The sequence below is a fragment of the Oryzias latipes genome, chromosome 2 (assembly GCF_002234675.1).
Source record: "Oryzias latipes chromosome 2, ASM223467v1".
NCBI lineage: Eukaryota > Metazoa > Chordata > Actinopteri > Beloniformes > Adrianichthyidae > Oryzias > Oryzias latipes.
In genome coordinates, this window is record NC_019860.2 from 18,484,782 (window position 1) to 18,726,487 (window position 241,706).

Here is a 241,706-nt window from a genome sequence, read left to right on the forward strand (position 1 = left end):
AGCAGTTACTTTCTGTAAGGGCTGCACGATAGAAAAACCTGCGATATGCGATATTAGTGATCAATATTGCAATGACGACATAACTTGGGATAAATGAACAAATAGCAAAAACAACAAAACATTTCCATTTCACTGCAAAAGTTTGATTTAAATAAGAGTCAAAATACCTTAAATTGTTCTCCAAATGTCCTTTGTCTGAATAGGAGGGCGACATTTAACATAAAAGGAGTCCATCCGATTGGTCAACAACATCAAGGGCTCCATCTGATTCCTTAAATGCATAAACGGATTTATTCAATTCATCAAATAGTTCAAGTTGCCATGGAGATTGTTTTAGCACATATAAGGTTTACCATTTATTGCGATTTTCTCAGACTTTTGCGATATGGATATTGCACAGCTTGAAATCGCAATAACGATAAATTTGCGATTAATTGTGCAGGCCTACTTTCTGTCCATTGTCGTGTTTACATTTACTCTTGCAACTCTTTATGTTTTGAACGTTTGTCTTCATTTTGGGGTCCATGGTAGAGACCAGCTTTAGTCCTGCGACTGGGACATGAAGACGCTTTATGGCACAACTATTGACGATGGTAGTATAGAAAAGTTTCACTAGACTCCAGTTGATGTCAGCTGCTTGTACTTGGTCGTTCTGGTTAATTTCCTCTTCTTGATGGCTGTAGCGGTGCATCCTGATGTCCTGAGTGCTGGTTCCTCAACAGGGAGCTCCTTTCTGTGCATTTAGGTACCAAAGAGCAAGATTTGGCCCATGGGTTTCTCCAGGGTAATCGTCTTAGCAGGTTTTCTTGAAATCTTGCTCTGGCAGGATCCATCATCAGTAAAGTTCTTTCAGACAGTAGTAAATCTGTCTGTAGTAATGTTGCCTGTCGGTTTCAGGTGACATGTCCAATTTTCCCTGCAGAGCTGCTTTTAGGCTTTCGTGTCTGTTTATTAACTTCTGGATAGATCTCTTGTGACTTTTCTTCGAGTAGCGGCACCAGTCTACAGCTCCACCCAACCTTTGGCCACCTTCAAGTTTTTGAGATACTCTTAAAACCGAATAAGTCGTCGTCATGGCTTTAAAGCAGCGTCACAGGATAAGGTTCATTGTGTTTTTTTATTGTTGGATCTGCCTTCTTTATCTGAAGATGTGAACTCGGCGGCCTGCTTCTGCAGGCGTTTCCTAAAGCTCCCCCTCACAGATTTGTGTTTGTGTCCCTCGATGTACTCTGTCGAAGAGTCTGCCTAAAACTGGGTCATTGGGAGGAAAGTAATGATGTGCTCATGCATCTGTCACTGGGTATTAGTCTCATTACTGTTATTAAGCAGGCTGAATGCCTGAGGACAATTCTTCGTCACTCTGATGTTTGTGAATAGATTCATTGGTGACTTCTTTGTTTATTTTGTTGCTAATGAAACCAATTAATCTGCTCAATTTTTTCTCCCTTAAAGCAGATCCAGAAATAATTACATTGGACCTTGTTTCACAAACTCATTGCTTCATGAAATTTAAACATGGTTAACAGGAGGCCCAGGGGGACGTCAGAGTGAAGGGCTAAGCCAGGAACCCGTAAAAAACAAACTTTCACCTTTACTGCGTGAATAGAAAAAACAAACAATCGATGTCCAAGACAACTGGCGACCGTCAACGTCACCACAGCCACTCAAGATTCTGTCACTTTGTCTGTTGTGAACCACTTTTGACATCACTTACTGACCATTGAAGCTCAGACTGGATTCAACAGTTTATTGCAGCCCACGGACCAGTTTCATGCCAGACAATACTTTCATGGACCGGTCTGTACAAGGCCAGTTTTTTTTCTCTTTTTATTTTCCAGTTTTCTTAGCGTTCAAGGGTAAAATATCTGAAAAAATGAATTGCATATAAAAAAAAGAAAGAAGAAATGTTAAAAAGTAAAATGAGAAATCAGCAAAAATCCTATATTTCTTTGAATAACATAGAATGCTGTTTATCATATTTATAAGAAAATGCCTTCAGTCTTTGTACCTGAACTATCAAGTTTACTGAGAATTCTTTTGTTTGCCAGAGTTTCCTGGCCTCCCACCAAAAAGTTGGAATTAAAAAAAACTCTAATATTTATTTTCTAATAGTCCTGAACCTCCAGACCACATCTGACATGATAAAGTTAACCTCTCTGCCTAAAACCTGAAAACTTAAACCATTTCCCCCAGAACTGATAACAAAAAGATCTTTCCTCTGCTCTTTGTTCTCAGGTTGAAGGAATGTTCCATCGTGAGTAGAGTGTTTCATTTCTGAATATCCTCCTTCAGGCTCAGATGCTGTTCAGTTGTGCTTCTGTTTCACCCAGATAGTCAAAGAATCTCAGACCTCCCTTATCGATGTCCTCTTTCCATTAAAACATGTCAGGTTGAGTTAGTGCTGTTTCTGACAATCCCAGATGCTCCAGATCAACTGTGTTCTTCCCTGGTCACTGGAAGTCCATCCATCCCTCAGTGTGATGGTTATTGTATTAACTGAAGCCGTTGACCTGAGGAGATTAGATTGATCAAAATAATAATAAAAACAATTTGTTGGGGTTTCTCTGCTGATGTTTCAGCCTAGTTTGAACCCAAAATGAACTACTGTTACTCATCTAAAGTTTGATCAAAGTTTTTAAACTTCTGTGGGGAAGCTCTGTTTAGAAAAGCTGATTATGTAGCGTAGAGATGTTTGATAGAGGAGTCCTTAAGGTGTTCACATAAAGGGATTTCCAAACATTTTGATCTTATTTTTGGTATTTAATTGTAAATTAACCCAAAATAAAAAATACATTTAAAATTGAATTATCCTTTATAGTGCAAATACCCCTATGAGCTGTTACTCTAAACCTATTTTTTTTAAATAAGAAGTATAAAGTATTTTTTTCATTATCTTTTAAATGACACTAGTTAAAATTATTTTTTCGTAAAAAAGTCCAGTAGTTAATAGTTATATTTTTGCTAAAATAATAGTGACAAAAAGCTAAATTTTTATTTGTTATGGTGATAAAAGATGAACAGGGACCCTGGCTAATGTTTCCCAAAGCTAAAATCCAAAAGAACTGATCCATTTGAAATAATAAATGGTTTGATGGGGAAACAAAATATTCCGATAAGTTGGATTTAGTCAAAGACTTAAAAAATGTTGAAAAAGTAACAAGAAATGTTGTATTAATCTGACAAAACACTTTTGAGTACAATAGCCCTTTTACTGAATGTGTTCAACCAATATAAAGTCTGTCCAGCCGTTAAACTGCTTTCACCAATAGCAGGGTATTTTTAGAACATAACTCCTGCATTAAACAAAAGGAAAAACAGTTCTTCAATATACACACAGTCCAATGAAAATGGTGTTTTTAACATGTTCTTCTGGTATTTTTATGTAGATGGAGGACGTATATAAAGACAATTAAGCTAAAATTTGCATTTCTGAGTATTTCTGTATTCAAGTTGTTGAGAATCAGGAGCAGGTGAAAAAAAAACATCCTTTTCTGTGAAGTAGAAATCACTCTTGGCAGGCCACAAGCTTCCTGCATCCGCTTGTAGACAACTAGATCCATGTAAGGCTTGTATTTGTCTCATCTGACCTGACATCTAAGTCAAAACCTTAGAGATGGATATCTCCAATGATGCTCAGCAAGTTTGTAGGTTGGAGTTGTGAGGTGCTGTAAGTAATATGAAATTGTTCAAACTTTTTATTGTATCCTTAGATAGCTTAAACTCCGATCTAATGAAAAAGAGGTCAAAAGCACGAGCGTTTCTAAAACTAGTCTAGGAAACCCATCCTCATCTGGCAGTTTCCTTCTTCAACAAAAAGTCTTCACAGGAGGACTTGACCAAAACATTATTTATTTATATAAGCAATACACCACACACTAGAAAAAAGATGCCTGTTTTCACTCCAGATCCTGTTTCCACAAATATTTTCCCTCAGAGGACTCATCCAAGATCAGGGTGGATGTGTGTAATTTGTACAAGCACGTCTTCCAGAGATGGTGTTGATAAGCAAAACAAAAACGACAGTTTAAAAAAAAAACACTGCATGGCCAGTATTTTGTTTTTGTCTACCCAAACTTGTGTGTGTGTGTGTGTGTGTGTGGAGGGGGTGTCTAGGTCCTCGAAGGAGCCTCCTGAGAGGCTTCATTAGGCTCAGTTGTGCTGATCTTGGATTAGCACTCTGATTCCAAAGAGGCTTTAGAAATCCACATCCCAGTCAGTTGAAACTCCAAGGGTTTTCATCCAGATGTAGAAAATAGTGTTTTTTGGTTTTATTGAAGTATCTCATTACACTGAGACACTTATAAAGTGTAGTAGAAATATCAGAGGTGAGGAAAAGTTACCGCGGTGTGGGCCAAGCCCTGGTCAAGTCAGTCAGTTCTAGACGCATAGATAGAAATTGGTTTTGTTCGATATGATAATTTGTAAACGAATCGGTGAAAACCTGCAGAGGTTTTCTGACAAACCTTGTTTTTTTTTTTGCAAAGCTGTTATTTGCAACTACGAAACTGATGAAGGCCTAAAGAAACTTTAATTTGGGCAGCTTGACCTGACTGAATTCCAACCAGAAGGACTGTGGCCTTGCTACTGGCCGAAAAAAATACATTCCATCCCTTTATGAAAATAGAAACAATAATTAGATACAGCTCACATAGAAGTTGTCGTCCTAAAAATCTCCAGTGACCCTGTTGGAAAGCCAAGCTACTTTGAAAATGCCGAACATCTGTGAACCAGAATGTTCCATGTAGTGTTGGTTGCACCCCCCCTCATAAATGTTGCATGGTGGTTGGATCCCATCAAAACTCTGCGTCATCTATTTTTCAACACTGCTCTTTGCTCTGCCTTCACAAATGTATATTTGTGTGTGGATGTCCTCTCCGAATGTGTGGTCATGTGAAATACTAATAAAAAAAGTACACCTTCTTTTAGAGCTAAGGTTTAAAACCACCTTTAAGCACTCAGAGAATTTGGTTCTGCCGGTCTATCGTGTCAACAGGATGGGCAAAATGGCCTCTTGTCAATTTAACTGCAAACATTTGACCGTCTCATTACTTATGCATCAAACCCCTTTTCAAATTGTAGAAGTAGTGTGTGGAAAAACTAAGTGCACCCCAGGATAGTGTGATAAAAATATCTAAAAAAGCTGGACAGGTTTGTTGGTCGGATCAAGCCCTGAACTTGTATTCAGACTACCGTCTACTGGACATTTTTTGATTCAGTCCAAAACGTGTAAACAAAACCACGTGACTAAAGATCTCTTCAGTCATTGGCCAGGAATCACAAGGGTGAGGCAAAGCAACGAGAAAATGAATGGAAGTCGTACGCTTTGCAATCCTTGTCGGGAGAAACTTAATATTTGCCGACCAATTTTGAGTGTAAGGTGCAACAGTTATTTCCTGTTACTATGGGGCAAAGGAGACATGATGTAAGGCCGTTATTGAGGAGGCAAAGGCTAAGAAGTTGCGCTGATAAGTGTTTATGACGTATAGGTTGTCGGGAAAATGGTGAGAAGCAACTTTTGTCACGTTAAAAGTCGAGAAGCAATGAGACAGTGAGTTGTTGTGCCTTATTGTTGCTCCGCTACTGTGTTTGCATCACGTAAAGCCTGGCTACGGTGGCCATTGTGGTTCAGTTGTTATACTCCGAGGACAGTTAGTATTCACCTAAAGAATCTCAGAACAAACCGAAGCATCTGTCTGATTGGACACAAACCGAGACCACCTCAAAAGATGGGTCCAAGAGCAGTTCCTGGTCCCGGAACTGGATCCGCTTGGGTGTATTCAGGCTCAAAATTAGTTCCGGATGAGTACACTGACGTTTAAGGAATTTTTATGTCAATCTGTCAATCAAATTGAACTTTGCTACAAAGTAGGGCTCTATTAAACAATCTGAACGCTCTGTTCTGTGCTAGTAAATAATAAAAACAAAGTTTTAATGGTGCATTAACCTGCTGGAACAGATTCGTTTGTCTAAAAAAAATGCAACGTAAAATGTTTGGTTGCAGTTTTTTCCACACACTACCTTTTATTTAGGTTTAGATATTATTAAAGGTAAGATTTGGGACTTAATTTTTGTTGCTACGGATACTTGAAAGTGAAATAACGGCAAGATCTGCGTCATGTGCTGGAAGTATCGAAACATTTTTGAATGAAAGCTGTATGAGGAGGTTAAAGGAAAAATACAATTTATGACCAATCGTTGAAATGCACAAAAATCAGTGTTTCTTTTTCTGAGGGTGACACAGTCAAATGAAATGTAAAACAAGAGTTTAATGTTGTGAAAAGTAAAAAAAACAGGCAAACTAAGGGAGTACATCTGGTTTCACTCATCATTTATACATTTTAATGTCAAGTTAACCATTTAAAAAATAATTCTGGGTAAAATAATCACAGCAAAGTCATAAACAGTATGTGGACATTTGCATGGCATTTAATGTTTCCTGTTTTTCCTTCAGACCTAATTTACTGTAAAAAACCTGACTTGTTTTAATAAGCTTAGCTTTTTGCTGGAAGTTTTAATAATAATGTTTGTTGAAATGTTGGCCTTCATCTGGTTGGTTTTCATTTTAGGGTTGATTAAGACTGTTGTGTCTCACTGACTGGCTTTTGTGAATTGCTAGTGTTTTCTATTGTACTGTGAAGGGATGGCACCGGCATCATTTGATATTTTTCATTTTTAAGATCCTATAGGTTGAATATCTGCTTTATTTTGTGGAGCTTTTGCCATAGGAGACCAGTACAATTGATCTGATGACCTGTTCAGGTCATCAAACATATCTAGCAAAGGTTGGTAAATTTGGTTTTTATGTTCAAAAATTGGCTGAACTAGTTTCCAGTAAATTACAGGTGATGTTTTCAGATCCGTTCAAGAGAATTAAATGATCAAACTGATCAAACTAAACAAACTTTCAGGCTTCAGTGGTCACGCCCAATCCTCAGTCTTTTCATAATTTCTTGGGGACTAAAGGAATGTGATTTTCTTACTAGTGTGTTTCATTTCTCTTTGAACAACACTGTTAATGAATATAATGATCTTTTGTTTAGTTGAGTTGCAGCGTTCCTGCAACGGTCATGGAGCTTTAGGTCAGAAGCAGCTGCATTCTGTCTTTGTAGATTTAGAGAAAGTATATAACAGGAGGAGCTGTGAATTGGATGACAAAATCTGGAGTGACAGAAAAGAATTTACATTTGTTTTTCTTTTTGTACAAGCAACATATCAGATAAAAAAAAAAAAAAAAACAGGCCGCAGAAAACCGCTAAAGATGTAAAAATTGTGTAGTCTCTGGCTATATTTCATTTGATTTTTGTCTTGTGTAAGTAGTTTTCTGATTACGTTTTTATACTCTTTTCTTCATCTTTCCAATCAAGCAAGCAGGCTTATTTTCTCGACGGAAACCTTATTTTCCAAACCCAAACGGCTCTTCATGAATGCAGAAACGCATATTAAAATTAATTACAAGAGGAGAGAAAATGAAGTGTGGGTTGAGATGAAAAAAGTCTCTGGAAATCATTTAGGGTTGTGTCAAACTTTTTTAATTTAAGTTTGGCTAATCTACAGATGATTTCTTAAAGTTTAAAATCTGTATAAAAAGGATAAAATCTCATTAAACTAAATATTTATATTTGTTTCCAAGGAGAAACCAGCACTACCCTACGGTCTAATCTGCTCTTGTCTTTAATCATGTACTGAAACATACATACCAGAACTGGGGGAGGAGATTAGCATCTTTACTGTTGGACTTGGTGGCTTCATGCAGTTGTGATTCAGTTGTTGTGTTGTTTTCTAAACACCCGAACCCTCTTGCTGTTTTGTGAAAACTTGAGTCGTCTGGTCAAAAAACATCATGGAGGAAAAGCTGACTGACTCAATAAACAAGTTTATACCAGACTACCACTGGCTCTGACTCTAACCCATAATAAACAACTAACAACCAATGCCTGTGCGACTGGAAAGCACAACTAATTCTCAGCAGAATAACAAGAAAACATTACTAGCTTGTAAAGAAATACAAATAAAAGGGAACAACTAAAACTAATGTGCTACAAAATGTAGAGTTTAGAACGTCCCCAGTTTAAACTGTGATCCGGGCTAGTTTAGTCACGGAGTGATCAGCTCAACATGCGGCTTGCGATGGATGAGGTAATAAAGATATAATGGAGGGAACTCTGACGCTGCTTCTGTTGGTGCTGCACCCTTTCTAAAGAAGGCACTATGGGTGCTTTGCTGTCTCAATGGCCAAAGGTTCAGCTTGGCAACCCCGGCTCCCCCCCCTGAACTTCTCTGAAGTCGCAGTGTCCGAGATTCAAGGGGGGGGCGACTCGTCATCCCACTGCCGAGCGATTCAGACGCCGTAAAGTGCAACTCAAAAGTGTTGTGGTCTCATCACTCCACCAGTGGGGTTTTCTCAAAAGTCCCACAGATCCGATTGGTTTTCCTCCACTACGCTTCGTGTCCACCTCAAAATCACCAGCCGCAGTGCAAAATGGCAAGAGCTGTTTCCACGGATCACATGACAGCCCCAACAGACTAGAGGTAGAGGTAGCTGACCCAGTAGACGATATTAAAGAGCAGGAAGGACGTGGGAAAGAAAACCCGGGAGTAAGAATCCAGCTCGCTGATGTTGACGTGGATTCGTCCTCGTCTCCAGCCGCCTTCTTTACACTCCTCATAACAGCAGAAGAAGCTCTTGCAGTCTTTCCCGTCCAAGCACTCGTACAGGCAGCTGTCGTCATAGTCGTGCCAGAACAGGGAGTTGCCCATGGGTATCATGGGTCGGGGAGTGCGGCTTGTGTGGAACGATGAGTAGGCCTGCAAGGCAAAGAGGAATGTTTTAGGTGAACCCAACAACGACTCGCATACAAGTTTTACATTATTATATTAAATTGAACCTAGCAGGTCTTTAAAACAAGATCTCTACTTTAAGAGGAGCTGTTCTCACACTGCACGCCTTCAAAAAGGCTGGTCTTTGCTAAGACATAACTTTAAAAACTCAACTAACGAATACAGTTATACCATCAATTATTGTTGAATTGAAAATTTTATTATGGATTTCGTATCACCCGCCTACCCCATGTGGGCACTGGGGCCAGTACTTTAACTTGACTAACAACTGTGTGACAGAAAAGCACTGTACGACAACATCCCCTGTACAACATAGGTGAGTGCAACCAGGGCTGGGCGATATAGAATTTTGTAATATCACGATTTAGTTTTTTTCCATATCGGGCGACAGCGATATTATCCAAATAACTATATTTGTCAAATTTCAACACTGTTGCTCATAAGATAAATGTGTAATCATCTGCAGGTTGTTGAGATTTTAATATTTATTTCCTATCATACTTTCAACATAACAGATGCACTAAAGGACCATGATGCAACAGTTTTTTTCGGATAATCAACAAAACTAAACGTAAAAATGTGGGCTAAACCTTTGAAGTTACAAAAAGAGAACATTAATAAAACAGAGTCCATTTAAAAAGAAAATATTATATCTACAAATAAATTCTATTTTAAAATTTTTGAGAAGAAACACAAAACTGACAAAAATTTTTGTCAACATCCTGTGAATATGCTAGGAATTCTCAGAATTTTTTTCTTGTAGTTTAGACCGGTTAACTGCGACTCCTGGTGCTTCATCACCGCGGTGATCAAAAATCCCACACCGTCACAGCTCTAGCCTAGAGGAGAATCACAGTTGCGGTAGGACATTTTTATTCAACCTTAAAGATTCATAGTTCCTTCTAGAACATATTGTAAACACTTTCCCATGTTTTTGCTCATCATGATGGCTAAACTTTCCTTAGAAATGGAGAGATTTCTTATGTCCATTGGTTCAGTAACCTAAGCTGAAAAATAAAGGAGAATCTGCCGGAAAATAATAACTTGGAAACAATGACCGTAAAGCTGCAGTGGTTTCAATGTTTAGAACAGAAAAAGGAAATCCGGAGAAATTTCATGAAGTGACTCACTCCCTGATGTTCATAAAATCATGCGGGACAACCTAATTGGATTTCATTTTTAACTAAATTTCTAGTCCCTCTTCTTCTTCCATTAAAGAAAGAGTGGTAGGCAAGAGAGAATCGGTGGAGTGGGCGGCATAAAAGAGCCACATGGAAGTCTTTGGGGAGGGGGTGCACAGTGAAACATGGAGGAGGTACAGTATGTAACGCAGCTTAATTGTCCACCCAGAGACAAAGCCCCTTAGCCTTGAGACACATTCAGCAGAACTCCAGTACTTTGGGAGGATGCGATGCATAGTGAGGGGAGATGGAGCGAGGAAGGTGGAGGCAGCGGCGGCTGACTCAGTTCCAACAGACGTCTGCCGCCGCTAAAGCTCGCTGCAGGTGCAGGCTGGAGAACGCCCACACAACATCAGGCTTTCTCACCATGATGAGGGAAAATCAGCACAGATGTGCTCATGGAGATGAGCCAGCATGGACAACAGTCAAAGTATTTCCAGTTTTCTGGATTTGTTTTTTGGTTGTGCTTTGCGTTTAGATTTATACAAAATGCATACATCGAGTTCAGAGTTAAGGTTTACTTCAAATTTAACAGAGCGCACCTTAAAGTTTGTCTGTTTAGTGTTGTGGATGTAAAAGTTTGTCAGAAGTACACGACCACAACGAAACCATTTTTTAAAAAGGTATTATTATTATTATTATGGACAGACATGCAGACTTGTGCGCTCTTGGGCACAGACATGTAACTTTGCTCCTACACAAATTCAAGGCCGCCTTGAATCGAGATCGTCTGGCGTCTCTTTACAGTCTGAACTGCTGCCTGTTTTATATCTTGATATTTGCCTGGAGTTTTTCTCTGTACTCTGGTCCAACAAAAAATTCAAATGATACGCCTTTAAGGTCGAGTCTAAACAGCATAAAGAGGTGTTTTTAATAAAAAAAAAATCAAATGCAAATGCAAGGGTGCACATTTGCTGCAGGCCTACCATTCTCTGCATCCTGGGAGGGGGTCTGCGTATAATGTAGGAATAGTAGTTGAGCATGGCGTACTCGATCATGGCGGCAAAGACGAACAGGAAGCAGACGGTGACGAACAGGTCCATGGCGGTCACGTAGGACACCCTGGGGAGGGAGTTTCTGGCCACGGTACTCAGGGTGGTCATGGTCAGCACTGTGGTGATACCTGGAAAGGTAGACGCTGTCAGAGAGGCAGTGTACAGATAGAAACCCTCTTGGATGTCGCCGATAGTGGAAGGTGTGGGCAGATGTTTATGAATCACAATGTGACTCCATAAACAAACCCGAGCATCAGTTCAGAATGTGCGGCACCATCAAATCATCTCAAACGGTACAAACTGTTGCAGGGTGAGGGAAAGAAATAAAAAATATGCAGCATCATCCAAACTCTCACAGAACAAAACGCTGCCAAGGTCAAGATTGTAATTCCATGAACTATCAGGCTGGACGGAAAAGTACTAAACACTAAACCTTTAAGTACGACTTTGATGCTGACGAACGTGGAGGTCTAACCGCTACAGGTGAAGGAATCTGGAGGTTAAACACAAGAAATGATGTGGCTGTAATGAGAATCCAGATACTGCTGATTTCTTGAAAATTTGAGTATAAATATTTGCGGAATCCAAGATCGCTGATGCATGATTTTGATAAATCTGGTAAAACATATTTTTTAAAATCTTCAGACAACGTAATCATCGCTCTAGAATGCAGAATAATAGTAAATAAAACTTTAAAAGAAGAGAAAAGAAAAGTGTTGGTGAAGCTTCTCAATTTTAAAGTAAAAGCTAACGAGTGTTTTTCCCAAGAGATGTAAATTTAAAAACAAACAAACAAGCAAACTTAAAATTCAGTTGACCAAAACAAGTTCTGGGGAAATAAAAAAAGAAAAAAATAATCCATCAGAATTTCTGAATCGTTGATCTTGATTCGTGAATCGATGGTAACAAACTTCAGCCCTAAGACAGAAATAGTAACCAAGGAGACTAATCACGAAAAAATCTTGGGGAACTTGACCCAAAGTGCTTCATCTGTGGTTTTACTTGACATTTATTTACAAAGTCTGAATGTAAACAAAATTAAGTTAACTGGGTTTTTTCTTTTCTAATTAAAGATTGAATAATTAAAAAACAACAACAGTGTGACCTTAACCGTTACCAAGCAACAAATTATGTTTGGGGCCAAACACTAACTTAACTCTTTAAGGTCTAACTAGTTCATAGAAGAATGTGAATGTTTAGAATTTCAGTTTGGGTTTTTTTTAAATTATAGCTTTCATAAATCCTTTTGATGTATTTGTATAGATTTATATAATATGTTACTTTAAAAACTTCCTGGGAAATGTAGTTAGATGGGTTTCCTTACTTAGCAGATGGCATTGTGGGTAACAAGATCATGGGCTGTTTTGGGAATGTGGTTCAAAAATGTGTCCAGACAGAGATGATTAAATTATACATAATATTAACTGACTTAATTAGACATAAATTATTCTTAATCAGCCGTTTAGTCCTCACATGAGTGCAGTAACTGCTATGGAGATGTTTGCTTGCCGCCTCAGAGGTGGAGATAGTAACAGGGGTGGTGCACTCGGTGTCCGACCCTTCTCACCGCACAGCTGGGGTGTAGTTATGAGCTGCTAGGAGGCGGAGCTTCTGAAAACTTTACATTATTTACATTGAGGCTGTTGCTGCGTGCGGGTGGAAACACATTTTTATCTAGCAGTGGCTCTTTCAATCAGGCTTTTTGTGTGTTAACATGCAAACAACACACTGTTTGAACCACCAGAACTTTGAGCATTTACACAATTAAAGGGCCTATATCATGCTTATAGCCTTTCAGGGTAAACTATATCCATATACATTTCTTTATACAATTATTTAATGAAATGTGAATTATTTTTGCATAGGTCTGCAAAATAAATCACAAATTTATCATTATCGCGATATCAAGCTATCGCAAAAGATGGCGAAAAACCCGATTAATGGTTAACTTAAATGTGCTGGATCAAAATATTTTTGTGGTTGTTGTTTTTTGGTAAGATTTTACATAATACACTTAAAACTCAAAGAGTTCATTTTGCATTCTATAGGCCCTTTAATGTATTTCCAATGGATACAAACTACGGTCGTCAGAAGAATGTGAACGATAAATGCTTAAAAATGGATTTAAAATGTGTCCAAATGTCTCAAACTGTTACGTTTGCTCCTGATGAGTCCCAAAGTTGTTACAGAAATTAAATTGAGACAGATTGGATAAACTTGTGAGGTTTTTACTGTTTCCATTAACAAGAGTACGTTTATCTTTCTTGTGTTGTTCATCACAGAATCCTAATACTAAGTAACTGGATCATACAAAATCACATTTTACTGATAAGTTTGGGAGAAAAAAAGTCAGCTAAGGAAATAAAAATCTAAAAATGAGTTATGTATTTAAAGTGATGTTAGGAGTTTGACTGTCTATGATGGCTTTTAGTACTTTTTCCTGTCTGCTTCCTCCATTATCAGCTATTTCAGCATTTTCAGTAACCGCACAGATTTGAAACCCGCTCCAGCTTTCTTTCCTGACCTTTTCATTTCTTACTGCGTTGGAGCTTTTGCGGCGTTGCAGCTGGGCTCTGAAAGTGGTGCCGGTTGCTCCCCTGTGTGAATTGACAGTTGGGTAATCTCTGGTGTGTGTGTGTGTGGGGGGGGGGGGTTGCTCTGCTTTTGGACGTGTGGACTTTCTTGGATTCTTCCTACAGTTGTCTGTGTTCCACCAATCATCAAATTATCATCATCCTGCCATCAAACTGAACGTGGGTTTCTTTTCAAAAAGTACAAGGGATTCTTCCACCATAGTGTTTTTTTACTTTAACAATGAAGAACAATGATTACATTATTTTTGGGATTTATTAATATTAAGAAAAGTTGCTTTCCTTAAAAGAAATAAACCAATTAAATGTGGAATACAAACATATCGTTTCTATTTAGCATCCAAACCCAACGAAAACGTGAGCGTTCTATTCAATCAGACTCACCAGATTTGACAGAAAAATCGTTAAGTGGAAACATAGACTTCACTTGTCAAAGCTCATTATTCAGAGTTTCTGATCTTCCTGTGGTGATCCCCCCCCCGCTGAGATTTGAAAGGGCAGCAACAGGTGACCTCCGACCAGAGCCCAGACGGCAGTCCGCCTCCCGAGAGTCAAAGCTCTTCTTGGTCCACTTTTCCTCAAATGACAGAGAGGAAGGATGGAGACGAGAGAAAGGAGTCTGCAGTCATCCCACCTCCAGACACGTTTATGCCTTTGTCTAAAAACGTAGCTGCATTGAATGTTTTTGTTTTTTCAAGAAGTGTTTAGAAATATTTGTAGCATTTCAGTAAAGGTTCTTGTGCTTTGACAAGTTTTTGAAGACTAAAAAGGCTCCAAGAGTTAAAGATTAAGATGTGAAGCAAATATAGAAAATACTTAAAATCCAATTACATAAATTGATGAACTCGTACTAATCAATAAGAAGCTAAAGTAAAACCAGCGTTTGTTATTAATGTTTAAATTCGTGCTTTTAAATCTGATTCTGACAGCAACAATTGTGACTAAGGTTTTACTTTTAACTGTACGTTCACTCGTTTGCTGGAAACTGGGATTCCATGTTGTTCTTGACACAAATTAATTTTATCGTTGATGCTCCTTCGTCTTCCATTCATGTACTTGAGGTACCAGTCTGTGTGCATGTGTGAGACCTGGACTGAACGTTTATAAAGCATAGATTGTTCTTCGTTGGCTGAAACTGTAGCACAAAAACTGTGGCCAGAGCTCTATGGGCTTTCATGGCCTCACTACTCCATTACTACTAAAAAACAGATAGTGTGGGAGTATCCAGTACATACGATTTTTAACAGCAACCATGCTTACAAGTTCTTTTTTTTTTGCAGAGACTTCTGGGAAATTTCTAGGGCACCAAATTTTGGAATTGTAGATTCGAACACAAACCCTCATGTCTTTAAACTTAAGAGAGTAAAAGCACTAGAGGAGCAGACAAATGGTTTCAGAAAAGCTTTTATTTTGACACCAACAGGTTTCCTATTAAACTCTTCAGTAAATTACAGCATGTTTCCCATATCAGGTTCTTACACGTTTGGATGAGTTGGTTGTGAAAGGACTCCAGTCTCATAATTGCTTAACAGGAAGAGAAAATTAAAAAATACTGCAGGCATTCAGTAAAATGTGGGTTATTACAGAAGCCCAGGAGGGACAAAGGAGCAGAGAGTCTTACAGTTAGTGCTGCTGCCAAACACAGCGACATCAAGTGTTGACGGCTCCATTTAGACTAATAGTTTCCTCTAGTTTCAGTGTCAGAGCTGCAAACAAGCATTTAAAACCAAAGATGCTTTTTAATTGCGGCCATTGTTGTGGAAAAGACACCCGGAGGTTTTTTCAGAGCTCGGTTCGTTCGCTCGCTGATGTCAAATCAATCCGTTCAGAGGGAAGCGAGCGCGCTGACAGTAACGTGGCGATATTTACAGCTGTGACACGCGTCACTTTGCTAAGCTCACCGCGTTTCCCTCCTCTCCCTCCATCCTTTTCTCTCTCTCTGTCTCTTTCATCCTCATCCCTACATAGCTGCGTGTGCCTCTGTGTTCGCCCCGGTGGTTTCCATAGAGACGAGTTGCTCCCTTCTATTTTGAGCCGCCTCTCAACGCTTCGTCTAGACTTTCTCCTTTTACCCCCTCATTAGATTTAAGCTGCCGAGCAGGTAAATGAACAACTCTGTTAGTTAAGAGAGTCTTTCTATAAGCTCACAAAAGACGAGCAGGAAATCCCTACCAGCTGTAGCTCACATTTCTTTGTTTAAAACCTCGGCCCCTTTCTTATTTCGGTTCTTTAGAATAAGCAAATCACTGCACCCTCCCCACCTCCCCTCCCCTCCAAGTTTCTTTGCTTGGTATAATTCATTCAGAGGAAATTGTCACTACATGATGCCATAGCAACTGGGTGATCTGAGCGGTCTCACACATCTCTACAAGAAAAAAACCAAACAAACACAAAACCTCATCCAGAGGTGAGAAAAGCGTCTGTGCATCTGCCCGCACGGGGAAAAACCTCAGATGGAAAGCAAACTTAACCTCAGAGCTGCCGTCCAAACAACTTCAGCGTATGAAAATTTCAAAACACAATGTCCTTTCATCCCGCGGGGTTGCTGGTTCAGTCTCCACAAATGTCCTGGAACAAGAATCACACTGGCAGCGGTTTCCTCACAGCAGCCCGTTTCCACGCCTTAAGGCAAAGAAAAGTGTACAGAAAGTACCGAAGCTTTGGGAAAGGGAATAAACATCACTCCCCCTGACCTTTGCTTTGTTTCTGTGCACAGGTGGAGGGACGGGCCACAGCTGATCTTCACCAGGAGTCCACAAATAGGACCCAAAAGCACCAGCAGGTGAGTCATTGCAACACCAGACACATTCCTTTTTTTCAGCTTTAACGGTTAAAAAAAAAGAAAAAAAAAGGTCAGAATATCTGTGGAACCAGACCTGAAGAACACAGTGTATTCCTGAAAAAATGATAAGAACACAGAGTTAAATAAAGGGAATATTCCCGATTTGTTTGGACAATGGTACTTTATGCAGTGGAGGTCCAGTCATCTTCTTAGGAAAATGTATGGATCCAGTTTCCTGCGTTTGGATTAAAGACTGGATCTTTATTTGCGTTCACCATTTCGTCAGGGGATCTGAATCTGCAATTCCAAAATCCATTGCTCTGGAAATTTCCCAGAAGTCTCAGCGGAACACCAGTGTGCGTCAACGCTCACTACATTGGTGAGCATAGACCAACATGCATTGCTTTGAACAGTTTGTCACCAAATAAAACTGTATGTAAATGCCCCCCCCCCCCCCCCCCCCCCAAAAGACATCCAAGTTTTTATTATCAGAACACAGTAGATTCATTAAGAAAGAAAGAAAAAACACAAATCTAATTTATGTATTGTTATTATAATTATAAATTTAAAAGAACTGTTGGATTCCCCCCCCAAAAATAAAACAATCTAAATATGAAATGGTTTATAACATTTGTCTTTTCTTTCAAAATAAGACACTTTGTGTCACAATAGGACACTGCAGTAAAAGTAGTCTGATGTCAGCAGTGATCACAAAAAAAAGTTTCTTTTACCATTTGCAGTAGGGGTCACTATTTCAGTGTATTGTTTTTAACTATATGACACACTTAAATCCCTACATCATCCACCTTAAAAGGAGCATGAATTGTGGTTGAAGCCATAACCTTAACTTTGGTTGATGATGACATCAGACAGAGAGGATCATTGGTTCTTCCAGTTAAAACGATTTCAGGGTTGGATCTTGGAGACCTTTCTGTGTTCATGCTGCAGTGGAAAAGCTCCACTCCTATTTAGGAGATAGAAAAATGACAGCTGGAGTTTTTGCACAAGTTTATAAATCAAAAAGCTTTGATTTCCTAACATTGATTCTTTTGTAATATCCATGATTTGAATTGAGTGTAAGTCAGAATTCTCTCACTTCTACTCAACTCCTAAAAGGGACAAAGAAATTAATCATATTTGGACACACAATCAATATTTAGTGCCAAATATGCCGTCACCCATCTCCAGAAGGGAAAACCTAATTAATATGAACATTTTATAATTGCAATTTATGAATCCACTGTATCTTTGATCATTTATAAGAAAGAAATACACCTTTTAAGTGACAAATTGTGTAACTGCAATGCACTGTGGTCTATATTCACTCATCTATTAAGTAGGGCTGATAGATATGAAAAACTGTACTGTGATATAAAAAAATCCATCTATCTATCTATCTAGTAATGTGGGTTGATTACTTTAAGTAGATGCTTGTAATTGTCATTTTTGACTGTTCATTGTTAGCATTGTAGAAAATTGCATTAGTGTAACGCTGTAGACTGTTGCTGCTGTGCAGGTCTAACCCTAGTTGTTTTTCTGGAGATGCTCTAGGGACGGCATCTGCAGTTTTAGAAGGAACGCTGTTTTTAGTTGGATTTTAAATAACTAAAACACCTGAACACGGTGGAACTTTTCAATATAATCGCCACTTGACCCTTTATCACTTTCTTCTGCTTTTAAACTGACTAACCTTGATTGATTGATTTCAAGTGTTCATGTTAGACAATACAATAAAAATCAAAATACACAGATTTATCAAACTCAGAAATGATGAAATGCATCGATAAAAAAACAAAAAAACACTTCAGTCACATTTGATTCAGCAAATATAGTGATCATTAACTAAAGTCATGCTGAGCTTGATTTATTGCCTGAAAAGGAGTGGGAAGAAGCGAGATTATATGATCCCACCCCTACTGATAATTCATTTTATAGTTTGACATAGTTTTTGTAATCTGGTTCTGACTCTTTTCAAGATATAGAATCCAGTGCCTAGAAATGATTGATTATCTTCAGAAAACATTAATTCATGATTTCAGTAACGTGTAACAGATATGTAGTATGTTGGTATGTTACCATGTCAAAGTGACACTCCACGGTCCCAGGGGTGTTTTTCTGTTTAGTCATTGATTCATTTACTTTTGTTGTAGTTGTTGTTTTTCAATTTTAAATTGTTTTTTGTTCCTGAACAGTTGTTTGTTTTTGTTCTTGATGTGAACTTCATTAGTTATTTCTGTATTTTGAAAAAATTTGTAATGTTTTTTTTACAGTTTACATGTTTTGCAGACCGCATGTTTTTTACACTTTTGAAGCTGTATTTATTTATTTCTTTATTTAATAAGAATCTCATTTTTGATAATAATTTTTCATAATAATTTTAGTAATATTTTTAATTATCTAATATAAATGTAATTTGTGATGTCCTTTATTGATGTTATATTATATAGATTATTTCTGAATGTCGTGTTGCTGCCACAGATAAATGAAATTTCCCCATTGTGGGATTAATAAAGTCATCTATCTATCTATCTATCTAGTACTCATTGATTAATAATCAGAATAGAATCTCAAGTTACACTATCCAGTGCTTATTGATTATCCTCAGAAAGAATTCTGCTATCTTTTCAGTAAACCTTAATGACTCACTTTAGTTATACCATGGTCCGGGTGAATACTGATTGGCTGCTGGGTGTGCATTAAAACCTGATAACCGCACAATGAAAAAAGAAGATCCGGTCACCTAGCTTAAATGTTTTGTATCACTGCGCCAGCTTCTTTAAAACAACCTTTTGCTTTTGCTTTCATCTGGACAAAAACAAGCGGTAAGAGGTGAACTTTCTCTCTGAACTGATGCTTTATTCAAGTCATCGGGACGATCAGCATATATATATCGCCGAATCTTGACTGCAGCGGTGGTGTGGCACGACGCAGACTATATGTTACTATATGTTTCATATAGTCCGCTTTTTGTTAGAGAAGCGATCCAAATCGAAAAAAAACAAGAATTAAGGACTAAAAACTGGTTAATATGTATTGCTTTTGTAACCGACCATGGTATAAGCGGGTTAATGGCCTTCGAAGTGTGCGGTTATTACTTTTTAAATGCATGACTTCACAGAAGCAACCGTCCTCCGCTTATGATAATCATTGATTATCATATGAAACCAGTAATTATTGCGTATTGTGTATGATTGGAAGTGTCAAATTTTTTTTTGTAAGTTGATGAAAATTCCAGCAGCATTTGTGATTCCATAGCATCAATAATAGATAGCCATTGAGGTTGATCTGTTTTCTCTAAAACCATATTTTATCAATGAATTTAACTGATCATTGAATATTTTTTTCTAAAATCTTTGAGAATTGTGGAAGGAGAAAAACAGGTCTATAGTTTGTAAAAAGGGGGTATTCTCTGCTCTTATAGATAGAAATCACTATTACTGTTTTCATTTGGTGTGTGATGATGTGTTACATATATGTATGTTGGGAGGTGGTTTCCTCAGTGATTGGTCCCGCCCCGTAAAAATTCTGATTAGACAAGAGGGAGGGTCTATCACGATGGACTCGTTCTATCGCGCTATATATCATTTCCAGTGATTTTGGAATTGTAGATTTAGATAAGTAGATGGCTAAACATGAACACAACGGAAGTCTACGAAGGGATAATTCTGTATGGAGTTAATGTTTCATGTACAAATAATCCCTTTTTATTTATCAGTTGTGTTTTTTAGCGTGAACCATCCTGAAATGTTATACGGTCCTTTATTCTGATAATGAGACTTCAGATAAAACTAAAAGTTGTCGTCAAAACAAGTTCATTTCAAAAGGCCAGAGTTGATGGATTTTCCATCTTTTTCCCCAAGCAGACCTGTGAAAACTTCCCTAAAAGCTATAGTAATCGGAACTTGTCATAGTTCATCAATGATGCTGCCGTCTTTAAAAGACTATCCCAACATGAAGTGTAGCAGTAGAAGTTAAAAGGAAGGCGCCTCATAGCATGCGTGGAATGAGTCAGACGGTCTGCACGGGAGTCCCCTCTGCTCTTTCATTTGTGTATCCAGTCATGCATTATCCAACGGTCGGTCAGTCACTGTGCTTTGTTGACTTTTTCCCTTTGATCAGGGAAGATTCCGGTGATTTACCGCACAGTGAACGCTTCCATGAAGTCCCTGCAGCAAACGTCTCTTCAGACCTCAGCCCTAAGGACTGATGCCTGTGAAGCTCCTATCTTTAACTTTAACTTGCTGCTACATCTCCCACAAGGAGCGCTGTCAGCTCTCATGCGGCAGCACACGGATCATCCGTGACAGGCGTTTACAGGAAAACACTACCGTTTGAAAGGCCTTTTTCCCAAAGTCACCACTTGTCATAACATAGGAGTGGTTTGGAATTTTTTTATACATAAAAACCAAAGTATGCCTGAAGGATATTTCTTTGATGAAAGTTATTGGTCTGTGAAGAAAAAGACTTGAATCAGCTGCTTTAGTAAAATTCTCACTGTGGTGACAGAGTCTCTACCAGGTCTGAGTAATGGCTCTCTTCCAACAGGAGCACATGGCGTGATGGTGACAAAGAGGCACGAAGCCCACAGAGGGAAGAGACGGTAATGAATGAGTCCTCCTCTAAAACCGCCGCGTTTGATGGCGCTCTCCGGGGAGCGGCCTGCATGGATTTCTTTCAGCGCTTTTTAATGAGCTCTGACTTCAATCTAAAGATAAGTTTCGACTTTCATGGATCGCAAAATCAAAGAAACTAGAGGATTCAAATGATGGAATATGGAAGTAAAACTGTCTGATTGAATGTTTGCAGATCCTGAGAGACGTGGATCCTATTGTGATCAACTAAGGTGAGTGGTTCTCTACACACTAGCAGGGATCTCCAAGCTGAGGACCGGCGTCCGGGAAAGGTAACTCAGACCTCTGGGTTTATATTCCTGCAGGTTTCATTCATTCAGTAGTGGTACAACTTGGAGATCAGACCTGAGACCAAAAAAAAACTAGTTGGAAACCATGTAGTACACCTATTGAAGAGGACACAATGAAAATAACAGAAACGGCAAATACAGTCCTCTGCACACTTTATTTAATACATTTATGTTGCATAGCAGTTCCAATGGACAACATGTTCTTTTGCAGGTATATCTTCCCCCATGACATAAAGTGTTGTTCACCAGAGTAGTACAGTGACACCCCCCCTCTAATGACCATTCTCTACTATTCTATCAATTTTACTTATTCCAACATGGTTTATGATTTGTATTTCTGTGTTCCCTCTGTGACTGCTAATAAAAACTGGTCTCACCGTGTTTTTTCTTTCTCCAATGGCAAACCGTCTCACACCTCGCTGCCACAACTGATTTGATTGCAGCTTCCTACCTAGAGCTGTTCTCGCTGGTGTGGCGTCGCTCTTGATCCAGAAGGACACCCAGGACAGAACCACAGTCAGAATGCAGGGAATGTAGGTCTGGATGGTGAAGTAACCCATCCTCCTGCTCAGGTCAAAGTAAACCGTCAGCAGTACGTAGTCACCTGTGACAACGATAGGAGTTCAACAGGTTTTCTGTTAGACGTCTAATTACAGCTGAAGGGACCACCATGATGATAAACGGGCCTTTAACTCTGAAGGTCTCCAAACACTTTCAACTATTACAAGCATTATTATTTGGATGTTTTTAAGATGCTAATACATTTATTATGTTTAGTCGGTTTTAATGTTATAATATAAAGTTCTTTTTACAAGCTTTATGCTTTGTTTGTGGTAAAAGCATTCCACACTTTCAGGCATTACGCTTGTGTAAGATGCTTACTAGCATCTTACACATTAATAAAGCCTATTAATTTGTTAGTTAATAACACTTATTAAGCTTATTGACATCTATAATGCCAATAAATGTATCATTAGCATCCTAATAATGTTTGTAAATGTGTTAACTAAGTAATTTTATAAACCTTATGAGACTTATTGTACTAATAAATGTCTTACTAACACCCTAAAAATTCTATTATGCTTGTTAAGGAATCTTAATATAAAGTGTTAGCCAAGTATTTATTCAGATTAGAACGTCAAAATTCCCACCCTAACTGGATTTTAAAAGCAGTTCAGACACCATGATCTTTTTAAACAGTGGATATGACATCATCGATTTCACAAAGTCAAAATCTAATTGATCTGAGCGCTTTGCAACAATTATTTATGTCTTCTGAAGATCTAAACGTAGATTAACGAAAATTGTTCCGACGCAATGCATTGTGGTCTTTATTTACCGATCTAGTCCACTGCTGTTTCGCAGAGACTTCTGGGAAATTTTTCAGACAGAACTACAAAATGACGAACGCACTTTTATATGGTGGGAATTTGGAAATTGTCACAGAACATGAAATGTTGGCCAATATTAGGCTTACATTTCAAAGATCTGAAACAACAATTCCATTCTTGTTTCCTCTGGAGGAAACTATGCGTGATCAGCACAAAGTGGTGGAAATTCAATGATGTGCAATCAATGAGAAACCTCAAAAGTAAATGTTTTTACTGTAATGGAGTCAGATTCTAAAATATGCTAAACATCCATATACAAAAAGATTGAACATTTTTGTTTGATAATTGTTTATTTAAAGCTTTACAACATCTGTTTCTTTCTCACACTTTAACTCAAAATTAAAGAGAAATTGGGTTAAAACACTAATGTTCTAAATCCTGTTCAAGAAATATCCATTTGTTTGACCTTCAAAGACAACACGTCCAAACCACAAAGAAGCAGTAAATGAGGTGCCGTGACTTTAGGAGCCCTGTGCCATGACGTGTTTATTGAACGTGGCACAGCCCCTCGCTAGAAAATGGGAAACAGCGGACATAAATGACTCCTCCTAAACAAAGAAAAGGACTGAAAGTGAAACCAGCTGCTGCTTCCCACTTGATTGCTTTTGTCCACCAGTAAACAAAAGTCAACAAGCTCATTCTTTTGCTCAGAGACTAATCCATGTGAAGGAATGGTTAGCTTGGCTATGATGACAAAAACACAAATATACTAAGGAAACTGGGAAATTCCATCATCTAACTGAACACCAGACAAAAAAAAATCTCAATACAAACGGTTAAAGTAACTTCTCCCATTTAAATGACGAAATCCTTAAATCCCAACAAGAGTCTAACTAACGGGGAGAAACAGATACTGTGAAGTTGCAAATCACATGTTTAGATAATCCGATCTGACCCTTCTTTCTGTTTTGTTTTTTACTAAACACCATCTCTAATCACGTCCAGAAAATGCTATGTTTTTATTTATATTTTTTTAAATAAAGCTGTTTGTGATCTGGTTTAGGTCTTCCACTAACAGCTTATTAGAACCAGTGTTTCATTCTGCATGTTTAACCTGAGAACTTCAGAGCTTCACACCCCCACTCATTTGGTAAACACATGAATGGAGGCAGCAGAGCATCTATCACTATGGAGGCTTCTTTGTCTGTTTGCGTTTTGTGAGGACAGCTGTTGACAGAAGCTCTTCCCACTCTATGGTTTCCCTCCACTAACAAGCTCAATAAAAGGAGATTGAAAGTTTGCTGGTTTTCATAGGAGCTGCTGAATTTCTGTGGGAATAAATATTATATACAGAGTTAAAGGATTTTATGGCTTTTGCACTTGAAAAACAAAAACAAAAGGTCACAGATACATATATAAATACATGTATATATCTATACATTAATGTATGTATACACACACACGCATGCATACAGACACACGCCAACACGCATGCATACAGACACGCCAACACGCATATATACACACACACACACGCCAACACACATGCATACAGACATGCTAACACGCATTCATACACACACACGCCAACACGCATTCATACACAAATGCTAGCCTGCATTTATTTATACAGACACGCCAACACGCATGCATACAGACACGCCAACACGCATTCATACACAAATGCTAGCACGCATTTATACAGACACGCCAACACGCATGCATACACACACACACACGCCCACACGCATGCATACAGACACGCCAACACGCATGCATACAGACACGCCAACACGCATGCATACAGACACGCCAACACGCATATATACACACACACACACACGCATTCATACACAAATGCTAGTACGCATTTATACAGACATTCCAACACGCATGCATACACACACACACGCCAACATGCATGCATGTTTGCTTTAAATTGGATGATCGTTGAGACGTTTTCAAGCTGTGATTTTAGGGGACTTACAGTTCTTCCACAGGAAAAAAAATCCTTTTTCAAATCAAACTTTAGGGAGGTGAAATGTACTTTTCAGGGCTTTTGAGGGGATTTGCAGTGGGGTGGGGGTCCGAAAGAACAAAGCTCTGAAGTGTTTGGGTGGACGCTCCTGAATTAATGATGACGATGGGTTTCTGACCGCGGGTCGTCGTGGAGCCGGGTCCACTCAATCCTCATCAAAACCCCATGTGAGGCAAAATACAAGTAGAGCGAGAAGACGAGCAGAAAGCAGCACTTTCAGGGTTTGTTGTGATGTTTATTAATGATGGTTATCTTTAGCCGAGGGGGGGTCTAATCGCCGTGTGCGTGGAAACGGAGACGAGAAGAAGCTAATAAATGAGGAGATGGCCAATTTTCTTGAACAGCATGAGGTAGATGTGTAGGTTTGCCGTCGCGTTTGAGCATCATAGCAGAGAATTAGTTTGGTTGTTTTGACAGTGCAGCTGGAGTCCAAACCATCAACGCGCCTCCGCAGAATTCTACTGAACATTTTACTGAAATTCTCCCACAAAAAAAAGAAATTTCTTTGGCAGCAGAAACCGTCGAATTATTCTCAAGATGTAAAAAAAAAAAAAAAAGCTGATAAGAACGCTTCACAACAAAGAGACTCTTGAACTCTACTATCCCTCTGGTTCCTGCATATTCATGCATGTGTGAGGAAACTGAAGCCGGTCACATTATGCAGATTCAAGCAAAGACACAAGCTGGACGTGGACTCAGACCAAGGTCGACCCTCGCCACCTTCTAAACAGCTTTCATGAAGGTGTCAAAAGGCGCCGCGACCAACAGCCACGCCGGAAGGACTGGAAAGGAGAAGGCGTGAATAATTAAACTTCCTTTTTAATCTTTAAACCTGTGATTAATGGCATTGCAAAAACCTATTTGCACTTCCCCCAGGAGGGGAATACTTATGAGCTTTGAGGTTGTAGTGATATGATTACATTTATGGGAACAGCACTAATGTTAACCTGAGCAACTCGAGGAAACATGAAGGCCTTCAAGTGTGTGTACAACCTACCAGGGAGCTCAAGAGCTTTGAAATGTCAAAGTACAGCATCTGCTGTGTTTTAGAAAATCAAACACTACGAAATCCAACCAACAAATGGAAAAGCTAGAGACTGTAGCTCTCAAGCTACCCAAAACTACAACAAAAGTGACCGTAAAGCAAACACCATATAGATAAACGACACGGACAAGGCACGTTTTGTCACCACCAAATGTCAAAATCTCACTGAACACATGTTTTCTTGTTTTCTCCCTTTTCTCCCTTTGATCCTTTTTTCTTTCTTTCAGCTATTTTACATTTGTTTACTTTATATTTCAATTTAATTTAGTGACTCCATTACAATAAATGCATTGGTTTAAGAGATGCAGACATGTCTTAAGGCTATCGATTCCTAATTCTAGTATGATTGTTAGTTTTAAAGAGTAATTTTCATGCTTTTTGAAGACTCAAAACACTCAGAAGTTTGGGCACCTCAGTTTAAACGTTATATTTTCGTGCATAATGAAGCCAAGAAAAGATTGTAAAATCTTCAAAAGGCATCAGATCACAGATGTAAAAAAAAAAATTAGGCTTCATTTCCATCATTTACCCTAAAACAAAATAATGGCGTGTGCTGAAGTTTGGGCCACCTGGTGATTGATTGAAGCGGAGACCTGACAGTGTCATGGATTGTCCCCAAAACCAGCTGAATGTCAAAAATGTTCAATTCTCTGAGTCATCAACAATCATGGCTTCTTCCAAGCAGTAGTCTAGAACACTGAAACTGATCATAGCAGGACAAGGCTATAAGAAGATAGCAAAACATTTTCAGATGCTTATATCCTCTGTTCGGAATGTAATTTGGAAACGGCGTCAAACAGGAACAGTGGAATTTAAAACAAAGAGATCAGCTGACAGGATTGTGAGGAAAGCAAGTCCAAACCCTCCAGAAAGACCCGGCAGACTACGGAGGTGTGGTCCAAATGTGGTCTTCAGGGCAGAGTGATCAGAAGAAAACTTCTTCTAGGTCCTCCTCACTAGAGAATTCCACTTTTGAAGTCCGCAAATGAACATATTAACAAGCCCGATGCATTTTGGGAAGAAGTTCTGTGGAGCTTAACCCTTGTGCTATCTTAGATGACCCCCCCCTTACATTGACGTGTTCTCCCTACCATGACAAAGGTGGACAAAGGTGGAAAGATTTCATGTAATCCATGGAGACCAGTGAAGATCACAAATCATTGAAGAAAAAAGGGTCTAGATGACCCAACTCCCAATGTTAAAGTGCCTAGGATAGCACAAGGGAACTTTTTTGGGCGGAATGAGCAAAGCTACATCTGGAAAAGGAAGGACTAAGAGTTAAATGAAAAGAGAACCCCAATCATGCTTTGGGATTGTCTTGCAGCACAGGAAGCATTAAAGTTGAAGAGAGGATGGATTCTCCAAATGGATAATGATGCTAAAATCCATGCTGGCACACATTTAGAGGCAGAAACTGAAGGTTTTGCCACAGCCTCCTCAATCACCTGACCTCAACATCGTTGATAATCTCCGGAGAGACCTGAGAAAAGTAAAAGAACTGAAGACTTTGGTAAAGAAGATGATGAAGATACATCTAACAAGATGTGAGAGACTCTTGGCTACAAAAAGCGTTTCCAGGCTGGGATACTTGCCAAAGGGTACCAACTCTGCAGGGGGCCAAACCTTCCACACACTATTATTTTATTGTCTTATTTTGAAAGGGGAAATGATGGAAATAAAGCCTCTTTTTTGGACGTATCACTCGTCTGTAATCTGATCCCTTTTGAAGATTTCTCCATCTTTCCTTGGCTCCAACAATAGAACGCTTTACTCTGGTGTCCAAACGTTGACGTGGATTCAAAGAAAGCCCTTATCCGAGGTGGAACCATTTCCCATCATCCTTTGCTTCCTGCTCCTTCCCTTACCGGCTGTGGTTGTCAGCACGTCGGTTGTGTTTCTCAGCCCCATGAAGTCAAACTGATAAAGTCTCCAGTATTTCTGGTCCGACGTTTCCACAGAGTTCCGCTTCCACTTGTAGATGATCTCATCTCGCGGGTAGCCGTCTACAAGACACAAGGAAACTTGCTTCAAGACTCTGGCGTACTAAAATTATGCAGAGCTTTCACATGGAAAGGGACGTTTTGGCAAATTCATGTAGTTCTGTTATTTCCTGCAAAAGGAAACACATCGAGGTTTGACTCTCTTAGAAAGCACAAAGACATCTGTCTGTCACGCTGTCAAAACCAGCTCATTTTCTCTCAGTAGAATGGGAATCAGCTGACATATAAAGGGTTGTGCCTCCTAATGATGGAAACAATCTCATTTTGAAGATAACCATCAATAACTATAAAGAAAATCAAATAATGATTTTTTTTAAAGGACTAACAGGTTAGCTAATATCATTCCTGTCATCTATTCTGTTTTCTCATTTATATTCAGTCGTTGGTGAAAAGAGCTTGAAAAAAACCTCAGAATATTGGAACGTTGTGTTGCACTTACAATTTGTCAGTAATGTCAAGAATAAATGACAGAAACTAATGGAGAGCAGTGAGCGTCTGCGTCATGCTGATGAGAATGAACATTTTAGATGTTGGGCTGTACTCAGTGGAGATAAGTCAGGGCTAACAGTGGCTCGGTGATCAGCTGTCATGGCCGAACACTCCACTGACTCTTCGTCTCTCTCCTCCTCCACAGCAGATCCTGAGCTCACAAACCATCTGCTGTGGAATATGCCACTCGCAGGCAAAGTTTGGTTAGGACTGGTGGAAAAAAAAGCTTCATCTGTTCCTCCAAATGGATGAAACCAAGAGTTGAGTCAAATGAGCAGACGTGTGAAAATCTACTTTTTCCAACTTAAAAAAAAAACAAAACAAAAAAACCCTGACATGATGCTTACTTGTGGCCGTACTGGATAGTGTTTTTCAGAAAAAAGTAAAAGTTTAATATTTAAAACCCTGGCTGCTCATTTATTGACATAACAGATTTAATTTCATCTACTGGGAAAGCTCCTTTCAGTGAAAGCAGAAGCCTAATGGCAGCCTGTTTACGGTCGATGGCTCTCTGCGCTAACGACGGCCGTTACAAACAAACAAACGCATGTCTGATCATCATGAATGGACGGGCTTTTGTAATCAGCAATGACAAACAGACTCCTGTGCGTGAAGCAGGTTAGGAGATTTTCCTTAAACCAGAAGAAAGAATTAAAAAGGAGGGTCGTTTACTTCAATGGGACTCCATGCTTCTAAAGGCTGGGGATTGAGCAGCCACTATTCCCTGTAAATATTGTTGTGCGTCTTGGACAAAAAGGACTGAAATGAAGGCTCCTGGGCTTCATAGACCATCACCAACAGTTTTCTCCTCAGGAGAAGAGGAACGATGCATCCACTGCTGTCAAAATGAGAAATGACGTCCCTCACAGACACTCTTGATCATCTCCATCCATCCAAAAGTCGGGTTTACATTTGCTCTGACGTCTGCTTCCTGATTTCACAATTTCTACACATCTTTGGGGGGGGGGGGGAATGATTGAGACTTTCGTTTTTAAGCTTGTTCTTTCTTCTGTTGCTTCTTTTCTTGGAGCCAGTACTGTTGAAATGTTCCCGTTTCATTATATAAATGTAACAACCAGATACGCCTGAATTTAGAGATAAAAAACCTCAATAAATCAAAGCACCAGACAAAAACTTTCTTCTGTTAAAGCCTATTTCGTAGAAACTTTTCCACTAGAGTACAGTTTTCACAGAAAGCAGGAGATATTTTGAAGGGATTCAAGTTTTAAATGAAAATTTTTTGCATGATAGAAAGTCTGCCATCTATCACGTATTCAGCTGATTTTAGAAACTAGTATCTAGTTTGGAGAAATCTTTCATGCTGGGGATATTTCGTTTTTTTTTTTTTTAGAGTTGCTTTTGTATTTTATTATTGATCTTATTTTGAAGTTCCTATTCAGTTGAGCCACATGTACTTTTTAGTAAGTATATTATTAAAAAAGCTGCACACTAACCTATCAGTCATTTTCTGTGAAATTTAAGAAAAGTTTATAACAAATATTTCATGTTGGACCTTTTCTGGAAGTTTTGGAATTTTTTTAGAGTCAGGTTTGTATTTTTCCACTCTTATTTTGAAGCTTCTGTTCATTTGAGGTACATATACTTTGTTGAATGTATTAAAAAAGCAGCGCACCAACCCCGATCAGTCATTTCCTCCAATTAAATTTAGGAAAAATGTTCATGCTCAAACAAAAATTCTGGACCTGGTTTTTTGTGTGTTTTTCTTAGAGTCGAGTTTGTATTTATTAATATACTTCTTTTAAAATTCCTTTTCGGTTGAAGCACATGTGTTTTGAAAAGCTGCACACTAACTCTGATCCTTTCTGAAATGTAAAAAAACTTTCTATTTTGAAAAAAATCTTAATGCTGGAAGATGAATTCACTTATTCTGATCCTATTTGGTATTTTTAGTTAAATTTTTATTTTATTTCCGCTCTTATTTTGAAATCCATACTTCGTTTATGGATTTTTGTAAATCTGTACCCTAATCAGTCATTTGAGAAAACGGTTTGTTATCGTTTGGAGAAATCTTTCATGCTGGAACATAAATGTTATTTTTTCCAGAAGATTTTTCTTTTATTTTTCTCGGCATGTTTGTATTTTTCATCTCTTTTCAGACGTTTATTTTCAGTTGAGGTGCTTTGAAAAGCGGCTCACTGAGCCTTTTTAGTTATTTCCCCCATCAAGTTTAAAAATCTTTCATGCTGGAGCATAAGTGTCATTTTCGTTTTTTTGATTTTCCAGAGTTAAGTTTGTCCTTTTGCCTCTTATTTTGCGATCCCCGTTGGTTTGGTGCGTGTTTGCATTTGGCATGCGGGCACAGCCAATACTCACAGCTGGAGAAGACCAGAGGACAGGAGTGTTCGTCCATGGGGAAATTATGGAGCTGCAGCTGGCACTCGGCGTTGATGGTCATCCTGCACGGCGAACAGAGACAGACTCAGACAAAGACATTCCCACCTCTGAAATTGCTTTGGATCGTCCCGTTTCCTGGACCGTAAAGCGTCCAGACAGGACTCGTCAGCCGGTTGCGGGTTCGGTGCCTTTTTGCTGTATGAAGCGGCGGCCTTACAGAAGCAGATGGCGTGGGATCAGACTCGATTGCACGGTTGATGTGCGAAATCGCTCCAAATGACAGAACTGCTTCATCATTGTTAGACGAGTCTTTTCATCCAGGTGAGAGCCCAGAGGCTCATCCGCCTCGGAATCCCGGGAAATTTTCCTTTGGTCACTGAACAAGTCAGTTCAGCAGATGTTTCTTTTTTTCGTTTTCGCCAACCGTAAATCTAGGTTTGGCTCTCCGTTTAAGAGGCTTAAAAATGGACGTAAATCCTGCACGCTTCAAAATAATGTGCAGTAAAAACTTCACTCATCGGGAAACACGGAGGATCCGAAAGTAAAAGCAGCAGGAAACATGGAGGATGTGAGAGGCTTAATATGCTTTTAATGAAACAATTTAAAGTTTCATCAGTGGAATTTCAATCGTCTGGAGCAGTTTTGATCGTCTGTTTTTAGTTTTGGAGTTAAATCCGTTTTTTTTTCAGATGCAGGTCTACTTGATGACCCAGTTCTTCAAACGGATGTCTGACAGACACAGAGTTCACTTCCTCTGAATGACTGTTGAGACGTTCTGCTCATTCGGGATTCATTCGATTCGCTGAGCATGCTGGGACCATAAACCTTCTAGTGTGAAGAATCTTAGACTTTTCTTTGTATAGAAGTTAGATGGTGCACAGTGTGTGTCATTCACCTCTTGAACTGCAAACAGAAGATGTCATAAATAGGTTATAGTTTAGTATAGGTTGGGCAGCGTTGTTAGTTTTTCACAGATGTTTCTGAAACATCTAATGATAATGGTGATCAGCTACAGATCCAACTGATTCTGAAAAGGTTAACGAGGTTCCAACAATAATTGACGTAATAATTCTATCATTATGAATGAAGATAAACCGAAGCTTCAAAGCCGTTTCCTGAGCAGCAGGTTAGTGTTGATCCACCAGAGCTTTGAGATCACCTGGAAAGCTCATGGGTATAATAGGAGTTATGGGTTCAACTCTAGACCACTCTTCCTCAATAACCTTTTGATTTTTCTTTTCCAATTGTTCCCACTGGTCTTTAAATTATGATGAAGCTGTTGTCAGCCAAAATCAACCAACCTGTGTCGTTTCCTAGGACAGTTTCTACAGATTGATTAGAAATATGCTTCCAAGTCGTGGGTGGAACCATTGGCATGGGGTACCCTCACCCTCCTCATCTCCCATAGCTGAGAGCTCTCCGTTTACTCGCTCTCCTGCTAGTTTACAGCTCCTCACACCCCAAATCTAACATTACCGGTGCAACAAAAATGACTCAAAGGTCAGACGAGATAAAAAACAAAGACATACGTGGATCCAGTCGTCTACAAGCGGAGGCATCGGAATGGAGTGGAGCGGAGCAGGGAGCTTACGGCCCATCCAGCGTATTTTCTACGTCACAAACACGATCTTTTTCAAACTGCATTTTTGAGTCACAACTGCCTGACTAAAGAAATACTCAGAAATGCAACTGTAAGCTGAATTTCCATCATCAGAAAAATGCAACAAGAACATGTGAAAACCACAACTTTCATCAAATGGGTCTTTAAATCCAAAAATGAAGCTTAGAGTGAAGCTTTCACTAAAGGTGAAGAGAAAAGGATGGCTTTTAGAGAGGTTTCTACTCCTTTTGAATATTCAAAACTGAAAGCTGCTGTGTTTATTTATATGTTTTAATTTTTTTTACAAGTTTGCTTAAAATTAATGCTCAAAAATGAAAAGAACAAAATCTTTCTTTGTGTTAAACTTTTATAAGTAAAAGCTCAAGGTTTGGTTTTTAAACAACAGAAACTTTGACTTTTTCCCCCAATTCCAATCCATCAAACATCAGATGTTCCCTATCCACCCCTGTTCAAACTAAGCCATTAAACCTGTGTTGCATTTATTGTTGTACATGATGCACTGAAATGAGCTGCGTGCTCATGTCAGACTTGTCACGCCGCGTTCACATCCCTCCCTGCAGTGAACGGAGGCGCATCTAACTTAGAGGAAAGTGGATCTTGTTCCGTCTCTGAGGAATATCGGCAGAGTGGAGCTGCTTTAGGCAATCATCTATTTTTCAGGGTTTATATTCTTTCTGCTGTTACGTTTGGAGGCTTTTCTATACCTTGTTGATGTCATTCTGCGACGCCTCAACACGGGGAGACCAAGCAAGAATATTCATGGCAGGACGGACTGTCCTCACGTCCTTTACGTGCAGCAGGCCTTGATCTTTTTTTTTCCAAGTTCAGGACGCAAACATGCAAGTCTATAGAAACTCCCATAACAGTTTGTTGTAGACTGGCTAACCAGAAATGGGGAAAAAAATAGTTTATTTAGTGGTTCTCACCTCTAGGCAATAACTGTCAGATGTATCGAGGTCTTTTCCTGGTTTATCATTGAGTTACATTTACAGTAGAGTAAAAGGAGGAAAGGAACATGAATCATTCCCAACTGGTTTTTCTAAAGACTAAATTAAACCATATCTTAAAAAAAAAAATCTGACCTACATTTGTCATTAAAGTTCTGATATAGTTTTTTACTAAATCTTTGCCAAACGTTTCTAATTAATGCTATGAATGAACATCAGAAGGTTAAAATGAAATAGTCAAATAAGCTCTCTGAATGATCAAGACCGGAGAGATAGAGATAGAGATAGAGAGAGAGAGAGAAAGAGAAAGAGAAAGAGAGAGAGAGAAAGAAAGAGAAAGAAAAAGAGAGAGAGAGATAGAGATAGAGATAGAGATAGAGATAGAGATAGAGATAGAGATAGAGATAGAGATAGAGATAGAGATAGAGATAGATAGATAGATAGATAGATAGATAGATAGATAGATAGAAAGATGGGAGGGATTGATTTTTTTTGTTACGGTAAGAACTACGCTGAGAAGTCTTTTTGTTTTTAAATATATTTTTGTATATTACGAGTTATATTTGTAATCCCAGCACAGTTAAGTGGGTCAGAGGTCAAAGTTTAGGTTTCCTGCTGTATAACTAAAAAACTAAGTGATTTGTTCTTCATAGTTCAAAAACAAAACCCAATCATTGTATTTAAAAGTAAAGTCCCTGTACACGGTCATCTATTCATATTATATTTTACATTTAATCTTATCCTCTATGGTCAACTAGGTATTGGCATTATTGAGATGGTTTTTTTGGTCTATACTGATGGGATTTAATGATTTAGGAAAAACAGAAACAAGAAAGACTACATCCCATAAGGCATTTGGCATTTGGCACTTCCAAACCAGCAGTTTATGCTACGTTCACACCGAGTGAAAGCTTTCAATAAAAAGTCTATGTAGAAACACGTATATGCGATTAAAACTCTCACATTACACGATTTTTTTAAAGTCACTTTTTGAGCTCCACGTGCACAACGTGAGCACGTCAAAAGTTAAACTAATCAGGTTCGGTAGTGTCCTTGACAAAACCAGATTGATCAGGAAAGGGAGATGAATGATTGTTGTTTGTGCCTGGAAGGAATTCTACGACACCAAGTCTTTCATTTATCAGAATGGACGTGTAATGGAGCAGGATTGACCAGATTTGCACCGCTGCCACACCAAGCCTCTTCCAACTGTGAGTCATCAGTCTATTGTGAACACCGTATGCTAAGAGCGCATTCAAGAACCCACGTTCATTTATGTGTCAGAGGTTCTCTAAAAAAACTATTTTTGCTCATTTTCTTTGTTAACCTTAGTTTTAAAACAACTAAACTTCCTGTTCCTACTTTCCTTTGGAGGGAAACTGTTCCTTTGGCAGAACATCCGCCCACAAAGAAACTGCATGATGGTGCTTTCCCCAGCAGTCAGGAATGACTAATGAACCCCGCAGAACTAATTTCTCCAGGGAGGAATAACATTATCAAATTGTTGTTTTGTCTTGTAATAAGATGAATCATTTTCTCTGTTTTAATTTCATGTTATTATGAAAAACATATTCTTTTCACTAAGGTATTATAATGGTTATACATTTTTACAGAGGAACTCTGAGACTACTGAAGGCAAAAAGTACAAAAGTTCTGAAGTCCTTCTAATGTTCTATCAGTTTAAAGAACTGTGCCAATGAGTTGAGCTTTAGTCACATGCACCAATATCGGGGGGTGGGGGCTTTGACCCATACAGGTGCTGCAGGTTTTTGGGTGGAGGGTCATATCTTAGGGGTAGTGCAGGTGTGTCCTTGACACTTGTACAGCTACCTCATGGGATGTCGTTGAAATAAAGGACGTTAGATTGTTGAGTGTATCATTATATACTAAGGCCAATATTTATGCATAAGGCATAAGGCTAATACTTATGACGTATGCTATCGTTTCCTGACATCGTGCTACACTTTAGTTATTAGTAAGCTGCAAGTGCAGGACCCTTACCGACTGCATGTGAATGTCACAGATAAGTCCACACACCTATCACGCACCTATCACATGAACAGGAATTCATCTGTCCCTTGCACATTGCGCGGGGAATTGGGAAAAAATGACAAATATTGTACGAAACACCTGCTTCAATCTTGCGTGTTATATAAGTGTTCGCTACGCCCCGTCGCTTGCAGCATGCCCATTGAAAAAAATGGGCCCATAAGGGCAGTTGTGACTAAAGCTTTAAAGACGAGGAGAAGGAGGGAGGAAGGATTTGGGGTCTCTTGACACACCTGTATCTCATTTTGTGTTGACTAACTTTCACTAGATTGCAACCTTTGAGTGATGAAGGGTCTAAATAACTTAGTACTGACAGTTTTTTAGATCTGCTTTTGGAAGGCTCTTACCTCAGCGTGTAAAGTATTTTTCCATTGTTCCAGATACGAAGCAGCTGATTGGGTGTCGTTATCCAGTGAGAATCGGCATTCTTGGAATTCCTAAATATCGTGTCTGGCAGCCAGATCAAGCCGACCATATTGCTGTTTGGACAACAAGGGGAAAGAAACATTCACTGACGTCGTCTCTGTGAAACGCACGAGGCAGCCTGCCTCCCTAGTAACAAGGTAATAAAATAACACAATATTGAGGGGAAAAAATTAAGCACATCAATCAATTTGTTCTGCTAATTACAGCCCTCCTCAGAGGGGTAACATGGTTCTCAGAAGACTCATTCACACTGATTGAAGCTATTTTAGTGAAGTCTTGGTACCTGTTGAGGGTTAGAATCCGCATGCTGCTGCTGTTGTACCGCAGACGAGTGTCCACCCAGGTCTGTGCAAAGATGATATCGATCTGGTATTCCTGGAATGAGGCAAACAGAGTCGGAAAAATGATCAGACGTGCCTTCCAGGAGGAAGAGACAGGAAAAGAAAGAGATGTTTGTGCAGAAAGTCTGGAGCACTCGCGTCCCTCTGAAGAAGTCATTGATGTGCTCGTTGGATCACAAATGTGTCCACATCAAAGAAGAAAATGTGCACAAATAGCCCATATGTTCTAAGAACTCTGAAAGGAAATGTTTTTACTGGTAAATAGGGTTTCTCATCCTGTGGTGAGTATAATCCTTTTATAATGGGCATTTAAACAGCCTTGTTTTATTCTATAGAGCCCAATGAGTGAGAACACAGTCTACAAAAAGCATTCCAAAGGTTTCTCATCCATTGAACCGTACAGCCCCTTGTTATCTGTGCAGTAATAATAGATGGCATATGTCAATTTTCTCTAATAAATCAATGATGCTTTCTTCCAAAGTTCAGATGATGTACTTCTTTTTCCAGCTCAAAAATCCACCTATATGCAACACTTGGTTCCTCCAAGCAGCATACACCAATAACACCAGCAACAAGTGGGCAGGAACATCTTAGGAATGGAACATAGGCCTTCTTTTGGGATTTATCTGGAAGAATAAAGTCCATAAGAACCATTAAAATAGTTGCTAAGATCCCAGACGTTAGGTGGACTGGTTTTTAAGATTTAATTGGATGGCCAATGTTCTAGTCATTCTGTTAGTTATCTCTTCTTGTGCAACCTGGTGTCACTCCCAGCTTTAGCTCACAGCCCAATCATCTCCTCATCCTGGTAATAACAAGATACATATTTATAAACAATTTGATTTAGGCACTTTGGTGCTTTCCAAACATTTTATTCATGATTTAACTACAAATCATATTTTACAACCATTTTTTTGGTAGTTGGGCTACAGACCATCTGGTATTTACCATTTCAGTATCAAATTGTTAAAGATCTGCATATTGACAAAACTTTTGCATTTTTGAAACAGTAATCCGAAATGTTCGGTCTACCGAAACATCTCTTCGAGTTTATTTTATTTTTATTTTTTTACAGATGTTGAGTTTTCTCAATAATACATTCCCTCAATTCCCCAGTGCTCTTATGAAGTCTCCATTCTACATTCTTTAGGCCTGCACCAGTTCTGAGGGGAATAACGACACATCCCTATTCGCATATTCAGTCCTTTTGTCTTGCTTTTTTAAACTCCATCAAAGAGGTTGGAGAAATGGGGAGATGAAATCCCTGGGGAGGGTGAGGAGGTGGCCCTCAGTAGAATTCACAAGTCTTTCAAACCTGCAAAACCTGGTTACACCCATGGGTGAAATGATCCACCGTGGTCATCCTACTAAAGTTAGAATAGTGAAAATATATAAAGATGTGGATCTGACCTTGGATGGGTAGTCAGGCGCTGGGGAATCATGTTCATGTGTTGCTTTTTTTTTTGAAGAGACATTTTTAAATATTTATTTCAGGTTACAAATGAAACAATAAAGCTTAACCTAATAACAGCCTTTTATTGAGGCTAATTTAACAGTATTTGTTAAGTTGTCAACAAGGACTTAAATTTACTTATGATAAGTTTATACCAGGCACCTGACGCACGCTCAAGAACACAATGAACGTGGCTTCCTGAGTGCTTTAATGCTTTTTGACCTCTGCAACTACACTTCCAACGGCGTAAATGGCTTCCTCGCCAGAAATCCACTCCTGTGGGTCAAGAATCTTCTTTTCAATGTCCTTCTTACATAATGTTGACTAATTGAAATACCTCTCATTAGTAAACCCAATGCTGAATGAAGCACAATGCTTCGTCTCTCACGCTGAAATACATTTGTTCATTTTTGTTGTTTATATTTTCATGGTAAACTGACTAATGCGTCATAAAAGGATTTAATCTCGTAAAATCTCAATTTTTATAATGGTAAAAAAACTACTTTTACTCATCATTCTACAAATTCATTCTTAAACATTGTGAAATTTTTCTCATGATTTCACAAACTTCTTGTAATTTTTTTCTCCTATGGTGACTCTAAAACTCTGTGGTAGTATGACGGACTGACTTGGTGTCATAATTCTGTCTGGGCACAAACTGCAATTATTAAGATCGATTTTTCAATGGTTGACACTTCCGTGAATTTGACCACCACCAAATTGGTCAAAGTTGAACTGGTTTAACTTTCAACATGCGTTCAATGGCCGCATGTTTTGTACATAGAGCCTGACAATGGACATAAAAGTTGCATAGTGGTGCGTAAATGTGACAGTTGAACGCAGAAGCTCGAAACGCACATTTACGTGTGTTTACATAGACCTTTTATTGGAAGTGGGTGCTAGAATGCAGGTTGCAGAGGCCGGTGTGAACGTAGCAGCAGTTGAAAATCTTCGTAACCGTTGTGGATAAAATAAATCCTTAACCCAGTTAAACTGGAAAAGATCAGATGTGTTTTTAGGAGACAGCTTAGACATTAAACTTAATGTTTCATTGATATAGCTTTAAAAAAAAACTTGATCTTACAGATACAACTGTGTGCTTTACCATTGCATTAGGGATTTCAAAATGTTTGTCCTATTTAATCTCATTTAGGTTACATATATGTGGGGGAAAAATCGCAGCTTTTGTCCTTATGTCTTTATTATGGGGTTTATTTCTTCATTCTTAACCTGAAAATGCTAAAAAAAAACAAACAACAACACAGATATGGGAAACATAAAACAACTACATATGAATTCAAGTTCCAGCGTTATGAAGCTGAGGAAGGTCAGGGCAGCGTAAGGTTACTGGCTCTAGATAGCACATGAACGGGCAGCACCCATCAGCAGCAAGGTCGAACCTCAAGAGCTGAACAATCGCTTCTGAGAGATGAAACAGTCATTTCAGCTCTGTAATGTGACTTTAATAGGAGTTACTCTGTGTGGCGGTGGTCTAATATAAAGTTTCAGATGGAACTAAAGGAGGACATTTCTAATCTGAGTACTTCCAAGTTTGACCAAAGTTCAGGGAATTCGATAAAAGAGCATTTTTGCAATGATTTTTACTGAAATCTATCTTTCTACTTTGTGGCATCTCCTGACTTTTGTGACCTTTTCTTTAAACGTGGCCTGCCCTTACTAGTAAAGCAGTTTTAAGAGCTCTTATTGTTGTTGAGGTTTGGTTTGACATTTGGATGAAAAGGAAGCTCAACACTAATGATGGGGATGTGACAGCGAGTTTATACCTCTGGAAAATCCAAACGCCAAAAATCCAATAGAGTTTCTTACTTTAATCAGCACTTTAAAAAAAAATTCTATACTGACTTGAAAACTTTAGATCAAGTGTTAAAAGTATATATAACTTACAAACAAATGAATAAATCAAAGAATAGAATTTTACAGGCCAACACTTGTAGTCAAAACTCAGTCTTTCATCAACAGGAATGTCTTTAGCCCTTTGGAGACATGAACCTCACAGATCAACATCTTTGGTTTCTTCAGGAATTTCCATTACGATCTGATAACGTGAAATCCATTATTAAAGCCAAAGAACGTCGACGACAAAAGCACGTCTGACTGAAATTAATTATCTCGACTTTTACGGCATAGGAACAAATGGCTTCCTCCTTATCCCGGGCCTCATCGTCTCTGTATGGCGGCGGCTCGCTCTGCACTATTTACCGCCGTCTTTCATCAACATCCTCCACAGTCGCATGGTTCTGCAGATCCACTATCTCTTAGTGTCTGTCACAGCTCCAACCAGACATGTTTGGTCTAAAGGTTTCAGACTGCAGACAGTCAATAACGGGCTCTCTAATTGGATTCTGGTCGATAACTTCAAGGAGATAACTAGTAATTCTTACCATGGGTACCACTTGTTTTGGTCATTTGTTACCAGATTATCTGACTTTGTGACGAGATAGGAAATTAAAATACAAAGACAGGAAGATAAAACTGACACTAAATTGTCTTTATGATCCATTCAACCCATCCATTCAATCCAACAAAGGTCAGATGATTTGAGGGTTTTTTGCATGTCAATCACCTCATAAAAAAAGGATTCCAAATTGGTTTAGAAGAAGACTTTTGTGCGCTTGGCAATTTCTCCCCAAAAGCATCCAAGATCTCCTCTATACTTACACAAAAAAAACAGGGATTCTGTGCTCTTACAAGGACAGCCCGTAACAAACTTATGGCCAAATTAACCATAATAATCAAGATTTGATTTACTAAGGAGATAGCAACTATTCAATCTCTTCTCTTTATCTGTTTGTTTCACCGTAAATCCTTTTTTTTCCCCAAGTGCCAGTTCATTTAAGGGAATGTCTTGACACAATATAGCAAAGAAAAACATCAAATTAAAAAATGTAATTATGTCTCCATAGAGTACTTACATTCCAGCATTAGCAAATCTAATAAAACAATTGATCAAAACAAAGATTGAGCATTTGCCCAGCTGAGAACGTTAATAGAAATAATTTTCCAGCAGAACCATACATGTATGAATGATGAAATGAATAAACTATGCACAACCACTATTTCCAAGAAAGTTCAGCTTCACTTATAACAGCTAAACTTTCTAGAAATGTCGAATGAGAAATTAACATTATGCGGCCAGCAGCACTTTATAAAAACCGTGTGTATAAGTTCTTGAATGGGGTTGGCCAAATAATGGTTTAAACTTGTGGCAACACTGTAGTAGGACCATTCTGTGACCCTTTCTAGCCCATTTTGCTAAAATGTCAGCTGTAAATAAAAAAGGAAAGTTGACAGCAAAGGGCCACCGCTTCCAGGTGGAAATCAGTATATTTTTTCAGTGAAATATGAAACAAACGTATCTGCCAACTATGCCAAGAGACTGTGGCTGTTTTCATGGAGTTCAATACAAAGAGGGACCTCAAGATGAGACATGCTTTCTACAACAAGCTAATTAGGAATAAAACGATGTGAAAAATTGACAAGGATTTTGAAAAATAAGTATTTAGATGAATGTGTTCACTTTAGTTACTTTTGTGTAACAAGAGTTGTTTATCTTGTTGGTTGAATTTTAACAAATATGCAAATTAGTAAGAGTGCAAACACTTTCACTGTCATACAGATCGATTTCAATTGACTCACTCCTGTAAGGTTGGTCTAAGGACGGCTGACACTCATGGCCGACATTCCAAGTTTGGCATTTCATTTGGACAAAAGTTAGAAGAGCCAAACTGTGATCCATGATCTGACAGAATTCAGTGGTTATGCCTCGCGGGGTCGAGATGTCTCTGTGTGAGAAGCTCAACTTATCCAGAAAAGTAGTCCAATAAGTGGTACAAATCTATATTCTGCATCTGCAACTAAATTAATCAACTTTTCTACAGTGTTTGCCTTGATTTCTACTTTGGATATTTCAAATACAGTACAGTCAGCACCAACTTTGCCTTCTTTTGCGTTTGCTTCAATATACAAAGACAGATATGCTTATGGACGATGTCAATAGGGGCTTTTTTCCGCTATGTGACGTTACTTAAAGCACTAGTAATAAAGTTGCATATAAAATGCCCCACATCATATTTATTATGCTGTAAGTCCAAACAGGTTTATCCTCCAGTTCTTTCTGGATCCTGTTAAAAATCCTCTTGTTCTGCTGCTTCATCAGCTTAATCCTAGAGCACTATTCCATTTCAGAATTTCTATCCAACAGTTCTCAAATTTAGCATGCAGAGCCCACATGATTATAAAAGTGTGGGGTAGCAAAGAAAAACGAAGCACAAGCAACCTAGACTGTGTAGTAATTAAAGGATTCTGGCCACTAGGGCTGCACGATGTGGAAAGAACTCGCAATAAGTGATATTAGTGATCAATATTGCGATGGCTGATATAACTTGCGATACATGAACAAATAGCAAAATAACCTAAAACATTTCCATTTCACTGCAACAGTTGAATTTAGATAAGAGTTAACCCTCGTCTACATAGGAGGCAAACATTTAAAATAAAAGAGCTCCATCTGATTGGTCAACAACTTGAGGGCGTAGATCTATGCGGTCCAATACATAAAATTATGTAATTTGATTCTTAAATACTTTAAGGTGCCATTAGCATGTTGTAGCACATTTAAGGTAATCATTTATTGCAATTTTCGCCGTCTTTTGTGATATGCTTGATTTCGTGATAATGATAAATTTGCGATTTATTGTGCAGGCCTACCGGCCACTATTAGAAACCAGCGTCTAAACTAAAGAGCACCGGTAAGACTCTGGGTTTATTGGAGACCAGCCACTATTGGAGGATATAGAGATAAAAACATGCATACATGCATGTAGATCAATCAGTGTCTAACAATACACACAAGACAAGTTGATTAAAATAAAAAAGACATAAATGCTGAAGGTTGTTTCTTTGGTTTTACAATAAGATGGAAATATAAAATACACCTACAGTGATACAGAATTGCTGTTTGCCTTGTTATGGCTGTGTGTTACTGTTTTCTGCAAGCACAAACATGTGGAACTGGGCATAAAAATGTCTTATATAAATACATTTTTGAATCTGTTCACAGCAGGTACTTAACAGATGTACTAGGGACAAAACTAGGGACACATAAAGGCAGAATTGAAGGTAGCAGTGTTGAAAGTAGCAGAGGAGCAGCAGACCACACCTTCATCTGATGAAACTGGGTCTGAGCCAATAAAAAAGACTCCAGAAACCTCTACAGCAGGGGTCTCAAACAAACGGCCCGCCAAGATGATATTTTGGGGCCCCCGCGTTATTATTAAAGTTTAATGTTAATGCGTCCCGTCAGTTTGTATGAATGACACTTTTTCAGTGTTGTGTGCCGAGCTGACAAAGCAACCAATCACAGTGAGGTATATGACTCTTGGGGGCGTGACAATGACCGGGCTTGAAAGCAGAGAAACATTTAAGGCAGGAAACCTGACAGCCCCCTCCCTGGACCACATTAAGGAGTTCCTTACTTTCCTTTTTAGAATGTATTTATTCGCTCGTAATTTTCTAAATACATGCACTGAGTGCTGAACTTTTCTCTGGGTCGCACAGACCCGGGGGAGGGTTGATGCTATTATTACTGTTAGGCACGTGGCGGCGTATCAACCCCGACCAAACGGTTCTAATGCACGGTTGTGTTAGGGCAGCACACCGCTCCCGCGGGAGATGGGCCAGCTGAGGAGAATAAATGTCCCACACCTACATGAATGACAGCTAACGGGGCTCTAACATTAAATATGTGCGAGCAACAACAAGATTTAGTCTTAGACACACTAAAAATATGTGTTGAGATGAACCAGCACCTCACCTGGATCGTTGGGGAGACCAGGCGGGGGCGGGGGGGGGGGGGGGGGTGAGATGAAGGCGAAGCTGCAGCGAGACTGAAGGATAACAGGAAGTTGGCGTTGTCCTTAACATTCAATTCAGTTTTAATATGCCTCTCCCCCTTAGTATAATCTGTGTTATAATATCTTTTATATTTATTTTAATGTTTTGTAATGTATGTAGCCTTTTTTAATCAATCGGTATTTTTAATTATTTTAATTAATCACTCAACTACAAAAACCGTCAGGACACATTTCCCATAATGCATTGTTTTGTAGTGTTGGGCGGCTTGCAGTCAGTGCAGTACTAAATTTCCAGCTGCGTTCGCGTAGGTTGGCGCCTTGCTCCCGCCCCTTTCTCGTGATATTTTTGTGATGATTGACAGGTGATGTTGGAGCAAAATCATACGTCACTCACCAGGTGATCTGCGCAGCGTTGCGTCCACCTGCATGACCCCAAACATGCTTATTGTGCATCTTGGCTGCACTTATTTGGTGTCGCCAACATAAATTTCCATCTGTTTTTGAGTCTTTCTTTGATCTCAGCTATCTGTAACGATTGTTCTGATCTCCAATGAATAGCATCCGTTCTTTTATTAACCACAGTTTGAATTCAACTATGAAAATAAAGGAGTGGCTGACTGGCTGCTCTACAATAACTTGTGACCAGGGTTTAAATGTGCAAAAAGTCATAAGAAAGAAAATCCCAAAATAATAACTGAATTTTGTTTCTCCTTTAATGATTTGTGTTTTAAAAAGTAAACTTAAAAAAAAAAAACATTCAACACAGACTGAAAAATCGGAGCACATTCTCACTGACTTCTCCACCTTAAATATCAATAAGTCCAAGTACAGTCCAGATTTATTGACAATCATCTTCAATCACACTGAGGGTCTCAGTACCGGAGGAAGTGCTGCCAAGTGTCCATCAGTAAGAAGTAGACAAGAGAAGCCGTGTTCAGAAGAACCACTGAAGGAAGTTACAGAACTGTAAAATTTAAGTCTTCTTTTAGGTTTAATACTTATATTTCAACAGTAACTGAACTGTGTTAAGAATACAGAAATGTCTTATTAATTTATTTACTTATTGATTTTTTATTTACCTATTTTATTGTATTTGAATGAGAGTTTTATAAGTACATTTTGTACAGAAAACAGTTACTAATAGAGTATAGTTAATAGTATAGTACATGTTCCATACAAATTTACTGGCTCTCAAACACTCACAAGTTGCGTGTGTGTGTGCCTCAGCTAGACCCTGCCTTCAGTGGCCCCCAGGTAAATTGAGTTTGAGACCCCTGCTCTACAGCATCTTCAATGAGATACAGCAGGAGAGCATCACAGCAACAACTCCTTGCAAGCACATAACCCAAGGGGCAAACTCTAAAACGGAGATCTGTGAGGCACCTATTGAAAGCAAGAACAATCCTTTACAAACCAAGCTCCATTTCCCACACTGACCACAACAACAGCTAAGTTCCTCTGTGCTCCCTGCACAAGTGTGGAGGTGAAAGGCTTTTTAGAACAGCATCAATATTGTTGAAGAGCGCAGGAGTCGACTAACAGCTCAACTTGCAGAAATGCTTAGTCAAAAAAATAAAATCTCCACATCTTTCTCAAATAGCAGAAAGTGGAGTTTGAGGAATAAGAAAGGCAGTTATTCTATTTGTTTTCTGCTGGTTAGTTATGCCTTTTCCCCCTGAGCTGTTCATTCCATAAGCTGGAAATGACAACCTTGAATTTAGTTAACCTTTTTTTTTTTACGTGGAATTTATTTTAAGTCCCACTCGGATCATCTTTTGATCTATTGTACAAGTGTTCTCAGTGGTCTTTTCATCATAATTATGTTGTATTTAGCCAAAATAAAAAAAAAAACACTTGCAGCATTTTCTTGGACGTAGTTTCTGCAGAGCAGCAGTAGTTCATTAGAAATTTGCCTCGGTGTTTTGAACTCCCGGGACTGTTGGCGACGAGTAAGCCCCCCCCCTCGCTTCCCAACATCCCTCTGTTTACACACTCTACCGCTAGCTTACAGTCCTTCACATTTAAACCCAACACTAGTGGTGCAACAAAACAATATTGGCGCCATCTAGCTGTACAGTTTAGAGCGAGATGTCACCTACGACAAGGAAACAAAGATGTAAATGGAGTCGAGCAGGGAGCTAGTGGCCCTCCGATTGTAGATTTTATGCAACAACTACAAGCTTTATCCAACAGTATTTTTTTGTCTGCTCCTGATTCACAACAATTTAAATAAAATATTCAGAAACATAGTTTTAGTCTTAATTTTGCTACAAGAACATGTTCAAAACACCTGAAACACCATTTTCATTGGAGTGGATCTTTAGGTTTTTTTTTTTTCTCATACTGCTATTGGCCATTACAATTTGTCATAGCAATACTACCTCATTAAGCCTCTATCCTATTACACACTCGACAATAGGTCAAAGTATGTAGAATTTATGCTGATATAATACTAGCTTGATAATAATATTGAACGTTGCAGTATCAGTACCATATTGGGATTAAATAAAAATGTTTAGAGGCATCCCTACATTGATTCCAGCTCCCCACTGCGCTCAACTATAATTTGTTACATAACAAAATACCACATGGGCAAAGCTGTACTGATTTTACACATTTACCATCCACATGGTAAGAAAAAGAGCGTGTGCCTGGTTGCTAAAAAGTTTGGGAGTTAGCATGGTCACAGGAACGTTTGTTTCAGTCTGTTTTGTCGTCGCCACACAAGGTTGGTAGTTACAGATATAGTGAATACGCTAACGATGCTCACATTTAGCCTATTGCAAACAAGTTCTAGAATTACTGTAAATGCAATTAATAAGGTTCGATTGACTCAATCTATTGACTCTTCTGTCTCGTTTTATGCAGCTTATAGTTCAGTGCTCCTTATGCATAATTTCAAAAACAGACCATTCATTGACGGTGGGGGCCTTATCGTCCAGTGCGCTTTATAGTGGGGGAAATATGGTAAAATGATCAGCTAGAGGACCACAAGTCATGAATGTTTGCTGGTAAATAAAAAACGACAGTATTTTACATGCATTTTTTTCCAGAGTAAACTAAAAAGAAGTTATCTTAAATAAACCAATTAGGCTGTTCAAGACCCCCTATTCAACTTTGGTCAAAAATCTCTCCTTTTTCTCACAGCTGAAGCTCTACAAGCTTCAGAATGCTGGATTTGCACTTTAAAACAGGGAACACCAGAACATATCTCTGACTAATGTATTTCTTCAGGCAAAGCCAATGCTGCAGAGATGATATAAATATTTATAACTCCCGAATCCTGGGAAATTAGTCCCTGGTCTACATTTTGCATCCTACTTAGAGAAAAGAAAAGATGATAACCATCAAGGGTTGATTTCCTAGAGTCACATGTCCACTTCTGGGCTGGCTGTTATGACACTTCATCAAAACATTATATTTGAGTAATTAATTTTCTCTCTGAGAGTCTGATCCAATCACTTCGCATAAACGTAGCAACCAGAAAGCATTTGCTTCTGGCCTTAGAGCTGTACAGAAATTCTTCTCCGGTGTGATGGGCACAAATGTATGGTAAACACCGTCATTCAACCGCTGCTTAAGGCTGATAATGAACTTCTGTCACACTTGTAACAAACAAAAGTGCTCGGCACCCGCGGATATGACTGGCATTTTGAAGACCAAGTTGCATGCGTGCATGCGCCAAGCTAATTTCATGAACATGCTTTGTTTTGTTCTTGGGAATCAGACGGGAAGACCTTTGAAGGAAACAAAAGAGTCATTTGCATTCCTGGCTGTTTACTCCATGTCTGTTTGTGGGGATAGGAATGAAAAATGATTCAGACGGCTGGCTGTGCTTTGCTGAACATGGAGCCTAAAGTCCAGGCATCACCCACCTTTCTTTGGCTGACGCAAATGACTTGCTTGTGTCCAGCTTAGTTACAGTACTGGCATAAGGGCAGTAGAACATCTCCAAGCAAAAACCTGGCCTTCTGTCCACATGTTGACTGTGTGTCCATTTACTCTGAAAGTTGTTTATTTTTAAATCCTTAATTCCCGTTCACATCAATGGGACCAAACAGAGGTTTTAGATAAAGATATGCGGTAACCAGATGCAAATACTTCCTGCTCATCACCCAAATCAGGTGTATTTAGTCAATAAGAACCTAAAATTTCTTGAAGGTTGTTTTTATTTAAATGTAGAGCCAGGTTTTTATATTTTTGCTTTTAATAAAAGTTGTTTTTTGGAGAAAACCTGAGATTTCTAGTGCTAACTGCTAACTAATTTGTTTACTGTAATGTCTTCAACCTCTAGATTAACATTAACAATATTCTAAACTTAAGTGGACAAAAATAAATTTTAACATAGTAAATAATATGAAATGTCTTGTGCATACCAAAATGTGCAAGTTTTTTAAATCTTAAATTAAGGCTTAGATCGTTTACTAAGCTGATTTTTATGAAAAAAGTATCCAAATAAAACTATTCTAAAACAGTACTTCAGTCCTTAATCTGTTCACGTATGTTTAAAAAAAAAAAAGGTGATCTTTTCGGTGGACTCCATAACAAAACAGCCTAATTAACGGATTTATGCCCATCAGAGTCTGCTTCAAATGCAAAATATCTGTATATATTGATTCTGAGAGGCAAACGAGAGGAGAAACAGGAGGGGAAAAAAGGGAATCTAATTAGAGAGGAAACATTGAGAGCTAATAAAATCAAATAAGATACAGGAAAAAGTAATGAGGGGCATTGAAGTGGAGTGAAAGAGACTGAGGAGGAAACAAGGAGGAAGGAGAAACTACAAATAGATGATTAACTGATCGTGTGGAAAAGCATGTCTATCGCAGCCTCAGATGTTTCATTTTTAGGTAGAACTTAGCTCACATGTTTGAACCGTAAGATGCAAAAGAGACGGCAGTTGTTAGGGTTTGTGCTTCGTGTGCATTTAGCAGCGGCAGCAGACTGGAGATGTGATCTGCATATTACCAAGGCCAGTGTAAAATTAGAATAATACTTTGTCCTTCTTCCAGTCGGAAACTATCTGCTAGTTTTAATTGCTGTACAGTGGAAACATGACACTGTGACCAAAAGACGACCACTTCTGCCAACATTTAAAGTTGCATAACCAACATTTCCTTTGGTTGTTTATACCCCTTCATGGTGTGTGTTGCTGCTTTGCAAACGTTCCATTAACTCTCCACTGAATTTAGCATCATCTTGAATGGGTAAAATAACTAAGAAATCATTTTCTATATACTGGTAATTGTGATTAAATTCATGAATTAAGTGGTTTGATTGAAAAAAAGTCTAAACGGTGCAGCTAAAAGTCTGTAGTTTAGGTTTTTAGTTCAGTTATTTAATTAATCAGATCCAACAGTTTGTACTCTACAATTGAGATGTTTTTATTTTGATAGTTTAATCTGAAAGTTTGGGCGCATGTGTCCGGGTGTCAGGGGTTTCACTTCTTGTTATGCCTCCTTTAACAAGAAAATACACACACAAAAAAATTGCTTTAGACGAACAAGCAGCAAAAGGAATATCAGAGAATGTTTCAAATTTACTTTAGAATTATTTTCCAAAACGGATAATAGAAAGTAAAGACAAACTCACTAAAGGATTTCACCCCAGTTTGATTATTTTATGTTTGTACAGCTTTAATTTTATCCAATATTAAGGTGAAGCAGAAATATGTGCTCTTTTGATGGTTGCAACATTGATTTAAGAAAAAGAAAAAAAATTCTCTTATATTTGTTTAAAAAGTCTTTGCTGTCTAAATAACTCAAATAATTAATTTAACACATTTTAAACCGTTTTCTATTGACATCATTTTTATGCTTTTCTACAGTTTAATATGTCAGAAATTTGCGTTAAAACTCCTTGAATGTTTTATAAAGTTCTGGCCCCGACTGTGAATTCAAACTATGACAAAGATTTCTGGCAGTGTGAAAATACTAAAGAATAGAAAATAACATAATTGGACTGAGTCACTCAATTCTAAAGGTTACAAAGACAATGAGACGTAATTGTGGGGAAAAAATGTTCAAATAAATTGAAAGGATTTTTAGTTTTGAGGCCTTTCGTCCAATTTAGAAAAATCATGTCAAGCCTGCTTAATGCCATTAAATGTCTCCACCTTGAATTATAAACACGCTCTGCTGTCTTGGGCCCAATGGCGAAGACTGGTGACCTTCTGCGGTGCAATCAGATGACCTTTTCTAGTGAATTTCCCGCTTCCATCTCCCACGTCCAGAATGAGTCAGAATCAAGTGAAGCATGGAAAAGCCAAAAGAAAAAACTTTAAACGAGACAAGATTTTACCGTCACATACTGTGACTGCATGGGTTTGACATCTGGGAAAACACTTCTGTTGTTTTGGACGTTGCTGTCTTCTCAGCAGGATTATTTGGGGTTTAACACAAACACTTCATTAACGGGTTTAATTAAAACTTGTCAAAACTAAGAAGAAAAAACTTTCAGATACTGGATTCTGTTTCTTATCTTTATAAAAGTCTTTTCATAAATAAAATCAAAGAAATGAGCAACTCCCAAGAGTTCCTATGTTTAATCGTTTTAAAGCCCCTTAGGGTGTAAAATGTCAAAGAAATCCTCTTTTCTCCCCTCTGGTAACGAGTTGATTTTTTCCTCACTGCTATTGAAATAGATAAAATAGACAGCTGGATATAATTGTTAGATTGGCAGCTTGTGTTGAGAAATTGGATCATATCAGATGCTCTTTCAAGTCTCACATTCTACCTTGAAGCATTTGTAAAGTTTGACCTGACTTCTGCCACGTTCAGCGTCCTCAGACTTGCACCGCCCACCCGCTCAGTTGGGTCTTGACCTCCTAATCAATCAGAAGGACTCCCACAGCCGCCACACCTGCTCTCTGAAGCACAGAGAGTTCTAAAAACCCAGCTGAAAGATTGTTGACATGAGAACTGGATAAGAGACAAATGAATAAGATCCAGATGGACCTATTTGGCTAAAACAGACATTTGTTTATGATTTATTTTTACAATATGGCGCCAAGAACTGCATCCCAGAGAGACATAGCCCTTATGACTTTGTCACAATTGCCTCATGGCTAGATACAGGCTGTAATATTTGGGCAAACAGAGGTGGACCACACAAAAAAACAAGTTTGTAGACTGCTCTTTGAGCCAGAAGAGCAAAGATGTTCGTGCACATTATTTTCTATAAGCATGTTAAAACGGCAGGTCTAGGGAACACCTATACAACACACAAGGGTAAGTAAGGGTGATAGTAGGTGAGTTATACAAGATTTACATTTTTCTCAAACCCAACTGCACAAGTTTAAGGGCTATTTTTCACCTGTGACTACGAATTTACTAATATAGTAGTAATATATTAGTGTGGCATTAGGGCTCCCCCTACAACAGCATCACTTGTACATTAAAAGTCTGTGCAACTTACATTAACCTTATGCTACATTCACACAGACTGTGGCAACTCGCGTTCAAGCGGCTACTTCCAATATGAGGTCTATGTAAATGCACGTGAACCCACATTTTGGGCTTTTGTGTTCAGGGTCCCCACATTCACGTGTGGCTATGCGGGCTTTGTAAGTCTGTTCTCGGACTCTACGTACAAACCAGGGTTTCGCTAAACGCACAGGGAAAGTTCAACCAAGTGAACTTTAGACTGCTTGACCGTCAAATAGTGGAACTTTGACCAATCGCGCACTCTGATCTGGTAGCGACGTATGGACGGTGTCCTTTTCAAAACCTGGAAGTGACAACCGTTGTAAACATTATCATGGAGGAATAAATAACTGCCAGTTGCGCACCACCAGAATTGCATTATAATTTCATTCATCGCCATGGAGTTGTAAAAAAAAAAAAAAAAAAAAGGAAAGCCTGAAGCAACATTCGTGAGGTTTGCACCACTTCAACATTTTTGCAACCAAGCCCCTTCCAAATGTAGTTGGCGGACATGTGCTAGTAACAAGACGCCACTACCTGCCACTCCGTGCTTGTACGGTGTAAATGGGTGTTCATGAAAACCGTGTATAGCACGTTCTTGAACACACAACATATGCCTGGTTTGAATGTAGCATCACAAATACTTCATGATACGCTTGTCACACCCAATGGTAGGTCACATTTTTTAACTGCAAGACACACCTGTACTCCCCTTAAGAAGCAGCCGCTCCTCTCTACGACTCTCTACAGACCTGGACAACCCAAAAACCAGTATAGTGAATGCGACTATAGCTGCAGTCAGAAACATCAAAACCTCCTAAGTGTCTGAAAAGTTGGTACTTAATAAACTTTGCAACCTTTAGATTCCTGCACGCCGTTCATCTATCCTTCCATGCTCTTTTTAAAAGAACAGTATAAACAATTAAAAATAGAAACATCCTCATTTGACGATAGTATTTAGAAAATCTAAAATATCTTGATAAAAGTCATTTGCCACTAAAATGATGCATTTTTCTCCACATCTAATAGTATATACAGAGTGTGCACCTAATGCGCTAACAAAGAGAGCGTTTCCTGTACATTTCCTCTCTTTCAGACTTTTGACAAATGAAATCCAGGAAAATGACAACAACAGCGTAGAGGAATAGATTTGATTGTAATGCTGTGAAGGAACCCATCGCAGATGTGAAGAAACCATCAAGAGTAAGGAGAAAAAAAGAGGGATGGAGTGCCATAGGAAATGAAACACAATGTTCCTTTTTAGCACTAAGAGACTCCTCTGAAGAGGACTGAGGCCTTTGATGTATGCCCCCCCATCACGTGTGCGTGTTAATCATAGACAGATGGATGGCTGCGTTTGACTGTGTGGAGGAGCATCTGTGAGTGTGTGTCGCTGCCACATAAATAGCCTCTTTCGTGTTTTTTGGAGGGTCAGAAAGTCCTTTGGTTTCCATGGACTCAATAATTCAGTGAGTTCCACCAGGCGGCTGTTGAATACACTCTTTCTACCACTTTTTTTTAAGGTTTAAGTGCAAACACAGGTTTGTTGGAAAACCAAAGTTGCAGAGCAAGAACCCACTGCGGTCGGATTCGTCGTCTTTCTGTCCCTTCCATTCATTCATCTATATTTCAAAAAGAATAGTCAGGGCTTTCATTGTGTTTATCACTGAACACATAGACAGACAGTTCACCATTTTCTGATGAGGATCACAGGATTTGAACGCCACCGACAAAACACAGCCTCACCTCCCAAAAATGTGGAATTGCAATAACTTGCAGTGTCATAAACCCATTTTTCATCCAGAAGGAAACTGAAGAAACAGATTTATCATTTTTATGAAAAATATATACAAATTTCTAAAAAACAATGAGGAATATAACCAAGAAAAGGACTAAAAAAGCCAATCGTAATGTAATTAGGCAATACGTGGAATAATGAGACTCACCCTGAGAGCCCTGTTAAGATACATAACCAAAACTAAGCTTGTTAGTTCATCTGAAAATAAAAAGAAGGGTGTAAGAAAGCCCCTAGATCTCAGTCTCACTACCATTAAGATTTTTAATCTACTTAAGCCATTCCATCTACTCAGGCTTTCACATCTCATAAGCACCAGACTCCATTCAACAGGTGGAGGTTAAGGGAAGAAGAAAATCCCATTTTTTAAATAAACTAAACTTTTGCCTCAAGTTAAATCAAATTTACATGTTTTAATGGTTTTGCCTTGGTGTTTTACCTTAACCCAATGGTCTCCAACCTGTTTTGGGCGTTTAATACTTTTTAGCTCCCGGTTTCTTCTCAATTAAAATGCTACAACGAGAAATTTAGTTTAAAAAAATAAAAAATAAAAAATGAAACCCTGTATAGGTCAAACTGGGGGTCTGGAAGAAATATCAAGATCGTACACTGCTCGGTGAGCCGTAGAGTAAAGATGTTGATGCACCTAATTTTGTCCTTTGGGGCATGGAGAGGTCGTAGAAAACACAGGTTGGGCACAGAGAGCTGATAGTCCTGTCCAAGTGATAGGTGTGGGCATCTTGCGCTCAGCCTTACTGTTAGACATTAGGAACTTAATCAGTCTGTAGCAGCGGCTGGATATCTCAGTTGGCTGGGTGTAGGGCTGTCATACAGGACAGGGTTTGCTTCCCAGGGCGTACAATGAGCCAGAATCCAGTGTGGGTATTTAGGCAAAACCTTCACGCTACTACACATCAGGGTCTCCCTATGCCTTAAAAATACAGGGTTGGGTCGGGAAGGGCATCCGGCGTAGTCTGTCTGCCAAACCACCTGTGCGTATCAGTGAATGCTGATTTGCTGTGGCGACACCTTACGGGATAAGCCGAAAGGTCGGACTGTGGCTTGCTACTGACACGTGCATATTTATGTGCGGTCAGTACTTCGCTCACTACTCAATTGAAGGCTTACACCGTGCCAAAGGTCCCGCCCACAACTCAAAGGTGAAATTCTAATGGACTACTACCGCTCTGCAGAAACTGCAGAAAACCAGACAGGTTTTTTTATTGACTAAAAACGGCATAATTATAACTAAAAGACCACTGGGAAGTGGGAATGCTTTGAAAATAGATCAAAAGATGATCAGAGTGGGACTTTAACAAGCAGCCCTTCCAAAGACCTTACCCAGAAAAATATATATTTGCTTTAGTCCAAAAAATACTAAAACTAGAACAGTTTAGGCATTTCACTGAAATTGTCTTAGCATTTAAATATCTACCTCCTCCATCTTACAAACAATTTTTTTCAGTTAATTTAATGGTTCAGATGTCAGCTTTTATGTCTAATCACCCAAATAAAAAAATATATGGTTCGCAGTACAGGGAGAGAAAAAAATGTCGAAGCAACCACTTATCGTCCACTCCCAGACTTGATTGTTTGCAGAGATATGTAAACAAAGTGAAAAAGCCTCGTGATTCAACAGAGCACAATCGTAGAAATTAAAAACCTGGCTGCGCCGCATTGCTGTGACCGGCTTTCGGTTATGGGTCAGTAACAACATCTTGGATGTGCTGGTGCTGACTAATAGATGTGGAATCTCTGCGCCAAGATGAGTGAGAGGATTGATGGCATGCCAGTGGGAATAATAATCTGTCTTCTCCGTCTAAGTCATTGTCTCTCTTTGTCTCTTTTCTTTTAATCAGGGAATGATAAATGCGTTTGTCACGGATAATGTCAAGGACTCAAATGTTGGCTAATTTGACTTCCTTGTCGTTGCCGAGGGCGACCTTGATCTCAGACCTGGATGAGGGAGGATTTGTGAAAACCAAAAAGAAAATTAGTTCTTTTGAAGCTTTCACTTGTCTGACATGAACAACATAGTAGTAGCGGGACCTCAATCAAAAATTGGGAAAAGGTGCAGAAAGAAGTCTGTATTTCTTTGGTTTTATCAGCCAAAACACTGAAGTATGAAGATAAGATGCTCCTGGCTTTACAAATGCATTCCTACAATCCAAACACACACACCTTGCTTTGATATATTGCATCTGTCAAACGAAGCCATTTCCCTCCTTCTAGGTATGACAGCTCTTCAGAGATTATTCATGTAAACAGATTTATCAGGACTAATGTAGACGACTGTCTGTTGAGCATGCATCAATGGCTTTCTTCACATCAGGTACAAATTTGAACTGAGAGGGGAAAGGTGGTCATAAGGTCCTATGTCAGAAAAACCTCTCGCACCGTAAATCTCTGATTTTAGACAAGTGTGATGTAAAATGGAAGATTGAACTTTGTCTTTTACATATCATTATTCTCTTTTGCAAATAAATGTTAAACAGCAAAATAACTTTTCCTTTTTTTCTCTGAAACAGTAGACGAATAACTAAACTTCTTTCCACAAATATTTATTTCAAATTCGAAATCTAAACCTTGAAGGAGTACAAAGTTTGGTTATTTGTGCAGTTTTTGCTGATTGGGCCAATTTAAACACTGCGGGGTTCAAATATTCAGTAAAATGTCACAGAATATCAAATGGTTTTTTTTAATTACATAAAAAGAACCTCACTGGCTTCAGAAGGAACAAAAACAAGTATTATAAATCAACGGGAATTATAGTAATTTTTTTGAATTTTGAATCTAATTTCTAAATTACTCAAATAAAAATACCTCAATAGAGACTGTCAGACAAAGTGAGGTATGCTGAAAGGTCCCAAAAAGGCACAAACATGCTGCTATACCAACAATTGGAAAACAAGAATAAGAAAACGAAAGCAAGATTATTCATTTACAGATGGAGAATGGTAAATGACATATACTTACATAGCATATTCTACCTTCTTCAAAGGCCCAAAGCGCCTTACAGTTACAGTCCCATTTACCCATTTACACACTGATGTCGGACTGCTGAACACTGGCGCCAACCTTCCACCAGAGCCAAGGTGGGGTTCAGTGTCTTCAACACTTCGACACATGGGCGGGCAAGGCGGGAATCGAGCCCGCAGAGGTCGACCGCCGCACCACCGCCCTCAAATGAAAACGTGGAACATTGTGGAACCAAAGCAGGAGTAATTGACAGACAAAAATGACTGAGGATTAGGGCTGCACGATATGAGGAAAACTCGGGATATGCAATATTGGTAATTAATATTGCGATAACAATATAAATTGCGGTATATAAACAAATAGCAAAAAAACCAAAAACATAATTTCCATTTCACTGCAACAGTGTAAAAATTATACTCCAAATGACCCTTGTCGACGTAGGACGCAAACATCAAAGATAAAAGGGCTCCATCTGATTGATCAACAATGTAAACGGGTCCTGATTGGTTAAATGCTTAAAGGGATTTTTTCATTTGTTCAATATTTCAAGCTGCCATGAAATTGTTTTAGCACATTTAAGGTAACCATTTATTGCGATTTTTGCCTTCTTTTGCGGTATGCATATTGCACAGCTTGATTTCACGCTAACGATAAATTTGCGGTATATTGTGCAGGCCTACTGAGGATATAACAACATCTCATCCAGGAGGATGAGGAAGCAGAGCCACATGAGAATTGAAAGCCTCACTTGATGAAGTAAAGGTCAGACTGTTTTTACTCAACTATTTTAAATTCTGACTTGATTAACAAGACGATTTCAAGTTTCAAACTAAAGTTACCTAGATACTCGTCTCACATTTGACAAAAACATCTAGATAGTTGAAAATAATTGGATAAAGAAATCCCATCGATGTTAGGAAAAAAAGATTAACATTTTGAAAGCCTTCTTAAAAAGAAAAAGAAGAGCATTACAACAGTCACCTGGAAGACTTGCCATAAATAATAAAATAGATGAATAACCACAACCAGACAATGATCCAAAGGTGGTACATACTTGAAACCCCTTCAATTCGACTGAATAAACATTTATGCAAGAAAAAAGCTACAAAAAGTTTTCAACAGTCACAGTTTGTTGTAAACACGGCTGTTGTCACGAGAAGACATATAGTTATTTATATTTAGAGGAGACATTAGTTAAGACCTTTGTTTTTTCCCTCAGTTAATACAATTCTTAAACAATATTAATAATTTGGGGTATCTTTGAAATAAATAAATAAATAAACTCCAGTAAATGCCCCCCTTATTGAAAGTATCCCCGAGTGGTAAAAGACAGTAGTTAAAGCAGTTTCACACAAGTTCATTTAAGTCAAATATTTCTAACTGGAACGCTATGAGGAATGTTATTCTATTCGTCCTTTGTAGAACTTCAAGTATAATTTAGTTGCGTAGATACGTTTCTATTTACAAATGCATATTTTAGATTTTTTTTTTTTAGGGTGTATTCAGACTGGAAAAAATCTTTGTTCCAGATTGAGTCCCGAACTTTGTGTTTGGTCTGTATTCAGACTGGCATCCAGCAGACCATTCCGTTATGGACCAAAACTTGTAAACATAACCATGTGACTAAGGGTCTCTAAAGTCATTGGCCAGGACCTACAAGGGCGGGTCATAACAACAAGTGAAAGACAGACGTGCTGCACTTTACAATCCTTAAGTTAACTTATTAAAACTTTATAGTTCGGTTACCAGTTCTGAACGTCGGGAGCAACACTTGTTACTTTGGTACGATGGAGGCATGCTGCAAGGTGGTTACTGGCAAGGTGTTGGCTTTAACTTAGAGGATGCAAGGAACTGCAGTGATGAGGGTATGAAGGTAGGCGGATAAGTGTTTATGACATAGATTGTCGGGAAAACAGTGAAAAGCAATGTAGATCATGTTAAGCATTGTTTTAATGAGCCTCCACTCATCGACCACATCTCAATGAGTTACGGTGTGTTTTTAAGAGAACTCTGTTAAGGAAACCACAAGGTGGCTTTTAGGATGACGTCACAGCAGCGCATGCGGCACATGCCACGTAAAGAGACACAGGAAAGCATGTAACAAGTGTTTTAAGCTGTGTTAAAATAAACGTTCCCACAAATAAACAGTTGGATCCTTATTTCTGTTTGACAACCGTTGCTTTACATTTGTCTGCGTCTCATCTGTACATTCCTACTCTGTTTGGTTCAGTTGTTCCGCTATGAGGACGGATGGCATTAAGACTGAGGAATCTCAGAGCAAACCAAAGCTCAGTCCAATTGGAAACAAACCAAGATCACCTCGAACGATGGGTCAGAGAGCGGTTCCTGGTTCCCCACCAGGGTCCGCTTGTGATTATTCAGAGTGAAAATTTGTTCCGGATTATCGAGGGAAAGGAACTCTGGTTCACTTTGAGCGAACCAAATGTGTCCAGTCTGAATACACCCTTAGTCATCAGAGCAAAGACTGGAAGGCTTTAAAAGCAGAGGAGCTTGTCCCCCAAACAGTCACTTATGTTAGATGTTCAGGATGAAAGATTGCTTCGAGTTTTGTAAACCAATGCTGCCAAAGGCCAGCTTTTCCTATGGGGTGCTCAATTCGTTCCTTGACTGTCTCTTTTCATTACTTCTTTTTGCCCCATTTCATTCATTGGGTGCAAAATAAAACTTTGGGAAAACACTTCTCTTGCCAAACTAATATCACAATTTATGGGCTGAAAAATAGCTATATGCAGAGTGACGAATATTTAGCATCATCAAATGGTTAAAGCCAGAGATAATAACCAAAAAGCTGATGATGAAATGCTTTGTGTCTGGTTAAGGAGAGCTTCTGTAAAGGCCATCCTGACTTATGTGTCTCCCATGAAAAGGTAAAACCCTCCTTGGTACCGGTATTCATTAACGGCAAAAGGCCTTCTACTGCATTTGCTGCAGCGCATCCTCATACCTAGTGAATAAAGAGCCTAGAAAAACATGACAGGTCTGCACAAGAAAAAGCAGAAACTCTATAAAAGGCATAAAACCAAATCTTAGGAGTCTGTCATTTGTTGCTATAAAAAGCCTAAAACTGCTTTTTTAGATCATAAATTGTGTGTGGAGTACTTGTGTTTCTCTTACAACAGAATATCTGTCAGGCTGTCTCAACACTCTTAATATACAAGTCCTCTTTTATGCTGTAAGTGCACTCTAGTTTGTAACAAACACATGATAGTTTTTCAGATAAAATACTAAAGATTTTAACTTTTGACTAAAGATCTCCACATATGAGAGTCACCATCAGATTGTCAGTCAACCTCTCAGACGTTAATCTATTCAGAGTGAAGGGATTTTTGTGCAATTTTGCCCGTCTCCATGAAGAGCTAGTCGAGATGTTTTTGTTTCCATTGAAAAGCTGAGATGTGACCCAAATGTCATGCAGCCGTTATAATAGAAGCTCTCCACTTCCTGCCAGAGACAAAAAAAAAAAGAAAGGAAAAGCAAATCGCCTGCTCCGGCACTTAAATCTGATGCGAGTGGGCAAAAGCACTTCCTCTTCTGCTCAAGAGCAGCTGCAGCAGTGCAGGTCTTACCAGCCATGCAATTTTTCCATCAGGGTTTTTTTGTCACTTTAGCTGTAAGCTGTCATTGTATGGTTCCTTAATTTTATTGTCCTCTAAGGCCAACTTTCACGGCTTCTGAGGGGAAAAGATGACCTAATTTGCAGGTTTTATCAAAATAATCTATGTAAACGTGTGCATTATTTTAAGTTTTGTGATGAAGTCGAATTTTTGTGATATAAAATTTTGTAGTTTATCCAGTTACTGCAATTCACACCATTGTTTCATTTAATTAATTACCAAACAATTGTTTATTTACTCTAAGAAAATGCCTTTAAACCTGTGCATTTTTCTGTAATGCAGGTCGTAAAGGTTATGCCTGCAGAGACTACATCTTCTGACGTATTTGTCTCTTTAACACCAGAGATGTCTCCAGAGACAAGTACATAGCACACATTAACGTACCGTAGCTCTTCAACCGTTTCACCGATGTGAACAGAATCCGGATGTTTTCCTTAACAAAACTTCAGCGTATGCATTTTTTCCTGTCTGCAGCCCGGTACCAAATGGCTCTCGGATCGCGGACCGGTACTGGTTCACGGCCCGAGGGTTGTGGTACCTTGATCTAATGGTAACAGGCAGCACATCGAAAAAACGACAAGTTAAAACGTCAAAAAGTGACGTTTTAACCACGAAACCACTAATAATGCTAACTATGCTAACTAGTTACCACGAAATACATGACGAGTTTGGAGTGAGAATGTGTTGGTTGCACGACAACAAGAGCAGCACCATTTAAAATAGAGACATCCATTGTATTCGTTTTGCATCCGGGTCCCCATGACCCAGCGTCTGGGTCCCAATCCGGTCCGCTAGTTAGTGACCCCTGGTTTAGGCGATCAACGTGAATCAGCTGATTCTGACATGGAGAAAAGCGGCTTTTCATATCAACTTTGCAGCAATAAGCAACCCCTTTGTGCATAAAGATGCAAAGTGCTTTTTCTGGCTTTTGAATCTGCTGGAATTACGTTAATTGTGTAAATAATTGAAGAGTTACAGTATTTTTAACAGCCCTAAAACACTTATTGTGCTAGTGCTGCTTCTCCACAATGCCGTCAATAACCTGTATCTGACGGCACCATTTTTATTGGTTAATCATCCACCAATAAAAGAAAGAATGGAGAACCTGGCTAATTAAATTTGAATAATCATCATTTTAGAGTATTTTTTTATTGCTTGCATTTTGTAAAAGTAGTTAATGGAAAAATAGATGCTGGTTTTCATAATATAATATCATTTCTATAAACTTTGTTTGGAAATACACAAAGATTATCCACATTACCTTTTTTTTTTTTTTGGACGGTTTTTACCAATTAAAGCCACTTATTTTTGCTTTTACCTGATACTCAGTGCTCGAACGGTTGTAATGATTTTCTACCCAATCCGGCTTTTCCCACAGATGCCACCCACTCGCTTCCTCGAGCACAGAAAAGAACATAATGTTGATGTCAAAGTGCATCCGTCTTAGTCATTTAATTCACCAGCTGCTGTCAGACCCTCCCAGCACCAGCCTTTATGTCTGAGCACTTTAAAGCTGCTGGTGTTGTTAAAACACAGCCATTAATCGTCAAAAGTTCTAAATTATTACTCTTATCGTTCGGGGATGCATTTGAATTAAAATGAAAATGTATGAGTGTTGTTCAAGGGCAAACCTTCAGGAGTTTGCTCCTTAAAATTGTTGAAAGTCTTCAGAGATTGAAGCTGGAGTTATCAGGATCCATCATAACTATATGTCACAACTGTGATTTGACCTGGTTTTGTCATGTGGAAGTCACACCCACAGAAGCTGGGAGAACACAGAAAATTGATATTTTGCGATGAACTGGAGAAAGAGCCTCCAGTGAACTGTGATACAATAATAAAGCTGAATGTTCTCTTTGATTTACATTGCTATATTTCAGCGGAGGACAGATATTATAATAGCAGGATGCAGACATATATACAATGGTTTCTGCTATGGACTGATTTTGGTCCAGTCAGCCGTGGGGCCAGACTTGAATTCACGTTCCACTAACCAACATCCGTCGTCCCTGACAGAGAAGAGCCAATCAGCGCCTCCTCGAGAAACGATCCTAGTGATGATGCACCGGGATCATACAGGAACTACATTTGGACTCATGCAAGGCCAACCAAGAAAAAATGGACAAAAAAATAAAACATATTTATTTAGATGCAAATCTAAAACTTTTCAAACTTCAATCTACATATTTTTTCACTTTTAAGATATACCAAAGTTTATAGCAGGCCAACGACAGCAACCTGGGACTGAAAAACCTTCATATTCAAAGAAAATATTGTGACTACAGACAATTCATTAAAATTGTGTTTTACAAACTTAATTAAGATTAAACAACATTTAAAACTCCAAAGTTTAAGAAAAAACAAGAATTAAAATACATTTAGTTGTTACATTTGGTTTAAGACTTCCAAAGAGAGTGTGAAAGTAACATAAAAGATATTGTCTACATTACTCAAGAATTAGTGGAAAATGTCAGTTCGGAGGATCTTCCAGTATAAAATCTGTTTATGGTCAAAATAATCTGGCTAGCAACAGATTCAGAGTACTACATAAGACCAATTTTGTTGGACTTGTGGGTTTTACTTCTTTTTTGGGATTGTTTGTGAAAATTGTCGCACTACTAGGGACAATGATTTGATTCATATCACATAATTTAAACTATCTGAATCCCCGACTTAAAATCAATCCAGGACATCTTTAGCCAAACATTCAGCCAGTGTGACTCAGAGATTAAAGTACCAGGATACTGAACAGTGCAGGTGATGTTTCCCAGATTCCTTGAAGCTCTTCCAAAATAAGTGTATATTTACTGTGTGTACAAACAAACAAAGTAAACAAGAACTAATGGCAAACCCATTTACATTTAAGTTTCATAAAGTTGTTGATTTTTCACATAAAAATTAGGGATGTCCCGTTCCAATCACGTGATCGGAAATCGGGCCCGATCACATGGTTGGTGACAATCAATATTGGATGTCATCTCCCGATCAGTATCGGAAATTTGAATTATTACGATTAAAATTAGCACTTCCTATTTCAAGCTTACCAGATAAATGCGCCACTAGATGTTTGTTTGTCATGAACGGATCACGACATTTTACTGCCATAAAGCGCAGCAGGAGACTTGACCTGTTGCCGAATTCAGTCAATCTAGCTCACTCAAGCTAGCAAGACGATTATGTGTCTCCCGTGGAAACACGAGTCGGATGTCCGGGACAAATAACTGCTAGAAATTTTTTTAACTGACAACTATCTCCATTGGCTTGTCTTAATGCAAACAACTTCCAAGAAATACGACAGAAGAAGGATCGGGTTTTTGTTTCTTATAAATGCTAACCTCTACGTGCTACCTACAGTGACGATGCACAGCAGCTGCTAACTGTGCCGAGTACTAGCTCTGTGATTTGACCCCTTAAGACCCAGATTCTTCTTTGATTTGTCTTCCATTTCTCTGACAGAGCCCCTGTTAAGTAAATTAACTACAGTTGTAAAAAAAACCCTGTTTGTTTTGTTTTATTTTCTGTCTTTTTAATCTATGTATTTCATAATTTCTGTAATGAGTTTGATAAATATGTGTAAATTGTTTATTGCTTTGACTATGATGCTTGAAATAAATCAATAAATCAAATCAGATCAAATATGATGTCTTCAGAGGTAAAAAAAAAAAAAATGACTCCCACAATCTTAAAGAAAATATATAAATACTGGTAAATGAAAAATAAATAAATGGTTCTAATGATTTCAGCTAGTCATGAATACTCAGTAGCAAATTTTACACCAAAACTAAGTGGTATTTTTTTATCTTTGATCAATTTGAATTATGCTTCATTAGTGAAAAATGGAGGTTTAAAAACCCCTACCTTCCTGCATTAAAATGAAACATTTTCAGTCTGTTGCCTCCTGTGGTAAATTTTTACCCTCCAACTGCCATACAGGAATTTAGCTTCCATTTCTATTGTTGCCTCAACAAAATAACCCAAATATGATGCAGTTTGACAGCCATCAAATAGAGTTCCACTGCAACAAAAGGTTTTGAAAGTGCTATTGTCTAAAAGCTGGCATTTCTCTGCATCCTTTCTCAGCATGGTGCGCAGTTTGTCAATACAGAAGAGCGTAAAGAAAACTAGAGTGGAGCACAGAAGAGGGGGGAAAAGCAGCTGAAAGCAAAGAGAAAACTGGTTCTTCCACCGTCGCTTTAGCGCTTAAATGATTCATGGGTCAGAAAAGCCGTCAAGTAAAGGGAACAAAATGGGTAAAAGGAAAACAGACTCCTAGCTTCATCTAAAAAAATGAACATTGTGTCATCAAAGTCTTCAGCTGTTCTAGAATAAAACTCTGGAATAATAAGCAGGTTGTTTTTCATGGTCCGTCTCTTATTGGAATAATATAAATATAAAATCTAATATAAATATATAAGGTATGGATGCAAACTAATGGAGAATCTGAAACGGAGAGTTCATTCAGATGTCATTCTCCTAACAAATAAAACAGCCGTCAGCATAGCTGCCCAAACAGGAAGTCAATTCAAAACCATCACAAGATAGAATTACTCAAAATGAAACAGTATAAACCTACGTACACACTGGGCATGTGACAAGCGTTCAAGAATGTGCTAACGCGTGTCCTTATAGCCCAAGGTGTTCACACTTGACAAGCAGGGAGGGGCTTCTTCTTGTTCTACTGTTTACTAGTGCATGTCCACCACCTACAGCTGAAAGAGGCTTGGTGTGAAATATCGAAGCGATGCAAATCTCGTGAAGGAGATTTGGAGGAGGCTAGCTACTATCATCCCTCTGACTCCAGCATTTGCAAATAGGAAAATATGGACCCAGGTAGCGCTGCACAATGAGGAAAACTCGTGATATTAGAGATTAATATTGCAATAACGATATAATTTGCGGTATTTAAACAAATAGCAAAATAACCAAATACATCATTCCTATTTCATTGCAACAGTTTAAAAGTTATACTGCAAATGACCCTCGTCGACATAGGTGACAAAAATCTAACATAATAGGCCTCCATCTGATTGGTCAACAACGTGACCAATCCATCCGATTGGTCAAATCCATAAAGGGATTTATTTAATTCGTTAAATGCCTCAAGCTGGCATAAGATTGTTTTAACACATTTAAGGTTTACGATTTATTGCGATTTTTTCCGTCTTTTGCGATATGGATATTGCAGAGCTGGATATTGCGATAGCGATACATTTGCGGTATGTTGTGCAGGCCAAGACCCAGCCAATCAGAGGTGAGCTCACAATCTTTTCCATCTCTGACTGGTTTTGACAACAATATGTGCTTAATGTGCATCAGTTCTTGAACTACTAGGATGCTTTTGGAGTCACTGAGATGTTTTATAAATGGATGGTAACCTGAGATTTTTGTTGAAATTTGATCTAATGCGACCAAATTAGTTGCACTATAGAGCTGTGCGTACAGATGTGTCCTCCGGCAGCTTCTTGATATGCATGATAAGTCTGTTAAGTTTGCTTCTCTGCTGTAAGAAATGTAAAAAAAAAATTGCTTTTCATCTTTGTTGATTTTAAAGGAATAAAACGCTGGTCGGCGAGTTCTGTGTTTACCGAAGGGACTGCAAGACTCTGGCCATGTCCTCAAAAAACATCAAGGTAATGAACTGCTGGTCTAAACTCAATTAACCTTGGGAGCAATCCTAAATACCCTTCTGTGGAATGACAGCATGGTAAGAACCTGAATAATTAATGGGGACAACTTTGTCAAGTCGAATCCCTTTGAACCAAAGTGTACTTTTATTTCAGCCGTCACAGATTTATTCTTTTATGACCAAAAAGACTTGCTGAGTAAATCTTTGGATCTAGTCTTTGACAGGATGTATAGTTATTTATAGAATGTATTTTTAAAAGTGCATATCTAATCTGAAATAATACCGGTGTGACTCTGTGCTGACAGAAAAGAAGAGGGGGAGGGGAGAGACACACAACATACAATTGCTTTGATATCTTGAAATTTCTAATGTTGCCAAGCAACAGCTGCTACCCAACATCTGGTATTAAGGTGCAAAATCCTTCCTATGATCAGATCACGTTCATCTAATGGTTCTGAAGCAAACCATTGGGTTGTGTGAAATTCTCTCCACAAAGAAATGTCTTATTTGATGGCTCTGACAGTTAGCACAAAGATGCCAAAGACAGAACCCGTCCATCCATTAAGCCGTTTCGTTCAAGGCCAAAATGGTCCACTAACTCGACTAAGAGGTGGTCACGTTTTGCTCGAGCTTTCACTCCCAAAAATAAAAGCAAAGATTTTCAAGATAAAAGCAAATAAAAAGAGGAAGACAATGAGTCCTTCCTTCGGTTTGTTGGCAGAGAGTTTGGCTTAATCCCAGCTGGCCCACAAAAAAAAGCACCTACACCTGTCTTTCTTGCCTTTGGCAGCCAACAAAAACAGCTGTGGAAGCCCAGGTGACCTCCAAATGCAGCGTGACAAATGAAGGCTCTCAGTTTGGATGATGTTAGATAATGGACAAATAAACATGTTAGGGTGGAGGAAAGAGGGGAATAATACTCCGACTCACCATATCGATGGACGACACGGGCCCGATGCTGTTGACATAAATGCCCACATTGATGACGGTCGGTTTTTCTATGAACAGAAGGAGAGATGAGCAGATGATTTAGCGGTTTGTCAGAAGATTCATCCTGCTGCCCATCCAAACCCCAAAAAAAGATCAAAGAAATAATCGAGTTAAAAACCTGGCTTATCATTATTCATAGTGTCACTTTGGCAAAATAAAATGGATTTATTTCCGTTTTGGTTCACGGCAGAGCCATCAATCCACCGGTAGAAGACGGATTTGCACTTGTGAAATTTAGAAAAAGCTTCTCAAGGCTTCCTGGAGAACTTCCCGAGCCACCATGGCAGGTAATAGCATTTCCAGGCAGGATATAGCCTCAGCAGAATGAGCTTGGAAACAGCATTTAACCCAGTTTGAGGAAAGAGGATCTTAAGAAATGTGAAAGAACAGCACAACATCAGCAGCAGCGGTTAAATGTCCATAATGTCTTTGATCGGATCAAAGATCGGATTCGAATTGAACTTTGGACATTGGCCCGGAAAAACTTCTGCCAATTATAACAAACGTTTACATACGCCACACTTCTGGTCGGAAAAAATCATTTGGACATCGGAAACAGACGCAGAAGAAGAAATAGCGAGTTCTGTTGTAAACAAACAGAGCTGCAGCATAGAGCGAGATGATCTTCTAAACGTGCTTTTATTGTTATGATTATTATCTGAAGTTATACCATGGTCCGGTTGAATACTCGATTCTGATTGGCTGCTGGGTATGCATTAAAACCTGATAACCGCACGGTGAAAAAAGAACTTCGGTCAGCTAGCTTAAATGTTTTGTATCACTGCGCGACGCGGACTATATGTTACGTGATGCGGCGCATCGCGTGAGAAAAGCGATCCAAATCGGAAAAAAAAAACAAGAGTTAAGGACTAAAACCTGGTTAATATGTATTACTTTTGTAAGTGACCATGGTATGAGGGGGTTAATGGCCTTCGAAGTCGGCCTGAACCGTCGCATCGGACGGTTCCGTTAAAAAGTAATAACCACACACTTCGTCGGCCATTAACCCTTACAAAAAATCCTACGTCGGCTTTTTGAAAATGAAATTTTTTGTTTAGCAAATTTTGTGTCAAAGGCATGTACAATGAGAATGGACACTTTGTATTCTGTTACTCTGATTAGGGGGGTTATTGGATTTGTGTGATGGGCATGTTTCTTTGTGTATTATGTATTTGGTCTTTCAGTGTCATATAAGCCCGTGTGGGCTGGACACATTAGTGCATGACACTTAAATAAAATCAATCAATCAATCAAGTGCCTGTTGGCTCATAATTTTTTAAGTCAGTGCGGCCAGTGCTTCACTCACAACATTTAGCTTAGGATGAACTTAAAATCCATGCTGGCAATGCAGCGATGTGCATCTTTGCTGCACGTAAATATGTGGGAATAACATCAGCCTTTATTTTGTCTGGACACGATTGGAAACCAAAATTCACATTTACACGGTTTCTCAGGACTGTGAGGGGCGGCATTTCCGCATTCAAAAGCCACCTCCGCCAGCTCACACACCTTCCCAAAGCCGGCCCTCTGCTTGGAGATACGGTTCTCCAGAGTCCAGCAGCTCGCTCCCGCAGAGCGGCCGGACAGACTGTGGTCTGGAGTGCATACTGTAACAAAACATCCTTCCCTTGCCAGCAAACACGAAGCTGCGAGTCAAGTTTACCCGCTTAGAGCATCCGACCAATCCCGATCGCGCTCTTAAGCCTTCTCGGAAACGCATGACCTAAACCAGCGCAGTAGTGACCCACAATCGGAATGAACTGTTTTCGTGCACCACGATAAACGGATCAACAATCTGCATAACCCACCTATCTCGATCGGAAGGTAATTTTGATCCAAATGACTCTGATTGAGGCAGAGTGTTCCGAACCATGTGTTTACATTACGCATTTGTATTCTGATCAGGCGTTTATTCTGATTGTCCATGAACCCCAGCTAATGACTGCTTTAGAGAGAGGCCCTGTGGAGCACCTTACAAATACCAAATAGTAGTTCAACTGACTTGTGACATACTTTGTTTCATGTTTTACAGACATTTTTTGTGGATATTTCTTATAACACAAAGTCATAAATATTTTTACATTTAATATGATTTTTTCCCAAATTTCTCAGGTGACTCAGGGGGCTCCACTGCAACTACACTTACAGATTTTTTTTTCCATCACTCTTCGAGCCCACACCATGAATCACCCTTCTGCTGGTCACCAGTGACTTTCCCACTTCATTCAATGGAAGTTTGTCCTTATTGTTTTAACTCGTTTTACAAACGGATATCGATGCCAAGGGAGAAGCTTAAAAAAAAAAGAAAAAAAGTTTGACTCTAGCTTAATTTCTGTACCTCAATCCAATCATCTTTTTCATCATTAAAATAGAGTACCTAGTGGTCTTTTAAATACCATTATCAAAAAATGACAATCGGATAACCTGTGTAGAGTAAAATTGCTTTTTTTTAAATTGCCTCAGAGTTGTGGGTGGGAACAACCCCCCCCCCCCCCCCTCTTCCCCTTTCTGTTGCTGTCCCACTAGCTTACAGCCCCTCACAACCTAACGACGATTTTAGTTGCAACGAGTGCAACTAAAATGGTGAGCAATATTAAAGCCATCCATCTTTACAGTTTGAGCCAGACATATGCTTGGATGAGGAAAACTGGGACGTACATCTATCTAGTAGTCTTTAAGTGGATGCATGAGTATGGAGCAGAGCAAGGAGCTTGTAGCCTGCCCACCATATTTTTTGTATGAAGCCAATACAATCTTTTTTCAACTTTTTCTGTCTGCTCTGATTCACAACAATTTAATCAAGAAATACTCAGAAATGCAATTTTGGCTTAATTTTCTTTATGTCCTCCATCAGATGGAAAAAAACCCAAAAACAACATTTTAATCATTAAATTCATCTAAAGAGGCTGAAAATAACAGAGTTATATTAAGATGAGCATCTCGGCATTTCTAAGAGTCTTTAAATAGACCCCAGTGTCAACATCAAAGTAACAAATGAGATTACAGCAAGGGAAAAAAAAGGAATTTTTGATAGATTTTGAATGAAGGCAGACTTGATCTGAAACATTTAGGGTTTCCCAGCAACTACACTTTTTAATTAAAGTGTATTTACATGTAGACATGTTGATTTTGCCTAATCCCCCCTCTGGCGCCCTGTGCAATTTCTGTGCTTCATAAGTGGCAAAGAATTTGGTAAAAACTGTTGGACATGTGAGAACCTCTTGGCCAATTTGGACAACTAGCATTTAGGAAGTGGTAGAATTAAAGTGTTTCCTTAAAAAACCTTGTAGTCAAAGGAAAGGGGGAAGAAAATGTGTGTAGTAAAATGATGGAAAGTACAGTTCGTGTGATGTAAAAGTACTCAACACAAAAACACAACTGAATATAATTCAAGTAGCTATTTGTCATAGTACGTAGTGCGTGACCTGACAAGGGTAAAAAAAATTACTAATTCGTTTCGACAAAATAATTGGGACTTTAACACACCCTGTACTTTCAACCAGAAATGAACTTTAAGGCCTTCAGGTATACATTTACTGTAAATAAGATAAGTGGTTTAAATAAAAATGAGGGGAAAGAGGAATACGGCTACCAGCACCGTAAAAAACAATGATCATATTATTTTAACAGGCCGCACATTCATATTGCGCTCCAATAATACGACATTATCTGACATACAATATAAAATTAATTAAAATGCAACATTGTGCATTTAAATCCACTGTAATGGTTCTTTAAATGAAGAGGCCAATTGATAAACTCTGTATTTTGGTTCTTTATTGCACTTTTTAGGCTGTTACCTTAAGAAAAAATATTATTATTAGTTATTATTATTAGTATTTCCAGCTTATTTTATTTTAGTGTTGCAAAGGACGTTAAATTCATATATTGTGTTTTAAATTGTTCTACAAAAAAATAAATAAAGGTTTTCATGTATAAAGAGGAGTAGTATCAAAAAAGTCTTAAGGATACCCATCCCTAGTAGTAACGTTCGAATTTCAAAACATATTCCCATAACTCTGCAAAAAAGGGCTAAATGAAGGGGTGGGGAGGAGCCGGAAGGGTAGGAAAGCAATTCGGATACGGCCCATGTTTGTTTTGTTGTCTATGTAAATAACCCAAAGTTTAGGTACACTTGAACCTACAAATAGACCCAATAAAACCCAATTATTAAATCAAATAAAACCTCTGAAAATGATTATCTTTAATGCTTGCATTTAAAAATTAATGAACCTACAAAATAATATGAGGACAGGGCCTTTTTCTAGAGTATCAATAAAATTAATGGTTGGCGAAATAGCTCTTGAACTAGCATTCATAGGCTGTGAAGAGATTCATCTCCTTCAATTGTCATGTATTGATATACAAATCCATGCTTCTCATTCTTAAAAATGTTCCATTTTATTTGAAGAAGATGTGCAAGAAAATAAAGCGATCACTTGGTCGTGTAACGTGTCTACTACACACAAAAGAACGAATCTTTAAAAAAGGAATGACTTTTTTTCCAGGGTCCGTCTCATCAAGATAATTGCCTTTACTATCAATAATGGTTTTCAGACAAAATACGCATACCTTACAAATGTTTAATCTTTTTTCTCCTTTTTGAGAGCTTCCAACCGCAGTAAATACATGTCGTAATTTATATAATGTAAATGTACTTTGAGCTGTTCTGATCCAAACACATATCACAGGGTCAAGTGTGAAACCTCTCACGAGGCAAAGCAAAGGATGGTTTGTGTCAACCCAAATGTATATGAAAGAAAAATCTATATTTATATATTTATTCATCCCGTTGATTAAACTTTACTCTTATAGGCCTCCATCTACCGCAGGGGTGGGCAATTCCAGGCCTCGAGGGCCGGTGTGTCTGCATGATTTCCAGATACTCTTGCCCTACTCATGGCTGATTACCTGGTTCAGGTGTGTCCAGCCAATCAGAACATGCCAGAGCAGGGTATGCTGGAAAACATGCAGGACTGCGGCCCTCAGTGCCCACCTCTGATCTACCGGAAATTGCAACTGCCTAATTAGAAGCCTAGACAATTTGAATAACTTTGATCTACATGAATATTCAAAAAGACCTTTAAGACCTTGACTCAAATAATTTATTCAGGAAAGTTTTTGGCGCTTGAAACAGATTTCAAATAATTAGAAGAAGTCTGTGAGGAAAGGACAATTTTCTGCTGAACTATAGTGCATTTGCAATTATGTTTAGATGTCGCTTCTCTGTGCCTGCTTTATGGTTCTGCTGTGAACCATCAGCTCTGGGAGTGAGAATTCTGCTGGTTTTGACATTTAGAAAGGGTAAAGTTGAAGTGAGGGGGCAGAAACCCCCCCCCATTTCTCTTTAATGCTAGATTGAAAAGTTTCATTTTTGACAAAGCTTATAATTAAGATTTGTTTCAGCCATACCTTTTTGTTTTGAGATGAACCAGATGTTTTTACGCCATCCTCACGTCTGCCATTTCCTATCAAGAAATGTACATCATTGCTCATCTATTTTTTCTGTAATTTTAATAACAGATGCTCCAGTGTTTGTCCTTCTCTTTTCTGTTCTCTCTGACCCTAACCGGTCATAGCAGATAGCCTCCCTTTTCATCTGTTCCATCCATTTAGCAAAAGTTTTCCACCAAACACCATCCCTATATAACCTGCTTATCACTTTAACAGCATTTCATTAAAATTAAGTACTGATAAATTAGCCTTATTGGAATGATTTGGATTGTATTTATTTTGCCTGATTTCCTGAATTTCTGTTGTTGTGAATTACCTGAACCAATCTTCCATCACTCTGTAGTAGGAACGGTATACACAAAATGTTATATTTGGTTTAGCTGGAGCTGCTGTAGCATTAGGGCCACACGATATGAGGAGAACAACGTGTGAAGTTAATGATCAATATTGCGATGACGATAAGACATGCAATACATGAACAAATAGCAAAACAACTAATATATCATTTGACTGCAACAGTTATATGAAATAAAAGTCAACATAACTTGCACGGAATTAAATAATCCAATGTTTTATACTTCCCCTATAACATAGCGCTTTGAGATTTTATCTCAAATGTAAAGCGCATTCTAAATAAAATGCATTATTATTATTATGTTCATTTAAAACACTGAAAATTCAGGAAAATTACAACTTTGTCGTCATGTTCAACTCCAGCCCTTCTTGTTCCCCCTAAATGAGACTTTTTGCCCTCTTGTTTTTATGAGAGTTTTCTGTGTTCCACCTGCTGTGACTCCCTTTTGATTACTTTTTTCCTTTTTGTTGTGTTCCACATTGACAAAATGATCAATGACTCATGTGTTTTTCCTTCCAGTGCTTTCTACACTTTTTCCCCCCTTTCTTTTTCTACACACTTTTTCCACCTGCTGTTTGCTTAGGATTCAGCCAGACAGATTGTGGATGGTATTTCCAACATGATGATAAATAGAGTTTTAAAACAAACCTCTTCACTGTCTCTACAGCTGAGAATGTTCCTAGTTAAACAAGTGTGGCGCCACATTGGAGGAAAATACACAAAGATGTTGCATTCGGTCAAATACATGTTAAATCGGATCCCATTAGCAGAAGATGTACTTTCAATTTGGAGAAAATTATTCCATCATTGTGAGACAGACCTGCACTAGAACAGAAAATGTTTCAGCTTACACAGCCACCTTAATTAATTACAGACTTAATGAGAGCGCTAAGTGACCCAAATCAAACTCATGATGTCAGATGCTAAGTGGACACAGATGTACCTGGTTTGCCTACCTGTAATGCATAACTCTTGTAGTACAAGTGCAGATTGTGTTTTAAGGTTGATATTTCATATCAATGACACTGAAGTACTATCTTTACTATTAGATACATAATTTGAGTTAATAAATCATGGAAAGCGAATCATCCACGATACCTGGACAATCCTCATAAGAGAGAAATGAAAGAGAAAGAGATGTGTAAACTCTGATGACTCAAAAAAAAGGAGATTTAAGGAATCATTTTAAAATTTAAAGGGAAATGAATCTGTTTTATAACAGTTTTAATATTAAAAAAAGATATAATCACTGGAGGGCTGGACGTTGAGAATCGAAGACGGGTGGATTTATGGTTTTTGAAATGTTAACTCTATAGGCAAAAGAGTTGGGGACATGAATTTTATTAAACTGAGTTAGAACTTCTCTTTAATAAAGACATGACTTGTTAGGCATAATTGTTTTAATGGGTTCTTGACAGACTTCAAATTTATATAATAGCTAAAATTCTAGACTTGGATTCCAAAGATTAAGGCTTTAAACTTGCATCAGACCTGACAGACTCCAGCCAATTTGGATGGTTTTCCAACTAAAGACATAAAATATGAGTTGTTAGTAGTAACTATAGACTTTCTGAGATTACATATTTAACTTAAGGTCTTACTCAGACCTACACTTCAGCGTTTGGATTTCAAAACAACTTTAATGTCCTCGATTATTATTTTGACTCTTGAAAAGATTTGTTTAATAGATTCCTGTTCCTCACTTCAAACATGAATTGGATTGTCACTATTGACTCAATGTGTTGTCAATTTACTTTAGACCTAAATTTGCAGCTATAGATTTGCTCCAGATTAATGGAGAGTGTGGAAAAGAAGTTAAGAATTGAGTGCAGGCAGGTTGGAATGGGTGGGGGAAAGTGTTGGGTGTCGTGTGATAGAAGAGTTTCAACTCTAAAGAAAGCAAAGGAGTAGAAAACTGTGATGAGAGCAGCCATGTTGTTCGGCTTAGAGACAGTGGCACTGAGGAGAAGACTAGAAGCAGCGGTAGCAGGGATGAAGATGCTGAGGTTCTCTTTGGGACTGACCAGGATGGAATCGGAGGGAGTCGAGGTTTTGGTGATTAAGTCAGAGAGGCCAGAGTGAGATGGTTTGGACATATCCAGACGAAAGACAGTGAATATATTGGTAGAAGGATGCTGCCAGGCAAGAGGGCTAGAGGACCAAAGAGGAGGTTTATGGATACAGTGAAGGAAGACATAAAGGTAGCTGGTGTTATAGGAGAGGATGCAGAAGACAGGGTTAGACGGGAAGCTGATTCACCGTGGACCCGTGAAGGGAAAAGCCAAAAGGAAAAGAAGAAGACCCAACTTTTCATCTTGCTTACAAATGTATTAATCCTCCACAAAAAGAGCAGTTTCTTCACATGACTAAAACTGGTATCAAGAGCTGGGTTACAATAACCTTGTTGGTGTTGATTTTCTTGACTTTAGAGCAGCATTTGATTTTAGAAACCTCATATCTTTGAGGCAGCTCTCTGGGCTTACTGCTCAAATCAGTTTACACAAATGCTCAGATATAGTACGGGACTACCTAGAGCCCTGGATTTAACGTAGTTTATTTGTCAAAGTAAAAGCCAAATAAATATTACAATTTTATAAAGACTATTTATGAATCCACTGTGCTCTGATGATGAAAACTTGGATAATTTCCAAAAGATTAATTTACAGACATTTTTTTTCGAGGACAAATCATTCAAACGCAATGCATTGTGGTTTATATTCACCAGTCTATCCTTTATGCACACTAGTTTTTTGTAGAACCTTCTCTGATGTTTCCACAGCACTGGATTTTAGCATCGTAGATTCAGAGACCCTGACAAAATAGCAAACTCCCTATATAGTGCACTATTTGAAAAGTAGTGGGTGAAATTCTGACCCAACCAAAAATCAACATGTTGCTCTATTTCCCAGAAGGCAAATCTTTTTTTTCTTTTTCTGAAGAGGTTCCAAGTTTGCCTTTTTGAGCCAGACTTTGTAAAATATGACACCTTTTTGGAAAGTACAAAAAAAAAAAAAAACCTTCTCCATCTGATCATAATGAAGTTTGACTGCAGAGAGATTACTGCAGTTAAGAAAGTAGACACTAAATGTTTGCCATGGAATAGATTTTGGCACCACTTATGCTGAGCAGTGTCAGCAAGTGCATTTAGATGATATATGGTGATACTTGTCTAAGTGTACACTTAATGTCATCACGTTGAATGAAGTAGTTTTGATGGGGAGAGCTCCGATCATCACATCTTGGCAGTGTTAGAACATCTATACAGTTGGAGGTCAAAAGCAACCAACTTGAGGCGCATCCATATGGATTCATGTGTGCACTTATGGTTCTGCTGCATTGGGACTACAACAGTTTCAGTGGGTGAAAGCTTGAGGGGGAGGTGTTGGTTCGATTCCAGAGCAATGTTCTGCTCCACTAACTGAACGAGACTCAAAGTAGCTGTGCTTTTGAAATGAGGGTTTTCTGGAAGTGTGCTGCTCTTTTCCACACCTAAACCTTAGCTTGGTTGGTTTACCTTAAAGAAAATACTTTAAAATGCCAATTAAAGTCTTACCTTAAAACAATTAAAAACGTAGCGAGGATTCATATGTACATGAAAAATGTATAAAATGCTCCGGGGGGGGGCGGCGCTTTCTGGCTCCTCTCTCTCTGTGTGGGGGGGGTGGTGCTGGGCCTGGGGTGTCGGCGCCTCCGGGGGTGGGGCCCCTGGGCTGGGTGGGCCTGGCCCCCTTGCTGGGGGAGGGGCGGGGGACAGCTGTTTGACCACCGGGGGACAGTTTATCAGCTGTCCCCAACTTACCCCCTTCCTCGTATAACTTCATAATAGGGTGAGGGGGTGGGGGGCTTAGCCTGCGATGAGCCTTGGGGGGGGGTTTACTAGGCAGTGGCCCCCCTCCTATGGTTGCCGTATGGAGTGGGCCCCCCCTCTTTCGGTTTTATTTGCACCTTAGACATGTAGGGCCCTTGGTAGGGGGGGTGCTTGGACATCACTGCCAGCAAGCAGCGGATGTCCTCCTAGCACCCTACCCGCCAATTTTAACCGCACCTTGGCCATTTAGGGCCCCTTGGTGGGGAGGGTGAGGGGACGTCACTGTGAGTAATCAGGAGATGTCCCCTTAGTGCCCTACCCGCCAATTTTAACTGCACCCCCCTTAGTACACACACCCCTCCCCCCTCAATATATACATCCCAACATAAACACATGCACACACACACCATCTCAAACACACATACACGCACACACAATTTGCAAGGAAGGTGGGACCTGGGTCCGTCTGTCCCCTGCCTCTTCCCTGGTGGGGGGTGCGGGCCCCCCTTTGCAACGGCGGCCGTGTCCCCGGGGTGCCGGCTTCCTGGGCCCGGCGGTGCTCTCTCCGCGCGGTGGGGGAGTTCACATTACATCTGAGCCGGGGGTGTCTGGTCCCTGGGGGGTGGGTTCTGGTCCTTGCTCCTGAGTGCTGGGCCCCGCCAAATTTCCAACTGTGGCCGAGCCTGGTCGGGCCATATTTATAACACCCCTTGTGGGCCCTCTTTTTTTTTCCCCGGGGTTCCCCCCTCCTGGGCGGGGGCGGCGGGCCCCCTGCCTCGCTCCTCCCTGGACCAACCGTGGGCCGGGCGGATGGTTGCCTGGAGTGCGGAGCGGGTCTCCCTTGGGGGGTCCTGGCTCGTACCTGGGGTTGGGGCGGGGGGATGCCCGGAACTCCTGGGTGGTGGTGGGGTGCTCGTTTGGGGCTGTGGGCGTCCTTCTCCGGTGGGGCTCTGCGTTGGGTTCTCCCGGCGCGGCGGGGGGGCTGCTCTCCTGGTTGGGCTGGGGCGGCGCTCTCTTTCCCTCCGTGCTTCCCTGGCCTCTGGCTCTGGGGGCCTTGCGGCGGCCCTGCTGGCCCTGGCCTGGGTGGCGGGCTTGGTCGCCCGGGCGGCGGTTGTTCCCTGCCGGTTCCCGTGTGGCGTTGGGGGGATTCCGGCTGCCGCTGCTGCTGCGGTGGGGGTCTTGGGGTGGGGATGGCTGGGCACTCTCCCTCCTTCTTTTCACGTTCCACCATCCATTTTAGAAGAACATAAAACCTCACCTGAGCACTGGTGTTAGCTCACCTTTGCACTAATAGCTTGCATGACTGAATGACTGAAATATTTCACACTAGTTGGTTTAAAGGCATAAGTATGCGTGTGAACACTATCTGTTTTGTGTACATGTCGACAGGTGGACATTTTTGCAGCTAGCAGGTGTGTTTATAACATTTGAGTGTGTGTGTGGACAGGCCCCGCCCTTTTTGTACTGCATTTGAACCTTACCATAATGATTAACAACCAGTAAACTTGTTGCTGTATGCTGCTTCATGGTCTTATCCCCCTTCCCCTCCTATTATCACCCCCTACCCCCCCCTCTCTCTAGCGTCCCTCTCTCTTCTTCCCCTCTTTCCTTTACCGTCCGGTCCAACACCAAAGATTTTCAGACATGATTGAAATTAATAAAGTTTGGCCTCAATTACAAAAGGGGTTTATTCAGACAAACCTTTGGTTTGTCAGAAGATTAATAACCCCTCTTGTTAAAGTAAAATATGTCCAACACAAGAGGCCCTCAGCTCTCGTCTGTCTGCCCAGCTGTTGGACAGGACAAGTTAAAAAAAAAAAAAAAAAAAAAAAAAAAAATGTATAAAATGATCTGGTCTCTTAATGCTGTAAAAAACACACGAGGCAAACTACTTAGGTGTCGGCAAAATCCTGAGATTCATTCAATTCTGAAAGTGGTAAAAAAAAAAAAAAATTTATAATAGAGCTGGGCGATCTCGCAAAAAAAAAAACCAAAACTGATTTTTTATACCAAATTTGATTTTCGATTTTAATCGATTGTTTTCTACCTGCTTTGACAAAAATAACAAATTATGGAATGTATTTAACAAAAACTATTTTATTTTAACACCGCCTTTACAAAATGTCTCAAAAAATGTTTGTAGATCAATGCAGCAGATTTTATAGGAGCTACCGCTAGCTTGAGCTCTCATAAAGAGAAATACTAGAACGCACTCGGCAGAGCATTTCTGGTAGCAACAGCCTTGAAATGGATTTTGCTGCATATGGTTTGATGCTACAAGTTTGACGTCGCAACTCCAGACACCAAAATCTCATTTTTGACTCAGCCAAGTTGGCTGGTAGATAAAAAAAATAAATAAATAAAATTACCAGTACCAAATTATTCTACAAAATATCTAATTTTGTAAATTATTTTACAAAGAAAAACTATGCATGTTATTTAAAAAAAATGATATTACATTAGATGCAAACAGAATTTACAACAGCATGAAAACATTATATAAAAATTATTTTTCCTCTGAGGAACTCCTGTTTTGATTTCTAATCAATCTTTGCTCTCTGCATTTGGCGTTTTCATGCCACCTATGAAATCTTTTATTTTCAATTGCCGTTTCTTGCTGAAAAACGCCCCCACGAGAAGAGGGGTTTCAGTCAGTCACCTGTAGTCTGAAGCAACTGTAGAGTCGAATTCAAACCTGCTGAGAAAACAAGGACAGGTTTACTAAAGCGGAGCAGATGGACAGAAAAAGCACTATTTTCCCCCCAAATTCTGCCTCTAGTTAATTCATGTTTACATGAAAACAGTCTAAAACCATGGACACTAAAGATGCAGCGCTCTCCCGAGGGGGAGCTTTTTTCAGCTCAACGCTGGCTCTGTAATGTTATAAAGGCACTACTAATAAAGTTCCATACAAAATGCCTCTTATTATATTTTTAAAATACAGTTTTTATCAATGTCCTATGAATTAATCAACCTGAAAGTACATTTGGGTTGTCCAGTCGTCGATACGTTACCTTCCAGGTTATAACTAGTTATGAGCTTTCATTTGTTTTACTAATAGAAGGTTAAAAGAGTTTTAAAAACTACTCAAAACTGCAGTATCAAGACAAACTCCCTAAAATCCCTCTCCGATCATCTTTTGGTCTTTTAATTATGAGTATGCTGTTTTTAGCCAAAATCACTCGTTTTCTAGGTCACCGTTTCTGCAGAGCAGCAGTAGTTCATTAAAATTTGCCTCCGACTCGTAGGAGGGACTGTTGGCCCAGAGTAAGCCCACCCCTTCTTCCCATCATCATCTGTTAACACTCTCCCACACCAGCTTCCCAACCCCTCACAAAACCAAGATTGGAACAATACAGTTTTAAGTCAGATGCCAGTTCAGGCGGAGAAAATCTAGTAATTGATTGCACATGATGCACACGAAAGGGGCGGAGCCTGGGATTTTCTGGACTACCATAAACAGTACTACATAAACGGTCAAAGAGTTACAGTATGTCAAAGAGCTTGTGTTATTTGGGCGTCGCCAGCAACATGTCTGCTGATAAAGGGTTATGGGGCTGCTGTAACTTGGTGGCAAAATAAGGGTTTTTACCATTAAACTGAATAGAAGAAACTAAGATTTGTGTGTCTTTCATCAGTCTGAAAATAGTTTTTGCCCTGCAAAGCACTTTGTGTTTCCCACCACATGAAAAGTGCTCGTTTTAATTGAAAACATGAAGCACATGTTTCTTTTCCAAGGCTACTCATCCTGACTGCCCATTGGGCAATTGTGTGTAATCATTAATTTTAACAAAATGTAAAGCTTTTGAGAAATAAGGTCATTAAACAAGCCTTTCTTTTTTTACTCAATGAGGGGTGTGAAAACATTGACATTTTTATGGATCCCGTTTATTCCATTAAAGAATTTTAGGCCGTAGTCTTGTATTTTAATACCTATTATGTCTAGTTTCTGGTTCAGCTCACTGCTCTAGTTGCTACGCATCGTTAAAATGTTTGCACAGACCAGCAATTACAGCCAACTGATAAAAGTTGAATCCCTCCCCACCTTCTCCTTCTCACAGTTTCAGTACGATCAGGCCTTCTGGGAGGAAGGGAGCTGTTGGTTCCATTCCAATGCAATGTTCTGCTTCACTTAGCAGCCGCACTTTGAAATTATTCATTTTCTGGAAGCATCTGTTCCTGTTTTTGGTCATTAATTTTTTTTCTAAAATTGAACCCCCAGTAGCTTTGGTGAAAGACATGCAAATTTACTAGCAGATATTTAAACCTTGAAGTTTGACCTAAGGTTGATTTCATCCGTGCTCCCAAATGAATAAAAGACAGTTTCATGAACATTTAACTTTTTATGGAAAGATAGAATGACATGCTCCTTGTTTAAGAGTTATTGTCAGTGTAGACAGTTTTTTAAACAAAAGTTAGGCAATAATCTTTAGATATGTTTTTGTTTAATGTGATGCTTAAAGACCCACTCCAATGAAAACTGTACTGTTGATGTTTTGAACATGTTCTTGTAGCATTTCATTCTGATGCATCCACTTGTAGACCAATAGATCCATGTATGTCTTCATTACCCTTGTCCGAGCTGGAATCTGGATCAAAACTGTACGGGTGGATAGCGCCAACATTGCTCGCAAATTTTGTTGCACTGCTGATGTTAGCTTGGGGTCGTGAGGGTCTGTAAGCTAGCGGGAGACTGTGTCAACACAGGCATCATGGGAAATAAGCAGAGGGTTCCTTCTGGTCCCACCCACAACTTTGAGGCAAATTTCTAATAAACCACTGCCGCTCTGTGGAAATTGTCTTCGAAACAACACAGACTTTTACTTTTGCCCCCAAAACAACGCAATCATAAGTAAAAGATCCCTGGGAACACTTCTAAGTTGGATCAAAGTATGATCAGGTTGGATCTTTAAAGTGCTTCTGTAGTGCTGCTAATCTTTTAGAAAGAACACCTGCATAAAAATTACAAATAAAGGCAATAATAAGCAGACAGAAAGTAAATCAAAGCCTCGACTCCTGCTTGTACTCAGAAGACACAAATTACTTGTTTCTTAGAATTTTTTTTTTGTTTTTGCAACTTTTGCATCGGTAGTGCAAGTAGTGTAGTCTAGTCTAGGTAGTCTAGTCTTTTTGGCTGACACACATGTGTTTATTTTGTTGGTCTAAATCCCAATCAAAAGTTAATTTTCATGGCTGTTTGAGTTTTCGAGGCAACATGTTTCAGCAGTAAGTAAAAGCAGCCTAATTAACATAATAGTTTGCCACTTGCATCCCAATGAATCGAAGCGATTCACTTAGCTGTCTTGTTTGTTTTTTATTGTAAAACCTACTGGTTGAATTTTAATTGTATGCACAGCCTGTCTTTTGTGTTATGGCCTGTTCTCGGTTGGTTCATAGAGAAGTGAATCTACAATGACCGCATTTATGTAGACGTGCTACTGGATTTTAGGTCTCAGAAATGGGTCTGTTGGGTTGGAGATTTGAGCCTCTAACCTGATATGATGCCCCAACTGGGATTTAGCTTCTCTCCCATATTCAGGCTCATGAATAATTCTCTATTTTTTGGGGGATAATTTAGTCACTCAACAATGCACAATATATATTTTTTATGGACTGCGTGAAAATTGAATGCCTGCTTTCAAACCTTGAGGGTATCCTAAAAATCCAGAGGAAATGCACTGGAAAACAGAAACATATTGCCTCTGTTTTAGGCAGAAATGGACAGAGACTCGCTTGTGGTTGAAACAAAAGGACAATCTGGAGGAGATTTTGTACAAAAAGACTATCTGGCTCCTTTATTTTTGTTTGTTCAAATAATCCATGGCAGATTGATGTGCAAAGCTCCATCTCAAATCGGGCTTTCCTAATTACTGTTGTCTGAGAACTTGCTTTGCTGGTTGCATCTATCCAAGAGGAAAAAAAAAAAAAAAAGAATGCAAGGAAGTCCAGTTTTGTAAATCAACTCATCTTTTCTCTTAACGCTAATATTCCACTCTTTATGGAGAAGCCCTGAACCAGAGGGACCATATGATTTCTCCTTCATCCTCCGCTTGTTGCTCATCTTCATCCTCTGTGTTCTCTCTCAGAAAAGCATGACAGCTCCCATCTGTATTATCGAATTACCCCGTGGGGCTCGATTAAGAAAAAAAAAGGGGCTTTTATGCCTGCTTGGCCTGGCTGGCATAACGAATGCATTACGCATTGTCAGCCCCTGAAAACACTTGTGTGTACATTCATATGCACTTTTCCCAGCTGACCGTTCAACTCCCATATGTTCACTTTCCAAGGACTTCTGTGCTGGGAATATGAAGGGCTCAGTGGGCTGTCAGATCAACCTCAGATTAGAAGTCTCTTTTTTCAGTCTCTTTAAAAGCGAATGTGCCGGAAAATGATTCATTCCACTCTGTTAACCAAAGACACACAGCACCGTCTTGTTTTTAGCAGGAAAAATTATCATAAAATATTATTTATACTCAGAACCATTACTGTGCCAATGGGAGAGAATGTGCGAGTATGGCTGGGCCCTCTAGTGGTTCGACTCATGTTCGCAAAAAGAAACAATTGAGAAAATCATGCCGTTTCTTTTCCAAAAGAGGAATCCCAACTATCAAACACGTAGTTAACAGACAAAAAGATAAGGGTCCTTTTACATTTCTAGTAAAACCCCACTATTCAATGTTCTTAGTGTTTAAAGCTAAAGCTGAAAATGAATGAGGCATTACTAAAGTAGTAAAACTAAAAGTGGCTATCAATAAATTGGTGTCTATTATCAAAGAAAATTAAATAAAGTAACCATTTACTATTGGGTGAATAAACTGAATAACTATGAACGTATTGAGGAAATATTATCGGTTCTAAGAAAAGTAAAATTTTAAATTTTATGGCAACAACCCATTCAGACATGTATGAAGAGAGCTAAGAAAGGTAAAAAAATTGTTCATAGAATAAACACAGTAATGTAGTTGTGTCTAGTTTAAAACTTATGCCAGACATCTGCTGCTGTTTACCTAGAAAAATTGAGATTCACTAAGAAAAAGCAGCAGAAATAAGAGTTTCTGGTCCTCAAAATCTATTGGACTCTTAGCAGATGGTACTGATTGATAGTTTCTCCTGTCAAATATGCTGTTAGACATTTAAAAAAGGTCAGTCCTGGTTGTGTAGCTAAAACACAAACTTCCCTGTAGCCAAAGACAAGAATAAGTTTTTTCTTTTTTTGGATCCATCATTATTATGATAATTTTTACATGAAAACATCCCCTCTGCACTGGTGGATGACATTTATCATACAAAAAACATTTTAGCCATGCTCAGAGTGTTTCACTGATGCTCTGATTCTGGTCCTTCATCATTCACTGAATCATTTTTAAGGCCCCACTCCGATCATCTTCTGATCCACAAACACCTGTCACTTTTTAGTTTCTTTAAAGTTCATTAGAAATTCACCTCTGAGTCGTGGGCAGGACTGTTGGTGAGAAGCAACCCCCCTTCCAGTCACCCATAACTGAGAACTCTGCAAGTTCTTCCAGGACAACCCAGTCTCATCCTAAAATGTGTAGTAGCTACATTTGTCCACATGGAAATACGTGACAGGTTCACAAAAACGGCCCGTAACTTGTGAGACACTTACGTTTCATTTTCCTATTCATTTTCTATTAGCCTTCTCAGGATCACGTGACTTCTGAGGTTTTGCCTGCCGTGAAAAAAAACATGGCGGATGCTCGTTCATTTTTCGGTAGAAAATCCCACAAAACAGGATTTTTTAAGGACTAATCTTTATTCTGACAACATTTCTAGTGAGAAATATACCATTTACTTTCAGAAGGCTTTTATAAAAATGCAGTTTTTAGTTATCTTTTTTCGCTCTGTGAAAACGTTTTTTTAGGGGCTCTAAATTGTGAAAAACAAACGTTTACACCTACGTTAGTCCACAGGGCGAAACGTCTTTATTTTACAACAGTGGTCCCAAGCCACCGGGCCTCGGGACACTTGGCACCGGTACCGATCCATCCGCGGGACACTAGGCCCGGTTCCGATCCATCCGCGGGACACTTGGCACCGGGCCGCGGGACACTAGGCATCGGTACCGATCCATCCGCGGCACACTTGGCACTGAGCGGCGGGACACTTGGCACCGGTACCGCGGGACACTAGGCACCGATCCATCGGCGGGACACTTGGCACCGGGCCGCGGGACACTAGGCACCGGTACCGATCCATCCGCGGCACACTTGGCACCGGTACCGATCCATCCGCGGGACACTTGGCACCGGGCCGCGGGACACTTGGCACCGGTACCGATCCATCCGCGGGACACTTGGCACCGGGCCACGGGACACTTGGCACCGGTACCGATCCATCCGTGGGACACTTGGCACCGGGCCGCGGGACACTAGGCACCGGTACCGATCCATCCGCGGGACACTTGGCACCGGGCCGCGGGACACTAGGCATCGGTACCGATCCATCCGCGGCACACTTGGCACCGGGCCGCGGGACACTAGGCACCGGTACCGATCCATCCGCGGGACACTTGGCACCGGGCCGCGGGACACTAGGCACCGGTACCGATCCATCCGCGGGACACTTGGCACCGGGCCGCGGGACACCGGTATCGATCCATCCGCGGAACACTTGGCACCGGGCCACGGGACACTAGGCACCGGGCCGCGGGACACTTGGCACCGGTACCGATCCATCCGCGGGACACTTGGCACCGGGCCGCGGGACACTTGGCACCAGGCGATCCGCGGAAAATTTTTTGCACCGGGACGCACAGAAAGAAAAAATAATTTCCATTTTATTGTTTTATTTTTATTTTGAAATTTATTTTATTTTGAAAAGTGACCGGATAAAGTTGCACATGATTACACAGTGGATTTACGTTCATTATTATTATTACTTAAGAGAAAATACCCCCCCCGGTCCACGGTAAACGTGCCCCCCACCCCCACCGGTCTGCGGTAAACGTGTCTTGCGTTTTACCGGTCCGCGGTTGGGGACCACTGTTTTACAACACTTGCGCATTCTTTTCTCGTTCATTTCTGTGGGTCACGTGACTGACAGGTTTCCTAGCAGGAGCCAGGACCCAAAATATAGCGGACATCGCCTGGGTTTTTGATGTGAATTTATTATTATTGGCTTTATAAACACTTTGTTTTATATCACTCAACAAAATAGTATCAACGGAACATTTTTATGTTGCTATGGTGGTAGCTACGGACGCTACTGGCGAACCGGAAGGAAGCCACGGTTTTCTTTTTTTATTGAAAAAGACAATTGAGGTTAACGTTTGAGACAATTTACTGACTTTTGATTCGTTTTAATTGCTTTTACTGCGAGAAATGGACACTAAATTTATTAGTTTTATAGTAATGAGTTCTACTAAATGTTTTTATAGAAAATACCAAGACCAGTCAAAACCGGTGTCCTTTACACCGGCGTCCTAGCTACATTTTTTTTCTTCATACGATTTTTTCTTTGTCATATTTACAGATCCATCTCTAGGAAAAAGAAATTAAACTTTAGTGTAGCCACATGTCTTTTGAGTAATTTAAACAAAAAATATTTACACAAAGCAGGCTTGTTTCGTCAGTCCACGGGTTGGGCAACTAAATGGTGACACCCACTACCTATTTAAACCCCCTGGAGTTTTACATGCTTTGTGGATCGCGATGGAGCCGGTAGGGGACAAAGTCGATGACGCTTTATTTCTCGCAGACGCGCTTATAGAAGAATTCAAGGTGGGTTCGATTTCATTGAATTTTGTAAAAATGAAAAAAAAAAAACGTTTATTTATATAACCAGTGACATCGTGTATGTCTTTATAACTTTATTTTGTAGCGTAAACAGCCTGCAGCTGTACAACCGTCGGGAACAGGCCCAGTGACCTTTGTTAGGCACGAGGAGGACGAGTATGGAAATCCTTTGCCTAAACGTCGTAGAACAGGAGAGCGGCGGAAACCTGTTTCATCCAAAAGTGAGTAAACCTGGTCACATTGCTTGTTGCACTTTTAAAACAACAAAGGAAAGGGGATGGAATCAAGGGAAGTAGGAAGCTGCTGACAAGATGGCCACACAAGGTTTGGCATCAGGCACACACGTGGCTTTCGCGGTACAAGTCTAGATTTGTTTTTGTAATTTTGGCAGAACCAGAATAGAATTGGGGGGGGCTATTGATACCTCGATTTTTAAAAAGTACTCGGACACCATCCTTTTTGAAAAATTATATTTACATTAAATAAAAAAAACTCATTCAAACGCAATGCATTGTGGTCTAAACATGCCAATGTGGTGAGCATGGACGCACACTCGTTTTGGCAGACTTCCTAGGGGAGTTAAAGGGCACTGGCTTTTGGAATTTAGATTTGGAAAAAGTGGTTAGCTTATAGCACTTTAGGGTGAAAATGGTGAAACAATTTGGGCTACCATTCAGAGAACTAGACTAAGTGGCCCAACCCCCCTGGCGCTCCCGCTGCCCACAAGGCCAGTGACGGGGTGGGGGGACATCATCATCATCATCGTCATCATCATCGTCATCATCATCGTCATCGTCATCGTCATCAATAGCCAATCATGATAGAAGGGGATAAGGCTGTGTGAAACGCCTCCATTTACTCCCACTCTAATAACAAGACCCCACTAGTTCTAAATCCTTTTTAGTCGTACAATACAAATATGGAAAACCTACTTTCCACTGTCTTTGTAAAGGGTGAACTGGAATTTGGCGAGGGATTACTGGAATTTAGTGAAAGGCAAGTTCATTTCAGTGTCTTTTTATTTATTTTTTTATCATGGGGGTTTTCTGTATTATAAAACACATATAGATTGTTTTAGTCTCTATGATGCCTAACAGGCCAAGATGTTAGCAGGGTATTATCAAGGCTATCTATGCGTACACCATTCCAAGGACCACAATAATTACCTTTAATATGTTATTAAACTTGTCTCAATTAGGAAGTTCTGGATTTTGAGTAATGTGGCTAGAATTGAAAAACTGCTATAACTTTCTCCATAGTGCACTATCCAAAAATAAGCATTTGTTTCAGCTCTAGGATGCTAAGCAACCAGAACAGTGAAAGGCCTGTATGTCTGGCAGATAATTCTCTTTACTCGTGCTCTTATTTATTTCAGGAACTCCAACAATGGCTCAAAGTCCAACTGTAGACCAATTGTGCATGCCATCTACTAGTGGACAGCAGAGTGTGACAGAACCTTCTCACGATATAGGTAAGTTATTGATACAGTTGTCCTCAGAACTTTTTTTTTCTGAGAACAATTTAAAGTATATTAAAATGTAGTTGATCTACATAGTTTACCTCAATTTTTTTCTGTCTAAACAGTTGCTGCATGAATTCCCCTCAATCCATAACTGCTAAAAAACTATATAATGCAGGAATATCTAGTGGTTGGATGCTAAAATTCGGGCACCATGCTCACTACTTTTTTTTTTAAAGGCGAAGAAAGTCCTCAATTTCACAAAGTGAAAATCTAATTGATACAACCATTTTGCGACTGCCATTTATAAATCCATTGTGCTCTGAAGATGAAAACATTGTCACGTATTCATAGCCTTTTGGAGTTCTTAATCACGTGGAACACATTTTCAGAATCTACTTTTACATACTGTAACACCCCCCCTGTTTCTTCTTTTTCCTCAATAGGGTCCCTCATCAAAGAGGTTCAAGACCTTCTGGGCCCCGCTGAAGACCCAACTCCATCACACTGGACGGCTAGGAAAGCTTCGTCCTTGGAAAAGTGGACAGTGTTGAGACCTTTTATGGTCGATCAGATGTTGCAATCTGGGAAGCCAAAAGGGGGACAATGCCATCACTGTCGCTCTCAGGTTGCAGTAATAGTGTGTCACGACTGTTTGCCAAGACCACTTTATTGTGCGTCATGTGATTTGGCTGTACATGACAACAGAGTACTTCACAACCGATCAGCGACGGTGGAGGGATTTTATAGGCCACTCCCACCAACCACTTTCATCAAGGAAGAGGGAGGAAAACTTACTTTCCACGAAAGAGGTACTTTTTCTCATTAAAATCACATGGGCCTTTTAAATTTGTTAAATAAATCAAAACCACCCTCAATGCTTGTTTAAAAATCTTTTTAAAAAAAAAAAAAAAAAGATGCATTATTTTTTCCTTTGAGAAATAAAACACATTTGCAGATAATATTTTATGTTTTAACTAATATGAATTGTTTACTTTTACAAGCATGCCTTTTGCCTGTCGTCCTTCCCTGCTGTGACTGCTCTACTGGTCAAACAGAAGTTTCTGCAGGAAAACAAGTGATTCTGATTGGAATGAATGGTAATGTTCCTTTCTTCTTTTTTTCAAAATAATAGTCTTTCAAAGTTATACTGTAATAAAATGTGATTTATTTCTTTTAAAGGACGATACAACCTATCCCTGCCAAATGTTACCTGTTCCTGTGGAAAAACCTGGGATGTTGGCATTGGTGATTTGGTTGAAAGTGGATATTGGCCAGCCACAGTACATTTTGAGACTTTATATACAGTGGATTTGTTCACATCATATGAAGATCTTAAAATTACTGCACCAGGAATGTCAAGGCATGCTTTTGTCGGAATGCTTGAACAGCGCACTAAAGTCTTTGGTCGAGTAAGTTACATAATTGAGGCAACAACTGTGTTTTACATTGACTGTTGTATCTTTAACTTTTGTCTTTTTTTTGTTTTCTTTTCGTTTTGTTTTGAACCAGAGTGGAAAAATATGTGGCGACACCATGCAGAAATCTTTTCTGGAGTGGTCCTATGCCAAATTTGAAGTTGAGAGGCTGTCACTGGTGCATCACTTTAAGTGCCCAGCATGCACCCCCTCCATGTTGGCTGTTGCAGTGGATGGGAACCGCAAACTTTACCGCTTCAGAAGCCAACCAGGGTATGGGGTAAACATTTTCAATGTTATGTTGAATTTTCTATGGATGTAATTTTAACATGTTTTTTTTTTTTTTTCCATTAGACCTGATGGATTTTTTGACGGTGTTTTTTTGGCGAAAGATACAGAGGTGGCCTCTTTTGTGGACTATATCCATGGTGCAACACGACATGTAAGGTCGACTTTTTTAAAAGTGTATTAAGTTTCTCAAAATATTCCATGCATCTTAATATACAACAATCAAATTTGTATATCTTTTGGTCATCTGTAATAGAATCCTGGAAAGGGAAGATGTGGAGGAGGCGAGTGGTTAGCAGCACGAGAGTCCTCTCACAAATCTGCCAGCAAAGTGGATGAGGAAGGTGTTGAGGTTGCTGTGTGCCGTCATGGGGTCTTGTTGAAAGGACTCAATATGTTCCGTGGAGAAATTTTTGCATATCCTCTCTTTCTCCAAAAAGAACTTGCTGCTCAGAATGTAGGGTTTTTCTGCTCCGATGTGGTGTGCAAATATTGGCCATATCTGCAGAAGGTTGTGCGCCACTGTCCTGAACTACAGGGGTTGTTGACAATGCATCCTTTCCTCTCAATCATGCATGCTAAAGCACATTCCTGGATGTGTGAGGTAATGATTGCCAACCTCTTTTGCACTATCACTCCAGATATTAAACTCAATGCTAACGGAAACAAATCACATTTGTTGCAGTTGCAGTGGGGAGGTCGAAACCAAGAGGGAGCAGGAATAACAATGGGGGAGGAGGTTGAGCAAGTGAACAGCTTCCTGTCTCGGGCAGCCATATGTTCTAAATACATGTCCAAAGCTGGTAAGTATATTATAAAAATGTATTGTTTTTTGTTATGCTGGGCTAATATATGTTGTGCTTGAAGTACGCACAGATATCCTTACGATACAGGCTATTGGATGGAACAAGCGGAAGGTGGAAAAGCTTGACCAGATTCTAGCAAAAAGATACATCAAGGTAAAAACTAGACATCCATTTTCCATGACTCTTAGACTTCTTTCATTCAAACACTGTTCAACAATGTTGCAATATTTTTGACAGACCGCACAAAGGATTTCTGAAGCATTGGCAGATCTTGATCAACTAACTAAAGAGCTGTCGATACAAGAAGACACTGTCCAGCAATGGGTGTCTGATGTAAAAAATTGGGCTGCAGGTACTGTGAAGCTTATTGGGGGGAAAAAATTATAGACAGACAGACACACAAAAATTGTTCTTTTTTTTTTTAATTCCAATGACATTTATATTAGTAAACCTCCAAATGAATGCCTTTTTATAGAATTTTGGCCCAAGTCAAACTGTCAAAGCACCTTGTGTTCTTAAAATAATTTTAATTACTTCTACTTTTCTCCCCACAAGATTCAACTGGTCATAATGACCTTGAAAAAACCATTGAAGGACTGTATCTGAGCATCAAACAGAGGAAATATGAATTGTATCGCAAGGCTGGTGAGGGGAAAAAAATAAAAAGTTATTGAAAATGTCTGAAATACTCTTGTAAGATAAAGCTGGGTATGCATGAACTTTTTTTTTCCCTCTAGATGGCAACAAACGGCGTCATCTATTACGAAAGAAGATTGCTACAGAAAAGAGAGCCTTAGACGATGCCATCACAAAACGAAACACTGATTTGTCTGAAACAGAGAAATTACCTTCTTCTGATGTGCTTTTGGCTCATGAGAACTATTTCTGGCCTTGGGAATGTACGTTTTTTTTGTTTTGTTTTTTTTATTCAACAAAAAACTTTAATACCTAACTTTAGATGAATTTTAATGGGGATTTGAAATGACTGAAACTGTGCTGAATTTTAGGTCATGGTGACATGGTTAAGAAAAAGCAGCTTTTTAACAAGGTAATGCTGCTGACCAGGTTGAAAGAAGAGAAGGTCATTGTGGTTCGGGAAGTTAAGCAGCACTGGGAGTACCTAAGGAATGCGGTTGGGATGCTTGAAGAGCTTTCTTCTCAGATTTCTGAAGGGATCACTGAGCAAAGTTGGTAAAACATTCTTTTATAAATGAAAATATGGAAAGACACTTGATTTTAATTTGTCTTTTTGTCATCGTCAGGCAACACTGACGCCTTGACAGAGCAAGGACGAGAGGGGCTACTGTGTTTGCTGAAAAGAAGGTCGACAGAACTCCGTGCTCGACAGGATGCTGCACGCAAAATATACCAGAATGTTTTGGGATTGCAAGCATTGTGTTTAGATGACTCTTCCACAGATGAGGAAAACTTAGACAGTAGTTCCTCGGATGAAGATATTTGACACCGCCATGCCCACCCCACCCCCAAATGTCTCCAGAAGAACATAAGTAAACTGTGATAATTGACCAATAAATTCTCTTGAATGAAATTGGTGGATTTTTAATTTTGCACTACTCTTTTTACATTGCATAATTTAAAGGTATTATTAAACTAGTTCTGATATGGATATTATAGTATATGTATGTATATGTGTATACATATATGTAGGTATGTACAGTGAGGTCAATAAGTATTTGATCACCCTGTGATTTAGCAAGTTCTCCCCCTTAGGAAACATGGAGGGGTCTAAAATTTTTCCATTTCCACAGTGAGAGCCAGAATCTAAAGAAACATTCAGAAATCGCATACGATTTTTGTAAACAATTTATTTGTATATTACTGTTACAAATAAGTATTTGAGCACTTAATTATCAGAGATTTCTGACCAGCAAAGACTTGCAGTTCTGCTTTTAAATAGGGCAATTGCCAAGCAGCTTGGTGAGAAAAGGACAACTGTTGGAGCAATTGTCAGAAAATAGAAGAGGCTAATGATGACTGTCAATGTCCCTCGGACTGGGGCCCCTCGCAAGATCTCATCTCGTGGGGTATGGATGATGCGAAGGAAGGTGAAGAATCAGCCCAGGATTACACGGGAGGAGCTGGTCAATGACCTGAAGAGAGCTGGGACCACTGTTTCCAAGGCTATAAGTAATACATTGAAACGTCATGGTTTAAAATCATGTATCGCACGGAAGGTTCCCCTGCTGAAGGCAGCCCATGTCAACGCCCGTCTGAGGTCTGGCAATGACCATCTTGATGATCCAGACGAGTCATTGGAGAAAGTCTTGTGGTCTGAGACCAATATAGCACTTTTTGGTCTCAAATATATTCAGTGTGTTTGGAGGAGAAAGAAGAAGCATCATCCCAAGAACACCATACCTACAGTGAAGCACGGAGGTGGAAGCATCATGCTCTGAGGGTGTTTTTCTGCATAAGGGACAGGACGACTGCACTGTATTAAGGAGAGGATGAACAGGGCTCTGTGTTGTGAGATATTGGGCAAAAACCTCCTAACCTCTGTCAGAGCGTTGTAGATGGGTCGTGGCTGGGTCTTTCATCATGACAATGACCCGAAGCAAACAGCCAAGAAAACCAAGGAGTGGCTCCGTAAGAAGCATATCAAGGTAATGAAGTGGCCTAGCCAGTCTCCAGACCTAAATCCAATAGAGAATCTTTGGAGGGAGCTGAAACTCCGTGTTGCTCAGCGACAGCCCCGAACCCCGACAGATCTAAAGAAGATCTGTAGAGGAGTGGGCCAAAATCCCTAATGCAGTGTGTATTAACCTAGTGAAGAAATATATGAACCGTTTGACCTCTGTAATTGATTAACAACGGCTTCTGTACCAAATATCAAAGTTGTTTAACTCAAGTGATCAAAAACGTATTTGTCACAGACTTTTACAAAGAAATTGTACAACGTGATTTCTGAATGTTTCTTCAGATTCTGTCTCTCACTGTGGAAATGCACATATGATGAAAAATTTAGACACCTCCATGTTTTAAAATTGTGAGAACTTGCTGAATCACAGGGTGATCAAATACTTATTGACCTCACTGTATATAAGTATCAATGTTACTGTTTTTCTTGGAAAACAATGGATCACACATAGGATGTATGATCCATCCCCTTGGGTCCAACCTGAAGCTAAGTATCAGGAGCTGAACATACGTACATTATTTTTTGGGAGTAAATGGCAATATGCAATTTGAATTGATCTCAAGACCTCATCTCTCACATCCACATAAAATTTTGATCATACCGAAAACGTTTAACCCCTTAATATCCATTGATGCACATATGCATATCCATTCCAATATATTTAAATTTTTTCCGCAGGTGTAAATTAATGTAGATGTTAATAGGTAAACAATGTATGAAATTCATAAATTATATATTTTAATGTGACAGGCTCTGAAAGTTTTCAAAGCTAAAGTTTAATTCTATATCAAATGAAAGTATAAAAAGGGGCCTATGCTTTGTTCTTGTGCGCTTGCTTTGAAGAGGGGGAGGGGCGGCAATGACTGCGCGTGAGTAGTTAAAGGACTGGCTTGCCAAGAAGCTGATGCAAGACTACAAACGGTAAGAAATGAACATACATCGGGAAATCTAAACTATTTGAACTTTAAAATAAATACCAATAATCTATAATTTTTTCTGGTCATGCAAGCTTTACCTCTTAGCTAATATTTCAGCTAACCCACGCATGACACAAGTCAAGCAGAACTAACCCCCCCCCACGAACAATATTTTCAGTGACAGTTAACTTTAATGACGGTGTATTACTTTTGTAATTTAGAATTTTAGTTTATAAAATTAATACATCTCTAGACGGAGTCATACTGTTGAATGACATTAGCTAATCTGGCCCGGGTTCTGGCAGCACGCGGGTCGGTCGGTGCCAGCTAATGAAACTACCTCATATATCGATCGCAAGGGTGCTTCTTTGTTGGTCAGAACCTAAACAAAGACGTAGGCAGCAGGGTAAGACACGACAACTAGTTCTAACATAAAGAGAAGAATGTAATGAGAAATTGTTTTTCCGGTTTCGGAGTAGTAATGTTTTTGAAGTGCTGGTGGAACGGTTTGGCACCATTTTGGTAATATGTCATAACTGATAATTACTACAAACAAAGTAACTGCCCATTGATTGCTGATTGACAGTACTGCCACAACACAATATCTGGTTTCTGCTATATGTAAATGCTATGTACTTTTGGGATCTTTGTAGTACGTAGTTGTGAAAAATATAATTGTCAATAACCAATAACAACCTACCACAAACATGTGCTTGGTTGTTTAAATTTACAGCTAGTTGTGAATTTCAATGTGAACACTACAATTTATCTAAACACCTTCTCTTAAGTTTTACATTTTAAGTAAATCATTATATAGAACATCTTTCATTTTGACTAATTGTGGAACATACAAAATAAAGTCAATGTATATCTGAAGATAATTTCTATTTCTGTTTATTATTTACATATAGTAAAAGAGTGAAGCAATTGCAGTTTATTTTGACTTAAAAGACTTCATGTTAATTTTCCATTTAACAGGGGTACTAAATAAAGTTAAACTTGACCACATTTAACAATGACTTTATTTTTTCTATTGTCATATCAAATTTGATATGAAGAAGTGTATTCTACAATTCATGAATGAATATTTTGAATAAAATATGAAGTACTAAAGTTAAGACTAGGTCCTCTGTAGGTTTATGTTATTGAAAGCAAACACCCACGAAATTAATAGGTTACAAACAAACAATTAAATGGAATTTCTGCTGTGCCCCAATTTCAACACCTTAGATAGAAACAGCATGTCATTAAGTTTATTTGTTTATATGTTTTTTATGCTGGAAAATAATGCAAATCCAGTGGTTCGACTCCAGAACACAAATGTAAGTTTGTTTGACTAGTCGATCAAATGTATAGTATATACTATTGAACTTAAGTGGGTTTTTTAAATTCAATTTCAGTGTTAATTTTTTTCAAAACATATTTTCTATATATATTTTATATATATTCACAGGTCAAGATGCCACGAGGATCTACAACAAAACTTTGTGTCAGCTGCAAAGCTGTGATTGGTGTGGCAACTAAGACATGTAAAGTATGCCAAACAATCCAGCCAATGAGGCAAAGGCTTGCCAAAAAACTGGAGAAGTTTCAATCCAAAAAGGAGACTTGGTTGCAAAAACACAAGAAAAACAAAACCACCACACATGTTTTGGATGAGGCATCGGTTTTGGTACGTGTTTTATGTCTGCAATTGTATTTTATAATTTTAGTTATTACTGATGATGTAACAATTTTTTTAGGTGGAAAAGTTGAATACTTTGGGACAAAAAGCCGTTGTGTTTATTGCCAGACCTGGAAAGAAAACATCTACGTGGCATACACATGTCATTCACCCTAGGTGGCAATTAACCGATCAAGCTGGACAGTGTCTGGACCGCATGAAAGACCTATATGAGCTAATGATCAATGGTAAGTATTTCTGTCTGAAAATGTTTATAATTTCAGCCCAGTTTGTTCCTAGGATTAGTGCATTCAAATTTGTCATTATTTCTAGAGGTAGAAAAAATAATAACGTTTGACTAATCTAAAACACTTGGAGTATATAGTGATATATTTTTCACGGTTATTGTGCTGCTTTATTTGTCACTTTTGATTTGATTAACTTTAGTTTTTATAGTACCGGTATTATTTTATTCTGTAGAAGGAATTGTAGTACATTAAATCTATCCAATGTGTTGGAATAAATGTATATCTGATCTAAAAAAGTAAAACAAGTTGTAAAATTGTGATATGTTTAAATTTAGCAAATGTATTTCAAGACAAAAAAATTATATGCATAACAAGACAACTGCATTTAGATTATTTTATTTATTTTCCCCATTGAGGTTGGACGAGCCTTCAAATGCCCTCTGGTCCAGTCATCCAGCCTTCAACCTCACCAGCCATTCAACCTTCAACTGCACCATCCATCCAGCCTTCAGCCTCACCAGCCATTCAACCTTCAACTGCACCATCCATCCAGCCTTCAGCCTCACCAGCCATTCAACCTTCAACTGCACCATCCATCCAGCCTTCAGCCTCACCAGCCATTCAACCTTCAACTGCACCATCCATCCAGCCTTCAGCCTCACCAGCCATTCAACCTTCAACTGCACCATCCATCCAGCCTTCAGCCTCACCAGCCATTCGACCTTCAACTGCACCATCCATCCAGCCTTCAACCAGTATGCAGATTCATAACATTTTAATAATATGGTGACGTAGTCTTCTGAAATACATGTTAAAACCACAACATATTGTAAGATGTTGAAATGGTGTCAAAAGAGCATTCTTTTTGTTTATTTAAATCACACTGGAAAAACTGTGGGCTTAAATGTTTGCATAATATTAATTGAAATCAACAATATAATTTACAGAAAATGTTCTTTATTTCTAGCAGGTGTTCCAGCAAAGAAAAAGAAAAAAAGAGATAACAAGAAAGATTCACCTGGAGGTAAATGGGTTATCTTTTATTTGCTATCAACAGCTTCAGATACAAACATAGACAATGTTATTGTATCTTCTAAATGACATGCTTAATGACCTTAGTCAACTATTTAAAATTGAGGTTACCTTTATGTGGACTTAACAGAGTTATGTGTTCCTCACAAGGATACTTAAAATGCTAGCAGCAAAAAATTGACAAACAGTGATAACAAAAAGACTAGAAAAAGAAAATAAAAAGCTAATGTTCTATTAACAAAAAAGAAATTGCTGCAACATATCTAAAATTATATTTTATATATATACATAAAATATAATTTCAGTTATGTTGCTGCAATTTCTTTTTTGTTAATAGAACATTAGCTTTTTTATATATATGTGTGTGTATATATATATATATATATATATATAAAATATACTTTCAGTTATGTTGCAGCAGATTAATTTAACTTTTTGATAGTTTGACTGTCAAATCTATATTAATATCATATATTTAATTGACATTATTTTTACATGTAACTTGTTCATGAAAAAATAAATGTGACATTCATAATCTACTTTTGCGAAGAAGGTCATGTTATCATTAGGATTTGTTAGTATGTTGTGTGAAATGTTTGCAAAATCACTCAAAAAGTGATTTACAGGTTTTGACTTAATTTTCAGCAACAGTTATAAATGACCTAAGGAAAAACTGTTGTGATCTGGCCATTTCTTTGTTTTTTTTGAACATATACAAATACTGTGTAGTAGCTTATAACCACAACTAAATGGTGAAGCTGTGCATGCTATAAGTGCTTCTAATTAGTGATGGAGAAAACAAAGCTTCCCAAAGCTCTAAATTCAACTGTTTCAAAAAAAAGTTTAGTGTTTGAGAAGCATTTGTCTCAATGAAAATCAGCTGGCCAGACTTCATTACTGCTTCAAAATAAGAAGGCAATAAGAAGACAGTGAACTGAGATAGTAATTAGTTATTTGATGCTATACAGCTTTAAAAAAAAATTTTTTATAATTTAGTTGTCACAGACTATGTGTCCATGTATAAAATACATTACAGCATTTAGTGTTTGCTTTTGCAAAACCACAGACAACATGAAGTTTCATTTGGAAATTCATCATACAAATGTTTTCCCAAACATTTTCCTACTGTTTACTTTCTTTGAAACCTTTATATTGTGCTTTTTATATTTTCAGAGTGCAGCCATGGGGGAGAAGATCAGTTTTACCCAGTGAAGCAGGTCTTGAAGACAAAAAAGCAGAAGGTTATTTTTATTTCTTATCTGAAGTAGAAATGTGTACTTTTCATCTGCCTTTCATATGAATGTATGAAATACAATTTACGGCATCACAATTCTTAAGTGTAATAATATGATGGCCTATGTTTAAAAAATCATTTTTTAAATTTACTTTTATCAGGGGAAATTAATGGAGTTTGTTGAATGGGAGCCATGTTCCATGTGGTATGTATAATTTTTTTTTGTTTATTTATAGATTGTATAAGAGGAGGCTGTGCATGATGTGGAGCCAGTGTAGTTATTAGCCTTGTAGCAGTGCTCTGGACCACCTGAAAACATTCATGTGATTTCCTATTTAAACATGTAGCTATTAAGTTACAAATAATACAGCATGATAAAATTAATGCATGGGAAATCATATCCCTTTTAGATTTTGATACAGTTGGACTCAATTTGACAATAGTTCTTATATGATTAAAAGACAAACACTGAACCAGAGACATGAGACAAGACTCTACACCAGGGGTGTCAAACTCATTTTCACTGAGGGCCACATCAGCAAAGTGGTTGTCCTCAAAGGGCCAGATATAATTTATACATGTAAGTAAATGTAATAAAAAATAAATTTAGCTACTCCTTAATGTGGAATAACTTATTATGTATTTAGTATAACTTTTTAAAATGACAATTTCAGTTGCATAGAAAACATATGTTTGCTTGTTACTCCAGCATAAATCTTTTTAAATTTGATTCTATCAGGTTAGGTTATATGGAAAGTGTTTAAGTCCTAATATATAGCCCAATCTGATATTTCAAGTCAGATTCCCCCTAGATATGAATAAATACACACCAATTTTTTATTTTTTATTTAAGAAATTTAAAACTTTTATGCTTTTGGGGGCCACTTAAAATGACAAGGCAGGCCACATTTGGCCCGCGGGCCTGGAGTTTGTCACATTTGCTCTAGAGACTCTAGAGACAGGGTCCAGGGTTGACCCAAGGTTCCTGACTAAAGAGTTAATTAACAAATTAGGCAAGGATACTTAATTGTCGCAGGGACATATTTTCAGGGGAACAAACAAGGACATAAACAATATATAATATACATATGACCATACAAATGTGTCAGTCAAATTAGAAAATGATAAATGAATTTGCAGTAACATAACTGTGAGCATGGTAGCATAAAGTACAAACTGGAGTTCACTGGAGCTTGTTGTCTTTTATTGTAATGTTGTCATTAACTGTTTTTATGTATTCATTGATTTATGTATTTTTTGCAGTGGGAAAACATGGTCTCCACAGTGGGTGGAAAAAAGGAACACCAAAAAATAAACCCCAAAGGCACCTCTGTTGATCAGATTGACCTTTTAAATTATTATTGTTGTTTGTGTTACTGCTTTCTAATTGTTGTTAATAAAAATGTTCAAATGAAAGGGTTTGATCTACATTTTTTATTGCTCAACATGCTCACATGTATGATATACCATAGAGGTAGGACACATTTGTTGTGAAATTCTAAACAAAAGTTTACAATAAAAAACATACAAAAAATTTGTCATATAACCAGATATCAGGTTTTTGTGTTGGATTGTCACAGCTATGGCAATTGCAAATGATCATACCTCAAGTTATAATGATACATACTTAATAGTAAATCATTTTTGGTATTTAGTATAATGAAATAAGAGCAAAGATGTAATGCATGGAGCTGTATTGTGCAACCTAAATAGATGAATGTATATTTGAGGTAAAAAAAAAAAAAAAAAACACACTGTTCTTCCAGGTCGTCATTTGCCTTTTTAGCTTCCCCCATTTATTAATTATACAGACGTATATTCTTTACAATTTCAAAGACAGATAAAAGAAATAGCATTTATAAAAGAAAAACCTTGGAATCATAAACATAAACCAAGTGGTAAACGTAGATTGTCAGTTTATTTCAGTAAAGCAATTAAAACGAATCAAAAGTCAGTATGAATAATCAAAATAGCGTTTTCCCCCAAAACAAAAAGTTACTTCCGAACGCAAGACTTATGGGTAGTACCGTTTTAGTGGGTTGAGTTGAGTTTGTGAAATCTAATTGCATTCCTCTTGTGAAAAGCTGTTTTCGAGTAAAAGTAATAATAATTTGACACAATAATAACCGCAAATTAACCGTGGCTTCCTTCCGGTTCGCCGGTAGCGTCCGTAGCTACCACCATAGCAACATAAAAATGTTCCGTCGATACTATTTTGTTGAGTTATATGAAGGAATGTACGTAGAAAAAATATATAGGTATCAAATACAATTGGAAGCTACATAATGTTGAAAACAACTGTATGATTCTCGCTAGAAAATGCATCAAAACAAAGTGTTTATAAAGCCAATAATAATAAATTCACATCAAAAACCCAGGCGATGTCCTGGCTCCTGCTAGGAAACCTGTCAGTCACGTGACCCACAGAAATGAACGAGAAAAGAATGCGCAAGTGTTGTAAAACAGTGGTCCCCAACCGCGGACCGGTAAAACGCAAGACACGTTTACCGCAGACCGGTGGGGTGGGGGGCACGTTTACCGTGGACCGGGGGGGGGGGGGGGGGGGGTATTTTCTCTTAAGTAATAATAATAACAATAATAATAATGAACGTAAATCCACTGTGTAATCATGTGCAACTTTATCCGGTCACTTTTCAAAATAAAATAAATTTCAAAATAAAAATAAAACAATAAAATGGAAATTATTTTTTTTTCTGTGCGTCCCGGTGCAAAAATTTTCCGCGGACCGCCTGGTGCCAAGTGTCCCGCGGCCCGGTACCGGTCCACGGCCCGGTGCCTAGTGTCCCGCGGCCCGGTGCCAAGTGTCCCGCGGATGGATCGGTACCGGTGCTTAGTGTCCTGCGGCCCGGTGCCAAGTGTCCCGCGGATGGATCGGTACCGGTGCCAAGTGTCCCGCGGCCCGGTGCCAAGTGTCCCGTGGCCCGGTGCCAAGTGTCCCGCGGATGGATCGGTACCGGTGCCTAGTGTCCCGCGGCCCGGTGCCTAGTGTCCCGCGGATGGATCGGTACCGGTGCCAAGTGTCCCGCGGCCCGGTGCCAAGTGTCCCGCGGATGGATCGGTACCGGTGCTTAGTGTCCTGCGGCCCGGTGCCAAGTGTCCCGCGGATGGATCGGTACCGGTGCCAAGTGTCCCGCGGCCCGGTGCCAAGTGTCCCGTGGCCCGGTGCCAAGTGTCCCGCGGATGGATCGGTACCGGTGCCTAGTGTCCCGCGGCCCGGTGCCTAGTGTCCCGCGGATGGATCGGTACCGGTGCCAAGTGTCCCGCGGCCCGGTGCCAAGTGTCCCGTGGCCCGGTGCCAAGTGTCCCGCGGATGGATCGGTACCGGTGCCTAGTGTCCCGCGGCCCGGTGCCAAGTGTCCCGCGGATGGATCAGTACCGGTGCCTAGTGTCCCGTGGCCCGGTGCCAAGTGTCCCGCGGATGGATCGGTACCGGTGCCTAGTGTCCCGCAGCCGGGTGCCAAGTGTCCCGCGGCCCGGTGCCAAGTGTTCCGCGGATGGATCGGTACCGGTGCCAAGTGTCCCGAGGCCCGGTGCCAAGTGTCCCGAGGCCCGGTGGCTTGGGACCACTGTTGTAAAATAAAGACGTTTCGCCCTGTGGACTAACGTAGGTGTAAACGTTTGTTTTTCACAATTTAGAGCCCCTAAAAAAACGTTTTCACAGAGCGAAAAAAGATAACTAAAAACTGCATTTTTATAAAAGCCTTCTGAAAGTAAATGGTATATTTCTCACTAGAAATGTTGTCAGAATAAAGATTAGTCCTTAAAAAATCCTGTTTTGTGGGATTTTCTACCGAAAAATGAACGAGCATCCGCCATGTTTTTTTTCACGGCAGGCAAAACCTCAGAAGTCACGTGATCCTGAGAAGGCTAATAGAAAATGAATAGGAAAATGAAACGTAAGTGTCTCACAAGTTACGGGCCGTTTTTGTGAACCTGTCACGTATTTCCATGTGGACAAATGTAGCTACTACACATTTTAGGATGAGACTGGGTTGTCCAGGAATCTGCAAAGGAGACTAGTGTGGATCTAGTTTTCTACAAGTGGACGTATCAGAATGGAGCAGAGCAGGGAGCTTGTGTCCTGCCCATCGTATGTTCTAACACAATTTTCCTTGGAGTGGGTCTTTAGGCCATAAGTCCAGAGCTCAGATCAGGTTCAGAAAAGAGACATTTTAATGAAGACATTTAATTAAAAGGAGGGAAAAACTGATAGTTGCTTCATCTTTTCTTCATCAAGTGAACCAAAATCTTTATATAGAAATTAAAAATCTGGAACGTTTGTAGTTTGATTAAAAAATATGTATATTTTATTTACATATTAGATTATAAGACTTTTAGATTTGGGCAATAAAATTGTTGATGTTCAAAATAAAAACAATAAAACCCATAAATAGTTTATACTCCTAAAACAATATGAACCAGCCTAAAACCCCAACAAAATCCACTCAAACCTATTTTTTTGATTACATAACTATGTAGAATGTGTCTTTTTTTGTCTGCATCATAAGAGAAAATCACTGAAAACCCCTGCATGATTTATATTTGTACAGCTGTTATAGTGTCTCTACTTTATTATTACTTTCCACAACAGCTGGGCTGAATGCAGTAGAGCAGATCTGTTCTGTTCTATTTTAATTTGAATCTTAAGAATAATCCAGGAGATTGTACCACCCACTCAATAGTTTATGGTAAAAATCAGTCAATGCATCAGAGCTTAGCGGTTTGCTAACCTGGAGGTGTGTCCTCATAGATTTTTTCTTTTTAGAAGCTACAATTCTTGCTGCCTTTGCCCTAAGTTATAACTTTGATGACCGATGATTCATTAACCAGACTTTTGATTGGTTGAATGAGATGTCAATCTTGTCCATCTGATACTATCAGCCAATCAATGCAGTTTAAACCACCCTGTCTGCCCTCCTCTCACATCTACCTTTGAACGCAACCTATCAAATAAAACAGATACATAACACGATGTCAAATATTATATATAGGCTTGGCTCATTAACCAAGCAAAGCGCGATAAGACAAATATATATATATAACCTGGAATAAAACTAGAAATCAGTTTACAGTCTACACCAAACGAAGATAGCATCTTTGCTAATACTGACTAACGCCCACGTGGCACATGTGAATGCACCACCAAGAATAGCCAAGCTTTGGTTTATTATTACATTCCTAAAAGTGCATGTTCATTTACAAAGAGCTGGACCGCCCCAAAAAACATAAATAAGGGTTTTAGGAATGAAAAGACAATGTTCCCACTGGTGTGAATGCAGTCCAAGCATTACTAATGATTCTATGACAGCAGTTCACGGAGTTCAAGCCAAATTACAGATCATCATGAATGTTGTCTACAAACACTGTAATCCATCACTCTTTACTGTGGTGCACCAATACAGCCCATGTCATCCGCAGTAATCACACATCACGTCATGCATGAGCTCGCTGTTGCCTTGTTAGTGTGGGGAAGCCTCACAGGCCACGGTGAGTTTATGCGTTTGCACCGTGGAGCACTTATATCGGCAACCTGTGGGAGTTTACATGATTTTCCCCAAATGGAAAACTAAAAATATGCTCAGTATCATTTTTGTGTAAGAAATGTATCAATTGATGTCGTTAACAACGAGCAAAAATGATCCCAACAGTGACCTACGTCAGATCTTTATAGATCCCCTTAGATGGCATGTTCTAAAATAACTAATGTGCGTGTGCATGTTGTTCCATCAGAAGACCTGGGGAAACATGTTCTCAGTTGGCCAAATGTATGTCTTTTAAGATAGGAGTGAATAATCGGACAGAGAGACATTTCTCTCGATTTATGATCTGGTTTAGGTTTCGCAAAGAGGGCGTTCAAAAAAAATGTGATCATCTTTGAGCCCAGCTGGTGTCCTCAACAATAGTCACAAAGCGGCCTGTAGGAGGCTTACGTGGCTGAATTGTTAGTTTCCAGATTCCCTTAACCTTTGAGTGTTTGGAAGTTTGTCTTCATCCTCTGCAAAATTGAAACTTTGAGTGTACAACGCTTCTGAACAAATCCTCCAAGCCTGACGTAACGCCGCGTTCACACGTGTCAAATTCCCACCCGCTGCCTCTTTTTTGACGTACATCAAATTCGATGCCCAACGCTTGTCCAAAAATATGTTCGTAAACTAGATCATTCCGTTGCATCTGGGAGGAGCCACCGTCAAGTTTTTAGCCTCATTGCAACACAGAAGCATTGACTGTATAAGTAATCTTATGAAGAACGGAAGACGGGGACGACTGTAAGAGATCAAGTTCATTTATTTTGACGAGTAATCAAAAGCATCGGTAATCACGTCTGTCTGGCTTTTTTCCTTTGAGGTGATCGTGAACTTCTTACTGCAGGGGCTGCATTTGTATGACGGTGATTTTAGCTGTACTTCCAGATCTCTGTAACCACGTTTGATGACCTTTTGTCCCGCATTAGTCCAAGGAAAAAAAAACACAATAGTGATAATGCCTTGTTGCAAATAAGTATAAAGTTTAGGAGGAAAACTATCAGATTCCATGTATGTTCTGAACGGTACTTCTTCTGCATTGCTGTCAGTAGCAAATACTGATATTCACACCTACAGTGCCCTCTAGTGGTTGTTTGTCTGAACAACCACTAAAAGGCAACAGGTTGTTAGTGGGAAAATAATGATAAATATATGAACCTATTTATATTTGAGGAAAAAAAAGAAAAAAAACCAAGCCACTTCTGAGTACAAGTCACTCCCCCGGGCAAACTATAAAAAAAAAATTATTAAACAACACAATTTATATTCCAGGAATAAACCGTGATCTAGATTTTGTGTATGAACCATTAAAATGTGAAATACATTTTCCCTTAATCCACAGCAGTCAAAGACGGCATTATCTAAATTTTACAGTGTGAAGGATAAATACAAAATGAGAAATGTCACTACAACAGGTATTTTCTAAATGTAGTAATACATATTAACCCACTCTTTGTGCAACTTTGTTAGCAGCATCCTTGTAACATTAGACCGCTGATTACCAAGTATTGTGCCTTATTATTACGCTGTGTGCCTAGAATGGTTTCGGATCAACACCACAACCTCCCCCACTTCGGTGCTTTCACTTATCAGTTTATGGAAGCCAATTTCTTATTTTTCAGAAGTCATTTTGTGTAGAAGAGTTGATAACGGGGATGTATGTCAGCCCACCAGTGTCACCCTACTGGCAGTTATCATAACTAGGCCACATAGTCATTTTCTGGGGTCCCAGTTGTCCCTCTTGGCATTACAGTTTGACTGAAGTGTGTCAACATGAGTGCACGACTGGAAAAGGGTTCACCAACGCTGAGTGACGAAGCACCCACCTCTCTTGTGCATGTGCACATGCACTCACAAATACACTGTTCACGACCACCCATGTCAGCTATCCGGCAAAGAAAATAAAGAACTAACCATTAAACATTTCCTAAATCTGAATATCAAACTGGAACTTTTAACTCATTAGTTATTCATTTGCACAATAACAGGAAGTGACAACTTTTAATTGTCTGCGATTTAGTTTTTCTATAAGTGTTGCTAATTGAAGATTGTACATTTTGAAAGACCCACTCAGATAAAAATCATGTTTTTGGTGTTTTTTGAGTCAGGGCTGTCTTTGGCATTTGATGATGGACACATACAAAGACGATTAAGCTTAAAATCGCATGTCTGAGGATTTCTTTAGTCAAATCCCTATGAATCAGGAGCAGACTAAAAAATGCAGTTTGAAAAAAAAGAAAAAAAAAAGGGCACATTTGTGACGTACAAAATACTCCAGGCAGGCCATAAGCTCCAAGTTCTGCCCTACTCTACTCTGATGTATGTGTGTACTTGTAGACAACTTGATCCATGTTTGTCTTCATGTCCTTTATCTGAGCCGGCATCTGGGTTAAAACTGTACGACTGGATAGCTCCAACATTGCTCTGCATTTTCTAGTAATGTTAGGGGCGAGCTTACTCCGAAACCACCGTTCCGTGCACATTTCAGAGGCAAATTTCTAAAGAACTCCTGCCGCTCTGCAGTAAGTATGTCTAAGAAAACCTCACAGGTCTTTAGATTCTGGAATGAAAAAGAAAAGATAACTGGGAATCCCTAAAATGGATCAAAAGATGATTGGACTGGGACTTTAGGAGAATGTCTTGAATTCTCCAAATTTATTTAAAAGAAGTTTTAGAAAAATTTCAAAATGATCTTTTTCAATGAAAAAAAAAAGTGTGGGTTATTTGTTTGTGGGAGGGGCTAAATGGAACAAGGATTCCTCTCCAGACTGTGGGCCGGTTGGTTTAGTTTTGCTGGAGGAAAGAAAATAAATAAAAAGCCAGGAGTCTTTGAACATCTTCATAGGATCCTAATACTATTTGATGTATAACTTTTTAATTTTAAGTTATAAATAATTTCTTCTTCGTTCTTTACTTTTTCAAAAGCATTCACCATTTCTTCTGTTTTCCATGGAAACATAACGTTTAATCCACATTACTGCCTACTCCAAAGAAGAACCACATTGGTTTTATTTTCAACCCTTTCAAAAGAAGAAAACCCGACCAAGATGAATCCAACTGCAAAGTGACAGAAAAGTGGAGGCTGCCAAAAGAAGGTCCCTTCTAACGAGAATCCAGCTTTCAACAACAAATGTAACAGGCGCGCTTCGGCAAAGTTACTGAAAGATTCATAGGTTTAGATGTAGCGAGGGGGATTACACAATGCCACCTAATCTTTATTTATGTGACTGCAGCAGCTGCACTTGAGAAGAACCTACCCTCTGCTGTGCAGTACCCATCAGCCCACACGGCACACTGATACACACTGGGAAGACGACACTTTTCCTAGAGACAAAAATGGTGCCTTTCACCCAAAAAAAAACCCCAAGAGCAGTGCAGCATGAAGACGCTGGATGACAGAATCAAATGATTCTGGGGTAATGACTGCAGGAGCATTGCAGTCATTAAGAAAATGAACACATTTAAATGGAGGTGGCATTGCAGCGTAAAGGAAATCACAAAAATGTGTTAAACAGTCAAAGGAAACCTGTTGAAAAGTTACTAGATTTTGATTTTGGCTTTTCAAATGTTCACTGCTGTTACCAATAGTCTTGCTCAGACTGTCACCATGGAAACAGACAGTCACCACCTGCCCTGACATTAAAGTAGATAAAAAGAAAAAAGATCATTATTAAACACAACATTAAAGTAGAAGACCGCTTTTTACCAAATCACTTCTGAATTGGTCACTTGAAAAAGAAAAACGTCTAAAGTCTCAGACACAAATAACTTCTTCATGGTGCTAAAACTCAACCAACCAGACGATTTCTGCCTTGGAGAAATACATGAATAACTCAAAGAACATGCTGCCTGAGATGAACTGCGGCCATCTGGTTGTCCGAAGTAAGATGAAGTGAATGTTAAAAATCTATTCCAAATCCTATTTGACCCACATCTGTAGCATTTCAGAAGCTCATCGCTTGAAGGACGAGCAGCAGTCAGCCATCTGCACTGCTGGGAGGAATATAAGGTGCAACCACCCGACTACGACACCAAGAACAGCTTCATGTGCACCTAGTACAACCGAGACTCAATCACCTGAGAGTCGGGACTATTATCTGAACGTGTGCTTTTTTTCTTTTTAAAGACGCAGCTTTCCTCTTGCTTAATAAATGTGTGTAAAGATGCGCAAAGGCCACCTAAGAAATTATAAAAAAAATGTCAAACTTAAAAGTTATTGCATTGCTTAAAAAGAGGATGCGTTTTCAAAAAAAAAAAAACCTCATCTTGTAACATTTGAGAGAATTTCAGTCACTAAATGTGTTGGTACAAGAAAGTACAAGCTGTGTATACGATTTTGTGCTGTAAATTTAGTAAAGTCTGCCTGTCGAAATAATTTAGAACCACAAAAACCAAAAAAGGACATGGATGTCCTATACAAGAAATTTACACTTCTGCTTTCAAACACAAATCACCCAATGTGGATAGAAAGACTAGAGTCGTCCTATATTCCTTTGCGTATCTCATCAACTGTTAACACACAACTAGCGTAATTCCAGGAGATCCTGAAGCAGAGACAAGTAGCTTTGATTTTTAATCACTTTACAGTCATGAAGTGCTTACGCTATCAACCTAAATCAGCCGATTCTGACGCGGAGGAAAGCTGCTTCTGTCCGTCGATGTGCAACACTTTAAACCGGCACAAGGCCGGTCTGAGAGTTACAGAACTTATTTAAGTGTACATGTCTTGGATTATACAAGACATGTTTAATGAGACAACAGGAAGCTTGCAGAGTGAATGAATAAATCAAATGTAGAGAAGATGTTTCATCCGACCATTATAACTTTACTTTGTTTGGGGTCGGTGGAATAACTTATATTGATTTGGGACAGATGGAAAAAAAGAAATAAAAATTGATATTACAGTTTTATAGAAATTGATAGAGAAACTCAGATGTGTATGTGAACCCAAAATCTCTGCAGGAGTTTGTCCCAAATTTTTAGGATTTGCAGTAAAAAAAAAAAAAAAAAAATTAGGCTAAGTTGCCAATATAGTGAGTCAATTTTGGAAAAGCAGGTTTCCAAAATTCTCTTTAATTCTTCACGAGTCACAAACATTTTAAAGTCAATTTTTAAGAAAGTTTGACGGACAAATGTACTTTCATAATAGAATGTAAAAAGTTCTCCAGTTAAATTTCAATGAGATGAAAAGTTTCACTAAATCATAATGACAAAGTTTTTAAACCTTGAAATAAAAGTTGAATGAAACTTTACTTTATAAGAAAACTCTTCTTAAATGATTTTTTTTACTCTACAAGTTATCTCAAACAAAAAATAAATTTTGCTGTGGAAATCCATGCAAAATGAAAGAGATTGAGGAGTTTAAAAATGACTAAAGCATGTCGTGTGTCCAAAACCATGATATGATTTTATAAATGTATGAGGTTTGAACTAAATCTGGAAAATCTTAACATCAAAGCTCAGGGTTATGATCTGGTAATTATTGCTGTTTTTATGTACAGTCTAAAGACATTTTAAGCGAATATACGTTTGAGTCAGGGCTGACTTCATCAGAAAACCTGTTAATTAACTGTCCGAAAATGACAGTAGCAAAGCACGAGTCTCAGCTCTAATGTGGTTTAGAGTCATTATCTGTTAAAAGTCTCTTTCACTTTAATTGGCTGTAAGTGTCCGTGTGCCATAGTGCCACAGAAGTCACGTCAGTGATGGCGCTTGTTGCAATCAAGGTCCATTTTTGATCCAAATTTTTGTTACCGTCATCCAAGTCACATTTCCCAGGTGGTTTGACTCTATGTTTGACGTTTTGTTAGCTTTAAGGAAAGTGTTTTTTTGTAGCATGCTGTTTCAGGAAACACTTAAAAATAATAAAAAGTGAGAAATTTGTTTAGCCTTTTTTTTTTTAACACATATAAATGGTAGATTATAAAAAGGAGCAGGTTATTTGAAGTGTATTTTGGAGAAGAGCTTAGATACAGACGTGGTGTTGATAAAAGTGAAACATCTCATACTTTCCATTTCTGTTTGTATTGCGGTGAAGACTTTCCCAACACACAGCGTAGGCGTTTCTACAGAGCCATGTATTTGTGACTTGTGAATGTAGGTGTGTGGGGGAACGCTGAAGGACAAGCTGTACCACTACTAGAATGTTCACCCTCCTGAACTGATGTGATGGCTCTGGGAAGGAAATTCTCCTCCAGAAGTGTAATAAGACCTGAGCAGATCCTCATCTTTATGAATCGACACCAGGCAATATCTGCAAATAAAGGGTCTTGTTATGCACCGTAGTGTTGAGGGTGCTTTTATTAAATAACTTTCTGCTCCATTTCCGTTAAGCCTATCAAAGCATTCACATTGATGTTTCTTCAGTCTGGTACCACAATATTAGAGAGGCACAGAAGCTGGAAATATTTGGCGTTGGATAAATTACTTTTGATTTACATGAGATGTTAGTCTGAATAATTTTGATTTTTGGCAGAAAACTAAAGCATTGTGACTCTTTCTAGACATTTTTACCCAAACTAACTCAACCCAGAGTCTTCTGTCGCAGCTGGAGACACTGCAGATTTAATTAGACTTTGTGTCCATCAGGTAAACAATGAATTATGCATCACGGTGCTCTCCTGATGCAGTCACAAACAGTGGAAACTGTCTGATCCGGAACAAATCAACGTGGAGGAAAAGAACTTAGCCGTTTCCAGCATCCACCAGAGTTTACGTGTTATCCCCAATGTAGGTTTAACTATTTTCCCACTGCAAAATGTTACCTGAAATGTGAACTAAACAGCTGAGTAAAAACAGAAATTTCAATTAAGCTTTTTTAAACCGGTTCTTCAAGTCTAAACTCATCTCTAAAAGTTTTTAGAAAATCCAAACAAAGGAAATTTTTGTGTCTTCGTCTACATTTCTTGTGTATTCTATATACACTGACAGTCTAAATGTTGATGTCAAATCTACTACCCCACTCCAAACTAGGGATGGGTACCAAATTTCAGTGCTAAGGTGGAACCGCTACCAATGTATAAGGTACTAATGGAACAGTATAAAAACTAGGCCTGCACAATATACCGCAAATTTATCGTTATCGCAATATCAAGCTGTGCAATATGCATATCGCAAAAGACAGCAAATTTGCAATAAATGGTTACCTTAGATGTGGCCAAACAATCCTATAGCAACTTGAAGTGTTTAATGGATTGAAAGAATCCCTTTCTGCATTTGACCAATCAGATGGACCCCTTCACGTTAAATAATCGGATGGCGCCCTATTATGTTGTATGTTCGCCTCCTACGTCGACAAGGGTCATTTGTAGTATAATTTTTAAGCTGTTGTGATGGAATGGGAATAATATTTTTGGTTGTTTTGCTAATTGTTTATATACCGCAAATTATATCGTCATCGCAATATTAATCACTGATATCGCATATCGCGAGTTTTCTTCATATCGTGCAGCCCTAATAAAGACGCAGATTTCGGTGCCTTGTTATGGACGTGTCAATGACATGAATTCTATTCACATCTAGAGCACAATTCTGGCCAATTGTTTCATCTTTCCAGCAATTGTGGACGGGCTCATATAAGGCCATCAGAGCCAAAGCGAGGGATAGCTAAAGCTACGGACACATCGGGCACGTGACGCCCATTCAAGAACACGCTCAACACACATTCTTGAACATTTAGCCCAGGGTGTTCACGTTGGATGAGCAGGGAGGTTTTTTTTTTTTTTTTCCACCAGTTTAGTAATGCATGTCTGCCCCCTACAGTTAGTTTGAAATGTTGAAGTTTTTTTTTTTCTTTCACAGCTCCATATTATATAAAAGACTTGGTGTCATAATTCAAGCCGGAGAGAAACCATAATTTTTAATTTCTCCTCAACAATCAATTTTCAAACAGTTTCAAACAGTTCCACGAATTAAGTATGACACCATCCATATGTCACTACATAATCTGAGTCCTTGACTGGTCAAAGTTCAACCTGGTTTAACTTTCAATGTGCGATTTTAAAAAAATGTGCAGAGTTATGCGACAGTTTTGAACACGGAAGCCCAAAGCATGCAAATACACATGTTAACATTGACTGAATGTAGATTAAAATTGATGTGTACAATGCAATGGCAATGAGCGGCCAAACACATCTTGGACACATTCAAGCCGTTTCCTTCACCCTGTGATGCTGCTTCGTCACACTTTAATGTTTTTGGGTAACATTTTTTTTATTCTGTCTTTGTTTTAAGCAATACTAAATACTAAATACTAAAATTCTGGACAGGATTAATCTAAATAATAAATGTCCCTACTCACATTTTTTTTTAATCTTCATAACATACAACTAGGATGGTGGTGTCTTAAATCTATCGTTGGACTTGAGTGTCGGCCATCAGTCTGAATGAAAGCAACTTGGACCAGAGATGAAACGTTCTAAACAAGAGAATACTTTAAGTCCAGAGGCCATGACTCAACTTCAAAACTATCTGAAAGGCAGATATAAGCATGGCTAACATGTTATCCTTTGAAAAAGGTTTAGAATAAAAATGTATATATAGTTCCTACTTCCTTTGTTTAGTATGTCATTTCATACTGCATTTTCACATTGCAACCTTAAATAACCTATTTATATAACCTATTTATATAATTTAATTCATAAAAAAAGGTCTATATCAACGTGGATATAATTATATCAGGACGTAAAATTAAATATATTGGGCTATAAAAGTTTGGTCATATTGAGTATCAGTTGTAAGGGTGTTTTTTTTGTGTGACTCTTGTTCACATTTTAGAGAAATCACTCCCATATAGTAGATCTAGAACAACAAACGATAAACAAACTTCACATCCAGGTGCAGGTCATTCCTCCTTCCTTATTTCCCATCTCCAAAGTCCATCAACGGTTCATAAATTCTTGGCCGAACACCGTCATGTCGGCTGAGGTGAAGCGGACACGGGAGTCACAGATGGAAATCGATTTAATGGTTACAACTCACAAGGATGGGAAAAGTGTCAGCCATGATCCGCGCCCAGCTTGGTCGTATTACCCCCTAATACACTTCACTCTGGTATCAGCCCATCGCTTGAAAGCTCTACATGATTGCCTGGGCATTCCTTTGTGGGTTTCTCATTAACGCCCGCGCTGAAGGAATGAAAGGCAAGGGTTTACCAACCTCAACAATCTCTCTGCGGAGATGAATTAAAGCTAAATTCCTGGTCAAGGTCTACTGCTGGCCTCTCGCACTCTGTGATTATTGAAAAGCAACAGCAAAAAAGCCACATTCATTTGCAAATATATCTGCCACCATCCTTATGATCGCATGGCCAGCAGCTTTTTTTAAGCCTTAACATTCAAGAAGTTAGAAAGAAAGCAATTAATTTGCTAATTTATACAGTTAGGTGCTCCAGAATATAATGAGATCATCTTATCTGTAAGTACAACTAAGTACGATCACAATGACTGCCAAAAGACTGGAAGACGTCACCATAGCAACATAATATCCCTCTTGCAGTGTACCATGGTGCTGATGACAATGCATAACACGACATGGTTGTGATGATGGAATATATATCCAGAACTCAATTTGCAGCCAGGTCTGTAGAACCAAACACTGGCCAGTGATTGGCTGCAGAGGTCAGTGGCATTACAGACATGCACAGGGTGAAATTGACTGGCAAGTATGAGTCTATTGGTAAAAAAAAAGTAAATCAAAGGGGTTCATTGGCATAAAACAGACCTTTTTTTTAATCAGCTTTAATAACTTTTTTTTTAACCAAATCGGGGGGTGAGCTTTTCTTTTTACATTCTGAATACTGTGCCTAAGCTGCCTCATTTCTCTTTTGAAAAAGGTTCAGAAAAACTTAAAGTAATCTTTTCTCGGAATAGAAATAGAATTCTCACGTCCGTTTCAAATTGCCAAATCTTTCCTGGAATTACAAGCCAAAATATAAAAATCAAGTTGGTGTGTGGCTGCAACAATGTGTCTTCATAATTGATTTTGTTTGTCCATTTATTCTATTATTAGAATTATTATTATTAGAACTACACATGAAGATGCTGCATAAACAGATAGAAAACACAACCGTTGCATTTAGTTTTCCATTCTGGTGCATAAAATTGCTCAACCTTTTGATGACCAACTCAGTTCTCATTATAATACTGCCACCACATGTTGCATGGTAAACACTAGGCACAGTAGGGATAACCTTAAAGGTCTATATCCTTTAAGGTTAAGGTGCTTTTCTTGATCCTTTTAGAGTTAACTATATCCTTAGATTTGAAAATATTGTACCTTTGTCACAATAAAGACTAATTTTTAATGAAATATGAGTTATCTTTGCAGTTTATTTTACTACCCGGAAGTAAGATGACTCGATATCTGAGGCCTCGCCTTGTGGGTGCCCCTCATTTGATGACGTCAACCTAGATGCAGCCTCGGCAGCGTGTCTGTGTTCGCCCGTGAAAACAAACATCAGAACTTTTGCAAAGATGTTGTGCATATGAAAGGAAAGCGTTTTTGCCTAACAACGCTAGCTCTGCTGAGAAAGTGGGTGTGTCTGTTAGCCTGTGGGCGCGGCTGGCAGCACAGACTCTTCCTGGAAGGGGCTGTTCCTCACTTATCTACATAACAATGTGAAACCCAATCGTTTTGGTGGATTGGGAGGGCTGGTGCACAGAGAGCCAGTTTTTAGACGAATGCTTAGAAATGCATGAATGGTTCAAAATATTACTTTGGGGCTGTTTTTCGTAAGGAATTACCATTATAACATACTTAAAAGCTCAAAAATTTTAATTTGCATGATATAGACCCACTAAACCAACTACTATTCTAAAACACGGTAAACCTAGAGCAGTGTTTTTCAACCTTTTCTGAGCCACGGCACACTTTAACCTTAAAAAAAATCCCGCGGCACACCAGCATCAAAAAATTAAAAAAAAAGGATAAACTCATAGTCTGTATTGATCTACAGCCCCTCCACAATCTCACATGCATTTTTGAGATGATTGTTGCAGAAAAGGCTGGAAACTGCAGCTGTTTTTTTCTAAAAGATGCAATAAAAGATAAGTTAGAAGATTTAAAAACAGTTTGATGTGTGTTCGTTGGTTTCAAGACGTTTAACAACAGATCTCCGTATGCGCTGTCACTCTCACAACCCAATGCATCATGGGAGATGTAGTGCAAAAAACGGCCAGAGATCGCGTCTCTGAGCTTCATTGTTTTGTTCACTTGTTCCACGGTCTGATACCGGATTCTGTGGAAAGCTACACCGCTAAAGACGAGCTTTAGCTGGTATTTTTTTTTTAGAACTGAGCGACTTTACGAGCTAAACCGGGACAAGGAAGTGAAGATTTTAACCACTTCTGATTGGTCAGACTAATGACATGTGATTAAGCCTTCAAGAATGATTGGTGGAGACAGTTAAAGGGACGGGACGTTTCCAAAATACAGCCGAAGGTGCAGCTGAATCGCGGTACTGTATCGTCATTCTTATCAAAATGTCTTTAATAAAATAAAATAAACGCAAAGAAAAAGTATTTTATGATCTTTTATATTCCTAACTCCTCAGTGTTTTATCAGGGCCTGTTTGGATGAACAGAGAGCTGAAATCATGGAGATGGAAAATGTTTTTAGATCAGTTAATGAGGGCAATTTCCCACGGCACACTTGACCATCTCCCACGGCACACTAGTGTGCCGCGGCACACTGGTTGAAAAACACTGACCTAGAGTACAAGCATATGACTTCAGTTTCGATCTTCCATACCAAATTGAAACCTTTTTAATCTTCCTAGTAACATAATCAAAACACATTTGCAGTCCTAGATAGCCGTTTTTCACCCCTATTGTAGTCATTTTGTACATCTTAGTTGATTAATTTTCTTCATTCAGAAGAATTATTTGACTTTTTTCTACAAGCAAAGTGTTGCATTTTTGTTCTAATTTGATTTAGTTTCTTTATTAAGCATAATTTCACAACCAATGTTGTCTCAAGGCACTACACAAAAAGCAAGAAACATCCAACTTAGCTGGATTCATTATAAGAGTTTTTGATGTAATCCCAATGGAGGCTTTGCCAGAATCAAGTTCCATCTAGGTGGCAACAGTTTTAGACTAGCGGTAAAAAGAAAAAGAAAAAAAAGAAAAAGTAGAAAAACTTACTAAGTTATCTGAACACATGTTCTGCATAATTAATCTGTGTTTGCTTTGTTGTAAACCAGCTGCTGCATTCGATTACCCCTGAGGGTTCACATAAAGTGGATATGGATTTAGTACCAACTTCTTTCCCATCAGCAGTCGTGTGTTGTGACGAAGGCTGTAATACCGAAGTGTGCTTTTGCTGTCTCCACCATCTGCTGACATGATTAATTGCTGAATCTTCTTCCACTTTCGGCTTCTCCCATCAGGGGTCGCCACAGCGAACAAGTCGCATGGTAAATTTGGCAATGTTTTACGCCGGATGCCCTTCCTGACACAACCTTCTCTAACCGGGCTTGGAACCGGCAGAGGTAGAGAAGGGAACAGGGAGCAGCCTGGAGTCGAACCCGGGTTTCACGGACGGAAGGCGCCGCAAACCAGCACGAGCTAAACTGGCTCAGATTAATTGCTGAATAAGTTAAGGTATTTTAAGCGCTTAATAAATGAAACCACTCCAACACAAACAAACACGTTTGAAAAGAAATTAGCATCACACAGGTAAAAGGTTTCCCTTCGCCAGCTCCTCTGTGAGGAGACGAATTGGCCAAGATTCTAAACTCGCCATCTAATAAAATGTCTGGACTTGAAATGTGGAGGAGACTCATGAGACGATTGTCCTTTCACCTGGTGAGGCGTTACCGCTGTGCCAAATGTCAGCCCCGAGAAGATCAAGGAGAAAAAGGCCTACGAGGACATTGAAGCACCTCAAACATTTCTGAACCTAAGGAGCAACTCTTTAACTCTGGCGGAAAATGCCGTGATTATGCAATGTTATTCCATAATGTAGCCGGTAAATGCTATGAGCCATTGTTGTGCTTTTCTGACACAGCCGGGCGCCCCATAAAAGCCCATTTGCCCAAATGGCAATCATGTTTTCCCTTGTGCAAACAGAGAAAGAGGCAGGACACAGGACTTTATGGGTAATTACACCTGCTTTTACCTTTCAGAATTGTCTGTAAAGTCTCCAAACCATGCAATCACATGCACTTAACGAACAGTTCCACAGGGCTCCAGCACCACAAGAGGTAAAAGTTATCGTGTGGCGGTGTTTAAGGCTGCCCCAAATGGTGGTTCAAACTTAATCCCATTTAGATTTTTCATCCAAAGATCTGATCCATCTGGATTGTGGATTTATTCATATCCATTGAATGGCAAATGTCCTTAAAAATGTGAAAACCTCAAAAGTTTGATACTTCTAGAAATTTTAAAATGGTCACATTTATGGTCTGCATGTAAAAAAGCTCATGAATATAAGACTAAAGTAGGGCTGCACGATATGAGGAAATTCACGATTTGCTATATTAATAATCAACATAGCAATGACGATATAACTTGAAATACATGAATAAATAGCAAAAATATCATTTACATTTGAATGTTTGAGTTTAATTTGAATAAGACTCAACATAACTTAAATTACACTCCAAATGACCCTCGTCTATATAGGAGGCGAACATCTAACATAAAAGGCCTCCCTCCAATTGGTCAACAAAGTGAAGGCATCCATCTGATTGGTTAAATGCATAAATGGATTTATCTGATTCGTTATTTACTTCAAAGCGCCATAGATAGTTTTAGCACATTTAAGGTCACCATTTATTACAATTTTCGCTGTCTTTTGCGATATGCATATTGCATAGCTTGATATCGCGATAATGATAAATTTGCGATTTATTGTGCAGGCTAAAGACTAAATTAGTATCAAAAAGGATATTGGTAAAAAAATACTAAATTAAAATATATACACTGAATTTGTTCAACATATAGAAGCCAATAATTATTTCAACGCAAAAAAAAAAAAGTACTAAAATAGTCCGACAATGTCCATTACAGCACAAACAATCCAAAAATAAAAATGCTAAACAATGCTAGAGGCAAGCTAGCCACTAAATAAAGTTAAAAAAACAAAACTTACTTGAATAATGTAAAAAAAAAAGTCTAAGTAACCCTAAAGTACAAAAAAAATATTAATGATGTTAAAAAAAACTTTACAGACTTCAGACTGAACATGTCTTGGTTTTGTATGGGTATGTGTACATAGTATGTGTAATGTGTGAAGAGTAACAGTGAACCTTTGCCACAAATGTACCAGTAGTGGTGTCTACCTGGGTGCAGGTAATAGCTTAAAAGAGGATATTTTATTCAAAGAAGGCTTCAGGAGCATTTGTTCTCCCCATTAACCGCTGCTGTTTTTCCCATCATAACCTACTTTTGGGGTTTTGACTTAGTTGCACTCAAATATCCATTACCAAGTCAGGCAAAAGCTCAGCATCTACAGTTTGCTGGTGGAAGCCTGTGGTTAACCCTTGTTATTTTACCCATCAGATCTGGGCCAGGGTAAGTCGAGCCTCGATTTTCAAGCTCTTTCCTGTTGGGAGCAGCTCTGTCTTATTTAATTCTAATTATTACAGCTATTAGTTTGTCTTTAATCCCTCCCTTCTTTTTTTAGCTGATTTTGATCCAGCTGGGTTGTCACAATGATGAAAATGACACCCTATTAGAAACATATTAAACAAATTCATTAGCTTTATGTAATCCTTTGAAGGTAACACGGGTAATAGGGCTTTTCAATTGGAAAATTGGCAATCACCAAAGTGGACCACATAGAGTTTTTCCAGAATGAGCATGCATACTTTTATGTTACTAATGAGATTTAGGGAAATTTCAAGCTGTTCATTGAACTTTTCTGTTCTGCACACTGTTAATCATGATGCTAATGGAAAAACTGAAAACCCTCCAATGATGCCAAAGGCACTTGGGAAGGCAAATCACTTAAAGTAGAACGTGACTCCTCTCAGAAACTAATGTTTTTATGGATTCCAATGATTCCATTCTACAACTATAGTTTACCCGATTCAGGATTTAGAAAATCAAAAACGAAGTGTAAAGATAGATTCTTGCAAAGGCAATGGTTGTGACACCATGTCATATCATCTTAATTCTACATAAAGACATACCACTACTTTGATAATTGGGAAATTTTACATCTGGAGCAAAAAAAGCAACCATTTTTAATAGATTCATTTTTTGACTTATTGTGCCCAAAAATCAATATAAAAAGGTGTCTTTTAAACAAAATTTATATAAAGAGTTTACGCGCAAAACACCAAATAAATGAAGGTTGTTAATCTTCCTTTGCCTGTACAAGAAGGTATCTGAGTGCAAAGACAACCTCTGAACTTAAACCTCACCATTTCCAGTCCTGATTAGTCTGTTGATCCGGTTTTCACAACAGCTACCAGGCGTCAAGATCTGGACTGGATAGCCAGAGGGTAAAAAGCTGAAGAACAAAAGAAGGGTGGCCTTTAAATGTTTGAATTTCACTCCTTTTTTTGATTGGCGCTGATTTGGTTTCTGGTAGATTCCATAGTAAGTTTGTTTATTCTGATTTGGCGTTTTGTTTATGTTATAACAAACATCCAATCAGATAGAGGTTTCTGCTAATTTTCAATTCATTAACAGTCAAGTAAAATATTACCTACTGAGTTGAAGAAGTTTAGATGTCATAAAACTACATTTTAGATATATAAACAATTGCGTCTTTGCTGGGTACAAAACGTGTAAGCTTTTAGTTATTTTAACTGCAAGGGTGTGTTCAGACTAGAAAAGTTTGTTGGTCCAGACCAAGTCCACTTAATTTGGTACGGATCAAGTCCTGAACCTTGCGTCTGGGTCTGTATTCAGACTGCTGTCTACCGGACAGTTCTGATTTGATCCAAAGTTTGAATACAAAATCACGCGACTAAAGATCTCCTCCGTCATTGGCCAAGAATACGAGTTAATGGAAGCTCCACGCTTTGAAATCCTTGTCAGAATAAACGTTATATTTTGCTGACGAATTTTCAACGTCTGTGTCAACTTCAGGTACAACACTTTTGTCTTGCTACTTTAGTACGGTGCCGGCCGGCATGCTGCCACGAAGTTAGTGAGAAGGCGACAACTATGAAGGTTTATGACATATAGATTGTTGGGAAAACGGTGCAAGAAGTAATGTGTAGTACAGTAAAAGTTGTATTAAGAAGTCTGCATTTATTAGACCACACTTCATTGAGTTGCTGTGTCTCGTCGTTGCTCAGCTCTTCTGGTTACATCCCATAATGCCCAGCTCCGGTGGCCGTGTTGGTTTAGTTGTTCCACTCCGAGGACGGATTGTATTCAGACTGACGATTCTCAGAGCGAACCAAAGCTCGCTCAGACAGATTGGAAACTAACAGACTACCTGGAATGATGGGTCAGAGAGCGGTTCCTGGTCCCAGACCAGGATCGGCTTGGGTACATTCAGACTAAAACAAACCAATTCACTTTAAGCGAACCAAATGTGTCCAAGTCTGATTACACCCTAAAAGTTCAGTAGAAACAGTTTGAATGGATTTTTTTTTTAATAAGTAATTGACACGCTTTCAAAATCCTGCAAAACTTCCTAAAAAAAAAAAATCACTGATATTGCAACGTTTTAGTAAGACGTGCTCCTTGATCTTCATTTATTTCCCTTTACTTTTCCTCCTGAAGTGAACCAATGCTTTAGCACAGACGAGGACAGATTCACCGACTTCTAAAAAGGAGCTTGAAGAGTGGAAAAAGTACTAAAAATGGGTCAAGACTTCAGTAACACTTGGAGGAAGAAACGGAACGAATTCAAATGTAGACTTCGAAGCAACTAAATGTACTATTAATGCTGTGATTACATTTTTTCTAGATCCGTCCACTAATTATAGTTTGAAGGTAAATGTTAAAGTACACTAACATTGAGGTATTAATTAGATTGCAGACTGTGACTCCAAAATTAAACTATTCCCTACTAATTACAGTACTTGGTATTTAAGATACCTCTGGCAGCATCATTTACCGTAATTGCTGTAAATTTTCCTTTTTTTAAAAACACATATCTTTTATTTGACAATATTGATCACATTTTTTCAACAAAATGCTTCAAGTTTTGGATTATAAACTTGGTCATTCTTTTTCACTTGTGATTTGGACAACACTGATGCCAGGAGAAGTCATGTGTAATTTATCTTAGTTTAGCACTGATTAATCTTGGTTTTCAAGTCTTCATTTTAACGTCCAAACTCCTCTTAAGATTCAACTGACTTTGGTAATTACTTTGATTAAACCGAAAGAAAAGTTTTAAAATCATCCTTTGAAAACTGTCTAAAACGTAAGATGCTTGCAGGTATGAAGGATTTATTCTTAAGGCAAGTTTGTTAAAAATAATTTGAGGTATTTTGGGGCTGTACTTGATCTAAAAATAAAACTGGTGGCATTTGATTTAATTTTTCAGCCTTTCAGAATATGTTATGTGCAGTCACCATAGTAACGCAAGGGTGTAGCTAATTACCATTTAAAAAGTACAAGTTTCTGACAAAAAAAAAAAATAAATCACAGAAAATGAGGGATTGAAGTTAGTGGGCAGGATGAAAACTGGAAGGAAAGATTTCAGGCCATTTCCTTAAATCGTCAAAATCTCAGGCAAATAAGATGGATATGTTTCAAGAGCTGAAAAAATACAATGTAAAATAATCAAACTTTAGTTTTATGTAGGTCATTAACAAATTCTTGTGTATTGGACTAATCTGTGCAGACAAAGAAGGACAAAGGTCATGATGAAAAAGTGGACAAAATGAGCATATCAGGAGCTCGGTTGTCTGTTTTCAAGCCAAAAAATTTTAGTAGGCTGAACAACTCAGTGCTGGGATGGATCTGGAGCTTCTAAAGGTGAGAATACAAAAAGAGGAATCCAGAAAATGGCATAAAAAAAGGAAAAAATAAAGATCTCTACTTTTATGGATCGATTCAGATCGATTAATTGATTTTATCAACCAGCCGTATAATAAACTTTGACTTATCTGCCGTGTTGCTCTCTCTACAACGGCTAATTACTGCAGATAAGAGGAAAACATGAAGAACGCAGTTCACCACAAAAACTTCCCATCAACTCCTCTGACCAATCACCTGCCTCTTCACCTTTTAAGGCATTCTTGGTAGTGTAGTGACACCACATTATCTGACTGCACCTATAATTGTGTGCCTTTTAGTCCGAAACATGTAGTTTCAATAAAGACGAGATCAGTTTGTTGGTACGCACATTTATTCCTTGAGTATGTACATCCTTTCAAATGCTCCATTTTGCTCCACCTCCATCTAACCCTTTTCTCTTCACCTCCCTCATGTCCTCCTCAACTTTATCTATGAATCTCCTCTTTGGTCTTCCTCTAAGCCTCTTTGCTAGTAGCTCTAACATATTTATATGTATAACAGAGATGAACTTTCAAGGTTTTTATTACATTACAAGTATCTCTAAATCCAATATCTTAAGCTTTATAGCTTTCAAAGATTATATACAGAAAATTACATACATTTCACCCCTTTTTTTAAGCCCGTTGGGTCTCTTTCAGAACCAATTTTTGCTGTTGAGGAAGATCAAGTGTTCATCTCCTTAGGCCACACCCTCCCCATACTGACATGTCCCTAATAATAATATCCGGGGGCCAGAGTTGGTGACATCGAGGGGAACCTTAGGATGTTAGCTCAGAATAAGTCCAGGTTCCGTCGAGTCGTGATTCACGCAGGCGGTAATGATGCCCGACGGAGACAGTCAGAGGTGGTTAAGTTAAACGTAACTTCGGTGTGTAAACTGGCTAAGACGATGTCCGACACTGTAATTTTCTCTGGTCCCCTGCCGAACTTAGTCAGTGATGAAATGTACAGCCGCTTTTCATCATTTAACCGCTGGCTTTCTAGATGGTGCCCAGAAAACGGCGTTGTTTTTGTGGATAACTGGAGCGCGTTTTGGGGGAAGCCCGGTCTCATGCGGAGAGACGGCGTCCATCCCACCCGGGACGGTGCCGCTCTTCTTTCTAGAAACATTTCTGCTAGCCTTAGTCTGTTAACCTGACAATCCAGAGACGAGACCCGGGCGCAGAGCAGCAGTGTAAAACGCTCCTCTGAGCCTCCCTTAGGGTTAGTGCCGGTGCAAAACCCATGCAGGGAAAGTCAAGCAGGTCCGAGCTTTAGCTTATGTGCTGAAAGACAAATGAAAGGAGCGCGTCATAGAAACTTAAAAGTGACAGACAGCAGTTCTCACAAGCAGAATTATGTCATTAAATGCGGTTTATTAAACATTCGATCCATTTCCTCCAAGTCCCTCTTAGTCAACGAGTTAATTACTGATAACAATCTTAGTCTTTTAGCCTTAACAGAAACTTGGCTCCATCAGGATGACTATGTTAGATTGAATGAAGCAACCCCCCCCACTTATGCTAACTATCAGAAATCCAGGATTTCAGGGAAAGGAGGTGGTTTGGCAGTAATATCACAGTCTAGCTTACTTCTCAGCCCTAAAGTTAAAAATGCTTATAATTCATTTGAAAGCATCATATTGTCTTTAAGTCACCCAAACAGGAAAACTCGAAAACCTGTTTTACTCATAATTATTTATCGCCCCCCCGGCCCATATTTAGAATTTTTAACTGAGTTTTCCGACTTCCTATCGACTATTGTCTTAGATTCTGATCAAATTATAATATTAGGGGATTTTAATATTCATGTTGATGACCCCAGTGACTGCCTAGGAAAGGCTTTTGCAGCTTTATTAGATGATGTTGGTTTCACCCAAAGTGTGAATGAACCCACTCACTGTCATAAGCACACCCTGGACCTTGTTCTAACCCATGGGATAGAGATCAGCCAGCTGAGTGTCCTTCCTCTTAACCCCATCATTTCTGATCACTTTCTGATTACCTTCCAGTTTACACTGGAACATCCTTCTGTCCCAGTGAATAAGAAACAACTTAGAAGAACCTTAACTGACCGTTCTGTGTCTGAGTTTAAACACACAGTTCAGCCAGTACTTAGTGATATTCTGAGAAAATACTCTGAGACCAGCTCCCATAGTATCAGTCCTAGTATAAATGACCACTTTGTTAATGATGCCTTACAAGCCCTCAGGAGTACACTCGATGTTGTTGCCCCCTTGAAACCTAAGTTCGTCAGACAAAACCGAGTAGCACCGTGGTTTAACGCTGAAACTCGTTCTCTTAAACGAGAAACCCGTAAGTTGGAAAGAGAATGGCGCCGCTCCGGTTCAGAGCAGTCTCTGGATATCTGGAAACATAGCCTATTAAATTATAAAAAAGCTCTGCGTAGAGCTAGAAGCCAGTACTATTCAACCTTAATATCAGAGAATGGAAACAATCCAAGATTTCTTTTTAGCACTATAGCTAAATTAACTCGCAGTCAGAGCTCAGTAGAACCACATGTTCCTGTTTCTCTCAGCTCTGATGATTTTCTTACATTTTTCGATAGTAAAATCTCAAATATTAGACATAAGTTAAATCAAGTTATTCCTATTATCAGCCCAGAACAGGCTGAAGCGGTAGAAATGGAGGCATCCATAGAAACCTCTGTAACATTAGACTGCTTCACTGCTGTGGATCAAGCGGAAATAACATCAATTATTACGTCCTCCAAATCCTCAACGTGTCTGTTAGACCCAATTCCCACTAGACTTTTTAAAGAAACTTTTCCCCTAATTAATGATCCCATATTAACAATGATAAATGCCTCTCTGGAAACGGGTTACGTGCCACAGTCTTTTAAATATGCAGTTGTTAAACCTCTTCTGAAAAAGCCCAGTTTGGATCCTAGCATCTTGGCCAACTATAGACCGATATCAAACCTGCCCTTTATTTCTAAAATCCTAGAAAGAGTTGTAGTTAAGCAGCTTTACTGCCACCTACAGGACAACAGCCACTTTGAAGACTTTCAGTCGGGGTTTAGACCTCACCACAGTACGGAAACTGCACTAGTTAGAGTCTCTAATGACTTGTTATTGGCCTCAGAAAAGGGACTACTTTCTATTCTGGTCCTGTTGGACCTCAGTGCTGCCTTTGACACTATCGACCACGGTATTTTACTCCATAGATTAGAGCAGGACATAGGGATCAGAGGATCTGCTCTCCAGTGGTTTAAATCCTATCTGTCTGATAGGTATCAGTTCGTTAATGTAAATGGCCATTCCTCTCAGTGCACTCGAGTCAACTATGGAGTCCCACAGGGCTCAGTCTTGGGACCGATCCTGTTTATGCTTTATATGTTACCCCTAGGAAACATAATCAGGAAACACAGCATTAATTTTCATTGTTATGCCGACGATACGCAGTTGTATTTATCCATGAAGCCTGACCAGAATGACCAGATAGAGAAACTGAACGCCTGCATCAGTGACATCAAGACCTGGATGACAATTAATTACCTCCTCTTGAACCCAGAAAAAACTGAGGTCATTATACTTGGTCCTAAAAACCTCAGAGATGCTCTGACTATCTGCTCAGATAGTCTCCCTGGATGGCATAAGTATAGCCCCTAATTCCACAGTTAGAAACCTTGGGGTTTTACTTGACCAGGATTTATCATTTAAGGCTCACATATCTCAGGCATGTAGAACTGCCTTTTTTCACCTGCGAAATATTGCTAAGATCAGAAATATACTTTCTAAGAGTGATGCTGAAAAACTCATCCATGCATTTGTTACGTCGAGGCTGGATTACTGTAACTCCTTGTTAGCAGCGTGTCCTAAGAGTTCCTTAAGAAGTCTCCAGCTTGTTCAGAACGCAGCTGCTAGATTGTTAGCTGGAACCAGCAGAAGAGATCACATCACTCCTGTGTTAGTTTCGCTCCATTGGCTCCCAGTTGATTCTAGAATTAAGTTCAAGATCCTCCTGTTAACCTATAAGGCCTTACATGGAATGGCCCCGTCCTATATTAAGGACCTCATAGTCCCTTACCAACCAATCAGAACACTTCGCTCGCAAAATGCAGGACTGCTTGTGGTTCCTAGAATTAGTAAAAGTACGGTTGGAGGTAGAGCGTTTAGCCACCAAGCCCCTGTCTTATGGAATAAACTCCCAGCTCATGTAAGAGAGGCCGACTCAGTTTCTACATTCAAAGCTAGACTGAAAACATTCCTCTTTGGACAGGCTTATTGTCAGACTAGCTAGTATTCAGAGATTATTTAACTTAATGTTAGTTTGTTTAAATTAAACTTAATAATAACTATTTCTTTTAAAAGGCTGCTAGAAGTTGAAGCTGGGGTAACTATGGTGCACTGGGGTTCTGTCCTCTTTCCTTTTTTACTTCTACCCTTCCTCTCCTCTATTCTTGATCATAATTTATCATTTAGTTCTCCATGCCTCTGTTTGGTGCAGTGCGATTCATGTATTGTCCCTCTTTTCCTCTCCCCTCCTGGGGAGTGGGAGTGCTTCCAGACTCCAGTTGGCTCATCCGTGCTCCAGTTCCTGACCGTTTACCTCGCCTTTGCTCCTGCTCCTACACCTGGCTGTGGATCCTGCCTCTGGCTCATCTCTGGCTCGTCTCTGCTCTGTACCTGACCGAGTACCTCGTCTCTGCTCCTGCTCCTACACCTGGCTGTGGTTCCTGTCTCCGGCTCGACTCGCGCCTTTGACTGTCCCCACAACCACGGCTGGATGAAGCTCGTCTGCTGGACTTTTATATATGTAGTTGTAGATTTAGATAAGTTAATTCTTCTCTAAGATTTCTGGTAAATCGCCTGTCCGTCCTGGGGGAGGATCCCTCCTTCATGTGGGCACCCCTGAGGTTTCTTCGTTTTTTCCGGAATCCGGTTTTTTTGGGAGTTTTTCCTTACCGCGAAGGGGGGTCTAAGGGCAGGGATGCCAGTATAGCTTAGTCAGTTTGTTAGTTCATTTTAGTATTTTTCTATTGAACTCTTTGTATTCGTGATCCTTTTGATTTCATGTTTTACTTCGAAGCCCATCGAGACGACTGTTGTCGTGATTTTGGGCTATACAAATAAAATTGAATTGAATTGAATTGAATTAATAACCATCTGCATAACAAATATGCACACAGCAAATCTATGATAAAATGCTACACTAGCATTTAGAAACATGCTAATTAGTGCCACCTCCTTAGAATTTTTTATCAATGCTTCTGAACTCAGCAGTGATTTTTTTCTTTTTTGGTATTGTGCCTCCAAAGTCACCATAAAAAAACTAATTTAAAATGAATTGTTTTCTAGTTTATCAGGAGAACAGGATTAACTAAAAGTTTGATCGTGTTTGCCCAGACATCTGCAGCCGTGTTTGGCTCCTTAATAATTGAATTTGACGTCTAAACTGAGATGCCCATGTGCCATCAAGAAGTGGGTCATACTTGCGTCTCAAAAATGAGAGGGAGCAGGAGGAAGTTTAGGCGATGTGAGCTGGCATGGTGATGAAATATAGTGAGAAGGGGCTGAGGTGAATGAATGCGAATGAAACAGATGGAAATGAGGCACGCACACACACAAAAAAAGGAAACAGCTGCAGAGCAACAATGTGTGAGCAGCTTTATTTTCTATTTCTGACACACACCTGCCTTTCATCTGAATCCGTCTGAAGTCATTCTCTTTTTAGACACTCAAGTGATGCACATGTCCTGTGTGTTACCTCCCATCTCTACACACAGCCTATTCCCTCCACTATCAGGCTTCACAGTGAGTGCCAGACGTATTTGGGGAGTCAATAATGGCAGATGTGAATGCAGCTACCTGCTCAGCGACAGAAGATCAATAGTTTGATATCTACATAGTACTGCAGCCTTCAATATTAGTCTGCAGAAGGTGAAACAGGTACAAACTATGTCACACATTTTCATGCATAATGAACAAAAACCAGCCCACTTATTTGAATATTTGAAAGACAAAGAGGGACGAAAAGTTCAGGATGAATTTTTGATGGATTTCAGAAGATCGTTAAGTTGAATGTGATGCAGTTACTCTGAGCAGCAGAGAACTTCCACCAACCTTAAAGGTAATTTCCTACGTGGTGGTATTAGAGTTTAAAATATAAGGGTGTATTCAGACTGGACACATTTGGTTCGCTTAAAGTGAACTAGAGTTCCTTTCCCCCGATAATCCGGAAAAGATTTTTAGTCTAAGTAAAAACAATCAGCCGAGCTTCGGTTCGCTCAGAGACTCCTCAGTCTGAATACAATCCATCCTCAGAGCAGAACAACTGAACGTAAAAGGCCGACGTAAAATAGAGTAGGAATGAAGCACAGATGTAGTTATCAAACAGAAAAAATGATCCAACTCCTTAGTTGTTGGAACATTTATTTTACCACAGCTGAAAATGCTTCTTCCATGGTTTTTGGATCTCATTACTCTGCATGCGCTGCTTTGAGGTCATCCTAAAAGCTACCTTGTAGTTTCCTGAACAGAATTCTCTTAAAAACAGCACCATAACACCACAGCGATGAGACACAGCGACTCGTTGAGACGTGGTCGATGAACGCAGGCTTATAAAAACAAAGTTAAATGTGATATACATGGTTTTTCACTATTTTCCCCGACAACCTCCGTGTCATAAACACTTATCCGCCGACCTTCATACCCTCATCACTGCAGTTTCTAGCTTCCTCTGAGTTAAAGCACATATAGCACGTCTCCTCGACAGTAACCGTCTTGCAGCACGCCTCCATCGTACCACAGTAACAAGTAAAGTGTTGTTCCCGACGTTCAAAACTGGCTACCGAAATAGAAAGTTTTAATAGCACGTCCGTCTTTCCCTTGCTCTGATCCGCCCTCGTAGTTCCTGGCCAACGACTGACGGTCTTCAGTCAGAGGGTTTTGTTTACAAGCTGAATGGTCTGCTTGATGCCAGTCTGAATACAGACCAAACGCAAGGTTCGGAACTCGATCCGGAACAAATTAGGCGGACCCCAACCGGAGCGGAAGGGTTTTTCCAGGATTTTTCTGAACATTTTGCATTTGGGTGTTTTTAACAAGTTCCTATGAAATTTTTCTCATGCTGGAGGACAAATATATGAAGAAAGATTAAAATTGCGTTTGAGTATTTTTCAACAAATGCCGTTGGAAATAGCTTGTAGCTGGGTCGGAGGTGCTACAATCAGCGGGCCACAAGCTCCCTGCTCTGCTCCATCCGGATGCATTCACTTGCAGATAAATAAAGGGGGCAGGCTAACGCCATGCTAAAGGTCCTGCCCACAAATCAGAGGAGAATTTCTAATGAACTACTGAGCCCAGCAATAAAACCACAGCCCAGCAAGAGTTCAGCCATTTAGCAGTTCTGAGGTTCGTTTGATCGGTAAGGACCAGAGGCGTCTAATATGAACTCAGACCAGTTCCTTTTCCTCAAGCGCAACAGCCAAAATGCTGCGTTTCTTTCAGAAGAAGCAACACGGACACGGCTATCTACTGAACATTGAGATGCACTAAACTCTACTATGAATAGCTGCTTATGGTCAGGCATTAAAAAACAAGGACCAATCTGCTGACCAGATAAGCCTCATCTTGGTGGACATATGGGAGCAAAGTGGAGGATCAATTGGGTGTTAATTTCACATATTAAGACAATAAAAATCCCAAGAATATTTGAAGCTGCTTGCAAGTTTCTAGGACAGGTCACCATGTAACCAGCTCCAAATCAGACTCGTCCATATTTGCCCTTAAAGGCAAAAAACGAGGGACACAGATGACTGTAACAACCAAGAGGGCTCAACTAGATCTGGAAAAAACTCTGGTGTTTGGCATCAATGATATGTTTCATCCCTGAGCGGGAAAACAACATTTATCTACGTTGCTTTATTGCTTACAATAGGAGAACAATATCTTTCATCATAAATGATGCACTGTTGTTTTTCAGAGCCAAATTTCCATGTAATTGTGCTTATGAATTATTGATGTCAAGCTTATTCACAGGCTTCAACTGTTTTCTTTGTACTCATGGGGACTTAACTTCTGTTTGTTTTTAACTTCATCTCTGAACTCGTTAAAAGATCGGCTTATTTTCTTCAACCCATCTCTTTAGATCGCCCCGGCCTCAAACCTCCCAATGTCTTATGACGCCGCCTTCAGCCCGGGCCTGCTCTGACCTCCATTCCCTGGTAAATGCACACACATCCATGCGCGCCTCAATTGAGCGCACGAGAGGATCACACAGATCTCACAGTGATCACACTCCGACCCCAAGAGGAAAGCGACACAATAGGGACACAAAAGCATCTCATCTTTGTCTGAGGCGCCGCTTGTTATCGGTTAAGGTGAGGCTCGACACTTGTTCTGCTTGATGAAATGTGGGTCATTTTTTCCCCCCAGCAAGTGGACCAGTCATCCTCTCTGAAAGAAGATGAAGACCGGAGGAGAAAAGACAAAGTCACTGAGATGATGACTGAGCTACAGAGTGGAGGGTAGGATTAAAGTTTTACTTCCATGAAACTAAATCCTGAAGTATTATAAAAATAAAAATAAGAGACCCACTCTGATGAAAATGGGTTTTTAACATTTTCTAGTTGCATTTTTTCGCCCCTCATGATAGAGGACAATGCTGTTGGAAAAACATTGTATTTGTTACGTAGAAAACACGCGGAGCAGGCCACAAGCTCCCTGCTCAGCTCCATTCTGATGCATGCACCTATAGTCCCAGTGTTAAAGGGTCAACTTGTAATATAACAAGTCTGGGTGTCCCTGTGCCGGTCCCCAGCCCAGATAAAATACAAGGTTCAAAGGTTGCAGAATTAGGGTCGTCAAAAGGATGTCAATACCGGAGCTTGAAGCTCCAGTGTTAAAGGGTAAACGTGCAACATAACGCTGATATGATGAAAGAAATTTCTAACCACAAAGCTGCGATTATATTTGACACACAAACATAGAAGTACTGCGATCAGTAGACGACTCTGCACCATAACTGCCTCCAAAGGCTCTATTCAGGCCAAACTCAAGAGCTCTTATCGCAACCGGGCAGTTTTTGAAAAAATTTCCAGCGAAATGGCCGACGGTGGTGTTGAAACTTCCCAATGATGACTTTTTTCCCCTTTCCGACCGTGGTCAGAAGCGCGGGGGAGACCTTCTCCAGGGCCGAAGACGGATCCTCCTTCGGGGTTCACTTCCCCGTTCGGACCCTCAGATTCTCCAGAGCGGGTTAATAAAGAGTCAATAGCAGTTCTTCTGGGGTAGCCTTCTTTTATCATCGTTCTCCCTCCTCCAGAACACACAACATGAATGCGCGCCCCCAACACACTTCCTCTCCCCCTCTCACTCCCTCCTGCAGCCCCAGCACATACACATCCTCATTCCACAACAGTGGGTCCAGACCATCCTGGCTCCAATGTCATCTTAAAATGAGAAGATTGTAATTGTGCTGGCTCCTTTGTGAAAATAAATGTATTAATGCAAAAAGAGCTCCGCTGTTGACAACACTGTTGTTGAGATCCATTGTTAACGCTAGCTACTTTCGCAAACAACAAGTGACGTTCACCGTTGAGGACTCTTCTGCGCATGCGGGTCACTTCTGGGTCATTTCACGTTCACACAGGAGGTCACAAAAATTCACATTTAATTGGAAATGTGAACGGCCTTGCAAAAAAATTAAAATAAAATCCCATTTTTTCAAAAGATGGGAATTGAGCATTAAGCCCTGCAGTGTGAACGTAGCCTAAGAGGAACGACTCCAGCTGGGTGGAACTTTGGACGCACAGAGATCTATCCTCTGGATGTATAGCCTCCAACACCACCCACTTTTTATGCATGACGGAAAAAGAAGCATGACCAAAGACTGCTCCCTCTCGACTTAAAAACGTCCCAAAACAGCAACTGGGCAGGACAAAGTGAAGTTTAAAGCTCTGTTGGTTCCACCCACTGGTCAACCCATCTGACAATCAAATAAAAACCACTACCCAATCAAATTGTACCTTAAATAAGCAATAAACTAAAAAAAACAATTCTCATTTCTGCATCCTGCCTCCAGTGGTCTTTTGAGGAAGTAGTCCAATTCAAGAAACAGAAGGTGGTGGGTTTGTCAACACACAAGCTGTAGATATTTTCTTTGGAGTACAGATAGATCAATATCAAGTTTCCACCTGAAGAAATCCCTCAGGTGTCCTGTGTGAACCAAACACTTTCACTTTACAGCTCTCCACCGCCGCAGGGTTGGAGGGGTGACAGCAAAGACAAAAGCTGTTTTTGTTAGATCTTTTTAAAAGAAAAAGACATGATGCAAGATAGCCTTGACGAAAGCAAAGGATTTCAGAAGGTTGGGTTGATCTGAAAGCAACCATCGGCATCTGCATGGAGGAGCAGCAAGAGACAAGAAAATGGACTGAAACCCAAAGAGAGCACAGTTCGGACTTCTATTCAACAAGGTTTTCTTCCTCTATCTCCAAAATGAAGACACTGATCTCACTTTAAAAAAGAAGCTGTCACAGCATAGAGTAAGCCTCTGTGTTTTACAGACATTCAAAAGCATTAAACCACTGTTGTGCGATTCCAGTCACACTGGATACTGCAGCAGTGTGGAGGTTTCTTCCTCTAAACCGAGCCTTTCATGTCCCAGATCTGTCTCTGACTCAGCATCGTCTCAAACTTTTCTTCCCCCACACCCAAAACCTGAGCGCTTCCCGGGCCTGGCTTTATTCTGCCAATAGAAGGACGACACAGAACTCTGTTGACTGGATCTCAGCAACATTTACCCCCAGAATTATGAGGGCAAAACATCCAACTTCACTCTCTTTTCTTCAACAAAAAAACATTTTACAGACTTCAGTCGCTTCTTGTTGAACTGTCTTACTTTTAAATTTTAGGTTAAGGTTTTTACTCAACAAAACATACAGATTAAATTTAGAGGAATTTCTGACAAAAGAACAGTCATTCTTGGTTTTAAATGCTCACTATTTGGAAGAACTCTAGCTTAGCTGAAAGTACTGAACACAGTTTTTTGTCATTACCCAAATATTTTAAGGCATGTTAGTATTTAAACCTTTATTACTTTGTTAATTAAACAAAAGTAATATGGTTTAGAGTTACTAATAACATATTTGTCAAGTTAAACATTTGTTTTACCCCACTATGCACTGCAACAGCTTTACAAAGAATGTTGTTGTTTCTCTTTCGGCTTTTTCCCATCAGGGGTCGCCACAGCGAACAAGTCACATGGTAAACTTGGCAACGTTTTACGCCGGATGCCCTTCCTGACGCAACCTTCTCAAAGCAACCGGGCTTGGGACCGGCACAGAAGTAGAGAAGGGAACAGGGAGCAGCCCGGAGTCGAACCCTGGTTTCACGGACGGAAGGCGCCGCAAACCAGCACGAGCTAAACCGGCTCCCTACAGCTTTACAAAGAATAAAAATGATATTTACAGGGACATTTGGGTTCTTTTTTTTTAATTAAGAAAACCAACAATAGCTGAATCGATTAGCCTTTTCACGCCAAAAAATATCTTCATTTCTTCTTCATTCTTCTTCATATCTTCTCGTGAGAATTCATCATTTTATTAACGCAACGCCCACTAACCATATTTCGACACTGTACGGCGCACGGAAAACCTTTTTGTTTTCCAAAAGAAAACACGCAGGTATCTCTTATATATATACATTAACTCCAGTTTTGCTTCAAGATGTCAAAGTGATTTTCAGAGGTACATGGCGCCCTGTCAAAATGCTGAGTTGGGCGTTATTGTGAATACGATAATGTGGCTAACGTGTCGCACTGTGTTTTTTTATGTTACCAACAAGGTTGGGAGTAATCGCAGTCACAGCACCTTTTGTATTAAAGGTATCAGCCAGGTTTTTTTTATTAGTTGCTAACAAGGTTGGAAGATACAAGCAATGAACCGTATTGCTCGAGACGCTACGCTAGCCTTTTACCATATGAGTGACGCCACACTGGACAGGTGTTAATGTATTTGGACCAGATGAACGGCATTTCCAACTTCTCCATAAATAAAAACATCATTATATATAGGAAATGCAATGCATACCTGTTAAATGGTTGTGATTGTATTCAAATCTACACACAGACTAAGATTTAGACTAACTGTTAGACTCCTCAGTCCGTGTTTCACAATGGGTCAGTGGGTAACCGACATCACCGCAGTCCCCTGGTGCCAGTTATAAGTGGGCTGGTCCACGCCAGGGGTGACGCGGTCGGAGCGGACTTAGAACAGTGCAGCCGCGATTGAAGGCTGCGCTGGTCCAGAAAGAGGGTGCAGTGAGCACTACAGTCCATGGCCCCCACGCAGTGAGGCCCGGGTGGCGTTCGCAGAAAAACCCGCGGCCGCCAGGGATCGTCAGGCCAGAAGCGGTCGCGACGATCCGCTACGGGATCGCTAGCTGGAAGTCTTTGGCATCTTAGCTAGTTTCTTTTCCTCCGCTTAGTCATATGCTTCAATTTAGCTGGTCATCCTCAGAAAAAGATCAGTAGTCGTGCCAGAAAACGTGGAAATAGTGTAAAGTCTAATGCTACCATTGACCTTAAATAGACTACAGGATCAGCCTAAACATTCACTATCGAGAGGAAACTGTCACATCTTCCTGAAATGTTTTCCATAAGTGCTTCTTCTTTATGAGCAGACAGTAATAATTTACTTGTGGAAAGTCACATCCTTGTTTTTCCAGCTCTGTTCGTGTAATTGTGGTCGGCATCTCGAGCTATCCAATATGGCGTCCAACTTTGCGAACACAACAAGCTAGCATAGCGACTCTTGCCTATGCAACTCGTTGGTTCCATGCATTGTGAATAAACTGACGGGACTGAGCTTAGTTTGTTTTAGCATCATCAGTCCGTTTCTTTACGTGTTGCTAATAAGGTTACAGGTGTTGTGAATACACCGACACGGCTGACGCTTCCATCGTGGTTAACGTGTAGCGTGTCAGGTCACGGTATAAGTTCTAGTCTGACTGATGGGCAAATCTTTGACTTTCATCTCGCTTAGCGGGCCTTTGAATAAACATTTCAAAAATATACCATTCATTGACGGTGCGCCCTACAGTTCCGAAAATACATCGTGTATCACTTTTATCACTAAATCTAAAAAAAATTTATTAATACCAAATAAAGCTGCTAATATTGACTGAAAATAGCAACAAATCAGCTTAATTACCAAATTACTTTGGAGGGTCAACTATAAAAATGTCTTTATCTGTTTTTAAATTGAGATTTAAAAGTTTACCAAATGGGTTATATGTATTTATGTTTGGAAAAATGTTATAAAAGCTAAAATTATAAACACCGTAAATTCTTTTTTAACAAATTCTCGGCGATCAGTGCTCCAGAAGTAATGCACAAGCAGGAGAACCTCTTTCTTTACGCAAAACCTGTTTTAACAAATTCCATATTTTCTCAGCAAACTGCAAGAGTCAACAGAAGAGCCAACAAATGGATGAGACTGCTGATTTGAAGAAGCATAATGAGCATTGCCAGCACAGAAAGTGATTAAGAAAACAGAGTGCTGAGGGGGAAAGTCTGTTTCTTTCCAGAATAAGATCATGAAAATGCAGCCCTGCCCCACCCTGCAAAAACTGCCCTCATTCCTTCCCTAACACCCCCCAGAATGCTCGCTCAGCCCCTGGAGCTTGTGCAGACCACCGGCGACGACTCTCCAGCGTCAAAAAGCAGCTTTTTGATTAGAGGCCTCGCCGAAAGACAACTTTGTGCCTTCGGAGAAGCTCTGATCTCTGATTGCACGGCGAGTGACCCAGGAATGAAAGTGGGTGCAATCAAGGGAGGACTGAAACAGCACAAACACTATCAAAAATAAAAGACTAAAAAAATAACCAAGAAAGAGAAACGATGGGTTAAAATAGACCAGAAATTGCTTCTCCCTATCATTCGACCTTATATATCTTTTTAATACTTCACGCTTGTTGTCAAATCTATAGCTGGGTGGTGTCAAATTTCTCCCCCCATGTGGGACTAAAAAAAAACAATATTACCTTAATAATAAGCCTGGATTATGACAACAATAACAAGCAAACAAAAATCAGCCTTCACTTAGAGAACAGCTTTGATGATGAATTCAGCACCAAACCCCCCCCCCCCAGCAGCATTTATTTGTCCGGGGGGGGGGGTCTGGTCCCCTTACCTCCTATGTCTGGCCGCAGAGTCTTGTCGTACTCCCTCAGCAGGTTGTTGAGGATCAGAGTGGCGTCCTCCTGGTGCGACCTGGGGACCAGCATCTGACTGACGGTGGAGTCGTGGAGATCTTCATCATCGTCGCCATATTCCAATAAATCACAACTGAAATTAAAGGGTAAAATCCTTCAAAACTTTAACATTTTTTTTTGTTCAACATCACCTACTGTTTCAATTTACCTTCAAGAATATTAATAAAAATTGTTCATGGTTGTTGTTTTTTTCTTAAATAAACATCTTAATTTATCAAGACAAACTCACCGAGCACGGAGCGCGAGGAGCAGTGTGACCACTAGCTTGATTGTCATTTTACCGCGCGCGGACCACCTCAGCTCACAGGAAACTTCTGGACAGTGAGCCTGCGCGCGCGCCCTTGCCGCGTGCGAGCGCCGTTTACAGTAGAGCCATCAATCTGAACTTCCTCATCCGCCCACGCGCCTTCTCCCGCGCGTCATGTGCGACCCGCACAAACACGGAGCGGTCTGCCTGCTCCTCTCCTCTCCTCTCCTCTCCTCCCCCCCTCCCCCCCGCGCGCTCCACGCAGGAGGGCTTCCTCCGGGAGGCTCCCGACGATCAATCAGTGAGGAGTCCGGCGGAGGAGAACTTTGAGGGAGGGGGGGGGGGGGGGGTGGATCCAGCGGCGTCTCCCTCCGCCTCTTCTCTGTGGGCAATAGGGGTGGGTGGGGGGGCCTTGAGTAGGGGAGCACCCTCTCTGACTCACACCCGAAAAGTGCAATTAGCGGCGCAACTATTTACCTGGAATCCGCTGTTTGTGGCCAAAGCTTCCTCCCAAACTTTGATTCTCCGCTGTTTCAACCGTATGTCTCTGCGCATGGCTGCTGTTCAGCCCCGAAGTTCAGAATTTAGTTTGATTCGGTGGTTCAGACCTCACCTCACCGAGCGAGTTTAGGAGCTCTGCCGCCCCCTGGTGTCGGAGGAAGGGAACAACCATCTCATAGTACACCTGAAAGCAAATATTATTGATATTTTTTATTAAATACTCAGCCATTTATGTTACTTTCACCGTAAAATTAAAGCCTACTCTGGGACTTCATTTTATGTTTAATTTTGACTTGTTTTCATAAAATAATGCATAAAATCATGCATCCATGGCCCATCCGAATATTCTCTCTTTTACTTCATTTAATTTGATTTTACGTCTAACATACGTTATGTCGTAATAGTGTATATAGGTGTAGATTCTACTTGTTGTTAAATGTGATTACTTTTGCATTTTTGCACATTTTAAATACGCTTTTATTCTTTTTGCACATTGCCGTTGTTCTTCTTTTTTCTCTATTTTGCACTGAACTGCTGTAACAATTGAATTTCCCCAACATGGGATCAATAAAGAATATATTTTCTTATAATAAATAACTAAACTAAATTTAATATTCTGTACCAGCTTGAGTGTGAATTAAAATGAAAAAATAAATAAAATGCACTGTTTGTGCAACTTTTTAGTTTTATTATGCAGAATATTATAATGTTTTTGAACTTTTAAATTCCAGATACACATAAGGGGCAGAACTCATGAGGGGATTCTCCTCTTTTTCTGCTTACTTACATAGGAAGAATTATCTTTAAAATGTATTTTACTTTTATATGAAAAAAAAACAAGGCTCTGACTTGTGATAAATGTGAAATTCTAACTAAAAGCATGAAGGTTTAGCAGGTTCGTAACTACACTTCTGTTTATACGTCACAGATTGGTGCTGCAGAACTGATTATTTCTCCCACCTGGTTTTAATTGGACTCACCACAGCTGTTCCTGATGAAAGCGTTTGTGTTGCACTTCTGTTTTTATTCCAGTTTTCTCTATTGTTCCTATGCTTAATTGATCATTTCAACTTATTTTTAAATGTTCAGTTAAATAATGAAGGGGTTGGATTGAATATTGTTGTCGTGTATAGGCCTAAAAACAGAAAGAAATGAAATCTTTACAAAATTTTACGTGAGGAAATGACATCTCTGTGGAAAGTTAGGACCTCAGCCTCATTCCTGGGATGTACACTAATACATCTGTAATATAAATGAAAGGATGTATGGATGACTGATCTTCACTTACTGAGGTATTTTGGTAAAGACCAAATGTTTCCACAAGCAGAGGTTGGAATTTCATCCCCTCGTCTGGCACTTCCACACTTCCGTTTGCTTGGCTGTGGATATGATAAACTGCACATAATCAATCCTAAGGTCGGCGCTGATGCACGCTGGCCAGAGTCGGCGGCGAGAAAAACAAGTGTTTGTCATCAGGCCGCAGCAGCTTACACTGGAGGGGAAGCACTTTGCTGTGAGGGACCTCCTGACTGGGGAGGGAAGAGCAACTTAAGCAGAGCTAAATCCCTGTTCTAACAGATGTGTGGCAGATCAGGCCGTCACAGTGAAGGCTGAAGAAAGGCGGGCGGCTGCCTCTTCGTCAGAAACTGAAGCGGTCCTGCAGCTTCAGCGTTCTGGAGAGGCTCTGGGCTGCCAGGAAAACAGCTGCTGCTTCAGGTCTTCAGAGGAGGACAACACCTCCATTGTTGCACAATTTGGGATGTTCAGAGGTCTTAGAAAACAAATACAACCTGGAAATAGATTTATTATAAATTTAGGCAAAAGGACAAAATAAAGAAAACCCAAGATTTTATATTTTTCTTTAGCTTTAGATTTCTGTGCTGCTTATCCTTTTTAGGATTTTTTTTTTTTTAAATATTTGATTTGTATCATTTCACAATTATTGTTTCTTCTTATCGTTAGCTAAGTATTGGCCTACAGAGTTTCAAAATAAAAGGCTGTCATTCAACTCGAAACTTTTCAAAAGAAAATTATTCAGAAAAATCGTGCAACTTGAATAAAACCAGGGGGTATTCCAGAAAGCAGGTTATGCTAGCTCCCACGATAAGTTTGAGGCTAAGAAAGTTGATAACCTCAGCTTTCGGTTCCAGAAATGGAGGTATGTTTCAGGGTAGGTCATGTTACCATGGCAACTCATGCTCTGAACATAACCTGGTCCGGAGCAGGTTTAGTTGAAGGTTACTTTGTTTACAGAGAGGTGAAGCAGCATGGCGTGTCCATTTGAAGATGATTTAGTGGATGAAAAAGCTCAGATAATACTTTTTCCACCATGAGAGCGTGATAAGACCACATATGGATGTTGGAAAGATAAACTTTTTTACTTTGATGTAACGTAATTATTTGCTTCAGTTAAGATAAATCATTGTTTTTGTTAGAAATTTTTTTGTTGAAAATAACACGTAGTTTTCAGACAGTTATTTTCCTTTCGTTCAAATTAATTAAATTAAGTAGGTGTAACTTTGATGCTGCTGTTAGATCGGCACCGCAAGGGATTCTGGGATATCATTCCCTTTGCCTGTCTGGACGGATTTGGGTTTAAGTGTAGGTTTTTTACAAAATGTGTTTAGTTGTATAGCTGTTTTACTGTGTTTCACCGTGTTTGGCCGAGCTATTTTGTCCTACTATGCTTACGTCTCTGCACCATGAGTGAGAGTAAAGGATAGGATGATGAGTTTATATAGCACCCCTACCGCTTAGTACTGTTTTGACAGTGACGGAAAAATCTTCAGTGAGTTTTTGCACTCGGTGCATTTTTTTCCGTTCTTTTTATTGTTGTAAAAATGAGCATATCTGCCCGGCTCAAACTTAGACATATGAAAGTTCAAGAAATATAAGTAATTAAGATGGAAAAAAGATTAATGGAGTAATGTGTCATTTAGTTAGATAAATACGTAAATTTGAGCTGTATAAACAATTATTGCGTTTGAATAAATTTAACTAAATTATTTAAATTATTTTTCAGCCGTGTTACTTTTTTAATGGACTTATAATTTTTAACCGCCGTCATTAAAATTTCAGACTCCGTCTCACTTCCGTCTCAAGTGTCGCGCTTTCTTTTTTTTTCTCCACGCGTTTCCATGGTGACTCCAGAAATCGGCGATCTATTGAGATCTATTAATCTTTATGTACCGTGCGTTAACCCAGGTTTACGAAGTCGAGCGTAATTACACCAACTCATATCCGGTCTTTTGGAACCGACATACCCAGAGTAAGCAAGTTCAGGCGGATTTCAGCCAGAGTTCAGGCTCAAAGTCAGGCTAGTTTAAACATGCTTCCTGGAATACCCTCCAGAGCAAGAATAATAAAACAAACGTCGGTTGGAAACAAAATAATAGCAACCATAAAGAGGTTAAAAAATGTAAAACCGTTAAAAAATAAAAATCATATAGAAACGTTTTTAGTAAAATCTTGCAACTTAAAGGGAACCAGAAGAGGAATAATCAAGTAAATGTTGGTTAAAAGCAAATAATTTAAAAAAAGCAGCAAAAACAAAAATCTTAGACTTTTAACAAGAATTTTTTTGTCAAGTATTATCTTACAACTTAAAGAAAACCAGAGCAGGTATAAGAAAACAAATGTTTATTAAAATAATGAATAAATAATTTAAAAAGGTAACAAAAAATAAACTACAGTTAAAGCAAAAAAACCACATGGATCTCAAATTTTTCAAAATAAAATAATTTAGGAAAGTCATGTAACTCAAAGAAAACTACAGCAGCAATAATAAAACAAATGTTGGTTAATGAATAAATAAATGTAACAACAAATGTAAACAACAGTAAAAGCAAAAAACATAAAGAAAAATCTCTTGTAAATGATGTAATAACTTTTTTAATTGCACAAGATTTTATTTTACATTCTGGCATCCCCCCCCCCACAAAAACAAAAAAAACAAAAACAATTATCCAAGATGCCCGTCACATTTATAATTCCAGATGTAAAGAAATGAGCTCAGATGGGCTGAAGGAACAGATGCTCTGTAGCTGGAGGTTGCTGGTTTGCATCCAGCTCATTCTCTGATGTCATGCTCTATCAAGCAGCGCATCCACCTAAGGTGGCGAATATCAGCAACCTTTACGTTTTGATAATGGGGGAGCCTCGTAGTTAGTCAGCCATGTCAAAACACAGTGTTAATATCAAAATTTATATTCAAGAAAAAGATCAAAATAAAACATGTGGGTACTTATTTAAGGTCCGTGAAGCAAAGCTGAGACTGTAAATGTGATGTCATCTGCAGAGTTCGTCAGTATTGATGTTAAGTAGCTGAAGGAAAAGGGAAAGTGTGGTCAAGGAAAGGCTGTAGAATCGCTGTTCCTGCTGTTTTTCCTGAGGATTTCTCATCAAAACAACACGACGTGAGCATCAGCCGAACCGCAACATCAGGACCGCTTCCAGCTTCAGATATAAAAAAACAACACAAAAAAATGTATCGTAGATATGAACCAAGAACCAGAACGGAAACTTCTAGAGAAGGACAGAAAGACGGGAATATACTTCTATTAAGGTAAAAGACACCGTTACACTTTGGCATTTTCTTCTAAAGGCTCAGGAAAGAAATGATGAATAAATATTACTACATTTTTTTAAGGGGGATTCAAGAAAAATCAGCAAAAACTAAAAGGCTATTTACACAACTTCCTTTTTTTTAACATTTGGCTCAAATGCCAAAATATGTACAAAGTCGTTTAAAACAAGAGAAGGTCGCAAAAATATCAACAGATTTTAGAACTTTTCTCTTACAAACCATAGAGCAAGAAATGCACCAAAGTTTGGGGGGAACTGCTCATAAAAACTAAATCGCAAAAACCTTTCTTTTTATTCTATTTTCTTTTTTAACTTTAGCATTTAAGACTACAAGCTAGGAGGCTAACTAAGCTCTTGTTTAAAAAATAAAAATAAAAATCATGAAATAACATCAAATGTCATAAATTGCCATGAAGTTAACAGCAGCATATAAAGAAAATAAGACATTGGACGATTAAGGTCCCTTACTAGCAGTATTCCAGGTAAAATTGAACACAACTTGTGCCACTTTGTGGTGTTATCATCCAAGTAGCCAAATTAAACTCTTGCTGTTAAGGAAAAAAACAAAAGGTCATTTTCTACACTGCAGGCCATTTTCGCCCACTGGATGAAAAAGTAAAAAAGTAATCTGGTTGGTGTTGTTTCTTTATGTACCAAAGGTTCACATCTGGAATTCGAACAAAGTCGGTTTTCCTCTTTCTGGTGCCACATTTGTGAGATCCATGCATTTAGACATCAACTAGCAGGTTTGATTTGGTGTGAAGTACCTTCTAAGGGTTTGCCAAGTCTCTTCCAAGTTTGTGGTGCTTCGTTTCTAAAGAGCGGGTATTTGTCGTATGAGTGGCAGAGTCGATTATGTGGGATGTGTCAGTTAACATGCCGCCGAATACGCCTAAATAGCACACGTTCATCGACATGCCGTACCCTTTACACGATCAATGCGAATCAGCTCATTCTGAGGCGGAGGAAAGTTTCTGTGCACCAAAATGCAACACACTACCGACTTATTGTGGCATAACGGCACAAAGTCGCTTTCATTCGCTTCAGAATCCGCTGGAATTACGTTTATTGAACGGTTGTAGTCTGGAAAAAAATGTAAACGCTGGAGCTAAAGGTCTGGTGTTAACGGGTTAAAGATACAAGGAAGACAATGTTCTTTAAAATTGTAACTATGCAGGCGGACAAGCAGAGAGATTTTTTAAACTTTCCTCCCAAATGTAGCTCTCCAATCAGGGGAATCTTAATGGAAAGATCTGTACAAATGGGAAACTATGAGCAGGAAACTCTAATAAACGTAGCACTACAAACATGAATCTAAAGTAATAGATTCCTTACAAATGAAGCACTTTAAGAAAAATATAAAGTTCCATTCAAATGTAGCTCTACAAGCAGGGAAATCAGAACAGAACTACGTTCAGACTTCCTGTTTGCAGAAGGAACATGCATTTACTTGTTGAGTCGAGGAGTTAGTTAAGCTCCTCTTTTGACACTATTTAGGAACCAGATCGGTCCATCAAGGAACCAAAAGGTAAGTATTTCCTTCCTAACTCACTCCAGTGTTAAATGGCTGGTGGTGGTTGATGACATCCCATCATCTTAGATGGCAAATTTTGTAAATGTCAAAAGTATCCAAAACGATTCAAAGAGGACAGCATGTTCTGTCCAGGGGCCGACCTAAAGGGGGGCAAGGGAAGCAGCTGCCCCCTGTCAATATTAGTCAATATAAGTGTTCATTGCTGTCAAACATTAAGAAATCATTGATAATTTAAGCACTGCAAAAATAAATAAACCGATCATTATTTGTAATGGCTTCACTCTGCTGTTCTCGTCGATCATGTGGGGTGTTGTGCTGCTCATCACACAAATTAATGCTTTTTAAGGCCGTGTCATGCACCCATTGTATGAAATTTCGGTCTTTCGTGGTACGACTGTGATATAAGTAATTCTTAAGTGTTTCTTGAGTTGATCGTTCATCGATGTGCGCAGGTGTCCGTCAACGGTTTCAGCCGACGGGTCTTTACACGAAGCTGTTAAAAACTCTTTGTGGGTTGAGAATCACGCAGTCTATGTGGATTTTACATAGTTCATTTAGTTATTACCTACATTTTTATGCAATTACGCGTGATATTTGCGAGATGCTTATGCAAATATGGGGCTGTCCGCGACCGTTCCACATATGTCTAACGGCCTTTTGTATAATGTATAACTTTTATATCACATACCACGTTAAAATCACGTAATTACTTCATTTGGGTGTGTGTGTAGACAGGTCCCGCCCCCTTTTGGATTTATATTACTTATAAATCTGACTAATGTAATGATTGTAAACAACTTGTTGCCTTACGTTGCTTCACAGTTCCCCTCCCCCTCCTCTTTAATAACCCCCCCCGGTATCCCTCTCTCTTCTTGCCTTCTTTTCTTTTCCGTCCGGTCCAACAAAAGACTGTTACAGATATAAGTAAGATGAATAAAGTTTAGCCTAAATTACAGAAGGGGTTTATTTAAATATACACCTAGTGTGTCAACCTTTTCATAACCCCTATTGTAACAGTAAAGTATCTCAGACACAAAAGGCTTTCAGCTCTCATCTGTCTGCTCAGCTGTTGGACAGGACAAGTTAAAAGAAAAAAATTACGTAATTCAGTATTAGTAATGAATTGCGTATAAACAGCACAATCACGCACGCTTCATGCTCTACGTTGATTTACGTGTTACTTTGTGTGGTTTTTTGGTATTTCTTCCATGGTTTTATCGTGGTTCAATCGTGAGTCATCTGTGAACATTTCACGGAAAGACCTCCTATACTCACGAATGACCAATTTTCAATCGTATGCAGCGGTTGTGTGACATTGCCTTTGAAAGGAAAAATTACCCCAAAAATGTAAAATTATATGTTAATTTAATTTATGTTAAATCCTTTAACAGCAGAGCTTCCTTTCGACTACTGTAACTCACCAACCATTTATGCATAAAACCCAATTCCAGTGGATTCTGAGGAGGAGAAACAAAGCCTTGCGCTCACGTGCAACTTTTGTAGTAGTGCTTATGCATTTAAAGTAAATCATCTGATAACGTCGCGGAGAAAAGCGGCTTAAGCAACACTTTGATCATAAAGTGTTCCATATTGGTGCTAAGCCGATGTAAAAAGCTGCTTTTCTCTGCGTCTCTTTTGATTCCCGTTGATCATGTCGACGATCAAGGAGAGTCCGTTTTTCAGGTGTCGCTGGCGACATCTACTGTGTTCACCCAATAGGCCTGGTCAAGAAAATAAATATTTATCTCAAATTTATTTTCTTTTGTTCATAGTTTATTAAACTTTGAAATTTTTTATTTGAGCATTAGCCTTTTTTAGAATTAAAAAAAGAGTCAAACTTAGTAAAGACTTCGCAAACGTTGCACTAGATACAAATTATTTAAGCTACTTTCTCTTGATAAGAGTTTAAAGGGTTTGGTTTGGTCATTTCCCAAAATAGATGCCTAATGACTTCACTGAATAACTAACTTTGTGTCACTTGTTTTACAGAATGATTAACATGATTCTTTTTACTGTATCAACTCCAATCCCCTCTTTTACTTCTTTTTTTTGCTCATTCATGTTCAGTGAACTTTTTTGTTCGATAAGTTTCTTTGAAAATCTTCCACTGGAGAAGCCAGCCCTGCAGCAGAAGATAGTGAAGCATTAGGTAAAGCTGTACAAGAACCAACCAGTATGCGGGAAAAACTGGCTTTTTTTCTCTCTTCTAAAATAACACAAAAGTGAAGAATCAGTCCGTTTGCAGCATTTACCTCCACAGAGAGTGCTTTTTTGAATCCACTTTTCAATGCAAATGAAGCGCCTCTGTACTTCTTTAAGCAAAGACTGATCAATTACGGTCCGCATTCAAGACAAAGAGGAGTCCATGGTTTCCTGTAAAGGAGAACGTCATGCAAACTGCAGCAAGAAAGATGAGAAAGAAGCAAAGCGCCAACTCTTCGTTTAAAGAAGTCTTTGAAGCAGTTTTTTTCTAGGCCATGTAAAGTAGGAAACGGATTCAGTTGCAGCCTTGCATCCATTCAAAGTGCTGGAATTAAATAGCAGGGTGCAGTTTTTGTTCTTCAAGCGCAGATATTCTTCTTTTTTGTTTGTTTGTTTGTTTGTTTTCTGAGCCAGAGACCTTTTAACGCCATTCGTTAATAATCACCCTCGTACAAACTGTTTCAGAAAAAAATAAAGAAGTGATTATGTTGAAGTGACAACTCCCTTCACCACCGGTTCTCTGTTCAGGTACGTGGCCCAGTAGACGAGGTTGAAGGTACCGAAGAGGACGGGGAACACTATCCGTGACATCTTGTCGATCTTGCTGACGCTGTTGTAGGTCTTCTTGGGGTCCGCCGCTTTGCTCTCAGTGCCGCGCAGCTGCACCGACGTGGTGTTGGAGATGGTGGAGATGGCCACGTCCTTGGTGAGATTGGGGGTGTAGTTGACCCCTGCCGAGCAAACGTTGTTGGGTTTCTTTGACAGCACCATGGGGTCTCGTTTCTGCAGCAGAACAGATGACGACGAGAGCTCATGAACATTAAAAGATTAAAAAAGAGTGTTTTTTTCCAATTTTATCAATGAAATCCAACATAAACTTACATTACATTTATCAATATTTTTATTCACAACAGATTAGAAGAAGATAAATGTCCTGAACGTCTCTGTTTGTTGTGTTAACCTTGATTTGTGGTCAACCAAATATTGTATCCCGTGATTTAAAAGCCTTGGATTCTGGTAAGATTGTAAAAATATCCTTTTATTAACAACGTCTTCTGTTAAACTAAACAGCATAATAATCATAACTTCAATATTCATCTACAGCTGGGTAATTTTTCAGCCCAGATTTTTCTATTTGTGTCTTTAGCACCAACATGTGGACCCAAGAGGTGCTGAGTGCTGCCAGGACCAAGGAAATATTAACCAACACTACATGAAGCCTGAAACTCTGTTCACACCAGCCTCGAAAATGCACGTTCAAGAAGACACGATCGATGAAAAGTCTATGTATCTGTGCGTTTCGGGCTTCCATGTTCTAAACTCTCGCGTTCACTTGTGGCCACGCAAACTTCTACGACAGCTTTTGAGCTCTACGCACAAAACGCAACCCATTAAATGTGCGTTGGAAGTCAAACCAGGTTGAATTTTGACCAATCATTGACTCGGATGTGGTAGTGACGTATGAATGGGCTTCCTTTAAAAGGGAACAAGGGTTTGACAATAGATCATGGAGGAGAAATGACTAAATGCGGCTTGTTTCCTAGCCAGAATTACAGGGCACTAAGTCTTTCATGTATTCAAATAGAGCTGTGAAAGAAAAAGCCTGGAGCAAGCTTTGCACTGTAGGTGGCGGACCTCCGCTAATAGCAGGTAGCAACGGTCCAGTGTGAACACTGTAGGCGTGTTCAAGATTGCGTATTTAGAGGAATTTTTAATGAGTGTCACATACACCATGAATGTAGCTTCAGTCAGAAGCCCTTACTTAGATTTGAGCTGCCTGCAGGTGACCTTCTCAACGACTGCAGTGTGGCGTGAGGGCACAGTCAAACAGCATCACCCGTACATCCTTAATGCATGCAACTTCCATCATCCTCAAAAATACAATTACCACACGCATGCCAATCGTACGCTCCACTTTCTTGACGTCTCGTCAGGTGGCCACAGGAAACTCAAAAGGAACGACAAGACTCTACGACCCTCCACGGACCGAAACAACCCCGAACCTAAACCTGTGAACCTCCGTAAAGGTGCATGTGACTAAGGCTTACAAAAAGGCTTATCTTAAAGTTCTTTCGGAGAGGACTGTTATAACGGAAAAATCCGCTAAACCACTGACTATATCTGAGAACTGGACCAAATGTTTGTGACGTCACCCATGGAAAATGCTTTACATCTGGCTCTGACAAAATGAAGTATCAATCACCATTTATTCGTGATAGGGACGCTTCCATGTTTGAGCCAGACGACGTCAGCAAGCAATGATTGGTCGGAAATCAATCAAATGTTTTGAACCTTCGACGTATGGCCAGCAGAATAACTGGCACTAAAGAAATAACAACTTGAAAGAATGTTATAAGATTTGCAAGAGAATGTTTTAAAAAAGGTATCAAAGCAAGACTGGTTATTCTGATAAACAGAATGAAGTATTAGAAGTTTATTTCTCTATAGATGTCTATGGGATTTTGGTTTCTGGGAACCAATGGGTACTTCCTGGTCACTCAGTCCGGTTCTCAAATACGGTCGATCTAAACGCATTTTTCTAAATTTATTGAGAGATTTTTATTTTTGCTGTGTATACTATCAATTTTCAGTACTTAACATTAGCTGAGTCTGTAAATGCTATAAATAAATCACTTCAGGTTGACATTTCATACCTTAGGGTGCTGTGCCTCCATTGCTTTCTTGCCATCCCAGGCCCAGCTCCTCTTAGTGAAGTAGTTCACTGTGGCAAACTCAATGAGAGCAGAAAAGACAAAAGCGTAGCACACAGCAATGAACCAGTCCATGGCGGTGGCGTAGGCCACTTTGGGGAGAGAGTTCCTGGCACTGATGCTGAGGGTGGTCATGGTCAACACTGTGGTCACTCCTGAACACATAAACAACGACCATTACAAGTTAAAATGACGGCTTTTGCAGGATCACAAGTCAGCAAACTGCTTCGTAACCCTGACGCTCACAGTGCAACTGTTATCAATCTCAAACATTTGGGATTAAGCAGCTTTACTAACCAAAGACGGTCCGAGCAGGAACCGATTCCCTGTTAAGCCAAAATGACACCTGGGACAGGATAACCGTCATGAAGCATGGCATGTACGTCTGGATGACAAAATATCCAATCTTCCTTTTCAAGTAGAAGTGGGCCATCATCACTGTGTACTGTCCTAAAGGTAGAAAAAACAAAACAAAAACCTCAACAATGAACAATGATCAGAAACATCAACTTTGACTGGAACACTGGAAACCTTTTCCAACCAACTATTTAGTGGGAGATTCACTCATAAACCCTGTTTGATCCTGTTTCCGAGTCCCGTTGAGAAACACAGAAGGGATCAGTGTTGTGTCGAAGACTAGCAGCTGCAAAAAAGTCCAAAAGATGATCCCACCACGCGAGACATTGTAGCAGATCCAATTTGTTTTTGCTGAAAAGGGAACTTTTTTACGTTTAAACACTTCAGTTAAATCAAAATATTTTGCCCTTAAACCTCCTTAAACAGGCAAAATGTGTTTCCTTCTTTTAAGTGAGCAGATATTAACTTTTCCATTGATCATGTTAAGTAGGATCTGCAGAAATTAGATTTGGCTTTTAGACTTTGAGATTTGGCCAATAGACTCAAAACAAAATAATTGTAGTGAACTGAACTCGTAAAAAAAAAAAAAAAAAAATCACACAATCAATGTAATTAAACTGAAATGAACATGCACATTGAATTTGAATGGAAGCGAGCTTACAGGAATTTTATTGAATCCTTTACTTGTAAACAAGAATCCTGAGAAAATTGTTGAATTTTTGACATTTGGTTTCAACAATTTGTGCCTTTTAACTTTAACTTTAATTAGAATGACATAAAAAACTGGGCTTTCCTTTGCTATGGCCCGCAGCAGTCATGGACCATGTCTATTGTTTTCCCAACAATAGAAGAAAAAAAAATTAAAAGGTCCAAAAAGTCCTTAATATAAAGGAACATTGTGTAGTACAGACAAAAACACACAAAGAAACACCGAATGTGGCTCAAAGGAAAGAAAAAAGTGTGAAAAGACACCAACAGTGTGTAGCTCCAAGAAAAAACATACAGACACACTCAACGGGGCTGCAAAGTCTTCTATGTTGCATTTGTAATGTTTCTTTATCCATTTTCTTCTTTCACCCCTTCCACATGCTCAAAAACTCCCTACAATTTGCACAGACCTTGTCTGAGGTTGGATCTGGTTTTGAAAATGTCAGCATCAGATTATAATCCTCAAATGATCTTTAAATCTAACAGTTGTCAGCACCAGCCAGGGCATAAAACGTGGTCTACTAAGTTTTTTTTTTCTTCTTTCAACCCTTTTGCCTTTTTTGTTTTAATAACAACGGCAGCAGACTATAGAAGAGATTTAAGAATTAATTTACAGGATAAAGAGCACATAAAATCCTCAAATGTCAGTAGAAAAAAAGCTGAGATACATGTACTCCCTTTTAGGGAAACAATGCCGAAATCGTGCAGTAAATGTGCCGGCCTTAACACTAGAGATGGGAAATCCAGAAACGCATAAAGTGCAGGATACAGACAGGAAGAGAAGAGGACATAATGTTGAGTAAAAGTGCTAAAGATTGCATTTGAGGCTTTAAAAAAGTCATTTTACAAGCAGCGGTTGGTGATTGCAGGAGCTCCTGAACTATGAAAATCCTGTGCATCTCCTGCTCTCTCCCTATGTCACACACACACTAGGCCGCGCGCACACACACACACACACACACACACAGTAATACACTAGGCTTTCTCTGGGCAAAATCCGATTTTTGAACCTCCCTAATCCCTGGTTACAATCTGCATCCCGCCGCCATCAGTAAGAGACCGGGGGGGGGGCTTCCTGTCCAGGGATCCTCGCCGAAAGCACCGCCCAGTCCTTCCTACCGGGTGAAGCGCATACACGAAGGGAAACACACATGAAGCATGACGTCTCTGTGTTGACACGGCTCACAGAGGGAGGACACTCACTGCTGTTCGTCACTGGTGGGATGGAGGGGGGCTAGCCGGGGCATTCCCTCTTTCTTTCATCCTTCTTAGTTTAAATTTAAAAAACAAATCTGATTCCTGTTACGTATGGAATACCCGGCTGACATGGTGAAGGAAACGGAGAACTTTATGAAGGTGACAGCAGGTTGGAGGTGAGGGAGGTGGAGATCTTCGCAGAACATCAACAAATATTTGATACTTTCTGCTGCGATGCCACAGTCAGGACGCCCCCCAGCAATATCATGACTGCAAGGTGCTGGACTCACAACAACCCAATAGAATTCTTCTAGGTCTAGGTGACCTTTTTGGCGTGGATGTATGGATCCCTACAGAACCGGGAGCAAGGGAACGTGGTGGAACATGCTCCTTTGGAGGATCTTACTACTTTTGTTCCAAGGATTTGGGCTCCAGGGCGTTCAAGGGGAGCTTCCTTTCATGGCAGGGAACAACGCCGCAATGCTGGTCAACTGGTGAGTCAACCCCGACACCAAAGAGCTTCTTCCCTCTGAAAATGTACTCATTTAATCCGCAACTGATAAATATTTATCCCAGGGATCATGGTCTTTGAAACCCCCCAGGTCTGCACGGACTTTAGATGCAACTATCTCTGAAACAAGTCTTATCTTCTCTGAGTTGGGGAGTTATATCAGGACAGGTATCGCTATCCAATACAGATAAAGCTGTGTCCTCAGGTATTTAAAGACAAACTCTGACTTATCTCCCCTTTGGTAGCTGTAACAGAATGTGCTCTAGACCAAACGTGCTATTTAAAGACTTCCAGCGTGGCAGTTATTGGTTTTTCAATCTAAAACTTCAGATTTCTGAGATATCAGGAATCTGAAAGTAAGAAAAACTCTTGGGTTAGTTTGGATTGGGGCCACACAGTTAGAATCTCACTGTGAGGAGCACAATGACAAACACACCGACTATAAATTGATTGGTTTTTTAATCTTCAGGCGAAGAAATTATTCATTATTTTTACCCAGCTGGAACTGAAGGCAGTTTTCCTGTAAGGTCAACCTTATTTAATCAAAAAGAGACACAAAAATCCGTTTTCTTAGAGCCCATTTGACAACTACATGTTTACGAATCCATTCAACTTTCCATTTGTATAAATTATCCTTAATATTATAATAACTCAATATTTTCTTAGATTAATTATTTTTTTTTAGATTAATACGTTTTGATGAGCAGAAAAGAATTCTGCGAACATGTGAAACCACAAATAAACACTATTCAACAGTTGATGTTTATTGGAAAGACATCATTTGTTCCCATTTCGAGCTTAGACTAGAGCATAGTTTAGTGGGACAGGTTCACATTAGGGATGTAACAGTTCTCTGTTTAAAACCAGACTGTGTGTCCCACCTCTGAATAGTGAGGAAAGTGAATCGTTGCATCCCTAATAAACAAAATAAATAAAAATATAGCCATCAAGGGCAGGTCGTTGTTCATCTTTTACTTGCTTTTATGAAAGCTGACAAATTGCAAACTAAAATAAATATAGCATCTTGACATGGTTTGCTAAAAAAAAGAGGAAAGAAAAGAGCATAATAATAAATGGGAAAAAAACGTACACTCATATTAAGTATAAATTTAAGTAACTCTTTTAAAATATCTAATTATGGCTACAGCTTTTAGGAGAAACACCATATTTGGTCTATAAGAGTTCCTCTGCAAAGTGAATTAGCCTTCTGTGCCGAGTGTGACCCAAAGCTCCAACTCATCAGTAAAATCTACCCCTGATTTGGATGCTTTCCAGTGGAAGCTTTGGGCTGCATGAATGATGATCTACCGCCTTTAGTCCTACTAAGCATTTCATTGTCAGATAACATCAACGTTTTGTTGTCACGGCACCAGATGGCGGCTCGATTGGGACCATCAGAGTAAAGTCAAACCTGACGGTTGTTTCATGGTCGAAACACTCAGGACGGACGGAGTTGGTGGCATCACCAAACCGTTTAGGGCCAAGCGTCTGCCTTTTTTCTCAGACCCTCCATTGATATCAATCCCCAACTCATTGATTATATCCCATTTCAAACTGATGAACTCTAAGAAAAAAAAGAGGCTCGGCCAGAAAACCATTTCATGAAAAACAGACAGGAAATCCGGAGTTTTAATAACGCTTCCACTCAAAACTAGAGTGAAGTGTATTACAGTTCTGCTTTACATAAGAGTATTAAACAGATGCCTTTCAGCTCCCCACCCCCCCCATCCCCCCACATCCGGCTCTCCAATGCGCGCAAACAACAAAACCGGTTGAACTTTTCTGAGAACCAAACCCCATTTTTAGACCACTTCTTTGATGGTGAAGGTACACTGACACATACATGTCGGTATAAACCAGAATTCTAAAATATGTCTGATATTCCTGCCTTTTAGTTCAGTCCATTTTTTTTTAACCTTGTTCCATGTTTTTCTTCACACCGCTCTATGGAGAATTCACCAGTGCAGACACGCCCCCCCCCCCCCACTCACAGATTTACTCAGCAGCCGATTCTTCCCTGATCTGTGATGTCAGCTTCTTATGCAAAAGCCGATGGACGGTTGGTTGGTTGGTTGGGGAGGGGATTAACCCTGGCTCTCAGGTCTGTCCAGCTCTGTGTGTGTGTGTACGTCTGCTCATGGGCTCATGAAGGATAAGTGTTGTTTGACAGGGCTCTCTGGGCCTGTGGACAGCTGGTTGTGTGATGGATAGGCCACTCTTCGTCCACCAGCTTCCACTACTCTGACTTCCTGAAAATGTTTCCACAATTTGTGCTCTGCCCCATCGGTCCCTCTTTGGGTGTTTTACAGAGCTTCAACAGTCCCAGAAAAATACTGATTTTCTTTTTTTTGTCTTGTGCACACTAGATAAAACAAGTTCTGCAATTCAGTAAATTTGAGGGGGGAAAAAAAATCACCAGAAATTCATGCTAAATCCTATCATCTTTTGATTTATTTTGAAAGTGTTCCCAGTGGTCTTTTAATTATGATTATGCAATTTTTAGCCAAAATTAAAAATTCTGTCATTTTCTAGGACATAGTTTCTAGTAGATTACTAGAAATTTGTCTCTGGGTTGTGAGCGGGACCAACCAACCCCTCCCCCTTACCATTGTTTCCACACTCCCGCTAGCTTACAGCAGTGTTTTTCAACCTTTTTTGAGCCAAGGCACACTTTATCCTTGACAAAACTCCTGCGGCACACCAGCATCCACAAATTGAAAAAAGGAGAAACTCAGTCTGTATTGATCTACAGCCCGTCCACAATCTCACGTGCATTTTTGTGATGATTGTGGCAGAAAAAGCTGGAAGTTGCAGCTGTTTTTTCTAAAAGACGTAATTAAAAGTTAAAGTTAGTTTCTGTAATAATTTTCAACAACATTATTTGAAATTTTACCCTGGTAGTTGTTGTTCCCGTCAGTTTATCAACATGCAATTTTATGTAACCTCACAAAAAAACAAATCGATCTCAGAAAACAGAGCTAAAGCTAATCGCGGTATTCTTATCAAAATGTCTTTAATAGAATCAAATAAACACAAAGAAAAAAGTATTTCACGATCTTTCATATTCCTAACTACTTAGTGTTTTATTCTAAAGATGGTCAAAGTTTTTAGATCGGTGAAAAAGGGTAATTTCCCACGGCACACCTGACCATCTTCCACGGCACGTTGAAAAACACTGCCTTACAGCCCCTCACACCCCAGACTAATATTAGTGCAACAAAAATGGCGAGTAACATGTTGTACAATTTGGAGCCTGATGCCAGCTTGGACGAGGAAAACAGAGATGTTAATGGATCCAGTTGTCTCATCAAGCGTACTTTCTACGTCACAAATATGATTTTTGGTTAAACTGCTTTTTTTTCTCATCTGCTCCTGATTAGCAGATTTGAATAAAGAAATACTCAGAAATGAAAGCTTAATTTTCTTATTATTTGTCCTCCATCATCAGAAAAAGGTTACAAGAACATGTTAAAAAGGCCAGTTTCATCGCAGTGGTCTTTGCCAACCACCAGCATACCTCTGCTTGTGTGTATGTCCTCTGTGCCGGCGGTTTGCCCGATCAGGTGGTACTGGTTGAGCCTGGAGCCATCTTCAGCCACCACTACCGACTTGGCAGCATCTTGAGTCCAAGTGTAGACCACCTCCTCGACTGGATAGGCATCTGAGAAACAGGCAGTAGAGAAACATTGAGAAGGGACATTTCTAGGATTTTAGCAAACGTTTTTATCAGATCTTATAGTACAGATCCTTAAAGTTAGCTACTGCCTGCTAAGTTTAGCTGCAACGCCTTATTTTACTACTCAATTACCCCTCAACCTTATGTGCCTCCAGCGTTTGTGGGTGTGTAAGTGGATATCAGAGTGTATTTTTGTTACCAGCCTAATTCTGGATCAGAGGTGAGCTCCCCTGTCAGCAGAAACCAGATTAACCTAAATGTGTTGCATCACCTTCAGGATGAAAAAGGTGAGCAAACTCCAAGACGCTCCCACCATTTTATTTATTCATGCCGACTGCTGCCCCTACACGTATCGGTCATCTGCTCTCAAGCGAGCGTTAAAATATGTAGAGGGGTCACTGAGCCAACGAGGAGGTTTTATCAGAGTTTGCTGCTTCTACTATCAGTTGGTCAAGAGTTGATTTAAAAAAAAAAAAAAAACGTTAAAGTATTATGTATTTCACAATTAGTCTTTTTTCCTCTTGAAACCTGAAAGTTTGACTCCCTGGACAGAAACAAAACGTCATAAAAAAAGTGACTCCGACATTTAAAAGCACCATAAAAGATGTATTCCATGGAGTTGAAATCCTACGATTTACTTAAGCCGAGATTTACTTAAGACACAATTAAAAAAAACTAAAGAAAGGTTTTGGAACGCTAGCTTCTACCACGATTACAGTCGTCTCGACATCAAATTAACATTTCGGGGGGAAAAAACAACTTTTACACACTTTGAGTGACACAACAGTAATTCAAAGTTGAACACAACAATGTTTCCAATGGTGTCACTGTACAATGAAAGTGGGCGGGGCATATGTCAACAAAGGTGAAATTCCCTTTTGGTACATCGATGCAATAACCACAGAGAAGAAAAATATGGTTACCCCAAGACCCTGCACTAAAATGAGATTTTAATGCCCTTTTATTATGCTAAAACTGAAATGTCTAACTGTCATGCCAACGAGTGCGAATAATATCAAGGTCACCAGCAAATGACAGAAGCCCATCCAGGCTGCAGCACAGCTCCATAGTGCTGCTTGCAGCTACAATTTAATGATGTATGTTGACTTATGTTGAGGACAGAAATTTGATTATTTTATTTACAGTACAGGGATATTTGACAGCCATTTTCATCTACATACTCCAATAAGTCTGAAATAGAACATTTGGCAACAGGAATAGCCAACTGGAGAATCTTTTGTTCTTGTGCAACATGCTGGTAGATAGCAACTTAACCTGGGTGTTTCCATTCTGGGTGCTCACTTGGTAGCTCGTTGTTGCTGAACACTGTGTGCAGAGTTTAAATTTAGCCGCTGACAGGCCAAAGGCCAGAGTGGTAATAGGTGGGTAGATTGCAATAGGGGATTATTGGTGAATGTCATTATGCAGACAAAGAGCTGAAGACTTTGGAAGGCAAAACAAGTGCTTTTGCCAATTTCTCAACATTTAGCGACTAATGCCTTGCTGCTGTTGTCTCTTGTGTGAGGCGAAAGGGATTCAGATGAATGGAGTCCAGATATCGCCAAGCTGCAGCTGTTCTAATGGTACAAACAATCAAACCACGTCATAAAAGCCAAACCCAACTACTGTAGTCTAGTTATACTGCATATTAAAGTAATATAGTAACTAAAAACTTGCATATAGTGCCAACATTTCCATTTAAGTAAGTGCATTCATCACTTTGTCTGACAGACAAATAAACAGTTTCTGGGAGAAATGGATCGGCAATCACTTACAGCCATTAGCACAAAGGGTTGCTCATCAAAAAGTATAATTATGTTTTCGTAAAGCTATACTGAGCCCATTCTCCTAACAAGGCTCAGGGAGAAATATTGATTGAAGTGAAATTTATGGACTCGTTCTGCGGGCTTTTGGGTTGTCTGGGCCCCATTGAGGTTCATAGAGAGGAGCGCAGGTATGTCTAACAGTTCCCTTGAGGCTCTTGCGACCACCTCAAGGTAATGAAAATGGATCATACCATTGTTGTGCGTGTTGTAAGTGTATTGTGAACCATTAACAAGGATAACGTTCGTTGCTCTTATGAAGTGGGGATGATGCTGCCGTACCACACTCAGTTGTTACGCATGGAGTGCCTGTAGGACGCCGGTAGAATGCTGACACAAACTACAACCTTATTGTCTAATTTCCTCATTTCTAACAGCCAGGGTGTGCACAAAGAGCTATGGGCTCCTTGCACAATGTGGAAGGGAGTTAAAAAAATGTAAAAGTCATCTGAACGACCTGCATCTCACCTACTTCACCCTTACATACCCTTAAGGCCCGTACACACCGGGACGAATATTCGCCAGGCGTTATTCGCCAGCGTTTTTCGCCACGTTTATTGTGTTCACACCCAGGGGATTTTCGCTAACGATGAGCCGAGCGAACATGCAATTTCATTCCCTGACATTAGATGGCGCTTAATGTAAAACAGAAATACTCCTGTACACAAGGTGGCGCTGCGGACCTTTACGCTTCTTAAAGTCGCTTTTCACTCAGAAGAAGAGAGCAAGTATTTACGCGCTTGTCAGAATAATACAAAGAAAACATGAATATTTCAAGCATCAGTAGCTCCAACTGGTGCTTGGTTCGGGGATATTTTAGAATGTCCGTCATTATTTCTTCGCGGCAGCGTAGACGCTACTTGGCGTCTATCTTCTTCGCTGGTATATGTGCTCAGAAAGGCAGTTTTGTGTTTGAGCGCCCCCAAGTTGTGTTTTACTGTAACTTCAGAAGCTCCAGACACGTGTGCAAAAGCGCCATTCTCATTGGTCGTATAGTTTTTGACGCGGTGCATCAAACCAAAAAAAACGAACCCGAGGCGTTTTTTAAAAAGTGACACTTTGACGCGTGGCGTTTTTTTGCGTCGGTGTGCACACTCACATCGGTGCCCTTTGTTTAGTCACGAGGCGTTAAACGTCGGCGAATATCGCGGGCGAAATTCGTCCCGGTGTGTACGGGCCTTAACGTGTTGTGTAGGTGTTCGCTACAACCTGTCGCCCGCAGCATGTCGATGGAAAAAATGTGTGCAAAGGTTTTGGCTATAAGGACTCACTAAGTGGGTTCATGATTCTAAAATTTCAAAATATACTATTGGTGTGCCCCGTACAGGACTTTGCCTGCAGACAGCCTGTACCCTCCATTAGAGCAGTTGTGACCAAGGCATTTCAGAATTCCGTTGTCCTACACTGTTAAGCCTTGGGAAAATCCCAACTTTCTTCCAAAAAGAGGCTTTTGTTTGTTTGTAACGTCTAGCTTTTTTTAAAAATATTATTCTTATTAGCAACACATGCTAAACTCATTACGAGAACTTTTTGTCTCTTGTTGGTGTTAATGCATTTTGTATTGGTGGACATTATCCTTGTAATCATAAATTCCAGTGTTTTGTCTGTTCACCTTTTTGAACTAGATTCCAAAATGACTGAAAACTGTCACTTTAAAAACATAGCTTCAAAATCAAAATCAAATACATAATTTGATTTTTTTATGAAAACAACCTCTATCTAACGCTTCTCTTTAACTGCGCCTCTTGACCATGAAAAACAAAATCTTTATAGTGTGTCTCAAGAGACTGAAGAAGTTGACTAATAAAGAAATAGTTGGACTTTTTCCCTTTTTTTGTACGATGTTTTTGGAATGGATCACTGTGACCATCAGTCAGAAACTTATCTTCATTAGCAATCAGAACAATTGCCTTACCTGGATCAATACTATGCCATACTCATGAGATACATTAAAAGATCTTAAAAGTGTATTAAAAAAACAAACAAAAAAAACTCGTTGACAATGAATAAACTCTAAAAGCAATTATAACAGGTTTTCTCTGCCAAACATGTAGATGAGAAATAGTGTCAGATAATTACTTGACCTTTCAGTGCAGATCTGGGAAGGCTTGGAGTAGAGTAAGATCAGGGATTAGAGTCTCTTTGCCTCGGCTGACCTCAGAGCAGACCTCAGGGCTTTAATGATTAGTCCGCTTGTTTTTCACCAAGGTGGGCGATGGTAGACTGGATGGAAAAACTGTCTGATGTACAGAAACTTCTTTAAATCTCTTAAAAGCACTGTTTAGTAATGTCATTCATAAATTGTTCCTCTTGTAGATGTCTAACCCGCAGTGCTGATTAGGTTAGCCTTGACCATGGGAATGCCCGGCAGCTCTTGGCAGTGTAATTGGATTATAGTCGGATGTGTAATCTAGCCTAGTGAGCGTGGGCGGACCACATCTCTCTAAAACCTGGGGATAAGAGGGTCATCCTTTTAACCTGGTAGACTCCTTAAGTGTGAAGTTTGACCAGATTTCGTCTTCAAATGGCACCTTGATGTTTCTCTGCTGGTTTCATTTATTAGGAAGATGTCTGGTTCAGAGAGCATCAGGTATAAACTTGGCCATTGTTGGCCTGATGAGTCTTATGGAAGCTTGTAACTACTGTTCTAAAGTGACGCCGCCATTAGAAGGAAAGTTTAGTCATAGCTGGATGTAGCTTAGTTCTTGTTCTAATTTCAAATATTTCCTAATAGTCTTAAGCACATTGGCCAATTTAACCTTTAGTAATGCACCATAGGTCTTAGTTACAACCTCCGTTACAGGATGTCTGTGTGCGAAAAATGGGCAAACCGGTACAGGTGCATTCCTTTTTTTGACATAAAATTCCTTTTCTTTTTCTTGACATATCGCATCCAGTGTGTCAAGTTTCAGTGTTAAGTCAACGTACAGAGATGATCTGAAGTGCTGCATTTACCAATCAGGGACTCAGCTTTGGCCATATGACGTTTTCAGTCACTCGATCAGCGGGTCAAAAAAATTCCAATACGACTGCTCGATGTTAGGATTTTCATCCTGAACTTCCATCCATTTTCTTAACCTACTGGGGCCGCTGGGTTGCCGGAGACTGTCCCGGTTACTGCAGGCCGAAGGCGGGATACACCCTGGACAAGTCGCAAGCCTTTCATAGAGCCCATGGAGCTGGACCAGACCCTGGGCAGCAGTGCTCGCTAGCTCTCCAGACCCTGGGCGTGATTGCTTAAGCCCCACAGGCTTATGATGTTTATGTCATGAGACATTAATAAAACGATCCTCAAGTTTTATTTTTCCCCTCTCAGGTTAATGCAGGAAATAAATTCTTAAAACTGGGCCACATACAGACGGAAGTAACATTTAAAACTGCCGTCACTAAGGCGCAGCTCCTGCAGTAAATGGTGAAAATCACCGTGCTGCAAGCATCTCTGAAGGATCCGGTAAAGCCAGACACGGCGAGGTGCTTGCCGGCGCCTCTGTAGAGCTCTCCAAAGCATTTAAACCCAAGCTACTCATTCAACATCATCCATGTTTTCCATGATGTGGCAACGAATGAAGTCTTGAAAAACATTGGCGGTTGCTCCGGCGTGGAGGAGCAACCGCCAACGTAGCAAAAGAGAGGCGGTGGACGCCCATTTGACACGCATTTGACACGCAAATCCCGACCGGTGTGAATGCAGGATAAGGGGCAAGAAGGTGGCCAAGAGGACACATCAAGGTTGTACACCGCTCAATAAACCTGTAGAGTAAAACTGTTCATGCACAATTTTCTACGGGCATGCTGCAACTGACAAGTCGTAGAAAACACAACATGTAAGGGTAAGTGAGGGTGAAGTAGGCAGGTCGTACAGATTCTTCAATTTTTTTAACCCGCACACAAGGTGCAAATTAGTTCTGTTCAAGTGATGAGTGCTTCTTGTGTTTCAAATGATGATGAACTAGACAACCAGATCGTAGATTGTTTGGTAATCCTGTCCAATCCTGATTTTTGTTCCGATTTAAAATAATTTCTAATATTCTTAACCACTTTGGCTAATGTAACTTTTTTGCCAATTCAACAATTTAGTTCATTTTGAACTAAAATGGGTTATACACAAAGCATTAACCTCGTTCCAAAAACTCTTCCCGTCGATCCAAAGTTCCTGTTTTTGTCTCTTTTCCAGTGAAAGCAGGTGACTGTTTTAACCAGGTTCTGTCAAGGTTCTTGTTGGTAGAAGGAGCTCATTTCTCTGCACAGTTGCCCAATTGCTCACTACAGGGGAAGCGTCTCAAACATCCCCAGCTTGATCTGTTTGTCGAATTTAGATTGCAGAAAACTGGGCCAATCTTTAGAAAAAAACAAATTGTCCTAAATGTTTCAAATGATTATCTCCATGAATATTCAGCATGAAACTGTTCTACGTCTTAGAGAGTCACTTCATGATTTATTCAATATTTACATTACATGGGATGAAATAAAAACAACTAAGGAGGTTAATGGTTACTGTTTGCACAGCCCTGTTTTCAGGGGGAAAAACTACGACAGCCAAAAGTAAAAAGAAAAACTTGTGTTTTAAGCTAATGAGGCAGACTATTTCTACAGAAAACCTGGAACTTTTAGATAAAACAAAGAGCATTACATTTAAAAACTTACAGTAGTTTGGATTCTTTTTGATTAACTAATGGCTGTAGCAAAAGAATAGGAATGAGTAAAAACAGAGTTAATTTCTTCTGATCAAAAATCTAATCTACAATTTGTGCATTTACAATGAATGTATAAGAAAATTGAGCTTTTTTTAAAAATGTACATTAACTACTTAAAACCCTGCAAGATTGATATTAGCAAATACTCAGAACTTGCACAAGTTTACTTTCTTTTTATAAAGAAAAGACCCTAAAATCTTAAAACATTTACCTGTATTCTAGAAAAAAAACACATAAAAAGTAGTAACTAAACAGAAAATACATTTTTTGGGGCTGTTTACCTGTACAAATGGGGCTTTGGAAGTGCTGAATGTTGCGGACCTTGCCAAATTTTAGACAATTTCAAATAAACGTAATATTTAATTCCTGAAATTATAGTCTAAACCCGTCTGTGTGCTGCCCTCTAGAGTTCAAAACGTCGTCGTAAAGTTGAATTTCGTGATTGGTCAACTGGTGTAGGTCCCACGTCATTCCAGAAGTTTCACGTCAGGCTCTGCGGCTTCAGCATAAAAGCCCCGCCCATCTCTGAACGCTCCCGAGGGCGGCTAAACCGGCCCCTGGGCGGCTGACCGGCCGGCAGACAGACCGGCCGCATCGGGGCAGGGAGGCAGCCTGCTTGGGCCTCCTTTACCTTACGAGTTTTTCCCCTTATTTTCATCCAGACAATATGAAAAGATCCTCTAGTTACCTCAAACTAACCTCACTATCACTGTCAATCACAGATCAGGACCATGCCTCTCCTAACCCTCCCCCCCCTTATTGCATTTTTTAAATCTGGGCAGAGAATGGAGTCAGCCTCCATCTGTCCTGTTGTGTTACCCTTTAAGAATAGAAAATAACATTTGATGTAACCAATGGAAATCTCGTGCAAAACTATTTTTTTAGGTATCCATTCTGTTGCATCATTTAAAAACGTGTAGTTGGATGAAGGCAAAAACAGACGATTTTAAAATGTTATGTATAAATTGAAAACAAGATAACAAACTCACCTCTAGTCGCATCCTTACACACAGTTTATTGTTAATTTGAAGCAAAAATTATTCTGGACATTTTTACTTTAGTTATTTGAGTGCGAATTAAACACTAACTCATGATGGTGTCCATGATTTGTTTTTGCTGTACATTAAACTCTTGGGACAAAATGATCATTTTGATTTTAAAATCGTTTCCGACAGTTTTATTTTTTAACTTCACATTGACGAAACTTCACCACAGTTTTTCAAATGGAAATTAAAGTCATACATATCCATCTTTTCTTCTGACAATATATGAAATGGACTTTTCTCCCTGTAAAATAGCTTTTTGTTGATTAAATTGAGATGAAGTGTCTAACTTGCTGTATTAGGCGCCGTGATGCCCTTGTATAACGAGGTGTAGCCGGGATTAGAGGACATTGTAACAAGGATGTGGACGTTGACAGCGGGGATTTCACTCACAGCTGCCAAACTTGAGCGGACAGGCGTGAGCGTCCATGGGAAAGTCCTCCAGCTGCATGGGGCACTCGGCTGAGATGGTCAATCTGAGGAAAAATAAGACACAAAACACAAAAAAGTTGTGTTTAGATACATTGGTATTATGATCAGGAAATAGGGGTTCAAATTATGTTTTTTTTTGTGATAATACCACCATCTAGTGATCATTTTTTTTAACTTATTTTACAGAAACCAGGACTTTGATTATTTTTTTTAAAATAACTTTTTAAAGAAACTCTTCATTAATAATAAAGAACAAACAAGCAGTAGGGACCTGATTCTTTTAGTTGCTGCATTTATGCTCTAAAGGTGTCCTAAAAGATGTAAAAAAATAAACAAAACTAAACTAGTCATTTATCTAAGCCGTACAAACTTCATAATAAGGTCCTTTGTTTCCTCAAGCTTTCTGTCCTAGATTTAATCTAGTCCCTCTGGGTATTCCTGCTCTTTCCATGAGGATGAACACAGAGTTTTGGTGATGCGGCACAAATATCTGCTAAATGAAAGGTTTTGTTTCCTCCTTTGCTCATTAAAGCATGCCTCACTATTGGTTACAGAATTTATTTTTAATTAACCAGACTCAAACCCTGCTCCTAATTACCTGGTTGCCTGGGATGACACAAAATCCACTTGGGACTTGTTTTTATTAAGCTCCGACACATCCTGCGCGTGCAGCGTGCGTGCGTGCGCTGCGGCAGGTTTCGCTAATTAAATCAATAAGGTGAAAGAAGCATAACGAAGTGGGACAAGAAGCCATTTTCTGCTTCCAGCGCTACTTTCTGCTCCTGGTTGCTGCGCCATCCAAAGTGTGTTATCCTGCTGAAGGAGCTCAAGGTTTTTCAGTGAGAGGGGGAACAACTAAACGAGAACAAGGCTGTGGGCAAAAAAGACGTGTTCTAATTATTCATGTATCCTTGCCCTACTATCAAAAAAAATCTAAAGAGAGAAACAAAAAAACCTCAAACTGGGTGTCTAAGTCAAAACCAGAGCATCCTAGTGACACTTTGATCTACATTCAGAGACAGAATAATTGACTAGATTATCTGGCGCTCTGATTTGCAGAACGGAAACCACAAATTCCATCAGATCAGCTGACCTAACTGGGCAGAAAAGTGAAAAACCTAGGTAAAAAAACATAAATAAATTAAAACAGTAAAAGCTTGAGCCCTCACAGCTCATGACAATTATGGGAAACTTAGGATAGAAATTCCACGCCTACATTTGATTTGCTTTCACACTGCGCTTTAGAGAGTGGACCACCGCTGCGGTTACGTCAAACTAACTGAGTGAGCAAACAGCCCAGTGTTTAAGCTTCCTTAACAATGTTAGAAAGCCCTCTTTGCAGTTTTTATTTGAAAAGTGTCAGGAGTTCAAATCAAAGATGCAACTTGCAGACATTGTATGTTGTTGTAGGCAAAAAACCTACGTTTTTGTTTGGGGGGATATCTTTCAGAAACCCTTTTTTCCCCTTGAGCTTTTTGGAAAAAAAAATAAAAACAGTTATTTTCTTCAGAATTTGTGGGATCTGTTTTTTGGGAAGATGCATTCATTCAAAAACTACCATTGGTTTAATGAGGACAGCTGGTAAAACGCACTTTAAATGAATAACAAGGACAAAAAAAGTAAAGTTAAATGGTTAAGAATGATCCTTTATACAATATTTTTTTCTCATAAAGAAATTAAAAATGCCATTTGTACTGACTTGGAACTATTCTAAAACAATATAAACAGTCCTCTCTTCTCTATTATAGTTACTCTACTGATGTTTGTCGTAAAGGTTTTTTTTTTCTCAAGGACTTTTTGAAATATATATATTTGAAAGTATATAATTTAAAGAACTTGTTTATGATAAATGTTACTACTTTGTTTTTGTTGTTGTTTTAGCATTTCTGAGCTGAAAAACCTTCAGACACTTGTTTAAGTGTCAGGGTTAATCAGGAAGCTGCTTGAAGTCGTATTGTAAAGTCTCATTGGTGAGAGTCAGATTATAGATATACGGAGCTATCAGAGCAAAATAGTCTGCCAATAGCTGAAAACATTTACAAAAAAACAAAAAATTCACAGGAGAGATGACATAAACTCCACATTACATCCCACTTATGCATGCATGGAACCTGAGTTTAGATTGTTATCAAGGGTTTGTTTGATAATGAAATCAGTTTCTCAGCTGAAGTTGCTCTCAGATCTTTTGATTTTAAAGCGGGTTATTGCTTTAGGTTAGAGCATTAGTTAATGCATTAAGGATAATTTAGTTAGTGCATTAGTTAGTTAATGCATTATGGATAATTCAGTTAGTGCATTAGTTAGTGGTAACCCTTGTGCTATCCTAGGCACTTTAACATTGGGAGTTGGGTCATCTAGACCCACTAGACAGTGCGCTGAACCTTTTTTCTTCAATGATTTGTGATCTTCACTGGTGTCCATGGATTACATGAAACCTTTCCACCTTTATCCACCTTTGTCATGGTAGGGAGAACACGTCAATATAAGGGGGGGGTCAGCTCAGATAGCACAAGGGTTAAATGAAGTTAGGTGAGTGCATTAAGTTACATCTAGTTAGTACTGTCAGTAGGAATTGCATTTAGTAGAATTTAGATGAAGTATAATGTAGTTAGTCTTAGGTAACGTTTAGATAATCTATTAAGTAGGTTTCAGTTTGTACATTCAGTAAATAACATTTTGTTAGTGAATTAATTAAATACTTAATTACTTCGTTAGATAAAGTTGAATTACTTTCTTAAATAAAGCTTAGTGTATAAACACAATTTAGTGTTACAGTTTTTTTTTTTTTGATGAAGGTATCTCTGATTTGTGGACTGAATATAATGAGATTAATGCTGCTTAGTGGATTAGCAACAGTAGTTGGTCTTCACTACAAAATTACAGAAGTTATGGTACGGTCACATCTACAACTGCTACCATGTGATGGGGAGGAATTGGCAGAATTTTTTTAGATTAGCTGCTGCTGCCTGTTTCTTTTGGAAAATTGTTGGCGTGGTCATGAATGCAGACGGTGGGAGTCAGTAAGGCGAGGATGATGCCTTTACGAAATCGGGCGACGGTTGGGCGGCTACATGGTGGTGGCCGACTGGCACCAGCTCTGACTGGACGATGTGTTAATGCCTCTGGACGGTGGCCGTTCATATCAAGTGCCTTCTCAGAATCAACCGCAATTCATTCAGAGTTGCTGTGGTGCCATCAACGCCGTGATGATGGTGGTTTCGTACAGCATCAATGCCGTCTCCCCATTTGGACCCACGGTGGCCGGGATCAGCAGATAGTCGTTTCGGTCATCGACAGGCCCCCGGCTACAGCCGTTGGCGAGTGCCCGCACTGTACTGTACAATCTAACAATCGGATGGTGGCAGTGAGACAGCAGCACGATTTGATCAGACAATTTTGTGGACCTCCTATCAGTCGATTGTTGCGCTCCTGCCTGCCGCCGGACTGCCACTGCATGACTTACAAATGTGCCTGGGTGGTCACTGACCAATGTCAAAGAATCGTCCGGTCACCGTTTGATTTGAACTTTTTCTTAAAACCTCGGCGGTTGTAAAAATGTGACTGCAGCTTCTCGATTAAAAATACCACCGTAAAGCCATCTGCCGATTTTGCTGAAAAACTTTGTGATTGCTTCTAAGACTACTTATTTTTTCTAACAGTCACTCAAGTATCTAAATGTTTACTCATATGATTAACAATTCAGACAGATCTTTTCTTTTTTTATAATCAATTTTTACCTAATAGTTTGCTCTACAAAATGATTTGCAAGAGTGAACCATTTACAGTCCCCTGACAAATAGCACTAAAGACAGACATCGGTTTCCACTTTCACAGTAAAACACGTGAATTCCAGGTTAGTTTTGCCGAATGTACGGCACTTGGAGCTGCTGCATGGATAAAAGAAATAAAATAGCTTAGCACATAAAGCACATTAAGTACCATGACCCTGGGCAGTGTTCCTGGGCCTTTAGTGTGATCACATTAGAGCCAGAAACTGAAGCTTTCATGCAGTCGTTTAAAATCATCCGAGGATAAATCACCACCTTGTAAGTAATAATTCATACCTGACATTCACAGCTTTAATCACAACGCTGTTGTCACGATCCGCTCATTCCACATTTCATCCTTGAAAAACGTCAAAGACACTGAATGCATACAGCCCAAGAAAAAGTGTGATAACATCCAGTGTCAGTTGTTCACAGTGGATCTTTATAAGCACCCAGATGGCTAGTGTGTGTGTGTGCGAATGTGTGTCGACGTGTGTTGTCTGCAGTTATGAGCACTGCTGGTAATGATGCTGTAACAATGAGACGACTGGAAGCAGCGCCACTGCTGCGTCTCCTCTAAAACAGACTCCATTTTTAGACCACTGGAGCTCGAGCCGTCTCGCCTACTCTCTTTGTGTCCCACAAACACACAATCAGATTGGGAATTTTTGCATGCATGCAGGGAATTCTATACGGATCGCAGCTGTGCAATCCTTTAACTGTTAAACCTTGAGGTCAAAAGTCGGTGATTGGGGAGGAGAGCATGCCAACATCTGCAGTGTGGTGACAAAAAATATATTTAAGGGTCTCTTTTAAGACTTTAAGATAAACTCTTTGTGTCATTTTCCTTAAAAGAAATAACTTCTTATATGACCTATAAAACATCATGCATTCAAAACTCTGGGATCAGGACTTTATTTGTGGTCTACTTTTTGTCCTAGACAAATATCCACAACAAGATTGACTTGTCAACAGATGATCCCTCCTCTGAAGCTTTTTCCATGCTCTTCTAGAAAGAGTATCTCAGAAAAAAATCATCATCAAAAAACACTTAAACAAGTGTGCCTGTTTGACCACTGGGTGCCACTGTTCTCCCACAAATTGAATTACATTTTCAAGGTTCTGAATTCAAAGGTAGATTCCTTTGTGTTTGTATTTTGAACTTTTGTACCATTCTGCAGCCGGAAATACGTATAAACTAATCCAACTTTATAATTGACCACAGACGTTTCATCCAAGGCGTAGTAGAGCCATTACTTGGGTTTTATTATTTTTTTAATTGAGGCCTACCTCATGGTGTACAGCAGCGTACCATCATCCTTGAGCCTCAGCAGCTTATTGGGCGTGGTCATATTGTGAGCAATCGACTTCTTGCCGTTGAGGAAGAAGGTGTCGGGGGTCCAAATGTTGCTGGCCAGGAGGTTGTTCAATGGCAGCATCTCCATTGGCCCTTTGAAGCAAAGACGCTCGTCCTTCCAGCTCTGACGGAAGAACACATCAATGGTGTATTCCTGGAAATAAAAAAAAATTAAAAAAACGTTCAAAGCAGTTTTAAGATGGAAGAGCTACAGGATATTTGGACAGTTCAAATGCTTTTGACTAAATCTGATCTACTTCTTCCCAGCTTTCCATTTCATCCTCATTGTTTGGCTAAATCAGGTGGTTTCTGTTTTTTTGCTTTGTTTTTTGTTGTTGAGTTAACCGATTCAATTAATCACCTGAAAGTCGGGTAGAGATAATTGAAAGACAAACAGGGTAGTTGGGTCAAAACTGGGTAGCCTTAATGTGGAAAATTCTGGGTTAAGGTCGTTGACTTTATATGAGAACTGGACCGAGCGAGTGAGTGTGACAACACTTGCAGAAAACGGCTTATTTCCAGCTCCAACCGAATTACCGGTTGGTCAATTCAGCAGCCATGGATGCCGCCATGTTGGAACTAAAAATTGCCAAATAGCTGGGATTGGTCCAAGCTAGTCTGAGTTATCAACTTTCCATGGTAACCTACTCTCAATCAGGATTGCGCTTGTTGCACACCACAGTGACTTGAAAGCGGGCTCGGGAGAATCTGTCAATCAAATGTTTCTAATGTTGATCACGTTTCAAACGCAGTACCACATACTTTTATTGAGGCATAGGATTGGTTAATTTATAACCCAAAATAACAAAAACATATCATAAAAAATTTTTTTTGAAAAAACATGTTAACCAAAGCTAGCAGAGCAAGAATGGTTTTTCTGACAAATATAACAAGAGAGTACTAGCTATTTATAAGTCTATAGAAGTCTACAGGATTTCATCTGTTTGGGACCTGAGGGGGGAGGGGTCACTCACTCCAGTTCTCGTATATATATAGTTAGCGGTTGAGGTGCATGTATTGAACTTTTGTTAACCAAATAAACACTCTACACAGCATCTGGATGGAAGTAAAACAACTTTATCTTTGCAGAAGCCTTTAGGGGCTGAGGAAGTTTGATAACTTCTGTGGCAAAGTCCACCTCGGTTATGGACGAGCGAACTGAAGAGCACACTTAATGCATTTTCCAAAAGCAGTTCATCAGTGACGGCTTTATTAAAGAGGTGATTCATTTGGAACAAGTTGGAATGGGCAAGCCAGATCACATTAAATCTTAAAGGTTTTAACAGGAACCCATTAATTTTAGATCCTTTACATGGAGCCAAAGAAGGAGGAAGAAAGAGCCAATCTTCAAAGACGCAACTAGGACATGGGCGTGCTTCCATGGAGCAACAGGAACAGTGGCACTCAGCTCATGAAATGTAAATATGTGTTTGCATCTCAAACAGAAGCCAAACTAAGCTGGATGGACTTCCTGCTGATTTGTTAGCTGTCTGAGGCGGACTCACCATCTCGGTGTCGGACACGGGGCCGAAGCTGGTGACAAAAATGTTCGTCTTGATCTCGGTGACATTTTCTAAGTTGGAAAGAGACAAACAGCGTGAAATAACGTTTCAAAAAAGGCTCTAAACTGTTGAAAGAAAATGGCTCTAGATGTAAACAGCTAGCTTCTCAATGGTCATAGCACAGTAGTCCAAAATCTACAACTTTAGCTTGGAACCAGCTGTTTTAGGACTTATGAGGCTCAGATAGTCCTATGAATCCATCAATAGCGAAGATTTCTCATTTATAAAATGAACTGTTCAGATCTGTGGTTTCTCCCTAATTTCATCAAATGATGCATCGTCTTTTGAGACATTTCTACCATAGAAAATTGCTTCACGTACAGTGTCATCTCTCTGCCATGCCGGCTAGTGATGATTTCCTGCTCCAATTGGAGGCTTTAGTGACTATTAGAAAAGCTTTCAAAGACAACGAGTAGTTAACATTAGAAATGAGGGAATATGCAAATTTACAATAGGGATGGCACAATTCTCAGTTTTAAAGCGACCCGTACCATTGAACCAAATTGTAGGAAAAGTAATTGTTGCATCCTTACTGCTTAACTTGTGTTACAATGAAATAAGAATTTTTTTTGTTTTGTTTATGACATACACCAAGCCTCAGTATGAGTCAACTGAAAGGTTTTTCTCATTGTTACTTGCTTCTTGGCAAATAAAAAAAAATTTTCTGACTGTTTTAGTTTTTTGTTGCTGTTTGGTAATATTGTACACCAATCCTATCTTGAACCGAAACAAAACCGTGACCCAAAAATTGAGGTTTGAACCGAATCATGGGGAAAGTGAATCGTTGCACCCCCTTTTCACGTGTATCAATTTGTTCCCGGAAAGCTGTGATTGGTTGCTCTGATTCAGAGCAGCTCGGTGAATGCTGAATGAAGGCCTCCGTGTCTCTTCTGGGATGTATTTATAGGCCCTCTTGTCAAGGGTAGCAACCGTTACCAGGGTGTTTGTGCAGGCTTTCGATATGAAAAAGCCCTTGTTCCCGACTATTATGGGACAACTACCACATACACATGGTAACAAGGTGAGCACAGGGGGAGGCTGAGGTAGATGGTTTGTGGAGATTTAAAAGAAAGAAATGCAGGAGTCATGCTGTTTTGGAAGAAAAGAACTAATGTGTTTGAATAGAAATGTTGCCTTTCAAGGTTGTCTCCTGTTGCCAGGGTGAAGAGCTTGAATCAAAGCCTCAGAAACTGGTCACAGCATAGATGCCTTGGCTTTTTTTTTTTTGCTGTATAATGCTACGCTCACGCCAGGCATGTGACACACGTTCAAGAACGTGCTAAACGCGCATTCTTGAATATACTTTTAGCATTTGCATCAAACTGGACAAACAGGGAGCGGCTTCTTCAGGTTTTTCTTTTGCTTGTGTTTACTAGCGCATGTCCACCACCTACAGTCAGAAGACGCATAGTGCGAAATGTCAACGTGGTGCAAATCTCGTGAATCTTGCTCCAGGCTTTTTCTTTCACGACTCCATTCCGATATATGAAAGACTTGGAGTTATAGAATTCCGGGTAATTATTCATTTCTACTTCAGGATCAATTTTCAAACGGTGTGCACTTCCAAGAATTACAGGGGGCGCCATCCAAATGCACAACCAAATCCAAGTCCCTGATTGGTCAAAGTTTTGTGCATAAAGCCCAAAAAGGGTTACGTAAATGTGAGAGTTTTGAAAGCTCAAAAGACGTGCATACGTGCGTTTACATAGACTTTTCATTGGACGTGGTCTCCTGAAAGCTGGCGTGAATGCAGCACAACACAAGGAAGGTTGTGTTCTAGACCTTTGGGGCAAAAGGGCAAGAGCCTTCACTGCCCCAACTGTAGTCCAGGGGATCACTACCTAAATACTGTATCACGTGGATTTGGATTCACAACTTCACAGTTTATTTGGGTTCTATATTCATTTATTTTTTCCACTTGTCAGTTAAACCAATTTATTTATAATTTTGGAATTGCAAAAGCTGTTTTTTTTGCCTGAAAATAATGCCACTGTTGAAGAAAATTGATTACTAGATTCAATGAAATCATTGTGAAGTTGATTTGACATTGATTGTGTGTTTTTTTTTTTTAACCCCAATCCTAATCCGCGCTCTGCCCTTCAGATTAGAAGCAGTTTGCAGCAAACCTCCGAGCCCCGGCCGGAGCCTGTTGTCGTATCCGTCCAGGAGCCCGTCCAGAATGCGGGTGAAGACCGTACTGTTGTCGTTGGGTCCCGTCTCCTTCTCAGTCTCAGGGGAAGTCTGGCCAAGACTGGGAGGGGGGTGGAGGGGGGTGGGGGTGGAAGGACAGCATTCTGGCATTGGTTACACAGTCAAACCCGACACGTTTATTGTGATTAATTAGCACGCAGCATCAAGGACGGACTAGTGATTAATTATTGAGTATAAGCGCTGCTTACAACTAGCGGTGGAGATAATTACGCCTCAAACCTGTGATTCAAATGCAAACAAATGAGCTCTGCTGGGAAAGATGTCAGGGAGCGAAGCATTGTGCGCTGATAGCAAAAACAAAATGAATTACGCCCTTTGTTAGGGGAGTCCGTGCACCTAAAGTTACAAACGGGTTTTGACTGTGCAGGTGAAGGTGAAACACTTGAGTGGAATGCAACATCTTTAGCAGTGCAGTAGCACTGGGATGCTCAGATGTGCGATCAATCACCCGGAGAGCAGGGCTGGCAAACATCTGCAGTGAAAAGAAGCATGAAACTCCAGTAGTTGCCAAAGTGAAAAGGAGGTGGCCCAACTTCTAGGGGCAACACAGCAGATTGCAGCAATAAAGAGTGGCCTGAATTTTAGGGGTCTGTTGTCAATCCGAAAAAGCTTTGAGGATGGGTTTAGTTAGTTACGCATCTCTCTGTTTACCTGTTTTGGCATCCGTGCAGCAGTAGAAGAGAGAGGACGAGTCCTGCCATGGCTGGAAATCTGCTCACCTTGATTTCGACAGCTGTCACGGACAGGTAGAGATGAAAGAAAATGAGGAAAACTGTGGGAACTGCACGCAGGAGAACATCATCATTAAATCAAGCAGCAATCCTAATGAAGCTGCAACTATTACAGTGGAGGGGGGGGGGGGGGGGAGAAGGGAATTTGGATGGAAGGCGGTACACTGATTTCTGTAGCGTGATTTCCATTGTGTGGGACTACAGCACATATGGGCTTCTCTCCTCCATCATCACCTTTCCCCGATCTCTCCACCAGCAGCAGCAGGAGCCAGAAACTCAATCTTATCGAGAAATTAAACGGCACAGGAGAAAAGGAGACTACCTGAATGGAGATCCATCACTGCAACCTCAAACGGCGGCTCAAAAGATGGGGTCTCCGTCGTTGCAACCGGCAATCACCAAATCCCAGAGATTATCGCCTGTCTCCCCTCCTCCTCCTGCTCTTTACGAGCCCTTTCTTCCCTCCCTCCTTCTCTCAGTCTTTCTCTCCGCGTCTGTCAATCAGCGGCTCCCCATCAGGAGGTGTTGTAGCACTCCGTGCTCCTCCGCTCCTATAGGCTCCGTCGCTTCTTTTAGTGCCTGCGGCAGCCGCATCGCCTCCAGAGGAGCTGCGGCATCACACCAGCGGACCCCGCCGTTTCTCTCGTGCCCTTAGCCTCGGAGGAGACTGACTTTAACCCCCGCACGTTTGTTTTAAAGCCGGTGTCTTTGGCTGCGCCGCCCACCGACGGTGGGGCTGCCGCAGCCGTTAATGAGGCACTTGGAACAGGAGCTTCTGATTGGTGCGTTTTAAAAAAACAGAGAACGTTTGCATAAAATAGCGGGAATATTTCCCCCCCTAGCTGTGGCGGTGATTTAAAAACATTTTATGATTAAGTAATCTTAGAATAACTGAAAAAAAGAACACTATTTTCTCCTCTTGATGCAGTATATTGTTATTACAAGTGAGAGTACCCAAACTTTTGAAGATAAAACTACACAAATCAATAAAAGTAGCCATTAAGGTGGAGCTAAATTAAATCATGAAAAATAAAGGTCATTTGATAAAAGCAGAGGACACTTATTTCTGTAATTCTGCTTTAAGATTATTTTAAAACAATAACAACCCATTAGCATTTTCTCAATTGTCATCATCAAAACATGGATTATACCTTTAAAAAGTTTTTTAAACGTTTTTTATTAGATGTAATAAGCCCTGTGTTTTTTATTTCTTGATTCAAATCATTCTAAATCAGGAGCAGAAGAAAAAATGCAGTTGGGAAAAGCTTTTAGCAGTGACAGATGTGCTGCAGTGGGCAGGCCACAAGCTCCCTGCTCCGCTTCATTCTGATGCGTCCACTTGTAGACAAGTATATCCACGTACGGTCTTTGTTTTCCTCGTCCAAGCTGACATGTAGCTCAAATCTGTACAGCTGGATAGCCGTGATTTTGCTCGCCATTTTTGTTGAACCGTTTATGGTAGGTTGAGGTTGTGAGGGTCTGTAAGCTAGTGGGAGAGCATGTAGACAGATGGATTATGGGTAGTGGGGCTGGCTTACTCAGGGGCAAACTACTGTTGCTCTGCAGAAACTGTTTCTAGAAAATGACAGGTTTTCTGATGTTGGGTAAAAACAGCAGTGTTATCATTAAATAACCTCTGGAAATGCTTTGACAATACATTATTGCAGTGGGAGTTTAAAAGTATTTTTTGTGTTGGCTGTTTCTTAAAACGTATCTAGTGTTTTTTAAAGACAGCAAACAAACAAAAACTGGCATGGAATCACAACATCTTTGTTTTAAGTAGTTTTTTTGATTATTGTTGTGACTTACTTTTTTTGTGTGACATTTCTGATCTACCGCTGGAGTTACACAACTTTATTTTTGAGTTTTTACTCGTCATCGTATGTCAGAAATATAGATGTGTTCGTTACAGCTTTATACACACATTACTTATTCAAAGGATTTAAGACCTCTTGTACATTTTTGTAAAGATCTTGAAGTGGCCTTTTGCAGCAAACTAAAAAAAGGTTTCTGTCCAGTTTGGCATTTTTACTAAGAAACATCCCCACTGGATTTTAAATGACTGCCATGTTCAAAAACTTGTATCTAGCTTTTAATCTTTTAATTCGATTATATTTTTTAAACAGTGTTAATTGTGTTGTTTTGTTTTCAGGTTGGTAGTTATCCCACTTTTATTAAACTCGGTTCATAAATCTGAGACTTTGGAGCTTAGTGGCTTTCTAAATACTAACATAATCCACGAAACTTGCTGTCAAGAATACAGTTTATACCTAATTGTATTATTTTGTCTCCAAAAAGCTGTAAAGGGATTAGTCATTTACATTTATCACTATTGTCTCTTTCATAGCTATAACAAGTTGAGAAGAAATATTGTACATTTCTAAAAAGAAAAAAAAGAGAAAACTTTGTTGTTTCAGCTCTTGTCAGTATTTATGACCAAACAATAACAGTTTTTTTCTCCTCTAATACATGAAATCCTAATTTCAATTAGTCATTATCAGAGGTATAGCCAAATTTTGTTGCCAAGTATGCATTAGCGTTACTTTAAAATATTGTTACTTAATAAAATGCAATAACGAGTCATCAAAATAATTACAAATGTAGTGTTTAGTTTCACTTCTTGTAACTTGTTGAAAACACCTGCAAATGTGTGTATTTCTAAATTAAATTAATTTGTTTACAGTTTTCTAGATAAAACTATCCCTGACATGTAAAATAAATATAAAAATGTAATGAGATTAATGCTATTTAACGTGGTTGTCATTACAAAATTACTGAAGTTTACTATAAGAGTGCTTATTTTTTTATAATAGTTTTTCAAGTAAATCAAAGTTAGACATTATATATATATATTTTTTGATATTGTTGTTATTTAAGATCTGTTTCCTACCCCTCCCCCCTTTTTAAAAGTAAAAGTAACATTTAAAAAGAAAAGTCTGGTTGCCATTGTGTACTATAATAGCCTGTTTGGTTCTTGTACATATGTGTGTGGAAAACTAACACTCAAGGAGGTCAATTCATTTCCACTGCACAGTGTAAACCTGCATGGAATCCTAATCCCACATCCCACCCCCTCCCAGTGTTATGTTCTCATACAGAAACCCAGCACAGGGCTATGTTTGTTCCTTTCCCCCCACTGAAGAGCCCTCAGTGAGATGTATGCTCACAATATGGACGGATATTTAGATGTGATACCAGCGTCATCACTACACCCACCTGGCTCAAACTAATCATTAGCTTTTAATTGAATAACTGCTCTCATTAAACAGGATTATCATCCTGACGGTTGCCATAAGAGGGTAGCCGAGTTCCATGTATCCTCGACGCTAATTAGTGAGTGATGTTTAACCTCCAAAGGCTTTTCTTTCATCCGTGCGGAGACGTGCCTGATTTCAGCACCACGGCTGATGAGGACAGCTCCTAAGATAGAAGGAGACACAAAAAAAGCTCAAAAATAAGAAACTTTCATTAAATTTTCATAGTATAAACCACAATTGCTAGCTATTTTTAATCCCTCATGGTGAGCAGACAATTTTGGAAACAAAAGCTCTGCTTGGCTGAAGTCCATTTCTAATTAATGACGTCATTCATAACTATTTTTTTCCTTATTTTTTGGCAGGAACGCTGTTGATGGAAACAAGAAGATTTTCGCCATCTATGACACCAGGTAAGACCAGCCAGTGCGCCCCCCCCCCCTACACCGGGAACGCCGCGAGAATCAATCAATCACCCCCTCCCCCCCATTTTTTTTAACATGCCAGTCCATTGGTGGATTGTCGTCTCGTTTTGTTTGAGTCCCGCCATTTTCACTGGAAACACTCGGGAGAGGGGCTGCCGCTGAGGGTGTGAGGTGCACTGTAAAACATGTTTTGTGAAATTATTTTTTTAAACTGAGTTAGCAATATCAAAAATTAATTTTATTATTTTTATATTCCGAAACACAACGCACAACTTAGAAAAGTAATATTTAGATATTTTTTGAAAATAAATAATTTACTTTGAAAGTTAATAAGAAGTCAACCTTATTGTAGTAGATCTAATGACATTTTACGTAAATAGCGCTTTAAAACATGGGTATGTGCATATGTATATATATATATATATAAATATATATATATATATATATATATATATATATATATATATATATATATATATATATATATATATATATATATATATGGAAATATTTCCTAGGAATGTTTTATGTTATGAAGAGACAGAAACACATAGCTAAAAAGTAAAATAATAAGTTGCAAATAACGAATTGCCTGATACAAAACAAAGGAGCTAAATGCAAAAGATGATTTCAGAGATTAAGAATTTGACTCCCCCCTTAAAATCCGGCTGCTGTGTAAAACTTTGAGTGGTTGTGTTTGTTATTTAAAAAAAACTTTTTCTGTTTTAAATATTTGGTTTCAAGGGGTTCCAATTAATAAAAACAAAGAAATAATTTTCACATCATATGATTGGAGTATAAAGAGGTTTACTTTGAAGAATTCAATATAGTGAAAAACATCTTTCCTTTTTCTTACAATGTATCATAAAGCATGTTTAATTGCTTTCAAATTATAAAACAGTTATACAGTGATCCCTTGCTACAACGCGGTTTACTTGTCACGGTTTCTCTACTTCACGGATTTGCATCGTGCATTTTGTTCTGCAATCTGATTGGCTAAAAAGTCACTCCGCTTCTTCTCTATCTGTGCGTCAATAACGTTGCAGTTTAATATGTACACGTACGTAAAACAGATTGCCAAATTTAAATTACATCCGTGCAAATTCTCTAGCAATTTCGAGTTTCTCTAAAACCCATAGAAAAAGAGCGACAACAACTTCCTATCACTATGTTCTTCTCCCAAACAAACACAGCTGCACCGCGGGCTTCAAAAGAAGAAAACACTGCAGAGCGGAGTCAGAATGCAGCAGCTCAGTCTGAAGAAATACACCTGAGTCACTATTTGTCCGACTGTACTTTGTAGTTTTTTATAATCATTTTAAGTTTTCTCCCGTTTAATCCAATTACTCGGGTCGCGGTGGGCGGGGCTAATCTCCGCAATTTGAAGCCTTCTGTTCACATTGATGATTAAAATTATTATTTGACAGTACAGTACAGAAGTTATTTGTTGAAAAAAATGTTTCTAAAGTACTTTGATTTGTGAAACTAAATGATTGAGCCTATAAAATGGTCTGTTCCTTCTTTTCAATGTATAATAGAGAATTTAATTGTATAATAATTGTAAAAAAAAAAAAAAAAGGATTCTACTTCACGGATTTTGTCTATCACGGGTTCTTTTTGGAACGTAACCCCCGCGAAAAACAAGGGTTTACTGTATAATTCATGTTAAATGGTCTGTGACAAAAAACTACACATTAATGTGTGCTATAAAAATGGACAACTTTACCTTATTCAATAACTCAAAAGAATCTTAAGTCGCATTGTGATGTCACAAAACCATTTTAGAAGAAAGGGGTGGAGTCAGCTCCTTAACTCCGCCCTTTAGAAGCTTACTGTGTATGGCTAATTTGTTGATGTTAGAATAGCTTTATTTATCCAGAAGGTAAAGAAAAAAACAGGATCGTGTTGTGTTAAAGTCTTATTTCTACATACACTAAGAGTGTTCTCGATTGCGTTTTTAGCTTGTGTTGTTCCCACTGGACTGTCGCTACCTGATACTAGCGCATGCACTCACCATTGGAAGAGGCTTAGTGTCAAATGTAGGAGAAGTGCAAATATCGTGAATGTTGCTCCAGTTTTTTTTCTTTCACAGCTTTATTCTGATATAAGAAAGACTTTGGGTCAGATAATTTTGTCTGGGCAAAAACTACATTTATTCATTTGTCCTCCATGTTCCAATTTTCAAACGATTAGCCCCCTCCGTAAATGAAAAAGGAACGCCATTCATGCGTCACTACCAAATCCAAGTCCCTGGGTGGCCGAAATTTCAATTTAACTGTACAAACTTATATAGCCGGGAAGGCAAGAATTTTGAACGCGGAAACCCGAAACGTGCGTTTACATAGACCTTTTATTGGAAGTGGTCGCCTGAACTTGAGTCGCCAAGGGCAGTGTCAATGTAACTTCATGTTTAATGTTGCGCTGGTTAGTATAAACCTAGGTCTTGGTAGCACTACCTCTTGGGCCCCCATGGTGGTGCTGAAGACACAAGTAGAAAAATCTAGTCTGAAAAACTACCCGACTGAAAAAGAGATGAACAAAGATGAACGTCATATCATTCCGGTAGGACATAAACTGCAAATATTGATTTGTCCCTTATGATCAATTTTCAAACAGTTGGCATTTCTGTGCACTGAAAATGACAATATGCCACATACATCACTACCAAATTTGAGTCACTGATTGGTCAAAGTTCAACTGATTTAACTTTTATAGCCCTTTCAATGGCCACACGTAGCCGGAAAAAACTTGTGACTCGTGAATGCGAGAGTTTTGAATACGGAAGCCCAAGCACGCATTTACGTGTGTTAACATCGACTTTTCATTGGAAGTGGTCGCTTAAGTTGCCAAGCCTGGTGTGAAATTAGCAATAGATTAATGTGCCACATTAAACACCAATATAATCAGCCTTTTACTAAATGTGTACCCATTTAATGATGTGTCGTTTAAAACTATTGCAAATGTAGCATTTAATTCTCTTGAGTTTATTTGACAACAAAAAATAACATGTTTTACATATGCTGCTGGTGGCTTACAGTTTGTTTTTTACAGTGTATTAAGTGTTGGGCTTTGATTTAAACAAGCTGAGTGCCTTCACCGCCGCCGCCAGCAGCAGCAGCAGCAGCAGCAGCAGCAGCAGCAGCAGCAGCAGCAGCAGCAGCAGCAGCAGCAGCAGCAGCAGCAGCAGCAGCAGCAGCAGCAGCAGCAGCAGCAGCAGCAGCAGCAGCGTCCCTGAACGCATCCCTCCTCATCAATATGCGCTCGAGCTCCAGCATGTAGGAGCCTCTCTCTCAGTCAGACACGGTCTAAGACGGAGCGGAAGCAGCTCTCCAGCGCGCGGAGGCGATGTGAGCCTCACTCAGCCCGGTTCACATGCGACTCCAGCCGCGACTTTTCCCGCGCCTCAATCGACTTTCTCCCCCATTTCTTCCCTCCCCCTAGTTTTTTTTTTAAATGTATTTACGGGGAGGGGGGGTGGGGTGGTGTGATCAATGGATATACTCTGGATTTGGTAGACTGTTGATTGGAAGAAGGGGGAGGGGGGGAAGGCTCGTTCAGTTGCAGCGACTGTAAACACCGGGGGGGTTAAACCAACAATTAAAAGCCAATTAAGGAAGGGAAGGATGAATGCTCCGCACAGGGTTCGGCAAGTACGCGTCTTGTCGGCGCTGGTTATCGGTTCGATTGTGTGTTGCGCCAAAAGGTGAGTCTTTGTTTATTTATGTTATTTTTTAGAAATCTTTTTTTAATGAAGGGGGGTTGCCAAGGTTATTGCCCAGGCTGATCGGAACCCTCTCTCATGTCGGCTTTCGTTTGGTCGTTTCAGCGTCAACGAACCGGGCAACATGTCCATCGTGAAGCAGACGGTGGATAAACTACTGAAGGGGTACGACATCCGACTGAGACCGGACTTTGGAGGTACCAGCCATTCTCATCGGCATCTCCATCATCATCGGAGCTTTATTTTTGGCGCCATCCTCAGTGTTGTGGTCAGGTGCAGAGGAGCGGGGTCTGCATGCATAATCGAGCTGTTTAACCTCTTCCAGGCCCCCCTGTTGCAGTCGGCATGAGCATAGACGTGGCCAGCATAGACATGGTGTCAGAAGTCAACATGGTGAGTGGGTCTCCGTGCACACTGCATGCTCCTGACATCTACCACATAATGGTTGGAGACCCTGTCCGTCTTACAAAGGACAGGCTCCATACATGCAGAGGATGCAGAAATCTGCCCAATCCAACAGTTTTCTGCAGAGCTCTCCCGTGTTAACCTCTATCCTCAGAGACTCCTCGATGCAGACAGCTATCAGAGTGTTTTGATTGGATTTTTTTCTCCCTTTTAGCCCTTCAGGCTATTGTATCTTAAAATATTAGCTGACGATGACCCAAATTGCAGTGGGAAATTACTGGCCTTAGCCACTGGTTTCTCTATCCTTAAGAAGAGGTTCGTTTTTTTTTTTTTTTTTTAAATGTGACGCTTTAGGTACCAGTCACTGTTACCACATCAACACCTCACGCTCTTCACGGGCGACTGCCTGCACAGGTGCGGCCATGACGACTGTCATTAGAGGCGAAAGGCTGCTGAACCTGTCTGCTTTTTGTAGACAGCTGCACCGCTCCGATCTGTACTCTGAAGTCAGGAAACAAAGCTGAGTTTTCCTGATTTGTGTACAGTCTAAAAGAACTATATGCTTTTTCAGGTGGGAGGTGTGTTTGGATGTGTAGGCGGGTGGGGATCAATAGAATGACTCAATGATTACTTCACCAGGTTACTCCTGGCTTTGACAATTGATTTTCCAGGCTGTTCTGGGTCTCTGTGTACCTCTGATACCTAGAAGATCTTCACAGATAGGCCCGGGTCAGTTTGATTTATGCACTGTGATTTATTTTGGGTTTATAGAGGGGAAAGTACCCTGAACTAGTCTGCAGAATGGGTGGATTTTGCCAAATAGTGTCTATTTTGTTTTAAAAATTCAGTTTTCTTGTGGCTTCTAAGTTCCAGCGCTCTATTTTAGATTGCACCATGATTGTTTTGTCCATTGCTGCATTCGTGAAATACAAGTATGAAAAGAAGTACTAATAAAAGCTGAGGAAAAAGGACAATCTTTTGTTTTTCTTCGTAACAGAAGTCTGTAATTAGTCATATTTTCAAGTTGACAGCAGAGGCCTGAAAGGATTCCCGTCTACTATTCAGCTTTTCTTTCTTTTAGAAATGCTGCTGCACTTTCTCATTTTGCTCCAAAAACAAGATTTTTGAACTGGTTTGTACTCACAGATACTTTGCTCTTTTCCGTTAGCCGTTTCTATGGTCTGATTTCGCTAACGCTTTGTCATTTGAGAACATGTGTTCTTTAAAGTTTCACGACATAATGTGATCATATTTACGTAGTAAATTGAGTTGAACCCTTTAACATTGGAGGAGTCTCCGATGACAGTAAAATGTTACACGCTCTTTGAATTACCATAACTCTTTGACATTATGGAAACTAGGGTTGGGCGATGTCCCTTAAATTGGCCATTGACGATTTTTGCTGTCAACCATCGGGATGGACGATGATATCGTCATGTGTGGGGGGGTATTTTTAATATTTCGGTCTTATATAATTGCTATTCGTTGTTTTACTTTATTACTTTATTTATTTTATTTCCCAACTAATGACTCATCCGCGATTATCCAGTATAAACTGAGGGAAGTGACTTTAACAAAAAAAGTAACAAACAAACTAGAAAGGAAGTAGTCCGCTCCCGCACTTAACTAGTCAAGTGGACCGGTGGAGCGCGGACTTACAGCTCTGTGTTTGAGGGGAGGGGGGGGGGGTGCTTTGTTACATAAGCGGTATGTGGGAGATTTAGAACTGCGATCCGTTCCGCAGCTCTAGGGGAACGGGCTACCGAACTCAGAACCGGGTCTAAAAGTGTGTGTCTGAGCAGAGGATTGTGAGCACACACACAGGACTTTGGGGCGGTGTAAGCTTCGAAGCATAAACGTCGCTCAGTCCTTAGAAATCGTTCAAACAATCACGTGGATTTGTGTTTCGAGTCGTGTCCCGACTAAATAAAGGCTGATGTTATTCCCAGATGTTTACGTGCAGCCTAGATGCAGATTGCAGCACCACCCAAAGCTAATGTTGTTAGCCCGTGTTAGCATACTAATTTTGGCTTCTTTCCGGCTCCGTTTTTCAACAGAAAAAGCAATGACCGCACGGATTAAAAATAAAACGATGAGCGAACAGGCGTTTCATAATAATCATAACATTATTAAAAGCACGTTTAGAAGATCGTCTCGTATATTACCGAGCTGACATATCAATGTATAAAACCGCTCGGCAACATTGTTTTGTATTGAATTGTTACATTCAATAAAGTTTGAGAAAAAAATAACCGCTCGGCGGAACTGATATCCGCTTCCGGTTTTTCAAACCCTACTGTGCATGTGCGAATGATTTATTCCGACCGAAAGTGTGACCCATGTGAACGTTTGTTATATTCTGAAAACATTTTTCTGGAACCATGTACACGGCTGGATTCTAATCCGACCATTGATCCAGTCAAGATATTTTTCACATGTAACCACGTCTTATGGTGTGACTCGCAGCGTGGCGGGGGCGTGGCATCACGATGGTGTCTCTACATCGGGATGTCACTCACCCATCACGATGGACGATGGTATCGTCCATCGGCACAACCCTAATGGAAACGTTATGTAATCTAATGTAATCTAATGCGGCGAAAAGAAGTTTGCGCCAATATTTAAGCAGTTTTCGGAACACTGCTGTTGCAGTATAAAACGTTACTGCAAAGTAGGGCTGCACGATATGGAAAAAGCTCACGATATGCGATACTAGTGATCAATTTTGCGACGACGATATAACTTGCAATACATGAATGAATAGCAAAACAACCAAAAACATCATTTCCATTTCACTGCAACAGTTTAATTTAGATAAGACTTAACCTTCGTCTGCATAGGAGGCAAACATCTAACATAAAAGAGCTCCATCCGATTGTTCAACAACTTGAAGGTGTACATATATGTGGTCAAATGCATAAAGGCATGCAATAAGATTTGTTGAATACGTCAAGATTTAAGGTTACCACTTATTGCAATTTTCGCCGTCTTTTGCGATTTGTGTGTTGCACAGCTGGATATCACGATAGCGATAAATTTGCGATTTATTGTGCAGGAATATTGTAAAGTCTTGGGTATCAGCTGCTGTTTTGACATTCAGAATCCATTGGAATTACGTTAATTGCGCAAATTGTTGACGAGTTGTTTTAGTTCAGAGAATGAAGCTCACATTCTGGTGTTAAAGGGGTAACCATTTCTAATAAAAAGAAAATAACATCAGAACTAGTAAATGTTGGCATGCTTGTCAATGACATGATATTTTAGCTCCTGTGCTCCCAGCAACACCAACTGCAATGCAGGGTCAAAAAATGTCAGCCTCATCTGTAGTGTTTTTTTAGAACATCAAATCAAGCGTCAAAAACATATTCAGTTACAGTTAATCATAAAGTTACAAAAAAAAGTGAAAGTAAATTTGGTTTTATTACAGTTTATTTTGTGGCTTACAACAGTGTAAAAAGCTTTTCTGAGAACAAAATCACGAGTCATGAAAGTGTCTCCCATGTTACTTGCAGGGTTCCACAGAGAATGTTGTTGGGCCCCAACTTTCTTATACAAATTACATTCATAATGTTGGCATGTAAAACTAAGCTAAAATATGAAAATATGTGTTTGTTGCAAATAAGATGAACGTATGTAATTTTAAAAAGCATTTAGGTGAAAAGAGAGAAGTTCAAAGGAAACAAAGAAGGTAATAAGAAGATAATATGCTGCTTTGATCTTTCCTTTGAACAAGGTTCAATTATATAATTAAATACTGATATTAAATTAGTCATTGAGAACATATTTGAGAAAGTATTCAAGAGCAGGCTTTCATCTAAAATTTTACTAACTATTGGAAGTCATACATTTCTTTTTAACCACTCAACTGCACTTCGGGTACCATTCTATGGGTCGCCATTGTGACTCCTGCACTGCGATTTAGGATTTAGAATGCTTATTCCCAAATCAACCCGCTGCATTTATCTTAAATTATCTGCTCACAAAAAGCATTATAAAGTGCCCCTATGTGGTTGGAGTATCTTCCAGCACCCTGATGGCCCCAGACAATCTTTCATCTAAGGATTAATCAGGCTCGATGCTGCTCAGCTTCTAACAGAAGATGTGTGCTCAGGATGGCAGAATTGCAGGAAACAGAAATCCTGGCTAAAGACGTGAACATTTCTACACAAAGCAAAAACAGCAGAGGGTCCCACACATGCATTGGTATGTTGAGTTACTTAGGATTTAATTTGGTATTAAATTGCAATCAAAAAACATATATTTTTGCTTAATGGGCTTTTAAATTGATGAGTCTGAGGACTGGAACCACTTGGCAAACAGCAACAGAGGACTCTTTTTACAGATAATCTCAGCTGTATAAAACAAATAACAAAGAAACAACCTTTAGTTGTCCTGAAAAATGGCTTTGGCATTTTCATTTTTAGCTTAGGGCGAATAAAACTAAATAAAACAGAGCCTAATGATGTTAGAATTGCATAATGACAGCCTGAAAATTTGAGTACGGCTCAAAAGGTTGTTGCTTGTTGTTGCAGACAGTTTCATTGAGGCAAGATTTTAAAATGTTGGAATGGTAGTAACTCTATCTTTGCGTCCTTATAAAGTCTCTTTTTTCTATCTTGTTTTATTCTGAATGAATTCAAATGCTTTACATTGTTTTAAAAAGTAAACCAAAGATTAAATAAAGCTAAAATTAAACAGTTACATTTGTCACGTAGGTCTACTTTCCCTGTCTCAAGAAAGGTTTTAAGCAAAGATCCACACGTACTTCAGCAAGTTCTAAATGGTGATAATTGTAGGGCAATTTTACTTTTTTTTCTATTTCATCTGTTTTACTCCAGTTCAGCTGCTTTTAGACAATCACTCTGAATCAGTTATTTTTTTTATCAGTTATGTTTCTGCCATACACAAGACAAATTTGGGGCACAACTTGAAAGCAATGAGTGTTTATTAGTAGAATACAGACTGTGAGCTGCAAATGTATGCGAGCCACAATGTACTTTAACTTAGCTGTTATGCTTTATGGTTTTCAAGCTGAAAAATAACATCTAATTTTAAGTGTTTTTCTTTAAGATTTTCCTATATATACCACTTGTAAGTGATTTAGCATTAAAGCACCTGCAAAATAACTAAACGTAAATGTGACTTTAAATTTTACACAGTCCCATACCACAATAGAGAAATCTATTCAGTAAATGTTATCCCAAGAGGTCCCCAGCAACACCTAAACAACAGATGCTCTTTGATATACTATAATTATTTGACCATAAAAGAGAATCAGCTGATTCTGACACGGAGAAAAGTAGTTTCTCATATTGGCTTTGGATTGATGTGCCAAACACTAATCTAAACTGTTCCATAAGGGTGCAACGCTGCTTTCTCTGTTCCAAATCTGCTGGAATTACGCAAATTGTGTAAACGGTTGAAGAGTTTTGATACTGGAAAGAATGTCAGCACTGGAGGTAATGTTCCTGTTAACAATAAGGGTTAAAAGGAAACATGTAATGTCAGCATCTGGCTTCATTTAAAGAATTTAGATGCAATCTCAGGTATGGGAATGGGTTTGCATCAAAATGTTGTACAATTAAATAACCTGCACTACTATTTGGTGTATGGCAATGTAGGTTAATGCTAGCATACAGTGTGAAGGCAGGTATAGACTCTGTTATACCATCTATTTCTGGCAATGTAGCTCAAAATTAATATGCTATATCAGCTGTCAGATGTAAAAATACAATAACCTATACTGTCATCATGTGACTGGTTATGAAAGTAGTACTAGCATGCTATGCACATTTGTCTTGTTTAAGGACATTATTAGCTTGTAATGTTAGACGCAGATAAATCATCAATAATAATACATATTTTCTGGCAATGTAATGTAGTATGTTCTTTGCCATAACAGATCCAGCTAAAGAATCTGCAATGCCTTCCAGTGTTAGAAGGATGTAGCTAGCATTAGCATGCTATGTTAGCTATAACCAAAGCGTCAGTATCGATATGTGTCAGTGTAGGTACCATAACCATTCGACTAGCAACAACCTTTCGGGGTCCTTCGACTAGTGCTGACGTCACATTATGTGATTGGCTGTCCGTTGGTCCGATGACGTATCTGATAGTGATTGGTCTGGACAAGTTACGACACTACCATAGAAGAAGATATTATGCGGTCCGTTGTAAACAAAAAGAGCTCCGACATAGAGCGAGATTATCTTCTAAACGAGCTTTTATTATAGTTATGATTATTATTAAGTGCATTTGTATTTGAACGGACTGCGGCCCGAACCCTCCTCCACGCAGGCACCTTCCCTCCCTGCAAACATGAAGCCACAAGACTCCAGCTTCTCTGCTCAGAGACACGGTTCACTTGTGTGGAGCAGCAGGTTCATTCTAACAGCCACAGATCTTTTTACAAAAAAAGTGGGTTGTGGCAAAACACTACAAAGAATAATGTCAGACACAACTTATGAGGTAAAAGAACTTTTGGTTACAAAAGCAAACATGAAGTGAAAAAGTTAGAGCCCGAGCAGATCTCCACGCTACGTAGTTTGTCCGAGTGGGGTTACCGTGGTGTGACGTTATCCTCAGTCGAAAGGACCCCGAACGGTTATCGCAGACCAAATGGTTATGGTAGCTGATGCTTTGTCAGCTATCGCTAATGAATCCATCTCAACAATTAGTGTTGGGTATCGTTGGGTAGCCATCGCATGCTACATACACTTTAGCTGTCTACTCAGCCTAAAGGTTAGTCACAAAATAATGTTCGTTAAAGGAACTGAATAGTAAACTAAGAGCAAACAACATAAACATTGGTAAGCCTTGTTTGCTAACTGCTTGGTATGTCATTTGTGAAAACAGGTTATTTTGTACATTTACCAAATTCAAGCTCTAGTACTTTGTTCCCTCCTTCCTAAAAGGTTGTGGGTTATGTCTACCCGTATCAGCAAAATAAATCCGGAAGATGCTAACAACATAAGGAAAGTATGGAAGGCAGGAACCGATTTATTTAACCCATCTTCAATTCCGCTATGATCCATGGTCAGTTGCTTGACAGATAGCTGTTAAGGGGATCAAACCAGCCACTGTTCCCCCAGAGATCACATGAAGGCAGTTGATCAGCCAGAAAGTCTAAAAGGTTGAAGGAGGTGATCATTAATTAGGTGGATGCCACGATTTCAGAGAGGGATTGCACATGTGGAGCTGTGTTTCTGAGCCCCAAGAACTGTCACATTTCGTGGCCGTTCTCCAAGCACTGAAGCTGAAACCCGGCAGATCATGCTGTTTGTTGTTTTCTGTGTTTGACATTTTGTTGCTGAGATTCATCCAAAGCCGGGACTGTCTTTGGTTTTAGCATGAGAATGTTTACTGCGGAGAGAAACGGATAATGAGCTCTTTTTGTTGTGACCCTTGATTAACACTAAACTGCACAGCTTCAATAAACGCTGCTCTTTTCATTCTGCTTTTTGAGAATCGAGGGCTCCATTCCGCATTAATTTCAATAACATTTTAGCTGGTAAGTCCGCTTTTTCAATGAAGTTCCCGTAGGCATTAATAAAGAAAAAAAAAATTCTCAAAAGTTGAAAAGTTTTTGTCGGGACAAAGATTGCTTGCTTTGCTGAAATGAGTTTTTGATGCTAATGAGGATGTTCTACAAGGGGGACAGATGCACCAAAGAAGAAGAAAAACAGGCGAACAGGACAGATCTGTTCAACAAAAAGATGAAAAGTACCCAAGGTTTTGGCTGAGTCTGTTCCCTGCAGCTTGAGTGTGGGTGTGTTAGATCCAAAATCTTCTCACTGAGCCTCCTGAAGGACCCGAGAGAAAGAAAAAAAGTTCTAGGTTGCCTTTAAGTTTTGTGTCAGAGCAGTTGGAAGGAAGGAAGGCCGAGGAACTGCTGTATATTTTTATTCAAACTGTTGAGTGCACAGATAGAGACATTTGTAATTGTTGCAGAGATGACCCTCGACTTTAAACATACGGGAAAAGGACAATTGCATTTGTTTTACTGTTAAAAGTTTTAATGTTTTGTTCCACATTTTACTGTTTGCTATGGTGAGACACCCCCTCAAGTTTGAAAGTGTTAATTTGTTTTCTTTGCCAAGTGACTAGTGGTTATTTTGACTCCGCAAGAAATTTTCTTTGGTGCTAAAAATTTTCAAGGCATTCACATTTTATCAGAGGAACTTTAATTGATATGTTAGCTTTATTTTGACATCACTTTTTAAAAATATGCTCAGCACCAAGGCACTAGGCGGAATAGGTCAAAGGTCAAAGGAACAATCTCATCTATGAGATTCAAATGACAGCCGTGTCAAGGAAATCTGCAATGTTGATTGCTGACTTGGATACTCGCGAATAACAAACCTAAACATGCTAGGGTTGTGCCGATGGACGATATCATCGTCCATCGTGATGGGTGACTGACATCCCGATGGAGAGACCACCATCGTGATGCCACGCCCCCGCCACGTTGCGCGTCGACACCATAAGCCGCGGTTACATGTACAAAATATCTTGATGGGATCAATGGTCGGATTAGAATCCAACCGTGTACATGGGCCCAGAAAAATGTTTTTAGAATATAAAAACGTTCACTAAGGTCACACTTTCCGTCGGAATAAATCATTCGCACATGCGCAGTATTCGCACATGCGCAGTTTGAAAACCGGAAGGGGATACAACTTCCGCCGAGCGGCTTTTTTTCCAAACTTTATTGAATGTAACAATTCAATACAAAACGATAACAGCACCGAGCGGCTATATATATTGACATGTCAGCTCGGTAAAATACGAGATGATCTTCTAAACGTGCTTTTAATAATGTTACGGTTATTATGAAACACCTGTTCGCTCATCATTTGAATTTTAATCCGTGTGGTCAGTGCTTTTTCTGAACGGAGCCAGGATTAGCAGTATGCTAACACGGGCTAACAACATTAGCTTTGGGTGGCGCTGCACGTAAACGTGTAAGAATAACATCAGCCTTTATTTAGTCGGGACACGACTGGAAACACAAATCCACGTGATTGTTTGAATGTTTTCTAAGGACTGAGCGACATTTCTGCTTTGATGCTCAAACCGCTGTGTGTGCTGACGATCCGAGCTGTGCTCAGACACACGTTTAGACCCGGTTCTGAGTTCGGTAGCTAGTACCCCTAGAGCTGCGGGACGGATCGCAGTCTTAAATCTCCCACACATACCGCTCATGTACCCCCCCCCCCTTCCCATCAAACACAAAGCTTTAAGTCCGCGCTCCGCCGGTCCACTTCACTAATTAAGTGCGGGAGCGACTACACTTCTTTTCTATCTTGCTTGTTACTTTTTCTGTTAAAGTCACTTCCTTCAGTTTATACTGGATCATCGCGGATTAACCATTAGTTGGGAAATAAAATGAAAAAAGCAAAATAACGAATAGCAGTTATATAAGAACGAAAAATGTAAAAATACCCCCCCCCCCGACGATGTCATCGTCCATCCCGATGGTTGACAGCAAACATCGTCAACGGCCAAATTAGGGGACATCGCCCAACCCTAAAACATGCTAGTTATTTGCTTTTACTCTCACATGTTTACGCAATTAACGTGATTGCAGCGGATTCTGAAGCTAAGAAAAAAGGAGCTTTGTGCTGAAATGCAACGTTTTTTCCGTGGTAAAGTGTTTGCAAGTAACGTAAATTAACTGATTCTGACGCAGAGACAAGCTGCTTTGTGGCTCGTGTTGCATATTGTAGTAAATTCCATTGAGATTATTTGCGTAAACAGTCAAAGACATATCGTAGTTCCAAGACTGTGTGCTGTTTTGAGTTGCCAGGGCAAAAGGGGCATTCCAGTTGGTTGGTTGGTTTGCCCCCCTCATCCACCCATCTCAAAAATAAAATGTTATCTGACTATTGGTCTTAACCAGGATTTCACTATCCTGCCTCATACAGTTACAAATCTAAACTCTGATTTGGTTCAGCTAGTATGGGTTTGGGGACGTTTTATAGACGATCTTTTGATCGATTTTAAAATAATTTCCTGTGGCACTTTAATTATCATGATGCCGTTTTCAGCCAAAATCAAAAAATCTGTGTCACTTTCAAGGACATTCAAGAACAGTTTCTGCAGAGAGGCAGTAGATCATTACAATTTCACCTATGAGACAATTGGTGGGGAGTAAGCCGGCACTCATTACCCATCATCCCTTGGTTTACACTCTCTCCTGCTAGCTTACGGCCCCTCACAACCCCAAGCTAGCATGAGCTGTGCTGCTAAAATGGAGAGCAATATTGGAGCTATTCAGCCGTCCAGTTTTGAGTCAGACGAGGAAAACAAAGACGGTCATGGATCTATTTGTCTGCATTTGGATGCATCAGAATGAGATAGGAGCACGGAGCTTCGAATCGAGCACAATCTTCTTATCTGCTCACCACAATTTGAATGAAGGAATACTCAGAAATGCATTTTTAATCTTAATTTTTTTATATGTGATCTCTATATTGAAAAAAAGGTTCAAGAACATGTTCAAAACACCAAAAACACCATTTTCATTGAACGCGTTTTTAAAATATTTAAATGAGCTGCAGAGCAATCACAGAAAGAGAGAAAGGTCTTGCCTTTATTCCAAAAATTGAGAAGCTTGGAGCTCTGTTGAAAACTCAGCGATAATATCATAGATGCGGTATTGTGCATTTTACCAAAATAAGCCGATACTGAGAGCTGAGAGTCAGTTGGAAGACAGAACAAGTGTTTAATGACAGAAAGATTTGTTTCAGCTTAGTCATTTGCAGACAAGAATGAAGTTAAGTAAGCTGCACAGCATGCTGGACAACACTTCACCTCCACAGTCAGAGGATTTACCTCTAGCAATTTAAAACCATTGTTCTTTATAGTGACCTTTTATTCTTAACAACTTTCATGCAATTCCCAAGGAAAATTATTTAGAGAGAAAAACTAGTTATTTTTTCAAATGTTTTTGCTTTAGACGCATACTAGCTGCGATATCCCTCTGGTTTTAATTTTTAAAGCAAACAAAAGCCTATTTTTGCTTTAAAGAAAACAAAACATGACTATAAAGTTGTGCATCAGCCTGACAAACACATTGTGTCTTCTACTGCAACTATACTGTAACAAAGTGGTGAAAATTGGACAACCAACTGAACCAGTTTAACTCTTTTGTTTTCTAATCAAGTTTGCTCTGGATCCATGTCTTTATGGAATTACAGCAAATATTTGTAGAGCTTTGCCCAAAGATTTCCTGACTTACTTGAACAGTGTTATGCCCTTTTGTCTGTCTAGAGCAGGAGTGTCCAAACCTTTTGCAAAGAAGCTTAGATTCGGTGAGGTGAAAAATGTTTGAGAGCCAAGCATTTGGCCTGACATTCTTTGAACTATTTTATTATTATTAAATGCAATTGGACCTCTTTAATGCACATCTTATTGCCATGTCATACTTTTCATTTCTTCACGTCGAAAACAAATACATCTAAATAGGTTTTTACCAAAATTACTGTCAATTTATCAATTTTTCACATCGTTCATTCCCAGTTAGTTTGTCGTCTGTAAATCGTAATTTAGCCAATCTCAATCAAGAAATTTTACATGCAATTTTTACAAAATGCTAAGGATCTCATATTATTAACTTTGTTAAAGGAGCCTGCAGGTCGTTGGAAATTTGAATGCTGGCTGCTTTTTGCCCACAGGCCGGACTTTGGACATGCCTGGTCTAGAGGATCTGGTAGAACAGTACATAACAGTAGTCCTAACTTTAAATGGGGGCTCGTCCGGGATCTTTCTCCATATCCACGTTCCTGTTATTTTGTGCGTATTTGTTTGGGTTCTGTTTAATTTTGGATGTACTTAGAGACAAAGGTTTTGTTGGCATTTTTCTGTGTGTATGTGACCGTGGTGTTGGAGCTAAGTTACTTGCACAGTCAACACAGAATGACACACCAATATCCACAAAACAACACAGAGGTACCGCTCTGATACAGAAGTCGGCACACTAAACAATAAAAAGAAAAACAAGGCTAATGCGGCCACAGCCATAACAATAGGCTTCGAGCCTGCTTTTCTTGAAAGTGTAGAGTTAACTCATCTATCCAAGTTGGAGTGTAAGGCTGTCTCCACAAAGCTATCAAATCTGGCAGTTTTTACCCAGCACAAAGACAATAACACCATCTAGTCACACCTGAAACAAAAGCTAGAGGAGAGACGGAAGAGTTAAAGGATTTGTGCAATCGAAACAGGAGAAAAGCAGACAAGAAAAATCTGCATTTTTTTGTAGAACCCAGTTTAAATATGGTTCATCTAAGGGAGAAAAAAAACACCTGCTAAGACAGGTTGACTGTGCTTGTCTCTGCTGCTTTGGCGTCTTCATCGAGCAGCGGTTTCTGCACTGGCAGATGCTGGGAACATCTGAAAAAGGAAAACTAATCACCTGTGAGGTTTGTCTGCGATATGCCAGGGGCAGCACTTGACGAGAAACACACCAGGATGAGATCAGAGCGAGGGAATAAGAAATGTGCTTTAAAGCAAGTTCAGCGGTAATCACTTAAAAATGTACTAGTTTTGTTGCAAGAAAGTAGTTTTTTCAAAAATGGAATAATGCTTTTAATGTTTGGTTAATATGAAATAAATGGTGTTAGGCTGCATTTAGACAGGGACAAACACTGTTGTTAACCTAATTGGTTGGAAAGTAAGAGGTGTAGGTGTGCTTTTGGTGTTTCTCCTAACCTTTTTCTGCACTGACGTTGTGGCAAAACTGCAGCGATCTGAACAGGAATGGTCAGATTCTGCTCTGCGAATGTAGTCACAGTAACAGGCTGAACAAACCAGTCATCCATACACCCACGACTGCATGTGGGTGTTAAAAAAAAAAAGAAGAAGAAGAAGAAAGCTGTCATTATGGAGAGGTGAAAAGATCTGATCTCCAAATGTTCCTGTTGCCTGCTCTCGTTTTTAGGATTTTGCAGAAGAGCGTCTTTCGTTTATTTGATTCTGGATTTTCGAAAAAAATGTCCAACACCTGACATGAAGCTGACTATGCACATCCAAATCAGATGTTTGAATTCTGTCACACCCTAATTATTTTATGTAGGTCTTCCAGCTAAGCGGAGAAAGCATTGCTTTTCTCAGGGCTCACGGTGTAGCTTAATATATCCCATGTCTTTTATCCGGCATCCGGCTTCCTGCCTGATGGAACGTAATTGGCCTCGGGAGAGAGCATGCTGTGGGATGAGGTGATGATCAGTGAGATTTGGAGGGAGCCGTGAGGCAACTTCCTGGTTTGCCGAGCCAAAACGTTGCAAGGACGCACGTATGGAGGTGACGTCTTCGAACGCCGTTTGATCATTTTTAGGTTGATCTTCAGGTACAGTACCTGCTTTGATGGCAAGCACGTGACACTAAACTATGAGCTGAAGCCTCATTTGTTTTATTGCCACTCAACCAATCAAGACCCACTAAATTAGACTGTATACTTCACATAAGGTTTATAATGATGCTTATTGTAAAGGTCATTAGAAAACAGTCTCCTCTTACTGTAATGGATATGATGCTTTAAGCTGGGAGGAAAAAAAACCTGATAGAAATCAGAGGAACACTGCTGGTACCTTTTTACTGAGATGTAAAAAGTCCAGATGGCAGTTTTATTCCCCATTTAACATCAACTGTTAAAATATGGAGTCACCACATAATCCTTATTTTAAAGTGTGTATGGTTGAAAGATGAAGTACTCGTCTTTTAAGTCAAATGTTCTTGGTTAAAGTAGTGTTTTTCAACTTTTTTTGAGCCACGGCTCACTTTAACCTTGACAAAAAGCCCGCGGCACACCAGCATCCAGAAAAAAAACAAAAAACAAAAAGGAGAAACTCATAGTCTGTATTGATCTACAGCCCCTCCACAATCTCACGTGCATTTTTGTGATAATTCTGGCAGAAAAAGCTGGAAGTTGCAGCTGTTTTTTCTAAAAGACGTAATAAAAGTTAAGTTAGAAGAATTAAAAAACTGTTTGATGTGTGTTCGTTGTGGTTTCAAGATGTTTAACAAAGACGACTCATTGTGCGCCAAGACGCTGTCACTTTAACCCAATGCATCATGGGAGATGTAGTACAATCACCCGCCGAACGCAGATAGACTCGCTTCTCTAAACTTGTTTTGTTCACTTGTTCCACAGTCTGACACCGGATTCTGTGGAAAGCTACACCGCTAAAGACGAGCTTTAGCTGGTATTTTTGTTGGAACTGAGAGACTTTACGAGCAGAATCAGAACACGAAAGTGATGACATGTGATTAAGCCGCCAAAAATGATTGGTGGAGACAGTAAAAGGGGCGGGACTTTTCTGAAAACAGCTGACGCTACGGATAAATCGCGGTACTGTCATTCTTTTTAAAATGTCTTTAATAGAATCAAATAAACACAAAGAAAAAAGTATTTTATGAACTTTCATATTCCTAAATACTCTGTGTTTTATCAGGACCTGTTTGGATGAACACAGAGCTGATATCCTGGAGATGGAAAATGTTTTTAGATCAGTTAATGAGGGCAATTTCCCACGGCACACCTGACCATCTCCACACTGGTTGAAAAACACTGGGTTGAAGGATGTAGCCCCTTGTTCCCCTTGATGTGTGAAAAATACTGTTGGTCACTTGGAAAGTGCAATGTCAATGGGTCAATTTGGCTTGATGAGCAAAATGGCTTCAAGTGACCAAATAGTCAAACTAAATCTAAATACAAATGTAATCTCAGGAGGCTTTTTTTTTCTCTTTACATTAATTGCTTTTACGGCAACTGTTTAACCCTTACCCTATTCTTAGATGTTTCTTTTTTTTAATTTGCAGATATGCTTGGGGTTGTTTGTTTCCTGCTTTGTGAAGTTTCTGCCAAGATGGAGCTTTTGGACAGAAAGCTTCTCATTTAGTTTTGATAGACATGATTAACATTCCTCCACCACCATGCCTGACTGATGGTACTATTTAGCCAAGATTGTTTTTTTAATTTGCAAATGAAACAAATTTAAATGAAAGCTTCACGACAAATGTCAATTCGGTTCAATTAGGGAGGAACTCATCAAGGAAACTTTGGTAGTAGGTGCTAACAATCATGTGAGTTTGATGGTTGTAGATTCACAACAATAAATGTTTGTTGGCTTTCAAATAATAACTTTTTTGTGCCCGTTTTTAAAAATACAAATTTTTACAAAAAAAATTTTTTTCAGCAACTTGTCAAGAATGTAAAATTAAAGAAAACGTGTTGGTTAATCTACCATTTGGTTTTATTAATCTCAATTATTTTAGCTCCAGTTCATATCCAAACCACATTGGTTTCAAGGCTGTTTTTTTGAGATTTTTCAAAGTCTTCATGTAATTTTTTTTTAACCAAATGTGTTATTCAACAACAAAGGTGAATATTTTGAGATTCACAAGTATAAAGTAAATATTATCTGCATTTATCATTCACTGATTTTGATCACCACATTTGTCTTTTCTGGATTTATTGACAGCAAACCTAAAGGTGTTGCAAATGCTTCCTGAGAAGTTGGTATTACTTCTGTTTGCCAATAGATGCCCCTCATCTCTGTTTTTGCATTGTTATTCTGAAGCCTTAAAATGCTAATCTTTCTCAACAAAATTTGAAATAAAAATGTGAGTTTCACAAAACCCTATGTACTATTTTAGTCCATTGGAATTTCCAATCTTGCATTGAATCCCTCTTGGTGTTTCTGGGCTGCTGGAGCCAATCCTGGCTACTGTCAGGTGACCTGGTACACCCCTGGACAGGTTCCCAATTTGCTGCAGCTTACGTACTCGTTTATTTCATTCAGGAATCACCATCCTTTTTAAGGATGACGGCTATTTTATGGGGTCTGAGTAGTACAAAGGGATACACAGGACCTGTTTACCACATATTTCCCTAAAAACAAAATCACAGACTAGTATAGTAATGATAATAATAATTAGCAGTAGTTATTTTAACAGTATGAATTGGTTGCTCACATATCAATAGAAGAAAAACATGTATAAACACGAAACATTAATTTATCTATGTTTATCTGCTCAAGCATTGGGAAAGTCAGGAGGGACACTAGTTATAATGCTGGTACAAAAAAATCACTTCTTTATAACCCAAGGAAATCATAAATCTTGTTAAAACAGGTTTTTGAGTCTTTTGAATACTTAATTATTGAAAATTTTACATTTTGTGCAATATTTTCAGCCTTATACTGTGAGCTTTATCAATAGTCTGTGATTTGTCTGCCCATTGACTAGACGCCTCATCAAAAAAGTCTGCAATGCAATGAGATAATGCATCTTGGGAAAGAAAAATTGGAAAAGGAAGAGAATCAGAATTCAGAATTGTCAGAATTGACTACTTTACATTTGATCACTGTGTCCTCACAACATCCGCATTCTCCGTGACGAGGTCGAGAAAACCTTTTAATGGAAGCTCCTCCCACACGCGACGGGAGCTTCGGGTTAACACACTTTTGGACAAGCGTCAAGCAGCAACTTTGACGCATGGTAAGACAAAGACTGTGTACGCAAACCTGAAACGCAAACTGTGATTGTTGTGAACGGATCGGATCGGATTTAAATGATGGATTATGGGGTGCGCACGAGGAATGGGAACGGCGGGGGATCGGAATTTGCGGTACGTGTGTGTGCGGAACCGTGGCATAGTGATCCATAGTGATCAGTTGCACTCCTAGTTAGTTCCAAACATTAATGAAACTTTTACACATTATATTGAACTCCATTGTGATCGTTGGTATTTTGCAGGCGCTATAAATGGGCCTCCTGGGCAACCATGCGCCTGTGGGCACCAAGTTGGTGACCCCTTAATTAATTAACATAATTACAATTGTCATTTATTTTTAATGATGCTACACTAGTTTTTCTTTGTTTTTGTGCATGAATTTCTGTGGTGTTGAAAGTTTGCTAGCAGAAGCGCTAATGTGAGTTGCTCCAGTAAATACATTTAAAAATCTTTTTTTAGCTTATTTGTTCAAACTCATTGCTTCTTTTTTATTGTATAATGCGTTATCTCTCTAACTTCACATTTCCAGATTGATTGTTTTTTGCTTATTTGGCATTTTGTTCTGAAGCAAATTTGTAAATAAATTAGTCCCCTTTGTTCCAACCGCTCCATTAAAGCAAAAATAAAAAAGGATCAGGAAAATATATATATATTTTTCCAAGAAATACTGCAATAAATATTACAAGAAGAGCTTGATGGTAGCGGCACAGTGGGGGCTGCTCATATAAAGGAAGAATGTTTGTACATTATTTGTTTTCCATCCTTTTCTTATGTTCTTTTGCCTTTTTTGTAATGAGGCAATACATCATAAGAGATAAGAAGGTAAAGAAGTTATCCTATACACTGAAGGCTAACACTGTGATTTAAAGCAAACAAACTCAATTTATCGTTCTCACTTTTGACGCTGTTTTTTTTTTTTACAATAGAAGGAGGGGGCTCTCTCAGGGATATCCCCGCACTGCGGTGCTGTACCACCCCGGTGCTGTCCCACCCCGGGGCTGTCCCCAGGGAGTGCTCCCCGATCTCACCATGGCAGAACAAAACCACGGTTCATACAGAGGATAATCTATTTTCCTCCAATAAAAATAAGTTCATTTTCCTTTAGGAGAAGCTTTTGAAGAAGAAAAAAAAAATCTGGCCATTTTCTTGATGGTACAACACTGCCGCAGGGAGCAACTGTTACTGTAGCTGAAAGTCTATAGTTAGCTGGATTGTATAGGGAATGGAGGTTGTTGTCAATAATTCATATTGTGTAGCCCTGGTTCAGAACTTAATTCCCTCAAAGAAACCAGGATAGGTAACCTCATCTGAAATTCATGCTGATTGTCTCCCAGGCGGATGAGGATTCCTGGGCCGCGTGTTTACATGGGCTACACAGTGGATTTAAATCATTTATGTGATACAAGGCAGTCGCTGAGACTCCCACCTGCTGACTCTTCATCAGGAGATGGAAACTGCTGTGGTTCGGGGCGTCGAGCAGGGGTCAAACCGATTCAGCGTGAAAGACATCAGTCATTTGGAGGCAGTGATGAAGGGTACCGTTGGTAGCGGAGGAGAAGGGGGGCGAGACGTGGCTGAATCCCACGGAGAGTTTAACCTCCACCACATGCTGAGATCAATCCACAAAAGCTACATAAATGGAGGGAAGACTGATCACGTTTATTATTCGTTGTGCCACAAATTCCAAGGAAAATGACAAGGATTTATTCTGGTGTCACTTACAGGAACCCCAAGAAGAATTAACTCCTCCCTGTGAACGTTTTTCTATTAAAAGTCACTTTAAAATGGATGGCTGGCTGTGGAAGCATCCCCGAATACACACAATAGTCATTTATTTTTAGGTTTCTTAAAGCGTCTGCATGAAAAAAAACAAAGAAATATTTGAAAACAGTTTTTATGCATTAAAAAGATGAATGTTTATAGATTTTCTTTTAGATGGTAAATGTTTGGCGTCTAAATCTAGGTGGTCCTATGTGTTTTCTTGGGTTTTGTGTAGTTTATGACCAAAAACATTGGTTACACAGCAGGATCGCGTGCAGCTGCAATTTGCAGGTTTCAGGCCGTTCCAAACACCGTGATATTATGAAGGGATTTATATGCCAACACATTGCAAAAAAAACGTTCTATGCAGCAAATGAAAATATTAAATATATGCTTTGAAAAACTTTTTCATCTGCACCACAAACTGGGTATTACTCGGAGCAAAACGGGACAGAATAGTTGAGGACTGCAGAATCCCAGTCGAACAGAACCGATACAAAGTCCATAGTCCGTGTCTGCCTCCAAGCACTGTCAATACGAGACAGAGACACTTGATTGGATAAAATCTTGACCAATCAGCAGACTGTTTGATGGCAGATATGTCATGCTAAAATGAAACTTGTAAACATAAAATTAAGAACAGAAAGAAAGCAAGAGTCACAACGCCAAACAACAACGTGAAAACATGTGTTTCAAGCGAAAATATAGTTTTTGAAAACAAAAAAACACTTTTTTTGAAAGCAAATATGTAATATTTTCATTTGCCATTTAGAACGTTTTGTTTGGTGCGTTTTGTTGGTATATATATATATATGACTTCATATGTTTTTTTTTTTTGTTTTTTTTTACTTCAAGTGCTGAGCCGGCGCCCCCTTTGAACTGGCAGCCCGGGCAGCCGCCCGTACTACCCGTACCTAACACAGCTACGGCTTGCAATGGTTCAAAAGTGACTTGAGAACTCCCAGAAAGCTGATTAAAAATGCTAAGCTTACCTAAAAACTGGTATTTTTTCAGTTTGTTCTTTTCCTGGCTTCCCAATGAGCTAGAGTGATAACGTGGATAACAACTATCTAAACTGTGGAGAGTGCAGATTGGTTGGGCACTGTGAAATCTCAGGAACTGCTTTTAGTTGGCAGAATTGGACTACTTACACCATAAAACCTGGTGATAATTTAAAAAAACAACTGGACATTTTGTCCTTAATCTACTCTTGTTTGCACTAAAATATTCTGCAATCTTTGTATTTTTTATATTTTACAATCTACTGAATATGACATGGTACCATCATCCTACATCTATGGCTCATAGCCATTAGGCTTTCATTGTCCTGCTGTGACCAATCTGTACCCTGTGCTGACTAAGATCTTCCATTCTCCTCTCTGTGTACCAAAAAAATTCTCTGAATTTGAAAGAAAACAGCTTTTTGAGTTTAGACAACTGGACATTTGTGAACAAAGTACATTGCAGTTTTTTTTCTCATGCAAATGCAAATATACTAGCCTTTTTAGCTTGAAGTGAGTGGTTCTGGGTGCAGGAAGAGACAAATAACCACTTGGGTTATGTAACATTCACATTCACATTTTGGTAAGCTGCGCTCATCTCAGCGGCTGTACTTTAATCTCCTTTTTTGGGGGGTTTGTGTCGAATGCGAAACGTGAACACTGCAGCACCAAAAAGGACATGTGCGTATTGACCAGTGGCAGCTTGGTGCAGGGTGGTTTCTTTTCCACACCACAGCGGGCAGAGGGGACATCATGGCATTGCCCAAAGAAAGAAAGGAGGGGGGGAGAGGTGCAAACACAGAGAAACAGAAATAGAGGAGAGAGACTGTTAGCTTGGGTAAGTGGATTAGTGATGTGGACAGGAGGAGGGAGGCCCTTCGTCCTCTGGTACTGCTTCTGCTGTGGTCAAATATTACTTGAATTAATGCAAAAAGAGAGGCGATGTTCTTCAAAAAACTGGACTATCAGTATCATCCCGCCAGACAAATTGGGGGTGTTGATCATTTTGTTGAATAAAATCAGACTGTGTTTGAACTTTGGAGGTTATTGTGTGGAAATGTTGCATACATTTAGGGCATTCATTGACATCCACGTAGACCTTGCTGAAGGTTCTGCTGTCAACCTTTATCACGTAGTGAAAAGTAATTGCGCCTTTTTGGGTTTTGACTTGAAAACTAAGTACTAGGAAAAGAGCAACGCAGGATTTCATAAAAATAATCCATAAACGCATGTTTTATCCCATAGCAACGTCGCTTTTTGATCCTTCGATGTCGGCTCTTCCTACCATTGTGAAGCAGAATTCACCAACCGTTGGATTGTTCACCCACTAATAGGGAACGTGAGCTGGGTTTAGACCGTTACCATACTGATGAGTAGAATAGCTATTATACAGCGCACCTAATTGGCTGTAGACCTTATCAATCAATCTCTGTGCTGTGTCTCTTGTATTGAATGCATTCAGTTTGCAAAGTCTACCTAAATGTTCAATCGCGATCAGATTCTTGTCTTCGTTCTATACAACTGGACATATTTTTCAATGAAAGTTTGTTTGTGAGTTAATGAAATGTTCACGTCTGTCTGAGAAAAGTGTAAAAAGTGTGTAGTGAGGAGTTTTACAGCCTGAAACATCCATAATCCGATTTCGCGAATTTCACCTATCGCAGATTATTTTTAGAACCCAACCCCTGCAATAAACGAGGGAACACTGTACACACAACTTTTATAATAGAGGTAATGTAGTGGAGTAAATTTCAGAAGCAGGACCATGCCTTGCTCACCTGACAACCTTCTCTAATCATCAGTCAGGTCTATTTAAACCAAGACAAACCATTGTTGTCTTGATTTCTTTGGACGTCATTCCCCTGAACCATTCTGTCTTACTTACACACCTGTCATTCACTAGTTTCTTTCTCCTACCAGAACGCTCTCCTTATACAGCCAGGCCTCACCCATATCATCAATTCATTTATCTTATCTTTCTACCATGCACTTACCAAATCCATAAATTCATTTCCTGCATGATCCATTCCTTCCTACCACGTCCACACAATCTTATCCATCCGTACCTCATTCAGTTCATCTACTCATTCAGTCATCCATGTGTTCTTTCTTCCTTTTACATTTTCTTACTCTTTTGTTCCCTTTATGTCTCCTAACACTAGGCATCATCTAGGGTCTACAGTCCTCTTTAAGACACAATTTTGGAAAAATAATTTGGGATTTCACAAATGTCTTTTGAAAAAGCCACACGCCTTTCAGTAAAAAACAATTTAAGTTCAAGTTTTTCCCTTTAAAACACATTTTTAAACAGGTTTAATACTTAAAAAGGAAACAGGAACATGCCTCACCCATGTTTCAACCGCTGATAATCCCCTGTCAGGTGTATGTATTCAAACCAAGACAAGTACAGCTCCCAACCAAAACAGTTCAGTTTTGCTGTCTTGCTTCTTTTAACTCCATTTCCTCATTGTTGACCGTTTTGATCTTGGTTTATCTATACCTCCTCTAAATCAGGGCTGGCCAACCCTGATCCTCAAGCCACAATCCTGTCTGGTTTCCAGCTCTCCTTGACCTTCTTTCTGCTGATTGGCAGTCTCAAGTGATTTCACATCCTGGTTGACTGAACACACCTGGTTTAGGTAGTCAGCAGGACTGGAAACCAGGCAGGGTTGAGGCTCTTGAGAACCAGGGTTGGCCAGCCCTGCTCTAATTTATTCACCTTCTGTTCCTCTAATTTTCTTTATCCAGTCTTGCCTCACTCATATTCCCATCCATCCCTTCTTCATACCCATCCTATATCCAAATCTGTTCATTTACTAGCCTATATGATCTATTCCATTTTTTAACTCTGACATTTAATCTATCCATTTCTTACCTATTCTTTATCTACTATTTATCCTCCTGTCTTACTTATGGATAGTCCTCGTGAATCCATCTCTTACTCCTACTCCTTTCATAATACCTTCATCAATTCCCTATTTTTACCCATAATTACGCGTAATTCATTCATCAACATCATTGGAACATAACCCTACTTTATTATCTCAAATGCTAATCTAAATATGTTTTGTAAAACAGAAAAACATTTTCTGTGGCATATTATTAATTTTCTTTCATTTGTAATCCACAGGATTACACCTTGACAATGTATTTCCAGCAGTACTGGCGGGACAAGCGCCTAGCCTACTTAGGAATCCCCCTCAACTTGACTCTGGACAACAGGGTAGCTGACCAGCTCTGGGTTCCTGACACCTACTTCCTTAACGACAAGAAGTCTTTTGTCCATGGCGTGACAGTCAAAAACCGCATGATCCGCCTGCACCCAGATGGGACCGTTCTCTACGGGCTCAGGTAAGTTCTATTTGCCTCTTTGCGCTGAACATTACATTTAACTTTGGTTGAAAAAGAACAGTTAAACATTTTCTGGAATGTGAACAGCTTTGGTTCCAAAGAAAGGTTAAAACTATCCTCATATGTTCACTTCTGGTTTGTTCTGAATTGTTATTAGCACTGTTCTGCAGCCCAGTCTCAAGGACCTCTTACTTTCCAAATTTTTTTTGAAAAAATAGCAACTTTTTTTCTAAAAAAGACAACCAAACAAAACTATGGTCATTTAACACTAACACCAGCTTAGACTCTAGAGTAACAAAATGGTATTTTACAATTCAAAGTTGAAATCCACAAATTAGACACATTAAAATTCACCAAAACTGTTGAATAATGTAGTCCTAAGTATAACAGAACATTATGATAAGCAGCTCATTTTTAAATAGCTTTACATGTTGATGAGCTTCGTGAAAAGTGTAGGAAATGGGAGATAACTTTCAAGGAATTTGGTATTTCTACAATTTGTGAGCGAGTTTTTGATCTAAATTGAGCAGTATTTCTTTGAACTTTAACAACTGTGCTAATTCTTTACACTTTTTTGCTCTTTTGTTTTCTTAAATGTGAAAAAAGACAAATTACATCCTGAATTTTGTTTTTGATACAGGCAAAAATAAAAACACCTGACTCTGGAGTGGGAAACAAATGAACTTAAAATTAAATGAAAATAAAGACCAACTGTTGGTGTTGCTCAGTTTAATAAACTTGTGGAGAATCTGTTTTTATCTGGATTTTTTTATTTTTATTTAGACGTATATAACGTATATTAAAATAAATAATCTTATTAATCCTTAATAAATAAAAAAAAAAGCCTTAATTTTTTTAAATCACTTGATTGAAACTGAAACTAATAAGCTACATTTGATAGTTTCTTTTAAGTTGGGCAGCCGTGGTGCAGCGGTCGACCCATGATTGTAATATTGCAGGTTCAATTCCCGCCTTGCACGCCCATGAGTTGAAGTGTTCTTGGGCAAGACACTGAACCCCACCTTGCCTCTGGTGGTAGGCGGGTGCCTGTGTTTGGCAGCGGAGCGGCCACCAGTGTGTGAATGAGTGTGTGGCTGTAAAAGCGCTTTGTCCTTGCAGATAGAAAAGCGCTATACAAGTATACGCCATTTTACCATTTAAACCTTTTATTTGGGGGATTGGACACAAACCTATTTTACTTTTGAGTCTGACCAGCCAGAGTATTTTTTGCCATGCTCAAGGGCACACCGGCATTAGAAACTGGAATTGGTTAGTCGTGAGGCACACAGCCGAATTTAACCTCAATTTTAATATCCATGAAGCACTTGTTTTGAATTTTTCATTGATGTTTTCGACATGCAGGTTCAGTTTCTATGACCCATAAATATGGATGGGAGCTTTGAATTATCATTGTGCGCAGCAGAAATACTGCACAGGTCTTTGTGTGGATGTGTACCTGCATTTGCATCTGTCAGTGTTTGTACTTTAAAGTCAATTAACAGCTACGATTGATTATGCAAGTAGAGTTCAGATTATTTAGATGTAGACCTCCAAGGGCTTTCAAGAGATCAAAGGGAGCGGGCGAAGTGTGACGTCGTTTATGGGTTATGAGCTCCCACATAAATTAATGTCTGGTAAAGTTGGAAATGTTGCTTGAAAGGTGAAATCATAGCACTAAGTGGTCTAAATTATCTATTTTTTCCCCTTTAAAGTTGGGCAAAAGTGCTTACTAAACCAGTAAACATGAAACCCTTTGATCTGATGTCGAATCAGCTCATTGGTGCTGTTTGTTTCACAGTGATCGTGTTAATTTAAAAAGGGAACCCCATCCCCCAGAATTGACCAGGTGTGACCATTATGAGGATCCACTAGGATCTTTAAGGTGCATATGGTTCCTCCACATGCTTTAGAAGCTCCTCTTTGCTTATTTATACATTTTTACTTTGTCGAAATGCTTCTTGTCTGGAAATTTCCATCATATAATCCAGCAAACATCTGAAAAGAAATCAATTCATAGTTTTAGTTTAGCTTCTCTTAGCTAAACAATTGGTGGTATTTTTGGTCTAAGTTACCACAAACGTTTTAGAATTATTTTTTAATTTCATGCCCATGTAATTGAGTTTCACAACCTTGCAGATTTTGTTTCACCTTTATTTGTTAACATGAGATTAAATATTATTAAAACTTTGGTTTTCAGCAGATGTCCCTGCTCCAAGTACACACAATGTACACAGCAAAACTCTTAAGCTGCGTTCACACCAAATGCAGTTTGTGCATCAGGGGCATCCAGTTTTAATGTGAAGTCGATGTACGGATGCGATCAGAGGTCCTGCGGCGTGATTTGAACAAACAGAGGAATTGGGCACAGATTGGCTGACTCGCATTTGGTATGAACGTAGCATTGGGGTTCCATGACTCATCAAAATGAAAAGAGTGATTTGGATTAAAATGTTATTTCTTTATATTATTTAGTCTCCCTTTTCTGTACTTTATGATTTGGTTTTGCCTTTTTGTTTCTACTTCTTCATTGATGCCTTTTTACTCTTTTGACACCATAGTCCAAAACTTTCAGGAGGACACTTTTCTGAGACAGCGCAATAGGATTTACTTAATCTAAAATTTACAATTTTACAATACAATTGTAAAATACAATACAATTTTTTGGGCAATTAATTAAATATTGATATCAAATTATTACTGTCCTATTTTAAAATAATTCTCCCTTTAAAAAGAAAAGTAACTGGCAAAGATTTACATAAAAACCCATTTCCCTGCTAACATCTTTGTTTAGTTAGCTTGTTGACAGCTAGAAACTTACTTTCTGCAATAGCACAGCTACACTTTTTTTCTTTTATTTTTCTTGGTGTTTTGTTTTTTTTCTTTTACACACAATTTGTTTTTATTTAACACTGTTCAATGACAATAACCAGACAGTTATCTAAGCAATATGGGAGAAAACCTGTCTTTTCTGCTAAAAAATTAGACATATTTTACACCATGATAAAAATTAAAAACTGATATTATAAAAGGGTAATACAATTTGGAAAATTGTGATTTAAAAAGTCTTTTTTTTTATCTTGTGTATAATTTGGACTGAAACACTGAACACCAATAATTAGAGACAGGAAATGGAGGTGTCCTTACAGACATGTTAGTGGTTAAAAAGGATTTATGCACGCAATGGTGTAGAAAGTAAAAGCATCAAGTCTGCATTGATGAAACCCCATATGTTGCTGTAATTTTAGCTGTATAATAATATCAGCTAATAGCTTTCCACAGCCTCTTCAGAGTCTTAACTGGATAAAGACATCAAGTGGCTAAATGCCAAGCAGCCAGCTTTTAATCAGGCCAGACTTTGCCAAAATTATTCTGAATCTGCATTTCACTTTGGTGCATTATTTGAATTGTGTGATCATCAGCTCCTGTATTTATGAACAATGGGACGAGCCGTTCAGATGAGCAGGCACTAAACCCTGCCAAAACTGGGTTTCTTTAATAACCTATATTTACAGCTTGTTGGGCAGCGAGGAGGGACGCGAACCTAATTCATAGATGGAGTGAAAATTGCTTGTCTGCCTGTGACCTATAGCCTAATTATGTATACAGTCTCACAGTCAGCATTTTTAGTTTGAAAGATGTGCAGCAATCCTTCTTGAAGATGACAGTGCGAATAGTTTGAAGGAATATCTGACACCTACCAGGGCAGTTGGTAAAAAAGGCAGATGAAGATTGAGTTTTCTGTATAGATAATCGACAGAGTCCACCGGTTTAATCAATCCCACACTGCCTTCACACGCATGACTGTATTTATGTCCATGCAGTGCTTTCCCCACAGATCCGTGTTCTCCCAACTGTTTCTGTCCGTTTCTTTAAACGTCTTCTCCCTCTCCACGCTTTCTTCTAAAGGATAACCACAACGGCTGCTTGTATGATGGATCTAAGGAGGTACCCCCTGGACGAACAGAACTGCACTCTGGAGATTGAGAGCTGTGAGTAGCGCGGCTTATTCCCTTCGGAGCCAGCTGTTCAGAAGTTTCTCATGCGTGAAATGTGTTACACTGAAACAATACTGATGTCAATTGTTTTTTTCCATTTAAATTTTGAACTCTTTGTTTGAACTCTGCTTTGTTAAGCATTTGAAATTAAACACAAGACGGGGATTGACTTTGCTCTCATAATAAAAAGAAAGTCGGGGTGGTAGACTCAGTGTAGCAAAACTTTGTTGTATATTTTAAATGACAGTTAAGCAATAACACATTACATTTAGCTGCGGTTTGCCCTTTCATAACCTCTGAATTCATCATTCTCAGGCTGCTGATTCCTCATTGGTTCTGCCTCTCTAAGTTTACGATGTAGCAGCTGCCCTCCCGAGTCGCATCAGTTATTCTGACAGACCTGCATAAATATGCAGCAAAATTACATTTGATTTCAACTTTTTCTACCCACAAACATAAAAAAAAAGGAAAAAATGATTCATTAAGCAATTAAGTAATTATCTATAGGGGAGAAAAGTGTTTTTTAGATGTTTTTTTATGAGGAATTCTGATTCAATTTCAGCTTTGCTACACTAAAATGACTCCAATTTCACTTTTTATCTTATAAACTGCAATTTTTTTTTTTGAGAGAAGATATCAAAAAATATCATATATGTTTTCTGCAGAAAAGTAAGACTTAGAATAGAGGCCAAAGAAATAATGAAGTGTTGAATCTTGCAATCTTAGAGTCAAATATAAGTTTTTAAGATTTAAGTTATCAAATTAAAGACTTCAAAATTCAACTGTTGAGATAGTAAACATATTTATTAAAGACATAAATCAAGTTTAGCCTTGCTTTTAAGAATTCTAAACTCGAGAAAAGCAAAATGTAGGACAAAATTTTTAATTGAGATGCAAAATAGTCATTAAAAACGTTTTGATCGACGTATATTTCTGACCATAATGATTTTTAAGCAAAAAAACAAAACAAAAAACAGTGCGATAATGCAGTATCACTTCTAAGAATGCCTAGGGGAGCCAAGTGCCAAAGCAGGTTTTTTTTAGTGACCTGTGTGTTCATTCATTTTTGCCTGTTTTATCTGCAATAATCACCCTTTGCAGAAAATGCAACATGACAGCTAAGTTTAAATTTATTGACAGTAATTTTTAACATTGTTCAGTTGTAGAAAACAATACTCTCACTTTTTCAGTACATTATTTTTTAATCACTGTATGTATCATTATGCCAAGTTCGCCTATTTCATTATGCAAGAAATGTTCTCCAAAATCCGTGAGACTTGTCATACCCTGGTAAATCCACATTGAATTTAATTAAACAGTGTGATCAGGGTGTCTACAGATACACTGACCAAAAATATAAACGCAACACTTTTGTTATTGCTCCCATTTTTTATGGTATGAACTCAAAGATGTGAAACATTTTCCACATACATAAAATATCCAGTTCTGAAATATTGTTCACAAATCTGTCTAAATCTGTGACAGTGAGCACTTTTCCTTTGCCAAGACAATCCATCCCACCTCGCAGGTGTGCCATATCAAGATGCTGATTAGACAGCATGGTTATTGCACAGGTGTGCCTTAGACTGGCCACAAGAAAAGGCCATTCATTTCTCCCTCCTTTGTAGTCAAATTTCCTAGACTTATATTTGATAAACAACACTTTAGTCACATCCTCCATGTGTGTACCGCTAGCAAACACACCTGTTGGAACTGTTGCAGCGTTAGACGTCTCACTTAAAAACTGATGATATGGCACCAGTTTTGGTACCGCATCCCTAATGGACACTCCTAATTCTTAACTCTTTTTTATTACGTTTTCGTCTTTTTTTCTCAACTTTCTTGTCAAGTCACATGGCATTGACCAGAAAAAAATTAAGACCCATTAACCTGAAATTTAAAAGAATGTAATACTTTTTAAGGCCTTATTTCAGTTAAATGAAGTTTGAAACATTTTAAGACTTCATAAGGATCCGCGGTCACCCTTAAGAAACTTAAGGGCAAATTTGTAGGGGTTGGTGATCAAACAAGTCTTTTCTTCTATTTGGACCAAAATGGGAATCTTTACATTTCATTCAGCGTATATGCTAACTCTCAGTTAGCCTCATTTGTTTTTCCTAATGTGAGAATCTTGTGTATTTCTTGTACAGTTACTATTTTGTTTTTATTTCCAAGTCAACATGGTTGTCAATTTGTAGATTTGCTTTTCTAAATGTTATGGTTTGAATAGCTTACAAGCCATAGTGAATTCCCAAAGGAAATGAGATCTCTTGGAGGAATTTTCCTTAAATTTCTCAACGTTTGCATGTCTAAATAAGACACGCTCTTTGTGTGGCTAAAAGTTTTTTTTTTTAAACAATTGATGTTTACTTTGAAAATCAATTTTGATACATCTAATCCTTGAATCAATTTTCCTTCAAGAGAAATTAGTGAAGTTTTATGGAAGACTTGTCATTTTAATAATGAAACCTTGTTCAGTTTTTTGACAAATTAAATGAAAATATTTTTTTATCCAAACAAATTTACTTTGAAATGAAAATGTGAAAGATCAGCAGATGTTTCATCAAATCAAATGAAACTGTGGGCTTGCAAATTAAAATTGAACAGATACAGTCTTTTGGCCCTAATTCTTGGAGCATCCAGATACTTGAAATAAATTTTAGAAAAGCAGATGTTACATATTTTGTAAAACAATGGGTGTATGGCCTATTAAGGCATCTGTATACCGTTTTAATGGCTGTTCCTAGAACAGCTTCTCAGCTAAACCCCAAGGTGGATCACCCAAAATATGAAATCCCTCAAAGGTAATAGAAGGCATTTCCCAAACTGAAGTGCGCCTGCTAAATGATTTGCCTTTCAAAGCAGCATCAGTCTCTTGGAAGCGACTTCAAACGTGTTTTCCTCCTTCTTCCCAAATTACAGGCCAGTTGGATGAGAGGCAACGCTGCATATCTTGGTCTCCAGTGATGCTTTGACAGATGGTTACACCTTGGTGTATATTGTGTGCTTCTTTTTGTGCAGATGGCTACACCACAGATGACATTGAGTTCTACTGGAAAGGCGGCGAGTCGGCAGTAACGGGGGTGACGCGCATCGAGCTGCCGCAGTTCTCTATCGTCGATTACAAACTGGTGTCCAAAAATGTGGTCTTCTCAACAGGTATATGCCGTTCTGGGTGGTTTTTCACGTTTGGGATGAATTTTTCCTTGGCAATAATGTGCCTCAAAACTGACCGTTAAATCATTTCTGTAGCAGATGTGTCTGCGCCAAAGTCGGATCCGTTGATTTTAATCCTGAGAGTCAAAGTTGTGTTTGTACATGAGCTGACATGAGCTGGAGTGAAGCCTTCCTGATGACGCTGGGGTGGAAAGCGCTGCTTCAGGGACGCCGGAGGGGCACTTGACCAAAGGGTGGTTGGTTCAATTTACTTTAGCTGAGGTTTCACTATAGCTTAGGTTATCAACCTTCCACCAACATACAACATTAAAGCATTAATAACATTAAGTTTACAGTATTTGATTTTTGTCCAAAATCAACTAGATTAAATTAAATCTTAATGGTTTTCAGGGAAGATTTCAAGTTTTTTTTTGTTTGAATACAGGAAATCTTAGATTAAACACAAATTTTTACTCTGCTTATTGTTGTTTATTATTAAAATGTGGAAAGTAATTAGAAACTGAAATAATTTCTAACTGAAATTATAGATTCAAATGATGCAAAAAAGGGCTTTAGTGAATAAAAGGCATTTTAGTTTGGGGGGAATATTCCTGATCTAAACTCCCACTGCAAACATCAACAGAAAATTTCCACAAAAATATATTCTCTCATCAAGTTTGAATCTCAACCGTCTAATAAAACGCTCATCTTCAGTAAATTAAGAGTGTGGCCTAGACATCGTTTCCAGTGTTCTTGTAATTAACTAGTGTTGCAGAACACATCAATCACGAGTTATTTATAGGATCACAACACCAAATTTACTTTTAAAGCACGTCTCCTCTTGGGGCCAGTAATGAGAAGACACACTGACACACTTAAGGCTATTTGTCAAGTTACCGCAAACTTTTAACAGATCGTTTTTTTAAACTTCTAGTCATCATGCGCCTCAGTGCTGCAGAGGAGTACTTTGAAAATTTATAAAACATGGAAAAGTGAAGAAATGTCATTTTTATGGTTTAAATATGGAAATATTCCCCGATCACAATGTGGCGATGGTTAATATAGTTTAAATAAACAATAGCAGTAAACCTAATGGAGTTTTTGTTTATGAAAAACAAAACTAAAGCTAAACTAAAACTCTATCGTAACTAAGAGTTACTTGTCCAATATTTTCAAATTTTTCTAATTTGAAAGAAAAGAAAGAAAGTCCCACACCGAAATTTCTTCTCCGCATTTGACCCCTGGGGGAGCGGTGAGCTGCTCAACATTGATATGGTAATTGCCCCCAGTACCATTGTTTATCCCCCTCTGGAGGTCGGACCCTGGATTCCTGCGTGGCAGCCCTTTACCTTACCAACCAAGCTACCCATATGAAGATATGCTAATTTGTGTTATTTGTAACTCTTATTAAATTATTATTATTACTGTTATCTTATTAAATATTAATGCTAGTCAAATGAACCAAAACAGTAATAGAATATAATGTTTGCTATGTGAAAATCGATACATTTTAATGTTCTTATAAAAGTTTTTTTTTTGTTGGAGTTAGTAAGTGAAAGTTTGCGTCTGTTTTGGTGGAACAGCATCTCAAAAACTAGAGGAAAATGTTGTTGTCTGCATGTTTGTCCAATCAAAGTGCATAAAATCTAAAACTCGGGTACTTCAAAACCAAACTCATTAACTGTGAAGCACAGAGGTGTAGTTGTGATGATTTGGGCCTGTTTTCCGGTCAATGACAATGCCGTGGTGTGGAGATGTCCTCAGAATCTAATCTGCTAAATGTTTTTATGCCTTTTTCAAATGGCTTTCAAATCGCCTTCTAATCTCTAAAATTTTGTGACATTTGGCTAGAATAATTTCAGGCAGAAGTCATGCTCAAGAGGACGATTCTTCTCCAAAAGGACATGGAGCAGTAAATCTCCCTTTTGTTTGCTTTTTTGGACATCTTTATCTTTTCCATTACAGTGACTCGGTCTTCTTGCTGCTAGTTGCCGATCAAGCGTCTGCACCCTCTGCCCTCATTTCGGTTATGTTTGCCTCCATCTATAAATGTACACCTCAGCTGCATTTGCTTCTTCCTGCCTGTTTACAGTTAAAATCTGATTCTGTTTGTGTGCTTGTTTGTGAGTATCGGCTCGTCCCCTGCGGGTGGAGACTGTTAAAGTTTAGTGTCCAGTGCTCTGCTCCTGTGCTCTTGGCAGCATATGTGAAGCACATCAAAGGCTCCCCCACTTGGCTGGCTAATGATCAAGTTTCCTTCATCACATTTTCTACAAGTCAGCGTTTGGTTTCCTTTTCTTTTTTGTCTCTGATACTTCTTCCTATTTTTTTGTCATTGTATCCCGATGTACTGAACATTTTTTTTTTCTTGTCTGTGTCAGACTCTCGCTTGGATGTTGCTTAGACAAACTCTGACAGGCAAAAAACAAACAAACAAACAACCAGACCACAAACCATCACTAATTCATGAGGATCTAGAGCCACAACATCAATTATTCTCCTGTAAAAATATGTGCAGAAACTGATAGCTTGTGCGCAGGGTGCATGTCTGCTGGCAGACACAGGCATGATCAAGCAACATTTCTTTAAACGATTCCTCAGAGTCCGGCTGTCAGCAGGGTTGCTGTGTTCTTTCATACTGTTGTTTTATCCCTGGTAAGGCTGCACAGCTTAAATATTTTATCCACGCTTGACTAGTTGCATCATTTGACAGTTATTATTTCTTAAAGTCTGCTTTAGACTTTAGAAAGTCAATATTTGAAAACGTAGGTTTATTTAAAGAAATCTCCCAAAATTAGCTCTAAATTGCATCAAAAAGAAAAACTTGACCTAGTATGGTGGATATGTTTTGAGTTATTAGGCTACATTCACACCATAGGCTGAAACGACCCAATTCCGATTTTTTTTGCCCCGATGCGACCTGTATCTGATCTTTTCATGACAGTCTGAACGACACAGATCCGATCTTTTCAAATGTGACCCAGGCCACTTGGGTATGTGGTCCTGAATCCGATACGTAACCGATCTTTTCAAATGCGACCGCCGTCTGACGGCCAGGCCACATGAATCCAACCCGTACGTTATTGAGAAGCTACAAACGTCATAATTCTGCGTTGAAGTAGGCGGGAACAAGAACATAAACATCAACCATGGCGGACGATGCTGCTGAGACCAGGCAGTGGAAGGGAAAAGAAGTCACAGATTGGATTAATATTTGGGGTTACAGCTCCATTCAGGCCAAACTCGAGGCCTCTTATCGCAACCGGGCGGTTTTTGAAAATATTTCCAGTGAAATGGCCGAGCGTGGTGTTGAACCTTCCCCGCGATTACTTTTTTTCCCCCTTTACGACCGTGGTCAGAAGCGCGGGGGACCGAAGGCAGATCCTCCTTCGGGGTTCACTTCCCCGTTCGGACCCTCAGATTCTCCAGAACGGGTTAATAAAGAGTCAATAGCATTTATTCTGAGGGAAGCCTTCTTTTATTACAGTTTTCCTTCCTCCCTAACACACAACATGAATGCGCGCCCCCACTGGCCTTCTCATTCTCTACCTCGCTGCACGCGCTCTTCTCCTGTCTCTTACACACACACGCGCAATTGTGCTGGCTCCTTAGTGAAAATAAATGTATTAATGCAAAAAGAGCTCCGCTGTTGACAACACTGTTGTTGACATCCATTGTTAACGTTAGCTACTTTCGCAAACAATGAGTGACGCTGTTCACCGTTGAGTGCTCTTCTGCGCATGCGGGTCACTTCTGGGTCATTTTAAAGTCACACAGGAGATCACAAAAATTTGCATTTAATTGGAAATGTGAACGGCCTTGCAAAAAAATCGGATTTTTAAAAGAAATCGGAATTGAGCATTAAGCCCTGCAGTGTGAACGTAGCCTTAGTCTTCTATCATCATACGCTGTTCAACAAAAGCCTTTTGTAACCACACAGTAAAGACTAGAAGTACTCAAAACTAAATAAACTGATGTTTTAATATCATTTACAAATAAGAAAGAAATACTGTTATTAATTTCATGAGGAACAATTTATAACAGGGATACTTGTGTATATACTAAATTTGTTATCTTTTTCATTTCAATACATTTCTGGAAACTGCTGGAAACAAAAATCCACAAAATTGTGACTGTTTGCCCTCAACATGGATACAACATTTAGATGAATTTTAGCTTCTTGGTCAGAATGACTATCCAGTATGAGTTATTGTTCAAGATGCATGGAATAGACTTCCCTTTAAAAGGTGGAGAATTCTGCTAAACGTAACATCTTCATATAGTTTGATTTCAGACCAAACTGTTTGGTGACATCAAAACTTGACCAAACTTAAGCATAGACCAAATGTGCTCTGTAAAGAAAGAAAAAAGCTATATAAGGAAAACACAAGGGTCTTGGTAGTCTTAGCTATGCAATGTGATATCTTCAGTTCTATTTTACTTCTTTGTCCTAGTCTGTTTTTCTTACTGACGACCAACTATGCTTTTGACGCTCTTTTTGATGTTCTTCTGCTTTGATGGATAGGCCATGTTTAATCACACTTTTCAAGTGGACCAGGGTTCCAATAAGCATCCACACTAAAATAAGTGGATCATTTTGATAAATGAACAATGAAGTAAACCAAAAAGATGCCACCCAAGTGAAAATTTAGTCTTTCAATTTTTCACAGATTTGGAAAAACACATTGAAGACAATAACCGTTTCTCCTGATAAAATTAGAGATGACAAACTTTTACAATGACTGGTAGGTAAAAAACAAACTAAAATGTTATGAAGTGGCTAAAGTGGAAAGAATGGGACTGCAGTTCTCCCTAAACCAAAGTGCTCTATTCTAAGTGGTCGTTCTTCCTAGACTCTATTACTGTACTGTCATCATCAGTTCTAATTAAATTTCTTTGCCTTCTCCAATCCCTCTCCTTCTGGGCCTCACACATGGTGTTCCTCCCACTCGCGCATGTTGTTTAGTGTAGCAGTTACAGCGGGTACACTTGTACACCTACACACCGGTGTACCTCAGCCTCCACATTTTCTTGAGCCACTTCTGCATCCGTTACTGTGGAGATGCTTAGCTCTGTTTTAGTCTGAAGGAGCCACTTCTAAGGGAGTGAATGAGTTATTTTCAGACTTTCCTTGAGTCTGAGCCCACTTTCGTAGCACCATGTACATTGGGCATGTTCCGAACTGTTAATGAAGGTCTAAAAATAAAGAATAAGAATTCCAACCAGTTTTTTTAGATTCAGAAGAGCTAAAAAAAATCCAAAAAATATTATCTTTCCATCCAATCTGGATCCAAATTGCTTTACGTTGGTGCCAGTTGGTACAGTAGGAGTTTGTGTGGGATGGACAGAGGTAGCCAAAACTGTCTGCAGATATTGTACCAGTCAACAGCAGCTGAAATACATAATAACAAATGATGAATGGCTTGTTCTCAAAGTAACATGAAACCAGTTTTATTGCTCTGTTGCACCTTAACACTGCAGGCGCTGAATCTTAATGAGACTGGCTGTTTATTTATTCTTGGTTTCTTTACAGCGTGCATTAGTTTGGACCTACGCTCACCACAAGTAGCTTTGGCTGAAACCCACTGAGTGGAAATTACACCATAATGGGCCCCACTTCTCCAATGTTATAAAATGAAAATGGGAAACCGGCTAAGAATAGTGGGAGTAACGAGCCGTAGATGCAGTCTATGTGGAGAGATAATGAGAAAAGCCGTCAGTCGACGGACAGCGTTTGTGTTCCAGGTCATGGAAGGATTCACGACATGAGTCTCGCAGAGCAAATCGTGATGGATTTTCATTTACCACTCCTCACTCATTCAGCATCAGAGGTGCTGAATGATGTGTACACATGTTTATCAGACTACAATTCTCCTGCAGTCTGGGGTTTTCACAAGAAAACAGATCCAGATGTCTGAGAATTGATCATCAGAAATGTAAATTTTTTACCCTGTTGATTTTTGTGACACATTGGAAAGCTGGATTGGAGTTTTAATTCTGTGTGCGCTTCTGACTTTAAAGCGAACACTTGTTACCATGGTGACAAATCCGACCCATGCTATCAGAGTTGCCATGGAAACTGAAACAAAAACACAAGTTGTGCACACATTTTTCTCAGTATGAAAAAGTTAAATGTTCTTTTTATATTCACTGTGTATTTAAGTCTAAATAAGATAATTACAGATGCTTCTTTCCACCCCCCACCCCCAATCTCTGTTTCCATCTTTAGGTGCCTACCCTCGACTGTCTCTGAGCTTCAAGCTAAAAAGAAACATTGGCTACTTCATATTGCAGACCTACATGCCATCGATCCTGATCACCATCCTCTCCTGGGTATCCTTCTGGATAAACTATGATGCGTCGGCAGCCAGGGTGGCTCTTGGTAAGAAACAGTAGCAGTTGAGCTACAGGTATTAAGACTTTCCCAGAAAAGTTCAGGGGCTGACACAAAACCACAAACTCCCTGGTCCCCTATTGGATTCCTGAGAGTGATGAGCTCTCGGGAATACTGTTACCTTGTGCCTGTAGTTGCTGTGTTCACTAGAAGGCCACAAGTGCTCCAACAAGCATATTTTCCCAATATTAAGGAGAGCTTGTGTAGGTGTGAAGGCCCACTTACCACAGGGCCTCTGTGAGCAGTAAACAAAGCGCAGATGGAAGCAGCAGGTCGTTGGTTTGTAATCATTGTGGTTCCTCGCAGGAGGCTCCAGTGTTGTTTTTGCCTTTGTGTAATGTTGACTAAATGACACATGAGGCAGGAGTAATGGTCATAATATGAAGGAGGTGGAGGTAATAATGGGGAAATGCAATTTGAACAGTGGAGGCCCCCACAGGAGTTAGCCGTGCTGAAAACGGTAGCTTCATTAAACTGTTGGCATCTGTTCTTTTTGTTCTTTGTCCACAACTAACAACGCAATAAACAGATGAATATCACATATCACAAGTTTAGCTTCTTTTCTTTGTTTTCTCAGTTAACTAATTTAAAAATATATTAGAAAGCCAACGATCTAATTTTAAAGTAAAGAAACCCATTTTTTTAGGCAAATACTAACAAAGTTTCTCAATGTTAACAACTATCCATTTAAAGACCGCTCCAATAAAATTGTGTTCTTGGCGTTTTTAACATGTTCTTGTAGCATTTTTCTCATGATGGAAAACATATTTAAAGAAAATTAAGACTAAAAATGCATTTCTGAGTATTTCTTTATTCAAAGCGTGGTGAATCAGGAGCAGATCTAAAAAATGCCAATGCAAAAAGCCTGTAGCTATGATGCAGCTGCTACAGTCGGCAGGCCACAAGCTCCCTGGTCCACTCTATTCCGTATCATCCACTTGTAGACAAACAGATCTATGTACGTCTTTGTTTTTCAGCTCTGTATTTTGTCGCCAATTTTGTTGCACTGGTATGTTTGGTTGAAGGTATCAGGGGCAGTAAGCTAGCAGCAGAGAGTGTAAACAAAGGGCTCATGGGAAATGAGGGGAGGCTTACCCTGCAGTCCTGCTCACAGCTCAGAGGCAAATTTCTGATGAACTAATGCTGCTCTGCAGAGGATGTTCTAGAAAATGACACAGGTTTTTTGGATTTATCTAAAAATTGCATAATCGTGATCAATAGACCTCTGGGAACACTTTGAAATTGGATCAAAAGATGATCTGAGTGGGACTTTAAAAGCTATTACCTCAACATAAAGAAGATTTCCATTTAAGATGAAATACAATTTGAATTGATTCAGTTTTAAAAATGTTTTTTGGCTTTGAGTTGTATCTTAACAGATTGCAAAAACCCCATGAACAATTGCTAAAAAGTCAGCAAACAAAGGAATTAAAACATTTGAGGTTCTCAAATCTTATTTTTCCATTTTTTAAATATCAATAGAGTTTTATCCATAGTTATGTGTCATCAACAAATTCAATAGACTGTTAATTTAGGTTTCATGAGTCAAGAAGTGCAAGAAATGTTTGACAACCTTGTCATTTATAAAGCTGGGAGGCTAACTTGTAATTAAATGTAAAGTAAAAGGAGAATTTGACTTTCTGACATATACTTTAGCTAGGTCTTTGTCCAAATTTGACCTTTTTTGACATTAGTGTTCCGTAATACAAAGTTAAAGCTAATTTACGCTGATTTTCAAAGAAAAACGCATTAGATGTTATTTTGTATCGTGGTGATAACGCACATTAACACCACGAATAACACGAATACATTTGCACAATGGCTGACAAGAGGTTAACTTTGGAAGTACAAAAACACAACATAATTTATGACACAAAGCATCGTTTATTAGGAAGGAGAGGGCATTTGGGCCTGATGCTAAAGTTTTGGATGAACCACTTGACACAGAGGTGGTGGGACGAAGCCAGGGAGAGGGATGGGGGGACTTAACAGTGACAATGTAAACTAACTGACGGTTGTGAGATGGACTCCCCACCCAACTCAAGGGAGACGCATCGCAGATGGATCATTTTAAAACCAGCATAAGTGTGTCTTTGTTTAAAATGTTGCTTATTATTAAGCAGTTTTGACCAATGACTTGAAAATTGTCATATACCATCTTTATTGCAACTAAATAAAAACATTTTAGGAGCAACTTGTAAATGCAGGATAGAATTTAAATGCAACACAACAGCTACGAGCAATCAGGCCTCAATGAGTATATCCATTAATGCAGTGTTTTTCAACCGGTGTGCCACGACACACCGTGGCACACTAGAACATTTACCATCTCCAGGACATCAGCTCGGTGTTTATCCAAACAGGCCCTTATAAAACTCTGAGCAGTTAGGAGTATGAGAGATCATAAAATACTTTTTTCTTTGTGTTTATTTGATTCTATTAAAGACATTTTGATTAAAATGATGGTACTGCGATTTAGATGCAGCTTCAGCTGCTTTAGGAAAAGTCCCGCCCCTTTAACTGTCTCCTCCAATCATTCTTGGAGGCTTAATCATAGGTCATCAGTCTGACCAATAGGAAGTGGTTAAAGTCTTCACTTCCTTGTTCTGATTCTGCTCAGTTCCAACAAAAATACCAGCTAAACCTCGTCTGTAGCTGTGTAACTTTCCACAGAATCTGCTGTCAGACTGTGTAACAAGTGAACAAAGTAATAAAGCTCAGAGAAGCGTCAGCGGCAGTTTTTGACTACATCTCCCATGATGCATTGGGTTAAAGTGACAGCATCTCTGTGCTATAACGAGTCTTCCCTGTTAAACGTCTTGAAACCACAACGAATACACATCAAACAGTTTTTAAATCTTCTTGATGAAATCAGAGGTCAACAGTTTAGTTCTCCTTCAAGGTTTGTGTTTATTAACAGTCAAACATCCCAGAGTTCGGTCCAAGTCATCTTTCTAACTGAAACACTTTTCTAATAACTTCTGGATTATTTTATATGTTTAATTTAAGAAGAAGTAATGACAACATTTATGAAACAGGATTAAAGTGAAGTAGCCAACAGACACAATTAAACTAAATTAAAATAAAGAAATAAAATATTTTTTAAAGTTTTCAAAGACTTCATTTTTGATTAAGACAAAAGAAAAACTAATACAACTTCAACATTTTCACTTTTTGCTTAGCTACAGAAAACATAAATATAAAGTCAGTCTTTTTGTGTAGATTTTATCAAACATATTGAGATCATATTTTTCAAAAATTACAGTTGCCTTTGCACAAACATTAAAAAATATATAAAAAAATAAAATCACTATTTAGAAAGAATATATATATATATATATATATATATATATATATATATATATATATATATATATATATATATATATATTGTGAGGTTACATACAATTGCATGTTAAAAAAGTGGAGGGAAAAAATAACTATCAGGGTAAAATTTCAAATAATTTAGTCTAAAATTAATACGGAAAACTAACTTAACTTTTATTACATCTTTTAAAAAAACAGCTGCAACTTCCAGCCTTTTCTGCCACAATCATCACAATAATGCACTGGAGATTGTGGAGGGACTGTACATCAATACAGACTATAGATTTTGTCCTTTTTAAATTTTTGGATGCTGGTGTGCCGCGGGAATTTTGTCAAGGAGAAAGTGTGCCTTGGCTCAAAAAAGGCTGAAAAACACTGCATTACTGTATGGTATCTGATATGAAAGTTCCACGTCCAGGAGGAACACACTGCTGAGGACAACAATTTCATTTCATTGGTTAACTTAAGGTTACATTTAAAGATAGATTTTTAAAAATATATGTATTTAAATGTGTTATTGTTAGGTTCGAGCGACCATAAACCCTTTTATCTGATAGGCAGGTTGACACAAGTTGACAACCCAATGAATTATCTGGTGTGTAAGGTGTAACCTCCAGGTGGAAGGAGGTCAACAGGGACCTAAACTACAAATCTCTGCTTCAGAGGCCAAACGTTTCAATCTTCTTTTAACAATTGAATGCTGCTTTGACCCTTCAATCATCGTTGCATAGACAGATAATGGACTAGTAATGACCTTAACGCATCTTAATGCTTTTTGGAAAACATGCATTTGTCCATTACCTTGCTGCAGCCTTCGTCTCTGTTGCCTGTTATCTGCAAGAGTGAGTGTGTGTGTGCAGATTCCTTCATCATCCATAATGTCTGGTCTCTTTCTCCACTCCCTTCAGGCATGCATGCAATATCCGGTCATAATTGTAGGCTTGGAATCATTTGTCTGATTTTGAGTGTTTGTGAGCAAATGGATAGCTGCAATATCCGGTGTGCACCTCAACAGCTGAGAGCAACCGGAGGACCATTGTGAGCTTTTCAGCAGGTATCTGGGTTGTGGAGCCGGGTGTGTGCGGGATGCTCTTTTGTGTGTGCCATCCTGCCAGTAAGAGCAGTGTAATGATCAAGAGGGAATCAATGCAAGCAGGCAGCAGGAAAACAATTGAATTGTTTGAAGGAGAATCTTATTTTCTTGAGCAGTTTCAATGGATTTCAAAGGTACAAATTACCAGCCCAAGGACTAATCTGGTTGCAAACCAATCCTCATAGTCATGCCCTTCGTGTGTAATCATATTACACAAATTTTCTGGCTGTGAGCTGGCACGAGGGTACTTTCTGTGTAATTTAAGACAGGTTTAGATTAAAGTTTGATCTTTCAGACCTTGAAAAGTTTCTCACAGCTTCAAACTCAAGTTCTTTTAGCCAAGTAAACATCTAAAGAGTTTTATTAACATTATTTGGAATCTAGTCGTTACCATTCACTTCAAAGCCTTTTAACATGTTAACTGTTTTGTATCGACACATTGGATAGCGATTGGAGGGGGTTAATGTGGGCCTTTGTTCCAGCTCTGAATGTCGAAACTCTAGTCTAGGACATAAAAAAAAAGAGTGTGGCAAAGAATGTAAGTGACCACCTCCAGATAATGGTGAGATTTGTTGGATAAAGGCAAAGGGAGACCGAGTAGAAGAGATTAGAAGAGGCACATAGGGATGATAGAGGAGGTAGGAGTAGGGAAGGCAAAAACATGGTGCAAGAGAAACCTTACGAAGCTACACTTCTCACCAGAGAGCAAAACGGTAGGATGAAAAAGAAGAGAGGCCCAAAGGCACTTGGTCCCTTGATTAAAATGTCTAAATGGGTAGCGAGGGAGGGAGCAAAAAAGAGGCGTGGGTAGGAAGCAATGAAGGACAGAGAGTAATGGCTCAGCTGAGAGAACACCTATAAAGAACAAGGCTGTCGCAGAGTACAAAAAACCCCATCTAATCACAAAATCTCACAGACGTGAAGCATGGAAGCGTGCATGAGCACATACACATTCACACGTACATGCCCACACGTACACAAGTGGTGCTAACCTTGTAATGTATCGATAAATCACACTAAGGGCTACATTGACCTTAGCTATCCTGCTCCCTCCTCCCGTCCATCTGACGGTTCCTTGTCTCTTTACGGTGTTTTATAGCACACATTTATACACCAAAAGTCATGTCTGTGGCCATATGACCAATGCTACCCCTGATGGGCTCCATCTATTACTAATACTGGTAAATAAAGGTTTATAGATATGTTTGCTGTACATCTGTAATGAGACAATGGATAGCTCTGGCTTTGTAAAAGGTCAGAGGTTTCTATCTTGATTACTATGATGTGTGTATTTGCTGCAACATATAAAAAGCTGGACAGCTTACCACCTATTACAATTCAGCATATTTTTATTTGTATGGTAGATCTAAATTAGATAACTGGCTGACAAGGCTTGGTGCCAGCAACAGCAAACAAGAGGCTTTCATGTAGATGTGAAGGAATTTTATTCTCCTTTTTCTTTGTCTAGTGTATTCTGAGTAACAGATGGGAACACTTTGACTTCCTATTTAAGCTAAGTTTGAAAATTGAGGTAGCTGGAAACAAGTCAGTTTATAGAGTACCCGCTAGGTGGCCCATTCTTTCTGCGCACCAGTTCCTATTCACCCAGTTTAGGAGTCTAACCTTAAAACAAAGTCTGATTTCCAAAAATACTTGGTTAGAATGTACATTCAAGACTAATATTCCTGGGAGCCATAAATGGAAGAATGAACCTTTGATATGCACAGTGTGAATGCAGCTTTAGGCTTTTTTGTCGCATCCATTTAGACTCGAGGGTCAAACATGCAAACCAGGCCTAAACATGCTGTGTTCATTTGTAAATTGTCATTAGTCATCATCATCATCTTTATCTACGAAGTTCTTTAAGAAATTGAAACAAAGAGATGTACATTAAAACTAAACATAATAAAAACTGTTAAAAACAAATTTAATGAATAAATAAGTGAATAAAAACGTAGTCATGAGACAGAATTTCAATCACCTTACTTAACTTACATGGAAACTTGCTTCTTTGTTTAGGATCTTTGTCATGTTACATAACCCCAAGTTATCTTAAGGTCATGAATAAACTAACAGATAATTTATGCAAAATATTTAGGCTAGAGTGCATAAAATATCAAGGTTTTTAAGCTTTAAACCACATCTATAGCATCACACTACCACTGCTGTGCTTGATGATTCCACATATATTTGGGAAGCTTAAAATCCCTTTTTACGTGAAACATGAAACATTCAAAGGATTACTATGTGCCGCGGTCAGAGTGGCATTTGGCCCACAAACCCTAATCCCATGATACATCCCTCCAGCGGTAACTACTGGTCGGCACTTCCTGCATAGTACTTGTTATAGAGGTTTTATGTCAAAGCCAAATTTTAATCAGAATTTAGACTTAAATAAAGCAGTCTATGCTTATAGATATCAAATATTTTCATAGACATTTTGGTTTTTTCATGACTTCATGCTTAATTCTAACACAAAAAACTATGAAGTAAATATACAAGGAGCACAGAAATACAGCAAGGTCAACATTTGGTGCCAACTTGCAGCATCTACAAATTATATATTTTTTGGTTTTGAATTGTGAATTGATTTTAGGGATATTTTCACTCTGCGTAAGACAATAAAAATTACTGAAAAAATTACTTTTTAAATATTCTGGAGGCAAAAGGATTTTTATTTGGTTCAGCATTCTTCTAATTTTGCAATGAGGAGCATATTTCTGTGGTTATTATACCAAATACTAAACACAGTGGATGGACTCTGCCCTGAAAAATTGTCTACAAATGAAGGGGTTAAATTACAAATTTAGATTTGACTACTAGGCAAAAAGTGGTTCATAGAGTAAAAAACAGATGGTCCTTGAATGCCACCTGGCCCAGCCTCCTCATGGTCCATCTGAAGATCCTGCTGTCTCAAATACAACTCTCTGGCTCCTCCCTCATATGGTCATTTTAGGTTACAATAAGAGCAGCATGGCAGCACTCACTTCTCTTTCCAGCATGCAAACACATAAGGTGTGACTGTGCCTCATATATGGAAGGTCATTTGTTTCCCCCTGGAGGTTAAGGTTAACAAGAACTGGAAGGTAGATACATGCAGCTCTATGCTAATGATTCATTTCTGCTCAATGACCAGGGGGCAGTTTGGTGTTTTAAGGCAGACCTTTGAATTTCAATGAAGCAGAGGCTGCATACCTGCCTGGAGTGTTCATGCGAGTTAAACAAACATGAAAAGGAAGTTTAAGTAAATGAAAGGTCATGTGTGCGGACACGGAGGCAGACGTAAAGATAAAGTCAGGCTTTTGTTACTTCTCGTAAAATTTACGAGACCATAACTTGAAATATTCTCCTCCCATTATAGGGATAACCACGGTGCTGACTATGACCACCATCAACACTCACTTGAGGGAGACGCTACCCAAGATCCCCTACGTGAAGGCCATTGACATGTACCTGATGGGATGCTTCGTCATGGTCTTCCTGGCTCTTCTGGAGTATGCCTTTGTAAACTACATCTTCTTTGGGAGGGGCCCTCAGATGCAAAAGAAGCTGGCGGAAAAAGCAGAGAAGGCCAACAATGAGAGGTCGGCCAAGTATGACGCAGCAAGGGTAGGTGTAACAAACATTTGGCATGTGTGGATACTTGGGGGATGTAAAGCTCCACAAAATCATGCGGTATACTTGCATGTGGAGCAGTAGAAAAAAAAGTGTCCAAGTGTCTGTTTTTCCATTTTAGACAACACTTTTGTCAAAGAGAACGTTTTGGGGATTTTTCTCTCACTGATATGTGCATTTCGAAACAAAGACATCAGTTTCAGGTAAATATGTCCCCATATATGGCTGAATATTTTCGTTTCCTCAGGAGGCAGGTAGTAGGACCGCATCGCTTAAACGGTCCAATCAGGTTAAAGGTCTTCGCCACTCACGCTCGGTGAGTTGTGTTTTGCCTTATCTCCAGCCTCTTCAAGTCAGCTCTGCCCATCGCCATCAAGTGACATGGATGTGATCAACCTTCCTTTTGCCTTGATGCAAAAAGCCTCTCCATCCATGTATAAGCAACAGAAGGCATCTCCATAACATTGACTTTCTTGAGATGACGCTCATGCTTGCTTTGTGAAAAGATGCCGTTTCCTGTCCTCAGAGCTCATTCTTAGTGCATGCTTCTTGTATAACCTCTCTCATTATCATGAAAAGTCATTCTTTTTCATGACGCATGTCAGGAAGTGGCGAAATAGTCTAATTTCCTGCTACATAGCGACACCATCTTGTAAAGGTCGCACTAGGTAACGACAATTAAAAAAATATCTTAAAATGTTGGTGGTTCTTTACAAATTTCTGTTTTAGAATTGTTTGGGATTTAGCATTAATGAGTTTTAAAGTGTAAGACAATTACAGCTGAAATAATTTTGTAAGAAGCTGACGACCAACTATGCTGAAATGTGACTACCTCTAACCCAGTGTTTTTCAACCTTTTTTGAGCCACGGCACACTTTAACCTTGACAAAAATCCCGCGGCACACCAGCCCCCCCCCCCCCCCCGCCCCCCAAAAAAAACAGAAACTCATAGTCTGTTTTGATCTACAGCCCCCCCCCCCGGTAATCTGACGTGCATTTTTGTGATAATTGTGGCAGAAAAAGCAGGAAGTTGCAGATGTTTTTTCTAAAAGATGTAATAAAAGTTAAGTTACATACAAACTGTATGTTCGTTGTGGTTTCAATCCGTGTAACAAGGATGACTCATTGTACGCTAAGGCGCTGTCCCTTTAAGCCAATGCATCATGGGAGATGTAGTGTGAATACGGCGACAAAACGGCAGAAACACTTGCGTCTCTGAGTTTCATGGTTTTGTTTACTTGTTCCACGGTCTGATACCGGATTCTGTGGAAAGCTACACCGCTAAAGACGAGCTTTAGCTGGTGTTTTTGTTGGAAATGAGTGAGTTATGAGCTAAATTGGAACAAGGAAGTTTAGACTTTAAACACTTCTGATTGGTCAGACTGATGACATGTGATTAAGCCTTCAAGAATGATTGGTGGAGTCGTGGAGACAGTAAAAGCTGCGGGACTTTTCAGAAAACAGTTATAGCTGCAGGTAAATCGCGGTGCAGTCATTCTTATCAAAATGTCTTTAATAGAATCAGTTAAACACAAAGAAATAAGTATTTTATGATCTTTCATATTCCTAACTACTCAGTGTTTTATCAGGACCTGTTTGGATGAACAAAGAGCTGATTTCCTGGAGATGGTTAATGTTTTTAGATCAGTTAATGAGGGCAATTTTCCACGGCACACTTGACCATCTCCCACGGCACACTAGTGTGCCGCGGCACACTGGTTGAAAAACACTGCTCTAACCTACCAGAGCCACAGAGCATGAAGTTGAATATTTTCTAAATTTTAGCTCAAGTTTCTTTAAGATTCACAAGGAAAACTATTTTAGTAATTCATAATATTTCAGAAACTTTAAGTGGTGTTTCTTTTGCATGAAAGAAAAATGTCCAAGTTTTATTCCCCTCTTGAATTTGACCATGACACTGCACAGAAAACCTTTTTTTCCTCAAAATGATGGCAATTACATACTGATCTAAGATCCTGGCTAAGGTTATCAAAGTTTCCTGTAATTAGAGAAGAACGTGGCAAAGTTTGGCATAGTTTTCCTTAAATGACACACCACAGACCAAATGTAAATGCGGCTATGTGCTGAGCTAATTGACTAGGTTATGATTGATATAATAGTCACTCATTGTAGAGAATTTTCAAATGTACCAATGTTATTATTTTGTCAAACTTAACAGGAATCTTTTACACGGTTGGCCATATTTGAACTGATGTAGCATTACTTCATTAACATTCTTTCAATGCATTTATTCTGTTTATATTTAAAGCATTTTAATTTGTTTATAAAAAGCATGGGTAAGTTGTTATAAGGTTTAAAAGTACCGTATTTTTTGGACAGTAAGATGAAATGGATTGTAAGACACAATTTCAATGAATGGAGAATAATGGTCTATTTTTATACATAAGGAGCACTGGATTGTTGGGAACATACAGTGAAATGAAAACCGTCACATGTAATTATTAGGACTACAATACCCAGAACGCCTAGAAAAATCCAGGAGGTAGGTGATTGGCCAGAGGGATTAATGGGAAGTTTTTCCAATGCATTGTGTTTTTATTATGTTTCCTCTTTTATCTTGAATAGTCAGCCTTTGTGGAGAGTGTAACCCTCCAAATAACTTTACTTACAACTTTCAACACTAGTCAGTTGTAACACATAAAATATAAAATACTCTTGTCATTTCAGTTAATTATGTTGAAACATGGTACACATCACGCTGGTAGGCTACTGACCACTGTACCCACAAAGCTCCTATAATACCAAAGTCGCACTGAAACATTTTGACAGATTTTTGAGCACTATGTACCACAGAAAATTGGTTCAAGTTCAGTAGTATTTACATAAAACATAATGTCAATTTTGGAAAAAATTTAATGATTTTAAGTGTGCCTTATGTTCCAGAAAGTATGGTGCTTATATATCCAATGTCTGTGTTTAAGCATCTAGGTTTTCCTATTATGGTACATTTCTTCCTAACTTTGTTTTACTATATCATCCAAAGAAAAAAATCTGACAAATAGTGCCACTCATAAAAGGAAAATGTGGAACCACTAGTCACTACATTTGCATGAATAAATGAATTTGCACTTCACAGTTTGTTGATCTGTTTTTGACTTGACTCTCACCTGCATGGTCCCGTGTTTGATAAATCTGAGGAACATAGCTAAAACTGTGCTGGTCATCTTGACTATCATAGATGGGCTGTGATCAGGGTTGTGTACCTATACACTACTTTTCCACCTTCTTCAAAGAGATCACACGTTACACTTCCTTCACCCATTCACACAACAATTAGCGTGTGCTTACCAGCCCACAGGGATCACTGTGAGGTTCAGTGTCTTCCAGGCAGAATGGAAACACTCTACCTCCTGATCTTCCACCTCTTGACTCCACCACATTTAGATTTCAGACACTTTCCAACTATATCACAATTAATTCTTCACTGTTTTGTACTACAGATTGTCTTGTGTTTCGCCTACTTAGACAGGACAGCACTTATGCAACACTAGGCCATTGGTTTGCCTATTTAAGCTGACTAAACTACTGAGATAAACATCACCAGGGTTCACTTGCAACTCAACCAACTGCAACTGAGGCAAACCAAAATGCATGTCTGGTTCACACCAAAGGAAACCAACATGATGATGATTAAACAACAACAAAAGCCTTTTGTGTTGCTTTTAGTTCTTGTTTTTTTTATACTTATTTGTTGTCAAAGTTCTACCTTTTTAAAAGTATGCTTTTTTGAAGAGATTAAAAGTTGTTTTAAACCTAGAAAGAAAACAACCTACTTTGTCAATTAAAGCAAATAACTACTAAACTGGACTTAAAATATCATGCAAGTATTTTAAAAAAATGTGTTTAAAAACATTTAAATTCTTAACACTATCCATGTCTCTTTTTATTCAGGCGGAACCCCATGGCCATGGAAACATCCTGCTGACCACCCTTGAGATCCACAACGAGGTACCTGGTGGGGAGATCACCACTAGCGTGGCAGACATTAGGAACTCTCAGTCCATGGTGCAGCTGGACAGCACGGCTTCGTCAAACATCCAGTACCGAAAGCAGAGCGGTGGGATTGGTCCCCGCTCCGCCAGCCGCCATTCTCTGGATCGGTCTGCCCAACTGAAACGCAGTCGCCTGCGGAGGCGGTCCTCCCAGTTAAAAATTAAAATTCCAGACCTAACCGATGTGAATGCCATCGACCGCTGGTCACGTATCATCTTTCCTTCAGTTTTTTCGCTGTTCAATCTCATCTACTGGCTTTACTATGTCTGATTGGACTGCTTTGTTTGGTGTTGTTTGATTTTGTTATTTAATTTGTTTTTTCTTCTTTTTTTTGCTCTTTTTTTATACGCAGTTGAATATGTGGAAACAAAGACTGCAGTAATGCACGACTACAAAGTTTTGGACAAAGTTCTCACCTAATTTGTTTTTTATTTAGCATTATATCCTCGGTACAGAGGCTCTTTTATTTTTTATGTACTGTAAATGCGACTTGTGAAAGTTATTTCCTAACATTTGCCCTCTCTATAATATGTAAATAGTAAGATACAATGCCAGCAAGTGATCTACAGCAGTATGTGCAAAAAACAAACACAAAGAGGCAGTAAAAAAGATTTTTAAACCAAAAAAAACCATTTTACACCAGAGAGATGGTCAGATTAGGCCAGTGCTGCAACAGCTCATAATTACTTTGAGATGCACAATTACAGATAAAAATGCATCTAAGTGTGTGAATTTCTGTTGCTTAAACATCTCAGACTATTGAAAGTGTGCGCTTAACTTCAGAGCTAAATTAGCAATCAGGCTTCTAAAAGGTCAACTCTCCCAATTATCATATTTTACACTTTCTGCCAGATATGAATTGTGTGCGTTTTTGAAGACTTGTTAACAGGGAAGAACTAGGTTGTTTATCTTGGGCTACATACACACCGGGCATGTGTGGCACGTATAAGGATGTGCTGAACGTGAGTTTTGAACGCTCCTTAAACATATGGTCACCCAGGTCTCTCACTACCCAATACCAGCGGATGTACTGTACTCACAATTGGAAGAGGCGTGGTGTCAAAGTGGTGCAAATCTCACCCGTCATGCCTCGGGCTTATTCTTTCACAGCTCTATTTCGATATATATGAAAGACTTACGGCTGGGCACAAACCGCAAATATTAAATTCTCCTTTGTGATTGATTATCAACCGGTTGGCACTGCCGTCCACTTCAGGATATGTAACTACCATATCCAAGTCTCTGATTTGTCAAAGCTCAACTGGTTTAACTTTAAGTTAACGTGAATGTGAGAGTATTTAACACAGAAACCTGAAATGCACATATATAAGTGTTGACATAGACTTTTCATTAGAGATGGTCGCTCGAGTGTGTTTTTCCGAGTCGGGTATAAATGTAGCTTCAGAGGTAGTCTCCGGAAAGTATGAACAGCTACTTTAATTGCTATCTTAACTATCCAACTTGCCATATTTTCATTCCTAGGCAAGTTAGAATCAAGTTCTAGACATTCACTACCATCACTAGCCATCAAACTGACTCACAGCAAGGATAGTCCAATACAATTTTGGTTGGAAGTTTGCTGGTTTGGTCCACACCAGAGATCAGAATAACTTTTGCATCTGCACACATTTTTTTGTTTGCAATGTATTGACTCTTCCAAATTTGTGTCTACAGAGCTAGGTACTGCAGGTCATATGAAGAAAAGCTGAAAACTGCAAATGCTTAGTGTAATTTTGATACCTCTGTCAATTAAAACTTTGAGCAACTTAATCCAGCTCAGTGAGGTCCAACCCCTAAGTTCCCTATGCACTGCCCTATGTTTGTCATGTACCGGAGTGGTTTGCCTTGGTTTACAACACAATTTTACAAAAACGGATTGACGTTTGTTTACACAGTGGATAAAATGCATGCAACTAACTATACTCTGTTGTAGATTAATCTGGTAAATCTATACTGAAATGGTTAAGCTGAAGATCTTCTCTTTTGATCACAATGTTTGTGACTCAGGTCTTGAAGCTGTTGGCATTTTTTTCTCGACAGGAAAAAGTGGCGCTAAAATATTCCTCTCTACGACAAGCTGGGGGAATAGTTAATAAGCACAAACTGCCACGTTTTTTCTAGCTCTAATTTCCAGTTGATTGCGACAGATTTGCACTCAAATTTACAAAACTTCCACTTTGAAAAAAAAAAAAAAAGAAAGTCCTTAATTTAAAATAACTGCCAAGGGCCTTTTGGGCGATAGATACTTTACCCATGAAATATTCTGATATTTTTATACTTGGTATCTTCAGGTATTTGATTCCCATGCGTGTTTTTGTTGGCTTAACACCAATTCTTTTTTGGTAATAGTGTGGAGGAATGATGCTAAGGATTTTTGTACATAGGTACATATTGTGTACATACGTAGATGTACATATACACATAAAAAATGAGTGTACAACCCATAAAAGATTTCGTGATTGTTATACTGCCTATTTACTGTCAGAGTATTTAGTGAAAATATAACAAACATTAATCCAACAAATCTGTTGTAAGTAATACATTCCTATTCAAACTGCCAACCATTTCAAATTTCCAGTCCAGTAAGTGTAATGTATGTTGAGCTCTGTATTATACAGCTTCTGAATGCCCCGCAACACATCAACAAAGTGATGCAAATGGATTTTACTGAGTCCGAAGATGGACCACGATAAGCAGTCTGTTGAATAGTTATAAGCACATACTAGCATTGAATGTATCAGATCCATTCTTCAGGGAGAGGATAATGAGCCATGGTCATCATTTCTCCATTAGAATGTAATACACCCACTTTTAATCTTGCTATTAGGAATAGAGAAAAAAGGAAGGTATTTTAACAAAATCTGCATGTGTGCAATGAGAATGGATCAAGAGACTGCAAGATTTAAAGGTCAAAATGGAAAAAAAAATTTTGTGCTGATTGCCAGATTAGAAAATGCAATAGTTTGTTGGTGGAATAAAAAAAGTTGGATACTGTCTGACTTCTTGCAAAATTGCAAAAAGGATTATAAAGTTAAAACTTGGTCATTTGAATTATCACTCACCTATTTTACTTGTGCATGAATATGAAAAGAAAAACAATTCTGAACTGATTGATGAAAGACTATCATCTGATATATGACAAAGAAAAAAAGAATGTACTGTACCCAGATTGTTGCAGCACAAATGCAGTTTGATTAACCTGGTCAAAGTAGGGATGTTTGTAATCTTGAGTGACACTTTATTTTCTACTATGTAGATGGGGCTGAGTGCAAAAAAGAAAAATCATCAGTTAAATGTCAAATAATACTTGAAAAGTTCAACATAAATACAATGGAGCATATCCTTTTTTGGCAACTTAACTAAAGTATGAAAGTGATAGATTTTGTTGCTATTGAAGGCTGTTGTGGTAGACTGAACTAAAAAAAAAGGCTGTTATGTGGTAAAGTCAACATCAATGGGTAAATCTAAAAAAAGGTCATTGTATGAGTTGTTTTTTAAACTACCGTAATGTACAAGCTGAAGCTAAGAGCAAAAGAGATGGCAACCTTTATTACATAAGTATTTATTATGCATGCATTAACTCTTAACAGAGATCTTTTGCAACCTTATTTATAAGAACTGCCAACAGCTCATTGTAGAGATGACTCTCTACAATGCCATGTGAGCCTGTGTTAAAAAGTAATAAAAAAACAAACAAAAAAATATCATAAGACTTCAGGTGTTGTATGGCCTTGGTCCCATTATGGAATGTGCAATGTTCTGTGCTGCCACAAAAATGTATTTAGGCTTAGATTTATACTGTATCTCTGTGTGCTTCTCCTTTTTTCAGTAGAGTACCATGCTAAACCATCAAATAAATGATCTACCATTCTACTTGTGTATTTGGTGTGGCAAGTATGTATGACACAGTCAGAAAGGAATCATGAATCACATTCTAATGCCAGAGGGTGGGGTCAATTCTTGAGTTGCACTTAACCCTTTTACACCTGAAGCTCAACTGTTTAAATCCTTTTGACTACCTTAACCCTTCAACCATTTATAAAATTAAAGCAATTCCAGCAGATTTGATGAAGCGGACAAAAGCAGCTTTACATTAGTAAAGCGTTGCATATTGGTGCAAATCCGATACGAAAAGCAGCTTTTCTCTGCATTCAAATCAGCTGATTCACGTTGATTGCGTAAACAGCGGAAGATTTGTGCAATGTCAAAGAGAGTGTGTTTTTTAGATGTCACTGGTGACAGCTCTGGTGTTAAAGGGTTAATCACATCGGGTCAAAGATAACTTACTATAACTCCCATCTTTTTATTTTTAAGACAGATATTTTGACCTTTGTGTCCTGGACAACACTTTCCGGTCTTATTTAATGTCAGATGTATGGTTTTACAGAATCACTAATATTTTATTTATCCCCTACAGCTTCACATGTACTTGTAGAGTTTTGTTTTTACTGGTATTTTTGTGTTGTTTAACATCTAGCCGTGCATCCTTTGCTTGTTTGCATTGTGCCAGGACAATGCAACTTCTTAAGCTGTTAGGAAATACTGTCAAACAAACGTAGCTGTCTGTTTTATGACTGGTTTCAATTTGATGGTGTAACCCTTGTGCTATCCTAGGCACTTTACTATTGGGGTTGGGTCATCTAGACCCACTAGACAGTGCGCTGAACCTTTTTTCTTCAATGATTTGTGATCTTCACTGGTGTCTATGGATTACATGAAATCTTTCCACTTTTATTCACCTTTGTCATGGTAGGAATAACACGTCAATGCAAGGGTGGGGTCATCTAAGATGGCACAAGGGTAATGAGCCTTTACTCTGTACTAAGCTATAATTTGGTGGGATACTCTGACTCCATTTCAATGGTTTCTTTAAGATTCAAACAGAGTTACAAATCATAGACTAACCCAAATATACAACATTTTAGAAAACAATCAAATCAATGACTGTAGGGATGGAGAAACTACATGGAAAATCTTGATGGATCATTGCAAGGTAAGTTGACATGCCATAGCACATTAGTGTCAAACCCCATTTACTTAACCATTTTGAAGCTAACCATTACAATTAGGCCATTTGAAAGAGGTCAGGGCCACCAAAGGGACCCACACAGTACTATTTTTGATTTTACCAACTCACTTTTGTGTATTTTCTAAGCATGTGGGTTTTTTCTGGTGTTTGACCTTTAATAGGCTGGACAGACATTTTGTGATAAACAGTAATCACACAAATGTACCATCCTTTCGTGCATCCCCTCTTATACTTCTATTACAGCTCTTTTGGTTTTACACACATTTAAAAACCGACATTAACACTTGCTGTGCATGATAAATAGCTTTTCATTAAAATTCATGCACCATCTGGGTATAAATTGGTAATTTCAGTAATGCAACTCATCAAGCACAGCCCAGCTCTCATTATGAAGAAATTACTACCTCTATGGGACCATCTGTAAAGAGATTCATCTTAGCGTGTTAGTGGTAAATTTTGATCTAATCTTTTAAGCCAGGGGTCACTAACTTGCGGAGTGCGGTCCGTGTCCGCATCCAGACACTGGGTCATGCGGACCCGGACCCAGATCCGAACTTGAAGCAAAACTAATACGATGGGCATCTCTATTTTAAATGGTGCAGCTCTTGTTGTCGTTGCAACCAACAAATTCTCACTCCCAACTTGTCACATATGGACTTATTTTCTGCGTTCCCTCCGCTTCACGTTTTGGGTGTCGTTTTTTGACATGCTGCCTGTTCCCATTAAATCAGTGGTCCCCGATCCCTGGACTGCGCACCATTACCGGTCCCAGCGCCGCTTGGTATTGGGCTGCAGGCAGGAAAAAAATCCATACGCTAACTTTGATTCTTTGCGCTTTTATATTTTCTGATTCAGAAGGAAGTTTTATTTTGGAAAACTACCGATACTGTTCACCACATCCGCCTGTCTTGCTGCATCGCGTGACATAAAGTGGCTGCTCGGTCTGAGCGCTAGGTAAGTTATAAGCCCAAAGTTTAAAAAAACTGCGTTTAAATAAAAAGCACAGGGGTCTCAAAAATAAATAAATAAATAGAAGTAGCTGCAGGCAATGTTGGCAAGTTTGGAGGTAAATGCTAACTTTTCAATGACAACCAACTATGAATTTGCCTCATTACTAACAAACCTTTGAAAAGAAGTTTTAGAAAAATAATTTTTTTGCCTACCTTCATAGCAAGATATGTAATAAGTTACTATTAAATTTGTTTACGTTTAACTAAATGAAATGAGATAAAAGAAGATTTCAAATTTCCATTGCAGGAATTGCTTTGTAGAATCCCGTTATACTGTTTTTTTGTACATTTACCTAAACCCCCATTTGAAAAAATGGAATTCTACGTCTTTCCCATTTCTTTAAACCCCATGAGGATTCATGTATAATGGAAGGAAAACCTATGGTAATAAACCTAATGAATTACTTAGGGACGTATTGTGGTCAAAAACCCTTTGGACAAAATAAAAAAAAAGACTAAAAAAAATCTGTACTTTTAACAAGGTCTTTGCTTTACATTGCCTGAGAAATATTCAGTGAAGATGTAAAAGTGAAAAAAATTCACTAAATATGCAGACGAAAAGTCTCAAAGTGTAGCTGTGCCTTAACTCAGGTAATGAATTTTAAATAGGCTTTATTGCTTACGATTTCTACTTAATGACTAAAGAGAATGCTGAGCTGGGGTTTTCCCAAGCTCCTACTGCCTCTTTAGATCACACCAGACCTTAAGGGTACTTGTGATAATTTTTTAAAACCTAGTATCTTTTATGCAAGAGATTTATATGAAGATTTACTGCACAGTTTATCCCATAATTATAGAAAATCTTTGTTCAGCAGTTTTAGAGAAGTATGTGCCAAAAGAAATGTTGCCGTCCGGCACTTACATTTTTAAAAATGTTGCTCAGAAATATGTTAAGCATCAGTGGAACAATTGATGTTTTAGATGAAGTTAGCAAATAGGTAGAAGTATCACACTGATAAAAATCCTCCGCCCCCAAATATTTTTCACTCCACAACATGTTAATTATAATGCTACATTCACACAGAGCATGCATCGTGCGGTTAAAAACACGCTGTAGCCACCTGGCAGCGCATGTACTCACACTTGGAAGAGGCTTGGTATAATTGTGAACTTGTGGCAAAGTGGTGCCAATTTTGCGAATCCAGAAGTTTTCTTTCACAGCTCTATTCCGATAAACAAAAGACTTGGTGACATATAATTCCGGCCAGGCACAATGTCCACTATTATTACTTTCTCCTCCAGGATCAGCCTGCAAACGTTTGGCTCTTTGATGAATTAACTACCAAACCACTATCAAATCCAAGTCCCTGATTGGTCAAAGCTGAACTGGTTTCACTTTCTACATGCATTCAATATTAGCGCATTTTGTACGTAGAGTCCAAAAACAGAATTTAGAACTTGTGAAGCGACGCGTGAACACGAGAGTTTTGAACGCAGATGCCTGAAACGCGAATTTCATTGGAAGGGATCACTTGAACCCATGTAACCAGAAGGGGGGGATGCAGTCATTAGCTTCTTGGCTTTTAAACAACCACATTAAGTTCTTGTGTTCAGTATGCAGTATGGGGTGGAAGTATTATGATCTGGGGTTGCACAGGTTCAAAATCTTTTGGGGACAATAACTGCGGTTACATGTGGAAATATTTTTCACTGGATCAAAGGTTGGATTAGTATTGAACTGTGTACATGGTCTCAGAAACATTTGCCACACTTGGTCGTAACAACTCATTCTGCCATGCACAGAACTTTCTTAAATACCGTAAAATGCAGTAGAAGAAATGGTGAGTTCTGTTGTAAATGGTAAATACTTGTTTAACACTTTTCTACCTTCCTCAAAGACCCAAAGCGCTTTACAGTCAAAGTCCCATTCACCCACTCACACACAGATTCACACACTGATGGCGGCTCCGCTGCCGAACTCTGGCGCCAACCTCCCACCAGAGGCAAGGTGGGCTTCAATGTCTTGCCCAAGGACACTTCAACACATATGCAGGCCGGGAATCGAACCTGCAATTTTCCAATCAGAGGTCGACCACCCTACCACTGCACCACAGCCCCAAACAAACAAAGCTGCAGCGTAGAGCTGGACGATCTTCGAAACATGCTTTCATTATTGTTATGATTATCATTAAGTGCCCGTTGGTTCATAATTTTCTAAATATGTTCCACGATCGGATCAACAATCGGTATAACCCACCTATCTCGATCGGAAGGAAATTTTGATCCGAATGAGTCTGATCAGGGCAGAGTATTCTGTTCGGTGTGTTTTTATGACACATTTTTTATTCTGATCAGATGTTTATTCCCATTACTTGTGTCCATGTAACCACATAATGAGGGAAGAAGACCCTTCTATTGTGGCTTTAAACAACTAAAATCTTAGTCAAACATGTCAGATTTGTTAGAAGGAATATTTTTTAAGAAAGTTTTTGAAGGCATTGAGTCATGTTGTAGTTTTTATTTCTGCAAATGCGTTGATTTTGCTGCCTATAATTTTCTCACTCTTGAGAACCAAAAGTAGCTAAAAAAGGCAAAAGGAAATATGGCATTCTGTGGTTTTTGTTCTGTCATTTTTTTAACTTAAAAATTCTTCATTGCCACATAAATTTCTATTCAATATAATATAAATCCTTATATAAACCGGCAAATGTGATGGAGGCAGTATTTTTTTATAGCTCTCCTAACTTCTAGCCTGCATTAGGGTTGCCTCTGTCTAAACCAAGCTCAATTCCCATATCATCTCTTTATAGGCTTCAGAATACAGAAAAATGCCAGTTTTATTTTTTATGACATGCCCCTAAAATATATCCCAAAAACGTACAGACAAATGCAAAACTCCAGGTCATCCCTCATCTTCCTCCCTTTTGACCAAGTATTTCTCAGACTACCGAAGTCGATGAGAGCCTGACGGGCACATTGTGATCACTGTGATGGATGACGTCCAGCAAACAGATCCAAAATACAGATATAATGAGCTCCAAAGAGTTATAAACAAGTCAAGAAAAAGGTTACTTAAAAAAAAATCAATTTCTTCTGTTCATTTTTTAAAGAAGCATCTGTTTGATCTCATTATTCAGGAACATCTTTGAAGTGCCTCATTTTTAAAGCAAATGATTATAAAAAAAAAAAAAAAAAAAAAAAAAAAAAAAAAAACTGGCAACATCACAGATCTGGTCTGTGCTGAAAGAAAATCAAGTGGGTTCATACATTTAAGTCGTATGTTGCAGAAACTGTCAAAAACAAGAGAAACTCAAGCGTTCAAGCAGACAAGCCCCTTTAAAGCACTGTCAAGGGAGGAGATGAGTAACGAGAGTTATAACTGCTCTTCTTTTTGTATGTTGATTACTCATATATTATTCAGGTCATCCAATGCATTTCTGCAATACAAAAAAAAATAGTTTAAAAAAAAGTATCATAAATCACTTCTTTTAAAGGATGATTTTAATTTTTTCAAAGCGCAAAAGCCGTTCAGTCCAGCCCCGGCATGTGTGGAGAAGCATTATATCAAGCAAAAAATCCAATTTGACCCATTAAGTTTTAGCTCCAATGTTTTTCAACTATCGTAACTCTTCAACCATTTTACGCAATTGATGTATTTCCAGCAGATTCTGAAACGGGAAAAAGCAGCTTTACGCTGTTAAGCAGCACTTGATGTTAGTAATGTGTTGCATATCGGTGTTTAGCCAAATTTTCCGTGTCACAATCAGAGGATTCAAGCTGATTTTAGAAAATGGTGGAGGAATTACAGAATGTCAAAGAGCGGTGCTATTTTTAACTAGTATTTTTACTATTATTTATTTTATGATGTAAAGCACTTTGAGGTGCTTTTTAGCAGCAAAACTGCAATATAAATAAAAGTAAATTTTAAGGTCAATTCAGGGGTCCCCGACAACATTTCTGGTGTTAAAGGGTAAAGAACAAGTTTAAGGAAACCAATTATATTCAAACAGAAAAATTCCAAGTATTTTAGGAATAAAAGTTGAATATTTTGGAAGATCTGCTGTATAATTACATTTGACAACAAACTAGCAGCATTTCATAGAGAAAATGCCCCAAACATGGTGGTGGTGATGAGTGGTTTGGGGCATGAGAAACTAATCATAATGATACGATTAGAAATTCTGTTATTTACTGGGGGATCAAGAAGGAGAATGTCACGCCATCTGTTTGTAACCTCATGAGCACTTTACTCCGCAGGATACCGAACACATCCTCTGTTGGACAAAAAAAAAAAAAACCCTTACCAATACATTACTTTACATCAGCTTTTTCATCATGCTGCGCAAGGATCTTTGAAACATCACTATCTGTTAACCTATTACATTTGATTGTACACAAAATGTTTTAATACCGTTTAAATGCATATTTTTTCCTGTTAGAACATTGGTCTTTTAAACTGTGTCCATCTGTGCTACAGTGCCCCATGCAGCCAGATTTGACTAAATCTTTGCACTTCCAAATGCCAGCTTGGACCCCCCCTGCAGATCTCTCCATGAACCAAATGCTCAACTCTGTGTTTGATTCCAGCTTGGGACCCTTTCCGCTCACTACCCTTTCTTACCTCTTATTGTCTTTAAAACCCGCCTCCGTAGATTGTTTTCATTGGAGGCCATTTATGTCGTCACATTTTATTAATTTGCTTTGAATCGCCGACCTGCTCAGTTTCTGATTTTTTCTCCTAAAGTTCCCATGCAGGTTGATCTGAGCTCCATCTGTCAACAGAAGGCAGAAGTCTAGAAAGGCTTTGGCTTTTTCAGCCATTGACAGTTGACAGCCTGTTGTACCATTTCTGACACATTATCGGTCCTTTTCGTGCATTTTTAGCTTTTCTCCTGTCATTTTCTGCCATGAAATGGCTGTGGGTAAAATTAGATGCCATTTCTGTCTATGTCATGCAAAACCACAGACAGAGAAGTAAAATAGCAAAAAAAAAAAAGAGGTAAAAGTCATTGTATAAATTTCTCCACTCCCCATTTATTCTCTGACTAAGTAGTGCCCTTTGTGCTATGGATATTAGAGAACTAAATGTTTTAAGCTAATGGTTATTATCTTACCGACATGATGGAATACAAGCATAAGCCACACACACACACACACAAAAAAAGATCCCCCACCAACAAAAAAATTCTACAAAGAACTTTGCAAACAGAAAAGACTGACGCTGCGTTCACAGTAAAAATAAATAAACCTTCCATGCATTGACTGTTTAACTCAGGGGTCGGCAACCTGAACCTCTCAAAGAGCCATTTGAATCAGTTTATCGCTGAGATAAAAGCACAGGGAGCCGCAACACTAGACGTGTTATAAACATGTTTTTGCCGATATATCGCGATAGTTCATTTGGCAATACTTGTATTGATTCAAAATGGTGTCAGGATATTATTTAATCATTTATTTTAATTATTTTTATTCTTTATTCACGTGATGTTTCCTTTGATCTTTTGTCCATTTTCCACAACACTGAATAGACTTTTCTGTCTGTCAAACACCAAGAGTTAAGATGAGTGAGATGATGGAAACAAATTCACTTTGATGCAGACTCCTTTCTATTTATTTATTGTTCTTTAAATCCAGTAAACCCAATAAATTATATTAATTTTATGGATGACAACTATTTAGTATTAGGAAGCAGCTGTTACTTTGTCTGGAATCATAAGCGGTGAGTCTAAGCCCCACCCCCGCCTCTCTACCTATTCATTGTTTTTCCCCCGCGTGCAACCCCCCCCCCAGCAAATGTAATTAATTTTACGCAGAAATGTGTGGTTTTAGTCTAGGGGAGAAAAAGGCTTTTTTGGGGCGCCCTACGAGATTGCCACTGACTGTCTGTCCAGAAAGACTTTCCATCCCATAACAGGCTCTGGTCGGCGTTCTCAGCTGCAGGCACGCCCCCTGCGTTCACTCTGCCCCCTCTCTACTGCTCCGGCTCCGGAGCCACCGGTTGCTGACCCCTGGTCCATGCTTTGATCAGGCTAAAAACTTTAGGCAGTAGCTCCTCCCACATGTGGCTGGAATGGCAGGTTTATGCACACATTTTTCAACAACCAATCAGCAACAAATTTGCAGTCTGTCAAAAGAGAGACAGCTGATGCTAATTTGCTACGCAAACTGCGTTTGGTGTGAACGCGGCATGAGGCATGCCATAAAAAAACCCTAACCTTTAGGTTGTAATGTTTAACAGACAAAAACATGGAGTCACCTGAAAGCTGAGACTCTACATATTCCATAAGTGTAGTGACGCCCATTCTATGTTAATACCTCAATGAAAGAGCAGTCAAAACCTACATTTGGCTGCTTAGTACCAAACAGATAGTCAGAAAATCATACTGATGTACCAAGATTCGAGAACATGTACATTTCCAAAGGTTGTTCTTTAAAAACTAGTGGTGTAACGATTTGTTTCAACAACGATTTGATTTATTGTTGATTTAATTAAGCAAATGTGATGTAAGTTACTTTTTTGTTTAGTTTTATTTTTTGTCTTTTTAATCTATGCATTTCAACATGTCTGTAATGAGTTCTATAAATATGTGTAACTTCTTTATTGCTTTGACTACAATGCTTAAAATAAATAAATTAAATGAAAAAAAAATATGTGTATAAAAAAACAAGAATTAATGGTAAACCCATTCACATTTTGGTTTAATAAAGTTCAGCCCATTGTTGTTTTTCCACATCAGAATAATCCAAAGGAAACATTCTAGCACACTGTGTGGTCACACGTCTTTGCTAAATTCAAAGTGTTTTCACACGTTGGACTGGAATGATCCGTTTTTGCTGCCGTTACGTTTGTTGTCTGCTGTGATGGCACTTGGTCATTTTTACGTTACACTAAAATAAACCTACCATGCCTCAATCCAAACGGTATTTTCCAATATTGATTTGATTATCCATTTTATCTAATTTAGAATCAATATTTTAACAGTATGGGTCAATTTGATTCCATTCTGCTTCAGACAAACAGATCAATCTGTCTTGATTGTAGGAATAGAAATGGTTTCATTGATTAATCATTCCACCCTTTTAAATAACACTTACCTACCATGTTACAGTAATTACGTAACCATCCATTTTCCACTGCATATCACTTCTTTCTTTTGCTTTATTCCAACAGCTTTTCTTCACTTTTTCACTTAAACCACACATTTTTGACGCTTGTTATATTCAAACATTGCACATTTTCTCAGATTTAATCATTTTAGATTGATCCCCCCCCCCCAAACAATCTCTTCCTCCGGCATTCTTAGAATAGAGAAAAACTTGTCAAAACCTTGACACTTAAAAATAGATCTGGCCTCTTTTTGAGTGGCCTTTGTTGTGTAGAAATTTTGGACTCCACTTCCTGTGGGAGTTATCTTGTCAGAAGTGGCGTATATTTGCAGCGACAGCAGACCATTAAACACCTCAACAGAGGAGGCATTAGTCAGGGAACAAGCTGTACCTTGACCTTGGAATTCATCTTTCATGTTTTTTTATGTTGTTCTTGGCTGTTTGGTTACCAGTACTATTTTCTATCTCTTTATTTGTCAAACTTGTTGTTCTTACAGCCATGTCCAGAGAGAGTATTCACAATCGGGAGAAAGTGTAAACAAAGGGATGATGGGAAATAAAGGTGAGTAACCCCTTTGATCCATTTAGATCAGGGGTCGGGAACCTTTTTGGCCAGGAGAGCCATAAATGCCACATATTTTGAAATGTAATTTCGAAAGAGCCATACAATAATGTAGTGTCCCTTTCCCACACTGGGGCACGGAGACTTAACCTCTTTTAGGGTTCTTTATTCTGGTTACTGCAGACCGCAACAAACGCCGTTCAATTAATTCAGCAACTCCTGAATCTCTCCCGCTGAGACGAGAGCGCGTCTCCCAACTTTATATTCCCCTGCTCCCGCTGCAGCCCTCCCATTTCCCTTATTCGGCCCATAGCTGAACCCCATTGGTCCAAACTACCTAACAACAGGCTGAGCGACAGAACTGAGGGCCAATCAGATCTCTGCTTGACGCGCTCATGAACTCCAGAACTTTTAACGCGGCCCAACAGCCGCCCAGTAAAACTCAGTCCGCGACAATATGTTTAAAACTAAAATACAAGTGAATGTGTGCATTTGATTTAATTTCAACATTTTTAAAGTACAATAAGTCTGTGGATTCTTTTTAATAACATTGTTATTCTGTTGCTAATAAATGATGGGTATTTCTCGTGGTAGTTTTGCTGATGGTCTAGTCTGAGTTTCTGCTTCATGCAGGCGTTGAGACTTTAAACGTGATCTTAGGTTGGTCTGAATGTTCTGTAGATGTGAGAAAGACTGCTCACATGCAGACGGGGAGCCAAACACACACTCACACGCTGCAGTGAGTGACAGGCAGCGGGTTTTACGTTTTTACAATCCCTGCGCGATTCACACTGGTGTCAAGCCAGCCCTCTCTCGTCGAACGGCTGTCAAGTGAGCCCTCTCTTAAAAACAGTGTGCCGCGTTCTTCCGTACATTACGGTAACAGCAAGAAGTAATATTTTTTAAAGGTAAAAAAATAGTGTAAGAACTGTCATTACATTTATATGTATATACAAACATGCCCCCGTATGAATATATATCTATATCTATGTATATATTTAAAAGTCTGAGTAAATTTCAAAATAAAACACAATTCAAATCATGAATTGAGGAGTACTTATAATGTTGACATGGGTCTAAAAATTCTGCTAGTTTTCAGTGAGTCATTTCACTTCTCACTGATAGTGTCCCACCTGGTGATGTCACAATGAAAGTTTCAGAGGGATCTGATGTGGAGATTCAAAATAAAACCCAATTGAAATCTGCTATAAATGTGTTTTTGCCATAGGTTCACATAAGTCTAAAAAGAAAACTGCTAGTTTTCAGAGAGTCATTTCACTTCTCACTGATAGTGTCCCACCTGGTGATGTCATTAAATAAGTTTCAGGCAGATCTGATGTGGAATTTCAAAATAAAACCCAATTGAAATCTGCTATAAATGTGTTTTTGCCATAGGATCACATACGTCTAAAAAGAAAACTGCTTGTTTTCAGAGAGTCATTTCACTTCTCACTGATAGTATCCTGACTGGTGATGTCACAATAAAAGTTTCAGAGGGATCTGATGTGGAATTTCAAAATAAAACCCAAGTGAAATCTGCTATAAATGTGATTTTGCCATAGGTTCACATACGTCTAAAAAGAAAACTGCTAGTTTTCAGAGAGTCATTTCACTTCTCACTGATAGTATCCTACCTGGTGATGTCACATAAAAAGTTTCAGGCA

General features: G+C 39.1%; 5 protein-coding genes across 11 annotated transcripts; 3 read left to right on the top strand and 2 right to left on the bottom strand.

The window, feature by feature from the left end:
• Positions 1–3,829: 3,829 nt before the first annotated feature.
• LOC101170160 (gamma-aminobutyric acid receptor subunit gamma-3) lies at positions 3,830–135,368 on the bottom strand. The gene is made up of 11 exons (XM_023965629.1): positions 135,243–135,368; positions 134,748–135,147; positions 134,437–134,591; positions 65,666–65,733; positions 35,893–35,984; positions 35,531–35,662; positions 30,546–30,628; positions 27,588–27,725; positions 21,760–21,912; positions 10,946–11,142; positions 3,830–8,805 (listed from the first exon to the last, which is right to left on the bottom strand). Exons 2-11 carry the CDS (start codon positions 134,792–134,794, stop codon positions 8,524–8,526), a joined length of 1,347 nt encoding a protein of 448 aa, XP_023821397.1. The 5' UTR covers positions 134,795–135,147; positions 135,243–135,368; the 3' UTR covers positions 3,830–8,523.
• Positions 83,886–90,617, top strand: LOC111949111. Of its 2 annotated transcripts, XM_023965559.1 has the most exons (16): positions 83,886–85,082; positions 85,183–85,318; positions 86,473–86,568; positions 87,003–87,368; positions 87,561–87,656; positions 87,739–87,968; positions 88,069–88,247; positions 88,329–88,416; positions 88,519–88,866; positions 88,948–89,065; positions 89,130–89,221; positions 89,306–89,420; positions 89,624–89,713; positions 89,806–89,967; positions 90,076–90,255; positions 90,331–90,617. In XM_023965559.1, exons 1-16 carry the CDS (start codon positions 85,014–85,016, stop codon positions 90,528–90,530), a joined length of 2,565 nt encoding a protein of 854 aa, XP_023821327.1. In that variant the 5' UTR covers positions 83,886–85,013; the 3' UTR covers positions 90,531–90,617. The 2 variants fall into 2 exon arrangements, with proteins under 2 accessions (XP_023821327.1, XP_023821336.1); XM_023965568.1 differs by lacking the exons at positions 83,886–85,082; positions 85,183–85,318 and adding an exon at positions 85,885–86,093.
• On the top strand, positions 90,843–98,571 carry LOC111949118. Of its 2 annotated transcripts, none has more exons than XR_002875161.1 (7): positions 90,843–93,966; positions 94,098–94,316; positions 94,387–94,555; positions 95,523–95,579; positions 96,761–96,828; positions 96,983–97,026; positions 98,085–98,571. XR_002875161.1 is itself a non-coding variant. In XM_023965676.1 (7 exons), the coding sequence occupies exons 2-7, from the start codon at positions 94,104–94,106 to the stop codon at positions 98,134–98,136; spliced, it is 603 nt and encodes a 200-aa protein (XP_023821444.1). In that variant the 5' UTR covers positions 90,846–92,648; positions 94,098–94,103; the 3' UTR covers positions 98,137–98,571. The 2 variants fall into 2 exon arrangements, 1 of the variants encoding a protein (XP_023821444.1); XM_023965676.1 differs by having other exon boundaries at positions 90,846–92,648.
• An 8,009-nt stretch (positions 135,369–143,377) lies between the features above and the next one.
• Positions 143,378–173,859, bottom strand: LOC101158177 (gamma-aminobutyric acid receptor subunit alpha-5). 2 transcript variants are annotated; one of them, XM_020708806.2, is made up of 10 exons: positions 173,716–173,859; positions 170,287–170,368; positions 169,551–169,675; positions 167,368–167,435; positions 165,796–166,016; positions 160,700–160,782; positions 152,588–152,731; positions 146,595–146,747; positions 146,241–146,452; positions 143,378–144,369 (listed from the first exon to the last, which is right to left on the bottom strand). In XM_020708806.2, the coding sequence occupies exons 2-10, from the start codon at positions 170,334–170,336 to the stop codon at positions 144,070–144,072; spliced, it is 1,356 nt and encodes a 451-aa protein (XP_020564465.1). In that variant the 5' UTR covers positions 170,337–170,368; positions 173,716–173,859; the 3' UTR covers positions 143,378–144,069. The 2 variants fall into 2 exon arrangements, with proteins under 2 accessions (XP_020564465.1, XP_004066746.1); XM_004066698.4 differs by lacking the exon at positions 173,716–173,859 and adding an exon at positions 170,689–171,139.
• LOC101170407 (gamma-aminobutyric acid receptor subunit beta-3) lies at positions 148,522–230,267 on the top strand. 4 transcript variants are annotated; one of them, XM_023965682.1, is made up of 11 exons: positions 148,522–149,053; positions 173,986–174,033; positions 177,872–177,963; positions 178,092–178,159; positions 200,580–200,800; positions 204,707–204,789; positions 207,817–207,954; positions 214,181–214,333; positions 222,127–222,374; positions 222,628–222,696; positions 226,293–230,267. In XM_023965682.1, the coding sequence occupies exons 1-11, from the start codon at positions 148,902–148,904 to the stop codon at positions 226,662–226,664; spliced, it is 1,644 nt and encodes a 547-aa protein (XP_023821450.1). In that variant the 5' UTR covers positions 148,522–148,901; the 3' UTR covers positions 226,665–230,267. The 4 variants fall into 4 exon arrangements, with proteins under 4 accessions (XP_023821450.1, XP_023821453.1, XP_011483188.1 ...); XM_023965685.1 differs by lacking the exon at positions 222,628–222,696 and having other exon boundaries at positions 148,523–149,053; XM_011484886.3 differs by lacking the exons at positions 148,522–149,053; positions 173,986–174,033 and adding an exon at positions 177,236–177,748.
• Positions 230,268–241,706: the final 11,439 nt, after the last annotated feature.

Bases quoted from the DNA above. Each gene is read 5' to 3' on its own strand.
- LOC111949111 (XM_023965559.1), top strand. From the start codon at position 85,014: ATGGAGCCGGTAGGGGACAAAGTCGATGACGCTTTATTTCTCGCAGAC. The intron at 87,657-87,738 runs GTAATGTTCCTT...TTTCTTTTAAAG, and splicing joins GATTCTGATTGGAATGAATG to GACGATACAACCTATCCCTG. The intron at 89,421-89,623 runs GTACTGTGAAGC...TCTCCCCACAAG, and splicing joins TGTAAAAAATTGGGCTGCAG to ATTCAACTGGTCATAATGAC.
- LOC111949118 (XM_023965676.1), top strand. From the start codon at position 94,104: ATGCCACGAGGATCTACAACAAAACTTTGTGTCAGCTGCAAAGCTGTG. The intron at 94,556-95,522 runs GTAAGTATTTCT...CTTTATTTCTAG, and splicing joins ATATGAGCTAATGATCAATG to CAGGTGTTCCAGCAAAGAAA. The intron at 95,580-96,760 runs GTAAATGGGTTA...TTATATTTTCAG, and splicing joins CAAGAAAGATTCACCTGGAG to AGTGCAGCCATGGGGGAGAA.
- LOC101170160 (XM_023965629.1), bottom strand. From the start codon at position 134,794: ATGACAATCAAGCTAGTGGTCACACTGCTCCTCGCGCTCCGTGCTCG. The intron at 30,629-35,530 runs GTAAGAGCCTTC...TTCGCCGTGCAG, and splicing joins AAAATACTTTACACGCTGAG to GATGACCATCAACGCCGAGT. The intron at 21,913-27,587 runs GTAAGGGAAGGA...TCGTTGTCACAG, and splicing joins CGTGCTGACAACCACAGCCG to GTGACTACGTACTGCTGACG.
- LOC101170407 (XM_023965682.1), top strand. From the start codon at position 148,902: ATGGATCCCTACAGAACCGGGAGCAAGGGAACGTGGTGGAACATGCTC. The intron at 177,964-178,091 runs GTACCAGCCATT...AACCTCTTCCAG, and splicing joins ACTGAGACCGGACTTTGGAG to GCCCCCCTGTTGCAGTCGGC. The intron at 178,160-200,579 runs GTGAGTGGGTCT...TGTAATCCACAG, and splicing joins TGGTGTCAGAAGTCAACATG to GATTACACCTTGACAATGTA.
- LOC101158177 (XM_004066698.4), bottom strand. The intron at 160,783-165,795 runs GTAGGCCTCAAT...ATTTTTCCTCAG, and splicing joins ACGCTGCTGTACACCATGAG to ATTGACCATCTCAGCCGAGT. The intron at 152,732-160,699 runs GTGAGTGAAATC...CCTGTTTCTCAG, and splicing joins TCCGCTCAAGTTTGGCAGCT to ATGCCTATCCAGTCGAGGAG.